Source organism: Netta rufina, assembly GCF_964035555.1.
Source record: "Netta rufina genome assembly, chromosome: 1".
Taxonomy (NCBI): domain Eukaryota; kingdom Metazoa; phylum Chordata; class Aves; order Anseriformes; family Anatidae; genus Netta; species Netta rufina.
In genome coordinates, this window is record NC_140123.1 from 133,286,414 (window position 1) to 133,574,771 (window position 288,358).

A 288,358-nucleotide genomic window follows, 5' to 3' on the forward strand; every position below is an offset into this window, starting at 1 on the left:
TGTACTGTGGGTGAGTGTGGCATGCCTGTCTTGTGAGTGATACCCAGAGTGTGAAAAAATGACGTTGTAGAGTGGCTGACATATGCAGGGCCGTTATCTGTTTTTCTTTCTTTTGGGATACCAGGGGTAGCAACAGGGGTAGCAACAGGGGTAGCTGCATGAAAGTGTGCTTGGACATGGTGGCTAGTCTCGCCTGCCGTTGCCGTGGACCAGATTGCATGTGAAAAGCACTCGTGAACATATTTTAACCTTCCGAATTCGGGAATGTTAGTAATGTCGGTTTGCAAAATCCGGACGGAGGAGAGGTCCGTGGGATTGACGGGAGTCAGTGGGCCTGACTTCTGTTGACAATCAGGACAGGTTTGAAATATAAGTTTTGCCTCCGTTATAGGGAGGACAAATTGTCTGGATAATACATTCGCTTGCTGGTGAAAGAATTGGTGGGACAAACGAGCCTGAGATAGTGCATTTGTTACCGGGACTTGCAATGCTATGTGAGCTAGCTGATCAGCTCGGGCATTCCCTTCCATGAAAGAACCCTGTAAGGTGATATGCCTCCTAATATGAATTATGCAGTATGGATGGCTCGACGCTTGAATTTTGCAAATAGTGTCTCATTCTGAATGTGCCTGATTTGAGATCGTTCAATTCGTTGTACCAATCCCACCGCATAAAGTGAATCTAACACAAAATTAACTGGGACCTGATGCCATTATTTAAATGCCATTATTATGGCACGTAATTCCACTATCTGGGGGAACCTAGAATGCTCTGTAGTGTATGATGGCACTGGCCTTCTTGTTCCCATGTAACAACAGCTTATCCTGTTTGCCCTGAACAATCAGTTTGTCCTTGGAGAGGGTGGCATCTCTATAAGGTATTAACCTCGAGTAGCACACTATTATAAAAGGTGAACATTTTATGAGCTGGCAGGTGTATATCTGGTTGACCACCAAAGCCCGACAGGGCTGCCTGTAGCTCAAGGCTATTCTGGCGGCATCAGTCAAGGTAGTCCTTAACTATCGGAATAACAACGCTTTTTGGCTCCTCTCCGGCTATCTCTACAGTTCGCTCTCTGCCTTTCTTAATTAGGGCCGCAAACATTTCAATGTGGTGTGACGTTAAAGGGTATAGCTGATTAATCTTTTTGGGCCCGGTCGGATTCAGGGTACTGAACTATCACAATCACAGATTTCACCAATTTGATTTCATCAGCCGTTAGGGGTCCAGTCGGATATTCACCAATAACGCATTAACCGTTAGGGGTCTGGTTGGATTCAGAACACTGAACTATCACGGTCCCGGATTCACCAATAATGTATAACCATCCTTACCCTAGTTGCACTTAATGAGAGCAATGACATGCAATCAAGTGTGATTTATTACAGCAACAGGTACATAGGTTCTTTGGGTTGCCGACGAAAGCGACTGTCTGCAAAAGCAAGCTAGCATGGACGAAATACACAGGTGTTACAGGTGCGCAGCCTGGTAATTAACACGTTGAAAGGCTCAAAGACTCTAGAAGGATTTATAACCAAATGTTCAAATCTCACCCAAAGGCGTCCCAATGGGGGACAAGAGAGGCTCAGCCCGTCGACTGGTCCCAGGAGTCAGGAGGTCCTAAGGATGTATTCTCTCGGGATGGTATCTCCCCTGACGGTGGTATCTTCCCTAACATCCCCTCTCTCTTAGGCCAATTTATATTATTTTCTATCTTTTAGGTGGAGCTTGAGTGGCTCTAGTCAAGCATCTCAGTTGTGCTTGGTGAAAAGTTCTCCCGTCTCCGTTTAAAGTAATAGGCTCCGAGAAATTCAGAGCGCATGCTCAGTGAGGGGTGGTCGCACCTTGGAGGCGGGTAGCTTTTGGGATAGAGGTGTGTTTTGGTATTATACTGATATTAATGAGCAAAAAGTACACTAGGGTACAGCATTTGTTAAAACATGACAGGTCCTCGGCGCAGGGTAGCAAAAAGTTCAGCTTATCACTTGGTGTCCGGTGGGTCAGGAGCCGGAGATCCCGGGTTCCAAAGATGTCTACTGTGGATTAGGACCCGTCGATCCTGAATGCCAAGGAGCATCTCTCGACCAAACATGATCCGGAGAAGAGAGTCCAAGTGTTCAAAAATCTGAACTGGTGTCTCGTCGACAGGCGAACCCGATGTTATCGAACAGCGTCCGGTGTTTCGGGGGCCAGCAACCCAGGGTCCAAAGAAGCTCTCATGTACTTTTTGACGGATCCATCACTGGGTTCCGAAGTTTTATTCTGACCCCGTGGTATACCGGGTCAAGACCTACTTGAGAATGTCTTCGGACACAGCGATCACTACCTCTCGACTTTCCGGAGACCGTACTCGGGTCTCGGTATAGCCGACACACCTGCCTACCGTGACTCTCTTGCGATCCTGGTTTAGCCGGCAACCGACCCATCGGAGGCTGTCTTCTGACCCCGGGATAGCCGGCTACTTCCCACAGGAGGCCGTCTTCTTACCCCGTAATTGCGGATAGCCATACCAGAGCCACCCGAGATCCGACCCTGACTGCAGTGCGGCTAGCAAACACTTTGTTCGGGAGCTGAGCCCAGGGGCTTGGTACGGACGGCCGCCGCTCCGGAGAGGGTAGAACACCCGGAACATTACATTGTTCCATACCCAGCTAAATTAGCCAGCTAAGTTCCTAAACATGCTTTCTCACAAACGACCTTGTCCCCTGCTCACCACCTTTGGGTTTTTCCAACTAAAAGAAAAGTTTCTGTTGTAACTTCACAATTTGAGTGAAAAACAATATGTGTAGCTCAGAAGATTATACTGGTTCTCTCTCGGCGTAGAATATTTGCATTGTGCCAAATGCTAGTAGATATTTACATATATTTTCCGTGCTCTGTGATAGCTTAATATATGCAGATTTTCAGACCTGCGTCCTCTTGTGTTAGAGATAAAAACCATAAATGATGGAGAAATTGCGTTGTGACTGTGTCTTAGGCTGTTAATTTTTTTTTCAGTTTTTTTAATGTAGGTATTTGAGTACATTCGTTAGCGTGTTTCTGACAATTGTACTTAAATACATACATATTTTCTCCACCTTCCTCTTTGAGGAGAGGGGGATTGAGTTGTGGTGGAGTTTGGCTGCCCACCCGAGTAAAACTGCCACAGATGGTCAAGCGCCACCCTAACAGGAGTTTTTGTACTGCCTGGAGTTATTGACGCTGATTATGAAGGGATCATGCAAGCCATGGCACGCACTCCCTTGCCACCATGACCGCAGTGCGGCTAGCAAACACTTCGTCCGGGACCCCGCGATCCCCGGCTCCTGGCCCACCGGAGACCATCGTTGGAACTCGGGATCGACTGGTTCAGATCCACAGTAAACCCTCTTCTGACCCCGGGATCTCCGGCTCCAACTACCGGAGGCCTACTTCTGCCCCCGGGATCCCTGGCTCCCGGCCCTCCGGAGACTGTATTCGGGACTCGGTATCGCCCGTTCCCCAGCCTACCGTGACTATCTTGCTGCCCCGGTTGAGCCGGCGACCGACCCATCGGAGACCGCGTTGGGAACCCGGGATCGCCGGCTGCTTCCCACCGGAGGCCGTCTTCTTACCCAGTAATTTTGGAGTCCCGACCAACGGGAGACTATCTTTGCAACCCGGGATTGCCGGCTCCGGACTCACCGCAGACCGCGTTTGGAACGCGTGATTACCGGCTCCTGACCTACCAGAGACCATGTTCGGAACGCGGGATTGCCGGCTCCCGACCTACCGGAGAATAGCTTCTATCCCCGGGATCGCGTGCTGCCGAACCTCCGGAGACTGTGTTCGGGACTCGGTATCGCCCGTTCCCCATCCAACCGTGACTATCTTGCGGCCCCGGCTTAGCCGGCAAGCGTCCCACAAGAGACCATCTACGGAAAGGCATTCCCTCTCATATGGCAGCACAACCTTACCCATAACGATCCCGGGTTCCGAAGGCGGTCTCCGATGGGTCAGTTGCTGGCAGCTTGTTCTGCAATATGAGATGGAATGCCTTGCCAGGCCCCATCCCCACAAATACGGAATACTCCGGTTGGCAAGGCCAAGGGTGCATTTGAAGCTCTCGGTATACTAGGTGTCGTGTAATTGCATCATTCTGATTCATTCTGGTATACAGATAGACTAGCCATTGTGTTGACTCTTGTGATATTTTTCTCAGTATAATTGAATTTTAGGCAGGCAAGTGCTTTAATACTCCGTAAGATGTCTAGCTGCTGAGGCTCTAACAGGGCTATCAGTAAGTAGGCAATCCAATCATACCAGTTGTTCGTTGCCTCCCTAGAGGTGTTTCTCGTATTAGAGGCGTTCCACCTCGTCGCTATTCCTGTACAGTTGACCGAAGTTGTAAGCTCCTTATCTGATAGCGGAATCCCGACCAAGCAGGTGGTGAATGGATTGTCTGCGCTGGCCATCGAGAGACATGTGGTCCTGTCGGGAGTCAGTGGGCCTGACTGCTGTTGACAATCAGGACAGGATTGAAATATAAGTTTTGCCTCCGTTATAGGGAGGACAAATTGTCTGGATAATACATTCGCTTGCTGGTGAAAGAATTGGTGGGACAAACGAGCCTGAGATAGTGTATTTGTTACCGGGACTTGCAATGCTATGTGAGCTAGCTGATCAGCTCGGGCATTCCTTTCCATGAAAGAACCCTGTAAGGTGATATGCCTCCTTATATGAATTATGCAGTATGGATGGCTCGACGCTTGAATTTTGCAAATAGTGTCTCATTCTGAATGTGCCTGATTTGAGATCGTTCAATTCGTTGTACCAATCCCACCGCATAAAGTGAATCTAACACAAAATTAACTGGGACCTGATGCCATTATTTAAATGCCATTATTATGGCACGTAATTCCACTATCTGGGGGAACCTAGAATGCTCTGTAGTGTATGATGGCACTGGCCTTCTTGTTCCCATGTAACAACAGCTTATCCTGTTTGCCCTGAACAATCAGTTTGTCCTTGGAGAGGGTGGCATCTCTATAAGGTATTAACCTCGAGTAGCACACTATTATAAAAGGTGAACATTTTATGAGCTGGCAGGTGTATATCTGGTTGACCACCAAAGCCCGACAGGGCTGCCTGTAGCTCAAGGCTATTCTGGCGGCATCAGTCAAGGTAGTCCTTAACTATCGGAATAACAACTCTTTTTGGCTCCTCTCCGGCTATCTCTACAGTTCGCTCTCTGCCTTTCTTAATTAGGGCCGCAAACATTTCAATGTGGTGTGACGTTAAAGGGTATAGCTGATTAATCTTTTTGGGCCCGGTCGGATTCAGGGTACTGAACTATCACAATCACAGATTTCACCAATTTGATTTCATCAGCCGTTAGGGGTCCAGTCGGATATTCACCAATAACGCATTAACCGTTAGGGGTCTGGTTGGATTCAGAACACTGAACTATCACGGTCCCGGATTCACCAATAATGTATAACCATCCTTACCCTAGTTGCACTTAATGAGAGCAATGACAATGCAATCAAGTGTGATTTATTACAGCAACAGGTACATAGGTTCTTTGGGTTGCCGACGAAAGCGACTGTCTGCAAAAGCAAGCTAGCATGGACGAAATACACAGGTGTTACAGGTGCGCAGCCTGGTAATTAACACGTTGAAAGGCTCAAAGACTCTAGAAGGATTTATAACCAAATGTTCAAATCTCACCCAAAGGCGTCCCAATGGGGGACAAGAGAGGCTCAGCCCGTCGACTGGTCCCAGGAGTCAGGAGGTCCTAAGGATGTATTCTCTCGGGATGGTATCTCCCCTGACGGTGGTATCTTCCCTAACATCCCCTCTCTCTTAGGCCAATTTATATTATTTTCTATCTTTTAGGTGGAGCTTGAGTGGCTCTAGTCAAGCATCTCAGTTGTGCTTGGTGAAAAGTTCTCCCGTCTCCGTTTAAAGTAATAGGCTCCGAGAAATTCAGAGCGCATGCTCAGTGAGGGGTGGTCGCACCTTGGAGGCGGGTAGCTTTTGGGATAGAGGTGTGTTTTGGTATTATACTGATATTAATGAGCAAAAAGTACACTAGGGTACAGCATTTGTTAAAACATGACAGGTCCTCGGCGCAGGGTAGCAAAAAGTTCAGCTTATCACTTGGTGTCCGGTGGGTCAGGAGCCGGAGATCCCGGGTTCCAAAGATGTCTACTGTGGATTAGGACCCGTCGATCCTGAATGCCAAGGAGCATCTCTCGACCAAACATGATCCGGAGAAGAGAGTCCAAGTGTTCAAAAATCTGAACTGGTGTCTCGTCGACAGGCGAACCCGATGTTATCGAACAGCGTCCGGTGTTTCGGGGGCCAGCAACCCAGGGTCCAAAGAAGCTCTCATGTACTTTTTGACGGATCCATCACTGGGTTCCGAAGTTTTATTCTGACCCCGTGGTATACCGGGTCAAGACCTACTTGAGAATGTCTTCGGACACAGCGATCACTACCTCTCGACTTTCCGGAGACCGTACTCGGGTCTCGGTATAGCCGACACACCTGCCTACCGTGACTCTCTTGCGATCCTGGTTTAGCCGGCAACCGACCCATCGGAGGCTGTCTTCTGACCCCGGGATAGCCGGCTACTTCCCACAGGAGGCCGTCTTCTTACCCCGTAATTGCGGATAGCCATACCAGAGCCACCCGAGATCCGACCCTGACTGCAGTGCGGCTAGCAAACACTTTGTTCGGGAGCTGAGCCCAGGGGCTTGGTACGGACGGCCGCCGCTCCGGAGAGGGTAGAACACCCGGAACATTACATTGTTCCATACCCAGCTAAATTAGCCAGCTAAGTTCCTAAACATGCTTTCTCACAAACGACCTTGTCCCCTGCTCACCACCTTTGGGTTTTTCCAACTAAAAGAAAAGTTTCTGTTGTAACTTCACAATTTGAGTGAAAAACAATATGTGTAGCTCAGAAGATTATACTGGTTCTCTCTCGGCGTAGAATATTTGCATTGTGCCAAATGCTAGTAGATATTTACATATATTTTCCGTGCTCTGTGATAGCTTAATATATGCAGATTTTCAGACCTGCGTCCTCTTGTGTTAGAGATAAAAACCATAAATGATGGAGAAATTGCGTTGTGACTGTGTCTTAGGCTGTTAATTTTTTTTTCAGTTTTTTTAATGTAGGTATTTGAGTACATTCGTTAGCGTGTTTCTGACAATTGTACTTAAATACATACATATTTTCTCCACCTTCCTCTTTGAGGAGAGGGGGATTGAGTTGTGGTGGAGTTTGGCTGCCCACCCGAGTAAAACTGCCACAGATGGTCAAGCGCCACCCTAACAGGAGTTTTTGTACTGCCTGGAGTTATTGACGCTGATTATGAAGGGATCATGCAAGCCATGGCACGCACTCCCTTGCCACCATGACCGCAGTGCGGCTAGCAAACACTTCGTCCGGGACCCCGCGATCCCCGGCTCCTGGCCCACCGGAGACCATCGTTGGAACTCGGGATCGACTGGTTCAGATCCACAGTAAACCCTCTTCTGACCCCGGGATCTCCGGCTCCAACTACCGGAGGCCTACTTCTGCCCCCGGGATCCCTGGCTCCCGGCCCTCCGGAGACTGTATTCGGGACTCGGTATCGCCCGTTCCCCAGCCTACCGTGACTATCTTGCTGCCCCGGTTGAGCCGGCGACCGACCCATCGGAGACCGCGTTGGGAACCCGGGATCGCCGGCTGCTTCCCACCGGAGGCCGTCTTCTTACCCAGTAATTTTGGAGTCCCGACCAACGGGAGACTATCTTTGCAACCCGGGATTGCCGGCTCCGGACTCACCGCAGACCGCGTTTGGAACGCGTGATTACCGGCTCCTGACCTACCAGAGACCATGTTCGGAACGCGGGATTGCCGGCTCCCGACCTACCGGAGAATAGCTTCTATCCCCGGGATCGCGTGCTGCCGAACCTCCGGAGACTGTGTTCGGGACTCGGTATCGCCCGTTCCCCATCCAACCGTGACTATCTTGCGGCCCCGGCTTAGCCGGCAAGCGTCCCACCGGAGACCATCTACGGAAAGGCATTCCCTCTCATATGGCAGCACAACCTTACCCATAACCATCCCGGGTTCCGAAGACGGTCTCCGATGGGTCAGTTGCTGGCAGCTTGTCCTGCAATATGAGATGGAATGCCTTGCCAGGCCCCATCCCCACAAATACGGAATACTCTGGTTGGCAAGGCCAAGGGTGCATTTGAAGCCCTCGGTATACTAGGTGTCGTGTAATTGCATCATTCTGATTCATTCTGGTATACAGATAGACTAGCCATTGTGTTGACTCTTGTGATATTTTTCTCAGTATAATTGAATTTTAGGCAGGCAAGTGCTTTAATACTCCGTAAGATGTCTAGCTGCTGAGGCTCTAACAGGGCTATCAGCAAGTAGGCAATCCAATCATACCAGTTGTTCGTTGCCTCCCTAGAGGTGTTTCTCGTATTAGAGGCGTTCCACCTCGTCGCTATTCCTGTACAGTTGACCGAAGTTGTAAGCTCCTTATCTGATAGCGGAATCCCGACCAAGCAGGTGGTGAATGGATTGTCTGCGCTGGCCATCGAGAGACATGTGGTCCTGTCCCGTCACGCTTGCGAGGGTGACCCAAACGTTTCGTCTGGGCTGTATTGCGACCCATGCGGCGCTGGAAGTGCAGAGGTGGAGGAGGGTTGTGGTCCCAGCCAAGGCTGCACACCACAGGCTGCTGCTCATCATGGTCCGTGTTCAGTGGAAATACAAGCACGCCCTTGCCCTCATGTTAGCAGCTGGTACGGTCCTTCCCACCACACCCCATCCCCCAGTATCCAAGTTTCGCAGCATCACCCTTGCTTTTCCTGTTTTAACTGACGTTACTCCTGACTCCATTGTCATAAGATGCTTAATAATGGCTGGTACATCTTCGCGTTGAAATGATAGTGTTATATGAGATTCCTAACATAGATTAGCTAGTCTGTCCTATGGTGTCTCTTGAGTCCCCCCTTTTTTTTTGCTAGCAGGTTCTTTGCTGTGCGAAGGACTTGTTCTACTGCGGCTTGTACTGTGGGTGAGTGTGGCATGCCTGTCTTGTGAGTGATACCCAGAGTGTGAAAAAATGACGTTGTAGAGTGGCTGACATATGCAGGGCCGTTATCTGTTTTTCTTTCTTTTGGGATACCAGGGGTAGCAACAGGGGTAGCAACAGGGGTAGCTGCATGAAAGTGTGCTTGGACATGGTGGCTAGTCTCGCCTGCCGTTGCCGTGGACCAGATTGCATGTGAAAAGCACTCGTGAACATATTTTAACCTTCCGAATTCGGGAATGTTAGTAATGTCGGTTTGCAAAATCCGGACGGAGGAGAGGTCCGTGGGATTGACGGGAGTCAGTGGGCCTGACTTCTGTTGACAATCAGGACAGGTTTGAAATATAAGTTTTGCCTCCGTTATAGGGAGGACAAATTGTCTGGATAATACATTCGCTTGCTGGTGAAAGAATTGGTGGGACAAACGAGCCTGAGATAGTGCATTTGTTACCGGGACTTGCAATGCTATGTGAGCTAGCTGATCAGCTCAGGCATTCCCTTCCATGAAAGAACCCTGTAAGGTGATATGCCTCCTAATATGAATTATGCAGTATGGATGGCTCGACGCTTGAATTTTGCAAATAGTGTCTCATTCTGAATGTGCCTGATTTGAGATCGTTCAATTCGTTGTACCAATCCCACCGCATAAAGTGAATCTAACACAAAATTAACTGGGACCTGATGCCATTATTTAAATGCCATTATTATGGCACGTAATTCCACTATCTGGGGGAACCTAGAATGCTCTGTAGTGTATGATGGCACTGGCCTTCTTGTTCCCATGTAACAACAGCTTATCCTGTTTGCCCTGAACAATCAGTTTGTCCTTGGAGAGGGTGGCATCTCTATAAGGTATTAACCTCGAGTAGCACACTATTATAAAAGGTGAACATTTTATGAGCTGGCAGGTGTATATCTGGTTGACCACCAAAGCCCGACAGGGCTGCCTGTAGCTCAAGGCTATTCTGGCGGCATCAGTCAAGGTAGTCCTTAACTATCGGAATAACAACGCTTTTTGGCTCCTCTCCGGCTATCTCTACAGTTCGCTCTCTGCCTTTCTTAATTAGGGCCGCAAACATTTCAATGTGGTGTGACGTTAAAGGGTATAGCTGATTAATCTTTTTGGGCCCGGTCGGATTCAGGGTACTGAACTATCACAATCACAGATTTCACCAATTTGATTTCATCAGCCGTTAGGGGTCCAGTCGGATATTCACCAATAACGCATTAACCGTTAGGGGTCTGGTTGGATTCAGAACACTGAACTATCACGGTCCCGGATTCACCAATAATGTATAACCATCCTTACCCTAGTTGCACTTAATGAGAGCAATGACAATGCAATCAAGTGTGATTTATTACAGCAACAGGTACATAGGTTCTTTGGGTTGCCGACGAAAGCGACTGTCTGCAAAAGCAAGCTAGCATGGACGAAATACACAGGTGTTACAGGTGCGCAGCCTGGTAATTAACACGTTGAAAGGCTCAAAGACTCTAGAAGGATTTATAACCAAATGTTCAAATCTCACCCAAAGGCGTCCCAATGGGGGACAAGAGAGGCTCAGCCCGTCGACTGGTCCCAGGAGTCAGGAGGTCCTAAGGATGTATTCTCTCGGGATGGTATCTCCCCTGACGGTGGTATCTTCCCTAACATCCCCTCTCTCTTAGGCCAATTTATATTATTTTCTATCTTTTAGGTGGAGCTTGAGTGGCTCTAGTCAAGCATCTCAGTTGTGCTTGGTGAAAAGTTCTCCCGTCTCCGTTTAAAGTAATAGGCTCCGAGAAATTCAGAGCGCATGCTCAGTGAGGGGTGGTCGCACCTTGGAGGCGGGTAGCTTTTGGGATAGAGGTGTGTTTTGGTATTATACTGATATTATAATGAGCAAAAAGTACACTAGGGTACAGCATTTGTTAAAACATGACAGGTCCTCGGCGCAGGGTAGCAAAAAGTTCAGCTTATCGGTCTCGGTGTGCGCAAGAACAATTGAGTCCCCACCTGGTTACAGAGCCTCGCCGTGGTGTCTCCACTCCACTCTACGCTCCGTACTGTTCCTTAGAGCTGGCACAGCAGGTTTTCCCAGCGCGATAGCCTCTAAGGTTGGAAGCCTAGGGAACTCTCAGGTAATGCAGTTATGCCCTACCCTGAAAGCCTCTTCAATGCCGTACATTTTCTTTAAAATGTGAATGTTAATTTTATTTCCCTAGTTACCTCAGGCAATTACACCACGTGTGGGTCGCAAATGTCTTAGTAGGTTGATAAGGCAAGTACAGCCATTCTAGTAGCGATAGTGGATCTGCTGCAGTGGGATCCCATTGTGCGATGATCGCTAAGTGTTGCTCGTCCTGGTTGCGTATATAGAGTTGAATGGTAAGTCTTCCACACATTGTTGGGCTGAATTTTTTCCTCAACATTGCTTAAAGCCATTGTGGCCGCATTAGTCATCTTTTGGGGCGCAATAACGTCCACGTCCCCGTTCAAACAATGGTGCTAAGGTTTGATTATCAATGCCGCAGAACATTTGTATCCAATTTATATTTCCTAAAAGCTTCTCTACATCATTCAGCGTGCAGACTTCCATTGCGATGGCTACATTTTGGGGATGAATACTCTGTTGCAATATCTTCCAGCCTCAGTATTTCCAAAGTGCCTCTACCTGGATTTTTCTTCTGGAGCGATTTGTAGCCCTCTGTTTTGCAACTGCTGCTGTAGAAGAGACAGCACTTGCGCTAAGCTCTCTGATGAGCTGGACAGCAATATGTCGTCCATATAGTGAGAAATGTACACATGAGGGAATTGCCTTCGCACAGGGTGCAAAGCTTCTGCAACGTATAGTTGGGCAATTTTTCATCCCTTGGGGTAGTAAAGTGCAATGATATCTGTCCATAGGGTCACTCCTGTTGAGCTTAGAAGTCTTGGCTCTTGTCCATCCGTAGGACCAGTTTCTGACAGTTTCTTAAGATAGGCTCACACTCTTATCAAGAGACTAACCTTGGTAAGGGGCCCAAGGCTTCTTGCTTTAATTAATTTGCAGAATGCACACTAGTTGGCAAAGACACTAAGTAGCATCCACTAGTTTGATACCGTCAGCGCTCTATCTCTATTTGCTAAGATTCTCCTAACTCCCTCTCTCAGTCAGACATGGTATGTGACATCAGGTTACAGGTTAATTTGAAAATGTCCAAATATAACAAGATCATGACACTGATGGACAGGTTTTTGTGACTCAGTTTGTGGAATAAATAAGTCTAGGTTTTCCATAGTCCTACCTCTACATCTTCCCCGATTAAAAAAAGTATTTTGATGCTGTTCCACCCTATCTGATTTTTAAGGAGCCTGAGCTCTCAGGTGGATGAATAATTTTAAGAGTACAAAATGGTTAAAATACTATGCTTGTGATGTGACTGAATGTTTTATACCAGCCTTGCAAAGAGCTAAATGATTTCAGGAATTGTACTGGTGTGGAGAATCTAGTTTCTTGTATAAAACAAGCATTGTTACTCAAGCCACAAGCATCTAGTAACGAAGAAATAGAATCACGGTAGGACTATGCCAGTCCTATGCCAGAGATTTGTTATGAAACTGCTTGAAAGAGAAGAGTACTTAGCTTTTTGACGCTAAAAAGGGATTCATAGCATAGATTAGAGGGAGGAGACTTGAAACACTTCGTACTTTAGCATGATAATAACAAAAACAACACTTTAAGCATACCTATATGACAAGATCTTCATAATGCAACAACAGGGCAACATCCATTTATGCACATTACTAAATTGATAGCAATAGATCAAGAGCACCATCTACTTATTATCTGAAGTGACCTACGATACCAGCACGTGGTTTGTGCTATCACCCTGGTCAACATACTTTCTCCTTGAGCAGTAATTCCAGCTGCCTTAATGTCGTTGTCTGGCAACCTTGGCTGTTTGATCTGAAAACACAGAAAAAGTGTAGATGAACGTGAACCACAATAGTACTGTTGAAGACCACTGTAGGGACACGAATGGGGGAGCTTTGGCTTGGCATGCAAAGAACTACAAATGCAAGAAAGTGGCTTGATCCTACCTTCGTTCTAGCTGTTCCTCACAACTTTGCACTGCTCGTAAACAAAATGACTACTTTGGATCCCTGAGCAGAACAGAGATGTGGCAGCTGTCCCTCTTCTACCAGTGTGATGACTTAGTGTAGAATATTTCTTGTTCAAGGATATATCTATACGTATATGCTGCTGTATTTGGCCCTTGGAATGATACAAGAGTCCCAAGGTCAAGAAAGCTATAGTGCTAGTTCTCCCTTCTAGTTATAGTGCTAATTCTCTCTCATCAAGTGTCCCTCAGAACTATAAACATGCCTCCTCCCCTTCTCTCCAAGCACAAATGAAATCTATTTGTACCTGTTGGTCACCAGTAACTTTGAAAATTTGAAAAATCTTTTTGAAAATAAATTAATAATAATAATAAAAAAAAGATGTATTACCTTGCTTTAATTCCATTTCCTCATCCCATTGACTTGCAACAGGCCAGCCAAGTCTACTTTCTACAGCTGGCTCTACATGTGCAAAATTCTAATCTCTGCATATTTGTCTTCGGTTTCAGCCTTAAGTAACTGGTTCTGAAAAGCTTTGCACAATGTTATTCATATCTGGTTTTGTGGCATGGAGTCCTGAAAGCTAACTTTTGCCATATTTTCAGCCTCTGAATTCAGTGGAATTGCTCGAGTTTTAAACAGGAAAAGTAAGTATCTCATAATTCATCCCATCATAACTTCTGGAAAACAGCACCTGTACTGCCCTCCAGTGGTGGAAGTATTGCTCGAGTTTTAAACAGGAAAAGTAAGTATCTCATGATTCATCCATTCATAACTTCTGGAAAACAGCACCTGTACTGCCCTCCAGTGGTGGAAGTATAGATACGTTTCTGATAGCTTTCACAATCCTACCGTTATGTTTACTTCTCTACACTGCACACAGTTTCAGAAAAGATCTCTAGGTGGCCAAAAAACAAATCTTTAATGATCTATTCCAAATGTTAGTGAGTTTAAAAGGAAATCAAGAGTAACATCTTATTCTCCTTGAATGTTAGAGGAAAATCCAACCCTAAGTGTATAAAAAGATTTACCAATTTACTATGTCCCATGTAATAAAGAAAAGATTAAACTTTTATTCCAGAAAAGACCCCACATTTGTTATTTAATTAGTTTTCACTAATTAATTAGGATTTTTAAGCTCCTCTGTCTCTCTAGGAAAAAGTCCCTCCTTTTTTTTCTACTTTTCTTTTGCTGCTCCTCTTCTTCCTCCTGCCTCCTTTCAAAGTCTTAATCCTATTTTTGTATCCCTGGTATTACACGCCTTCATTCTTTCTTTGTCTGAGAGTTTTCTTAGCTTTGCACTTGCTGGGAATAAAGTTGGACTGGAATTTACAAAAATTTTTTTGGAGGAAGAACAATTTCCTTGCAGATCCCTTTTCAAAATTACATTCTTTATATTTCACTGGGGGGGAGTAGCAAGGGGTGGTGGTGAAAAAATATTAGTGCTCCACTAATAAAGCTGCTGTGAGAGCACCTTTCTTTTTTATAATATTTTTGTTATTATTTTTATGTAGAATAAGGAGCTACCTTTCATTTTTGAATCCTTATGAAACTGCATTGACTATGATTTCTTTAATACACAATAATTTACAATGTTAATTTAGTTAACAGGCTGATTAGTGCCAAAGACTCATATTTTCCCAGTAGCAGATCAGTGGCTTAGAAGACCATTCCTTTCCCTTTAGCAATTAGTCAACATTCCTATGGCAACTATGTCAATTACATATACAAGAAAAACATTTCTAGAAAAGAACTAATTGTATGTCTACCTTACTAGATGCTCACATCAGCAGCTAGACCCTGCTTTGAGAGCTAGAAAACTCACAAGTGATTTGTGACTAGAAGTCAGGAGCAATTTGACTGCATAATATGGAACACTTACCTTTTTAGCACGCTGCAACTTTCTGCAACTTTAGTGAACAGGAAGTCAAGATAGGGCACAGTAACTTTGCCAATACTTGGAATCTATATTTCAAAATACATAGATCAGTACATGCATAAATACATGAGTAAGTGCTATAGTGATACCAGATATTTTTAAATACTTCATTTGCATTACTAATTTATTCTTTTCCTTAAGAAAAATAAGTATCTTATAATTGTGCTTTTGTTCTGTATATTTTGCATGACTGCTTCTCAGCAAGTTGTCTACAATTAAGCAGAGCTTGGTAACCCTCTCCCTCCAACATGAAAGTCCGCAAGTCTTTTCATAGTATGAAATAGAGATTTCTCAAGTCTCTAGCGCTTATCTTCCATGTGCGTATATGAAAGCATATTCATTCTCATCAGCACCTTCTCTTGATCCAAAATAGTATTTAAAGTGTTTCAGGTGCATATGTCATCCTAATGGCTTTTTAGGGACTATATCATCAAAGAATTTAACATCAAGCTTAGCCGAAATGTGCTTAGCCTTTTACAGACTGATTGGTTTAATGTGGGTGAGGTGAGCTGTTATGTTTACATTTTAAACTACAAAAAACAAAGCAGACAGACTGGGGGTGGGGAAGATTACAGTTTCCTACATTTTCAATACAAAAATTTAGGTGCGCAATAACACTGGTGCAGATTGTGCATGAGAATCCTCCCCATTTTTCAATGTGTCAGTTACATTACCATATAAATGCCCAACACTCCTTCAAGTCCTACCTCTGCCTATGGCTTATAAATTCACAAGTGTGAGAAGTGTGCTGAGAACCCCTCCCCCCACCACCATTGAGACAAAAAGCAGCTGGTACATCTCGGAGTTCACAACTTAATCTATGCACACTCATAACACTGCATGTTTGTGACTAAGCTTTGAGTAGTGTCCTTGTTTTTAATTGCAAAATCTGGTAGTAAATGGCAACTTTTTCAACTAGAGTGACAAGCCACAGATAAAGAACAAAATTTTAGAATTTAGTTCATATTACTTTTGCAAGTTCTCTATTACTTTCACTTCAGCTACTCATATAAGATTTCAACCATATCTAACATCTTTTAAATAATATTTGTCTTGAATCTGCTCCCATTGAAACATAGGGAAATTTTGCACCTAAGAAGTAGGAAGTGTCCCTAAATTATTATAAACAGCAATGACTTAGCATACCTCTGCCAGCTCAGCATCAAATTGAGCTTCTGTTAGACAGATTAGAAAGATTTCAATCACACTCCTGAATTCATCCTTTCTGACTGTTAGGGTCTGAGCAACATCAAGCATTTAAAATGTTTTTTTTCACTTCATCTTCTTTTACGTCTTCTTGCACGTCTTTTGAAGTAAGATCTGCCCAAAGTCCCAGGAGAATAATGTAGGATCTGGGACAGAACTCACAGACATAGCTGTAAAATATATTAGGTAATCATATTCTCCTAAGCCTGGCAAAGTCACACCTTTTTTCTGAGAATTCAACACAATCAGTTTATTTGCAGATACATAAGCAAATCAGCTGCTGCTTGTCCACTTATCTGAAGGCAGTAAATAAACAAACACAATTGTAATGGCTTACTAAGAGATCTTTCATCCCTGAAAGTACAGTCTTCTGTTTTTGTTTGTTTTCCAACAGAATAAAAATGTTTCTGGACATTTCTATTATGAAATCATCATATTCTAAGAAAATCATCAGATTCCATGGTCTGTCTTTCTGCAGCTACAACCAAAATAGTAAGGGTTTAAAACTTAAGTTTTAAAAGTTAAAAATCTATAAAGTACAACACATAGGTGTGTCCTGCCATCTCAGACATGATCGCTTTGCCCTGTATTTTGTTTGGTTACTGAGATTTGGGTACACCTATCACATACTAGTGGGTTTAGCATTTGTTGTTCATATGTGGAGCCTACAGTCAACATGTATATTAGTGCACATCAGCCTCTTTCCTTCAAAAAACAGGCCAAGCAACAGAATGAGTAGATGTACAGTGCAGCACAGCTTACAGAGATACCTTGTGTTACACCTCCCATTCTTGCTGGGCCTGAATGAGAACTACACAAGGCCCAGAAGGTTTTGCCTGTTTCTTTTGGATTCATGAGCCAAGTTCAGCCACAGCTGTGAGCATTTAATTACCTCCCAGTTGAATCAATGGAGGTTCTGTGCACAAATCTAAACCTAGAGGCCAGCTCATATGCATTTATGTTTTTTTTCCAAAGTTTAATCTAGGATCTGCCATTAAACAAAACATAACTGCCTTCAAAAGAAGATTTGTTTACAAGAAGCAAGATGGCAAAATACAGCTTCTTGTTATTTACAGCTTTGATGCAGTTTTATGGGATTTTTTTTAATGCTCATCCCTTTCTTGCACAGAAAGGATACAGTCTTGTACGTTTCGACTCCAAGACTTTTTGACACAAGAAGGTATTCAAATGCACACCGGATACAGCTTTGGTGAATTCAACAGAGCTGTCACAGCTTACCCCTGCTGTGACTAACCCTAAATCTTAAGCTGTATGGCAAGGAGAAGAAGAAAAGTGACATGAGCCATGATGGAGGAAGCTTTGAATGATAATAATTAAAAATTACTTGCAAGAGGAATGTCCACTTTGGGATTAACAGCAAATTCATACTTGATTGGCACAAACTATAAATCTTAGTACTCCAGAAAATGAATTTTCAGTGGTAAGTGTACAGTCATTAAAAATGAGTTCCCAAACAACAAGACGTATCGAGTATGGTAATATGATTTAACTGGCAACAGCGAACTTGCAGTGATTTCAGAATATAAATGAGACAATAGTCCAAGGAACCAATGAACTTCAGAGAAGGGAATAAAATTAAGACCCTCTCCCTACAAACAGGTGGAATAAGTGTGGGGTGGGGTGAGAAGAGACAATGCTTCCTCTTCCACCCTCAGTTAAAAAAAAATAAAAATAAAAAAGAAAATCTGGATCTAATGTCTACAGGATCCAGCGAATATGGCATACTTGTGTGGGGTGACTTCTTTCAAAGTGCTGAAGGAACTGTGTCCCAAATGCCAAATGGCACAAGTGTTCCTTGGCTATTGCAGCTTGCTACACTAAAATGCACCACTGACTCTGATGCAAATACGGCAGAAAGCACTGAGTGAACAAGGCTACCTATGAGTTACAAAGATTTTGTCCTCTAAATCAAAACCCTTTTATTGTTCAGAGTCCCAGGACTATGAAAATTTAGATTTCAGTAGAAATCTGCAGCTGATTTAATTGAATGCTGCTTGCTGCCACACAACAATGCTCTGTTTTGCGTAGACTGAGGTCCTGAGGTAATTGTGATTCCTTGACAGGAAGAGCGTAAGTTACTGAAGTCTTCTGCATTTGTCACTCTGGCCATGACTTGGTTTAAAACAGAATCATCAGAATAAAACAGAATATAGGACATGAAAGGAAGCAGCGTGGCCGGCAACAACAATGATAGGAAAACACATATATATATATATATATATATATATATATACACACACGCACATTACGTACATATAAATATATTCTTGACACAAGACCTAATTCACTGATGTTTTGACTGAGGCAGTATCTGGTACCACTGCAGAGGTTTTGGACACTTTTCATCTGGTTGCTACTAGTCAGCAAGATCTCTCTCCTACACTACCACTTACAAATATGCAGTTTAGTCTACCACTCTAGTGAGCTATTCTAGTGTCCAAATAACAGAGAATTTTATCAGTAAGTCTTCTTAGCCCTCATCTTGAAGTGCATATTAATGCATATTACAGCATTCTCAAAGTCTTAAAAAGCAAACAAAAAACAATAACCTTTTAGTTAAAGCCTGCTATTCTATTAAACAGTTCAGTTGCTTAGATGTTTAGACTTTTAGGCTTTTGCATGTCAAAAATGCATGTACCAGACACCAGTTCATTACACAAATTACTCTGTCTTATGAAAAGCTATTATGAATTTTCCACACCAGAAAATCTGAGGCAAACTATACTGTAAGTATAAACAGAAAAGCTAACCCGGAATATAACAATCAGAGAGTGCAGCATGGCATATTCAACAGTTTCATAAGCGTGGCTCACTGGTGACCTGCTAGGCAATGTTAGTCTGTATCTGCTCTGTGCAACCACACAGCTCAAACAGTATTTGCAGTTACAACAGTATTTGCAGTTGCAAGCTGTTATGTGAGCTCCTGTCAGAAGTTCTGAGAACTGACGATGTTCTAATGCTCAAAGTTTTGAGAGCTGTTGCTCTGTGGCACATTCTGACATGAAGAATCTGTCTTTGCCTGTTTCTGATGTATTTTACATGCTACTGTGTCCAGTTTTGGCATCTACAGCGGCTAGTTACAGGCCCCACTGTACAAGACAGATAGTGAAGAGTCCAACACAGAGCCACAAAGATGACTGAGGAACTGAAGCATCTCTCCTATGAAGAAAGGCTTATAAGAGCTAGGACTGTTCAGCCTAGAAGAGAGAAGGCTCGGCGGAATCTCAGTGTGTACAAATACCTGAAGGAAGGTTGCAAAGAGGACAGAGCCAGACTCTTTTCTGTGGTGCCCAGTGCCAGGACAAGAGGCAGTGGGCACAAACTGGAAGACAGGAGGGTCCCTCTGAATATCAGCAACCCCTCTGTGCTGTGTGGGTGACAGAGCACTGGCGCAGGTTGCCCAGAGAAGTCATGCAGTCTCCTCCTTGAAGACCTTCAGAAGCCACCACGTGGTCCTGGGCAGCCTGTTCTGGGTGGCCCTGCTGGAGCAGGGGATTGGGCCAGGTGATCTCCAGAGGTCTCTTCCACCCTCAACTGTTCTGTGGTTCATCTGCTTAACAGTCTTTAAATCACACATACTATCAAGTACAGCCTGTCTCATGCAGCAGACCACAGGGTGATTCTACTTACATAGTTCTCCCAATTCGACACTTCAAAGGAAGTGTTTTAGAAGTCTGAGGTCACGTTTTCCTTTTGGCACATATAAGTTAGAAGTGTGCTTTCTTCCCAAATAGAATGACAGAGTACAATATATTTCTTCCTCTTTCTGTCATGCACCAATCAACCAATCGCACCTTGCTCCTGCCATTCAGTTAACACAGTATAGAAATCAAATATTAGCAATGGGAATTCTGTGACTTCTGTAGCTTCTCAAAAACTTAGCATGCTATGTACAAAGTAAGACACAATGTACGGATTCTCCGTAAAATTAAAAAAAAATAGAGCAGACATTACAAGGCAAAGTGGATCTCAGAAGATAGCTGTGCTAATTTTAACGCCAACACAAAAATTACTCTGGGAGCAAAAATGTAAAGAAGTGTGCGAATTAGCGGCCCTGGGTAACACAGAATGGCAGCCTGGCGACCCCCTCCGGGTAGTCGGGATGCCACAGTTGATGGGGACTGAGCCATTACTTGAACGCAGGGTCCAGTGCCACCTGCACCCCCGCTGTCACCTAAAAGCACCCGTCCTTCCACCCGCCCTGCCACTGGCTGCTGCGTTTCTCAGGTTTGAGCGCCCGCCCGCACGCCCCAGTCGCTGCCATGTTCCGCCTGCTGCTGCGCCCAGGCTCAGCCCCCCCCCCCCCCCGGGCCCCCACGCGCCGCCGACTGCCGCCGCTCACCCCCCTTCTCCTCCCCCCCCGGCGGTCCTCTGAAAAGGGCAGCCACAGATCTCAGCAGTGCAAACAAGAAACTCAATAAATCCCAGCAGCTGAAAAAAACTTTTCAAAGGATGTGGTGATGTAGGGGTTTCATTCCACATTGGAATTTCATCAGTATCTCTACCTGTCTGTGTCAAGTGGTGTGGATATGACTGCGGTTCTCTGCAAACTTGGTTTCAGTGAATCCTCACTGCAATCTAAAAGGGCTGCTGGTACACGAACAAAGCGTCAGGCAACTGAGGTGATATGGGTGACCCATTCGCCGATAGACTAGAGCTGATTGATACGGCAGTGCACTAAATGTAACCAGGCTAGAATAAGAGGAAGCGGGAACCAATCGGAAGAAGTTGTTAGGCTCGGACAGGCCTATAGAGAGCTACACGTGATCAACAGGAATGCACCAATCAGAAGCCTGTAACTATGCCTGCTAGCCACATGCAGCGTGTGTAGCTGGCTCAGAAGATACATAATGTCTTGCATTGGAAAAATAAAGGGTCTCCAGTTCTCGACAATCCTGGAATTCGTGTTGTCATTCCCTTCAAATGATGGCCCCGGTGTGAAAAGGGGTAGAGCAACGCTGCACAAGCGTCCAGAGGGAACCTAGCTGAACGAATCAAGCTTGTGCTGGACTGCAGTTTTAACTGCAGGACATCACCTGAAGGACAGGTGAGCAGCTGGGCATTAACAATGGGAGCAAATCTTTCAGCAGCAGCAGAAGCTATAGTAAAATGATTAACAAAACTATGAATGAAAGCCAGGGATCCCAGGCTCAGAAGATAGCTGTGCTAATTTTATTTGGAACTCGATCCCGAGTTCCAAACATGGTCTCCGGTGAGTCCGGAGCCAGCAATCCCGGGTTGCAAAGATAGTCTCTGTTTGGTCAGGACTCCGCAATTACGGGGTAATGAGACGGCCTCCGGTGGGTAGGAGCCGGCGATCCCGGGTTCCGAAGACGCTCTCCGATGGGTCAGTTGCTGGCAGCTTGTCCTGCAATATGAGATGGAATGCCTTGCCAGGCCCCATCTCCACAAATATGGAATACTCTGGTTGGCAAGGCCAAGGGTGCATTTGAAGCTCTCGGTATACTAGGTGTCGTGTAATTGCATCATTCTGATTCATTCTGGTATACAGATAGACTAGCATGTTGACTCTTGTGATATTTTTCTCAGTATAACTGAATTTTAGGCAGGCAAGTGCTTTAATACTCCGTAAGATGTCTAGCTCCTGAGGCTCTAACACGGCTATCAGTAAGTAGGCAATCCAACCATACCAGTTGCATGCTTAGGTACTTAGCTGGCTAATTTAGCTGGGTAAGGAACAATGTAATGTTTCCCTTTTGTTAAACATTGCCATCTGTATCGCTGCCACACAAATTATTCGTTCTGGAGCAAACAATTTGTGAATAGCATATGCCAACAGAAATGTTCGTGTACCAGCAGCCCTTTTAGATTGCAGTGAGGATTCACTGAAACCAAGTTTGCAGAGAACCGCAGTCATATCCACACCACTTGACACAGACAGGTAGAGATACTGATGAAATTCCAATGTGGAATGAAACCCCTACATCACCACATCCTTTGAAAAGTTTTTTTCAGCTGCTGGGATTTATTGAGTTTCTTGTTTGCACTGCTGAGATCTGTGGCTGCCCTTTTCAGAGGACCGCCGGGGGGGGAGGAGAAGGGGGGTGAGCGGCGGCAGTCGGCGGCGCGTGGGGGCCCGGGGGGGGGGGGGGCTGAGCCTGGGCGCAGCAGCAGGCGGAACATGGCAGCGACTGGGGCGTGCGGGCGGGCGCTCAAACCTGAGAAACGCAGCAGCCAGTGGCAGGGCGGGTGGAAGGACGGGTGCTTTTAGGTGACAGCGGGGGTGCAGGTGGCACTGGACCCTGCGTTCAAGTAATGGCTCAGTCCCCATCAACTGTGGCATCCCGACTACCCGGAGGGGGTCGCCAGGCTGCCATTCTGTGTTACCCAGGGCCGCTAATTCGCACACTTCTTTACATTTTTGCTCCCAGAGTAATTTTTGTGTTGGCGTTAAAATTAGCACAGCTATCTTCTGAGATCCACTTTGCCTTGTAATGTCTGCTCTATTTTTTTTTAATTTTACGGAGAATCCGTACATTGTGTCTTACTTTGTACATAGCATGCTAAGTTTTTGAGAAGCTACAGAAGTCACAGAATTCCCATTGCTAATATTTGATTTCTATACTGTGTTAACTGAATGGCAGGAGCAAGGTGCGATTGGTTGATTGGTGCATGACAGAAAGAGGAAGAAATATATTGTACTCTGTCATTCTATTTGGGAAGAAAGCACACTTCTAACTTATATGTGCCAAAAGGAAAACGTGACCTCAGACTTCTAAAACACTTCCTTTGAAGTGTCGAATTGGGAGAACTATGTAAGTAGAATCACCCTGTGGTCTGCTGCATGAGACAGGCTGTACTTGATAGTATGTGTGATTTAAAGACTGTTAAGCAGATGAACCACAGAACAGTTGAGGGTGGAAGAGACCTCTGGAGATCACCTGGCCCAATCCCCTGCTCCAGCAGGGCCACCCAGAACAGGCTGCCCAGGACCACGTGGTGGCTTCTGAAGGTCTTCAAGGAGGAGACTGCATGACTTCTCTGGGCAACCTGCGCCAGTGCTCTGTCACCCACACAGCACAGAGGGGTTGCTGATATTCAGAGGGACCCTCCTGTCTTCCAGTTTGTGCCCACTGCCTCTTGTCCTGGCACTGGGCACCACAGAAAAGAGTCTGGCTCTGTCCTCTTTGCAACCTTCCTTCAGGTATTTGTACACACTGAGATTCCGCCGAGCCTTCTCTCTTCTAGGCTGAACAGTCCTAGCTCTTATAAGCCTTTCTTCATAGGAGAGATGCTTCAGTTCCTCAGTCATCTTTGTGGCTCTGTGTTGGACTCTTCACTATCTGTCTTGTACAGTGGGGCCTGTAACTAGCCGCTGTAGATGCCAAAACTGGACACAGTAGCATGTAAAATACATCAGAAACAGGCAAAGACAGATTCTTCATGTCAGAATGTGCCACAGAGCAACAGCTCTCAAAACTTTGAGCATTAGAACATCGTCAGTTCTCAGAACTTCTGACAGGAGCTCACATAACAGCTTGCAACTGCAAATACTGTTGTAACTGCAAATACTGTTTGAGCTGTGTGGTTGCACAGAGCAGATACAGACTAACATTGCCTAGCAGGTCACCAGTGAGCCACGCTTATGAAACTGTTGAATATGCCATGCTGCACTCTCTGATTGTTATATTCCGGGTTAGCTTTTCTGTTTATACTTACAGTATAGTTTGCCTCAGATTTTCTGGTGTGGAAAATTCATAATAGCTTTTCATAAGACAGAGTAATTTGTGTAATGAACTGGTGTCTGGTACATGCATTTTTGACATGCAAAAGCCTAAAAGTCTAAACATCTAAGCAACTGAACTGTTTAATAGAATAGCAGGCTTTAACTAAAAGGTTATTGTTTTTTGTTTGCTTTTTAAGACTTTGAGAATGCTGTAATATGCATTAATATGCACTTCAAGATGAGGGCTAAGAAGACTTACTGATAAAATTCTCTGTTATTTGGACACTAGAATAGCTCACTAGAGTGGTAGACTAAACTGCATATTTGTAAGTGGTAGTGTAGGAGAGAGATCTTGCTGACTAGTAGCAACCAGATGAAAAGTGTCCAAAACCTCTGCAGTGGTACCAGATACTGCCTCAGTCAAAACATCAGTGAATTAGGTCTTGTGTCAAGAATATATTTATATGTACGTAATGTGCGTGTGTATATATATATATATATATATATATATGTGTTTTCCTATCATTGTTGTTGCCGGCCACGCTGCTTCCTTTCATGTCCTATATTCTGTTTTATTCTGATGATTCTGTTTTAAACCAAGTCATGGCCAGAGTGACAAATGCAGAAGACTTCAGTAACTTACGCTCTTCCTGTCAAGGAATCACAATTACCTCAGGACCTCAGTCTACGCAAAACAGAGCATTGTTGTGTGGCAGCAAGCAGCATTCAATTAAATCAGCTGCAGATTTCTACTGAAATCTAAATTTTCATAGTCCTGGGACTCTGAACAATAAAAGGGTTTTGATTTAGAGGACAAAATCTTTGTAACTCATAGGTAGCCTTGTTCACTCAGTGCTTTCTGCCGTATTTGCATCAGAGTCAGTGGTGCATTTTAGTGTAGCAAGCTGCAATAGCCAAGGAACACTTGTGCCATTTGGCATTTGGGACACAGTTCCTTCAGCACTTTGAAAGAAGTCACCCCACACAAGTATGCCATATTCGCTGGATCCTGTAGACATTAGATCCAGATTTTCTTTTTTATTTTTATTTTTTTTTAACTGAGGGTGGAAGAGGAAGCATTGTCTCTTCTCACCCCACCCCACACTTATTCCACCTGTTTGTAGGGAGAGGGTCTTAATTTTATTCCCTTCTCTGAAGTTCATTGGTTCCTTGGACTATTGTCTCATTTATATTCTGAAATCACTGCAAGTTCGCTGTTGCCAGTTAAATCATATTACCATACTCGATACGTCTTGTTGTTTGGGAACTCATTTTTAATGACTGTACACTTACCACTGAAAATTCATTTTCTGGAGTACTAAGATTTATAGTTTGTGCCAATCAAGTATGAATTTGCTGTTAATCCCAAAGTGGACATTCCTCTTGCAAGTAATTTTTAATTATTATCATTCAAAGCTTCCTCCATCATGGCTCATGTCACTTTTCTTCTTCTCCTTGCCATACAGCTTAAGATTTAGGGTTAGTCACAGCAGGGGTAAGCTGTGACAGCTCTGTTGAATTCACCAAAGCTGTATCCGGTGTGCATTTGAATACCTTCTTGTGTCAAAAAGTCTTGGAGTCGAAACGTACAAGACTGTATCCTTTCTGTGCAAGAAAGGGATGAGCATTAAAAAAAATCCCATAAAACTGCATCAAAGCTGTAAATAACAAGAAGCTGTATTTTGCCATCTTGCTTCTTGTAAACAAATCTTCTTTTGAAGGCAGTTATGTTTTGTTTAATGGCAGATCCTAGATTAAACTTTGGAAAAAAAACATAAATGCATATGAGCTGGCCTCTAGGTTTAGATTTGTGCACAGAACCTCCATTGATTCAACTGGGAGGTAATTAAATGCTCACAGCTGTGGCTGAACTTGGCTCATGAATCCAAAAGAAACAGGCAAAACCTTCTGGGCCTTGTGTAGTTCTCATTCAGGCCCAGCAAGAATGGGAGGTGTAACACAAGGTATCTCTGTAAGCTGTGCTGCACTGTACATCTACTCATTCTGTTGCTTGGCCTGTTTTTTGAAGGAAAGAGGCTGATGTGCACTAATATACATGTTGACTGTAGGCTCCACATATGAACAACAAATGCTAAACCCACTAGTATGTGATAGGTGTACCCAAATCTCAGTAACCAAACAAAATACAGGGCAAAGCGATCATGTCTGAGATGGCAGGACACACCTATGTGTTGTACTTTATAGATTTTTAACTTTTAAAACTTAAGTTTTAAACCCTTACTATTTTGGTTGTAGCTGCAGAAAGACAGACCATGGAATCTGATGATTTTCTTAGAATATGATGATTTCATAATAGAAATGTCCAGAAACATTTTTATTCTGTTGGAAAACAAACAAAAACAGAAGACTGTACTTTCAGGGATGAAAGATCTCTTAGTAAGCCATTACAATTGTGTTTGTTTATTTACTGCCTTCAGATAAGTGGACAAGCAGCAGCTGATTTGCTTATGTATCTGCAAATAAACTGATTGTGTTGAATTCTCAGAAAAAAGGTGTGACTTTGCCAGGCTTAGGAGAATATGATTACCTAATATATTTTACAGCTATGTCTGTGAGTTCTGTCCCAGATCCTACATTATTCTCCTGGGACTTTGGGCAGATCTTACTTCAAAAGACGTGCAAGAAGACGTAAAAGAAGATGAAGTGAAAAAAAACATTTTAAATGCTTGATGTTGCTCAGACCCTAACAGTCAGAAAGGATGAATTCAGGAGTGTGATTGAAATCTTTCTAATCTGTCTAACAGAAGCTCAATTTGATGCTGAGCTGGCAGAGGTATGCTAAGTCATTGCTGTTTATAATAATTTAGGGACACTTCCTACTTCTTAGGTGCAAAATTTCCCTATGTTTCAATGGGAGCAGATTCAAGACAAATATTATTTAAAAGATGTTAGATATGGTTGAAATCTTATATGAGTAGCTGAAGTGAAAGTAATAGAGAACTTGCAAAAGTAATATGAACTAAATTCTAAAATTTTGTTCTTTATCTGTGGCTTGTCACTCTAGTTGAAAAAGTTGCCATTTACTACCAGATTTTGCAATTAAAAACAAGGACACTACTCAAAGCTTAGTCACAAACATGCAGTGTTATGAGTGTGCATAGATTAAGTTGTGAACTCCGAGATGTACCAGCTGCTTTTTGTCTCAATGGTGGTGGGGGGAGGGGTTCTCAGCACACTTCTCACACTTGTGAATTTATAAGCCATAGGCAGAGGTAGGACTTGAAGGAGTGTTGGGCATTTATATGGTAATGTAACTGACACATTGAAAAATGGGGAGGATTCTCATGCACAATCTGCACCAGTGTTATTGCGCACCTAAATTTTTGTATTGAAAATGTAGGAAACTGTAATCTTCCCCACCCCCAGTCTGTCTGCTTTGTTTTTTGTAGTTTAAAATGTAAACATAACAGCTCACCTCACCCACATTAAACCAATCAGTCTGTAAAAGGCTAAGCACATTTCGGCTAAGCTTGATGTTAAATTCTTTGATGATATAGTCCCTAAAAAGCCATTAGGATGACATATGCACCTGAAACACTTTAAATACTATTTTGGATCAAGAGAAGGTGCTGATGAGAATGAATATGCTTTCATATACGCACATGGAAGATAAGCGCTAGAGACTTGAGAAATCTCTATTTCATACTATGAAAAGACTTGCGGACTTTCATGTTGGAGGGAGAGGGTTACCAAGCTCTGCTTAATTGTAGACAACTTGCTGAGAAGCAGTCATGCAAAATATACAGAACAAAAGCACAATTATAAGATACTTATTTTTCTTAAGGAAAAGAATAAATTAGTAATGCAAATGAAGTATTTAAAAATATCTGGTATCACTATAGCACTTACTCATGTATTTATGCATGTACTGATCTATGTATTTTGAAATATAGATTCCAAGTATTGGCAAAGTTACTGTGCCCTATCTTGACTTCCTGTTCACTAAAGTTGCAGAAAGTTGCAGCGTGCTAAAAAGGTAAGTGTTCCATATTATGCAGTCAAATTGCTCCTGACTTCTAGTCACAAATCACTTGTGAGTTTTCTAGCTCTCAAAGCAGGGTCTAGCTGCTGATGTGAGCATCTAGTAAGGTAGACATACAATTAGTTCTTTTCTAGAAATGTTTTTCTTGTATATGTAATTGACATAGTTGCCATAGGAATGTTGACTAATTGCTAAAGGGAAAGGAATGGTCTTCTAAGCCACTGATCTGCTACTGGGAAAATATGAGTCTTTGGCACTAATCAGCCTGTTAACTAAATTAACATTGTAAATTATTGTGTATTAAAGAAATCATAGTCAATGCAGTTTCATAAGGATTCAAAAATGAAAGGTAGCTCCTTATTCTACATAAAAATAATAACAAAAATATTATAAAAAAGAAAGGTGCTCTCACAGCAGCTTTATTAGTGGAGCACTAATATTTTTTCACCACCACCCCTTGCTACTCCCCCCCAGTGAAATATAAAGAATGTAATTTTGAAAAGGGATCTGCAAGGAAATTGTTCTTCCTCCAAAAAAATTTTTGTAAATTCCAGTCCAACTTTATTCCCAGCAAGTGCAAAGCTAAGAAAACTCTCAGACAAAGAAAGAATGAAGGCGTGTAATACCAGGGATACAAAAATAGGATTAAGACTTTGAAAGGAGGCAGGAGGAAGAAGAGGAGCAGCAAAAGAAAAGTAGAAAAAAAAGGAGGGACTTTTTCCTAGAGAGAAAGAGGAGCTTAAAAATCCTAATTAATTAGTGAAAACTAATTAAATAACAAATGTGGGGTCTTTTCTGGAATAAAAGTTTAATCTTTTCTTTATTACATGGGACATAGTAAATTGGTAAATCTTTTTATACACTTAGGGTTGGATTTTCCTCTAACATTCAAGGAGAATAAGATGTTACTCTTGATTTCCTTTTAAACTCACTAACATTTGGAATAGATCATTAAAGATTTGTTTTTTGGCCACCTAGAGATCTTTTCTGAAACTGTGTGCAGTGTAGAGAAGTAAGCATAACGGTAGGATTGTGAAAGCTATCAGAAACGTATCTATACTTCCACCACTGGAGGGCAGTACAGGTGCTGTTTTCCAGAAGTTATGAATGGATGAATCATGAGATACTTACTTTTCCTGTTTAAAACTCGAGCAATACTTCCACCACTGGAGGGCAGTACAGGTGCTGTTTTCCAGAAGTTATGATGGGATGAATTATGAGATACTTACTTTTCCTGTTTAAAACTCGAGCAATTCCACTGAATTCAGAGGCTGAAAATATGGCAAAAGTTAGCTTTCAGGACTCCATGCCACAAAACCAGATATGAATAACATTGTGCAAAGCTTTTCAGAACCAGTTACTTAAGGCTGAAACCGAAGACAAATATGCAGAGATTAGAATTTTGCACATGTAGAGCCAGCTGTAGAAAGTAGACTTGGCTGGCCTGTTGCAAGTCAATGGGATGAGGAAATGGAATTAAAGCAAGGTAATACATCTTTTTTTTATTATTATTATTAATTTATTTTCAAAAAGATTTTTCAAATTTTCAAAGTTACTGGTGACCAACAGGTACAAATAGATTTCATTTGTGCTTGGAGAGAAGGGGAGGAGGCATGTTTATAGTTCTGAGGGACACTTGATGAGAGAGAATTAGCACTATAACTAGAAGGGAGAACTAGCACTATAGCTTTCTTGACCTTGGGACTCTTGTATCATTCCAAGGGCCAAATACAGCAGCATATACGTATAGATATATCCTTGAACAAGAAATATTCTACACTAAGTCATCACACTGGTAGAAGAGGGACAGCTGCCACATCTCTGTTCTGCTCAGGGATCCAAAGTAGTCATTTTGTTTACGAGCAGTGCAAAGTTGTGAGGAACAGCTAGAACGAAGGTAGGATCAAGCCACTTTCTTGCATTTGTAGTTCTTTGCATGCCAAGCCAAAGCTCCCCCATTCGTGTCCCTACAGTGGTCTTCAACAGTACTATTGTGGTTCACGTTCATCTACACTTTTTCTGTGTTTTCAGATCAAACAGCCAAGGTTGCCAGACAACGACATTAAGGCAGCTGGAATTACTGCTCAAGGAGAAAGTATGTTGACCAGGGTGATAGCACAAACCACGTGCTGGTATCGTAGGTCACTTCAGATAATAAGTAGATGGTGCTCTTGATCTATTGCTATCAATTTAGTAATGTGCATAAATGGATGTTGCCCTGTTGTTGCATTATGAAGATCTTGTCATATAGGTATGCTTAAAGTGTTGTTTTTGTTATTATCATGCTAAAGTACGAAGTGTTTCAAGTCTCCTCCCTCTAATCTATGCTATGAATCCCTTTTTAGCGTCAAAAAGCTAAGTACTCTTCTCTTTCAAGCAGTCTCATAACAAATCTCTGGCATAGGACTGGCATAGTCCTACCGTGATTCTATTTCTTCGTTACTAGATGCTTGTGGCTTGAGTAACAATGCTTGTTTTATACAAGAAACTAGATTCTCCACACCAGTACAATTCCTGAAATCATTTAGCTCTTTGCAAGGCTGGTATAAAACATTCAGTCACATCACAAGCATAGTATTTTAACCATTTTGTACTCTTAAAATTATTCATCCACCTGAGAGCTCAGGCTCCTTAAAAATCAGATAGGGTGGAACAGCATCAAAATACTTTTTTTAATCGGGGAAGATGTAGAGGTAGGACTATGGAAAACCTAGACTTATTTATTCCACAAACTGAGTCACAAAAACCTGTCCATCAGTGTCATGATCTTGTTATATTTGGACATTTTCAAATTAACCTGTAACCTGATGTCACATACCATGTCTGACTGAGAGAGGGAGTTAGGAGAATCTTAGAAAATAGTGATAGAGCGCTGACGGTATCAAAATAGTGGATGCTACTTAGTGTCTTTGCCAACTAGTGTGCATTCTGCAAATTAATTAAAGCAAGAAGCCTTGGGCCCCTTACCAAGGTTAGTCTCTTGATAAGAGTGTGAGCCTATCTTAAGAAACTGTCAGAAACTGGTCCTACGGATGGACAAGAGCCAAGAAGCAACTGAGTCTGCGCAAAAACAAGAGGTCAACTAGCGGTGACGAGGAAGAGTCACCAACCTTCATCCCCACGACCGCCAGCAACCACCACCAGGAGACAATGTGCAACTGCAGAGGGGAGGAGCTTATGGAAATGACTTCTTGAACTAATTTTAATATGAAGTGGGGATAGGTTATGCCTATGTATAGGCACATTGTGAAACTTCATACATATGTAACACTTTACTGCATATAACCATGGTAAGTTGCCACATTAGGTGTGCATGACTTTGGTGGGACTACCGCCCATGTTGCCCAGCACTGAATAAACAAACCTACTTTACAATCTTACTGTTTGTGGAGTGTGTTTTCCACAAGTCAAAACCACCATCCTTATCAGTCTCTGTTAATATGTCAACCTGTACATCATAGCAGCTGAGGAGGCAGCACACATTTGTGTCTGCTGTCACTCCTCTATGGTGGCCATTTCTAGCAGGGAGGCAGAGGGCAGCTGGAGGTTGTGGCTTCTAAAATTGCTCTATGTGCATTGCCAGGGTTTGTCATCTGTGCACAGGGAGAACTCCAGCAAAAGTTGTTGCATGGCATAACAATTCTACTCACTGATCAAGTGGCAAAATCCAGAAAAACAACTCTGGCAGTTTGTTACAAGAATCTCATCTAGGTCCCTGCATTAGCAGGGAGTACAGAGGCTTCTCCTCCCTTTTCTCTACTCCACTGGTTTAAACAGCTTCACTGTTTCTGAAGTCAGTTTATAGTATAGAGTCCTAAGCTACTAAAAAAACAGTAATTCCCACACACTGCAGTCATAAAGTACAGAGAATCACCCTGCATTTTCATACACTTTTCTTGCATTCATGTATTCTTGCAAGTCCACACAGCTCAGATGTTATCAAGACACTGGATATTATACACACCTGTGTATAAGTTGAGCCTGATATCTGAAAAGAGGCTTTGTTCCAGTCTGCCTACACAATCTGCCATCATTCTTCCATCTTTGCGAAGGATAATTTATATACAGATAAACTAGAACAGAGTGGAATTGGAGTTGTTGACGTCCTAGCCACTCCCTGAAGAGAGAACAGCAATTTTCACTGAAGTAGGACTCAGCATTTGAGGTCTAAACCACATTATGCTGACATCTGTCCAAGTTCTGTTTTTCAATGAAGGCATTCATTTTTGCAGACACCCTTTCCATCATCACAATAAAGCACATAATTGGTTGCAATTATTTGTCTTATCTATTTGATACACATATACAACACCACATGTAGCAGAAATACTCATCTGCATGTTTCGTAATTCAGACACTAGGGAACACCAGTCTGCAGATCCTGTGGTAAAGAAGAATGCGTTATTTAGTGATCACACTGACAGGATGTGACAGGATGTATTGAGATTACACATAATCATTTCTGTACTGTGTCCTTTCCATGGGTGTGGTCCTTGGGTTTGGGATGTTTTGTTAATATTATTTGATTTAGCTAAGTCTCTGTTATTTCATGCTCCCTCTAAACCTGCTCTTATAACTGCTCAGTGGCATTGTGTACAACCAAGGAAAGACTGAATAGCATGATAATGGTGACTCAAGCCTATGATGGTGACTCAAGCCTATGAATCATTATTATTGCCAGAACTATTGGTGTCATGTTGTAGTGGAATAAAATGTTTGCAAAGATCAGATAGCCAAAGTCAGAATTTCAGCATGGTGTCTGTAGGAATGGGCTTTGACCAGGCATTTGACTCCTCCACATAACAGCCAAAAGCAATGTGATCAAGGGATAGGAAAGATTAACTCTAGGTGAAGGCAATCCTTCCAGGTCTAGAAAGCAGATTCCTAGCACACAGCAACAAGTCTAAAATAAGGAGCTCCAGCATAGCTGTAGACACACAATAGATTATCACAGAGGTTATTCCTGTTATATTAAGTAAAGTTTTTTGGTTTGTACTAGTTGTTCCTCCTCCAGGTTGGTAACTGGTTGCTCTCATTCAGCTAGATTCAGCATTGGCATGTGTATACACTTGGATGTTAAAAACATGGCCTTAGAACCCAACAGGTTTGCCTTTGGGGGCTGGCAATTGTTTTCTCATGCAGCAAAGGAGACAGACTGTGTCTAGGAATGCGAGTAGGATTCACTGCTGTCTTTTGAAACTTTAGAAGCCTTTTGAGCAGGTGGTAAGGATGTATTGCTCTTATGCCCTCAGGATTAAACAACTTCAGTGGATTTTTGGTGCCAATGATGTTTTCTTCTGACTCACATTCACAGGAATGGTGGGAAAATTTTGTCTTCCTCTGCAAAACTTCCACTGCAGACGTCTACTCTCTTTAGTTGTGTCTTCTTGTGGCTCATCACATTTTGTAGGTTGTAGTTTTCTGTATGACAGACTAGGACTCCTCAGCATGGAGCTGCTGAGACCTGTAAGATACAAGTCTACAAAATTCCAAGTGAACAGTGGATGGAAGAGTGACTGTATCATCTGTTGCAATGCGAGAACAAAGGAACATCACATTACACTATCTGTTGGCAGTCTCTAAGACAAAAAGAGTCCTTTGTCACACAGTGGGTATTTAGATGATGAACTTACGGTCATAGGATGGTGTCAATACCAGCACAGGGGAATAAAAAAAAAAAAATACGTACTACTAAACAACAAGATACATAGTCCTGTACTCTCAATTGTATTCTTGCACAAGCATTTCTACTATTCCCCCTCTACTCTGCCCTGGTCAGGCCTCACCTGGAGTACTGGGTCCAGTTCTGGGCTCCCCGGTACAAAAAAGACAGGGATCTCCTGGAAAGAGTCCAGCGGAGGGCAACAAAGTTGATACAGGGCCTGGAGCATCTTCCCTATGACGAAAGAGTGAGACCTGGATCTGTTCACCCTGGAGAAAAGAAGACTGAGAGGGGATCTTATCAATGTTTATAAATACCTGAGGTGTGGGAGACAGAAGGATTTGGCCAACTTCTTTTCAGTGGTTTGTGGGGACAGAACAAGGGGTAATGGCCACAAAATGGAGCACAGGAAGTTCTGCACCTACATGCAAAAGAACTTCTTCATGGTGAGAAAAGGCCTGGAACAGGCTGGCCAGTGTGTTTGTGGAGTCTCCTTCTCTGGAGATATTCAAGGCCTGTCTGGACGCCTACCTGGGCAGCCTGCTCTAAGGAAGCTGCTTTGGCAGGGGGGGTTGGACCCGATGATCTCTTGAGGTCCTTTCCAACCCCTACAATTCTGTGATTCTGTGTGAATCTGTGATTTGTTATAGGCTGCTGTCAGAAACAGCTCACTGGGTCAGATAGTGGTTTGATTTAATGCCATCTAGCTGCAGTTCTGTCCTAAATTAGGAGGTGTGAGTAGTGAAGCAGATCTGTATCTGAAGACTACAAGGCTTGAATTGGAGGTCTCCAAAATGAGCAAACCATAATGCATGGAACACATCTTTTATTCAATAAGCAAGCAAGCACAGAAGTATAATGTGTACTGCTTAATATTCATACATTACTAAAAATATAAAAATAGAAATAAAATTTCACTGAAAGCATTTTCACCCACAAATATACAAGGAAAAGTGCTGTCAAGCCGCATCATGCTACACCATTTGCCAGTTAAACTGACAGTTTGTTTTCCAACAGAACTGAAACACCCAAAATCTGCTAGTCTTTCCTCATGGCTTTTGGTGAGACTGAATATTTAACTAGCAAAAATGGCCCTCCTGCAGCTGAGAACCTAAAAGGCATTGATGTAATTACCTAACAGAATGAAATAATTCTGGAGAGTTTTACAGTGATAGGAGCCTGCTTCAGGCTGTTTGTGTACCTGTCATAGAAAATAAAAAAAAAATCAACTTGCATCCTGATCATAATCCAGACCAACTAGCCATGACTAACAATTACTGAAACCGTTCTGCATGAATATTTGTACAATACTCTCACCTGGTGGTGTATTTTTAAACTCTCTTCCCTCATTGCTGCCACTTCCTCTGCCTGCTAACATTGCCACACATGTCCACTTTATCTTAGGTCTGAGGGAGTCCAGCAGCACAGAGAACAGTGCTGAGTGTCCTTAAGTTTTCAAGGAACAGGAGGATATCCAGCACCCTATCTTCTCTGATTGTATCTAATAGGTGAAATTCAGATCTGCACAGTAAACCAACATGAGTTAGAGACTAATTCCTGAAGAAAGACCTTTGCACCAGATGTCTTGGTCCCCATTTTGAGGGACTAAGCTAGAGCTGCAGGCTGAAAGCTTGTTTGCTGACCTTCTGCATGGAGCTGAACTTCTTCCATCAAGAAGACTGCTGTGTGCAGTCATCCATGAAAGCATGCATGGGTTTGGGGATTAGTGACAATCACAGCTATATTTCATAACAAGGCCTGTCTTGCAGAGTGTGCCAGTACACAGAATCTACTCAGAAATTACAGAGATAAGGGTGTGCAGAACTTAATGTGAATCCCACTTTGATAATTTATTTTGGAATGGGATTGATTTATACTTGATTTACCAGTTATAAAAATAAATGTGATGATTAACCCCTGAGATCATTCTAGCATACAGTTTTGGCCTGTTACTTGTTCCCCTCTGAAATAATTTATTTGGTTCATGGACATTTATTTAGGTCCTAGTGAAAAGCATTATAAAACATTAAATAAGCAAGATGGGCCTGAAAAGGTGTACATTCTAGTTGCACATTTGATACATACCTTATACGTATATAATACAATTCCTTAACAACTGAATGTTCTAGTATTGTCTAGGAAGTTCTTGCATGTGGACAAATAATCAAAATACCAGAAAATGAACAGCTGTTTAGGATCAAAGATAATCGTATCTGGTTTACACTTAAATTGTTTAAGGTTTTCTTAGATTGCTTACTTGATCTATGTTTACTTTGATTGTTTTTCTTTCTTTAAATCTGGTTACACATAATAGCTACAGTAGTTTGTCCAGCAGGTAATAAATGAATGCATAAAGCACTTCTATATTTGGATATCATAAGCATGCATTTTTATAAATAAAAATCAAATGTGAGGTCACATTTTCCCATCTTCTGTTTATAGACTAAATCAAATTTCTCATTCATAGAAACAGTGAAGATGTCTTTCCATAGCCCAACTCGACCTGAAACACAGAGAGGGAACAGTCAGACAGTGGAGAGAACACCAAATTTTTACAGTCTAATTGTACAGGGCACCAAGAATAATTTGTAAGAAGCTGATCAATCTTAACTTTCACTGAAACCCCAATGAGACCTGATACTATTCATTATCTTCCCCAATCGCCTTGTCATCTGCACTGGAAGAGTATTATAAAAGAAAAATTCAGATTTTTATGAGATACTGCTCCAGCTTTAATTAACTATAAATACAGATTTTGTTTTGGATATTAACTTACAAGTTAATTTCTGGTGTCAGTTCAAAGTACGGATGCTTAATAATGCCGTCAGATAACAACAATACATTTCAAAATGACCGTGCCTTCACCATATACTCATTGGAAAACAATTCAGAAACATGAAACACAGAGCATTAAGCTGATTGTTGAATTTTGATCACTGAGATTTTAGCATAGCTGATTTCTAGTATTTTACGTTTAAAGATAAGTTCAACAGATGAATTTATGTTTCTTAGAATGGAAAGAAACGATTTGTAAAATACCAGTGAATGCCCAGATTGTATCTATTGACAAGATATTGACAAGAACGTGTGCCATGCAACCAGCTTATGACATTTAAGTTTAATTTTATACACGAGGAAGACAAATCTTTTGGTGGATACAGTATGAACACTGAACACTTTTACCTTGTATGGAGTATTCTTCTATTTTACTGAACCCAACTAGTGATACAACCTGATGACACTGCTGAAGTCACCAGTCAAAGGCTACAGTCCCCTTATCAACAGTTACTCTGCAACAAATTTTAACTTGTATTCTTGTTGGGTTACTTATTGATGAATAAGCCCCATGGAGTAACCAGAATGAGATAAACAATTATCTTCTCATTTATACTGGGTGTAAATAAAGACAAAATCCAGGCTAGTTCAGCTGGAATAAATGAAAGGAAAACTAAGACTATGCTACCACAGAGTTTAATCATAACAGCAAGAACAAAACTACGTGCAGGGAACTTAATTAAGCATCTGATGCATATGAAGAGTACGTATTTAATTACCATTGTTTTTATGCGGCAACTCTATAATTGAATCCAAAGATAAAACTGTTTGAAACTTCTATAAATTACGCATTAACATGATGATACAGTATGTGTGACAAGGGCCATTTAATGAAATCAGGATTTTCCTATAACTCCTGAAGGTATGATAGTGTTGCAGTTTGCTTTAGGATCAAAAGAGTCTAAAGAACCTGAAACTGACTAAAAATGTATCATTTTGTTTTTGCCAAGTTTGTCCTGTATCAAACATGAAGAAATTTCTTGCAATCAGAAACATCTGATAGTCAGTTTTATTCTGGTAACTCTAATTGCATGAAGTGCAGTATAAAACATAAAAGCCTGTATTTATCTTTCAATAATGTTAAGAAGTATTTCCTTCCTCTACTTCAGAAAGATAAATATTTTTTTTCTGAATCTCCCTAACCGCACATATGAACAAATAACAACTTTTACAAAACACATATGCAGTGGATTATTTGAAATATATTTTTTTAACCACATGAATTTATAGGTTGTCAAAAAAAGTCACCCACCTGGTTTATGATTTGAATCATGCAACTGTGTAAGTTATGATGTGATATGAGTCAAATGTAAATAATATATCTAATCATTGCTCTGCTTTCACAGCAGCTCAGGGTTATCTTCAGAGTATAGATGAATGTGCTAAAAGAAAAAAAATGAAGAACTAAAATAAAGCAAAATAATGTAAATGTAACTAATGACAAATTAAAAATATTTGAAACAAATTACAATAAGCTGTCATGTAACTGCCACAATTCTGTCACAGAAATGAACAGAAGAACAAAGCACTGTCAATGAAGCTACATTCTAAAGCAACAAAATATTGTAAAAGCCAGACACAAGTGAACAAAATAAATTCAAAATAAGGATTTATTTTCTAAAAAGCACACAGTGAACAAATGACAAAATATTAAATCAGCTGTTGTAGCTCCCTTCTTTATTACAAAACAGAAACATCTTTTTGAAAGGTTTGTTAGAAGAGAGCAGTAAGAGGCTCTGACCCTTGACTGGGGCTTGCAGGCTCCACTACAGAACAATGAATACTAACACCATGCAGAATGGTACATGCAAAAGTGGGCATCACCCTGTTTATCTGAATGGAGATGACCTGGGCAGCAGGGGCAGTTGTTGACCTTTCTGCCTGTTGAAGGACTCAACAGCAGCTGTGTTCCCTTCTCTCTGTTTTCTCTGATATTGCAGCTTCACCTCTCTCTCACAACTGCCTTGCTGACTTTCACTGGGAAAAAAGGAGGGATTTTGGCTGTGCTGCTGCTCCACAGATCTCCAGGTAACAGAGGTTAGATACAAATCTAAGTTTTTGTGTTACTTCATACAATTGAACTGAAGAAAACGTGGCTCTGTTGTTTGTAAGATCTTAAACTTACATCCAACACTTTCTCTGAGGCATTCAAGATGTCTTACCAGACTCATTTTTTGATCTTGCCTTCACAGTAGAGAAGTAAGCTGATAATATGAGTTTGGTTATCTGCTGTAAAATTCTATGGCAAATTAGATGGTCTCTGTTTTTTACACAAGATACAACCTGTATTACATGTTGGATTTTTCAGTTTGAACAAGCAGGAGGAGGGCAGGATGAGAGCTGAAAGTAAGATATCTAAGAGCAGAAAAACACACTATGCACTGGAGACTACCAAAGACTACAGAGATTACGTTTTCCAGCAAAACTACAAACTTCTTTGTCTTTACCAAAATTTTACCTCAAGCCAGCAAACTTTAGATAGATTTTTACAAAGTCACAGATAAAAGCAAGGAAGTCTGAGCAATAGCTTTTGTAAAGTGTGACACTCTGAGACGTTTGTGCCAACATACAAACAACGTAAGTTACTGAGGGGCAGTTACCCTGACCACAGTCTGTGCAGGGAAATGAAAACTGGCATAAGGCCTGCCAAGACAATAAAGGTCATATAGAATAGCAGAGAGCTGCTTCCATGGGAAACAGATCCTCTCAAACAAACCTGACTGCATGTTCATAAGATTACAGTCTGACTGAGTAAAGGTAAACGCAAAGATACAATGGACTTCTGTAAGGCACGTGATGTTAGTGTTTTTTAATGCAATTACATAACATTGTATTGGATTTACGTGGAAAGGTTTGGGGAGGGTGAAGGGGGACTGCAAGGGTGGCCTCTGTGAGAAGAGATAAGGAGCTGCCCATGTTGGACAGAGTCAGTTCCAGTTGTCTCCAAAGCACTGTTGGCCAAAGCTGAGCACCATTAGCTGGTGGTACCTCTTGTGATAACATATATTAAAAGGGACAAAAAACTGCTATGAAGCAGCTGTGAAAAAAAGTTAGAAAAAAAATGCGAGAGAACCAACCCTGCACACAACAAAGTCAGTGAAAAAGAAGGGGGTGGAGATGCTCCACATGCCAGAGCAGAGATTCCCTTGCAGGCCATGTAGAATACTGTGGTGAAACAGGTTGTTCCCCCACAGCCACGGGAGGACCATGTCGGAACAGAAATCCACGCTGCAGCCCACTGGCACCCAGGCTCTTCCTAAAGGACTGTACCCAATGGATAGGACCCATGCTTGAGCAGTTCTTGAAGAACTGCAGCCCGCTGGAAGGAACCATGTTGGACCAATTTGTGAAGGACTGTATCTTCTCCAGGCCAAGTCTGTTTTGCCCATGATGGTAACTGGTGAGCAAACTCCCCAACTTTATCTTGACTCAGTTTTTTCATCCTTTTTTCTCCTCCTGTATCGCTGAGAAAGGGGAGTGAGAGAGCAGCTTGGCAGGTATCTGGCAGCCAGCCAAGGTTAACACTGCCCCCCCACAGTCAGTAAAATGCATGATAAATGAGTAAACAATTGGCTTACTCAAAATTAGCAGTCAAATGATATTTGATAGAGATTTGATAGCGATTATGAGAGATTTGAGAATTATAAAAATTACAGCTAATAAAATTTGCACATAACAAGAAGATTGGCTGAGAGAAGTAATATGGAAGGGACTCCTACACAGAAACTTAAGAACAAAGCATTCAGGTCATGCTCCCTGAATAAGGGACAATAACCTTTTAATCAGTTCCTCTGAAAAGACTGTGTGGTCACGATAAGCATGAGCTTCATGTTTGATGCTGTAGCAAAATGTGCTAATGTGGCCACAGATAGACAAAAAAGGGAGAGGGAAACAAAGTTAAACTTAAAAATTAATTAAATTAGTGCATAAAGTGATTTTTATCCTGAACAAGGCACTTGTGACAATGACATAGGAAATCCGTCTCATTCTTTATGCTCTTGTCTTTAAGTGTTGTAAAGCAGCCCACAGAAAATATGTAGAGGGAGACTTCCTGAGTCCACTTTCCTATGCTTATAAGAAAGAAGACTGAGAAAGGACTTGATCTCTTGGCATTGTTGAAATACAGATGTATAAACAGATCAAAGGACACTTCAGGTTCCTAGAGAAAGACCTCAAAAGAATAAACGTCTATAAGCTACACACATTTTAAACAGCTGAGACAGACAATGAAAAAAGGACATAAGGAAAACTAGAAGTTCTTGTCATTTGATGCCTTGAAACTAGAATGATTTGCTATTCTAGAAAATCTGATAAAACAAAACACAAGGGTTTAGGCCAGGACAAATGGAATTGTATGGGCTTTGGAGTGCCAAATGTCAGAAGGAGCCAAGCAATCTTCCCAGCATCAACAGCTCAATCAGCTGAAGTAAGCCAAAGACATCTTGTCTTCTCCAACAGAGCAGTTTGGATGATGCTCAATATGCACTGTTGATCTTGAATGTTTCCATTCTTTTAAATCACTTCCACCTGACTTTATTCCGAAACAAACCTCAATATTGTACCAGTTTCCTCACATCATTTATAGAGCAATATTTTGCAAACATCTTAGCATATCTTGGATGTTACTAAGCTGTCAGATGCTTCTTTCAACTTCCACTCTTAAGTTTTACTGTGGGTTTTAAACATACCCCTGCCAACAGGAAGGGCTTCTGCATTACAGCACTGATCGATGAGTTGATGGCAGTGTTCCACCATGGATTCCAGCTGTGCTTTGTCATAAGAAACTCCCAAGAACCTCACGAGTTGTTCAACCATTGTTGCTAGGTCCTGTAAGAGAGCATTTAAAGATGAGTTTATTTTACAGTATTTTAAATGATTTTTTTGTCAGAGTGTAAATACTTCAAAGTGAATTACATCCTGATGAGTGCAAAAAATATCAATGAAAAAGTTGCAGAAACGTTACCATAAAAATTTTCCCATCTTCCTATTTGCTGAAAGTAAACCCACATATTCCAAGTAAATAGGGGAGAAGAGATAGGAAACAGAGTGATGCTGTGATGCTACCAGCTTTCAGCAGCATCCCTCAATGAGGGGTTAGGAATATACTGTTATTCAAAATAATGGGTTTGAAATCATCATTACTGAATTATTAACATTATTCTGATTATATTACAACTTTTAGCATCCAACTCCATGAGAAGGTTTAAGAAAAAATACAAGCTGAAATTATATAGATGTGCATTTTGAAATATTTTCACTAATTCTCAAAAATATATTATTGCAATAGGAAATGGAAATTGATGTTCTATGTAGTATTTCCATTACATTTCTGATTTAAAATACAGTGGATTTGTTATCCAACACACTGTAAGGACGTTAGAATTATGTTCACCTTATGCTACATGATCATCCCCAATCGTTATTCAGATAGCTCACTATATGATAGTAAGAACAACCCAATAATCAGAATAAATGCTGAATACATAGGATAAACCCCCTGATGAGAGAGTGATACCTCTGTTCTCATTGATACAACACACACTGTAAGACATTTTAAGTGAACACCAAATGTTGAGGGTAGCAAGCATTGAGCAGTTACACCTCTCTGCCTTCTGTGTGAGCAATGGAGCACCTACACATGCAGGTGTATTCCTGAGTAAATTACTGCTTTTACAAAAGTGCTGACAGTCCATGAAATGAATTGAATGCCAGCACTTTAAAAATGCTATCAGACATTAGGAAGCCCAACTATGGAAACATGAACCATTTTTTTCCCTTCATATGTTTTAAATGCTGCAATGCTAAAACCAATTAAAATACCTCTTTGCTACATGTAACCTACCTTGTGCATATCTTCATACTTGAGGAAAAGCACGTTGGCATCCATGTGATGTTCCCAAAACTCTTGGACATGTTCAAACCAAGAACCATATCCTACTACAGGTACAGAAGATATTATGATAGGCATATAAAAAAAAAAAAGTTATTAATTCCTCTTCAAAAAAAGGAAAGAAATAAAATAATTGGAGAGGTTCATAGCTCACAAGAGAACCACCTAGTTTTGATCCACCGCCATGCACATCAATGAATTTAATTGAAAAAGAGTGTTCCTATCAGTTTGGAATACTCAAAAGAGCTAACCTGTCAAAGAAAAAATGTTCAACTGAAAATGTAACTATATTTCACTATGAACCACTCTAGAGCTCAGTATTAGTAATGCCTGACTACTGCACAGAAGTGGAGCCAACATAAACATAAATTATATAGATAGTTTTGCAGAAGGCAAATTTTCAGTGGCTTTAACCTGTGTTAATTTCTGCAATTAGCATTATCACACTGCAGCTTCCATCATTTTGAAGCTAGATATTCACTAGTGGAAAGTTCCATAGAGCATCTTTTATGATGGACAAAAAACCTGCTAACAGCTATCATCTTTTCTTAATTAGATAAGTATTGAGGAAAGAGACCTATATGTTTTCTCCACTGTCATTCTCAGAAAACTGAAGATATACTGACAGAGTATTCTATTTATCATTACATCTTTTGTACCCTCTAAAATTTAAGGCCTATTCTCTTCTGTTATAACTTTCTTAGTACTTCCATGCAACTGACACAGTTACGCCAGAACATGGTCTCAGGAAGTATTCCAAGTAGCCAAGGTGCTACACTGGGAAGGCCTACGTTCCTAGTTCTGCTCCAGCAGTGGTTACTAGAAATTCTAACACACACACACACACACAACCCCAAACTTTCTTTCTTTATTTTCCAGTTCTCTGATAAAGTCCATATTTGTGCTGATTTCAGTCCGTCTACATGTGTGTAGCAGAGTTACAGACACTAGCATTTATTACCCAAAGAGTATCTTTTACTGCTAATATTACCAAAATGAAAACTGGAGGAGAAATGCATTCTGGATATTACTTTCTTACCAGTGATAAATTCCCGAAAAGTATGTCATATAATCAAGGCAGGAGCCAAGCAAATATGGTGAGCAGTTTTACACATTTTCTCAGTATTTTTAGTCATGTTTATAGTAAACAGCACTAGAAAACATTTAACATTTTAGCTTTGTATTTTGAAGCCACCTTTTCCCTTTGAAAAAGAACAATATCATTTCAGTATATGAAAAGTTTTCAATGCACAGAAGTCAGTTTCATATGAAAAAGAATACAGAACTTCCCTTCTATATTAGGTCTTTTAATATATCTTTCATATGTTTCCAGTCTAGTAGTTCATGCTCACAGGCTACAGACAAGATTCCCATTCCTGGGGAATGTAGAAGAAAAAACTGAACAGAACAGAATTAGAACAGAAGGAGATCATTCACCCTGCCTGCACAAAAGAAAATGACGAAGGTTATAAAGCCTGTTAACTAACCTCCACTGGCAGGCTTTTACTTTTTAATTCCCTTTAGTATTATATTGATTCTTTAGCATCAAGCCCTCCATACACCAATTTTAAGGAAGTTTGGATCTAGAAGAGATCCTGGTCTCAGAGCAGATCACAAGGTGTCGGGTGGCTTCTTAGCATCACATTAGGGTATCACAGAGAAGATTTTGTAGACAAATAAAGCAGTAAAAAAATTGCTAATAATTTATTTTTTAATCTCACTAGCTACAACATGTAGCAATCCGCTAGCAAAAAGCCCAATGATAGCCAGTTACATGAGAATATAGGGCTTGCCCTCTCCCCTAAGTTTACTGATTTGGTGCAACAGAACTACTTACGGTAGTGCAATTGGAATGGGAACAGTTGGTGGGTGTGTTGCAATATAGCCCTTGCTCAAAGTAGTTACTTGGTATCCATCTACTGAGCTGCTGTAATGCAGGTTACTGTATTCTCATTTCAGTGGTATATATTCAGACAGTAGCAGCCTACAGCTGCTTTCTTACAGGGGCTCACTTCAACTTACTGATATATTTCTACAGATGTACTCTATGAGCTCAGTCTCATGCAAACTAGAAATATTTGTGCATAACAGATATCTTGCTAGCGACAAATTTCAAGTTCCAGAATTAAATAAGAATACTAAAGAAATTACCATAGCAAATGTTTCTTGAGGAGCAGAAAGACTACTCAGAAGTAGGTAAGCATAGAGAACTGAAAGCAACCGGTGCCAGGCACATTCACCACTTTTCACAGGGTACCCACTGCCTTGCAAACTGAATTTTAAAAAATAGAGTAGACCAGAATTTGCCTGAGTGAAGTAAAATGGTATCGAGCCCATGGCGTGAGTAATTGTAAGGCAATTATTAAGAAGGCATCGCCACAGTTCACATAGACAAATTTAAGTCCATGCAGTACTGTATCTGTAGCAACCTCCCTGCTCTATAAACAAAACAACTGCACCTTTATCCACTTCATTTCTGTACTTGCAGAGGGAATGCAGAGATGAAAATACATGTGTAACAGCATGTGCACATGCTCCTTACACTTGTCATTCATAAACCTTCTGCAGAACTCTTGAAATGTTCCTCTGTAGCTCATGGTTCTTAGGGAGCGGTGAAACTGGTAATAGGACACCACCAGGTCTTTGGGGTTGCGAGCCATGTATATTACCTACAACAGTGAGGGAAAATCATCTTAATGAAAGTTTCCCCCCCCTCCCCCCCATTTCCGAAAGCATGTAAACAACTGCTGCTAGTTCAGTTAAATAAACATGAATTAATTTTTACCTTTGAATTGCCATTATGGAGGTCTGAAGGCAAAAAACGATATGGTAGGTGGCTTTTTATGAGGCGAGGAGATGTTAGTTCCTAAAATAAAGCAAAGAAACGTTTCTTATTGTGTATTTGTTTTTGGTACATCCTGAGCTGTCCTGAGCCATCACACTTGATGTCCTTTACTGTCCTGAGTTACATTCACTAAGTCACTTATTAAATTAATAGGGGTCTGCAACTAGATATTAGGCCAGGGAATTGCATCTGTTTTTTAAATCAAAAGGATGGATAATGTGTATATGCAGAAATTGTAGAAATTGTTGTGTGTGGTTTTTGTTTTGTTTTGAAACTACTTCCATTTGTAGGACCTTCTCAAGAAAAGTGTAACGATAGCATTATTGTTGTAACACTAACTTTGTTTCCTCCAATACTTCCACTAAAATTCTGTGGGGAAAAAAAAAAAAAAAAAAAAAAAAAAAAAAAAAAAAGCTCTAAATGAGGAGCTTCAGAAAATCCTTAACTTCTTAACTTATAAATTATAACCCTGCAATTTATTTTTTCCTCAAAAATAGGCCTAGACAATCGAGAGGTTTATCTTGAGTATAATAACACTTTTCAAAACAGAAAGCATTTTTCTATCATAATTTCAGAAAAAAATGTCTTATGACACAATCTGTCAGGAGTTGAAAGCTGCATAAACTAGTATTAGATCAAGTTGGTAGCATATACCAACTTGAGTTTAGTTTGAGTGTAGCCTCAAACTAAACCTCTCACTACTGCCACCACATATTTGCACTGAAGTAGCACTGAGGTTTCACTGGAATAGGGTCACACAGTGAAAAAGAAAAGCAACCTCTGACCTCTAAATGCTCTCAGCTTAAAAGCAGACTGATGCTGCAGTTGTCAGTGACCAGAACTAGCTTAGATCTATCCATGCCAGCCTTAGCTAGCGCAATTCATTAAGCACTGTAGAAGTTCTAGAATGGAGCCTAGTATTTTGGCCAATCATTCCAAGGTATGACTGTATTTAAAGTAGTTACAGCAATAATAAAATCACACATGCCATGCCACTAGTCTGAGTGATTCTTAATAACATGGAAATCATTACAGGCAGAATATTCCAAACTCCTCTAGGTACATTACAGAGTCTACAGATTCACAGACTCTAGGTCTCTAAGGATCTAGACATGCAAATCCAAAGTACAGGGTCTATAGATCCACAGATCTCTGTATAGTTCTTTTGCAAATTCAAGAAAAGGATCAAAGCAAATCAGTCTTATTTGGGGAGCTTCCAAGGAAAGGAGGCTTAGAACTCTCTTATTCAAGAAATCCATTCTCAAGATATTTAGGATGTTGAGAAACACGTTTTAAGACTTTACATAGAGTATAAACAAGCTTAATAAAAGCAACTTCAAAATAACCCAGTAATATTCTGAATCATTTCAACAAACTGAGCAAGTCCAGTGATGAAAAGGACAAGGACACAGGATGAGATGAAGTGATAAATATGGATTCTACAAAAAAAAGATATCCAAATGCTGAAAGACTTTCTTTGCAATACATTGTACCTTGATGATGTCCAGACCAGGCTGAGGATACTCTAGGACTGGAAGTTGTTCATCTATATTCATTAGTCCAATCTCATCTGGATCAGCTCCCTGACTCACTAGATAAACCACTTCCTGTAGCAAGCCTGTGCCTGCATAAACCAAACAATGAAAGAGAACAGATTGCATTACAGTTCTTATCTAAACAGAAGCATATGAAGGGAGACCTAGACATACAAATAATGATAACTTTTGTCCTTACAAGTCTGCTCTGAACTCAGTGTATAGCTACTGTTTTCATGTAGTATGTCTGCTCCCTTTGTTTTGTTCTTTTAACACGTGAATATCTCCTTTCACATAGAATATCTGAGGTTTATCTTTGGTAGTAACTTAAATATAACTATGTTTTTGATTCCCGGTCCTTTTACCTGACTTGGAAAAGTATTTTTCCTGAACTGGAAAGCATTTTATATATACTGAGTCTTACCCTATGAATGTTAGTTATGCAAATACTACTATCTCACTTTTAGAAATTAAAAAAAAATGAAGCTGACAGAGGTCATCCAAGTTCATTATAGTGACCAAGTTGCATTATAGTGACCATACCGGGAAACAGCCACAGTGTCCTCTATTCTAAACTGTAGGCAGTTCTACTGTTACGTACTTATTTGAGTCTATTTATACTTCCATTTTATGGATTGGATAAACCACTGACCACATCAATGTGTAGTGAGTTAGTCATAAGCTTTAGAAGCCCTAATTATGTACCTTTCTCCAGTCTGAAGACACTTAAAAAGCAACCAATAAATAATATAGCCTTAATGACTGCACATTGGAAAGTTAAAAGGTATTCCAAACGTAAGTTTGAACAGGGAAACTATTTCAACTGATTTCACCTTCAGGCAGGTACGACTGGAAAGCCGGAAACACTCTAAACAGACTAACAGAATTCAGAGATATTCACCAGGGCCTTAAAAAGAGAAAAGCATGGACTTTTGGTGAGATGGAGAAACAGAATGAGACAAGATCAAGTTGATCTAACAGTCAAGGGACCCCATGGTTTAAAAAGACAAGTCATGTGGATGTGGGAAATCCTGGATACTGTGACAGACTTACCAATTCTTTAACAATTTTGAGTAGTAAGGAAAACTAAACCAGGATTTATTCTCTTGTTACCTAAAGGACCAAATAACCCAAACCTATCTGCTTCATGACCTTGGAAAAACTAGCTGCAAATTTAGAAATCATGCCTTTTGGTCCCATTTATGTTGAAAATAATTTGCAAGTTGCAAGTAATTTGTAAATTCATTAAGTAATTCATGTTAGATATTATGACTGTACACATGAACAAAGATACATGAACAAAGCACAAATTCCTGTATGTTCTTCCAACAAAAAGAAAATTGTTGTATCATTATTCATATTATTATTTTTTTTAAATCTGTGCTAGGAGTAAGAAAAAAAAGATTCACATACTGTAGAGGCTGGTTAGAGTGAACACAGTCTGGATGAAATATGAAAGAACACACCTCTCTAAAAATTGCTTTGGAAAATAAGTACTTTAAGACTTCTGTTTCCTGACTGATTGGTGAGTAAATTAAAATTGCTTGAAAAAAATAAACTTTTACATTATCATCACCCAGAGACAGCTGTCACAGACTTAATACACACTTGCCTTTGAGGCTGTTCACTCTGCATTTTTAAGTCCAAGCATATATTTTATGTATTAAAATTAAGATACATAGGGTACTTCAGTATCAGTCCTTGTGACTCTGAATAAGCACAACCCTTGTTCTCATTAAATATTTATTCTGACAGAAGACATCCTGGTTCTCTGTACTTTATTTCTGTATTTCTAATTCTGCTTGAAAAAAAAAAAAAAAGCTATTACAGCAACCTCGTTCCATGAAAGGAAAAGGAATAACTGTGTAGGGATAAACACCAACACCAGGACTTTCTAAGCCTCAATCTATCTCCTCTTAGCTGCTCTCTAGACAAAAAGACACCATTTCCACTGTGCCTCTGAATACAGGATGGATGCTGGGTTGAGGCAGGACTATGCTGAAAAATTCAGGAAAGCAGCATGTTCCCTCACAGCTCTTCACCAAGTCAACCAGGTAACTAGGAGGTAAAGGCTGAGAAGAACATTCCCCATGGCCTTACCTAGTTCTGCTCAGACCTGTGGCCATGTACTAGACTTGCCTTGTTTGCCAGCAAGATCCACGAAGCACTGGAGAGACAGGAAAAGACCTACTAAATGTCTTACAATCCACATAGTTTGTAGGAGGAATGGGGAAGAAGGTTTCTGATTTGGAGGAAAATGAGCCTCTGGAAGCTCAGAAGTCTTCACTGTTTTCATCTAAATGTGCTTCCATCAAAAATAATTATTCATTAAGAGTAATGCTGGGCACATGGCAGACAAAAAAATCTTGATCTTAAGACAGTACTTTGAATCTATGAACCTCAGTGCTAATAATAAGTATCCATACACACATACACATAAACTACTATAGGTACGCATGATTCTATGATTCAGTAGGATGCTGCACATACTCTAGTATCCTATTCTAATTCATATAGTGATAAATATTTCTGCAAACTCTTCTACAACAGGGAGGACTGTAAACTGATAGCATAGATACTTGGCTTCTGGCCAGCCAGCAGGTTAGTTTCTCCTCCCTACAGATGCATTATGATCTCTGATCCTGAATTCTCCCACCCATGAACTCTGTGCTAGTTTTCACTTTTGACACCAAATATATTAGCCTGATTTTCTTCCACATTAGTACTCAATTTATCCTGCTTATGATTTTTATACCATAAAAATCATTTTATATCATGTCTTAATGCCAATCAAAAGCAGTGATTTAACTTTTGAGAACTCTGATTTTTTTGTACTTGTCCTCCTTTTCATTTATCCTCACCACACACACAAGCCTCATGTACAAAATTATCAACCTGATTTCCTCCATGTAAAAAAAAAAAAACTTGTTTAAAAACAAAAAATAACTAAAAACATTTATATAAAATTATATATATACAACCTCTTCACATCTCTATTAGGATTAAGAACAACTCAGATTGAAATTACAGATACCAACAAAGCTGAACATTCATTTGCTTTAGAAATGTTGGCTTAGCCTAGCGAGAGACAAATGGCAGCCCAAATTCCAGACCTAAATCCTAGGGCAGGATTTTCTACTCCATTTTCTAGATGCCCGAGCCTACACTGGGGCTAGCAAAGTTTATTAAATTTGCCACTGTGGAAGGTGAATGTGAGTCTTCTGTTGTTGCCCGACTTCCCATCTGGGTATAAAGCATATAGAAATTGTCTGTTTAAACCAACTGACATAAACTGATGTCTGTGAAGTATGAGAACTGCCATTTTATGGGGTTGGACCTAGAGTAAATTGCTGAAAATTAGGTTTTCAAAAGAAATTATGTGAATTGGGTATTAAAGCTGATTTAATCCCTCTGATAATCCCTGTTTATCACAAAACCTGGGCAGATTGAAATGTTACAGAAAATTTCTTAGTAAAAGGGGCAATAATGACACTTGTTGGAGAGAAGAGGAAAGCTAAAGAAAATTAAAGAAAATAAAATAAAGGAAGCTAAAGAGAAAACAAAAAAAAAGTGCAGAGCTTACCTTTATACTCTCCAGATTTCTGGCCTGGCTGCCAACCATGATGCATTGTCACTTAAGGGCTCCTCACTTTTTAAGTGAAATTAAAGGAGCAGGTCACTAAGTGGAAAAGCTATCATTGATGTATATAAAGCCAAAGTTTTTTCTTGGAGCCAATCAGGGGATCTTGTGAATTCTCTAGTATTTTTCATCACCTTCTCCTTGTGTTTATGAATGCATGCACTTGTACTTGCATGCCTCACCTGGCATGGTACAGAAAGAGTGAACAGTCACAGACAAACAGGATAAATCTGTCAGCCTTTGGGCTTGAGGCACCAGATGCAACATTCATAAGTACCCAGTGATTCTATCCTGCCTTCTTCTAACTGCTGCAAATCCACATTTCATCCTAGAAGAAGACTACTGTCCCTGCTAACTCCAAGGTCATATTGCCAAAACAGAACTCATTAATGCCTATCCAATTTCAACTAAAATGAACCTAATCAGCAGAGGAACTTCAAAGTGCTGTACCCAAGAAACACTCTTCCCTGACAAGCTTTTTCGTTATGTCTATACAATGCCACAGGAGAAGCAGTGTTCCAATTTATCATATAATATCTGGAAAGAGATGGGATGGGAAAACAGCAATAATAAGCTACTGCCAGAACCTGCAGGTTTTTAAGAGATCCTTTTAAGTTACCTATGAAACTACATTTCTACTCTGTATAAGGGCATGTACAAAAGAAACTGTACATCACACCAGTTTGAAACTGTGCTAGTTGGGCTGTGCTGTCCTTTGCAGCCTAATGATATACAGAATCAGGACTCACTAAGAATCCTTCCACCCCACAAACACCCCTACAGAAACCCCTGCAATGAATGGGAACCCTCTTGCAAGGCCAGTGCCTCAGCAACACTAGCAAGGTTAGTTCACAACCATAATGTCTCTGCTTATCAGTAAGTCTAACTGCTCCAGCAGCAACCAGACAGCATAGCAAGATAACCAGGACTTTGAAACACCTCCCAGTTATTCCTTTCTGTTTCTATATGTTATTTTCAACATCAAATACAGCCTCTGTAAGAGAGAGCATTATTTTTTTGCGCAGATGTTCTCTGGCTCCTCTAAGTACCTTCTGGTCACTGGCACACTCACATGCAGCTATTGCACCTCACAGATTTCTTCCAAGTGAAGTGGCAGACACAAAGATGGATGCCTCCAGTGAAATCTTCCTTCCCTCCATTGTTTCTATTGTAGTTTATTTTAGTTTTCTCCCCCCCACTAACATGGGACAAGCCTGCAACTCAAAGATGTGAAGGTCTTTTGTATATTCTTTCTATTCATCCCTTGTAAGGAAAGTCGTACTGAAAAACATAATAAATACTAATGTTAATATTAACAATTTTGTAGTACTCCCAATTGGTTGCACCTCATTTGATCTACCAGTGCTTGATCAAGTTTCAACAAATACAATGTAACAGACCCATTATGACTCATATGTGGACTTTTTTATAGCATTGGTAGACATAGAGTGCTCATTAAAAATGAGGGCTGCAAAGCTGTTACAGATTGGTCTAGCAAGTGCTGTAAAACAATTCTCCCACACAATTATAATTGCCTGCAAGCTCATTCCCCTTTCACTAATTTCAGTGTACATCTGCAGGTAAGTATGGCAAATTCATCTTTGTCCTATAGCAGGGGAGGGAAAATCAAATTTTTCCATTAGAGGAAAATGAATAAAAACCATAAAAACAAACCATAAAAATCTCTCTTCTTCAAGTCCATATGTCCTTGTTCTCCTACACCTTGGAATTCCAACTGTCCTAAGAACACGGATTTTTATTTTTATCACTTAAGGTTTTAATAATAAAAATTATATGTAGACCTTGATATTCCAATTCTTCTGTTCCTAGATGAGACTCATGATTCAGAATGAAGGCTGAAATTATGATGTTTATATTGCCAATATTTTTGACTGCCTCATTATGGTGCTGATTTTCAGAAGGAACCGAATACTTATGCTGAGATTAATGTCCCCTTTACTTGGCCTAAATGACTCTAAATTCAGTATTCACTTGTCCAAGGAATCTGTGGAACATGAGGAAACTGAATTCAGATCCTGAAACTGATAGCAACAGCTTAAACATATTTGGATTTAAAACAAATGTTAACTGTATGATTTCCAATAACATTCAGTAAGTAGGGTCTTAGCTTTTTGGACTTATTAATCAGTTTAGTTTTCATTTAAGCTAATGGCTTTTAAAAACAGAACTAATAGGCTAAACTCTACTTGTCTTTCGCTAGACTTATATCAGAAAACACAGAACTGGGTCCATAAGGTCTGAGCTGTATTTTGAATATACAGCACCAGAGGCTGTAAACTGTATTCTATAAAAGGTGTATTCTATTTGGAGCTAAGAGGTACTTTTGTTTGGTTAAAAAAAAAGCTATTGCTGAACTGTTTACACACATCTATTATCCTTAGAAGCATTACTACTGTGGGAATAGAAATGTTGTTTTTGCAGAGTTACATTGTTTAGAACAAGGGAATGTGGTACTGAGATATGCTTACAGTGATAAGAAAGTTTAGCAGGCGACCTTGTAAAATGCAGACAATCAGACTCCTTAGGACAATTAGGTGAAAATCATGGTGTCAAGTCAGATAAGTGAAGAAACATTACCACTTCAAGCAGTAAAAATGTCAAAAGAAATTTGAAATTTAACAGGCTGGCGACTGAAGGCCATGCATTGTTTGTGAAGCATCAGATAGATTGTGAATCTGGATTACCCACTCAGTGGGGAAACAGGGGAGGGTCCTGCCATCAAAAGGTATATAAACTGTGTTTTGGAACTAGTAGATGCGCTCTCTCCTGCTTGTGGGGCGCCCGCCATTGCAATCGCGAATAAATTACTACTTCACTGAGATCCTCGCCTGAGCCTAAGTTACTGGCTACGGAGTGTTTCTCACACTACCATGTATAAGACCATATCCTAAAATAACAATAAACAGTTACAAAACAGTGTTATTTTCAGTTCATGCAGTAGCACTATTTTTAAAAGATGGCCCAAGTCCTAATGCTCCCTTACGTTAGGGCACTAACTACTCAAGCAAGTGTGGGATGAGAAATGCAGAATGAATCAAGGTGCATCCCAGACCAGGCACCAACTGTAAAGGCTTCACCATTGCCAAAAGCAAGGCAGATGATGCAGTGTGTTCCACTCCTAACAACAGCAACAGGAACAGCTCAGAAAAAGGCCTCCTTATAACTGTAACTGAAACATGCCAGGGCCTGTTCTCTGGGAGGACATGCTGGGCAGCCAAACTCGCATTCATAGAGATGAATTTCCCAAAACAAGACAGCCCCATCCGTAGCTTCCTGGAACCGTTCCCCGGCTCCAGCTACTTCCCACCCCATGCTAGGGAGCCTGCAGTCTGGGAAAGGGCAAACTGCACCAGGGAACAGGCTAGCAACAAAGCTATGTTGATGACAGCCTGCCCCTGGTGGACCCTGTCTTCAGTTTACCAATGTAGACATGGAGAGCAGAAAACTAGATTGTCTATGTTCACTACTTTAGACTTCATAAAACCAGAAGAAAAACAGCTTGGGTCACAAGCTCCCTAAAATCTCTATCCAACCTGTTATAAATGAAGTCTCAACTAATCTGAATTTAGTAATATTTATAAAAGAAATACTTATAAAAGGTATAAAAGGCAAGTAATCAGCGCTGGGTATGCAGGGAGTCTACGCTCCACCAACACACACACAGGAGCATCAAACATTCTAAATATATAGAACATTGATTTTACTTACTAAACCCGAATATGCCTATACAATAAGAAAAGGTAACAAACAATCCTTTAAATTCCATGACTTAACAGTCTCCATTTTCCATTCCTTTTGAACAATAAGTCTCGCTTTAAGTTGTCAAGCAACTCGGTCTTTGGGCCTTATGTATCCTATTCTTCCTGGATCGACAAAAAACGTATCAGTCTCCTTTTCAAGGCCAATAGGGCCTGGGTCAAAAGGCACGTTCAGGTCAACAGGGGGCATAACAGCAAAAGCCTTCGATGGCTGTAGCAGCAGAGGAGCCGATGGCTTAGCAATCGGTTCAGTAAAGGAGCCCGCAGCTCCCTCACTATCTGGTAAACCACACGTTTGTGATTGTGGCCCCACATAGCTCTTCAAGGCCTCAGAGATTGCTCGCCAGGTGCTGAGCAATCCCACTGCAACCTTGTCGCTTTTAGTTGCAGAGTCCCACACCTTGACCTCAGTTTGGTCCCATATTTCAGGAGCATAAACTGTCTGATTGTTAATAAGGACAATAAGCTGAAAGGTTACCAGGACAGTCTTTGTTCCTAAGGATGTATTTCCCCATAATGCGCAACTGCTTACCAGCGAGGGGCAGTTGTGTGCACAGGTCTGCTTCTCTCAGCTTGAGCTTCTTTCCAGCTCTGGTGCACCTAATTTCCAGCAACTTTCAGTACGAGCTTCGTTGAGCGGTTTGCTGACTGGCCGAACCCATCTTCATGAGGTGATCAGCGTGCCTGTTCCCGTCCTGGTCTCTGTCCTGCTTGCTTGTTCATTTTCATTCCTTCTTTCTACTTCATAATTGATGACATAACTTCATCAAGTTTCCTTTTTTCTTTTTTTTTTTTTTTTATCTTGAGGGCAGGCTCCCCTCTTATACCCTTTTATACCCTTCTCCCCACAGCAGTCCTTTTCAAAAAACAACTTTTCATTGGTCAAACAACTTTGCAAATAACAGCAACAGCAAACACCCAGAAACTTCCATGCCTTAACGGCTGGAGAACAAGCAACCCGAGACTGCATGGAGTCTCCTGAATCACCCTTCTTTGTTCCCTCTAAACTCTTTTACATTCCTGATGGCCTCATCGTTAAGAGTCTGATGTTACCATCAACCACGGGGCTTCCCGACCCCCATGGCCACACTCCCAAACCTCCCCCTTCTTTATTAATACTAACCATTTTCTCGACACGAATTACCACTCCATATATAACACAAACCATGGTTATGCCAATCCACTCTAACAGGCTGTAGACCACAAGGCAAAGGCCTCTTGCTGGGGACAGTTGGGGCAAAAAAATATTTCTCTATCCCTCTCAAACAAGCCATAATATCCTCTCAGCCTCTGAACTACAGCACGGAGTAGGTGCATACTACCAGCACTACAAACCAAGAGACAGGTCCAGATCCACAGATTGTTTTTTATCCCTAGATTTTGGGTAACAAGACAACACTGGTTTGTCTCTTTGCTTTTTGAATGATGAGTCAGGATTTATGCTCTGTAGCTTGTTCCCACATCCATGATTTTATCGTACCTAGGTGTTCCAGAATTTGTTACAGGTTCTTTACTGACAGCTGATACTGGTTGGTAGCTGAGAGGGGCGAAGGACTTTACTCATGGCCGTTCTCTTTAGGCCTTAGCTGATCTGGTAAAATATGTCCCTGTCCATGGATGCTCCTGATGTCAGTACCAGATGACATCACCAATGGAGTAGCTTGTGTGAAGTTGTTCCAATTCACGTGAAACCACATCAGCTAAATTAACTTAAGGAGTTTATCTTTTTGGCATAAACTCACCAACCTAATTCTCCTTGAGACAAATGACAAATGAGAATGCATTCACACAAAATGCTCTGCAGACAGTTCTTTAAGACAAACAGCAGCCTAAGGACACTAAAACCCTGCACTACTGCAGATGCTTTTAAAAGAGGTTGTCTACCCATATCCTTAATTAATCCTCTCTTCCTGTTTCCACTCACCAAATAAAATATGCTGCCATGGCATAAGATAGCACAACACCCACCTCGTTAAAACAAAAAGAAAAAAAAATTATGGTATAACATCTCTGGAAGGAATATTACATGTTGGGAACATGGAAATAACATCTAGATCAATTAAAGCTGCGGTCTTGCTTGGTGCCTTACTATCTGACAGACAGAATTACATCCCTCTTTGCCCTTTCCATACTTATTCAAGGTTGACTAGGCCTGAAGTAAACCTAGTCCATTCAGTTGTCACCTTCTTTCCCTGGACTTCTCTCTGAACATCCTACTTTGGGCATCCTCATGACACAATTCAGAGAAAAGAGCCCTTTCGTAACTGCAATGTGAGCACAGGATCATGCAGTCATGACAAAGGGTAGGCCACCAGGAAAGTAATTCATGGAGGAAAGACTGCTTTTATTGCTTTAATTTTATGCTACTGGGCAGATTCTGTCTCAAACATCTGGAAATTATCTGGCAAACTTTGTCCATATAAACTATCAATGATAATTCTTCACAATGATGTGCCAATGGTGTACTACTAGACTTTCAAATCCTACTTTATCCCTGGAGCATACATAAGATACATGCAGTTACCTCAGTCTAACCTCAACTGTATCCCAACCCCTGCTTTCTCTGCAGTCCCACTCCCACAGTCTTTTAAGGCCTACATGAAAAAGATGACCGAACTGCAGCACTCATTACCCCAGCAAGAGCTCAACTTAATCTCCAGCAAAAAGTTCCCCCATGGCATCGAATTCACCTCCATTTTTACACAGGTGACACAACACCGTACCAAGGATAAGGCAGAAAAGAACACTGCTGTAACGACAAGTCATTGTTTGTTTGTTTTTTAAATCACCCTGAAGGACTTCATCATGTTAATGAGAAGTCTTTAATTACCCTTAGCACCACTGTTTTCTAGGACAACTATATCACTTTGTCTTGTACTACAATGTTGTAATACAGACTGCAGCTAAATGCAGTGAAGGCAGGAGACAACAGGGCTTCTGTATCAGAAACTTGTGTTGAGGTTGTTCTCATACCATTAGTGGTGAACCTGTTTCACTTCCCCTATGGTAAACATATCTTGGAGGATGCCTGTCACCACTTGAAGTGCTTTGGTTGGCATTTAGACTTGTGTTGTTGTCATGGTTTAACCCCGCCGGCAGCTAAACACCACAGAGCTGTTCGCTCACTCTCCCCCCTCCCTCTCTGGGATGGGGGAGAGAAACAGGAAAGCGAAGCCCATGAGTTGAGATAAAGATAGTTTATTAAGAGGAAAATAATAATAACAATAATAATAATAATAATGATGATAATAGTACTACTAATAACAATGTGTACAAACAAGTGATGCACAATGCAATTGCTCACCACCTGCTGACCGATGCCCAGCCCAACCCCGAGCAGTCCGGCCCCCTCCCCCGGCTAGCCACCCCTATATATTGTTTAGCATGACGTCAGATGGCATGGAATACCCCTTTGGCTAGTTTGGGTCAGCTGTCCTGGGTCTGTCCCCTCCCAGACCCTGCTGCACCCCCAGCCTGTCCGTTGGCAGGACAGAGCAAGAAGCTGAGATGTCCTTGGCTTGGTGTAAACACTGCTCTGCAACAATTAAAACATCGGAGTGTTATCAGCACTCTTCTCATCTTCAGCCAAAACATAGCATTCTACCAGCTACTAGGAAAAAATTAACTCTCTCTTAACTGAAACCAGGACAGTTGTGAACAGAAATGCAATTCTATGCCTCGGTTTCAATCCCTTCCAGGAAAATTGTTGGACAAAGCTTGCCTACACATTAATGTATATTTGCATATATTAGGTGGTTAAATCATAAGAAGGATAAAGATCTAATCGGGAGTACAAAAGGAGATCTTCCAATCTATCACCATGGGTTTTCTCAGTATTGCTGCAAAATCCTTGAAGAGAGCACACTATTTCTGATAGGAAGTGCTGCTGATCCAACAGAAGCACTCACATTGATCATTATTAATGTGCACTTCAACTACATATGCATAAAGCAATCCAATTTTAGCAATACCTGTAGCAGTTCTGTGCTACTCTGGCAACCCTGATCAGCAGTAAACAGGCTTTTAACTGGATAGTTAACCTGGGTTTATGATTGCCTTGCATCAGCAGGACATTGCAAAAGCAGCCACTGTACTAGCAAATCTGTACTGCTGTGTGTATCTTCTGAACATGTGTCTCATCTCACCTGCTTCACATTTGTCTCATTTTGTTGGCTTGGATGAATTTATTACTCACATATTTGGACACAGTGAAGGGCTAATTCCGCACCCTTGTCTGTATCCCATATGGTGATCTAATGTTATTACACATCATACAGAACTTGCAGCCTTATATATAGGATGATGGCCTTCACATCCTGCACTATAAATGGTGGGTGGGTAAAAGCACATGAAATTAGCTTGCATTTTTTTAAATTATAGATGTACTTTGGCATTTAGTAATAAAAACCTCTCAGTAGTTGGTTCTCCACTGCTCCTCCTTTCACTTTATATCCTCTGCTATCTCAGCCACTGCCTCAGACTTAGCTAGCTAAACATTTCTTACACACTTTCTGCCTCTGATATGCTTCCTTTCTGCCATTTCTCAGTACCATGCATTTTCCTCGCAATGGGTCTCATAAGCCTATAGTCTCATCTGACCAAAATGTTATAAATGAATGTTTCCAAATGTTTCCTCTGACATGCCATGTGTGTCTGTGCACATATAGAGCAAAACATTCTTCTTGCTACTGAATCTGCAATGTGTTACAGGATTAACATATAACATAAATGGTTTATTTGGTCTGTATCAGTTTGTAAAGGACTTTGGTATAGAGAACCCTAATTATTTCAGCTCTTAAGCCACATCTCTCCAGATTCTCCAAAGTGTTACTGAAATTTTGCATGGGCTGAAAGTGATTAGATGCTGGGTGCTTCATGTTATTAATCCTTTGTTTACTGCTCCCTTCCACCAAGCTAAAAAACAAAAACATTCCCATATAAAGGTATTATTATGTGCTCAGCTCTAATTCCTAGATGCTTGATTCAAATTTAGAGCTATAATTTGCTAGTTTATCTACAAAAATATAGATGGTAGATGATACCTTTTCTCTAGGAGAATTTCTAGTCATTATACATGAAACAAATTCTGTCAGAGATGAAATACATCCATATGCCTTCAATGGAAAATGCAGACAAAATGCTTAAATAACTTGTCCAAGATCAGAGTATCTGTAGCAAAGAAATCATACCAAATGTCCAGCGTACAAAAACTTGCATCACTTCTGAAGCAGCACTGATGGGACAATGCAGGCAGTAGTTTCTTCTCTCCGATATAGGGTGTTCAGTTTAGTAGGAATTTAAAGAAGAAATAAGTCGTTTAATAAAAGACTGCATAATAAGAATGAAGAATCACATGTGCTTAATCTAATTCAGTCTAATGTTCAAGCATTTTGCTTTACTTCATTAACATCTTCACTATGAAAGATGAACATTAACATGAAATGAGAATGAGTTGGGTTTAGCTGATTTACATAATTTTCTAATTCTTTAGTCTTTGAGGTCATATCATCTATCTAACCCAGTCAATACTGATTTCACATATGGGGAGAAGGTGAGCAGGCTGAGGAGCATTAGGGATTCGGAGAAGGAGGTCAGCTGGTGGGATCACTCTCTTACCATCACTCTCTTACCATCCCTGAGACAGAAGCGACAGCAAAAGAAATTAAGGATCTCCTACTCTCTGACCACCATGCAGTAGAAGGGGACTTATGAGATGGGGAAATGGAAGCAGGTTTCTGCTCTGGGTGGCTGGTGAACCCCTCTCCGCTACCTCACCTTCCCAGGTGCTTTTACTCTACAAGGTATTAGGACAGGCAAATGATGATGTGGATGAAGGTCAATCCAGGTTAGAGGGATCACCTAGGGCAAGTCAGCCTACCCCCAGTATCATGACCACCTCTGTCACAAGAAAAAGAAAGGTTGTTGTCATAGGTGACAACAACCCCCTTATGAGGGGAACAGACGGCCCCATATGCCAACTGGACCCGACCCATAGGGAAGTCTGCTGCCTCCCCAGGGCCTGCGTAAGAGACATTACTGGAAAATGCTAGGCCGGTATGGCCCTCTGATTACTATCCATTATAGTTTTTTTCATGTCAGCAACGAGAAGTTTTTTCATGTAGCAAAAAGAAGACCAAGGACAATCATAAGGGACTTAGGGCCTTGAGGCAATTAGTTAAAGGATCAGGCACACAGCTAGTGTTTTCTTCTATCCCTCCAGTACCAGAGAGCAAGATTAAAAGGATTAGGCAGACCTAATATGTAGATCCACGGCTGGTGTCACCATCAGAATTTGGGGAGTTTTTGATCATGTGATAGTCTGCATAACACCAGGCCTGCTGGTGCCTGACAGGACACACCCTTCTAAGAGGGTGAAAAGGATGTTTACTCAACAGTCAGCAGGGCTGAGCTTAAACTAGTTTTGAAAGGGGAAATGGACAAAAACAGGCTTCTGGTGATAAACTACAGTACAGCTTAAACAAAACAAAGTGTGGGGTACAGTGAAGCACATTTGAAATAATTCTACACAAATGCACGCAGATAGAAGCCTTGGCTCTGTCCCAAACCTGGTGGGAAGTCATGTGACTGGTGTGTTACAACAGACAGTTACAGGCTCTTCAGACAGGACAGGCAGGGCAGAAGAGGCAGGGGGCTGGCACTATATGTAATGGAGGGCTGGGCTGTACAGAGCTTGCCATTGGTGATGACAACATAGTTGAGAGCCTCAGGGTAAGAATTAAGGGACAAAAAAGTAAGGCAGATGTCACTGTGGAAGTCTACTACAGACCACCCTGCCAGGATGACAACACTGATGAATTATTCTTTAATGACACCTCTAGATCAGCCACCCTTGTCCTTATGAGTGACTTTAACTTGGCAGATATTAGCTGGGAATACTGCACTGCTGATACAAACATCCAGGAGATTCCTAAAACACCCTGATGATAACTTCTTGGCACAGGTACTAAGGGAGCCAACCAGGAAAGGTGTCCTCCTTGATTTGTTGCTTATAAAAAGAGAGGGTCTCATGGGTGAAGAGGCTGTCTTGGCTGTAGTGACCATGAAGTAGTTGAGTTTAAAATCTTTGGTGATAGGAAGAAAACTGCCATGAAAACTTGAACCCTGGACATGGGAAGAGCAGACTTCAGGCTCTGCATGGAACTAGTTAGTAACATCCCACAGGCAACTGCTTTTGAAACTATTGAGATCCACCAATGATGGTCACTTTCTAAGTACAACTCCTTGAGAGCACAGGAACAGACAATTCCAAAATATCAAAGTCAAGTAGGTGGGGCACAAGACTGGCTTGGCCTAGCAGGGATCTTTTTCTAGAGCTTAGGCAGAAAAAGAAAGTGTATGGCCACTGGAAACAAGGTCAGGCGACATGGGAGGACTACAGGGATGCTGCTTGCATTGTAGAGAAAAAATTCACACAGCCAAAGCTCAGAGTTGAAGTTGGCCAGTATTGTGGAGGACAATAAAAAGAGCTTTTTAAAATATGTTAACAGTAAAAGGAGGAGCAGAGATAACGTTGGTCTATTACTTGATAAAAATGGTCACCTCACAAACAGGGACATAGACAAGGCAGAGACATTTAATGCCTTCTTCACTTCTGTCTCCGGTACCAATGATGGTAGTGTAATACACAATAAATGTTTGTTCATTGTCTTTTGTATTATAAAAACAAGGAGTTCTGTTTGAGGAACGGGAGTTGTGAAAACTCCCTGCTGAAGAAAGGAGCTGTATAATGCTTTGCTAGACACTATGAAAATTCTTTTGCTTAATGTAACAAAATAGAGAACCCCCTCCCCTTCTCTCCTTCTGCATCTCAGTAGCCTCTTTTGTTAAAAAAACACTGCTGCAAAGTTCATGTAACCATCTCCTGATAAGTTGTTAAACTAGTGTATCAACATCTTGCCTTCCTGTCTCACGCTGGGCCAACATGACCAAATAAAGAAAGAAGTTGAGCCACAACGCGGAGGAAGACTACGGCCTTCATCTTCACAACCACCAGAGGGACAGAGATGACCCCCTAGCAACAGTGCGCGCAGTCGCAGAATATACCAGGATGTGCTGCGTAATCCCAGAATTACCAAGATATAAAAAAGGACCCTGGCGGGGGTGAGGTGCGCGCCGTTGGTGGAGCCGAGACTCCCCGGCCGCCCAGCGCTGTTTTGCTTGCTGTTGCTTACTCAATAAATTCCTTTCTATTATTAATGCAATGCTCTCTGAAAATTAATTAAGGGGGCAACTTATAACAGTAGGACCACGATTGCAGGAATGATAAACTCCCAACGAGCCCCAATCTTGTGCAGGATCTGCTGCTCCAGCTGGATGCATGCAAGTTTTCTTCCTCTTCCCTGAGTCTTCTTTCACAAAGCAAGTCACTTGAGTTTTGCACTACTTCACAGTAGGGAAGCAATTATGCTAGAGACCCAGAAATACCTAATAGGTATTAGGTAACTAGAGAATTCTTCCTCTTCTGAACCACTTGTTCTTTCTCTAGTAAGACCTCTTCACTGTCTTGATAAATGACTCATGAGAGAAAAATGAGAAAAACACTGCTAGCTAGATAACAAAAACAAGTTTTCCTAATGACAGATCTTTCCTCACCACCTATAGTTCCTGCTTTATGCATGTAAGGACATATTCAATTCTACTCCCACTGAAATCAAGTCAAACGCATCAGTGGCAAACATCTCATTGTCTTCAATTCCTTGTTATTTGACATTTTTATTTATCATTTCTTTGCCTAGTAATAGTTAGGATTGAGTCAATACCAGATGATATTTTGAGCTATACATAAATAAAACAAAAGATAATCCCATTTCAAAAGGGTTTTCAAAGCACAGGAACCCAATGGCCTTGACCCCTACAAATAATTGTTTATAGGTCTTGCTTTCCTGTACCTGGGTGGTCCTCAATGGAGTGCACTTAAGAAGCAGTGTATTTACTCTTTTAATTGTTGGAAAGAATAAGGCTTCAGTCACCAAAAACCAAGAGCATGAAATCAAATTCAAATGTACCCTATATATCAGTCCCTATGACAGCTCACAGAACACTTCTCCATCACACAGTGCAGTTTGCTGACTCCTTTTTGTTTGTGCAAGAAGTCCATTCTTTCTGACTAGCTGAAGTAGAACTGAAGCACACTCATACCACATTAAAAAGGTTGGATATCTGAGTTTTACAAATTACTTAAGATAGGGAGAAACTGAAAAAATGACAGGATTGGAAAAGAGAAAAAGTTAAGTACCACCATTCTTACTTCCAAAATATTAACTTGTTCATGAAACTAACAGGTATGGTATCGTTGTAAATCACAGGGAAGAGCTTGTAAGCATGCATAATATTGCCTCACAAAACAGAGGACAAAGGAAAAAAAAAATCCCAAATGTATTTTGTGTAAAAAATCTCTCAATTTTTAAGCCAACCTCATGATTTCTCAAGGCATGTCTCTGGGCCAGTAACACTTGAATTCACTCTTAAAAGATAAACCAATTAAAAACAAATTGATTAAACTCAAGTGACCAAAATCCTGCATAGAGAATAGGACTATAAATCCAGAATAGCAGAATATGGCTATTCTGCAAGATAAGAAACTGTTGTCAAAAAAATGTAACAACAAAACTCTTCCCAAGAGTTCCTTATGAGAACACTGGAAATTAAGCCAAATCAATCAACTTAACACACAAAACATCCATGTGGATGCCCTTGTTCCCTGAGGAGCCCTACTCCAACAGCATAAGGCTTTCTTAAACCTGCTATTAACCAGGGTAAACCTCTGCTACCCACTGCAGCTGACACATCGCTGTCTGACAGCTCCCAGCCCAGAAACTCCCACAGACTGGGCATATCCTTTCAGCCTGATTCTCGTCTTGTTTTTGTCTGCACAAATCAGGACTGTCAGCAGTGTTGGCCCTGTGTATGTCTGGGTCAGTGTGAAGAATCTGATTCCTTGTGCCCATGCTTATCAGTCTGCCACACCATGCAGGGGCAACTGGAACGCATACCTCACAGGTACCTCAAAACAGTACAACTTACCAAGCCACATCTGGGATATGCTAATGGGATATGCTAAGAGGACACAAACACGCTGATTCCCTGACATAATACAATCACTGCAGCTTTGTGCAGACCTGCCACCTACTCACTGATTGCTATGTCAGGTCAGTGCAGATACATTAGCTAGTGAGCTAGATGTCCACAGAGTGCAGGACACCCCTACAAGCACAGCTCACGTGCAGCTATGTAAACTTAGCCAAGCGATAATGCTCTTTATATTGAAGGGTATTATTATGCAGTACAGTAACGTTCAAAGGCCTGAAACAGAAACCAGCCTTGCTAGTTAAGTGTAACGTCCCTGCCAAGAAATCACATAATCTGAGGACAACAAGAAGGATGGGATTGGAGAAGACAATGCACAATTTCCACAGTCGTTTGGTATAACTTTTACAGTATATTTACTACAGACATTTTTCCCCTGTATTTTATAATACAGTCCCACAGACAATTGAAACTGATCAGAAGGTGAAGGGGAAGAAACAACTGTCTAGAAATAAGAAGTCCTTGAATGAATTTCACAGTCAAAGAAAAGCACATGCATCTCAATCCCCAGTGGCTCAAGCCTCCTTTTGCCTGAAGCACTCCCTTTGCGTGAGTGCTGAGTCTGATACAAATAATATTCTAGATGTTGATGAACAGAAGTCTGTTGATTTTAAGAGGATAATCAGACAAGCAAAGGAAAGTGAGGATTACACTGAAACTTCTATGTCTGGTTCACAACCCAGAAGCTTCTTCCACTGCTCTAACTGTCTAAGGATCAAAGAACTGTTTTCCTTACAACAAAAGAAGAAACACGAGGTACATGGAAGGAATAACAGATTACAGTACAAGGGAAATGGAAGAATGTAGACAGAGCCCCAGGACATGGCAGGGAAAGGGGACGGACAGAACAATAAACAAAGCTCCTTCCAGCCAGGGAGGGAGGATGGGAGGGATACCACTGTCCCAGCAAGAGGTGTTAGATTCAGGAGCACTGGAAATAGAAGAAGATAAGAGACTGGCATGCTTGCAGTGGGAGAGGTATACACAACAGGAGGAGGCACAAAACCCATGATGCATGCAATGCGCTTTTATCAGCAGGCACAACAGGAAGCAAGACTTTTTTCTGTACGTACAGAATCTTTTATGCAAATAAAATAATGGCAAGCTCAAACAAACCTTCTCCAGTTCATTTCATACAAGACTGAAGGTAAGTGTTAAGAAAGAATTTGAAAGATGAGAACTCAATGAATGTACACACAGGAAAACTGTCCTTGAACTGATGTGCAAATTTACTGTTGGTACTTCATTAAGCCTAAGGCCTAAAGTCAGCCATCATATTCCCTACAAGCTATTGGGTAGTTACTGAAATCCGATGCTGCAAGAAAAATCCAAAATGTTATCTATAAAAAGACAGGCCTACAGACAGCTGAAGGCCATATCCAGCACTCCATTTCACAGTGAACAACAGGTCAGAGAGCAAGAGTTCTCATAAACTGACTGGACTTAAAGCTGATATTTGCCCAGCAACTGACATTTTCCCACACAGAAGTCCAGAACATTATTTGGCAAAATAATTGAAATTGGAGAGACAGCTCTGCTATTAATGTAAATAGCTCACTTTAACAAATTAACAGTTTTGCAAAAAGGTATTAATTTGTGGGCTTTGACCCAGGAACATTAAATGCACACTGATGCAGAACAGGTACAAGAGGGTATTAAGAAAGCTTGCCACTGCACATCAGTTATGATTAAAGCAAACAGAAAGATCTACAGCCAAGGGTTAGCATCATAAGCCACAGCAAAATACGTAAGTGAACCTGGAGTCAGTACTATACTTTAGGTGCTGAATTAATTCCACTGAAATCGTTGACCTTAGCAGACAGATAGTCTAACTCTTGGCATGGTGACTGGGGAAATAGCATGGAAGAATTTGCTTGTTCATTAATTCTGCAGTTTATTACGTTCATAGAGAAGAATTCCAATTTCCAACTAGGGTACAAAACCCCCACAGTATGAGAGGGTTCCAGGAAAGTTATTACAGAGGTAGAACGTGCTCCTTCCCTAACACTGCATCTTACCTGTGAACCAAACTGTTGTGTGGGCTCCAATTATTTAATGCTATATGGAATAGTATTACTATACACTTGTAGTTACCATAAATCTCATTGCACCCTGCTTGCCGAGGCGAACGGCTCCGGGGCAGAAGCATTCTGCAGTAGAGCGGGAGATCGGACAGGCAGGGCTAATTTATCCGGCACCGAGCCCGCTCGAGAGAGCCACCAGGACCCGGCAGCCCTCGCGAGGGAGGTGAATGGGGCGAGAATGGGGCGTAGGCGGAGCCAGCAGCGCCCCCTCCCCGGCTGTTCAAAAGCTGCCCCTAGGCAGTGCGGCGACCAGGACGGGCAAACAGGGCGTGGCACGTCAGAAGGGAGCGGCGCAGCAGCTAGCGCGGCACTTCGCGCAGGAAGGGCAGAGCGTTCCCCCCTGCCCATACGAACACCTCCTCTAACAGTGGTCTACCGCTAGCTCAGCTGCAATGGTGTACACCAGGCATAGCGCTCTCTTCAAGTCTGTACACACCCAGACTGACTGCCCGCTCAAAAATGCAGCAGTTCAGGTCTCCCGGTGCAGGGAGTGCCTGAGCCTGTTGCTACCACCTGCGGGGGGCAGAGAGACTGTGTGCGTGAGGTGCGAGCAGGTGGACGACCTGGTTCGCCTCGTGGCAGAACTCAAGGAGGAGGTCAAGAGGTTGAGGGATATCAGGGAGTGTGAGCGGGAGATAGACTGGTGGAGCAACTCCCTGCATGGCCTGAAGGACAGGTGCCAGGCTGAGACACCCCAAATGGGGGTTGACCCCCTGCCCTGTTGCTGTTGGGCAGAGGGAGGGGACCTAGGAGTTGAGGAGGACTGGAAACAGGTCCCTGCTCGACATCACAGGCGATGCCCTCCCCCACTGGCCCTACCTTCCCAGCTGCCCTTACACAACAGGTTTGAGGCCCTGGAGCTTGAGAGACCAGTAGCTGAGGAAGAGGTACAAAGTCTACCCAGGAGGATGCCTAGGGTGAGGAAGTCGACTCCACACCTCAGGACTGCCTCCACCAAGAAAGACAGAAGGGTTATTGTTGCGGGCAACTCCCTTCTCAGGGGAACAGAGGGCCCTATTTGTCAGCCTGACCCTACCCATAGGGAAGTCTGCTGCCTCCCTGGGGCCAGGGTCAGGGGCATTGCCAGAAAGCTTCCCAACCTGGTTTGCCCCTCTGGCTATTATCCTCTTTTAATAGTCCAGGCTAGCAGTGATGACATTGAAGAGAGAAGCCTGAAGATCATCAAACGGGACTTTAGGGGACTGGGACGGCTAGTGGATGGAGCAGGAGTACAGGTGGTGTTTTTGTCGATCCCTACGGTGGCAGGGAGGGGTACAGAGAGGACACAGAAAGTCCACCTGATAAACACATGGCTCAGAGGCTGGTGCCAACACAGAAATTTTGGTTATTTTGACCATGGGGCGCTTTACTCAGCACCCAGCCTGATGGCCACAGATGGGTCCCTATCTCTAAGGGAAAAACGCATCCTAGGCCAAGAGCTGGTGGGGCTCATTGAGGGGTCTTAAGCATACTGGCGTATGCTTCATTGGGTTAAAAACTGGCTGGGTAGCCAGGCCCAAAGAGTCATGGTGAATGGGGTCAAATCCAGTTGGAGGCCGGTCACTAGTGACGTTCCCCAGGGCTCAGTCCTCTTTAATATCTTTATCGATGATCTGGATGAGGGGATCAAGTGCACCCTCAGTAAGTTTGCAGATGACACCAAGTTAGGTGCGTGTGTCAATCTGCTCGAGGTTAGGAAGGCTCTGCAGGAGGATCTGGATAGGCTGCACCGATGGGCTGAGGCCAACTGTATGAAGTTCAACAAGGCCAAGTGTCGGGTCCTGCACCTGGGGCACAATAACCCCAAGCAGCACTACAGGCTGGGACATGAGTGGTTGGAAAGCTGCCAGGCGGAGAAGGACCTAGGAGTAATGGTGGATAGTCGGCTGAAAATGAGCCAGCAGTGTGCTCAGGTGGCCAAGAAGGCCAACAGCATCCTGGCTTGCATAAGAAACAGTGTGGCCAGCAGGGCTAGGGAAGTGATTGTCCCTCTGTACTTGGCTCTGGTGAGGCTGCACCTCGGGTACTGTGTTCAGTTTTGGGCCCCTTGCTACAAGAAGGACATGGAGGTGCTCAAGCGAGTCCAGAGAAGGGCGAGAAGCTGGTGAGGGGTCTGGAGAACAAGTCCTACAAGGAGCGGCTGAGGGAGCTGGGCTCGTTCAGCCTGGAGAAAAGGAGGCTCAGGGGTGACCTTATCGCTCTTTATAAGTACATTAAAGGAGGCTGTAGTGAGGTGGGGGTTGGTCTATTCTCCCACGTGCCTAGCAACAGGATGAGGGGGAACAGGCTAAAGTTTGGATATTAGGAAGAACTTTACTGAGAGGGTTGTGAGGCATTGGAATGGGCTGCCCAGGGAAATGGTGGAGTCACCATCCCTGGAGGTCTTTAAAAGACGTTTAGATGTTGAACTTAACAATATGGTTTAGTGGAGGACTTGTTAGTATTAAGTCAGAGGTTGTACTCTATGATCTTGAGGTCTCTTCCAACCTAGACAATTCTGTGATTCTGCTCAGCCTGCCCATTTTACACTACAAACTTGCATGAAAGATGAAATGATCTTGGTCTTTGACTTGATCAATGACTTGATCTTTTCAACAGAGCAGAAGCCCACCTGATTTTAAATTATGTACCATGACAAAAAGGGTTTCTGTAATTAGTCCTAATAATATACATACATAAAAGCATACATGCACACTGACATATTTACATATCTGTTTAAATGAATCTCTGGGTTTTAGGCACAAACTCATCCTAGTCCAGCAGCTACCAAAGTTGTTACCATTGATTGGATGCAGGAGTTAGGATTAAAGATGTAAGGAGTATCATTATTTAAGCATCTATCAGTGGAAATCACATTAAAGCAGAGTCATCTTCCATTAGGCTTATTGCATTACTCCCAGTAAGGCCACTGGTACATTCAGTTTTCAACCATTATTGGACCAGCCTTTTCCTGGATCGCTCCCAATTTGTAAATATCCATAACTATTTCCAAGCAATGTCTCCATCTCATGTTTAGAGAAGAAGCATCACCTAGTGCAGAGCATGTCTTCAAAATGGCATACATACTTCTACATCAGTCACTAGGAATACTGAAGCAGTCGTGATACCCCCACCTCCCGGAAACACAGACCGTAAGCCACTTGTGTATTTTCTTTGCCAGATAAACCAACACATGGTCAAAAGCTACTGATGGAGCCTTTTGATACTAAAATATGGTACAGGTCTCAGTAGGAGCTAGAAACACTTGCCTCTCACATCTAGCAGAAGGGCTTGTTTGTATATTTCTTCCACAATTTGTACAGATGGAAAGGTGGTGAAACAATGAACATGATTTCCTTTCATAAAAGTTTTCCATTAGACCTATCTGAAATTAGTGTATTTTTCTCTTCCTAAATTTCTGTTGTTGAAAATACTCTTGAAATTTTGTTCAAATGTAGTTTATTAACAGAAACTAGGAAACTAGGTCCCAAGCATGTTTTACATCTGAAGATTCCCCAAGAATGCCAAGGTATTTCATCCCTGTTAACTACATTTTGTGCACAAAACACGTTTTGTAAAACTACTTTTTTCCATTATGAGAATTCTGATCAGCTCCAGTTAACAGAAAAATCTGTCAATGCTGCTGAGAGACAGGAGGATGAAGCTGTAGTTAAGGTAATGGAGAAGAGCATGTGGTTCTGGATTCAATTTCTGGCTTTGATGTAGACTTCCTCTGTGACCTTGGGTAAATCAATGGAAACCATATTCAGGTTGTCTAATTTCTAGTGAAAGGCCTGTCCCTAGTTAGCAGACCCTTTCACAGTTGATTCAGAAACCCTAAATAAGGCACCAAGCCATAAGCCAGGTAGGATCAGTGGACAAAGCAAGTTCCAAGGGTTTCAGAAGACCTCAGGCCACCCAAAGGTGGTCTGTTGTCTCCTGGAGCTTGCAGACATTATGACTGTGTTTTAAAGTCTATTGCCGTGACAAGAACAGACTCAAGACCCATCCTAAATATAATCTGTCCTAGCAAGTAAAATACTACGGCACCTATTTTATTGTGAGGTGAGGCTGCCCCTCCAGTTCCTCCACACAACCCTGTACCTCCAGCTTCGGTGGTCCAGTTCTGCATCTCCCTTTTTGTCAGCTTTCACACTGTTAGTAAACCCTCCTATAGTAAAGCACCACCACTAGCTTTGTTAAGTGAGCAGTTACTTGTCACTGACCTTAGCTGGGGCTATGAGAGACCTATATTCACAAAATAATAGCAAATTACATATGATTATGCAAGTTGGCTTTCCATGGCCAACTGTATAGCCACCAAAACTAAACTATTCCCAGGTGACGTATTAACAGCTATTTTGTGCCTGGCTGCTAGAAACTAAGGTTAGGTGAGGATATTTAGCAATCTGTCAGTGCAAGGCTGGGGTGCTGTACTAACAGAGGTGCCCAGATTCACAAAAATAAAACCTTAAAACTGAAATAATTAAATTGTGTGCTTCCTGTATGCTATATAAGTCTTTACAAGAACAATAAGAATGCAGCTGCCTGGTCCTAATCCTAGCATTCTCGGGGCCATTTGCCAGCTTACAAACTAGCCCTATCCTCTCTAATACATGCATTTGTCAAGCTCTAGGTTGTCTTTAATAGCATAATTTTTAACTAAATGTTAAAAAAAATATATATATATATATATATTTAAAACTCCTTGAGAAATGGCGTCACAACAGATGCTGCTTTTTTGAAAATGTATTTGTGCAGACTGAGGAGAAAGAGCAAAGAACCCTTAATACAGCGAAATAAGAGCTAGTCAGTAAGCTGTGATACTGAAACATTTCACAAGGGCAATTACAGAGCTAATATCTGTGATCTCCACTGGACTTTGAATTTTCTAGAAAGCGATCATCCTGTTACCTGGAAAGAACCTCACTCCAGAAAGGGCTTCCGCAAGAATCCTTTGTGTTTGCTGCTGGTTTGCTTGGCCGCCTCGCCGAGCTACCATATTGCCGTCTCCGTGCGGTCAGCACCGCATCCCCCCGCGCCACTTTTAGGCGTTTCTGCACAGGAATCCCGGAGCTGGCAGCAGACACCCCGGCGGCGTAAGGCCGTGCCGGCGGCAGCGCAGAGTGCCCGGGCACACGTCCCCGGGGGACTGCCGCCCGCCTACCTGACTTAGGATAGGTGACGATCCAGACGTCGCTGTCCCTCACCGGGAAGTTAGCGATCTCCTCCATCTTCCCCCGGCAGAAGGGCGGCAGCCGCACCCCATTGTATTCGAAGTACTTGCTCTCGAACTCCCCCGGCGTGCTGGGGGTCTCGGCCTCACTCTCCGCCATCCTCGGCCTGGCCGACAGAGAGGGAAGAGACCGGAGGGGGGGGGGGAGGGGGGAGGTGCGGGAGCGCCCGGTTGCAGCGGGTGAAGCGAGGATCAGCCTCGGACCCCCAGCACGCCTCCGCCCGCGCGCCCGCCCGGCGAAGGGGGAGCGCGCCCGGTGATGTCATGCGCGGCGCCGCCAACAGCCGCCAAACGCCTGTGGGTGAGCACCCAGGCGCTGCTGTTCAGGGTATTTAAGGCCTGCTGGCACCTGACAGAAAAGTATGAAAGGTCTACCCATCGGTTAAACTCTATATTAAAGAAATCAGGATAATTTTAGCTGTTTTGTCTGTTATAGATGAAAAGCCAGCAGTTCAATACACTTAGGCCTCTGTTAGTTCCAGGAAGGTTAGAAAAGAATTTTTATTTGCTTCTTTTAATGGTTGTTTGGCTGTGTGTATGCTTCTAAAGTGATATTAAAGTATAACATTCTTTGAAAGTTTCAAATACAAGGTGTCTACAATAAATATAAACTTCAAAAAAAAAAAAAAAAACAACACATAAACAGGAAATTTGGGGAGGAGGGGGCAATTGCATAAACAAATGCAGTTCTGAGGGAGTAAAATATAGCTAACTTCAGGTTAATGTATTAAATTGTGAAGAACGACCAGATGGAAGTTGTCAAACTGTCCCTACTACAACCTCAGCAACCTCAAGGAAAACAACAATACGAACAGCTCAGAGCAGTAACAACTTTGAGCCTTTACAGTTCTATCTGTTATTTAGTAGAAATTGTTATAGAATAAGTGAAGTTTGTTCATTGTAAAAGGGATTGTAAGGGGAACTTCTGCCCTTCGGCCTTGATTCAGGGCAGAGACTGGGGGAAGGTTGCATACATGTTGTAACCTATTGTGATAAAACAATGGACCATGGTAGCTCCCTGATTAAGTTAGAGATTGCAATCTGCCTCTTGCTTAAGTCGCCAAGCAGGTTTTACAACGTCCTCAGGGCATGACCTGAGAGATGGACTTAATACCATATAAGGAGAAAAGGGAGACCAATTCGTGGAGGAAGACTACGGCCTTCATCTTCACGACCCCCTAGCAACAGCGTGCGCAGCCGCAGAATATACCAGGATGTGGCAACGTAGCAGACAAACAACTGGAACTGCTAGACTATAAGAAGAAGGGACTGAGGGGGGTTAGTTGCGTGCTGTTGCGGAGCGGAGACTCCCCAGCCGCCCAGCGCTGTTTTGCTTGTGTCTGCTTACTTGATTAATAAAATAATTTCAATAGACCAGTAAATTGTGTGGTCTAATTTATAACAATTTGGTGCCGTGACTCGGATGAAGGCAATCTGATTGAAAGACCTTCGGAGGGGGCGCCCCGCTGATTTCAGCGGCCTTCGGTAGGACTACTTTCATTCAAACCCTTCACCGACGAACCCAAAATTAGACACAAGCAAATAAAACCGGTAAACCCCAGGCAACCTTTGTGCACGAAGCCCGAACGAAGACCCACGGGGTGGGTAAGTATAGGCCAGTGTTCCGTTCGGTTGGGGTTGGGTTTCCCAGAGTGTGACAACTGAGACGTCCAATTGCGGACGAAGCGAGAGCGGACCCCTCGGTAGTGCGGTTCCCACATCCCGCGAGGGACTGGGCCACGAAAAGGGGGAGCGTGTGTGTGTGCGTGAGGGCACTCTGGAAGATGGGACAGAAGAAGAGTAAGCCTTCTGGTCCCATGGGTGGGGTAACGTCTGATGTTAGGTTACCCCGGGATTAATGATTAAAAATTGGGAGGATTCCCCTTTTAGGCGGGGAAGGAATAAAGTAAAAATGATACATTATTGTGTTGAAGTTTGGGGTGGTAAACAGATTCGAGGAGACCACCTTTACTGGCCTGTATTTGGGTCTTTTGAAGATTGGGTTTGTCAGGCCTAAATATTTATGTAAACTCAAAGGAACCCTTTAGTCTAGAAGAAAGTGAGTATGTGCACCTCTGGATAAATTCAGATACGAGGATGCATCTATATCCTCTAAAAGAAAAAGGAGGGCGGGATAAAAAGAGAAAGGACTTAGAAGTCCCGACACCGCACCCGCCCTATATTCCACTGCCCGCACCAACGGCTCCCGTCCTTAATGGACTCCCTGAATTAGCTAATCCAGGAGAATCGGAATCGGATCATGAAACACAGGGGCCGGTAACCAGAAGCAGGGCAAGAAATCAGAAATCTGCTTTAAGGGAGGGATTATATCCCCTACGAGAAATAGCGATGGGGGGACCCCAGCCAGGAATGGAATATGTGGCCATCCCCATTAACTCTGGGGATGTCCGAGATTTTAAGAAAAGGACAGGAGGAGGGTAAGCAAGCTTTAATGGCAACTGGCATAGTGTTTGCAGCTGCTGAGGAATAATTCTAACTGGAATAATAACTGTACATTGTATATTGTAAATATAAAAGCCCGGGCATTTTTGTTAAAGTATTCTTTTATTCATATGTTAATATGTAAATATGTAAATATAAGAACTGCCATTGAGGTGTATGTCTAAGGGAACAAAATTTGCCCAGGCATATTATCGGCTCATCAGGTTTAAATGTCCTCAGTGTAATTGTCAACAGGCAGTTAATTTACAGTGGTTTGATTTTATTTGTGTATCTATATATTGTGAATTTTGGAGGGATTGGGATTGACTAGTAAAGAGCTTCTAGGAAAACAGTGGAATATTAACCACTGTAGATTACAATAGGAAATGTTCAAAGCAAAGAAACCCCGAGGAAAAGCCCCCTAGGGTGTATCCTAACACATTGGAGGGATATAGTGGGGTGAGAGGGTATAGAAAGTAAAAGAACTCTTATCAAATATTGTAATCAATGGTGGCCACTTTATAAACTAGAGGATGGAGCGGAGTGGCCCCTAAATGGAACTATTAATTATAACACCATATTACAGTCAATGTTGTTTTTGTGGAAAGAAGGGAAATGGGATGAAATATGGTATATTGATTGATATGTTGTTTCAGTATCTTGGAGGGAAAAGGTATGGAATTAAGTTGGACTCTGACTGAGCCTTTGGTGTTGGTATTAGAAAAGTACGGGCTGGAGAAAGATAAAGGAAGTGTTAAAAGGATTGCTGAACGTGTTAAAGGTGTGGCATGTAGTATTTAACAGAGCTGTTTGAAATTGAATGAGCAGGGAAAGGTGATGTAGGCATTATCTAAGTAACAGTCTAGAAGTTTTGGTATATTTGCATATTTGCTGTGGTGTTTGTTCAGTTTCCCAAGCATCGGGGAGGGGGGAACAGCCTGCTCCACCAGGGGCCTCTCCAGCAGCCGCAGGGGGGCTTCGGCTCCAGCGCCTGGAGCGCCTCCTCCCCCTCCTTCTGCACTGACTTTGGTGTCTGCGGGGGGGTTTCTCGCTCTCCCAACTGCTGTTGAGCAGCAGGGTTTTGTTCGTTTCTTTGTCTGTTTTCGTGGATGTGCTCTCACGGAGGCACGGACTGTGTTGCTCATGGCTTGGCTCTGGGCAGCAGTGGGCCTCTTTGGGGCCAGATGAAATTGTCCCTTATCTACCACGGGGAGGTTTCTGGGTTTTTCTCACGGGGGCTGCCACTGCAGTTTCCCACTCTCACACCCCTCACACCACCCCCATCAAACCTTGCCATCAAACCCAATACACTGGGGCAGTTAAGTCATTACTGACTTGTAAAGCTTCAGGGATTAAATTAACTAATGAAACCCTAAACGTGATGGGGGTAGAAGGTACTGGGATAACAGTGCCACTTTTGGGGAATACTAAGCTGAGACCAGGGGATAAAATGATCAGTGGGCAATTATTGTATGTATCCAAGGCGGAAACTAACTTGTTGGGAAGGGATTTGATGATTAAATTGGGCATTCAAATAGTAAATTGTTAGACTGGAATAACAGTGTTATTAATGGAGTGCTCTCAGGCCCTGAGAGCAAACGTATATTCACCTCTGACTGGAAAGACTCCAAAATGGGGGTGGAAGCAACAATATAGGTGGACAATTTTACCTCAGGGGTTTATAGGGCCACCTATCTATTTGGGTAAATTCTAAAAAAGGTTTTGGAGCAATTACAACCTCCCAAGGAGGTATTAATCTTACAAATATGTGGATCATTTTAAGGAAAATGGATACTCCCCAATGGGAGAGAAATGCTGAATAAAGTGATAATGAGGCGAATATTAACTGTTTTACATCAGAAGAGTCATTGGGAGGTGCAAGCAATGTGTGATGTTGTTCTAAGAAAGCATGTCTGTGTAGAAATATATACTTTAGGGAAGCACACATGCAGAGGATGTACTATATGTCAAAAGGTAAATAAAAAGGTCTTCTGTAACCTATCTAGAGGGGGACGGGAGCCAGGGCTTTGACCTTTTCAAAGTATACAGGTAGACTTTACTGAGTTACTTGTTTGTCCTAATTGACCATGTGACTGAATGAGTGTAAAGCTTTACTGCAAGGATTAAAGCAGGCCTTAGAGATTGAGTGGGATTTTCACAGCCCCTGGCACCCCTCTTCTTCTGGAAAGGTAGAGCGAATGAATGGTGAAATTAAGAAACAACTAACAAAACTTATGCTGGAAATTAAGGCTTCTTGGGTAAAATGCTTACCCCTTGCACTGTTAAACATATGGATGCAGCCCAGAACTGATGAAGGAATTTCTCCTTTTGAAATGCTATATGGTATTCCCTATGACTTGGAATTGCCACTTGATCACCCTCAATTCTAATTAAGACTTGGAAAGAGACTCTTTTTAACACCACGATGGGGAAGGCCCCTATGTTGTTTTGCTTACTACAGAAACAGCCGTTTGGACTGCGGAGAAAGGATGGACACATGCCAGCCATGTTAAAGGACCCATCTGTGACGAGAAGTCGGAGATCGCTCCAGGAAACAAAGACCTGGGGCTCACGTTGCGACAAACTCGATAGGTACCGTGGGTTAAGGTAGAGGCTCTCCCCTGAAGAACACTACTGCTGCCGAGAAGAACTAAAACCTCGTAGTTGGCTGCAACCCAACTGACGAGTGAGGCAGAGGAGTGAATAAGTGGGGAAAGAAATGGGCCTCAGCCATTCCTATCGGTATTTGGGGGTTCTCGCACTGATTTCATCCTGCATAGCGACTCAACACCACCCCCACCAACCTTTTAAATGGACTTTAAGTCGATTCGAAGATCAACAGGTTATTGCAACCCAGATAACATCGGGGGGGGGCCAAGCTTTACTTCTACACTATGTCAGCTGATCTCGAGGCCCCGATGCTGGGAATATATGGGATTTTATTTCTGCCCAAGTTCTAACCCGGGAAAGGGGTACTGTAAATGCCTGAACGTGTATTATTGTGCATACCGGGGGTGTGAAACCATTGCTACAGACTGGACACTTGGGGCTGGTCGGGATAAATTCTTACAAGTGGAATATAGGCTGCAAGGTTGTAACCAATAATTGGATCCTTGTTACAGGTGGCGAGGGCATGGTATAGGGTATACAGGAACCTTCCACGGAAATAAAGAAATATGCAAGGTTCTATATATAAATATAACAAACTTGGATGATACTAGCTGGGTACTAGGAAAAATGTCAGATTTTACGAACACGGAACAGATAGGGGAGGACTCATACTAATAAAGAAGGAAAAACCCGAGACTTCCAAGGTAGTCGGGCCTAATAAAGAGTTAATAGGGGAAGGTTTGGTTGTCCAGACTGTAAAGATACCTGGGACTGCCCAACCTACTACAGTGTTTTCTAATAAGTTGACAGAGTTATCCTTTCCCACACTGCTTCCAAGCATTGTGAAAAAAGAAAGGGGTTGTACCCGAGGAGATAACTGAAGGGTGCTGGCTATGTGTAAGTGTTAAGCCCCCATATTCAAATTCTTCCAAGTGCAGTTGGGGTCAGGAAATCGGGATAACTTTGACCCAAGTTACGGGAAAAGGTAGATGTATCGGCAGAGTTCCAAGAGATAAAAATGATCTGTGCCATGTCACTGAAAAAAATGGACCAAACACACAAATGGTTAATTCCTGCAAATAACACTAGGTAGGTATGTTCATCGTTAGGAGTCACTCCTTGCATATCTTTAAAATTGTTTAGCACATCTCATGATTTTTGTGTACAGGTGGTCATTATACCAAGGATTCTATACCACACTGAAGAGTATATGTATACCCATCACACAGTGGCTGAATACCATCTAGTAAAGAGGGAGCCTATTACGGCCGTCACCTTAGCCACTTTAATGGCTCTCGGGGCTGCAGGTGCAGGAACTGGAATTGCTTCCCTGATAAAACAAAGTCAGGAATTCACTTCTCTACGCATTGCCGTAGATGAGGATCTGGCCCGCATAGAGCAATCAATAACGGCTTTGGAAAAATCGGTTAGGTCATTGTCTGAAGTGGTACTCCAAAACTGCAGGGGATTGGATTTAATTTTCTTACAACAAGGAGGGCTGTGTGCAGCCCTACGAGAAGAATGTTGTGCATATGCAGATCATACTGGGGTGGTAAGAGATACCATGACCAAATTGTGGGAAGGATTAGAAAAACGAAAAAGGGAAAACGATGATCGTCAAAATTGGTATGAATCCTTGTTCAATTACTCACCTTGGCTTACTACTTTTTTGTCTACTATCGCGGGACCTTTGATACTGCTTATAATTGTACTTACATTTGGACCATGTATACTCAATCGAGTGGTAGCCATAGTAAAGAGCCGATTAGAGGCAGCTCATCTCATGCTCGTATGTACAAAATATGAACCACTCGAACAAGAAATGAAAGATGCTGGTGACTTCGCTCTCGGTAAACGAATGTTACAAAGGTTCAATGAACAAAATGGAGTATAAGAGAAAAGGGGGGAATTGTTATAGAATAAGTGAAGTTTGTTCATTGTAAAAGGGATTGTAAGGGGAACTTCTGCCCTTCGGCCTTGATTCAGGGCAGAGACTGGGGGAAGGTTGCATACATGTTGTAACCTATTGTGATAAAACAATGGACCATGGTAGCTCCCTGATTAAGTTAGAGATTGCAATCTGCCTCTTGCTTAAGTCGCCAAGCAGGTTTTACAACGTCCTCAGGGCATGACCTGAGAGATGGACTTAATACCATATAAGGAGAAAAGGGAGACCAATTCGTGGAGGAAGACTACGGCCTTCATCTTCACGACCCCCTAGCAACAGCGTGCGCAGCCGCAGAATATACCAGGATGTGGCAACGTAGCAGACAAACAACTGGAACTGCTAGACTATAAGAAGAAGGGACTGAGGGGGGTTAGTTGCGTGCTGTTGCGGAGCGGAGACTCCCCAGCCGCCCAGCGCTGTTTTGCTTGTGTCTGCTTACTTGATTAATAAAATAATTTCAATAGACCAGTAAATTGTGTGGTCTAATTTATAACAGAAATCAGTATCTTTACTGTAGTTTACTTGTGTGAGAAACACTCCGTAGCCAATAACTTAGGCTCAGGCGAGGATCTCAGTGAAGTAGTAATTTATTCGCGATTGCAATGGCGGGCGCCCCACAAGTAGAAGAGAGCGCATCTACTAGTTCCAAAACACAGTTTATATACCTTTTGATGGCAGGACCCTCCCCTGTTTCCCCACTGAGTGGGTAATCCAGATTCACAATCTATCTGATGCTTCACAAACAATGCATGGCCTTCAGTCGCCGGCCTGTTAAATTTCAAATTTCTTTTGACATTTTTACTGCTTGAAGTGGTAATGTTTCTTCACTTATCTGACTTGACTTGACACCATGATTTTCACCTAATTGTCCTAAGGAGTCTGATTGTCTGCATTTTACAAGGTCGCCTGCTAAACTTTCTTATCACTGTAAGCATATCTCAGTACCACATTCCCTCCTTCTAAACAATGTAACTCTGCAAAAACAACATTTCTATTCCCACACTTGTTCTTGGTCCACTACTAAACTACAGGCATTAAAACTGTAGTTGGAACAGGTAGGAAGAGTTCACCAAAAGCTACTATATATATATATATTAATATATATATCTCCCTTGAATGAAAATAATTTGTAGAAGTGGGTCAGCTTAATATGTATATATATACACACACATATACACTTAGAGCAATTCACCCTGGAGTGTTTTGACTAGTAAGAACTCCTGTAGAAGTTGAGAATACGTGTTTAAATCCCTGTGATGCCAGGGTTAGTTTTGAACCTGTTCCTTCAAGATACCAAAGTCAAAATTCTCTCTAGAAATCTAGAAGAACTTTTGCAGCTTAAATAAAGAAATACATATTTCTGAAAGGTGGGTTAACAAGATTGGAGAATCCAAGGATCTGTGTGGTTGGCATTCTATATTTCAAGATAATATTGTGAACTTAGAAATGACTGGTATTCTGGGGCTGGTGCTTCTTATTTTCTTCCCATTGGTGTTTCAAGAGGTCTGTTTTCTTTTTATTCTTCCATTGCTTAAAAAAAAATAAAAATAAAAAAATAGTTCAAAGCTGCGATTTTCTATGGGAAGCTGAATTGTGGGGTTTTCTAGATAACCATCAAGACAAGATTTGTTAATGTTTTCTGATGCTTAAAATCATTAAATTGTATCAGTGATAACTTCAAACCACAACAAAATAGACAAAGACTTGAATTCTAGTCTCAGCTGCTATTTATTGATTTAATTTTGCTTCTAGAATTCCTATCTTAGCCCTCAGGTGTGCACACAGACCTTGCTGCATATATCATGAGGAGGGAGCCATCCTGACAATAGGAAAACTCTATTTTTATTTTCCTTTTAAGTTAATAGGAGTTGTCCAAACGTGTCTTGGGTTGGAATTCCTTTATATAGGGAAAAAAGCCAGGCAGACATTAGCACAAGGGGTACAGTAATAATTGGAGCATCCTTCTAGCAGTGAATGCTTTCATTTACCTTCTGTTTTGAATGAAAGAGCAGTTGGAGCCCAATGGAGATGATAAATTGGCTGTCACGGATTAACTGTCCTTGGAAAGATCAGGTATGGTGAATCCTAATATAAGCACATTGGACCTATAGTGCACCAATTGCACAGCTGATGTATGCATGTGAATATTCAACATACTGGATTTGCTGCAGGTATACAGATCACCTGCCCAGCACTTACCAAGGTCTGATGTATGAGATGTGCACCATACTTGCTGGGAATTCAGACTGCTGGACTACAGGATGTTTGAAAGACTGTTACTAGAAGCCACTGGACCACCCTCTGTATAAAACTTGGATAAGACTCGGAAAAGGAGATCCTAGAAGAAAAAATGAAATATTGACTTTGGGGAAAAGTTTTCATTTTAAGATCAGTGGAAGCAGGATTCAAGCCTGGAAACAGATTAACTGTTCCTATGCTGTTTAGGTATGTCTGTATTTTTGTATTCTGTCACTACAAAAAGCACTTCTATAACCTTTGTGCTCCTGAAGAGTTAGATGTCCTTGTCTTTGCTACCAGATTTGCCTGCTTATCAGATGAAGCTATGGTAAAGAACATTCCTGTCTTGAGATGTGTATGTGTACTGTTGCAGACACAAATAGTTCTTTCAAAAATCTATCTGATGAAAAGATAAACTTAGCAATGTTCTGCCTTACCTTTTTATTAAAGCATTGTAATAGCAACCTGCATCAGGGTTGGAGAGACAAGCTTATTCAGAAGGAAAGGGTTCAGAGGAAGCTAGACCACTCCCACATGTTGAGGTGCCAACTACTGTTTACTTTTAGACCTGAAACCTATAAATGCTATCACAAGCATGTGATGTTTATAATACCTTGCTTTCTGAGAGATGTTTGCTTGTTCAGGGAATACACATGAACTTCCAGTAATGTTTCTTACAGTCCCAGCCCATATCTGAGTGAGAGCAATGTGATCTTTAAGCACACAGTCCTAGTCCTAGTTATTTAGTGAATGGGGCTGAGAAATAAGCCATTGATCATCACTCACTGTCTTGGGTTTTGTCTCTGGTACCCCATAAAGAGTGAACACTCTGGCCTCAGCTAGGACAGTAAGGAATTGTATCTCTTTTCTGCATAACATTAACAAAGTCTCCCTGTGTTTAAATTCCCACTTCTAAAACAGTGCAAGTACACAAGCGTTTTCTGAAGGGATCTCTTATTATTATCCAAGTGCAAGATTCAAGGTCCTTCTAGGAGACAATATTGATGCAAAGCATACGTTTCCCTGATGTAATCCTGTTCAATAGAGTCAGAATGTGAGGGTTTGTATTTGTAAAGTGTTCATAGCTGATACTTGAAAGAGACCATTGCTCAATGTCCCAGGTTGTGGAAGACCACTCAGCATTAAATTCAGAAGTATTGCAAGTCACCTTCTGGTGTTTCACTGAGACAGGTCCTTGCAACATGCAACATAGCAACTTTTATTTTTATACTTTTTACAAATTTAAAATGCTTCTAAAATTATAATATGGAGAGTTTCAAAGTTAGCAGACTTGTATCATGAATACTGGTAGACTTCATGCATAATCTTTATTCTTAGCACTACACTTCCCAGAAGGCCATGTAGGAAGACGTATATACAATAGGAGCCTGTCTTACTGCCAGTTTAAACAGTGTGAGAAAGCATGTGATCACTTTGCTGGTGCATCATATGCATTAAGCTTGAAATGAGGAGAGGGAGACAAAAGGCAAGTGACTAAAACCAATGTTTTGCATGCTGTGGGATCACTTCAAAAGTACAAATGAAAGAGGTGCACCAGTATTTTGGATGAGTCAAAGCAAAGATCACATGAGAAGATGATGAGCAGGAAACAAGTCAACAGTGCAGATTAATGGCTTTCCTTTCCTGAAAGGTCAGAATGGGAATTTTGTAAACCAGCATCATCACATCACATAAATTACACAATGATAATTCCACCAGGCAAGACAGTATGGGATATCTAGCATACCTCAACTAGCCACACTGTAAATACTTCCCTATAGTGGGCTGTAGATCACTTTAGCTATCAGTATATTTCCAGCTATAGTCCATCATCCCAGAATTTTGAGCTTGGAGCTGTTTTTAACATAATTTTTATTCAAAAAATGACCATTAGGGATAATTTTTGAGGCACAAATGTTTGTCTGGGACTGAGCCATAAGGAAAAGCAGATTTCTAACTTAACATGCTCTATCTTTCACTGGAAATCTTCTTGGAAGCCAAATGGCCTTGTAGTCACAGTGCTGGCCTGGGACGTAGGAATCTAAACTCTATTGCAAACTGTTGGTATTTCCATAGATGAACATGGATGTGTAGCTTCACCACCTTTAGCTTCCATCAGCCTCCCTTAAGAAGGGGCACAGCAACAGTTGGTCATATTTGTTTATAGGAGAAAGTATAATTTGATATCAATATATAACAAGGCTATCATTGATGCTTAATTATTATTATGCTTGCTACTTATGCCATTATTAAAGCTGAAGACATGGTTTGGGGATAAATAATCTCTTTAGCAAGATGAGGGCACTGGAGGTGGATGATCATTTCAAGACAGCAATTAATGTGGCTTTCACTGTATTCTTATGGTAACTATTTCTTAATTCTCAGTGTATTAGGAGAGGCAGAAAACTGCGTAGCCTTTGGGTATACTAGTTTCACTATCTTGGCATAGTAAGGGTAGTGTATCTTATAAAATTGCTTTACTTTTGAAGGACCAGATTCGAACATCTCCAGTGATCCCACACTACAGATCTACAGGATTTCTTGTATTTAAGGTTGTAACCCCACAGAAACAGTAGCCAAATAAGCAGTGAACTGGCTATGGCTGCGTTAGAGCTAGGGTCTCAGCTTTACTTTCCTTTTGGAATGCTTCTGAATTTAGCTGGAGAAGCTATTTCTCAAAGCAATCTGTTCTAGAAATGGCAGTTGCTGTTGTTCCTGATGAGAATTAATGAGAACATTTTCATATATTTTATGCTTCTAAAAGTATATTAGATTTTTTTTTTTTTTTCATATCTAGACATTGGTTTAGAGATATGATAATCTTCAAATCCCAGAACTTAAACACATAAGACCCTATGAGTTTCTGAATGGACTTCATAGTGTGTGCTTTCATATCAGTTTTCTGCTATTCAAACAGCTGCAGAATGTCAAGTGCAGTTAACTGGGAGCATGTGTAAATTAAAAGACAAATCTGAGCTGACTCCACACAAGCCAGGCAGTGGCATAGTCAGGTTTGTGTAGTGATCCAGAGAAGTTTCAGTGCTCTCAGGCAACAGCTCAGCTTTCTGCTTACAGCTAAGCAACTGTGTGGATTTACTAAATAGAAACAAAACACATCTATCATATAGACAGCCTGTTTGTGGTGTAGTAGAAAACTGAACGTAGCTCTTACAGACTAGAATTGACGAAAAATCCTCGTTCCTTCTCTTTGATCAGCATCTTTGGGGCAGGTGAGGCCTGATACGTATTACCTGCAAACTTTAGATACAACAGTGCCTCCACGCAGCACTGTTCTTAGCTGAACATCTCAAATTCTCAAGAAAAAAAAACAAAACAAAACAACAGGTAGTACCATATATGATTTAATCATACACCTCGAGTACTACTTTCCCATCCTCAGAGGCAGCGTTGCTTTTCGTTGCCTGAGACCAAATTTTGTCTCCTGAGCTGTTTTCTAGTCACTCATTTGGTTCATATGTGCATAGTAGAGAAAGATGACTATTTTAATTTCCTCTTCTGTAATTCTGGGCAGTCTGCAATGATAACCCCTACAGGGCTAAATATCCTGGAGACCTACCAGATTGCTGCTTCTGCAGTTAATTTGAGGAAAGGGGGCTAGTAGATTCTAGTAGGAAGCTCAACAGCAGGGAAATGGTATTTGGAAAGAACTTGAAAAGGCAGAAAGAAATGTAACAGGTGCCTTGAGGAAAGATAGTTACTCAAAAATATTCATACTAGAGTTCACATTAGAGAGTACAAGTTGCAGGTGTGGACTGTTACCTTGCTGCATAGTGAACACAGGGCAAAGTAAATCTTCCTCACATTTGTTCAGGCATTGGTGCAGCAGCTGATGAAAGGAGGAAAATATTTTCTCATATAATTGTTTGAACTACACTTATGTAAATAACAACCGACAGAACAGCTGTTAGCACACGAGAAACTGTATGCTGGACTTCCCCTGTGCTTTGCTAAGGCATCTTGTGTGAGTAGCAATAGCCATTTCATGATATCTCCTTTCTGATCCTCTGTTGCATCTCATGAAAAGTGTACTCCCTGAGGGCCTTTGTGGAGCAGGAAGCAGAAGCTAGGCTCTTCCTTTCTTCCTGCCACAAAGAATCTGTTCCTCAAGGAGCAGGACAAGCTGTGAGCAGTGCCTGCACGGACTGTGTAAGACACAGGGGGAAGAACCCACAGGTTCCTATGAATAACTACACAAAACTAGCAACCTTCCCTATGTAAGAGATGCCATGACTGGTTCTCTAACACTAGCAGCATTAATTCATGGTGGCCTGATTTTGGCCAGGTGTAATGTAATGGAGACTAACAAACTGTTACCACTGTACATTGCTATAAGCCAGGATTCAAAGCCACTCTGCCCTACAAATTCTGAAGTGATATGTGAATGGATGAGCAGGCTGATATTTTTTTTTTCCAATGGCACTGTTTAGATCACAGGCAGCATTTGGAAATGAAATAGCTCATCTTTCAGCTTCTAAATCCACATGTTGACTATTGCAAAGTTCAGAGATTTTGTTTGCAAACCATTTTCGGCTACAACCTCCTCCTAATACAGCTAGCAATATGGTTCTTTAGACCAAAGAATCACAAGGACTACAGAACAGTATCTGCTGGCATGTTGGTGGTATCATAACAATACTGGATGTATCATCAGCTGTGTCATGAAATCACCTGTAAATAGTTCAGATGTAATGTCTTCCACAAATGGCTACAGTCATCTCTGGTGGGTGGACCTTTAGTGAAGACAGAGGTCACAGTGTTTCAAGAATGTCATCTGTTCAGGTGTAATATGACTCAACAGGACTTCTTAATTTTACTGACAAGTAGATCTACGTTTTTCTGAACACTGTGCATTACTGTCAGTAGCAAGCCTAGCTGTTAGGTATAATTTAGAGCCTTTGGAATATAGAAACCTGGTGATTCAAAGATCAAAGCCGAAATTCCTTTAAGTGGTATATTCTTTATTGCAGCACTGGATGCACGGGGGATCTCTCCACCTATCGTGCATACCCAAAGCGGAAAGCAGTCTTGAATTTATACAATCAATCTATCAATATTCTACAAGTGCCTATACGTATTCATTACCTATCCCCGCCTTTCCTCGCTTCTCATGCTAATTAGCCTTTTGGCACCTTGCGCCTGCCTAGAGCCTCCCAAGAATTGTGGGCAGGGGTCTTTGGGACGTGGGCAGGGGTCTTTGGGAGGAAGACCCCGAGTCTTCCTCACAGTGTATTTTTCACCTTTGGTCAGGAATCTGCTGAATTGGCATGTTTCTTAATTGCAAGAGCTGGTTGTTACTAATTCTTCCGTTTGTTGTATCTTTATAATGAATTCCAATGTCCAGTTTTGAGATTTATAGTCCTTACGTTTGTTTCTCTGTCTGTCTGCCGCTTCCTTATCATGAGTTTCTGTGTCTTGTTTTGAGATATACAGTCCATGTCTGGGGATTGTCCTTGCCTCCCCAATGCCTCCCCCATACCTCCTTAATCACTGGTATTATTCCTACCTTTATTATCATTGTTTAGGTGCTGAGGACTAAGAAAGCACAGGTTCTGGGTGCTATATATATATCCAATTTTTATATATATATATATAATATAATATAATATATAATACATAATATATATCTATATATTCAAAAATAGGTGCTATATATATATATTCAATTTAAATGCATAAACTCTTTTCTCACTAGTTTCTGTGGAACTCTGTCATATGAATTAGGGATGTAGACTTAATTTCTTGAAAGAGAAACAATACTAATCAGTTATATTCTAGGAGACATAGTATTGTCCTGAATTTTAAGCACATGGCTGGTAAAAGGAACTCTTAATTTCTAACCCCAGTTTTGCTCTGATTTACTTGACTTTCAACTCAAGCTCTTCAACCTCTTCTTTCCCTACTTATGAAATACACAGAATGCTTTTGTCTCAGGAGTATTTATGATGGATTTGCCAAAGCCTCCTCACTTACAGCAGCCTCTTCAGAGCTAAACGTAAGAGTATGTTTACCAGAATATGTTCAGTGTGAAGTTCTTTCCAGCACAAACTAACTCGCAGTGTTTCATGGTTGTTCAACTTTCAGCTACGTGGCTGGGCAAAATGGAATTTAAACTTGTTTGTATCAAAGACTGCCACAGAGGACAATTGCTAGGGAAAGAGGCTGGTAAAGAAGCTGTTGCCCAAGAAGTTCTGTATTAACAAGTATGGGAGTCTGACCTCATACTTTGTTCTGTGAGTCTGCCTGTGTTCTGATGCCATCTAAAGCTACTACATTAAGTCTAAGAAGTATCTGATTTTCTTGCAGGTGAGCCTCTCTTGTGCTTACACTTAAGAAATCTGAATGAGGGTCTTGGTAAACAAAATGCAAAACACATTTGTGAGACATTCAAATCCCATCATCCACCTCCTTGGAATGTGGCCTAGTCATCAGATTATACACTAGGTAAGAACGGACTCCCATGCTTCCTGTGGATGCTGTGAACTAGAAAATTCTTTGGGGTAGGAGCAAGAAAAACTTCAGAAGTGTATCCCAGGAGTCTGACTTCTTTCCTCTGGTACTGGGCAAACAGAATGCTAGGGATCCTTGTCTGTTTTAGTGACCTGATTCTGAGCAAGTCGGGACTTAATACACAGCTCTAGAGCTCTACAGGTAATGCTTTTCATAATTTTAATTAATTTTTTTTTACTTCGATTAAAAATCATGATAGAGAGTTCCTCAAGCTGAATGTCTTGAATTACACTAAATTAACAAATACAGCTCAGATCAAACTGTAGACATTCTATATGTAATTGAAGGTGCTCTACTCAAAGTATTAAATAGCAGATAGAAATCAAGATAAATAAGCTGTCACTGAATCTTTCTCACTGCTTTGAGATAAGTAGTAAAAGAGATTTCTTTGGCTATGCATGAAAAATCAACATGAAGTAAGACAGCCTTGAAGGAACTATGTGCAGATGAATACAAAGGGCTTTCAATTGCTGTTAGTACAGATATATCTCCTGGACAACATAGCTCCAAGGCAGTAATACTAAATCAATAACAAGCATTCTGGCAGGCAGTGGCAGGAGGAGTTAACCAAGGAGGCTGTGATGGGTGATTTGGAGAGAGGTTTTCTCTAATTGCAAAACCAAATCCAAGGGTCTTCTCTTCTGAATCTTTCAGTCAGAAGTAGAATGACATAAGCTTCTTAACCCTGGTTAATCAAGCTAGTATGCTATGGAGAAATTTGTTCTGTAAATCTCTAAATACCAAGGCAAAGTGCCTTTATTTTTCATATTGCAGCTGTGAAGTTCATATTACTATGAAGTTAAGAGGTGCAATTGGCATTGACATGCACATCATTTTATGCTTTACAGCTGTTCTTGTTTGCTTTTTTTTTTTTTTTTTTTTTTTTTTTGTAACAGTCATTAGGAAAAGGGAAGCTTTAACAACAGTGAATTTGCCCAAGTCCTTACTGTTTCCTTGCTTAGCTGTAGTTTTCCAAAGTACAGCTCTCCCCCCTCCAGAAGCTCAAGCTCAGGTTAATGTCCTGGACTGCAGCTGAACATAAGGCCTTCCTTTGAAACAAGGGTAAGGGCTTCAGCTGTGGTGGTACATCATTGGGCAGGAGATGCTCTTTGGGTAGGTCTGATCTGCCTTTCACACATAGGCCCAAATTTATTATTGAGCTTCAACTTCTTATTCATAATGGAGGGCTGTATGTTCAAAAAGCATTCATGTTTCTTAAACTTTTTAGTATTTACAGCATGAAACAGTGAAAACTGTAGATAGCCTGTACAGAATTTCTGGAGCACCACTGTACCTTCATTACAAGCTGTGCTGAACAAGTAGCCTGAATTATTCTCGTCAAAATTATTTTTTTCAAATTGAACTGTATCTTTGACCAGTCCTTCTTTATTCATTCCTGACGTGACCACCACCTGAAGAAAGAGCCATCTTTCAAATGATGGGAAGTTGCCATGTTTTGGATGAGTGTTCCTGTTACCCCCAGAAAGACGTTTCTATCGTAGCAGTGTATGTTCACTGTGTGAACTCTCCTTTGATCTATTTTACTACTAGGTCATCCAGGCTAGTTCAGTCACTCTTGTGCCTCTGTAGCAAATAAATTAAAATGAGTGACTTTGCACTGAAGCAAATAAGGTATGCTTCCACTCCTCTCAACAACTGTGCTGTGGGAGCATTGGCCTTCAGAAGAGGATAACAGAGAGACCTGCTCTGTAGATTTATCACATGAACTTGTGGCCAGGCTATTTTACAAATTAAGTACCAGGTCCTTGTTCTTCATTTTTTTGGTTTGCACTGAAAGTCATTACCAGAGTCAGACCTGCATGTTTCAAAATGAGTAATTTTATGATTGCAAAAACAATCAGGATGTACCCAGTACTCTTATTTAATCTGGCAATCATTTCCAATGCTAGAGAATTCACTTAATAGTAGTATAGCTCCATGCAATTTAAAAGATGTTTTGCAATTTCAGACAATTCAATCTGCATTCACAGACTTTTTGTAGTGCCTGATGAAACTTCAGATGCTGCTTTTTTTTTCAGTGGGGTGGTTTCCTACTGAAGGGTACAGATGTGACTATCAGATGCTTTAACAGTAGGGATGCATATTGGGCATAAACTGCATTGCTTTTTACCTCTTCTGTCACAGGGGTGAACAGGTCTTGGATTTAAATATGGTTTTAATTGTTTTTTTCTTAAAAAAAAAAAAAAAAAAAAAAGATTCCTCTTAAAGTAAGCAATATGTGGAAGGAGAAAGCAAATGAAAGAATGGAGCTTTAGCTGTAATATGGAGTCTGTTTTCCTCACTAGTTCTAGGTATTGTATGACCATGTAACTCTTGTTCGAACTACATGTATTCTTTAATTATATTGTTGCACTTCCAAAAGCTAGTCAGGTGTCAAATGGGCCTTTTTGAAAATCTGACCTAAATGGAGTGTTTTTTCTTTCACAACAAGCTAAATCCATTTCTTAGTTCTCTTGCACCTGTTTTTTTTCTCACATGCTTAAACCTGCATTACTTTCCATAATGTTACATGCAAATGAAGCCAGAAAAAAAAATAAAAATAAAAATAAAAATTTGTCTTAATAGATCTGTTTCTGGAACTGAGAAACCAGAAGAAACATGTATGGGCCTTTAGCTGCTGAGTCTGTAAACTCTGCTTTCAGAGCAAGACTGTGTTTATCTGTGTTATAACTACCTTCTAGATTAATGTTGTTATCCTTAAAAAGGAAAAGCTATAGAATTGAACAATGGTGGTTAATGGAATACCTGTCACATATTTACTGGTAAATACTGTAACACCATTCACGTGTATATGCCAATTTAGCTCCTCTAAATACTTGAGCACTATGTTTTCCCTGGTGTAAAAGTTTAGTGATAACCCATTAGATCATACCAAATCTTTGATTCAAGCTTAAAGCCTAAAGCAACAAAGGTCTATTTGTGTGATTCCTTGTACCTTGCAAGAAGTGCTTGACTGTTTAGGTCATAGATGTGCTTTTTTGTTCATTCTCTGTAAAGGAAGGTAAAAGGGTTAGAATGAGAAAAATAGTTACTTTTCCATGCATGTATTAATAACAAATGCAGAGGAAACATTCAGTGGCTCTTTGAATCTGCATTTAGAAACCTAGAAATCAAACTGCTGAAATTTCAGAAAATGGGCTACATGTATGACAAAACATTCAGAAATTGTATCTGGTTCTTATGATCTGCAGCAAGTTTTTTTTCTGTTATTCTGTAGATTGTACTTGCAAATACATATATGCTGCAGATGTATGCCTCAACTTACAAAAATGACTACTGCAATGCAGTGTTCTCAGTGCAGTGTTCTCTGCTCTATCATGTTTTCTGTTATTTTTAAGAGTTGTTTCAAGATATAAAAGTCACTCTGCTTTGGTCCTTCTTTATCCTGTACTCTTCTAATTATGAAATGGACATTTGACAGACACAGTTGCATTGTCAAGATGTGCAGTGTTTTGAGAATCTAGCTCGTTTTGCCATTTCAGGAAACTGCAGATTAATTAAAGTTGACATTGGGATTTTTTAAACAAAAGATAATTTTTCAAATAGAGTTAGGATGGTTTCTTAAACTTGAAGCAGCTGCTTTGTGTGCATTACACTTAACCATTTTTGTTCTGAAGCTGTTCCAGACTGCCATTCCACCATACTTTCTCTTCAGCAGCTACTTCCCCATCTCCTTCCTTTACCCAGCATCAGCTGTTCATTCTTGCTTATTTGCTTCTGTATCAGCTTCTTGGTTATTTTGATTGCTTCTGTAGCTGCTCTCTTGCCTTACAAAGCAAAAAAAGGAAAGGATGAGCTGCAGTCTTCTGTAAATTCAGAGTTTATTGGGAGGAGGAAATAAAAGGCTCAAAGATGTTGATAGTAAGTGCTTCAATGAGAATTATTTTAAATTAGGGAATCAGGCTTGATGGCAGAATAACAGTATGTAAGTTAATTGTATGATATAAGAGATATTTATTTATAAGAAAAACAACATATGTATTAGGAAAAATGCAACATAGAAGTGGTTCCTATTGCTGCTGCAGGGCTCTGTTTCTTTAACCTGGAGCCTGTGTGCTACTGACAGTCCACAGTACATGAAACTGAATGGACAAAACCTTGGCATAAATGTAAACAATCTCGCATTAATTCTGTTCTGGAAAATAAAGATTTTGTAGTCTAACATTTACTTGGCACTACCTGGTGGGTATGATGGCCATACTGAACAAATTTCCTTGGGTTTATTTTGAAAACAGCTAAGTAGTCATTCAGTTGTTTCTTGGCATTTTTAAAGGTGATGGGATCTGAGGAATTAGTCATTTAGCTGCAACTTGAAATCACAGTGCGATCTAGTTTTCACTTCCTTCTTTCACCTTTTTCATAGGTGTTTTTGTAGGTGTTGAACCTGAAGTGTTCACACTTTCTTCAGAACTAGGAAGTAATGTTTCTAGCTTTGAAGTACTTGCTTCAGCCAGGAGATTTACTATATTCTGAGGACAGACAGCTTTGATTTGATTCCTCAGGACAGAAAAAAATATAATGGAGTCGGCATCAAGCAGGAGAGTGGAACTTAAAGTTCTGGGGTTACTAAAGCTAAAAATAGATACCAAGGAAAGGATGTGTCCCTTAGGGGACACATCACAGCCAGCTCACAAGATTAGGAGCTGTAGGAATATATCTATATATCGGTGTTGATTGGATTTTGAAATGTTTGAGATCCTGGGCTGAGAGCTGGCTGAGTTCTCTACAACTGAGAATCAACGAACTGCTTGGGCAGCTTGGGATATACACTAGGCAAGATGTGTGCAATAGGTTTCCTTCATCTGACATTGGACCTCTTATACTTCTAAGATTCATCAGTGAGTTAATAACAGCTGGACATCTGAGAGCTTCCACTAGGGCCTTCACATCAAACTGTACGGAAAACCCATTCCATGAACTCTCACTGTTGGACATTGCATTTGGAATGTAGATTACATGAAATTGTGTTTTTTGAAGTAGATGGTAACTTCAGACTTGTCTAAAGACTTTCAAACTACTTGCATCACCCATCATCCTGATTTAAATATGTGCACGTTTTAGAAATGGAAAAGGAAATGTGGCTTGTCTCCACAAGCTTCTTGAAAGAATTATAGAATTATAACTAATCTGAGTTGACCCATCACTGGTGACCTCCATGAAAAATATTTTTAGCTGGAGACTGAGTAAACCTCTTAAGGCTTAAAAACAAACAAAGAAACTCGATGTAATTTTTTTTTGTTTTCCTGGATTTTGTTTTCCATGTGTTAGACAGTTTCTGGAGTATTGATGCTAGGGGTAGCTTTCACAGTTCACACATTGCTGATAGGTATTTTATATGAAGAGAATAGATTGCTTGCACCTGACAACAGGAGAAAGTCCTTTCTTTATCAACGTTTTCTCTTTGAAAAGCCTTTTGGCTAGATTAACGAGGACAGAACTGTAGTGTGTGCTAGAGGAAGGCTGGAGGGCTGCCTTGTGTTATGGCAACAGAGCAAAGAGTCTGCTCCCTAAAAAGACAAGGAAAAAGGGGTGTTCAAGGACAGGCAGAAGTACAAGTATTAGCAGTCCTAATGCCTGTAAGAATGCAGACCTGGTAACAAAAGCCCAGCTGGTGTCACGTTTTCTGCCAGCAGTCACTGTAATGAGTCACCAGAAGAGCAGCTGATGAGCCTTGAGCAGGTGCTGCAGTTTGTTCAGCTGTCTGAAGTCATGACGAGTCAGCCTGGCTGGCTACAGCAGGCTTCATGAGCCTAGAGGGCAGAGCCAAGTGTCTACAAAACACATGGCACCCAAGACCCATATTTGTTTCCAGTCTGACCTTCTCTGCCTTGCTCTCTGACCTTCATCCTGTCCATTGTGTAGCTTTGCCTAGATAAATATGCCCCTAAACTAGCCTTTTTACATGCAGCAGTGTGCCTTAACTTTCTGACTTCGGAGCACACAGGTGTCAAGTGCCTCTTCAAGAAATAACCTCTCACGTTGGGATAGCAACTAGAAACTGAAATGTCAACTTCAGCTATTGCTTCTTAGAATGTTAATTGTGTTACCAAATATACCTCAACCTCAGTAACTACTTGATGGGAAATGCAACCATTAGACAGATGTTTATACAGCTCTGGATATGAAAACGCTGTAGGGTGCATTGTGGTCTCTTGTCTGCCTGTATGGCTGTGGTGAGGGAGATTTGCCAAAACTGAATTAGCTGCCCAGTAAGAGCCAACAGGCTTGGCGTGAGATGAATTGTATTAATCTCTGTGGCAGCTAATCCCAACTGAATCTTGGTGTTTTTGGATGCTGCATCTTGCTGTTTGGGACCAGGTTTCTATGCTTGGAACACAGAGCAGCATTCTCAGTACTCAGAAAAAGCTGAAAAAAATGTAAGCAGCCATCAAGGTTGAAGCATTTGTCTATAAGTATGCAGACACATACGTAGTTAAAGCATTTACGCTAATAATCTCAGATCACACAGCTTGTCACACAAAGTTTACACAGGTATTTGAATGTCCAGAAGGAATTAATTTGTGGTTGGGTAACACCTTAGATTATAGAAATGGGGCAGGGAAAGACCTAAAGTTGTACTTCAGTACTTATGCTGTTAGTTCTGTACAAGTATACTTTTCTATGGTACAATGGAGGTGGAAAGTCGCATGGAAGTCTTCTCTGAGTAAAGAGGAACAGCTTACCCTGACATTAGACTGAAACTTTATGCACATAATCATAATTATCTAACTGAACTTTGAAATGAACCCGTGAAGTCATGCAAAGCTTCTAGTTCTGCTTGGCAAATTTAAGGCAAGATAAACATGAAAGCTACCAAGAGTGTTTTTGTTTTCTGAATATGCAGAACTTGTACTTATGTTGATTTTGGCAACAAATGAGATTAGAAGAGGTCATCTAAAGATAAGATTGCTTATCCTAACTAACTGTATTCTTTCTTCCCCCTAGTCTCCCAGTTAATCTTCACTTGTATTGCTGTGTGTATAGGGGAAAGAAAAGTAGTGGTGTTTCTTCTGCCCTAGTCTAGAATTGGGTTCCCCTTTCCATGGAAAATCCAGAAATGTTGAAGCGTTTTCGCTGTGGCAGGAAAAAAAAAAAAAAAAAAAAGCTGCAGTACTGGGGGTGGGAGGTGGAAATGTAAGGATTTGCTGTAGGAGAGTGAATCCTCTTCCTGGCACGTGTTGTTGTGTTTACAAGCTTCCTGTGACCTTGTGTTTTTTCTTGGGAATAATCAGTATTATCTTCATTTAGTGTACAATGAGATATGTTGCCCCTTTTAGAGGCAGCAAAGAAGGGGTTAATTTAGCAGGACTGTATTACTCTGTGTTTACCTGTGATTGAAGAGAAGCACAGTCCACCTCTGGGTTTTAGGGGTTGGGAACTGCACTGTGCCTAGCTGTGTGTACATCTGGAGGGCTGAGTGGGAAATCAATGGGTAGCAGACAGATACAGCCCTGCCTCAAAGTGTGGATAGAAACAGGGAATTTTCTTATTCAGAGCTTCACTTTAGTGAGACTAATCTCCATTTGCTTTTGAAATTAACTGAACCAAACACCTTGTTCTCGTGTTGACCAAATCAATGCTGTAGCATTATTTGGTTAGAGAGAGGTTGTTGTCTTTACTTCTGTTTCTGGAGTAGTATAATCCATTCCATGTGACAAGTCAGGACTAGTCCTTTTAATGGAGTAAAGTTTAAAATAGGAGTTTCTCTGAATCTACCAGCTAAGAACTGAGATCAATTCTGGCTATTTCACAACCTAACTGACACATCTATCACTCCACAGTCAAATTCCCTTTAGTAAATCAACATTTGGCAGATGGGAAGCTGGGGAGGGGTGGGGGAGAAACAGTGACCTAGATTAGTAAACACGAATGGATTATGGGAGGGAAGAAATACTGTGCATTCTCATGCCTTAGATTCTTTTCCACATACTGAGAAGACAATGAAAATTACTGTGTTATATATAACTTAAGTCTTACATTTTACAGGGGGTGGTCCACTGCAGTATTACAGCCATCAGAAGTGCATAGGGCTGCACCTGCATGTGCCTGGGTTAAACAACGAATTTGGAGGTGCAAGGGAGGGATAGACCAAAACAAGCAAATAAGATTTGTGGATTTTTTTATTTTTTTCACAACTCTTTTGTCATGGCAGAAATAGAAGCAAACAACAACAACAAAAGGCTTCTGAAAGAATTGAAGTCAGATACAACAACAGTCTGTTTTCAATGGCATGTTTTTTGGGAGTGAAAGAGGGCAGCGGAGGTAAATGTCAGTCACTTCTCATACCAGACGCAGCTGACTCACCCACTGACCAGCTTTGGCTGGCACTGTGCTGTGCCTTTTGCCCCTCACAGCCGATGGAGAGAAGGAGGGGCTGTTCACAGTTCACAACATGAGATCACTGTAAGTGCATCAGCATCCCTAACCTCACTGCACTGGCCCCAGTCTTAAGCTGAAGTTGTATTAGACCAAGCCAATCAACCAGTTGGCTCCTGACAAGAAGGGGAAAAGACTGTCCCTGTTTGTCTGGTTCTTGCTAAGCCAATTCATCTTTTTAAACCAGCAAGCTATTCACTCCTGTTGTTCTGAGCTTACATGGCTGAGCTGGGTAAGCATAAGATCAGAGAAGTGGCAGAGCAGTGACAGGAGGAGGAAAGGAGACTGGGGAGCATGTAAACATGGAAGCAGAAGAGGAAGGAACACAAACTGGAAGGATGAGGGGCAAATGGACAAAATATGGAAGCACCAGGAATCTGAGAGTCCTTGGTCTTGCAGTAGAGCAGAGCTGGGAAAGATGTCATACTCCTGGTCCAAAGGAAAATCCTGCCATAAGCTACATAATAACTTGTTTCAGAATAAGAAATCTTACAAGGATGAAAAGGTGAGGGAAGTCCATGAGCGTGGGGTGTCCTTCTATGTGAGGGGCTTGTGCAAATCTGAGAAAATGGACAATGAACAATAAAATGAACAATAAAAGTGTCAGTGAAGTAGTGATAACCACCCGTAATTTCTGGAATACATTCACATATTTCTATTACAGAAACTATTGTTGTTCAAAGATGCCAATGGCCTGTTCTAGTGAGGAAAGAACAGATGAAGTTGAATAAAGGCCATGACTTGCTGAATGTGGCTCTGAGCTAATTGCCACTGTTCTTGTCTACCAGCACAAGTGAAGATCAAAAGCAAAAGTACGAATAGTTAAACATTATCAATTTATATCAGTTTCAACTAAATAACACACAACATAGCATCTTTCAGAAACCCAACTTCATGGAAATAATAGTAAATCACAGGAATGTGACAAAATCAGCAATATTCAATGGAAAAAGAACAAAATAATTGTTTCTACACTTACATTTAACTTTAACAACAAATTCATTTCCAGTAGGGTAAAATATTTCATTTAAACTCATTTGGTTTTAGTTGTATAGTACACTTCATACAGTTTAACATCACCAAAACTGCTTATTCAAAGGAAACACTTGCATTTTCACACTGAAGTATTTCCAAATAGCCATTTTTTCTGCGTTGTTAAGAAAAAAAATAATCTGGGTTTAAATTCTGAATCAGAGTGCAAACACAGGTAACAATACCAGACTTTTTCAGAAAAAGGAAGCTGTAAAATCATTAAAAAAGGAGTGTTAAACAAGCATGAGGGTATGCATTCATTCTGTTGTTATTTTTCAGCTTTTCTTTTGGTGATACAAAAATAGGTTTTATCAGATATGAGTATCAAGTCAAGAGGAAAAACATGATAGGGAAAGTTTTATATTGAACTGCAGCAAATACTTCAGTGTAGCATCTGATCTTCATTTAAATAAATTTAGAACATCAGCTATAAAAAAAAAAACAGAGCATCAGTGTATGAATTGACACTGCTTGCTTGGAAAATCTTCTGTATTAGTTTTCAAGAATTTAGCCAAAACTTTGATGTATGAATCTATTTCTCTGGTGACAAATTCTGAACATATATGCTTACCAAAGTAAAACCTGAAAATCCGTACTATAAAAGGTGTATTACTATGGGAGATTCACTTAACACTAGTCAATGAACTGTGCAGTATGAATTTAGGACTGAAATAACTGTATTAGAAATACAAAAATAGCAAACGTACAATGGGAATGTGTATGCAATTTTTTCTTGAGCAACAGCAACAATAACATCTGTAGCAGACAGTACTTACCATTAAAAAAAAAAAATCTTTAAACTGAACTCTCTGAATATACAAAGTCAAGCTCCTGGATCAGTTACAGGAATTAGTTTCAAAATTATTCAGTTAGCAGTTAAATGAGATGTTTGTATTTTAGCTGAAGTATCTTGAGATGGGCTCTAATCTAGATAGTTTTGGCCTCCCTAGTGTGTTAAATGAGGCCTTCAGTCTGTTCCTGTGGAGACCAATAGAAGTTTCCTTAATGATACAGGCCCTTACCATGGCTTATGCAAATTGTCTTTAGCCAAAAATGTAACCCTACTTACATTTTGATTATAAACACTAAAAAGCTATAAAAAGTTCATTTTTCAGTTGACATCATACATGTTCTGAAATCCTTCATTAATTTGTTCAGCTGTGTTACTTACAAGACTGTTGAACAACAGTGGGAGAAGTGGCAAATCCTGACAAATGCTCACTTTGTCTAGAGATTAGTTGTTTAACTGCTTCTTTACCATCACATCCTACATTTTTGTCATGTGAAAGCCAGGCTTTAATCCTCCAAAGCCCTATGCCTCTACTTTATGGATGTGTTCCAGGGTCTCTAGTAAAAGGAAAGACTTTCACTGACTTAATTTATTATGAGCTTGAGTACCATTAGAAATTCCTTCAAAATTGTTTCAAAATTGTAAAGTGTTACATTGGTCAAGCACACTTATCATGGACTAGGGACATTGGGCAGCTCTTCAGCCTTGTACATGTAGGAGAGAACTGATGTGACTACGTATGTTTTTTCTCTCTCTCCTTTGTTTCTTTTTGCTGTTTTCTTTGAGGGAAAGTGGACCTAGGGTCCCTTTCACTGGACATATTTGAATGGCAGCAGTCCCCATGCTGTCATTTACCACCCAGGACAGCATGTTTGCTCAGCATCACAGCTCCCTCCTCACGTCAAACTATAGCAGAACTACATGCAGCCTTTTTTATTTCTTTTTTTTTTTTTTTTCTAGTTATCCCTGATCCTCAGCTGAAGTTGTAGCAGACATACCATATAGGTGATAAATCTCTTTTCAGTTCATCTCTGCCATTCTACTTTATGGGTATAGTACATTTTGTCTTTCTGGCACAAATTTTATACTATTTTTTCTCAGCAAAAAGCATCACTGAGTGAGGGGGAAGCATTGAAAGTAAAGGTATAAAAAGTAACTGAAGAGTAAAGGTTACTTTGGGTGACCTTTAGTGACCTTTACTGAAGTTACTGAAGTTTACTTTTTTTTTTTTAAACTTTTTTTTTTTTTTTTTTTTTTTTTACCTTTACTTAAGTTTACTGAAGAAACTGAAAACTTACTGAAAGTAAAGGTGCTCTAGCAGAGCAGTTGGCCAATTTCTAAAACTAAATGCAAATTTACCAGTAGATCTGAAGTGTGAGTGTGTTGATTTGCAGCAATGGAAGATCTGGACCTGGCAATACAAACAGATGAGGAGTTGTTGATTTAGAATGGCACTCAAACAACCAGTGACATTGGAAATCTAGAGTAAAATTTTTGCTGGTAGTGAACTTCCATAGGATTCCTGGGAAGCTGAGAGCAGAATAGGTTCCCACTTTCTGCTGTGCATATCACTTGCCTGTTGAACAACTAAACAATTAGCTATTATCTAGTGGCAGCTAGATGAAAATGAAACAGTTAGACCTGCATAGAGAGATGGGTGTTCTATTTGCTGTTTCAACATCTAACTTGAAATGCTTGATGCGTGGGGCTAAAATTTACAGCACCGAGTTAAAGCTAAGCCTAAATTTCCTATGCAGCAAGAATTTTGAGGAATTGCAAATTCTTCAAAATGGGATTTATAATAGCCAGACCCCTGCACAGTTAATTGCCTGAAATATCTGACAGGAGAATGATGAGGGCGGATGTTTACTTTAAGCCAATGAGACATGCATAGCTTAGATGCCTTCCTTGATGAACTTACATAACATCTTTCCTCTGTAAACAAAAAGGTCTCTATTCCTGTTAAAGCATAGCTGCAGGGAGGTGAGCCTTCCCCATCATCCTCCTCACACTAATTCAGAGATTAAAACAGAGGTGCAGGCAGAGGAAAGTCACTGAAGATTACTCCTGTAACAGCTTGTTGACACGCAGATGAAGCTGTAGCCAGCTGTGATGGTTTCAGCCACTTTCCTCTAGCAGTATTCTCCACTATTTGGTCCAAACTTCTAGCTCTGCAGCTTATGTCAGTAACAGAGTCCTCCGAGACCTTTTGGGAAAAGGCAGACCCACTGAGTTGTCTTTGCTTTTTCATTCCCGCTTTTAGGAGAACTAGAAGCCTCCAAGCTGCAGTATTAAATTAGCGTGAGTGGTCATGATGCACACAGAGTAGTTGTCCGACTTCTCCATAACACAAAGATAAGTTAAGACCCTGAGCCTACAATGTTGTTTTGAACAGAAGGGTCCCTAAACACTGTGCAGCATAGCATACATCACATCCACCTAGGCTACCCCCAGCCTCAACTTCCTTCCCCCGTTGTGTGGTGAATGCTCCTTCCTTTTGGGGTTCTTGGCATGGCCCCTTTTCTCCAGGTCACCCATTTTACAAAAACAGCAAGGAAGCTTGTCCACAGTGAGGCCATGGGTTTAGCAGTTGAGAAGCAGAATTGTTTAGGTTGAGAAACACCCCATAGGAAAGAGTTTTTTCTTGGAAGATTAATTCTTCCAGCCACTCCACTGTGCATAGATGCTCATATGAGCACAGGAAAGGGCAGTGACTGATCATGTTGGTATTACTACCCAAGAGCTCACTAGGAGTCTTTGCTTTGAAAGACTAAGACCATCTGAACTCCTTTGTGGCACCTGAAGTCCCTGCGCCTGCTGTGCTGGCATTACATAGCTCTCAACCAGGCTGTGGTTTGGTTTAACCATCTGCAAGGTACAACTGTTTGGTATCAGCTTCTTCCTTTCTCTAACTGCGAGAAATACAGAACTTTTCAAATCCCTGGTATTTAAAGAATCAAGGGAGCCACAACTACTACTATAACAAAGACCTATGTTCATGCACCTTGTATATGTTTGAATCCTGCTGACATACTCTGCTGACAGCATCTTTACCTGTGTTCATCTCCTTAATCCTTTCACCGTAATTTCTTACCGTATCTTCAAATGTAAAGAATAGGGCTAATGCATGCTAAGCAGCTTACTAGTTACTATTTACACAAGCTATAATTTCCTTTTATTACAAATGTTAATTCCACAGTTTTCTCTTTCCACCTCTCAGTGGTGCTGAATGAAGGACCAACTGTTTCTGTGACCTATTTTATACAGAATGGAAACCTCGGTAAGTAGGTGAATATAAAATAATCTTCAATCTTGATTGCAGCACAACAAACCAACCAGTAAAGATTCAAAATGTATCATAACTCTGGGGAAGTTTTCTGCTAGAGAAACAGTTCATTATCTACATATCTGTCTTTAGAACAATTCTCTAAGTATTACTGGTCTCGGAGTTGGGAAGACAAATATCTAGTCTTCAGAGCAATAGCAAGTTTAAAGTCTTCTCTTAGGTCAAGACCACAGAGGGAGGCTTTGATTATCTCTCAGTTGTTGTAAGGTGCTGATTATTATGCCTTTTAATGATAAGATATTAGGTCTTTAAAGCACATTATTTGCCACAAAGAAGTTACCATATATAGTTATATCCAGAATTGCCATTAAATAATAAATATAGTTAATGTAGAAACAGCTGAAGAGGAAACAATACATTCTAATAGCCCCACCACAAACAGAAAAAGGAACTTTTTCTCTACAAGACAAGATTTGAAAAATCTAACTCTGGTGGCTGTCTGAATTTTTTTCAGAGTTTGTTAGCCATTCTCTTTTTTTTTTTTTCTTTTTTTTTTTTTTTCTTTTTTTTTTTTCTTTTTTTTCCTAGCATCCTGTCTTTAAACAATTCCAAGGACTTTAAAAATAACTAATCAGAAGAGCTAAGGTTGCAAATTAGCAATGGGCATGGTCATTGCTGTATCTCATTTGTAGGATATATAAAGCACCAAGGGGTCTTTGGCAATAAACTATTGCCACATACAAATCAGGCCACAAAGTTGTGAAACAAAAATGCTGTGAAAACATAGCTGACTTAAAATTTGACCTTGTTAATGTGAAATAGTTTAAGCTATTTGTTCTGTGCAATAGTAATGAAGACTAAAGGCAACAGCTGTGGTATCAGACCTGAGAAGCAAATTGTTACCCTCAAGATTTAACTTTGAGAATGAAAACCACGTGTTGCACCAAGGAATTCAAAATAGGAAATGTCATTTTCTTCTACCAGAACCAGTTACACTGGTTTCCAGACAACCTCTAAATATGAAAATATGCTATGTGCAGGAGAATTTCTATCGACTTTTAGAAATAAATTGACAAAGCAAGACTCTATAGTAACACAGTTCAGTCACTGTTTTCTTTAGCATGCGGTGTACAGTTCTACCTTTGATTATAGCCACCTCGTGACTATCAGTGAGTAGGTTGCATGTGCTGTGGATTAACTAGACTCCTGCTAGCAGCACAGTGATGCAGTGTGTGTGATGGAGTGCATGTCCCTGCACCCCACTTAAAACCTCTTCTGTTCTTCACAGAGACCTGTTAACAAGATGGTCAAAGCCAAATGCGCTGAATGTTTTGTTACTTAGAATATACTGTATATTACCTTTTCAGAATTTGGTTTGCTTCATTTCCCCATCCCCCATTGCTTTAAGTGAAGGTTGGCAGTAGAATTCAGCATTTGAACAGGTAGCATTTTTAAAACATGGGATGCACCCAGATCTAAGAATCTCCTGTCTGTTTTGAAGCTCAGTCCACCATCAACTGGAAATCAGAACAGGCCTCTTAGCTTTAGTTCAAAGCATGCATAAGGATTATCCTGTGAAGTTTAGTAGCTGCACTGAAATTGCTTAAACTACCAGCATCTGTGTTAGTTTTGTACAGCAGTTTTTGAGAACATACTCCATAATTTGTACAGTTTTATTACTCCCTGCCATAATAACTTAGGAACATAATTACCAAAACATTAACTCAGTCCCAAAGTCTTTCCCAAAGGGTAGCAGGATCAGGCCCAAGGGAAAAGCAGGTCAGTATCTTTCACTAAAATGACCTGCGTTCCATTGCTTGCCAATGAAACCTGAGAGTAGTTAACCTGAGATGTCTGCAAGCTTAATGAGCCATGCTATGACATGTGAACAGAAAAAAATAACCACACAAACTACTCATGTCTTTGCTCATTGATACCACTGTTTTAGAAAGAACTGGAAGCCAGTTATGGACCAAGAATGATATTTTTGCCAAGAGCAAATTCTCTGCAAAGGCTAATGTAGAGTAGAGGATATTTCAGGTGATGCTGCAAACTGATGATAAACTGTAAAAAGCTATATTCAGGAAAGTTTAAATAATGTTCTCTGTCCTTGCTCCCCAGAAATGCAGCCCTGTGGCAGAAGTCAGGGAAGAGAGCAGCACAGTGTGCATGTGGAGCCTTGGCACGAGGAACGTAAAGGGATTCCTTGTCCAGGTTATGATTAGTATTTGTCCTCAGTGCACCTCCCTCTGTAATTCAACACTCTCCTGTCCTTACCCTGTGGTTTCTCATGCATTTTTAACTGTCAAGGTTTCAGTCCTCTGGCCACCAATGGTGGTAGGTATTCCCTTAGGGTGTGCCCAAATAACACAGGATGACTATAAGAAAGAATTAAAATTCATCTGTAAAATATTTAAATTATTCCTCTGGTAAATTAGCATATTCAGGATGCATAAAAAGGAGTCACCTGAATAACAAAGACACCAGGGCTCATACTATTTCTCCCCCAAGGTCTCAGACCTGATCACTTGTCACCTGTCCAGTAATGCTTCTTTGTTGCTTCCTATTTGTGCTCAGTCCTTTGTGGTTCCTTTACCTATAAATCATATGCCTTCATTAAACTTAATACTTAAATGGTATCTTTCTTCTAAGGAGTTTAAAAGCACTTTACAAATGCACTATTGCTTTTCTCTCTTCTTTTCCAATATATTTAATCAGTACCTTAGGAAAATGACACACCTAAATCATAATAAGTATTGTAGCTACATGGAAAGGATTAAGGGAGAAGCTTTCAGCAGCTAAATTATAGACCGATGGCACACCTGTTGAATTTATATGCCCAGCCCCTTGACTGGGCTGGGTTGACATCTGTTACAGATATTTAAGCTGCATGCAAGTTTCCTGGTAGATTGTATCCCCGTCAGACTTCATTAAATTTCTGTTAACTTGCTTGAGGCTTTACTTCATTTCCCTGTATTTACTGGGAAATTATTACAGAGTAGATTCAGTAAAGGATTTAGGATGTCTGCAACACTGATTGCAGCACAGTGTATGTGAGATATGTGAGATAAATGAGACAATTTTGAAACCACATATTGTACAACCACAGTAGGGTTAGTTGGTAGTGCTTGTGATGGGTTGCATCATCTTTCTCGGATGGCCCGGTTTTTAGAGCTAGCTTGAGGATTTTTATCCTAAACATATGAGTGGTGCAGGACGGATAAATTTGTACTTGGAATTAAATGAGTAAAGTAAAAATGTGAAAAACAACAACAACAAAAAAGAATTAGAATAGGTTTTGAGAGGAAGGACAATTATCTTTATAGGCCTGGAGATAAAAGGGAGATAGCCAAGTGATTAGACAAAGGTTCAGTGTGTCATACTAATCTATGCTTTTGATGAAACAGATGGTTTTCCAGTCAAGGGAGCTAGCAGCCATCTTGTCTGTGTACTTCTGGTGATATTTTGCATGAAAAACTATGCACTAAGCCGGAGATGATGTAGTGGAGAAATTGTAAGATCTGTTATGGAGCAACCAGAGGAGATAAAAACTGGTACTGAAAAAGAATAAGCACATGCAGGAAGGGGTGTACCATGTAGAGAGAATACTTGGTGTTGTGTACAGGAGAACTGAATTTAAAAAAAATAAGCAGAGATGAGGAAGGACCTGAATTTATCAGCTGATCACAATATGACTATAACTAATCAGAACTAGTGATTCAGCCTCCTTAGCAAAGGCTGTAAGGCTCTAGTGATACCCCACCTGAAGGACTGATTACTGGACTGGTCATGGCACATTTGTAGTGCCTTTCTGGTGACAAAGGGATGGAGGAGCCCAGCTACCCAAGTGTTACACGTGAGGACTGGCTGAGAATAAGGTTCATTGCTCCAAGCATTGCCAGTGAAAGAAAGGAGTTACTAAAGTCAAAAGACAGTGAAAAAGTAGATGGTTATGAACTGGCTGTGTATCATTTTATGGTAAAAATGCAAAGACTCCTCCCACCTATTAAAGAAATGAGGTTCAGGAACAGCTTTCTAGTGACAGGTTAGGACTAAAATTATTTTTTAAATGGAGTTGATCTCAGCCTGCAAAACAGATTAGTCACAAAAAAAAAAATATGATGTGATAATCCTTTGAAAATCCTCTACCGTTTCATTGGTTCTCCATATCTAATTAATGAAACAGGTTGCCCAGAGAGGTTGTGGATGTCCCATTCCTGGAAGTGTTCAAGACCAGGTTGAATGAGGCCCTGGGCAACCTGGTCTAGTGGGTGGTATGCCAACTCAGGGCAGGGGGTTTGGAACTAGATGATATTTAAGGTCACTTCCAACCTGAGCCATTCTGTGATTCTATGCGTTTCTGCAGTCAGACAGAACTGTTCCTCTCTGAGCATCTGTGCCTCTTTTCAAAAAGTATGGATTAAGAAATAGTACTCTCTTGTACATAAGTTCTGAATAAATACACACACGTGGATAGAATACAAAATACAGAGAGCTGGCCTTTTAGAAGAAAATGGAAGAAGAAGAAGAAGAAGAAAAAAGTGGTCACTGTATTTTAATTGAAATAGGACTCGGGAACTGTGGGATGTGGCTCCCTCGTTATTTACAGCTCTCTCCTTCCCTGTGAGCTGAAATAGGTTCAGTCTTACACCTTCTTCCCTAAATGAAGAGAAATGCCTCAGTGATGGACATGTTTGGGTTTAAGACACTCTGCTCTGCCTGTTGAAATGGTGAGATGACGAATGGATGAAGATACATGCCGCAAATAGATGTAGGTGGCTGGAGAGCTGAGGTAGAGACAGGAAAACTGAAGGTGTGACCCAGTGCTTGTGGTGTTCATTCAGACAAAATCCAGAGTTTCTCCTGATAGTGTGCGTTTTGTCCAAGGATTATTCAAGATCTTGCTGGTAGAACTACCTAGTAATTTTTCAGAATTGGCTCCAGGCCCACCCAGACTGAAAAAGAGCTTGATTCCCTGCTCTGTCTCCTTCTGGCAGCGTGCCCTGCAAATAAAAAATTGCACAACACAACCTCTCTCCTAGGTGTATTTTGGAGGTGTGAGCTCCTTTGTGTCTCTTTCAAGATGTTTTTGAATTCTGTTGTTAGGATAGGGTGGTGCATGCAGATAGCTAAAGAGGGTTCCATTAGCCCTGACCAAAGCAATTAAATCCTGAAAGATTTCAGATATGTTGTTCTGTTTTTCTCATAGTCCAGCCCTAGGGAACTCTGGGATTTGTGGAGGGTTGTCACATACAACTACCAGTTCCTCTTAAACTATGAGAGGATACCAGCGCCTTTCTCCAGGAAGATAAATCATGCCTGGAAGCAGTCAGGTGCATTTGAGACTTCCAGAGTACTTGTTTTCTAAATGTTTCTGTGCACCTCTCTGGCCTGCAATGGCCTACTCCACAGAAGTGTCCGGGCTAGCAGGGAAGGTGGTCTACAGAGCTGACACAGTGGCATTACTACACTGGTGCAGACCAGAGTCAGGGCTGGTCGACACCTCTTCATAGGGGTGTTATGTGGCTATGAGACAACTCTTCCGTAGCATGTGTTGGTCAACAGGCCTGTTTGCTGCTGGGCTAGATGTGGTGACGTGGTGGGGCATTAAGCAATTCTGTTCAGGCAGTTGCAGGTGACCCTACGGGGAGGGAGGTGGGCTGGTGATGGGATGTGGTTGGATGTGTGGATAGTTGGATGTATCCAGCCTAGATGGTGCTATGGTTCTCTGTTAATCACTGATGGCCCGTCAAGCTGTCAGCACGTTCCAGGCTTTCTGGCAGAACTCAGCCACCTCAAGGTGCCGATGTGAAACCTCCGGAGGCCCCTCTGTGCCTGGCTCCTGCAGTCGGTCGCTCAGTCTGCCAGGGACCTCACAAGCTCCATCAGACGACGCTAGTTGTTTGGGCTGGGAGTGATATTTACCTCCTCTGCCCGTGCTTCTGTCCCTAAAACGCCGTTGGGGCGTGCCACCTAACGCACTCGGTGCCGAAAGCAAGCTGTAGGTCCATCTTCGCGTTTATTTAGCCCGTCATCCCCTCAGCCAGGCCCCGCCTCACAGCCGGAGGGGGGACGGGGACACCCGGCGGGGGCGGGGCTTTATTTGCATCCGCCCTGGGGTTGGCTGGGCCGCCGCTGGGCCATGGCGAGGCGGCGGGCTGCAGTACGCCATTGGCTGTCCAGCGGGGCTGGGCGGGGCAGCGGCGGAAAGCCGCAGGATAGCCCCGCACTCGCGTATCGCGCCGGGCGACGGCCGCCGCGGTGGTTGGAGCAGCAGCACGGCGAGCGGCTGTAACGGCCAGCTGCTGGTGGCCATGCTGGACCGCGAGCGCGGCTGGAGCGTGTCGTTCGCCGGCTGCGGCTTCCTGGGCGTCTACCACATCGGCGCGGCCACCTGCCTGCAGGAGCACGCCCCGCACATCATTCGCGACGCACGGCACATCTACGGCGCCTCGGCCGGAGCACTGGCCGGCGCCGTGCTGGTCGGAGGCGGTTCGCTGGGTGCGGGGCGGCGGGGCTATGGGGGGGGGGGAGGGTTCCCCTTCCTGCGATCTGTGCGAACCGTGTAGTGCGGGGAGGAGGAGACGGACCGGCTGATTTTAACTGATTTTAATTGTGACTGAAGTGGCTGAGTTGTTGGTGGTGTGTGATAGCAGATATTCCGTGGTAACAAATGCCAGTTTGCAGCTGTAGTCTCTCTCGGGAAATAAGCGCTCATTACTTGGCGGGAAGCAAAACCGTATACTTTACTTCGACTTATTTGGGACCGACTATAACCCAAATAAATGTTTATTTAATAAATTAGATGTGCTAATAATAATAATAATAATAAAAAAATAGAAGTTAAAGCAGCCTGATGCGTGAAAAATATTCGGGTTGTTGGGTAGTGACTAAAGTGCATTTTAAAATGTGTATGAAACATCTGAAAATTATTTTCCTTTTATACCAGAGATCCACGGAATAAAGGCTAGGGATGCAAAACTGATAGTTTTTGTTCACAGGAGCCATAAGAGGTTTAGAACTAGGAGACTTTTTAAGTTCACGTTTCACCTTGCTCAGAGATAGAGGAGGAAAACCACTTATGTTGAATTTGGAGAGGGTTTGGTGGTGTTTTTAAACTTCTGAGCTCATCACTAAAATGTAAAGAAGTTCTCTGTACCTGTGAAGGGCTTGTGCTATGAAATGCTTGTCCCTGCAGCTTGGCCACTTATCTGTCATGCTTAACTTCTTCAAAGCTTTAGCAATAAACTTGTATTACTTAAACACTTTAATTTAAATTTACTTGAAGGTACTAGCACAGCATGCATAAATTGTTATGAGCCTCGGACCAGCTTTTAAAACAAGCCATGTTTATCCACAGTAGCTATTTGTTTTTAGTACGTATCCAGTGCTAAGTTTTTAGATATTGTAAGTGATTCAAGAAGACTTGGAAGCTGCTATAAATATAAGAAGTGTTCTGAAGCACACAAAAAATATTGTTTACCTGACAATATGTGATATTAACAGCTTTAAACATTTTTAGTATTTTAATAATTAATAGTTGTAAACTTAAAATTATTCCAACATCTTTCTTATATGCCAAGTGGAATTTTTGCTTTTCTATAAACACTAGATTAACTAGTGCATTTGTCACCACTGCCCAAGGTATTATATTTTATGTACAAGTGTATTTCTTCTGGAAACATTTTTTTAAGTCACTTGGGAATGTTACAAGACAATTCAAAAACAGACATATTCTAAAATCTTTAAGTTATTAGCAGGAATTCAGATGTTAACTCTGCATCTTTTTAGTTGTTAATTTTGCGTTAACTGATATAACACACAGTATTAATTTCTGCACTTATTGTTCCAAGCCCCACCTATTTTCACAGTTGCATTTCCCAGTGGGAAGACAGAACCAGGCTCTTGGAGATGCCTGTTGGAAGAATGAGAGGCAGCAGCCACAGTGGGGAAAATGGGAAATTCTGATTAGATCAGAGGAAAAGAAAAATGCCACAACAGTGACAAAATACTGGAGTAGATGCACAGAGAAATTGTGGTATCTCTATCCTTGGAGGTGTTCAAGACTTGACTGGACCCAGGCTTGAATTACTATGCTTGTCCTCACACATAAAACCACAAGTGTGGATGTGTAGCTCTGAACAGGGTTTTTGACTAAACCTGGTTTGCATATTTTACCTCTTGGAGGTTTGTAGCCAGATGTTTTGACTAAAGGGATTTCTTTTTGTTACCTGTTGGAAAGACAAACTTAGAGTCTGTAGGTTTTCAAGTTTGACTTACTGTGAACAGACATTAAATAGAGAAAACAGAATTGTACTGCTCTAGACTGAGGGAGAAGCTTCCTTCATTGCATTTGGGGGAAGATGAAGGTAGAAGCTCAGAGGCGGCTGTTCTTTTGAGGATGATACACATTTTGGGTTGATCCAAATTGGAACTGTTGAGGTGCACTCATCTTAGATCTTCTCCATAGATGGCTTTGGACATGCAGTATTTTAGTGGTGAGGTGGTAATCAGTTATAAATCTATTGACTCAGGTTTTTTTGGGCGTACTCGTTTAAGCATAGGTTTTTGGTTTAGTGTGCTAAGAAAGGCTGAGGTGTTCCTACTTGAGAGGAAAAAAAAAGCTTTGTAGAAAGATAGTATTTTCAAAAGTAAATCTGAACTCAAAAGCGAAGTTCTTTTCAGTGCAGTGTTTGTGGTTAGCTTGATAAGTTGAATCCTATCTATTCCAGAAAGAAGCTATGTGAGTTAAAATATGCAAGTTCTGAACAGATTTTTGAATGACCTTGTAGTGTATCACTCAGGTTAAACCTGTTACTTTGACCTTCCTCCTCCTCTTCTCCCAAGTTGACTTGCTTATCAGGCAATATCCACAAAGTATGCCCTGGAGAAGCATAATACTAAGTATTTAAACAAAACCTTGACAGGAGGATGAGCTGTTATTCTCATTAAGCATGACTAGGTTTCTGGCTGATAGAATGGTTTAGCTGTTCTTCAGGAACAATCATGTCCTCTGTAGTGGTTTGATCTAGTTCCTAAATGCTGATTTAATTGAAGAAAATTCGATTATATGTCTGTTACATATTGGTAAAAAAAAAAAAAAAAAAAAAAACACCTATTGAAATGGAGACCTGTGTGAGAGGTGTTGCAGAACTCCCCCACATTCCTTATCCACTGCTTTAAAAATTTCCCTCTTGAAGCTCCCTACTGGAAGTTCCCATGTAATATCTTCTTTATTGCGTTTATGTATAAAGGAAGATAAATGATGCCCTGAAATTTTAAGTTGGGTTAAAGTCCAGCAGGTATTACTAGTGGTGGTGAACCCAGGCTGTGATGAACTTCTTCAGCAGAGATACTGCGGAACTAAGATCTGTGCGTTGTATAGTTTTTATGGATTTCTTTTATGGATGTTGCATGTGGAATACTTCTATGCATACATGCTTATGGAAGGTTACTCATCTTGCTTGCTTGCTTGCTTCCTTCCTTCTTAAAGAATGTGTTTCTAGAATTAATAATTCCAAACAGAAGCATATTACATGGCTATTCTATACCTATACTTAGAAATAACAGATATAAATAACTTAGTGGCAGAGTCTTCATGAGAACAAGTTCTAACTATTTGAAAGTCTTAGGTGACTACTTTTTTCCTTCTCAGAATACTTCTCAACTCGCAATTAAATGCTAGTGGACAGTTATTTCATGTATTAAAAACTCTTGAATTTTCATATTGGCAATCAGAAAGAAAAGTTGGAGCTCTAGAGATGATTTAGTTATATAAAAACTTTAGTTATATAAAAGTTTGGCTTGGAGGGGTATCTTTTTCTTTCTTTTTTTTTCTTTTTGTTGGCATATTTTCTATTCTTAAATGAAATGCATTTTGTTCGCAGCTGAAGCTTGTGCAGATGTTCTGGCATTAGCGAAAGAAGCTAGAAAGCGAAATCTTGGACCTCTTCATCCTTCCTTCAACGTGATAAAGATAATACGAGATGGACTGATGAGAAATCTTCCAGAAAACACTCACCAGTTGTCTTCAGGCAGACTGTGTATTTCACTAACCAGAGTATCAGATGGTAAAAATACACTGATATCTAATTTTAACTCTAAAGAAGAAGTTGTCCAGGTATGTTTATTTTTGGCAACTTTTTGACATTTTTGTAATCTCAAGTCCATTTCATATCTTCCATTGGGTTTCCATTTTAAAAATTTAAAGATATTGTTACTTTGAAAGTATTTTAAAAAATAATTCAACCTTCATTATGCCAAATTTATTCTGTTTTCCCAGTTAATGTATCTGTGAACTGAGGGAGTAGATATGTGGGATCAATCTTAAAATGGACAAAGGCCATTTTAAGACTGGACAAAAGGATGAAGTGCTATGTATCTAATGACAATGTCTTTAATGAAGAAATTTTTTTAAGGTTATTCTTATAAAAGCAGTCATCAGGAAACAGTCAAAAATACTTTTTTTTTTTTTTATTTCTTAATATCCGTGAATAACCTAGTTCTATATTATTACTCTGGGATAATACTAGTGTCCCCCATTAGTTATTTTGGTTACTCAGAAAAGTACTTCTACTTCCTTGCCCAGGGAAGCAGTTGAGTCACTATCCCTGGAGGTATTTAAAAGAAGTTTAGATATAGAGCTTAGTGATACATACGGTTTAGTGGAGGACTTGTTAGTGCTAGGTCATAGGTTGGACTAGGTGATCTTGGAGGTCTCTTCCAACCTAAATGATTCTGTGGTTCTGTGAAAATGTGTAGCTTGAGGGAATGATCATAAACTTTTTCTTGCTAATTAGCATTTCTACAAATGGTCTTTTAGCGAGTCTTATCTTTTTTTAATGGATTGGGGTTGCATGCCAGAAAGAAGTTTGAACACCCTCAATTGTCTATGTAAAATAATGCTTGTTAATAATATTTTTTTTCTTTTTATTGAAGAATACTTGCTGTTGTTTGTTTTTTTTTTCGGTTCAGTTGTTCTTGCCAACAGCTAAAGAGATAAAGATAAAGGATAAATATAATAATAGAAAAATTACCATTTAATTTATGTAATCTCATTTTTCTACAGGCTTTGATCTGTAGTTCATTTGTCCCCATTTATTGTGGCCTAATTCCACCATCATTTAGAGGTGTGGTAAGTCCTAGTTTTCGATTTTTAAAAACACTTGTAGCTATTCACAAAAAAATAAAAGACAATGTATATACTTTTTTTGTTGTTGTTGTTATCCTACAATAAAATAAATAAGCTCTCATCAGAGCTTTTAGTACTGTAGATGTATATATGTATATGCTTGTGAAAAGAGAAAGGGAACAGTAGATGTGTTGGAAGTGGAAGATGTATGTCTTCTCCATCCTGGAAAAAAAAAATCCCCCCCTGAAATGTCTCATTTGCTGATGTAGTAATTAAAATAGAGTATTCTAAGCTAGCAAAAGTGAACACTTAAGGATGAATATTTAATGAAGACAGTGATGATCACTCACCTGCATAAATTGATAGGAAGGGTCACTTGTTTATTTTGAGGAAAAAAAATCTGAGAGATTATATTGTATATCTGCATGTTCTTTGTATAGATAAATCTGCCTTAAAACTGAATTGAAGTTCAATTCAATTAGATATAACCAAAGATTTTTTAATGTCTTGTCATTGGTGTTAAATATGAAAGAGATTGATCATCAGTCTGTTCCCATTACTTCACAGGAACTCTTGGTTACAAAACCTCTTAATATTTCATGGCTATACTGGGTTTTCTAAAATCCCACGTTAAAGGGGCAACAACTGCAAAAAAATCAGTATAGTTTGCAGATCTTTTGATTAACAGGTCTGAAAGTGGGCATGCACTTCATCATATTTTTTTTTTTATGGTGTTGCACTAACTTGCAATTTCTTTCCTTCCAAATTTAATATTCCTTACATAAGGAGAGGGGAAGTATGTTGAAAGAAAACTCAAAACTTCCTTAACAGTGTTTGATTACAGACTGTTCTGAAGGCTATCTGGAAGTGCTAAAAGGTCAAGGATAGCCATGAAATGTATCTTCTGCTGCTGCTGAAATTAAAGCAAAAGTGATTAGACCTGTATAGGGATTTATCTTTATCTGTATTTCTAAACCTTGTATGTCTTCTTAAAACCCTCCAGATTAAAGGTGTTATGAAAACAGGACGTTGGACTGAAGCCAAGGTTTAGGTGGATCCAGGATAATCTGGCTATTCAGTCCTTGTCACCAGACAACAATGTTATTTTAAAAGGCTTAGTCCAGAGTACAAAAACATAGAAGAGATGTTTGGTTTGGTTCTGTTTTGAGGCAAGGGGAAAGAAGGAATCGTATCTTTTTGTTCTTTGTGATTATTTTGATATGATTTTAATGCATAGAAGTTATGTTGTATCATGGTAATAGTACTACACTTCCCTATGCTTGGTGTGAGACCTGTAGGGTGTAAACACAGTGGAATGTCTAGTATTTAAACTTTGTAGCATCTTGCTGTTTATTGGCTTGATGCTTTGTGTCTTTATACCCTGTGTTCCAAAGACATGAGGATAACTTCCAATAGATGTACAGTACTAGTAATATGCAACAGCATATGCAAGTGCATCTACTGCAACAACTGAAGCTCAGAGTGTTTATAGAATATTACATTGCAGACCATGTTACATTCAATAGCATGGTAACCGTCAGCAAAAGAAACAGGTTTGCTGAAGTTTATTATATAACACAACTTCAGATCTGGGCTAGCTATTCTGTAAGCAGTAGAAATGCCAAAGGCTAGTTTCTGTTGGATTTGAGGCGCTTCTCCAAGATGAACTTTTTTTCCTTTTTTTGTGAAGTGTTTGTTTTAGGGTGATGTGTTTGTTTTACACTTTTCAAACACAGTGTTTGGGATTAAACATTTTGTGGGGGAATAAATGGACAGAAACTGAAGAAGGAAAAAAAGGCAAAAAATAACAAAACCACAACCAACAAGTATTTATGTAGAACAGTAAATCGGATGTCTGCTTCCATCCTTGAATAATTTAATGAGAAGACTGCATGCTATGGTTTCACCCTTGCTTCTTGACCAAACAGCTTGCTTAATAATTCCACAAAGGACATGGTGATTGCCTGAGTACCTTGGTGATTTCCTGAGTACCTTGGTGATTGCATTATATACCTGGAGGAAGTTTGTCAGCAGCTGCATACTGCTGAGTCTAAAAAGTGTTTGAGAAAGCTAGTAGGTATGAACAAGCTGCTCTAAAACAGTATGTTGGATAAATTGCTCTGAAGCTGTCCTCTTCCTCATTCCTAATGTGTTTCTCAGAATACTCAGGGAGTGAGTATCAAGACAGGTTAAACTGATAATCCAGGTTTCTCTTGCTCAAAACATTACCTTACCTTTACATTTTATGAAGGACCTTCAGTTCTCTCTGATGCCTAGTTAGGAGGGAGGAAAATGGAGCCAGTAGAAGTTGGTAATGAGGAATGGGCTTTTGACATTGTCAGAACAAACTGGCTAAAATTTATCCTACTGGAAAGAAGGACTTTTTCTTTCTTAAGTGTCCAGAAAAGTCACAAATAGAATGCTTTTAGACTATCTATGGAGCTATAGGTACAAATGTTCAAGTGATGTAAGAGGACAAAACATACTACTCAAAATGTTTAGTCTGGGAACGTAGGCAGAGACTGTACTATTATTTTTAAGTGATATTTAGTTCTCTAATGGGAAATCTGCTAGTTGGAAAATTTCAATGTTCTTCTTACTTCTTTTAATCTTTATAGCGCTATGTGGATGGAGGAATCAGTGACAACTTGCCTCAGTATGAATCTAAGAATACAATCACAGTTTCACCTTTTGCTGGGGAGTGTGATATCTGCCCAAAGGGGAACTCAGCCAATTTTCATGAAATGAACTTGACCAACACCAGCATTCAGCTCAGTTTGGGGAACCTTTATCGTTTAACACAAGCACTCTTTCCACCAGAACCTAAGGTAACTTCATGTAGTTACTAAAACATTTTTCCTATATATAGGCTTTGTTTTTGCAGAAAGCTATGGTAATCTTAGCACTTCATCTAGTCATGTAAGGTTTTCTGTTGACGCTTCTCTTGTTTCTATTTTATTCGTAGCCTGTCTTTATTCTAGAAGAATGAAGTTGGAACTAGATGATCTTTGAATCATAGAATGGCTTGGGTTGGAAGGGACCTCATTCTCCTTATTATTTAGTCTCTCTGACTAAAAATGGTATTGGCTTTCTCTGTTTATTTAGGAATTAACACAGGATTCTATCATAAAATCTACACTGGTAAATTAATAACAGGCAGTTTAGAGTCCTTTCATGTTTACCTGCTAATCAGTTTCTTCAGAACTTTGCAGTTCTGAAGCAACAGGTCTTTGTAAACTTATTAATACCTGATGCAGGCAGCTTGCCTTTAAATTCTGCTAAGCACTTGTAATTGCGGATCTGATGAGGGAAATAGCTTGAATTGCAGTTGCTGAAGCTGAAAAAAAGAAAACAGACTTTGCCAACTGGTTTGGGATATACTACAGAGGAGAAATGTTTCTGACTACTATAGATTTTTTTTTTTCAATTAAGAGGGTTTTGACAACTTGGAAAAAAAATTAATTTAACTTATGTATGTGTTAACTTTTTTCTTTTGTCTAGGACTGTGTACGTTATTAGCTGAGCTGGTGTTATATCTGGTGAAAGATGTTTTCATGTGGAAGGCTAAGTTTGAACTTGAACATGAGAATTGCATAGCTGGCTTCTCTGTTTTGGGAATTGGGAAGCATGGGAAGGGAAGAGGGGAATTGGCATATTCTACTAAGCCACCCTGTTACATTGCTTTTAACATAGACTAGCCAAAGGAAGAAACTCTTGCGAACAGTTAGAATCTTGTCCTTTTAGCTGAGTAAATCAGTACATCTGTGATAGTTGAAGAATAAGCTTACATATGCATGATTGCATGTGTGTCACACAGTAGGTTTATTGACGTGAATATGTTGAATTAGAGCAATTGTAAGAAACTTCTACAATTATAAAGATGAAAGGTAGATGTAGGTGGCTTTCCATTCTGTGAACTGTTGATCTTAAATCTCCTTTTATTTGGCTGACTAATTTACCCTCTGTTTGCAGGTACTAGGAGAGATTTGTGAGCAAGGATATTCAGATGCTTTTAAATTCTTGAAAGAGAATGGTATGTTACACTTGTGGACAATTAGTGATGATATGGTCTTAACCTGGGTTTAAAAATAAAAAAAAAAAAATGGGTGAAGCGGTTGTAAGTAGCTAAGAGGGGCTAAGTCATAGAGGCTTTTTGAAGGCATCATGGTAAGTTATATTTTCACTCTGAATTTCAGTTGATAGAAATCATAGTAGTCACTGGTCATCTGAGGCAGTTGTGCTGTCATGTAGAAATTGCACTTTAGGGGTTTCGTCAAACTTGTATGAAGTGAATATTACGGTATTGTTAAGTGAAATTACCAGGAAATTCTAATTACAGGAAAAATATATTACTAGTTTCTTCTGTGTTATCCTTAAAGGATAGGAATTGTTACCCATTCCTGTGTAACCTGCTTCTTATAGCTTCCTCTTCTGTATCATCCAAATAAATTTGTAGGTGAACTCTTTAGTCCAGAACTGGGAGCTGGCTAACAATATAAAATTAGTAATGGACCAATACTTTGTATTATGAAAGACTTTAAAAGAAGAGGAATTGTACTGTAGCAGTTACTGGGATCTGGATAAGTTTATGAATAAGAATTAACAGCTGCCTCATCTTGCTCTTCAATTCCAGTAACATAGTTTATATTGATAAATGCTATTCTTTGATCAACTTGGGGACAGACAGGTTAAAAACAACAACTTAATATTAGCATGAAATTAACCATATGTAAGGTATGCCTACTCCCTGTATTTGTTGGAAGCAGAAGCAAACTGGAGATAGTACTTGGTCAGATTAGAGAAATGTAAATTGAATTGTGATACTTGTGCTATTAGAGCTAGTACCATCTGCAGTGCTGTAATGTAGTCATAGCTTAATGTGCTCATTACTCATTCTCTGTTAAAAGTACGTATTAAATATTCAAGTTTCCTTGAAACAATTTCGTCAACGTTAAAGAACAACACAGTTCAGGTTAAGAGTTTCATTTCTAGTAATATTATTACATATTTACTGAGAGAGTCCCACTTTAGATCCTTTATGAAATTATTAAAAGCACAACTTTTACATAAAGAACCCAGCCTATCATTTGAGGTTGCTTGTGCTAAGATGGGCTGTGTTGCTGTACTGTTTCACAAGCTTCCTGTGTGCACATTTCCATCTGACACTATGTCTGAGATTACTTGCAGGTCTTCCATGTTGTCTTTCCCACACATCTTCTCTGTATTGCACTATTGTCCTCCTTCTTGTACTACTGATACCTTTGTTCTTATTCTGTCACAGGTGTGTGAATCAGTGATAATTGTAGCCTCTCCAAACTCATTCATTATTCATCCTTTCTTGTTGAGCTATTTCAGCTGTAGGAGGTATTGCCTGCTTTGGCAGGGGGGTTGGACCTGATGATCTTTTGTGGTCCCTTCCAGCCCCTTCAATTCTGTGATTTCCTCCCAACCCCCCCCCCCCCCCCCAAAGAACATGTTGATTTAGATAACTTTCTGCTATATTCATTGTATGTTCTTTTGACTGACATTTATCTTTTAGGAGTACTTGTAAGTAGGATATAGATTCTATTGCATGTAGGTGTGTGTCCTAGTTAAATTTGGTAGTCTTTATATACATGTATAGTAACTTCATGTTGTTTTTCTGGAGACTGAATGTAAATACTCTTTTTGTTATAGTTCACTTTCTACTTATTTTCTGATGCTCAATTCTAAGGCAATTAGAAGTGCTATCTGTTAATTGGAATCCACTGCTTTTGCAAGGCAACAGATATTTAGATCTATACTTTGAATAAATGTTTAAACAATATTGCACCTTACTTGCTTTCCTTTTTTGCCTTATTGTGACAGTAGCTCAGTACTCTTGTGAAAACTGCCATGTCAAATTTCTCAAATTGGTCTCATGCATTGAGGATGTTTCCTTTCAAGGAAAAACAAAATCTGGTTTCTTCCTTTTAGCTATTTCCTTTGTTGCTGGAGAACAACTTTGGCAAATGACTGTGTGTTTCCAATGCAGTTTCAGTTAATTGCTCACTTTTTCATTTTCTTTAGAACTTGTTTTAAAGTAAGACCTAAACCTGCAAAAGAGTGTTCATCAATATTTCTAAATGTTTGAAGACTTATAAGAGCAAGTGTATTGGACGTTGGGTAGATAATGTTCCCTCAGGATAAGGACTTCTGTAAAGATACAGAGTATAGGTACTCTGAAGATCTGTGGAGTGAGCCTAAGTGGAAGTTCTTGACTCTTTCAGGTATTCTGAATGACTCAATTTATGTCAGCTTGTCCTTCACTAAAAGAAATCCTCATGAGGCTATGCAACATGTTGGCTATATGAAGAAAAAAAATAGTTCTGAAAACAACAGGGTGGAAACTTCAAAACTGGAAGTACTCAGTAACCAGATAAAGCAAAATTCATGGCCTTTGGAGAAGAGCATATTTGAGAGTCTACCTCCTAGGCTTCGTAAAGGTATGTTCTTCAGACTGTTCTGTAAATTTAAATGACAAACTTTGATTTCCCAACTTGCCCCCCTGCCTTACTGTTATCTTATAATTTGCATTAGGTGTTTTTTATTTAATCTTGTAATTCCCTATGAAACTAGAGACTAGCTCAAGCCAAAAATGTTGTTTAAATGCTCACAAAATGTGAATGTGTACATTTTGATTTAGCTACAAAAATAAGATTGAGCTTAGAAGGAGCTACTTTTAACACTGTGGAATCATGAACAGGATTCTTATTTGGATTTGGATATATTTTGCACATCCACAGTATCTTTATAAGTGTATATTTCACAACAAAGTTGAACCTCAAATCCAAATACCAGTTACCACCATCTTATTTTTAAACCATACTTCAGTAGATTTCTAATTGTCTGTTTCTCTTGACTTTTTAATAAGATGTTAATAGACCAGGAACACTTCTAATATTTCTTAATCTATAATTTTTACCAAGGTTTTTTGTAGATGCTGAACAGTATTATCAAGATCTGAAATTCCTAGTTCCAGTGACCTAGGAGAACAAAATCCAAAGTGTGAAACTTCTGAAACTATATATACATGAATAACAACTGGAATGTGTGGAACTCCAGAATTTAAACTCCTTGAAGTTACACAGTCTCAGATAAGACAAGAATGCTGTATAAAATACATAAATATTTTTTGGAGAGGGGAACCTTACATCCTCTCATCATAAATTAATGCTTATATTTATTGCTTAAAATTTCAGGGTAATGCCTTTTTGTCCCTGTGGAATTAGTCAGTGCTTCATGTATTTTGAAGTAGCATAGAGAAGATTTATGATAAGAGTGCCTTGAGATTACCTGTTTTATTTTCTGTCTGAGCATTGTTCAGTAAGACTTCACAATATTGACTGAAGATTACCAAACCTTGAGCGAATTATTTAAACAGTTTTCAAATAATTTATTTTTTTTTTTCAAAACAATTATTCTTAAGCACTGCAGGAAGCATGTAAAGAACCAAATGGATTCTATGCTCAGTTCTCTAAACTCTTCCCAATACGAGTGATATCCTATCTGATGCTACCATATACACTGCCTGTGGAGTCTGCTTATTCTGCTGCTATACGGTAAAACTTTTTCATGAACAATTTTATATTTATTATACTTGAGTATAAATGAATGCTGATACACTTTTTTTTGTAGGCACTCTGGTACTCTATTATTCAAGTGTTAACTGTCTAAAGACCATAATATCTACCTACGTAATACATCCTCCTAAAACCTGCATAGTCTAAGGATAGATAAACATACATGTATTAAGATTTCTAAAAACAACAAACTACTAAAAGCTGTATTTTAAGGGGACTTTTTTTGAGCAATCAATTGTGTTTGCCAGGAGCAGATTCTTTACTACTGCTGCTATATTATGCAGTAAAATATTTTTTTCTCTGCCACTTAACATGGCCCTTCTGCATCGTATTTGACAGATGAGAAGCAATCAACAGAATTACATGGTGTTCCCTCCTCCCCCCAGTGTAACTGAGGTTAAGAGTACTGTAAGGAAAAAGAATGTATTTGTGACTTTGTTCTATTTCTGCCTTACTCTTGTTCTTCTTTTCCCACGTAACATTAAACTGACCACCAAGTCCCTACTATGCAGAAAGGTCTCAGAGACCGGGAGGTTCCTTCATTTTTCCTAAAAGTTGGTAACGTATAGAATACACACTTGTCAGACACTAAGCATAGATCAGAGACATAGTGTTGTGTGTTGCACTTTTTTTCTTAGCTTGTAGAAAAGAGATGAGTGAGATAAATGAAAATTTAGAGAGATTGAGAAGACCTGGAGATACTGGTATGGGAGTTAACACAGCTTTCATTCTCCCCGAGTTACTTTGTTGGATGTGGGACTCGGTGTGTGGAAATATAATGTACTTCAGTTTTACTGCATTCAAAGTACCCTGTGTATTTTGATTTTGATTGTAGGTTAGTGAACTGGTTTCCTGACATGCCGGCTGATGTTCGATGGATGCAAGAACAGTTTTGTCAGATTGCTGGTACAGTTTATTCCCAGGCCAAAAGGAGGCTTTTCTGTACATACAGGTAAACTGGTGTGCTGCTGCATGTGGACGATGTATTTTTTTGGAATTCTCTCTTATCAGAGCTTCAAGAACTACTAAGTTTCCCCCTTTAAACAGGATTTAATAATCTTCTCAAGGGTAGCACAAAATGGTTCTCACTGCTTCTAACCCTTATCTTTGTTTTTTAAGAACATTGGGTGGAGTTTGTTGTTTATAACTGATCAATGACTGCTACATACCTGAGATGTGGAGGTGTTGCCTGTTGATAGGCTTATGCTTTTGGGGGTGTTACAGAGCAGGCACTGGACTGAAAAAGACCTTGCTTCTGCTCTGCTCCATAGCAGCTGGAACAATCAGTAAGAAAAGAGAATAAGATTGCTCAAGAAATTCTGAATCAGATGTGGGAGTTTGGAACTGGAAAATGTTGGGAGAAAGACTTCATGTGTAAAGAGCAAGCTCTTGGTCATAAAACAGGGCATGGTGGTCACATGGCTTTTCCTTTGTGCTTTTATGGTATCTTAATGATGACTGATTGTCCTGGTTTTGGCTGGGATAGAGTTAATTAATTTTCTTCCTAGTATCTAGTACAGTGTTGTGTTTTGGACTTAGGATGAGAATAATGTTGATAACACCTGTGTTTCAGTTGTTGGAGAGCAGTGCTTACAGTAAGCCAAGAGTTTTTCTGTTTCTCTCACTGCTGTGCCAGTGATGAGGCTGGGGGTGCACCAGAGGTTGGGAGGGGACACAGCCAGAACAGCTGACCCAGGCTGACCAAAGGGACGTTCCATACCAAATAATGTTGTGCTCAGTGTAGTGGGTTTATGTGGCAAGGTTTTGGTAGCAGGGGGCCATAAGGGTGGTTTCTGTGAGAAGGATCTAGAAGCTACCCCATGTTTGGTAAAGGCCCTACTGCTGACCAGAGCTGAGCCAATAAGCAATGTTGTTTTGCACCTCTGTGAGAGCATATTTAAGACGGGAAAAAAAACGCTGTGTGACACTGTAGCTGGGAGAGTGAGAGGAGTAAGGAACAGCCTTGCAGGCACCAAGGAGGTGGAAGAGGGTGGATGGCAGGGGAAGGTGCTTTTGGTTTCTTTCCTTTGTTTCTCGCTTCTCTAGCTTGTTAGTAATAAGCAATAAATCTTACTATCTCCCTATGCAGAGTCTGTTTTGCCCATTACAATAATTACTGCGTGATCTTCTTGTCCTTATCTCAACCTTTGAGCCCTTTTCATCGTATTTTCTCCCCGTTCCTCTTTGAGGAGGGGGAGTGATAGAGCGGCTGTGGTGGAGCTCATTTGCCCACTCGAGCGGAACCACGACACTCAGCAATAAAAGCTGGGGGGAAGAAAGGAGGCAAGAGGGGGTGGATATTTGGAGTGATGCCATTTATCTTCCCAATAAACTTACGTGTAATGGACCTTGTTTTAGTAACAAATAGCTGAACTTCTCCTTGCCGATGGGAGACAGTGAATAATTTCCTTTTTAAGCAGCTTTTAAAGCAGCTTTTGCTTTACCTAGTAAAGTGTCTTAATCTCAACCCACAAGTTCTTGTGCTTATACCTCTGACTTCTCTCTCCCATCCCACATGGGTAGAGTGAGCAAGCAGTTGCATGGTACTTGGCTGCCTACTGGGGTTAAACCACAATAGTGATCAACTCCCACAGAACTGTTTACATTGTAAAAAAAAACTCTCAAAGTTTTCTGAAGCCTTTCTTTAAGTGGATTTCATCTTCAAGTAGCTAGGTCCCAAGGCTCTGTATGTAGAATCCTGCACTGTATTCTACAGGCAACCGGGCATGTGCTGTGTTTCAGCAGCCATCAAGAACTTATTGCTGCTTTTGCAGAAAGTAATACCCATGCTGGTTTTTAACTCTCTCCTTATGTCATCAGATCTAGATTCTCTTTTGCAGTCAGACCTAAATCTTGTGAAAATTTGAGCTGTTTATAGTTTGGACATCCTTTTAGGAAACCTAACCTTCTGGATGGTATCTCCTAGTGCATGTGAAATTCAAGTATGGAAACTGAAGTTGAAAAGTGTGATAGGGAGGGAGTTTGTTTTGGGGGGGGAGAAGAGAGGTGGTTTGATATGTTTTTGTAGGTTTTTTTTTTTGTCTATTTGCAAAGACACTGAAAGAGAGGAGACATAACTTTTTAGGAAAAAAAAAAAGTGCATTCTTGGTGACAGCTTCAGTTTCCTATTTCTCAAATTACAAAGGACTAACCTGGTGGTTCAGGTGCTGTTGTAAAGCTTAAAGTTCTGTTCCAGCTATTTAAGTTGGTGATACATAGCTGGTTGTGAAGTGTAATGCAGAGATGGTGTTCATAAAGTCAAACAACTATCTTTGCTTGTGAATGTTGAGACCATGCTAATTAATGTTGGCTAACCGCTGTGATTGGTAAGTGACCAAACACTCCAGGTGGATAGCTGGGGGAGATCAGAACTCCTTAAGTGGTAACTTAAGTGGTATCAGAACAGTATGATGATTTTTAATATAACAATTTTGTACCTACATCTATGGAAAATACATAATGGTAGGTTACCTTATTCTAGGTAAGATTGCTTTAAGATTATTTTCCTGTTGTCCTACGTCCTAACTCAATAAATGCATTTAGTATTAACCTTTTTCCTGTAGTGTTCTTCCTCTTGGAGATTCCCTGTAAAATATCTGAACAGTAATAGAATTGTCATTGAAACATTATTAATCTTTTTTTTTTCTTCTTAAACAGGAAAGACAAATATGCATCATTAAGGAAATGTCAAACTGCCCCATCTGCTGTGGAATTTCATTCCTCATACTGTCATCTTAAAATGCCTCACTCTTCTGCGGACATTGAAACCTGGCTCTGGGAATCTTCACAATACATGGACTCAGTTTTGAAACATGTTTCTGCTAATCCAAAAGAGCAGTCAGACTCCTATGCTAATTTTCTCCCAAATTCTGATGAGTCTGGACTGGAAATAGATTTTGACTCTTCCTCAGAGACAAGTTTCCAAACTTGTCCAGAATTAATTCCAGAAAATTAATGTGGAAATAGATTCCAAACTTCCAAAATTCCAATTTGGCAGAGAAATTTAAATCCTAAAAGACTAAAGGTCATTTTCTTTATTGCCAATTAGTCTTGCAGTATTGTTTACAGTTTCCTAAAAAATCTGCCTTTAAAAATTCTTATATATTATGGATTATAAAAAAAAAAAAAAATAAATGTGGTTGCTATTACAAAGTAACAGACTGCATGTCTGTCTAAGCACCAGCTCAGTGAAATAATAATAGGGAAACTATAATAGGGATTGCAGTAAAAAAAGTCTCTCTGGAAATTAGCTTTTTAAAGTCTACTTTCAAAATAAAAAATCAATTCTGTAAGCAGCTTGTTAGACAAACAAACACTGAAAACAAAAGTTTTTTAAAAATACAATTCCTAATAGTATGTTTTGGGATTACTTTTATAACACTTAAATGAAATTGGATGTGTACTACATAAAGGGAGTTACACATTTTGAGCTTTTTAGTGGCTTCCTATGTCTGGTTGCCTTCAGTTTGAACATACTGGTCTATTTATGGAAAAGTTGTCTGTATGAGATGCTGTAGGAACAGTATTATTCTAGGTTATTCTACTTACTACACAATTCATATTACTGCTCAAGTTCCTCTATGGCTCTTTCTTGTTTTAAATACTTCAGTGGAAAAAGTTGTAAGAACTGGGACACTTCCACATGAAGTGTAAACAGGTGCAGTTTCAGTGACTTCACAGGACTTTTGTGTACTTAATAAGAGCTTAATACTTGACTAAGTATTGAAAAGTAGGTAAAATAGTGGCTGTGATTAGTAGCACAAAGTAATTTGAGGTGTTTAACTTTATGGCAAATATTAACATACATCAATGTATAGAAAGTGGTGGATGTTGTTTTGGTCTTCTAATTGCTACCCAATCATTCTTGATAATTTCCCCTGCCTTGCTTGAGATATTTTTTTCTCTCCTTTCACTTCGCTCTTGCTAGAGGGGTGAAGAAAAAAAGGTCTTTTCTATCTCAGTGAGGTATGATAGCACAAAGGAAGCTTTCTAAGAACAATTGTTGGAAGAAGCAAAAAAGACTTATCAAAGTAGCAATATCCAGGGCCATGTGCAAAGGCCTCAAATTATGATTTGAAAACCAGCCAACTCTTATGTGTTGAGTGATGAGGATTTTAAATACCCCACTACAAACATTATGTATAATTTTAATAAAGACAACATATCAGTGTATGAATACTTCAGGAAAAATAAGTAACTGCTGAGATTAACTCCCCTCTTGATGTTTTGGTATCATGTCTTTGACACAGTTGTTTTTACAGTAGAAGGCAACAACTGTGTCTTCAGAGGTGAGGTTACGCACGTGGGATGGGGCAGGTTTATGATGTTTGAAGGCTTATCTTTCAAGAATATGAATTCTGGGCAATCCAGGTACAGTCCAGGGAAGAGACTCTGCATGCTTACTGAAAGCATCCTGTAAAAGGAGTTAGGAATGTGATGCTCAGGAGGGAAGAAAAGGGCATGTCTCTTGCTGTATTGTCAACTATGCTATGTAGAAATCTTTCAGATAGCAAAATCTAGCGTTTCTGAATCAGACCAGCCTTTAAATGATTTCTGTGTTTCCCAGATTTCGCTACACTCAAAGTGCTAAATTTTACAACATTAAAATGATTTCAGAATGGTGGGGGACAGGGGAGAAACTGTCAAGCTATCAATTTTATGTTACAGAAGACTGGTGCTATTTTATTTCAACTGCTTTATTCACTTATTGTATGTATTTTTAAATTTGCAAGAATTGTAATAGTAACAACAATTGTTATTGTAACCACAACTAAAAGATAGAACTTCTGAGTTTTATTGTCTCAAGTTCTCTGTAACATTTAACAGAGCATCATACAATTAGTTTTAACAGTATCTTTTAGAATTTAAGTGTGATTGCCAAGTTCTGCTTTCTAGGTACTGAGGTAGTTCTACTAAATAGATTTAAAGCAATCTTATCCCCTTCTTCCATTCTGCATAGCTCCAATTTTGTTTAATTCTTCTAAAATAAAAAGACAATCTTTTGTTACCACATTTTCTTGTTACTAAGCTTTCTGCAGTATAACTGACTGACTGCAACTTAAGTCAGAATGCATTTATTTCATAGAATCATAGAATGGCTTGGGTTGCAAGGGACCTTAAAGATCATCCAGTTTCAACGCCCCTGCCAAGGGCCACCCATTAAATCAGGTTGTCCGGGGCTTCATCTGACCTGGTCCTAAACATCTCCAGGGATAGGGCCTCCACAGTTTCTTTGGGCTCCAGTGCTTCACAATTTTCTCACAAAATCTAATCTTAATACACCCTCTTTTAGTTTAAAACCAATCACTATTTTCCTGTCATTTGCCTGAGCAAAAATATGCTCTCCATCTTTCTTATGAGCCCCCTGTAAGTACTGAAAAGCTGCAGTGAGATCAGCCTGGAATCCTCTCTTTCAGGCTGAACAGCCCCATCCCTCTCACCTTTTCTTCATGGGAGAGGTCTCCAGTTCTTTGAGAATCTTTGCGGCCCTCCTCTGGACTCACTCTAATATCCCCGCATCCTTCTGGTGCTGGGGATCTAAAAGCTGGACACAATACTCCAAGTGGGGCCTCACAAGGGCAAGGGGGATGATCCCCTACCTTGACCTGCCTTTTTTTTTTTTTAAGCCAAGTCCTTGCCCACTGAAAGGTCCGCCCTTCACATCCAGTTTGAGAGATCTGGTTGTCATATGGGACTGTCAAAGGCCTTGCAGAAGTCCACCTAGGTGACAGGTCAGTCTTGTCACCTGATGCTGTCACTCTACCACTGAAGGCCCAGATTGGTCAGGCAGAATCTGCCCTTGGTGAAGCTTTGTCTTGCATGTACGTTAATGTTGCTTCTAGGAGGATCTGTTCCATGAACTTCTCAGGCACAAAGGGGAGGCTCCTGGTCTGCAGTTCCCTGGGTCCTCCTTTCTACCCTTTATTAAAAACAGGAGCAATGTTTCCCTTTTTCCAGTCATCGGTGACTCCACCTGACCGCCACGACTTTCCAAACACGACGGAGACAGCCTCGACGTCTTCCGCGGCCCCTTCCCCTCTACCCCTCCATCAAGCCCCACGACCCCGACCCCGCCCGTGTCCCCTAGGCGCCGAGCGCCGCCATTTTGCGACATCCGTGCGCCGCTGGCTCCGCCCCACCGCTTCCCCCCCGCCACCCAATGAGGGCCGGGGCGGTGCCGCCTGTCATGGCCACCCCAGCGCTGCGGCCTTGAACACCAGAGGTCTCCGTCGCCGATTCCGCCGCCGCCATGGGCACCGTGTACGCCCGGGTAGGGGCCGCGCCGCGGGCAGCGGTTGGGCAGGGACCGCGAGAGGGTGGCCTCGCTGCCTCCACCAAGCTCTCCCCTCGGCGACCTTCAGGCGGGTCCGGGTGGCGGCACCGGGTGGCCGAGCGGGTTCCCTCTGGGGGGGCACGGGGACATGGGAGCGGCCTGTCCCGGCCGGGGGCTGCCTGCGCTGACCTTGGGGCAATCAGGGGCCCCGCGGAGCGGCCCCGCTGTCCTTCCCTTAACGCGGCCCAGGGGAGCCGACCTGGAGACGCCTGCAATCGCGACGTGCGTAACTGCGGTTGTAGTCCCAAAGCAGAAGTGCTTCAGCCCTCTGTGCATCTTTGTGGCTCTCCTCTGGACCCGCTCTAAGATGTCTACATGCTTCTGTTGCTGGGGGCCCCAGAGCTGGCTGCGGCACTCCAAGTGGGGCCTCACAAGGCAGGGAGGGGGATAATCCCCTCCATCGACCTGCTTCTGGCCACCCCTCTGTTGCTACAGCCCAGGATGCAGTTGGCCTTCTGGGTTGCAAATATGCATTGCTGACTCAGGCCAAGCTTTTGGTCCACCGGAACCCTAAGTCCTCTCTGCAGAGCTGCTCTCAATGAGTTGTTCTCCCAGTCTGTGCTCATGTGTGGGATTACCCCGACCTAGGCGCAGCACCTTGCACTTGGCCTTGCTGAACCTCATTAGCATGACTTAAATTATATTTTGATACTTTTCTCCAATTTTTGGTTTCACATTCATCTGTGAATTGCTATTCAATATCATGTGGAGGCAGTGCATTCCATATTTGCCTTAGAGCTATTGAGAGCAAGGAAGGACTGTTTTAACTTGTTTCTGATGTGTAACAGGAATTTGCTATTCCAGTAATTCTTAAATAATGTAGCAAGTACTGAATTAGTGATTTAAGACTAAAAGTGTATTTACAGAGTTATCCAATCCTGGCTTCTGATTTTGCAGGTAAACCTATATTCACTCTTGCTTGATTCCATTGTCTTCTGTTAAGAGTCTTATTACTGTAGGGCTCTTTCAAGATAAAGCCATAATGTACTGCAAAACATTTTGATTACAACACTCACCTGAAGAGTTCTGATGGATGGGGACTGAGGTTCTTGAACATTACTCAGAAGGATGCTTTTAAAAGACATTAAAATACAAAAGTATGTAAAAATGTACGTAAAGCCAAGTAGTGCACTGAACACGCCTCTTTTCTTCATTGTTCATCCTTTGCACTCCTCTTGCTCCCAGAAACCCAAGCTAAGTGTTGGCTCACTTATTTTAAAATAATAACAAAACAACAAAAAAAAAAGGTACAGTTCATGTTTAACACAGGATGCATGCTTTACAAATAAGGTTATTCTTGGAAGAGGGCAGTATTATTTTGATAAATCATGGAAGCTATTTTTATTTCACTAAAATTGTCAGTAAGCACGTAGTTAACAAGTATGCTGGTAATTCCCCTCACTTTAGTTGTTCTGTTTATCTTTTTTGCTCCCCTGTGACCTGATGAACACAGGGTCAGGAACCATCATTTTTCTTTAAAGAAGACAACTTGCAAATCACGGACTATATTAAATGGAGCTTTTTTGTATACTTTCAGAGTTTGGAGCCCCTTCCAATGAGTGGGCCAGACTTTGGTGCCTTGGGAGAAGAAGCCGAGCTCGTTGAAGTTGAACCTGAAACCAAGCAGGAAATTCTTGAAAACAAAGATGTAGGTACCACGTCAACATCCTGATGTTTTTTTTTCTTAACATAAATGTCTTAGGGCACTTTCATTTTTTTCCTGAGGGAATTTTCTAAACTATGGTGTGAGATGTGAAAGAATTAAATTTAGTACCGTAAATTTAATCTGTTGTTGTCTAGTTTCTGTCCTTTTTTAACTTGCCACAGGGGTTATTATTAAGCTTTGAGCTAATAGACCTGTTTCTAGATGCTGATTTCTTCCTTCTTTCATGAGAGATTTCTGCCCTGCAATACTGTTTAGCAGCAAACTATGTAACAGTCCTTAATCTGCTTGAGTGCAGTATTAGGGGCATAGTTTAGTGGGGGATATTGGTGGTAGGGCAGTGGCTGGGACCAGATCTTGGAGTTCTTTTCCAATCTTAATCATTCTATGATTATATGTTTAGCCATGTTTTGGGTAAACGGCCACTGCGTGAATTATGTCACTATGGTAAATACTAACTTCAGCAAAAGATGTTTTTCTGTTCTATTTTGCTTTTTATTTCATATGTCTGCTTTGGCTCATAATAGTTTTAACCATACTAGTGGGAAGAGATGTCATGCATCATCGTAGTTTCTGTATAATTTTCCTTTTCCTTATTCAATTCAGAGTTACTGCCCTAGAAGCTTGGTAATATATATATTTTTAATTATTATTTTATTTTGTTTATTCCATATTTATTCTGATATTTTTTTTTATTATGCAATTTGCATTAATGGTAGGTTGTTCTTATTCTGCTATCTTATTCATTACAAATACATGAAGCATTTGCAGGATTTTTTGGTAGTTATCCCTAAAATTATAATACACTGAAAAGATTGGAAAAATAAAGGAAATTCAAATGCACTACTGTTATTGCATCAGCTAACCTGGAATCTGTTGTGATTTTTAACATAAAATGGTCTCAGTTCATGATACAAAAAGATGAATATATTTAAGAAAAGAGATAATGCTGTGATATTAATATGCACTTTAAGCTACAAAGCTCCAGTGGTAGTAAGAATTTTAATAGTTTAAATATATATGACTTGAGGTGGGTTTTGTTTTGTTGTTGTTGGTTTGTTTTTTTTTTTTTTTTCTTTCCTTATGTGTAGCTGATGCAAGAAACGGCTAACTACAGCTAAAAACATGCTTTGCCTTAAGTGTCTCAATATGTTAATATTATTTCTGTGGTGTCTTATTTCACCATCTTAACACTTAGGAAACCCCAGCAGCAATACTCCACTACTGTCTCTTCTGCTCTAAACAGTATTAGATTTGGTTATTCGAGTTTTTTCTCTTTACTTTTCTTGTTAAAGGAACAGTTTTCCAGAAACGTAGGTGGCACTGATTTCTCCTGATGTAGGCTAGCAGTAATCAATCTAGGAATATTCAGGATTTTTTTTCACTTAAAAAAAGTAATAATAATTATACATAAAAAAGTGTTGGTTTTTTTTTTTTTTTTTTTTTTTTAGCTGTTTTTGATGCTCATTGTTAGATGCAAGCTCAGTATTTGTGTTTCAACATCTGTTACCTTTAGGTGGTCGTTCAGCATGTACACTTCGATGGACTTGGAAGGACCAAAGATGACATTATCATGTATGAAATCTCTGATGTTTTCAAGGCTAAAAATCTCATTGATGTAAGTACTATAGTGAATGACACCTCGATTTAAAAATTCATGTTATGGTTTTCTATCTTCCTGCATTGGGCTTTTCTCAGATGTGATGCAACTTTGCCTACTTTTGTGATGATTCTAAACTTGTCATATGGAAGACAAACTTAAATGTGTGATACTATATTTTCTGATGTGTTTAGCTCAAAGGCATTGAGAGATGGCAAACAGTAATCGCATATTTTCAGCTTCACCATTCCTGTTTGAGAATTGCTAACAGGATAGGGGAGGTTTTCATAGAATCATAGAATATCCCAAGTTGGAAGGGACCCATAAGGATTATCAAGTCCAACTCCAAGGCACCTCACAGGTCTACCCAAAAGTTTAGACCATGTGACTAAGTGCACAGTCCAATCACTTCTTAAATTCAGACAGGCTTGTTGAAGTGACTGTTTACCTGGGGAGCCTGTTCCAGTATGCCGCCACCCTCTTGGTGAAGAGCCTCTTCCTGAAGTCCAGCCTAACTTCCCCTGCCTCAGCTTAACACCGTTCCCGCAAGTCATACAACTGGTATTTACTATGTTCAGTTTTGGGCCCCTCGCTACAAGAAGGACATCGAGGTGCTTGAGCGGGTCCAGAGAAGGGCGACGAAGCTGGTGAGGAGCCTGGAGAACAAGTCCTACGAGGAGCGGCTGAGGGAGCTGGGCTTGTTCAGCCTGGAGAAAAGGAGGCTCAGGGGTGACCTTATTGCTCTTTACAGATACCTTAAATGAGGCTGTAGTGAGATGGGGGTTGGTCTGTTCTCCCACGTGCCTGGTGACAGGACAAGGGGGAATGGGCTTAAGTTGAGCCAGGGGAGTTTTAGGTTGGATGTTAGGAAGAACTTCTTTACTGAAATGGTTGTTAGGCATTGGAACAGGCTGCCCAGGGAAGTGGTGGAGTCACCATCCCTGGAAGCCTTCAAAAGACGTTTAGATGTAGAGCTTAGGGATATGGTTTAGTGGGGACTGTTAGCATTAGGTCAGAGGTTGGACTCGATGATCCTGAGGTCTCTTCCAACCTAGAAAAATTCTGTGAAATTCTGTATTTACAGAGAATAGGTCACCTGTTTCTCCACTCCCCATCATGAGGAAGTTGTAGACCATTATGAGGTCCCCCCTCAGCCTCCTGTTCTCCAGGCTGAACAGGCCCAGTGACCTCAGCCACTCGTCATATGTCTTCCCCTCCAGGCCCTTCACCATCTTCGTTGCCCTCCTCTGGACACTCTCCAACAGCTTAATGTCCTTTTTATACTGTGGTGCCCAGAACTGCAGACAGTACTCGAGGTGAGGCTGCACCAGAGCAGAGCAGGACAATCTCTTCCTTCGACCAACTAGTAATGCCGTGCTTGATGCACCCCAGAATACAGTTGGCCCTCCTGGCTGCCAGGGCACGCTGCTGGCTCATATTCAACTTGCTGTCAACCACAACCCCCAGATCCCTCTCTGCGGTACTGCTCTCTAGTGTGTCATCACCCAGTCTGTACATATAGCCATGGTTGCCCCGTCCCAGGTGCAGGACCCAGCATTTGCCTTTGTTAAACTTCATGTGGTTGGTGATCGCCCAGCTCTCCAATCTGTCTAGAACTCTCTGCAAGGTCTTTCCACCCTCAACAGAGTCCACAACTCCTCCAAGTTTGGTGTCGTTGGCAAATTTGCTCAAAACACCTTCTACTCCTACATCCAAATCATTTATAAATCATTGAAGAGGACTGGCCCTAAAATTAAGCCTTGAGGGATCCCACTGGTGACCATCCGCCAGCCAGATGTGGCCCCATTTACCACAACCCTTAGAGCCCTGCCCATCAGTCAATTGCTCACCCATCGTATGATGTTTTTGTTTAGCTGTATGCTGGACATTTTGTCCAGTAGGATCCTATGGGAAACCGTGTCAGAAGCCTTGCTGAAGTCCAAAAAAATCACATCAATTAATTTCAATTAATTTGCTTAAGAAAAGTTACTGGAGCTCAGCAAAAATGACCAGTGTCAGTCTCTACAATGGATGAAAGCGTAAGTTAGGCTGTGTGTCCTTGCACTTCTAGGTGGTGATTCCTTCTGGAGTGCAGCTGGCAGTAAATTGTCTTGCTCTGGCTGTGAAGGTCAAGTACACAATGAAGACAAAATTCTTGTTTTGTGTGTTTTTTCTGACTAGATGTCCCTCTGTAGTGCTTGATTATGGAACTGAATTCATAATGAGATTCACTGGGTTTTATCTCCAGTTGGGGCAGAAAAAGAGTATGTGTGTGAAATTATGGATGAAGTGTGCGTGCCAACTTTTTAATTTAGGCATCTTTCCTTTTAGCACTGTAAAAAAGTGCAAAGGAGTCATTAAGTCTTTACGTGTAGGCTGGTCTAGATTTTAATAGATTAGGATAATGTGTTTTTTTTTCTTTTTTTGTGAAAAGCATGGGTCCAGTAAATAGATGTGTAAGATTTAAGTACTGAAACCAATTTGAATAATAGGTTTAAGCATTCTAACAATTAGGATGCAAGCTAGGTAGGAAATTAAGCCAGATGCTCTGGGTTTAATTTCTTGATAGATTTGAATGTTAAAGTGGGTTGTGATTATTTTGAAGGCACGTATATATCTGTGTATACAAAATCTGTAAATATTGCATGACTTAGCAGCATCTTGTTTTATACTATTTTAGTAAGCTGAAAGACTGAGCTATTTATCTCATCCTGTAGGTAATGAGAAAATCACATGAAGCTCGTGAAAAGTTGCTTCGTCTAGGAATCTTTAGACAGGTAGAGGTTCTGATTGATACCTGTCAAGGTATGTATTGCCTCATTAATTCTCACCTTTTTTTTCATACACACAGACACACATAATATACTTTTCCCTGTGCTATAGGTCAGGCATTTTTTGTGTATATAACTTATAAAGGTATATGAGAGAGCTTTGTGTATTTTAGGTATACGTGAAGGTGTGCTATGTATAAGAATGTAAGTGCCTACATCTGATATCCAGATGAAAAAGATGTATTTGCCTGTGGCTGCGCATATGTGTATAATTATTACTTGTATATTTGAAAAAATGAGTGAATTTCAAGCATTGAAATAATTACAGTACACATCCCTTAATGCAGATTTTCAGAGGAAGGATAAACGCTTGAGGAAGAGTTTGAAAGTACTTCCTGTACTTCCATGTATTAAACTCACTTAAGTGATATTATATCAACATATTTGTTGTGCTTAATGGAAATACTAGTAATTGTATCAATGCTTGTAATTAAAAATGGTCTTACACATATGGGGCAGCTGTGTGTATGCAGGTTGCTCAATAAGGCTCATTTGGCATCTCCAGTCTTGTGATCGCTTTGCAACCTCAGTGTTCTTTTCAGCAGAAAAAGGTGGCATTATTGAGAAGGAAATGCAGTGCAGTTGCACAGGCTGTTAGTGATGGGCTGCTGTCCCAGTTGCTTCAAGCAGAATTAGGTACCCTTGACAGCTGTGTTTTTTGAACAGCTGCCTCAGCCAGAGCCCTGAGGGAACCGGATGGTTTTTGTTGTCCAGCACTTAGCCACAAAGTGCTGGGAGCTCTGCTCTAGTTGACAGCGTTATTCTTGACATGTCTGGACCACTTTAATTTATATTTCATGTAACATAAGAATTTGTGTATGGCTTTGTTTTTAGTAGGTGGGTAATAAATATTGCTAATTCATTATTAAACTAGCAAGTTGATGATTAAAGCCAGATGCACTTTGATCGAAAAAAATTCTGAATGCACATCCAAACAACATCTCAAAATCATAGAATATCCTCAGTTGGAAGGGACCCACAAGGATCACTGAGTCCAACTCCTGGCTCCACACAGGACCACCCAAAAATCAAATCAGACCCCATGTCTGAGAGAGTTGAACTCTGTCAGGCTTGGTGCTGTGACTGCTTCTCTTCCTCATCCATCTTGCCTTCTAGACCCCTCACTATCTTTTCCTCGAGCTGTTTATCTTTGTAATGTTGGGGTTTTATTATTGTTCAATTCAACCAGTTAAAAAAAAATAATAAAAATCAAGTGATCTTATTCTGTGGGTTTGGATTTTTTGTTGGTTGTTTTTTTTTCTTTTTTTTTTAAGTAACCATCTAGAGATGATGCTTTTTATTTATTTAGGAGATGATGCCCTTCCAAATGGTTTAGATGTAACCTTTGAGGTAACAGAATTAAGAAGACTAACTGGAAGCTATAACACTATGGTTGGCAACAATGAAGGCAGTATGGTACGGATCATTTCAAATATTAATTGATTCCTGTTGATATTCCTCTTGCTTTCACATTTCAAACCTAGCAAGGAATTTGATGATTAGATAAGTGAGGACTTGATCCAAGCCAAATTATTTTCTTGATCCAGCTTTACTAAGGCTTTGTCAGACTTTTGTCTATGAAGAGCCTTTGTATTAGTCAGGCTTTCACTCAGCAAAAGCCTGTTTCACATGAGAGAAGAACTTTGTATAAACACAAATTAGCTGTTCCACCTCAGTATGTTGTTTTTTGTTGGTTTTTTTTTTTTTAATTCTTAAAATGAATTCAGTTATTTATTGATAGTATTTAAGATGCTTTATTTACTAGAGAAACCATTAAGCAGTTTGGCATCTAGCTTCTATGAGAATTATTTAAATGTTTTTTCTTCTCAATCAGAATACTTGAGGTTTGACTTAAAAATTGTTCTAATTTTTCACTTATTTTAGCTCACTAGTAGTTATATATATATATATATACATATATATCTGGGTTGCAGAATGCTAGGTTTTTCCATGACCATTATAAACCATGGGACTTACTTCCATTTTATTCACTTAAGAATGCATCAGATTAAAATATGGTGTGAGAAATATATACCAACTAACACAAAAACTAACAGACATACTGTTGTTCTGTTAACATGGCTTTAACAGTGGTGCTAGTTTAAATAGATCCTGCTTTCATGTGCTCATTCCTGTACCTGTTGTGCCTTCTCATGTGCACAGTTTAGCTCGTCTTGGGCCTGCTAGATAAGCCAGATCAAGGGACTCATCTTTTTCTTCCTAGGGGTATTTTTAACTGGATAAGATACTGCACAAGTCAGGTAGTGGTCTTTTGTGAGTGCAGGGCAAATAGTAACCTAGTGAACTGAGAAATGGTTATGCAGCTCTGCTGCTGAGATCAATGCTCAGGATATCGTGGTCTGAATGAAATTGGTACAGAATTCTGTAACTGGCTCTTACCTGACTTGGGGCAGTTCCTGGCGTCCTCTTGGTGAGACCATCCCTGCAGCCCCCCTTGCTATGACAACCTTGACACATAAACCCAATGCTCAGTTCTAGTGCAATTTGAAAACAGTCTGAAAACTACCTTGGTTTCTCTTTTTTTTTTTTTTTTTTTTACTCAGCTTCTCTATCAATTTAATTTTCATTTGTTACAGAGAAGTAAAACACTTGAACAATATAAAAGCATGTTCATGTATACACCTAATTGTGGCAGCAGAGATTGTTTCTTTAAGAGTTAAATTGATTTGACGTCTATTCTAATCCCTTAAATTCATCTGAAGCCTGTTGATATAATATTTTGTACTAATAGCCCTTTGGATTAGTGGTTTCTAGTTGGATAATTGCATAGTAGCCACCATCACAAAGTTCAGATGACTGATTTCCTTCCAATAGCTGTTAAGCTTTAAAAACCTGATCGACTTTGTCTTTTTAATGTTATTTTAAAATAGCACACACAACAGAACAATCCTGGATGTATCTGTGACTGGGGGAAACTCGTTCCATCATTTCTGCCAAAGGACCAAGTACTGTGAATAGGATACAGGGAATTTTTGTGTGAACGGGAAAACATTTAACAGTTTCAGTTCCAGTTTCTGGAAAATTGTGATGGTACATTGTGCTGCCGTCAGGACTGATTGCAAAAATATTTTGTTCCTCAAAACAAAAATTTGTAAGTGGCTCTGTATTGATGATTTTCTATTGGCTTCCTGCTGTGGTACCAGTGAACCCTACCTGGCAGATAGTTTTCCTGATGATCAGCTGGAAACTGCAGTTGCCAAATATTTGTTATCCCATGCTTCCAGACTGGCTGGGAAATTTTGCTTGAAATAATAGCAGTACTGATGATACAGAGAATGCAGATTATGTCGGCAGGTATTGGACAGGACTAAAGAATGGATGATGATACTAAACGTAACTTGTGCTACTGCAACGGCTGCCGCCATTGCAAAGAGAAACCTAATTTACAAGAACAACACATTCAGTTACAAGTATTTTTTAATGCCTTTATTTCACATTCTTAGGGTAGATGTGCATATCTTCACCATATGATTAAGACGCAATTTAGCAAACTGATAACTGTGTATTTTTTTTTTTTTTTAAATTTATTTAGGTACTTGGGCTCAAGTTCCCCAATCTCTTTGGACGTGCAGAAAAGGTAACCTTCCAGTTCTCATATGGAACAAAGGAAACTTCATATGGCCTGTCATTCTTCAAACCACAGCCTGGAAACTTTGAAAGAAAGTAGGGAATGCATTTCTAAGTATTTCTTTTTTAATGAATTTTTAAGATATTTCATTGAGTAATAACTAAAATTATTCGTAGATCTGTTTTTTTTTTTTTTTTTGGTGATAATGTAAAATTCCATCTACTTAAATATAGTTTCACTTGCAAATCTACCAGTAATATTGTTTCAGTTTTTCAGTTAACCTATATAAAGTAACTGGACAGTTCCCTTGGAGCTCTCTTCGTGAAACTGATAGAGGAATATCAACAGAACTTAATGTAAGTGTAGCAGAGGTGTTTGTGGAATACATGCTTCATTTACATTTGATTCAGCTCACAAATATTTGCAAATATATTGCAAATATTTGCTTTACTGTGTGAAAAATGACTGAAACACTTGTGCACAGGGCAAATTTGTTATTATTTAAAAGATGTCAATTTTAAAATGACAGAGGTAATACATTGTAAGTCTTTTCTAGAATGTAATTTTATTTTCACCATATAAAAATGCTCAATGTGTTTTTCTTCACATTTTTAATGTTTAAAGCAGCATTTTAGAAAGACAGGTGGTTGCCTCGCTCAATCTAGTTCAAGATATTTTTTTTTCAAACTCTCTTGGTTGGAGCAGAATTATTCCCACATAAAAAATTATTTCTCCCTGAGACAAAAAGTTTGGAAAGAAAAAGCACAGACTCGTGTATAAATAAGACTTGAGAGAGCCTTGTTTATTTTAATTTTGTAGCAAAATTGCCCTTTTTTTTGTAGTTTCCAATCTGGAAGACCAATCACACATTGAAGTGGGAGGGTGTGTGGAGAGAGCTTGGCTGCCTTGCTAGAACAGCATCCTTCTCCGTTCGAGAAGAAAGTGGACATTCTCTTAAATCTTCCCTCTCTGTAAGGCTTTTACTCATTTTAAATGTGGCATGTCTTATTGTGAGTAATCTCATATTTTTCAATGATTGCAAAGGAGCTTTTTGTCTTATTTCCTAGTAGGTAGTATGTTTTATTTCGGATGTCTTTTGCCATGCTTGGTCATTCATGCACTCACCCAGGAGGTCCAAAGAGAAGACACTTTGAAAAAATGACTGTTGCATTTTGACTGTTACATAGGCTGGCCCATTCTTTCTTCAAGGCTGTGTAAAAGAACCTCCTTGTCATTTGCCATCTATTTTCGCAGTATTATCTTACTTTGCAGAAGACAGTATCAGTAATGTTCTTCATCCTATGATTGTTCTGCTGTTTCTAAATACAAGCAATTTTTGACTGCTTGTCATCTTTGATCTGTAGGTCACATTGTAGGAGATGAATTTTGTGACAGTAACTGCAAATAGTTTCTGATACACACTGAGGCATTGTTGCCATATTTCTGATGTGTTCCATGACCAAAAATCATAAATATATATGATGTGGCCTCTAAAGTCAAAACGGAGTTACTCTGTTGGAATATTGTTTCCAAATCCATGGAGCTACACAAGCCTTAACTGGAACTGTGGCTGTCTTCCACTGTGTGCACAGGTTTTGATTGAAAATAATAGTGTCACTCTGTGGTATTCAATAGATAAGTGAACTGAAAAATAATTGGTTGATTCTTTTCAGCATGCCATGGTAATTGATTCCCGGAACTCTACAATCTTGCCAAAACGAGGTGCTTTGCTGAAAATTAATCAGGTAGTATTAAATCATTTATACATAATTGGATATTATGTGTGTGTTTGAGTAACTCTTATTTTATTTAACTACCATTCATATTAAAAAATGCCTGAAATTAAATTAATTGTAAATTGACTAAGATACAATGAAGACTAGTAGTTACTTTTTAAAAATTGTGATTTTTTAACAGAAGCAAATTTTCATTTGTATACCATTGGTAAAAAAAAAAAAATGCAGCTCATTGTGTGCCATTAGCACTAAATTATTTATTAGCTGAGATGCATTATCCCTGACAGTTTCTACACTAGATGGCAGATACTAGTCTCCTGTTTCCTGTCACTGCATGGTAAAGCTACCAGACTGTGGTCATATTGCTACTTACAAAATTCGCAAATCTTAGAATTAAAATTGAAAGATAGGATAAAAATAACTCTCAAAGGCACATACACATGTATTATTTTAACACAGAAAATGGTTTTTACTCTTGTTATCTTTAGACCTTTTAGAAAAGCTAGCTTTTCTGCTGTATGGGTTAATGCTTCAGAAGCATTAACTTCTGGAGTGTTTCAGAAGCAAGCTGCTTTGAAATGCCGTTGGAAGTAGAAGTGCTGCTGTTCTGTAAGCAGCAGTGAACTATTCTGATTAAGGAAGGTGGTTCTAATTCGGAATTTAGTTAGCATATTGTTACATGCTGCCTGTAACGCTGCTTCAGTCACTTATTCTATTCAGCTAGTGTTGGTGTAATACAGTCATTTGTCTTTGGCTTTTCAGCCCTGTTTTAGTGCATATGAAATCTCAGGTCCTAGGTAAATAAAATGAGGTTTGATTTCAGGTGCTGAATTTTCAAGCTCCATTCTCTTGTATCCTCATTTATGGAAATGGTTTAGAAAGCAACAGCCTTATACAGTATTTGGGAGAAAGAAAATGGTTAGAAAATTGAAATTTTTTTAATGCCTTATACAGTAAATTTTCTAATAGCCTTATACAGCAAATGGGGGAAAGAAAATGATTAGAAAATGGAAAGAAAAGGGTTATGTGTGTTTTTTCATTGCTCCAAAACTCAGGTGTCTCAATATCCAATGTCTGTGTTTCGTATTCAGAAAACACTGCTTATGATGATGCAGGCATGATGATTTTGTGTTGAAAGAAACACATAATACGCTTTACAACTTTAAATTTCTGTCTTTGCAGGAGCTGGCTGGCTATACAGGTGGAGACGTGAGATTTCTGAAAGAGGATTTTGAATTTCAGTTGAATAAGCAGCTTCTCTGGGATTTGGTAATTTTTTTAAAAGATATCTTATTAATTGAATTAACAAATGAGGTTACTGAATCAATCAGTGTCTTATGATGATTTTTCACCATGGATTAGAAAAATATGATGAAAGTGAAAGATTGATGGTGTAGATACTTTGATTTATATTTTTGGAAATTAAATATATATTTGCTGACCTTCAGTTGACCAAGACAGGATATCCTACTATGAAGTAATTCAATGACTTCTTGGCTAGATAAAAAGGATTTTGTTCTTCCCATGGCTACTAATATGAAATGAAAGCGAATGAAAGTGAAGCAAGTCTCATCATAAGGTGTACATAATTTTCTGTGATCCCTTGTCCATGAGTGTGGACTTGGGTACAACTGGCCTTTGCATGTGCTGTGTAACGAGATGTGCTTGTACCTCATGATGAGTTCACATGTGCTTATGACAGGGGAGGTGTCTGGGACTCTCAGGGCAGAACATAGCAGGAGTGGTGTGTAGACCAGGGGAATTATCCAACACTCGTAGCCTTGGTATTAGCAATAGATCTCACCATTTGGTAGTAGTACTTCTGCTTTGTACACAGACAAGAGGCAAATGAATAAATATGTTTGTTAGAGTATGTGGCTCCCAGGAAATAGATAAATAAGCAGTTATTACGGAGTCACCATCCCTGGCTGTCTTTAAAAGACGTTTAGATGTTGAACTTAGCGACATGGTTTAGTGGAGGACTTGTTAGTGTTAGGTCAGAGGTTGGACTTGATGATCTTGAGGTCTCCTCCAACCTAGACAATTTTGTGATAATGTGATATGGAATGTATGTCAACATAGTGAGTTATAAAAGATAGATGTAGTTTGATTTACTTACAAGGCTAATTTACAGGCAGGTAATAATTGTACTTTACTGGTAGCTATTTGCTGAACTTAGCCTTCTACAGGTTTAACATTGCCAGAAGTAATTTATGTCAACAGGTGTTGTCTTACTTCAAGGCGTGAAAATTTTTAAGTAAGTAGGAGCTGCATGAGTGTTCCCTTAGCTATTGTGAAAGTAGCTCTTGGTTTAAAGTCCTACTTCAAGGTGTAGCACTGCATAGTGTAGAAAGAGGGCAGCAATGAGTTTCCTGAAAATACAATTACTGAAGGTGTGATATCCATGCATGCACATTTGCAACTTTCTGTCAGACTAATGGGAGCTCTGCCTTCACTAAGCAATGGAAATTTACTAACACCGTTTTTAGGGAAACTAAATAATATGTATTTGTTAAAAAATAAAAAAAAAAATATTTTTATTTTTTTCCTCCAAAGGTGTTTTCGGCATCCCTTTGGGGTGGAATGCTAGTACCTATTGGAGACAAGCCATCCAGTATAGCTGATAGGCAAGTTTGTTTGTTTGTTCATTCTAAATGTTTCTTAATTTCTTGCAGTCAACCCAGGTAATGTATGAAAAAAATGGTATAGCAGAAGAGAGAAGCAGAAGTAGCTCTGATTTTGAGGATAATAAAATAAAATTTGCTTTAGTTGCATGTTAATAATCAAAACAAGTTTTCTGTTTTTCATTTTCGTATTGGGGAGGGATAAATTTGTTATTGCTAAGTAGTAGCTCTGCCTGCCAATGTTTGCAATTGCAAACGAGTATTTACCATCTCCAAAATTTCATATTGGGCATAGTTAACACTGTAGGTATCTTTACCAATAAAGTCAAGTTACATAATAGCTTTACTTCTAATTTTGCCTTCCAACACCTCCTTTTAAAGATCACTAGCAGAAAGCATTTAGATTTAAATTTATTTACAAGAAGTGCTAAATGTCAGTTGTGTTAACTTCGCATATAATGGATCTTAACTAGAGTATTTCTATCAAAATTCTTACAACAGATTGAGATTCAGGGTTCTGATTCTTCAGTATTGGGGTACCTTCTGTTTTCATCTTTGTAAATGATGGAAAACTAGTTTTGATGTTTAATACTTGATTTAGTTTGAAATTTTTGCTAAATGTGTCAGGATTTTGATTTTTATGTAATTTATTTTATTTCTTTAAGTGTACTGTACAAGGCTTTTTATAAGCTCACCCATAACTCTGAAAAGCAGTGTTAAAAGTATGAGTAGATAGTTTCAAATACACCCTTACAAGTAAAGCATTAACCTAAATTTGACTGTATTCACTAGGTTTTACCTTGGTGGACCAACAAGTGTGCGAGGATTCAGTATGTACAGCATTGGACCCCAGAATGAAGGTCTGAAACATTTAAATCCCACTCTTCTAACAATACTGGAAGTATTAGTGTGTAACAAAGACTCAAATTCTATCCTTTAGCTTTTCATAGCTTTAGAATAATTGCTCCCTTTTAGGACTTGTTAGGTCTTTGATCTGTCGTTATGTATTAGTTTCCAATGGAAAAAAGCCCAGTTGCTCTTAGTTAAGACATAGTTACATCTATAAAACAATCCTGTGTTTGTACTTGCGTAGGTTACTGTTACATTTGTTCTCTTTGTACTGACTTTAGACTTTTTGTGCATAAAAATACACACCATTTTCTAACATTTCTTAAAGGGAATTTCACCAGTGTATATTTTTTCCTAAAATAAGTAAGTAGGTGCCAGAGCTCCCTCCTCCCCTTTCCCTTCTCCCCCTTCCCTCCTCCCCCTTCCTTTAAGAACAACTTGGGGATGTACCTTTAAGAGCTGGGTCTTTTCTTGTATTTCACAGTAAATGCTTTGATTTCTGCATTTCCATAAATAGGTGATTACTTGGGAGGAGATGCCTACTGGGCTGGAGGCTTGCATCTGTACACTCCTCTACCTTTCCGGCCAGGTCGAGGAGGTTTTGGAGACCTTTTCCGAACACATTTCTTCCTCAATGCTGGAAATCTCTGCAATCTTAACTATGGTAAGACTCAGTAGCCTTGTAAAGTAGAAGAGAACTGTTATGAGTATTCATTCAAAAGCAATTTGTTTACTACCCATATTTTGGAGGCTGTCAAAAAGCTGTTGCTGTTAACTTGCATGTTTGGTGGATTGCCAGTGTTTTTGTTTTTGGTATTTTTTTTTTTTTACTCCTTGCATAAATCATAGCACAACTTATAGGAAAGAGAGCTAGGATGGCAACATCAGAATCTGTGAATTGCTGGTGTTCATAAACTAGTGTGGGGTAGTTGAATCATGCCTGCTGTCTTATAACATTCTAAAAGGAGACTGGAAAGTGATATTATAGTGATACTCTCACGTTTTTGGAGATGGACTAAATAAAAAGTGGTGGCATTAGAGGATAGAAGAAGGTGTGGTAGTTGAAGGGATTTTTCTTTGATGCCCAGCTAGGCCCCAAACAACAGTAACACCGGGCAAACTTCAGCCTAGTTTTATTACTGGGAGTGATGTTATATGGTACAGAATATCCCTTCAGTCGGTTTTGGTCAGCTGTCCCAGGTGCTTTCCCTCTGATTCTCATCCATTGCCCACCTATTTGCTGGGGGGTGGAATGACAGAGATATGGAGAAAGCCTTGGTGCTGCGTAAGTAATGTTCAGTAATAGCTGAAATATCAGTGTGTTATCAACACTGCACTGTTTACAAATCCAAAACAAAGCACCATAGCACCTATATGGGCAGCTATGAAGAAAGTTAACTCTATCTCAGACAAAAACAGTACAGGAATATTGTGATATTTGATATAGTCTCCCTTGCTTGATGAAGAGAGATGGCATCCGTGTGAGAGGGTTGTACTATATGCAGTGCAAAAAAAACAGATGAATCAGCTTTAAAACTAGCAGAGCTAGCTAAAGACTTTTAGTTCAGTTTTAGTACTCATTTCTGGATTCATGCAAGTAGGTACCCTGTGATGAGAAAAGAAGCTCAAACAGAATCTTAGAAGTGGGTAGTTTGAGTCTAAACTACTTGGCATTTACAAGATTTGTGGGTAATAAATTTTTAATCTTCAGAAGGTGCTCCCAAGTAGTCAGTCTTCTAGCTCTGGCATTCCAGCTTGTCTTTGAACATCTTGGCCATCTACTTTGATTCTTGTTCTCCTGGTCTTTTGCTTTTAGGTGATGGTCCCAGAGCTCACCTGCAGAAGCTGGCAGAGTATATCCGATGGTCTTACGGTGCCGGAATAGTTCTCCGACTTGGAAACATTGCTAGATTGGAACTTAATTACTGTTTCCCCATGGGAGTACAGTCTGGTGACAGGTTTGTTTTTTACAACAATTTCTTTAACAGTAACTAGTTTTAAAAGTGACTGCACTTCTGTCTGGTTTTGGCAGAGAGAACTGCTGTCTTTTATTTATTCAGTGACAGTTCAGAGATTTTTTTTCAATACTTGATGCTCTTTTCTTTCAGCTGGTTATATTTATGTTGGTTTCACAATACTTCTTAGCTTAAGCCTGTTTATATCAGGTTTCAGAGTTCATTTAACTTGACATCAGGTGTTGAAAAGTATAAATAGCTATGTAGCAGGTTTCATTTCTTTAGGGGAAATGATCACTCAGACAGCTCACAGGATTTTCCGAAAACAAATGATTGGATAAATAGCAAGCTCAATGTCTTTCCTTGAAAAATGAACACAAGTGTAACTGTATAGATAATGAGAAAGGGAGAACAACTTAATCTAATTTGTTAGCAACCAATTACCCTACACCAAGCAAATATTAAAATATGTAATAGAAAAGCTTAATTGGGGCTCTTGCCTGTGAAGTACCATGAATAGTGTAGGAGAAACTCTATTTTGTACAGGAATCAGATTATGTTTCTACGTGTCATTCATGTGAAATGTGAATGAATAACAGCAATTTGAAAATTATGGGCTTTATTTTACAAATGTAAGCACTCCATATGGATGACAGATTGGCAAAGCATTTATTTGAAAGAGCCTTTGTCAGCTGAAGTTTGAACTGTAACTTTCCAGAGACTGAAAGCCTTGGAAGCCTGGGGGTAAGGCGAATTAATTTTAATTTCATCAGTATGCTATAAATCACTTATGTTGTTTATTATTTGTGTCTTTTCAGGATATGTGATGGTGTTCAGTTTGGAGCAGGAATCAGATTTCTATAATACGGAAATTATTTACATCAGTACTACGAAGTTGAGCTCTGTAATTGAAATCAAGACTATACAGCTTGATATGGTCTATTTTTTTTCTTGAAATACTGATACACATTTGAGTGATTTACCTCAGACTCCACAAGAAACTATATTAAAAGAATTATGCTCTAAAGGTTCATTGTACCTCTGATTCTTATCAAAGATGGGAGAATGTAAGATTCTAGCTATTTTAGTTTTTACTTAGCAGTAGTTTCATAAAAAGTGAGACAGTTGTGTTGGAAATTGGTTCTTGAATACATTCGACATGACTGTAATTGTCATTGGCCTGCATAGCCTTCAGTCTTCCAACTGGAAGTCTCTCAAGTGCTGGGATGATCCAGTGCGTGTATGGTCGGAGTGGAAATTAAGGGGTAACAGTTTTTCTCCATCTTCAAAATGCATCAAAAATGATTTGGTACAAAAAATAATGGTATTTAGTGAAGCAGAATGTTCTGATTCAGGTATGTTTCACTACTGTAAAATCATCCATGTGTAAATGTGTTCTTTGCCTAGCATAGTGAATGCTAGAATTCAAGAATAACTTTGAAAGATTCTCAACTCTGAGGCAGTTTGGAGTCTTTAGTGATCTTAGTCAAGCCATTGATTTTGGGTCTTGCTGATTAAATCTTCTGTAGCAGTTGCAAAAACAGACATCTGGAAGTGATCACGTGATGCTACCTTGTTTGCTTTTGTGTCAGAGGCATGCCTCACTACTACCTTTTTTAGATGCTAATCACAAAAGTGGCCTCTGAGACTGGAGTAATTCACTAGTTCAGTCCTAATGAAGGACTTTTTGAAGATAGTTTAGATAGGTTGATAGACCTACATCAGTCTTCAGTTGTTATAAGAGAGTGAACCTGTAATCTACTTTTCCTGCATCTAAATTTACTTTTCTGTTGTTGTTTTAGGCATTGGAAAAGATAGAATTACAATACAAATAATATTCTGGGAGAGTAGAACTTCCCAGCTTTGTCCAGTCTGTCCTTGACTCTAAATCTCCTAATGTAATTGTATACTTCTGCTCAAGAACCAGTGCTAGACAAACTATTATACTCCCACTTTCTTCTATCCAACTAAAGGCATGGGTTTGCACATACTGAGAAGCTGTGTGACTTTGCTGATTGATGTCAGGATTCATGAAATCTTGTTCCCAGTCAAGTTAGTGCTGGCGGGCACGCTGTTCTTTAAAGAGGCTACAGTTTTATGCACTGCTTTAGCAGTGGTATATATTGCTATTGTACTAATACAGTGACTAAATCTGTTCATGTTGATAACTCACTTTCTAAAATACAAAGCCTAGAAACTGGTCTGTGTAGCTTTGCGGAGCTCCACTTGACTGAACATCCTTCCCCTTTTTATAAAGTTTATCAACAGGATCACAGATGTTCAAAACAAAGTGTGAATTACAGAAGTCGGATCTACTTCAAATACCAACATTTAATATAAAGATTTTTGTGTGTGTGTGTATCTAACGGGTTGTATAGCAGATACATATTTAACAAAGCATTTCTGATGATTTTTTGTTGTTACAAGATAAAATATGACCCTATGTTAAGAATGTCAACAAATGTAAAGGTTTTTTTCTCCAGCACCATCTACATTTTAACATACAAAAATATTTTTAGTGAGAATAATGTGAATGTTTAGATACTAAAATATTGTTAGGATTTTCTCCCAGGAGTTCCAAGTTTATTTTGGTAATGTTGATAAAAATAGATGCATTCTGATACCCTAGGAACTCTATCTTGTGTGCATTGTTATTGAAGTCTTCTCACATTTAGTCTTTTAATATTGCGTGAGAGTCCTAAACTAGTATCAGTTTTCCATTCTAGAGGGCAAGGTAGCCTTCCTGAGTAGAAATAGTCTTAAACTGTGCACTAAGAATCTAGCTTACAATTAAGTTTTGAGAAAACTGATCTATACAATAAATTAAAGGATAAATGGGGAAATTCAGATGCCATCTGAAGCAGAGCTTTGTTGGCTGTGGTGTTTTTTCAGTGCCTACAGTTCTTTCTACGGGCTAAAAAAGACCTGGAGAGGGGAGAAGAGCACCTTCCTTATAGTCAAGAAGTAGCAGGAGCTTCTGGGGACAAGGACTGTGCAGTCTTACTGCTGCTGTCTTGAGGGCACCTCTGAACCAGTGAGAGCAGAGAAATGCATCAGTAACAGGGCTGGTGTTTCTATCACCAGTTCTAAGGCAGTGATTTATTGGAGCTGTTCCACCTGCATAAAACAAAGTTGAGAACATTCTTTATGTTTGGGAGAGCTGGTGGCATGAGGCAATGCTAATGAGTAAGCTGTTAGGGGGACTTTGGGCGAAGGTGGATGAGGAAACAGGGAGGTTGTTCGAGTGTAGGGGGCAGGTTTGTTGTGATATTGAGAGCAAAACTGCATTTGATTTGAAAAATACAAGCTTTAAAAATAAAATAGGATGCAAACTTATAATATGGTAATGTGCTTCAAACAAAAGTACGTTTGCTATTGGCCTGTGCTTTTCTTAATACAGGTCTGTACCTGTTGTTAGTGAAAATCTCAGCAGAGATGTAGCAACTAATGTCTGATACTCAGTGCCTTTCCAAAATACCTATTGAATTTTGTAGAAAGTGTTGTCCGTGTCATGTCCTTGGAGGGAAATGTGCAGAACTGTACTTGCCCATGTACAATAAAATATACAGACAGGTGGAAACGTGAGTATGGGTCAGACTGGGTCTCCCTTCCCTGGTATGCATGAGCAGTTACTTGAATGAGAAAATAGTAATTTGTACTGATGTTGCAGGGGGAAAAAAGCCTCATTCCTTAATGGGAATAGTGAAGCTGGTCATATGCCTGGCATATTATCTTGAATTTTGTATGGGATAACTTAAGAAAATCACCTAAAATTACAGAATTTCAGTGTGCAAGATAGCAGTATTTTTCTGGCATTCTCATCTCTTTAAAAAGCCTAGAACCTGGCAGCCCCAGTGCTAGCAACAGATTTGAGAAGAATTTTTACACAATGTCTCTGCAATGAAAAGGTTTTTGAAAATGGGGAGTTTACTGCATGATTTATGCCATCAGTGCTAAATTGCTGTTAGCAGCTGCAGTGCTCTTGGTGATATTAAGTTAATTGGGACAAGACTTTATGCAGAATGTGGTCTGTGCAAGTCAGAGCACTCAGTTTCCTTCCATTGTTAGAAAATACAAACTGGTCTGCAGCTATAGAGCTAATGTCTGCATGGAATAAATGGTCTTTGTAAAAAATTTTCAACTAGAATACGTAATATAAATTATTCTGAAGCAAATCAGTAGCATCAGTTAAGAGGCACATTTCTACCTCAGTAGTGAACAAGTACCATTATTTAAAAATAAAACCAAAATGACAACAACAAAAAAAGCATTTTCAATCATTTGGTAGACCAGAGAGAAAAAATAATAGCATCTCATGTCTAAATTATCTATCATCTGAGAAAAATCAGTATGCATATTATTATAATAGAGGAAGACTGTATGGAATGATTTTCTATTTTGAAAAACCATGTGGTTCTGCTTTAATTCATTATGTGAAGAACTATGAGAGACCATTGCCCCATATATCCCAGGTCACCATTACTTTGTGACACACCTAATTACACTAATCTCATTTTGAATGGAGTATCAAATGCTAAAGTAGAGGAAGCAACAACAACAACAAAAACCTATAAAAAAGACTATCAATGTTAAAATGAGCAAATGTCAATCCAGACTTTTAAGTGTTCAGCAAAACGTTAAACCTAACAATTCTGGGATGAAATTAAAATAGATTTTTGAACTAGATTTGGTCTTTCCAGTGTAATTTTTTTTGAAAGACGTGTTTTCTTAATGACTATACTCTCACAGAAATCTCCTGACAGAAGAGGGTACCAGAGAGAATTTTCTGGGTCATAAACTGCTGGTATCTCATTCTGTGTGGAAGGTTTCAATGAATAATGTAACTGGCTGCCTCAGTACTCCTCTTTACACAGAGCACAGACTTCAAATGGAAGGCCATTCAACTCATGCAGCAGCAGCTGTGCCACTCAGAATGGCTATCAGCCAGTTAAATTATTAAAGAGTAACAAACACGTGATGAAAGTCCTCACATAAGCTCTTCATATCCTATTTAGAAGAGCACTGTTTGAACTTTGTTTTGTTTTCTTATTTTGAAGTGTAATATTGCTTTCTTTTGCCATAGACACTCTCTTCTTGTCTCAAACAATCCAGGGTCCTTTTATTTTACAATAGGTTGACATATTTTTCCTACTTAGGCTGTAAATTTAAACATTTCTGTTATAAACATATAGGATATCAAAGTGAGGTGAATTGATGTATTTGTGTGTTTTTCTTTAAATTATTGAAAAATATTTGCATATAAGTCTAAATTTCAAGTGCTGTACTTAGGTTGGTTAAGTTTTATATGCTGTTTGGACTGTGTGTATAGCTTGTGAACCAATTTGTGTGCTTTCTTGGTTGGAGTTTGTACTTACAGATTTTCAGATTACAATTTCATAAAAACATTCTGGTATGTGAAGTGATTTTTTTTTTTTTCTCTAAAGGTTGGATAAAAAGTTTTTTCCACAATGCAGTAAAGCTAAGTGTAATCTAAGACTTCAGTGTTAATTTTATGAAATGAAACAACCACTGTGGTAGTCCTGCTGTTAATTTAACATTTGTATGTGCTGCAGTGATACTAGTATTTGTTTTATGGATTCAGGTTATTTTCTATGCACTGAAAATTGCATTTGTAAGCTATCTCACTTGGGCTATGCCTGTTGAATGCAGGTAAATTCCTTGCTAATTACATAATTTTGCAAAAATATATAATATCCTTAAATGAAATGGGCAACTTAATCAATGAATAACTTCGTGTACCTCTTCGGCATAAGTAAGGCTACCACTCTATTTCCCTCCCACCACTGTCTTTTTTTGTTTGGTTTGTTTTCCCTTCTGTTAACCCAAAATACTTATTTTAACATTAACTTACAAAGTGGAAAGAACTGCATGGACTCTTCTCTGTGGATGCAGTGTATGCCTGGTCTTTGTCCTGAGCCATCTGCTGCACAGGAGTTAATTTTACTGCCAGTGCTTGTATTGTAACACAAGTCTTATAGATCATAGATCTTTCACTCTGTGAAGATTTTGAGAGCATTCCCCAAAAAAGCTGGAGGAGCTGTGTTTAATAAATTATGCAACTCTTCAACACCCACAGTACTGACACTACCATTGCTAAATGATGCAAAAACACTTGACTGGCCAACTTGGTACTGAGGGATTTAGGCAGCTGCGGTTTTGGATAAGTACACTCAGAACTGTGTGAAAGATGCATCTATTCATACCGTAACTGAGTCTGACTGGCAAAAATGCATCTTGTTAATGACTCTAAGTCTTGAAATATTCACTGGAAAAATGTATATTAACTGAATTGGTTGTAGTATTCTACACAGTAAAATACCTGAAATTTTTGGAATGTTAATCCATTTTTTCCACTAACAACTGAACAGGGTAAAACTCCTCTGCTATGGGCAATACACTTGTTTCAGGAAAACAAACTTATTTGTCCTTCCCAAGAAGCCATATCAATAAATAGTATTCATCAAAAGATCCTTCACAGGCAAACACAAGACAGGTTTTTCTTGCTGTGAGGTATAAAGATCAAGTGTTTGCTGGAAAGAGGATGTTTGATTAAGGCTGGGGCAGTGGGCTGTCTAATCAAGAACAACTTCCTCAGTTTTTAGTTTAGATTTACCATACATTACAAAATCAGAGTAGCATAGCATAAAGTTCACAGATTTTTAAAGGCAGGGTAGGGTTACCCATGAATTAAGACAAACACTTTTGTAACAAAGCATGACACAAGTGCCCTGGTGAAGCAGTAACCTTTAAAGAAAATATGAGCAGATTAGGGGAGAGGAGTATTGGTATACACGTACATGGAGCCAGGATGTTGTGGACATGATCGTGTGGTCACTGCAATTTGTATCAGCTACGTGTTAAACATTGACTGCGGGCAGATCCTTATAAAATCCCTTTTGTATGCTCCATGCAACATTGATCACAGGATGCTTCCTCGTATCTTGCAATAAAAAAAAAATAAAAATCAGAATTGAAAGCCACTGGCAGGTCTGGGACATGCCAAGGAAACTGGAAGAGAAGCTGAGGTTATAACCAATGTCTTAAGCAGGATTTCCACTTATTGAAATTACTTTCTGAAATCAAGAGGAAAAAAAAACCCACTTTTGACAGGAATAAGAAAAAAAAATCTGTGTAATTTTTGAGGACCGACCAGTGCTTAAAGAAACAATTTAAATATGCCCTGTGTTTGTGCTCTGTTTGGACACCAATTTATCATGTTACTAGAATCACCTTCTGGTTGCTGTTCCTAGCTTGTACAGCTCTTCAACTTGGCAAAGTGTTTTTTTTGTTGTTGTTTTGTTTTGTTTTTGTTTTTAATGCCAGGGAGTGCAACTCATATCCCAGGGCTGCACATGCCTCCTCACAACTGTTAAAACACTTTGTACCCTTCCAAGGCAGCTCACAGGCTGAGTGAGTTGTGCCAGTGATGGGTGCCTCGGGAATTTGCTGTGTGCAGAGCGTGGGGAAGAGGAGGCGGACACCACTGGTCCACCCTGGGGGCTAGACCTGCTGGAAGCTGGAAATTGTGCAGAGCATACTGGTGGTGCACTGGTACATCAGGGGACACCTCACAATGCTCCCTGAAGACCTGGGAGGGAGCAGGGCCGCTGAACACAATAGGCCAAGTAGGCCTCATTTCTGTGCTCTTTGTAAAGACCATTGCTTCTCTTTACCCAAACAAAAACATAAAACAAAAATGTTTTATGACAGTTTTTGTGATGGAGTCTGTGATCAATCAGAGTGAATCTATACTGACTCACAGAAAGCTGACTCCACAATCAGTAAGATCGTAAAGTAGGTATGTTTATTCAGTGCTGGGCAGCAAGGGGGCAGTCCCACCAAAGTCGTGCGCACCTGACATGGCAACTTGCCATGGTTATATGCAGTAAAGAGTTACATATGCATGAAGTTTCCCAATATGCATATACATATGCATAACTGGTCCCCGCTTAGTATTAAAATTAGCTACAAGAAGTCATTTTCATAAATTCCTCTTGTCTATATTTGCTCAGTGCCTTGTGGTGGTGGGCATTGAGGGTCATGGGGATGAAGTAAGATGTCTTCATCAGGGTTGAACTTTTCACCTCATCTCTTTGCGCATGCTCTCTGAGGCCTTGGTCACAATCTGGGCCATAAGGTTGGTTTGATCTGGTTCTTGGGGTCTGAGGGGCTCCTGTTATCTTGAGGCCTTGTATGTTTAACATTCCTTATCTTGTCCCTTTGTAAGCAGTCTCCTTATCTCTGACCCCTTTGTTAAAGTCTGAACCATGATGGGCTCCTGTTACCTGGAGGCCTAAGTGCAGCACAGGCGCAGTACATTGCAATATAGCATTTATTCATTCGTAATCGATCGCTCTCTAATTTCTAATCCCAATGATTCAACACATTGTACTCATGTTTGGGCCAGAGGTGAGGGGTTGCCCTAATGTACAGTGGGACTCGCTGTGCTCCCTGAAGGTCTCAAGCATGGGGTGTTAACAACTTTGTTTTGCCTCATTTGTTTTTGGAGGAGTTGTACTTTCTTCAGAGAGACTTTGTTCAGGATTTCCTCAGAATTTTGTTTGTCAACAACCCATTTTTAAGCTCAGAGTTTCCAGGGCTCCTGAATGGAGAAGCTCAGCAGCCTGGCCAGAGAAGCTGAATGCAAGAAGCATTGCTTGCAGGAACAGCTACTGCTGTTAAAATCCGCAAAGCATATTATTTTGTGAGATATTTATTGTGTGTGGAAACACAGAATGTAATGTTAGTGTGGGAAAATTAGAGATGTGGCAGTATTGCTCAGAGAACTTTATTAATCTGAGGAGAAGCCCTGGCTCAAGCTATCTGCAACACAGGACATTGGCGACACATGGCCAGCGCTCCCAACTCCCAGTTGCTTTTGCCAGCGATGCACAGCAGTGCTGTGGGTGACTTTGTCCCTCGTGCTGGAGCAGTAGCTGGCTTGAGCAGAGGGACATTATAGCCTGGAAACCTAATCCATTAAAGGCTAACATTCAAAGCAGGTCCTGCTCCAAACCTGTGACTACCCCTTGGTTTTGTGCGTTGCCAGTCTTTGTTTTTCACTCTCCTGTTGATTTGCAAAATGCAACAGCAGGAGTGGAGACCCTAAGGGGAACCCATGGTTCAAATGCAGATAGAACACCAATTAGAGACACAATGATGTGAGAAAGCATTGTGTTCTTCAATGTCATTAGCTATTGTATTAAATAATACTTTCCACACACAAAACAAAAACAACAACAAATATTTTTATACAAATGCAATATAGGTAATTAATGGTGTCTCTGTGTGTAGAAAACCGTTCCAAGTAACAGTAGTTACAACAGAAATGCAAAACACTCAGTCTCCTTTCTTGAAAACACAAGGCAAAGTCAAGGATGCGTTGTGTAGTGCTGCTCCTGCGCCGATCAGGCAGGAAAATGTGTCCTGCAAGCAGCCCTAGGCTGGGTGTGTGGACTCTGTGTCAAGTCGCCTTGACTTGACAAGTTCTGTGCTGGAGTAAGGGCTGCTGATGGGGAGCTGTGGCAGGAGCATGGCTGTCCTGGTTTCAGTTAGCACAGAATTAATTTTCTTCCTAGTAGCTGGTGGAATGCTGTGTTTTGGCTTAGAATGAGAAGAGTGCTGATAACACCCCGATGCTTTAATTGTTGCAGAGCAGTGCTTATACTAAGCCAAGGACATCTCAGCCTTTGCTCTGTCCTGCCAACGGGCAGGCTGGGGGGTGCAGTAAGAGCTGGGAGGGGACAGACCCAGGACAGGTGACCCAAACTAGCCAAAGGGGTATTCCATACCATCTGACGTCATGCTAAACAATATATAGGGGTGGCTAGCCGGGGGAGGGGGCCGGACTGCTCGGGGTTAGGCTGGGCATCGGTCAGCGGGTGGTGAGCAATTGCATTGTGCATCACTTGTTTGTACATACTATTATTACTTTCCTATTATCCCCATTGTATCATCATTATTATTATTGTTATTATTATTTTTGTTATTTATTTATTTTTTTTTTCTTCCTGTCTTATTAAACTGTCTTTATCTCAACTCACGGGCTTCACTTTCCATTTCTCTCCCCCGTCCCAGAGAGGGAGGGGGGAGGGTGAGCGAACGGCTGCGTGGTGTTTAGCTGCCGGTCGGGTTAAACCACGACAATGGCCAAGGGCTTGTGCATAACTTTAGGTACCCAGTAGTCTCATTAAAGTCAATGGGATCGCTTCAGGAGCTTAAAGTTAAGTATGCGCATCAGACTTTGCAGGATCAGAGCCTAACACTAGGAACTCTTTTAGGATGTTTCTAATGCGTATTCTACAGAGCCCTCATCACGCCATCTGGTGCCGTAATGAAAACTTCTTTGAGATCACAACTAACTGGTTTCGGCTGTTTCTCTGCCTATACGCTTTGCTTACGGTGGCGCCTCTCAGAGGAGCCCAGGGAGCCCCTCACACCCTGCACCAGGAGGGGAAGCCACAGCTGCAGTCCATTCACCCCCCCTTTTTCTAACCCCTATCAGCACAGCTCTCCTCCTCAAATTTGAACATTTGAAGCCTCAAATGTTATTATTTATTCATTTTTTATCCTCGAGGCTCTCCGGGTGCCCGGTACATCCCACCGGAGCGGCCGCCACCCGAGTCGCAGGTCCATGTCGTCCCGCCCCCGCCGCCCGCGGCCTTCCCCGCCGTGGAAGAACGCTGTGTCCGGCGGCAGCGGCTCCCACCCCGCCCCCTGTCCTCCGCGCCTCCGAGGCTCGCACGCCCCCTGCTCCCCACCGCGGCCAGACGGGAGCTTTCCCCTTCCTCGCCTCTCGCAGGGCTTTGTTCGGCTCCGCGGGACGCTGCACACTCCCGCACAGGGCACGGCGGGGCTCGGGCCGGCTGCCTCGGTACTCCCTTTCCCAAGTCCCATGTCCTCTGCTCCCATCCGGTCGCCGACGCTGCGGCCCCACAGGATGAAAAAAGACGAGTCGTTCCTGGGCAAGATCGGCGGCACCCTGGCGAGGAAGAAGAAAGCCAAGGAGGGTGAGTTTGCCCGAGCGGGCGGGGGGGGCAAAAAGTGTATCCCACCGGAGCCCCCTCAGCAGCCCCCGAGCAGGGCAGACACCCTCTTTGTTCTCCGGCCGGGCAGCGCCGCCCGGGGCAGTGGAGAGGAGGGCGAAAGAGCAGCTGGGTCTGCGGCGTGCCCGCCTGCCTGCTCACCCACCCGCCCTCAGGCCTGTGAGCGGGCGCTGCCCCGGCGGGGCGTGGAGCCTCAGCTGGACCTGAGCTGGGGCCGGGGTAGGCGCGAGGCGCGGAGGAGGTGCGGCCCCAACCGCCGCGGGCGGTTGCTGGGGGACGGTTGGTCGCCGAACTCCGGTCGGTCGGTCAGTCAGTCAGTCAGAGGGGCGCCCTCGGCCGCTGCCTGACTCGGCCGCTCGCTGTTGGGAGGGGAACCCGCTTTACTTCTGTAAAATAAACTTCAGATGACAATGTGGGAGTCTTTTTTTTTTTTTTTTTTTTTTTCTTTTAAATTTAGTTGAAGTGTGAGGATTGTAAAAGCTGCAAGGGAATGATTAAATCCACCTGTGTTTTGTGCCTGGTTTATCCATGACTTTTATGTTGGCACAGATATTTTGCACAGGGGATTTCCGTAACTGACTGACTAACTTAAGCAAAAAGGTGTCTCCCCCCCACACGACAGAATGAAGGTGTTCGCCTTCCCCTTTGGCATGGGGCTCCTGGAAGAAGCTCTGTCAGCCACAGTACCAGCTGATGCTGCACCCATCTTAGGGGCATGGAGCTTCATGGGGTGCATGCTGCTAGCTGCCCACAGCTGGCCTATCATCTAGATACTCCCACAACGTGTTTTCATAGCTGTCTGTTTACACCAGAGGCTGTGCTGAGATAGTACTACTTGCACTGAAACAACATGCCTCCCTATCTACACAAAAAAGTTGTCTTTGGCTTTCTGGCTGGTTAAAATTGGCCTTGGCTCTGTTGTGGTGCTAGACGTGTGTAGGGTAGGAAGCAATTCTAATTTCAGTCTCCTTTTGACTGGCTGTTGAGTGAGCATGCTTTGCCCATGTTGAGTCTATTAATTGCCTGTGATGTTTAGAAGGCAGATTTTAATACTTAAAATATTTGGCCTCAAAACCCATCTCAAGGAAAGTGCTTCCCTTTCCTTCTCCTGGTTGTTCTGGTGTGGCTTACTGGTATTTCCTCCATTATGTATTTTAAATCAAGTTTCCGTGTTATGGTTCTGCTGAGGAGCAGCAGAAGCAGTCGTGCCTTTACCATGATGTCATTTACTTCTGAAGGAAGATGGTGGAGAAAACACATTTCTAGCAGGGGATGGCAACTGCGTGCTTGGGAAGAGTAGTTCATTCAAAGGTGACTTTTAAACCTAAACAGGTTGGAGGTGCCTCTTCAACAAGAATTGTCATTGTTGTGAGACCGTGTTTTTAAGGAGACTAGTCACGTGGTCAGAGTGCTGCAGTCACTCAGCTGGGGCCATTTTGCTGAGTTTGTGTATTATTTTTTTGTCAGATCCTGTGGCCACAGCTCCCCTTGCTGTAGGATGGCCTGTTGTAGTTGCTGCTTTTGTGTTCACTGGGGAACTGATGCTGTGGTGATATAGAAAGCATGGCTATGCTTTTGCCAGCATGATGTGAAGGAAATGGAAACGTGTGACTCAGCTTTTAATCTGAGTATTCCTTCCAGTTTGACAAGGGGAACAGAGAAAACACAGTCCCCACCTCGGGAGCTGTCTTTTGGTCATGATGTGCTTATGCACAGCACTATGGTGCTGTGGGCCATTGAAGCCCTTCATTTTAGAGGAAAATTGCTTACTACCCTTCTACTTTTTCCTCATTTGGAAGATTTAAGGCCCACGGAAGGTGTTCTTTGAGCTGTCTTGTGCATTGTGTCTTGTGCATTGGTGGCTCTCATGCAGGTCATTAAGACCGCAGCCCTGAAACTGGAGGGGACCCAGGGCTAAGCTGTGAAGAGGTGCTGAGGTGGGAATCAGTGTCAAGGGAGAGAGGCTCTTCAAGCCTTGTGCTAGGACTTGACGGGCCACCAGAACAAAGTACAGGGCTAGAAGCTAAATCTTGGTATGAGACTGTGAAACAGAAGCAAATTGGAAGTTCACCTAAGTGACAATGAGTTGATAGACCACATAAAAACAATATGGTCAACCTTTTCTGTGCTTGGGAACCACTTCACCCTTGGGGACTTCGGCCTCCCTTCAGGCAGTTTCTGCTCAGCTTCTCTGAGTGGACCAGCAGAGGTCAGAGTGATCTTCCAATACTGTAGACTGCCTTTTACACCAGCTAATCTCCACAATAAATAAAATGTTGTTTGCTGACTTGCCACAACCAAACTATCTTTGCCTCCTCTTCCCCTAATAGCATGAGAAGTAAGCAAGCCAGAGAGCTCTTAATAATTCTTGCTTTTGCTGGCCTGTCCTTTTTATCATAGTGTAAATACAAGCCTGTTATCATCATCTTGACTGTGTGTATATACAAGACCTTTAACTTGGTCCATGCAGCAGTTGCAGTGCAGTTAAATTAATCCTTTTAGTCTTTGTGCACAACTCACCTGGGAGCTACATAGCTTAGAGATCTGTAGAATAATACTGATTTTTTTTTTTTTTCCTTCTATGAGTGTGTCTTTTTTTTTTATCATAGGTGACAGCCATGTCATAAATAACCATAATATGTGGCTGCTGACCTATAAGCAACTAAGTGTAAATATTTTTTGGCAACCTTACATGCTGTGATCTATTTTTAGAGAGGTTGTGTTTAGAGAGGAATGTTCATTAGGCTTATCAAAACTACCACTGTAAGCTCATAACCTTGCTTTATGATGGGACAATAAATACAATTCCTAGGTATCGTGTAGATAGTAACTATGGTGGTATTCAAAGTATTTACGGTGACATGTAAGCAACTTTGCTGTTACTCCTGCTTTAACAGTATGGCATGATATGATGCTTTGTAAGCAGGTGCCTGGAGATCAAGTGTGGTTAAGATTTCGAATTCTAAAGCATTTTGAGATTCAAAGTCTATACGTTGTTTAACTGTCCAAGGAAGTCTTTGAATTTGTACCTTGAACTTTTGCTTTATGCTGTTGAACGTTATATTCCTGTTTCTGAATTTTTATGGATGAACTGACTTACGTTCAAACCTGACTTAAAAGAAATAACAACCACAGATGTTTGGTGGGAAAAAACATTTTTAGTCTGATTTCCTATGGCCATGGTATATGTGATCTCACTGTCTGACTCCTTCCTTCCTCTTCCTTTCCAGGAATGTTTTTCACCCATCATTTGGCTAAAAATGGCCCTGAGAGAGAACTAGCATCAGGATTATTAAATGACTACAGGTTTTGTCAAAATGAGCAATGCGGTTAGAACAGAAAGACCTTAGTGGATCACCATTGCAGGAAAAACTGCAAATGAACTTGACCAACTTGACCTGTGTAAGATATGAGAGTTTATGTGGGAGTGAAGTGATCAGAAAAATGAAGTCTATGGGGAGACTGTGACAGTGAGCATTTCTGTATGTTGCAATCAGTCATGGCACACATCCTGGGGAAAGTGGGATGCATTAGTTCCAGTGCTCATGTGACCATGTGGTTTATTTCCCCCCAGCCCTCCCATATTAGGTTACATGGAAATGCGTATGAAGTCTAAGTTTGCCTGGTGTTACTGTGAAATGGTTCTGTCTTGGTATATCTTGGGCTTTCAAGACGTGCCAGATCTGCATTGTGATTAATAAAACTTCAGCACAGCTGTTCAGATGCTCCAAAATCTGCTTTAAATACCTTAGGAAACTGTTGGGGTCCTGGCAGGGCTCATAGCAAGGTACAGTTTTTAAACGTCTTTTCAGACCCTGTACTAGATGCTGTTTTGGATAATGCTCTATTTTATCTTTATCTATAAAAGGAACTTTAAAAAACTTCCCCTTTCCTGTCAGTCAAAGAGTGATGTCCTTGAACTGAAATAAAGGAGGTGTTTTGCTGTAAGTGTCACTTCTGGGTTACTTGCAGTGCTTTTTTTTTTTTTTTTTTTTTTTTTCTCCTCGTAACACACTGTAGGAAAGATTTGAGCAGCAGGTGTTTGGCTAAATAAGCCTTCTATTATTATCTGTGCACGTGTGTCTGTGTGTATATTTATATATAGTCTATATGGAGGAGTCATCCAGAGAAATACAAGAGACTCGATTGCTCAGTTGTTTTCTAGTGGAATGATGGAGGATGAGCACAGAGATTTGCAAAGTGCTCCAGAAGAGAGCAGTTTGTTGTGCTGCCTGATGAAATCAGTGGTGGTGGGGGAAAGGAGGGAAAGGAGCCCAAACTGACCACTACAGAAGGCGGCAGCTGCAGGATGATATACAGATTTTATGCATATCAGAGCAGGTTAAAGCACTGTAGTTAGGGTCTGTGCCTCAGTGTAACCGTCAGATGGTGTGGTCCTGCAAAGTTTCCTCCTGTGTTTGCCTGCAGGCATGCCAGCTTGGTACATAGGTTGGTGGGTGTTTCACTAGAGGGCAAATTCCTTTCTCCCACAGAAAGGCAGCAGTCCTTCCCTCTGCCTTGCAGCAAGAAAAGCTGGAGGGTGAGTAACTGTTTGTTGGGTTTCTTGGACTAGCTCACGGTCAGCTGGCGAGCCAGTGACAAAGCTGGGGAAAGAAACTTTGTGAATCCTCTCTGGTGCCGTGGTAGTTAGGTAGAGGTGCTGCATAATCTGCATCTGCGCTTCCCACAGCTCTACACAGGTTAAAGCCCATCTTCAAATTATTCAGATGGAACTGTTGTCCGCTCAATTTTGGCTTTCTTGAGGGAAGAACATGAGGAAATAGGCTCTACAACAGAATTAAATTGGAGCAAATGCTTTTTTTTTTTTTTTTTTTTAATCATTCCTATAAAATTGATGGAGCTGATTCTGCATGTAATTGTTCTCTGGAGGGAAAAGAGGTTCAGAAATAGGTTCCTCAGATCTACTTAATTGCCTTTATATGTGATAAGCGCATCTCAACTCAAAGGCATCCCCTTGAACACAACAGGATAGGAGAATCGGACTTAGCTTGGAAAACAGATCTCATCTTTCACTGGAAGAGGGTATACTGAAAATTATTAAAAGCTCTTTTTTTAATGCTATCTGCTGTGTAGTCTCCAGAGATACATCAGTGTGAATGCTCTGCAAAAAATTAAACTTCTCTGTTTCAACATGCTGCAGCTGTGCTTTAGCCACTGCTTAGTGTCTGCTTGAGACTTCTCACAGACGTACTTTGCTTGAAAATCACCTAATCACCTAGGTTGGAAGAGACCTCCAAGATCACCGAGTCCTCTGACCTAACACTGAGAAGTCCTCCGCTAAACCGTATTGCTAAGCTCTAAATCTAAATGTCTTTTGAAGACCTCCAGGAATGGTGACTCAACCACTTCCCTGGGCAGCCCATTCCAATGCCTAACAACCCTTTCCATAAAGAAGTTCTTCCTAATATCCAACCTAAACCTCCCCTCGTGCTCCTTGTCCTGTCACCAGGCATGTGAGACAACAGACCAATGCCCACCTTGCTACAGACTCCTCTAACGTATCTATAGAGTGCGATAAGGTCGCCCCTGAGCCTCCTCTTCTCCAGACTGTCTTCTCGCAGAAAATCCCAGCTCCTCCAGCTGCTCCTCATAAGACTTGTTCTCCAAGCCCCTCACCAGCTTCGTTGCCATTCTCTGGACTCACTTGGGCACCTCCATGTCCTTCTTGTAGTGAGGGGTCCAAAACTGAACACAGTACTCAAGGTGCAGCCTCACCAAAGCACAGCACAGGCGGACAATCACGTCTGTGGTCCTGCTGGCTACATGATTCCTGATACAAGCCAGGATGCTGTTGGCCTTCTCGGCCACCTGAGCACACTGCTGGCTCATTTTCAGCCGACTATCAACCAATACTCCCAGATCCTTCTCTGCCAGGCAGCTTTCTAACCACTCATCTCCCAGCCTGTAGTGCTGCTTGGGGTTGTTGTGCCCCAGGTGCAGGACCCGACACTTGGCCTTGTTGAACTTCATACAGCTGGCCTCAGCCCATCGGTCCAGCCTATCCAGATCCTCCTGCAGAGCCTTCCTACCCTCGAGCAGATCAACACAGGCACCTAACTTGGTGTCATCTGCAGACTTACTGGGGGTGCACTCCATCCCCTCACCCAGATCATCGATAAAGATATTAAAGAGGACTGGCCCTTGTACTGAGCCCTGGGGGACTCCACTAGTGACCGGCCTCCAACTAGATTTAACTCCATTCACCATGACTCTTTGGGCCCTGATATCCAGCCAGTTTCTAACCCAACAAAGAGCATGCCAGTCCAAGCCAAGAGCAGCCAGTTTCTTGAGGAGAATGTTGTGGGAAACGGTGTCCAAAGCCTTACTGAATTCAGGGTAGACCAAATCCACAGCCTTTCCCTCATCCACTAAGCACGTCACTTTGTCATAGAAGGAGATCAGGTTTGTCAAGCAGGACCTGTCTTTCATAAACCCATGCTGACTGGGTCTGATCGTCTGGTTGCCCTGCAAGTGCCACATGATGACACTCAAGATAATCTGCTCCATGAGCTTCCCTGACACTGAGGTCAAACTTAACAGGCCTATAGTTTCCTGGGTCTACTTTATGGCCCTTCTTGTAGATGGGTGTCACATTTGCTAGCCGCCAGTTGACTGGGACCTCCCCTGATAGCCAGGACTGCTGATAAATGATGGAAAGCGGCTTGGCCAGCTCCTCTTCCAGTTCTCTCAGCACCCGCGGGTGGATCCTACCTGGCCCCACTGACTTGCATACATCTAAGTGCTGTAGCAGGTCACCACCCATTTCCTTGTGGATTGTGAGGGCCACATTCTGCTCCCCATCTCCTTCCACCAGCTCAGGGTACTTTGTATCTAGAGAACAACTGGTCATGCCACTAAAGACTGAGGCAAAGGAGGCATTAAGCACCTCAGCATTTTCCTCATCTCTCGTCGCAAAGGTTCCGCCTGCATCCAGTAAAGGATGGAGATTCTCCGTAGTCCTCCTTTTGGTGTTAATTAAAACATTTATAATGTTTTTTATAAATACATTATTTAGCATAATAAATACAAAAAAGAAACATTATAAAAAACCATTTATATTATTATAAAATAAAAAAACATTTTATAATGTATTTATAAAAACATTTTCTGTTATCTTTAACAGCAGTAGCCGGATTGAGCTCCAGATGAGCTTTGGCCTTTCTAATTTTGTCCCCACGCATCCTTACAACATCCTTATAATCATTCTGAGTGGCCTGCCCTCTTTTCCAAAGATCATAAACCCTCTTTTTTTTTTCTCCTAAGCTCTAGCCACAACTCTCTGTTCAGCCAGGCTGGTCTTCTTCTGCGCCGGCTCGTCTTTGGGCATGTGGGAACAGACCACTCCTCAGCCATTAAGATTTCCTTCTTGAGAAGTGCCCAGCCTTCCTGGACTCCTCTGCCCTTCAGGACCACCTCCCAAGGGACTCTGCTAACCAGTGTCCTGAACTGCTCAAAGTCTGCCCTCCGGAAGTCCAAGACAGCAATTTTACTCATCCCCTTCCTGACTTCACCAAGAATAGAGAACTCCACCATTTTGTGGTCACTCTGCCCAAGACAGCTCCCGACCACCACATCTCCCACCAGTCCTTCTCTGTTTGTGGTTGTATTATTTTTGCCCAGGATTTGACCTAGTCACAAGTGTTTTTCACCGTTGCAGATGGCATTTTGTGCTGGCTGTTCCCAGGCGTTCTTTATGAATGGGTGCTGGCGGAGTAATTGCTCCAAACTCTGACTGGACTTTGTCATTCTTCTGGTGCCCAGAAAGCTCAGGATGGAATGTGCTGCTGATGTGGAGCCTGAGCTTTTGTCATGAAGCATGTCCATATTTCTTAATAGTAGTAAAGTGCCAAGTAACTTGCAGGATGTTGGCTAGTCTCATGGTGCTTCTCACCTACCAGAAAGCTTTGGGAGCAAATCAGCCTCTCGCAGATCCTTGGGGTACAAAGTGATAAAAGCTTCAAATGGCTGCTTCCTACTATCTCCTGACCTGATACTCAATATATGTTCAGGCTGTTCCCTTCAATAGATATGTGTTAGAGCTCGCCCCCACCTGAACTTACTCTCAGTGTCCATAGTATGGGGCAGTGAATCCCATGTTGGCTGGAGAGACAGAGTATGTGGCATCTGGTTCTGTGGTTCTGGTTCACACAGGTAATTTTGTTGTAGCCGGAGAGGTTACTTGGCTGGGGAAGTGTATTTGTGCGTCATAATGTGCTTGATGCTGAAGGTGAGATGAATGCCGGCTAAGCAAAACTACTTGCTTTTTAAGAGAGGAATTTGCATATAATTATTTTAAATAATTATAAATTTATATATATATATCTGTTAATTAAATTATATACCTTTCTAGATATGTCTATATATCCATGGGAAGACTGTGCGCAGACATATGCAAATTCAAGTTGAACTTATTATCCTTTCTGCTATTAATTTAAACAGAGACTTAAATTTCCAGTCAGAACCTGTGCAGCCCAATTGCTGAGTTTTTCCTGAAGGGCTCATTTGTTCCTCTGACCAGGTCTGTCTTCAGTTTTGTCTTGCTGGAGCAGTGCCAGATTGGGCTCTAATACTGAGTTCTGTTCTGGCAAAAGTGTTACTGTAGATAGTTTATGTCAATGTCTCCACCAAAATAAGCTTAATGTGCACAAGAATAATCTTTTTTACAGTGTCATAAAAACACATTTTGCTCCTGTAACTGCATCAAGGCTGGGATCATTTGCCCAACACAGCTCTAGGCGTAGTCTCTCAGTGAGACGGTAGAGTTTTTAATTACAGTTGAAAATTTTTCTCCCTGACAGGATGCAGCAAGTGTATGCAAAATAGCTCTGTAGCTCTTCAGTCTCAATTGAAAAAAGTGACTTGCTTTTATTTAATACAACCAAACATTCTAAAATTGTTAATATTTAATGTTGAAATCATTAAAATGAGCATAATTGTAAGAACATTGGTATGCTTTATCATAAAGCCTTCGCAAGGTGCTTATAAAGACTTCTAGTTTTACGAAGCCAGATTCCAGAATTTCTTAAAAGTACTAATTCAGGGAACTGGACAGGTAGTTCTCTTTTCCTTAAAAACTAATTTACACTTAAAGGCAATGTTTCAGTGATACCTGTTTCTTTTCATTACTTCTAAAGGATTTGTGAATGTTAATATCTTGGGAGAGGCTTCTAGACGCAGACATCTGGCTGTTTCTGTTTCGAGGAGTGTGTGTGTGAGTCTTGTGAGACTTAGATGTGTGGAGGGCTACATGCAGACCTGACAGGAAGCGAGGCAGCTGCGAAGTTGTGACTTCATGCAAAGTCCATGCAGATGCTCTTTGCTGGATAGTGTGAATGGGCCATTCCTGGTCCTGTTGGTGAACCTGTGTAGGGAGATTAGGCTGTGTGCTGCAGTGCATGGCATCATACTGTCTTAAGTGTTTGTTTTTAAGAGTCGTGATACTTCAGAGCTCTGTATAAATACAAATGCGTCCTACTGATTTGCATGCTGGCAATAGTCCAGAAGTCTTACTATTCTTAGGCATAACAGTGCTAAATGTCTTTTTGTGTACTTTAAGAACTGCTACAGGTCAGCAAATCAAAAAAACAGATGAAGCTGGTGGAGTTTTTCAATGCAATGCATGGGCTTTGGATTAAACCTTGATGTTAGAAGATTTGGGAGATTATCTGGCAAGCTCTTTCCATTGCAGAAGCATGTCAGAACGACTTGTTGCTAAGGGATTCAAGGTCATGTGGCCTGCAGTGAGACCAGGGTAAGGCAGAGTCTTCTGTTTACAGGAATTGGTGTTTCAACAGTTACAGCTTTGCTGTTCAACTGAGATGAGAAATTTTTGTGTGTTCCTTATGTGTACAGGTGTTATCATCAGAGCTGAGGAGACTCTAGTTTGTAGCTGCAGAAGCAGCAGTTGTTGCTAGTACTTCAAAGCTGCTTACCAAGTGGCTTAGTTTTCAAAGGAAATTGTTCAGATTTCTTGGGTACCACTGGAAGTACTGGCCTGTCAACAGGTACCTCTGAGGTGTAGTTTCTGTCAGTGTTCCTGGGACATGATGTCTCAATGGAGACATAAGAGAGTACTGACATACAGACATAAGACACTAACATATAAGGAGGGGGAGTTTTCCACCTTTCATATAGCATAATGTTTTGTTGTTGCCCTAGGTGCTGCTGGTAATGCAGAAGGCTCTGTACTTTCCTTATAACCTTGCAGTCTTGCTCTATTTCCAGCATTTTCAGCCTTTCTGTGCTCTTATGCCAGTGAGCCAAAGTCTTTGCTGAAGCAGGATGCCAAGGGCCAGTCCTCAAGCTCTGTTCAGTTATTTCTGGAGACCTGAAGGCCAGCAAGAAAGAAAGAAGGGGAGGCTTGTCTCGCCAAAGGCTTTTTCTTATGCTGACCTCTGTTCATTGTAGCAAATGTCCATGTTCCTTGAACAAATGGGTACTTTAATGTAGAAGGCAGTGACTTAAAAGTCAACCACATGGCTCCAGAGAAAGATCTGATCTGCTGTCAACCTGTGCCAGTGCCTGGATGTGGCTGATGGTACTGGTCATCTGTGACGGTGTCCACTGAAAGATGCCTTACTGCCCTTCACTTGAGCTCTTTGGTATGGTGGCTTCAGTAGTTGCTCATCCTCTTTCTTGTACATTCTGTTTGCTCTGTGAAATTGAAATGTGCTGTACACGTGCATTGTCACTGATGAAGCTTAATTTGACCCCCGGGGGCATTGCAAAATCAACTGACGCAGTCATCAGAGTTGTTGAATGTATCTTGTAAAGTATGCATCTCGGTGGCAGGTGTTCTCCTCAGTGTATGACACATACAGGGAATGGCCCTTGCTTTATGTACCGCTTGTGTGGCTGTGGCATACCTGCCTCAGGCAATGACCAGAGGTGATGTTTACACTTCTCAGCCTTGGCTGAGGGACAGGAGGTGGAGGGAAGTGTGGCATGTGCTGTAGTGCTGCTGTTTGCCAGGGGCCCTTCTGGGCTGTTCTCAGGAGCGCTGGCTTCCTGGGAGCTCTGCTGCAGGACAGGCCACCCAGTGACAGCACACACTGACCCCACCATTGCAGGCAGGGCTGTGGGCTGGGGAGCTAAACCAGCACGTCTCTTGGGGGTGATGGTGACCCCAGTTTATCTTCGGGAGCAGGCTGAGAGTGGAGGGGAAGTGGGAACAGGAACCTCTGTATTGCAGAACTTGCAGGTCAGTGGCCAAGTGATAGCTCTGGGGTGTATTCAGCCTACTCAGGTGTCAGCTTCCTGATTTGGACTCTTTCATTGGCCAAGTAGAACGCTGCAAGCCAAAATTCATAATTTCTGTTTTAGGTGCATGTATATATATAGATAGATATAGTTTAACTGGAGAAGTATTGTGGCTAATATATGTGGTTTTAGGGTTTTGTAGTTTGAATCCATATAAGTCTTGCTCTGAAAACCAGATGTGGAGAGAACATGCACACCTGGCAGAGTGTGCTGGCCTGGAGCTCTGGGCTCTTAAATCACTGTCACTTCCTTGTGGGGGAACATACATCCACAAAGAAGCTTCTAATTATAAATGCTAGACATGCAATTTGTTTCCATACACCAGCTGTGGACTTCTCTCCGGAGCCTTTAGACTCAGCGGCGCAGAACGTCATTCTGTATGTGGCATTGCCAGTGGCAATCAACAGGATGTTTGGGAATTCAGGTTTGCCTCTCAGTGATTGTTTCTCCAAGTTAAAAGGCTTCTTTATAATCCCTGAGATGTGTCTGGTGATCAAATATAGCTTGCATTTTGGTTGTAAAATAAGCAAACTGTTCTGGCTCCTGGAATTCCAGTTCCTTCTTTAGTCCTTCTTTCTCTGAGTAGTTGAACCATAATCATAGAATATATGATTATGCTATATATATATATAAAGAAATAGTATATTTTCTATTATAGCTGCCATGTAGCCCTGCTACTTTTTTTTTTTTTTTTTTAGCTGAGGTGGTTGCATACACAGTCAGTGAGAGCTGGATGAGGAGAGTGATTCTGATGGCTACATGGAGCATGGTGTCTTTTTCACTGTCGTTAAATAGAAAAATGTGTAATCCTCAGAAAGTGTCTTTCCACTAGGTCTGTTTGGCAGATGTATGCATGTGTGTTATTAAACAGATGCAGACTCCTGTCACTTTTAAAATAGAGTGGTGTTATGTGGTCTCAGGCTTGCCTAGTCCAGCACGTGGACAGCGAGGCTTCGCAAGGTTGGCAATGTATTGATCAGAAATGGTAGAATAGGAGAAAGTACCAGGGCATCCAGGTTTGCTTGTGCTGCTTAATGTTCTTCTTTCAGGTACAGGGTTGAAAATTTGTTCCTCATAGCTATGGTTGGCCTTACTCCCTGTGTATTGCTCCCACTATTGTTGCAGTGAATTGGTTTCACTGGAAAATCAGTCAGGACACAAGAATGCTAACACTGTAGATATGTCTTGGATCTGTACTGAATTTGGTGTATCAGGTATTTTCACTCTAATTAGGTGACCAAACAGGCACGTATAATGGAGACCCATCATTAGGAAATTGTATGTTAATTGGGTGCAGGATGTCGTGTTCAGAACAGGTGACTACACCTGGGAGAAAACCAGGCTGCTTCCTCTATAGCAGGTCTGACATTGTCTGTTTTACAAACTGATACTGTTTTTTGGCATATGAAAGTGGAGACTGGCCTTGAGTATACTTTGAAGGAGAAAGGTATGTATATTTGTTTCCATGAAGTGTCTGGGATAACTAGGTACTTGTGAGGTTTTCCTCTTACTGCTCACACAGATTCAGATTAATAGTTTCCCTCTTGACCATTTACAAGATTGTGCTGAGATTAGACCACTGTCTTGAAAATGCCCATTTTTACTGCAGTACTGCAGATGCAGTTGTATTAATGTAGCGAGGGGCCAAAGTTTAAATCATCACCTTGGATCCTAGGTATCATTCAGCTTAGTATTGTTTAATATAAAAAAATTACCTGTGGTGGCTGTTCTCTGCTGACATTAGTATTATGAGTGGTAAGAAGGCTAGGGAGCGATGTTTGACCAAGCCATGATTCTGACATATAAGGTGTTTGTTTTATACTCTCTTTCCAACTGTATATTTCTGTTTCCTTAATTCCTGACATTTACACATTACTAGAGAGCTCACAGGCACCAACATTTGCTGATACAGTTCAGGACCTGGCAAAGAGCCTTAATCCATCTGCTCTTTAACCAAGGGGGAATGAGCATGTATTTCTTTTTCGTAACTGTAATTTTTAGCGAGAGACTTTTCTTCCCATTAATGGTGTCACATGCCAGAATCCTGGCAGAAGCATCCTCGCTCATCTCCATTATTTACTCAGCAAAGGTGAAGTTGATCCAGTGGTTGGTAAGAGGATTGTCTGAGAATGAAAGTGCAACTCCTTTGAAACTGTCTGAGCTGAGGAATTCCAGTTTTATGCTGAATGCACAGGAGATGAGCATGGCTGACCAATTTGCTGTGTCACAGCATAGCTAGCGAGATGGGGTGGTACTGGGAGTGGGAAAGATTTCATATCTATTATATTGGAAGAGTAAAAGTAGAACAACCGATTGCTGTGCAAGAGAATGGGCATAAAGGTGTCTGTCTGGGGAGCAGCTCTGCTGACAGGCCGTGGGGGTCTTGGTGGGCAGCAAGATGACCACAGGCCATCAGTGTGCCATTGCAACAAAGATTCCTATTAAACAGAAGCACAGCCAGTAGTTTGAGCAGGGTGGTTACCTCCCTGTACGCAGCACTCATTAGATTCCAGTTCACAGAATCACAGAATCACTAAGGTTGGAAAAGACCTCCAAGATCATCTGGTCCAACCATCCACCTACTACCAATGTCACCCACTAAACCATGTCCCTAAGCACCAGATCCAACCTTTCCTTAAACAACCCCAGGGATGGTGACTCCACCACCTCCCTAGGCAACCTGTTCCAATGCCTGACTACTCTTTCTGAAAAGAAATGTCTCCTAATTTCCAACCTAAACCTCCCCTGGCACAACTTGAGGCCATTCCCTCTAGTTCACTAATAATTCCACTAGTTACCTGTGAGAAGAGGCCTACCCCCAGCTCCCCACACCTTCATTTCAGGTAGTTGTAGAGAGCAATAAGGTCTCCCCTGAACCTCCTCTTCTCCAGACTAAACAACCCCAGTTCCCTCAGCTGATCCTCATAGGAGTTGTGTTCCAGGACCTTCACCAGCTTTATAGTCCTTCTCTGGACACACTCCAGGGCCTTGATGTCCTTCTTATAGTGAGGGGCCCAAAGCTGAACACAGTACTCGAGGTGCAGCCTCACCAGAGCACAGCACAGGGAGACGATCACATTTGTGGTCCTGCTGGCTACATGATTCCTGATGCAAGGCAGGATGCTGTTGCCCTTCTTGGCCACCTGAGCACACTGCCAGCTCATTTTCAGCCGAGCATCGACCAACACCCCCAGATCCTTTTCCTTTGCACAGCTTTCGAGTCACTCTGCCCCAAGCCTGTAGCGCGCTGGTGGGGTTGTTGTGACCAAAGTGCAGGACCTGGCACTTGGCCGTGTTGAACATTGGCCTCTGTCCATCAATCCAACCTGTCCAGGTCCCTCTGCACAGCCTTGCTACCCTCTGGCAGATCGACACTACCCCCCAACTTGGTGTTGTCTGCAAAAGTTGACATACATGTACTGCCAGTTTTGGGCTCCTCAGTGCCGGGAAGACACGACTAAATTGGAATACATTCATCAGCGAGCTGCCAGGATGGATGGTGGCTGGAGCACTCCTCCTGTGAGGAGAGGCTGAGGGAGCTGGGCTTGTTCAACCTGGGAGAGGAAGGGATTTGGGGAGATCTTCTGTAAGCAGTCTGCTAGTACCTCTGAGGAGATCACTGGGAAGATGAAGCCAGCTGTTCATAGTGGAGGAAAGAGACAACAGGAATAAACTACTGCAAGTGAGGTTCAGACTGGATAAAGGGAGAAACTTTGTCTTGATGGGGGCTATGAAGCAATGGGACAGGATGCTCAGAGTTTGTTCAGTCTCTGTTCTTGGAGGTTTTAAGATGTTACATGATAAAGCTCTGAGCAGCTGAGTTTGCTCTCAGAGCTGACTCTGTTTTGAGGAGTAGGGTCCGACTAAGACCTCCTGAGGTCCCTTCCACCCTGATTTTTTCCCTATGAACTTACGTGGCTCTCTGGGAAATTAGATCCTTCTAAGGCTGGAGTAAGTACATTTCTTGAACAGCATGACAGTGAAGAGCCTGTGGCATAGTGATTTCTGAGTGTGTGAATACAAGGATGTGCAAGGAACTGTTTTCTCATCATGGACTGTTGATTTTTTGCACTAGCATACTAGTAAGACTACATTTTTTTTTCTTTTTTCACTGTCTACCCTTTTAGTGGGAAGGAAAGCATGGGTTCTACTGGACTGCTGCTGTGGCTGCTTCTTTATGTGAAAGGTGAGTCAGAGAGGCTGTGTTGTTATAATTCTCTTTAGGACTGACAAGTAGATGAACTTGAAGGTCTCTAAGATGTTTGGCCCCACTGGCAGACCATGTTTTCTAGGTCATAGGACCTGATACTGGCTGTGCAGTCTTTAAATGATACCACAGAAAGCTAGAACTGCAGACTGTGTGAAATGTTTGCGTGCTGTTTAAATAAACAGATAATATAGCTATAGGTCCTTTGATACTAGGCAAAATGTGACATTATCTTGTGCCTTGGACTTGTTTTGATGTGATTCTTGGGCTGGCTGTTGTTTCACGATTTCGTTTTGTTATTCCTTATGGGCTGTGTTTGGGAGACTGGACTGGAATAGCAGTCAGAGGCCTGGGCTCCTCTTTCTGTGTGGTCTTCAGCATCTTGGTTAGAACGTGATAGTGTATTTCTTTAAGTATTTCTTACTTAACCCAGGCAGAGTTAAGCATCTGACTACTTCCATGGGAGACATTATTTTCACTGTGCTTTTCCCTCATGGACTGGCTTTTATCTGTCTCGGCTCTGAGATGCAAACTTTATTTTACTGTGAGGTTTGTAGCTCTTTTCACTGAAGCACTTGTCCTGGCAGGCTCCCTTGGTGCTGTAAGCAATGTGTAAAATAATTTTCCACATATGGCTGGTCTGGAAACCACTGAGAAAACTTATTTGTATTCTGCAGAGTCTGCTTGTTTAGTGAGATATTTCAGTTAATTTTCAGTACACATCTTTGGTACCCTGGATGTAGATAGGAAACAAAAGGTAGACGTGGGCAAGAGTAACCTTAGTATATAAATACTCTGAAAAGTTTGTATTGTTTTTTTAGGATAAAGTTTCAAGTCTCAAGTATTGCATATCTCTCTGTCGTTCCTGTGTGTTCTCTTGAACTGAAATCTAATATTCACTAGAACATCCTAAATATTTGTGTTGCAAATATATGAGTTTTTTTTTAAATGTTTTCCTTATCTTTCTGGGTGATGTTTGGGCAACTCCATTAATTAGGCACATGCGCTTTTTGTGGTTTGCATTTATCTCAGCTTACTCTTCCTGTAGAATCATGTTGCACAAGCAAAAAAAAAAAAACTTTTTTTTGAATTGCAAGTCACAGATGTATCCTCCTTTCCGTTTGCGAGAAGGCTGCTTGTTGAGCTCTGTACCATCAGCTGGAGAAGACTGCCTTTCTGTTGCTTCTCGTGTTCATCTGCCATCACTGCCTTCAGAAGTGAGTCTGTTCCTCTTTACTGCTTTTGACATGCTCAGAAGAAAAGGTGACAGCAAATGTTGTGTTTGTACAGTGAACTGCTTTTGATGGTTGTCAATCTTTTGGTGCCTTTGGAAAGTAGGGTGATGGATGTGGGGAAAGCAGTAAGCTGAAGCATGTAAAACTGCTCAGGTCATTAGTTGACTGAATTGGTTTCATTCAGGTACCTGCAAATGAAGCCTCAAATTGTGAGGAGAAGGTGGAAAGAAGGCAGTGGAGGGATGGAAATGAGCTCAGGTGTAAAACATATTACCATGTGCAGTAGTGGTGACTTATTTGATACCAAGTGTTTGCTTCATAAAGTTTGGATGGTTTGATATGTATGGGGGATCAGAGAAAAGACTGTGGGTGGTGGTAAACTTCAGTGCTGTTTTCTCCCTGATTTTGTTATGCTAGAGAAATCAAGAACTGAATGAGTGGACTAGGCATCTTTATGCCAGAGTAATGCTTTCAGCTCTGCTGCTGCCTTTCTCTTGTCAATTGGCTTTGGCTGGACCCATCAGACTTGGATACCTTACGTAATGAGTTGATTCTGTTTTCTTCGAGTTGCTTTTGGTTAAGGAAGATTTTTGATGCTTGGTGCTCATTGAAATCAATCTGCTTAGGTAGGGATCTCAGACCAAGTTCTAGATTGAATGTGTGTTTTCCTGCCTACTTGTGCCTGTTATATTTGGCTATAGGAGTACACAGAAGCCTTGAAGTACTAAGTGCTGAATAGTGGAATACACTATTTCATGGAGAATTGATAGCAGGAAATTTAAAATGCCTTGCAGGTTTTCCAGTGGGGGCATATTAAAGCCAGAAGTCCCCTTTGGTTCTTTCCTCTTCTCGTCAGACTTTGTTACTTGTATTCTCATCTGACAGATTTGATTCTGCATCTTTCTTTCAGGTGGAAGTTGTCTAGGCGCTCGTGCAACGTGTGTGGGAGAACAAAATCCTCCAACATTGCTTCTTGGGAAGAACTGACCACTTGTATGTTGTGATGGAATTTTAACTAGGGGGACTGAGGAAGTGCATTTCCTACATTTTCAAGTAGAATTTGTGTGCAAATTTGTGTAGCTTTCCCTAGCCACTTTTAGGGTACAGTTACTACCTATGATATTTGAGGACGCAGCCATGTCAAAGAATGCTGGGCATCAAAGCAATCTTTTTACAATCTCAGCACAACACAAATGTCAAAGGTACATCCAGTTTATGTCCTGGAGTGTAGAAGCTGTCTAGTTGTGGTTTATATTCTGTTAGTGCTTAAGAGAGCCATGCAGTTGCTTTAGAAATAAAATACACACTTGAGGGCTTGAGACCACCATCTCTTTACTGGAAAGATATTTTCATTTGTTAGCAAGACTGTGCAAAAACTAGTGCAAGAGGCAGGAAACAGGAAGGAAATCTCATGTAATGAGTGGATAGATGATATTTAACTTAAGGAGATCTGCTCCTACCCAAATGTTAGTTCCAGACTTCAGAAGTGCACATGTGATCACAATATTGAATTGTAGCAGTCAATATGCATCCTGAGAATACTGAAAGATACTACAAATAAAAATTCAGTTTGTTGTCCTTTCCTTGCTCAACTGCATGAAGGGGAGCATTGTTTCATTTTGGGCAGGGAAGACAAAATGTCAGAACTGTTTGCTGTGACCTGCTTGAAAATATACTTGAAAATACATAAATATAATTGAAAATATATTCCTGTCCTTGAAAATATACTACTATCTGGCAAAAAGAAAGGTATTAAAACCTTGTGCTATTTTCAGAGCTCTGGGATGCTGCTGTACGGCCAATGCAGGGAGGGTGAAGCAGAGCTGACCAGGTCGGCATATCTGTTCAGTGTGCTGCTGGGTGGCTTTTTTCATTCTTGAAAACCTGACCTCTGGAGCTGTAACTCTGTAAACACTTTTAAACACCATTCCTTTCTACAGTCTTACTTCTGCAACATTTTTTTTTTTCTCAGCCACTAGTGTTTGCGCATCTGTACAGTGAAAATTAAATTACTATTTTTTTCTGTCTTAGCTGGTTGGTTTTCAGCCATGCTGTGCCTCCACACTGTGTCATGGCATGGCTTCCGTAAACAAAGAGGAAGGGGTGAGTGGCAGCTAGGGATGGAGGGGAAGTCTGGAGTGCCCGTTGGGTGACAGCATGGATGCCTACCAAAGAAAACAGTTGCATAGCTATGGCTCAGGGCAGTAATTAAGGAAAAAGGAAGCAGGGGCTTACCGCAAAATAGTGAATCTTGACTTATTAGGTTTAGCTCTACAGCTTTCTATATGCTTCTGTCAAAGTCTGTGTCTTGCTTTTCTGCCTTGCAGAACTGATTTCTGAGGATTCCTGGTTAAGTTCTTACTGTGTGGGTGTTAGACCTGTTGCATGAGCTGAGCAGAAGGGGACTGAAATAGATGAGATGAGCTCTGGCCTTGTCCTGTGGCAGCTGTGAAGCTTGGGAGGATCGATTTGACTGCTTTGAAAACCCCAGCACTGTACCGATGCAATGGGCTCACCTTGGCTCATAGCCCTGCTGATTTTTGCCAATGAAGCTGTGGTCTGGCTCTAGCTTTGTAAATTGTTATCAGAGCCAGATTAATAGTGGGTCAGGGGGCCCTTCTCAGATACCTCAGCAGCAGTAGCAGTGGTGGCCAGCTCTGCTTTTTCTGTTCTGTTGCCCACGGAAGGGCGGGAGCTTCCATTCAGCCAGGTAGGGCAGTGAACTGAAGCAGAGTTGGTTCAGCAGGCAGCAGCTTGCTTATTGTAGGATTCTGCTTTCCTGCTGTGTTGAAGTGTGCTGTGCAATTAGGGCTAAAAATCTTTCTGCTTAGTAATAACAGTTTCTTATTTTGTTTGGTTTGGTGTTTAGTTGCCAGCACTGGTGATGTTGAAAGCTCCTCATAGTTGCTGTGGTCTGCTTTGGTCTCTTTTCTCCCAGGCTATTTCTTCTCTCCCCCTTCTGCTTTAGCACACCCTTTTTTTTTTGAGGAGAGCTCATACACGTGAAGGGCTTACCCAGGACAGCTGCAGCAGTGTTAATATTATTTGACTCAGCACAGGTGTCACCCATCAAAAATGCAGATTTTCTTTTTTCACCACAATTAAAAACAGCAGCACTCATAGGTAAGGATTTTGATGGTAAAAAACTGAAAACAATATTTCATACTCCAAATCAACACAAAGGCTCATTTTTTCGTAAAAGTTTCTGGCTAGCTCAAATGTTACATATGCTGCTGCCACCGTAGATATGTATTTTTCCACTGACAAAAATACAGGGGTGATCTTTGTTCTGTCAGTCACAAAATAGGCCACTCATCTTTGTAAGTTTAACATGTCCATATAAGCAAGTGTGGCTTGCTCTTTGCAACTAAAACAAAAAGATTACTACAGCTCTTTTCTGAAAACTGTCTTTAGCTGTAAATTTCTTCAAGTGACAGATCCTGGCCATTGTGAGTGCTTTCTTTGCTTGCTGAGGCATATCAATAATTTCCTTTATTACTTTTCTGGTTTGAGTGCAGTCCCTTGATACAGTGCCATTATGTGAATGAGATCAAATATTTGCCTTTGATCTGCACAGGGATTGTTAATTCTCTATTGTAATTAATGGAGGCTTTGTCTTTCTCCTGCATTCTCCACCAAAAGATCTCAGAGCCTTTTGTAAATGTTAAGCAATTAGTAATGCAGCAGCAGACTGGTGAATTGCGTGTGCGGTTTGCCCCTAGAAAAGAGACAGTCTAAAGTGTGTCAGCGCACACCATGTTTGGGTCTGGTTGACATGTGCCAGTACAACTGTTTTTATTGGAAAATGCCAGTTTTTGCAAAACTTTTTTTTTTTTTTTTTTTTAAGCATGCCTAGAAAGCTTACAGTTTTGAAGACTTCTTTTTAAGAAGGGCATTCAGGTGTCAGGTAGAATTTTGTGCTTGTGGCTGCATGTGTTGGTATGTGATGAGCAAGGGGAGGAGCAGGCCCTTGCTCCCCAGGGCACCATTGCCCTCTTGTCTCAGACCTCCCATGGGAAGTGGCAGCTCCAGGAGATGTTTGATCTTTTGTGTAAGGCTGGTCAGCTTCCTCAGGAGGAATTGTCTGGTGTCTACCTCTCACCTGAAGTGCATACAGATGGGGGTCATGCCACTGACCTGAGTTGGGTAGAAATGGAGTTTGACATTGTTATAAGTGAAGTCTCAACTCAATCTGAATTTAGTAATATTTATACTTATAAAAGGTATAAAACCTATAAAAGGTATAAAAGGCAAGTAAACAGTGCTGGGTGTGCGGGGAGTCTACGCTCCACCAACATGCACACGCGAACATCAAACATTCCAAATACACAGAACGCAAGTATGCCTATACATACTTGCATATACATACTAATCAGGAAAGGTAACAAACAATCCTTTAAGATCCATGATTTAACAGTCTCCATTTTCCATTCCTTTTCTTGATTATGGTATAAATGAAGTCTCAACTCAATCTGAATTTAGTAATATTTATAAAAGAAATATTCATAAAAAGTATAAAAGGCAAGTAAAAAGCGCTCGGTATGCAGGGAGTCTATGCTCCACCAACACGCACACACGAACATCAAACATTCTAAACATATAGAACATCGCTTTTACATATTAAACCCGAGTACGCCTATATATACGTACAATCAGGAAAGGTAACAAACAATCCTTTAAGTTCCATAACTTACTAACTCGAGTACACCTAAACATATGTACAATCAGAAAAGGTAACAAACAATTCTTTAAGTTTCTCCATTTTCCATTCCTTTTCTTGTACAAACAAGTCTCCATTTTCCATTCCTTTTGAACAATATGTCTCGCTTTAAGTTGTCAAGCAACTTGGTCTTCAGGCCTTACAGGATACATCCTGTTCTTCCCGGATCGAAGAAAACCATATCCATCTCCTTGTGAAGGCCAAGAGGCCTGGGTCAAAAGGCACGTCCAGGTCAACAGGGGGCGTAACAGCAAAGGCCTTCGATGGCTGTAGCAGCAGAGGGACTGATGGCATAGCAGTCGGATCAGTAAAGGAGCCCGCAGATCCCTCACTATCTGGAAAACCACACGTTTGTGATTGTGGCTCCACATGGCTCTTTAAGGCCTCAGAGATTGCTCGCCAGGTGCCGAGCAATCCCACTGCAACCTTGTTGTTTTTAGTTGCAGAGTCCCACACCTTGACCTCAGTTTGGTCCCATATTTCAGGCTCATAAACTGTCCAATTGTTAATAAGGAGAATAAGCTGAAAGGTTACCAGGACAGTCTTTGTTCCTAAGGACGTATGATTCCCCATAACGTGCAACTGCTTACCAGCGAGAGGCAGTTGTGTGCACGGGTCCACTTCTTTCAGCTCAAGCTTCTCTCTGTGAGAAACACTCCGTAGCCAATAATTTAGGCTCAGGTGAAGTAGTAATTTATTCGCGATTGCAATGGCGGGCGCCCCACAAGCAGGAGAGAGCGCATCTACTAGTTCCAAAACACAGTTTATATACTTTTTGATGACGGGACCCTCCCCTGTGTCCCCACCGAGTTGAGTGGGTAATCCAGATTCACAATCTATCTGATGCTTCACAAACAATGCATGGCCTTCAGTTGCCGGCCTGTTAAATTTCAAATTTCTTTTGACATTTTTACTGTTTGAAGTGGTAATGTTTCTTCACTTACCTGACTTGACTTAACACCGTGATTTTCACCTAATTGTCCTAAGGAGTCTGATTGTCTGCATTTTACAAGGTCACCTGCTTAAGCTTTCTTATCACTGTAAGCATATCTCAGTACCACATTCCTTCCTTCTAAACAATGTAACTCTGCAAAAACAACATTTATATTCCCACATCTCCAGCTCCAGTGTGCCTGTTTCCAGCGACTTTCTGTACGAGCTTCTCTGAGCAGTCTGCTGAGTTTGTCCGAACTTATGTTCATGAGGCAATCAAAGTGCCTGTTCCCGTCCTGGTCTCCATTCTGCCAGCCTGTTCCTCCTCACTTCTTTTTCCTGCTTCTTTATTGATGTAACTTCATCGTGCTGCCTTTTTCTTTTTTCTTTTTCTTTTTTATCTTGAGGGCAGGCTCCCCTCTTATACCCTTCTCTCCACAGCAGTTCTTTTCATAACAGCTTTTCATTGGTCAAACAACCTTGCATATAACAACAACAGCAAACACCCAGAAACATCCATACCTTAACGGCTGGAGAACAAGAAACCATCTGGAGAACAAGAAACCCTGAGACTGCATGGAGTCTCCTGAATCACCCTTCTTTGTTCCCTCTAAACTCTTTTATATTCCTGATGGCCTCGTCGTTAAGAGTCTAATGTTATCTCAGTCACGGGGTTTTCCAACCCCCATGGCCACATTCCCAAATCTCCCTCTTCTTTATTAATATCAACCATTTTCTCGACACGAATTACCACTCCATGTATAACAAAGGAAAGCACCATATCCACAGTCCCATGATGAGCACTACAGCAGCTGCTGCTTTCTGTGGGGTGAGATTCAGCCCTGCAGTCAGAAATAACTAGAGCTAAAATTAAGTAGCATTTGGTTTTGTAAGAGGCAGAAGCTTGTGGTCAACTTTTTAGTAACAAAGCAGTGAACAGTAAAGATTTAAGAGGTGAGCTGTGCTATGTACTTTTTTTTTTTTTTTTTTTTAAATCATACTAATATTATTAAGAGTGAAGGTAGAAAGGATCCAATAAGTTGACAATGGCTTGCTCTTTCTTATAAAAAGGAGAAAGCAGGGACTTTTCTTCTTGTCACAGTGCTCCTGCTGACTTTAAAGATCATTTATTTCCCTACTTGTGAGAAATACTCAACAGCCTTGGTGGTGCTTCCAGCTTTCTGCAGCTAATTGCTGCAGTTTGCCTGTACTCCATGCACCGAGGCAGCCTACCTGGTTTAAAGATGTCATACTGTGTAGCATGTGTGTATACGATCTGCTCATTATATTTATTAATTTTTTGGAAAGGCCACAATAACTGCCACTGTGACTAAACCATGTTGATTGCCAATACTGCCAGGAGCCTGTTAAAACATTGGAGAGCTTCCAGGAACCGTTGCTGCTTTCCAGGGGACTGGTCAAGAAGTGACCTTTTAGGTGTGAATTTAAATTTCTGGTTTAGGGAGATGATCAAGGCTGTTGCTGAATACCTTGGCCAGTTGCCCATCGCACCTTGCACTTGGATGTTGCTAGTGCTGGCTGCCACGGTCCTGAGGTGGTTCAGAGGACTGGCGCTGCCTCCTAAGTGAGGATCAGCTCAGAGAGGGGATCCCAAGCCAGAAATGAGGCAGGCTGTAACAGACGTCTGGGAGAAGTCCCTGTTATTTCTGCCAGAGGTCTTTCCAAGGCCGTGGTTACACCTGGCCCACCCTGTGCAGGTTCATGGCAGAGTCATTAGACTGTCTGCAAGTGTTAAAGTGTTAAAGCTGTGACCATTCAGCAGGGCCTTGTGGTGGGTCATGGTGGGGTGAGGTCCATCTGCAGGCAGGAGAGCTCTCCCGGGTTGCTGGGGCTGCTCGCAGGAAATGTGCTGGCACTGAGACATCTGCTGGTGGAGTGATCAAACCAGCCTGGAGCAACAGATCCGCATCGACTGGAACCGGTCTGGACTAAGTGATTGCTGTCCCAGCCTGTACTCAAACTACCTCTGCGGTCTTCCCCTGCTGCAGCTTCCCTGACTGACCTATGAAATAGAATTATGGGGCATTGTGGAAAGATGTTTTACTCAGATCTCATTTAGAGAGCATACGAAGAATTGCTCCAGAACAACAGGAGAAAATGTTTCTTGCAGGAAAGGGCAGAGGAAAAGAAGAATTCCTGCAAACAGGCAGGTGGAGAGCAGGCAAGGCGCAGCAATGTGTCATGGGGGACTTAACGTGGCTGAAACCTGGTATGCAAGCCGAGCTCTGATCTCGCAGTAAAATGCCGTTTTGCATAGATGGATCCTTCCCTGTAAGCGTCCAGTGTAAGCCTTACAGCTAAAATCACTGTGGCTGTTACGAAGTAGTGTGAGAAACACTCCATAGCCAATAACTTAGGCTCAGGCGAGGATCTCAGTGAAGTAGTAATTTATTCACGATTGCAATGGCGGGCACCCCACAAGCAGGAGAGAGCGCATCTACTAGTTCCAAAACACAGTTTATATACCTTTTGATGGCAGGACCCTCCCCTGTTTCCCCACTGAGTGGGTAATCCAGATTCACAATCTATCTGATGCTTCACAAACAATGCATAGCCTTCAGTCGCCGGCCTGTTAAATTTCAAATTTCTTTTGACATTTTTACTGTTTGAAGTGGTAATGTTTCTTCACTTACCTGACTTGACTTAACACCGTGATTTTCACCTAATTGTCCTAAGGAGTCTGATTGTCTGCATTTTACAAGGTCACCTGCTTAAGCTTTCTTATCACTGTAAGCATATCTCAGTACCACATTCCTTCCTTCTAAACAATGTAACTCTGCAAAAACAACATTTATATTCCCACATCTCCAGCTCCAGTGTGCCTGTTTCCAGCGACTTTCTGTACGAGCTTCTCTGAGCAGTCTGCTGAGTTTGTCCGAACTTATGTTCATGAGGCAATCAAAGTGCCTGTTCCCGTCCTGGTCTCCATTCTGCCAGCCTGTTCCTCCTCACTTCTTTTTCCTGCTTCTTTATTGATGTAACTTCATCGTGCTGCCTTTTTCTTTTTTCTTTTTCTTTTTTATCTTGAGGGCAGGCTCCCCTCTTATACCCTTCTCTCCACAGCAGTTCTTTTCATAACAGCTTTTCATTGGTCAAACAACCTTGCATATAACAACAACAGCAAACACCCAGAAACATCCATACCTTAACGGCTGGAGAACAAGAAACCATCTGGAGAACAAGAAACCCTGAGACTGCATGGAGTCTCCTGAATCACCCTTCTTTGTTCCCTCTAAACTCTTTTATATTCCTGATGGCCTCGTCGTTAAGAGTCTAATGTTATCTCAGTCACGGGGTTTTCCAACCCCCATGGCCACATTCCCAAATCTCCCTCTTCTTTATTAATATCAACCATTTTCTCGACACGAATTACCACTCCATGTATAACAAAGGAAAGCACCATATCCACAGTCCCATGATGAGCACTACAGCAGCTGCTGCTTTCTGTGGGGTGAGATTCAGCCCTGCAGTCAGAAATAACTAGAGCTAAAATTAAGTAGCATTTGGTTTTGTAAGAGGCAGAAGCTTGTGGTCAACTTTTTAGTAACAAAGCAGTGAACAGTAAAGATTTAAGAGGTGAGCTGTGCTATGTACTTTTTTTTTTTTTTTTTTTTAAATCATACTAATATTATTAAGAGTGAAGGTAGAAAGGATCCAATAAGTTGACAATGGCTTGCTCTTTCTTATAAAAAGGAGAAAGCAGGGACTTTTCTTCTTGTCACAGTGCTCCTGCTGACTTTAAAGATCATTTATTTCCCTACTTGTGAGAAATACTCAACAGCCTTGGTGGTGCTTCCAGCTTTCTGCAGCTAATTGCTGCAGTTTGCCTGTACTCCATGCACCGAGGCAGCCTACCTGGTTTAAAGATGTCATACTGTGTAGCATGTGTGTATACGATCTGCTCATTATATTTATTAATTTTTTGGAAAGGCCACAATAACTGCCACTGTGACTAAACCATGTTGATTGCCAATACTGCCAGGAGCCTGTTAAAACATTGGAGAGCTTCCAGGAACCGTTGCTGCTTTCCAGGGGACTGGTCAAGAAGTGACCTTTTAGGTGTGAATTTAAATTTCTGGTTTAGGGAGATGATCAAGGCTGTTGCTGAATACCTTGGCCAGTTGCCCATCGCACCTTGCACTTGGATGTTGCTAGTGCTGGCTGCCACGGTCCTGAGGTGGTTCAGAGGACTGGCGCTGCCTCCTAAGTGAGGATCAGCTCAGAGAGGGGATCCCAAGCCAGAAATGAGGCAGGCTGTAACAGACGTCTGGGAGAAGTCCCTGTTATTTCTGCCAGAGGTCTTTCCAAGGCCGTGGTTACACCTGGCCCACCCTGTGCAGGTTCATGGCAGAGTCATTAGACTGTCTGCAAGTGTTAAAGTGTTAAAGCTGTGACCATTCAGCAGGGCCTTGTGGTGGGTCATGGTGGGGTGAGGTCCATCTGCAGGCAGGAGAGCTCTCCCGGGTTGCTGGGGCTGCTCGCAGGAAATGTGCTGGCACTGAGACATCTGCTGGTGGAGTGATCAAACCAGCCTGGAGCAACAGATCCGCATCGACTGGAACCGGTCTGGACTAAGTGATTGCTGTCCCAGCCTGTACTCAAACTACCTCTGCGGTCTTCCCCTGCTGCAGCTTCCCTGACTGACCTATGAAATAGAATTATGGGGCATTGTGGAAAGATGTTTTACTCAGATCTCATTTAGAGAGCATACGAAGAATTGCTCCAGAACAACAGGAGAAAATGTTTCTTGCAGGAAAGGGCAGAGGAAAAGAAGAATTCCTGCAAACAGGCAGGTGGAGAGCAGGCAAGGCGCAGCAATGTGTCATGGGGGACTTAACGTGGCTGAAACCTGGTATGCAAGCCGAGCTCTGATCTCGCAGTAAAATGCCGTTTTGCATAGATGGATCCTTCCCTGTAAGCGTCCAGTGTAAGCCTTACAGCTAAAATCACTGTGGCTGTTACGAAGTAGTGTGAGAAACACTCCATAGCCAATAACTTAGGCTCAGGCGAGGATCTCAGTGAAGTAGTAATTTATTCACGATTGCAATGGCGGGCACCCCACAAGCAGGAGAGAGCGCATCTACTAGTTCCAAAACACAGTTTATATACCTTTTGATGGCAGGACCCTCCCCTGTTTCCCCACTGAGTGGGTAATCCAGATTCACAATCTATCTGATGCTTCACAAACAATGCATAGCCTTCAGTCGCCGGCCTGTTAAATTTCAAATTTCTTTTGACATTTTTACTGTTTGAAGTGGTAATGTTTCTTCACTTACCTGACTTGACTTAACACCGTGATTTTCACCTAATTGTCCTAAGGAGTCTGATTGTCTGCATTTTACAAGGTCACCTGCTTAAGCTTTCTTATCACTGTAAGCATATCTCAGTACCACATTCCTTCCTTCTAAACAATGTAACTCTGCAAAAACAACATTTATATTCCCACATCTCCAGCTCCAGTGTGCCTGTTTCCAGCGACTTTCTGTACGAGCTTCTCTGAGCAGTCTGCTGAGTTTGTCCGAACTTATGTTCATGAGGCAATCAAAGTGCCTGTTCCCGTCCTGGTCTCCATTCTGCCAGCCTGTTCCTCCTCACTTCTTTTTCCTGCTTCTTTATTGATGTAACTTCATCGTGCTGCCTTTTTCTTTTTTCTTTTTCTTTTTTATCTTGAGGGCAGGCTCCCCTCTTATACCCTTCTCTCCACAGCAGTTCTTTTCATAACAGCTTTTCATTGGTCAAACAACCTTGCATATAACAACAACAGCAAACACCCAGAAACATCCATACCTTAACGGCTGGAGAACAAGAAACCATCTGGAGAACAAGAAACCCTGAGACTGCATGGAGTCTCCTGAATCACCCTTCTTTGTTCCCTCTAAACTCTTTTATATTCCTGATGGCCTCGTCGTTAAGAGTCTAATGTTATCTCAGTCACGGGGTTTTCCAACCCCCATGGCCACATTCCCAAATCTCCCTCTTCTTTATTAATATCAACCATTTTCTCGACACGAATTACCACTCCATGTATAACAAAGGAAAGCACCATATCCACAGTCCCATGATGAGCACTACAGCAGCTGCTGCTTTCTGTGGGGTGAGATTCAGCCCTGCAGTCAGAAATAACTAGAGCTAAAATTAAGTAGCATTTGGTTTTGTAAGAGGCAGAAGCTTGTGGTCAACTTTTTAGTAACAAAGCAGTGAACAGTAAAGATTTAAGAGGTGAGCTGTGCTATGTACTTTTTTTTTTTTTTTTTTTTAAATCATACTAATATTATTAAGAGTGAAGGTAGAAAGGATCCAATAAGTTGACAATGGCTTGCTCTTTCTTATAAAAAGGAGAAAGCAGGGACTTTTCTTCTTGTCACAGTGCTCCTGCTGACTTTAAAGATCATTTATTTCCCTACTTGTGAGAAATACTCAACAGCCTTGGTGGTGCTTCCAGCTTTCTGCAGCTAATTGCTGCAGTTTGCCTGTACTCCATGCACCGAGGCAGCCTACCTGGTTTAAAGATGTCATACTGTGTAGCATGTGTGTATACGATCTGCTCATTATATTTATTAATTTTTTGGAAAGGCCACAATAACTGCCACTGTGACTAAACCATGTTGATTGCCAATACTGCCAGGAGCCTGTTAAAACATTGGAGAGCTTCCAGGAACCGTTGCTGCTTTCCAGGGGACTGGTCAAGAAGTGACCTTTTAGGTGTGAATTTAAATTTCTGGTTTAGGGAGATGATCAAGGCTGTTGCTGAATACCTTGGCCAGTTGCCCATCCCACCTTGCACTTGGATGTTGCTAGTGCTGGCTGCCACGGTCCTGAGGTGGTTCAGAGGACTGGCGCTGCCTCCTAAGTGAGGATCAGCTCAGAGAGGGGATCCCAAGCCAGAAATGAGGCAGGCTGTAACAGACGTCTGGGAGAAGTCCCTGTTATTTCTGCCAGAGGTCTTTCCAAGGCCGTGGTTACACCTGGCCCACCCTGTGCAGGTTCATGGCAGAGTCATTAGACTGTCTGCAAGTGTTAAAGTGTTAAAGCTGTGACCATTCAGCAGGGCCTTGTGGTGGGTCATGGTGGGGTGAGGTCCATCTGCAGGCAGGAGAGCTCTCCCGGGTTGCTGGGGCTGCTCGCAGGAAATGTGCTGGCACTGAGACATCTGCTGGTGGAGTGATCAAACCAGCCTGGAGCAACAGATCCGCATCGACTGGAACCGGTCTGGACTAAGTGATTGCTGTCCCAGCCTGTACTCAAACTACCTCTGCGGTCTTCCCCTGCTGCAGCTTCCCTGACTGACCTATGAAATAGAATTATGGGGCATTGTGGAAAGATGTTTTACTCAGATCTCATTTAGAGAGCATACGAAGAATTGCTCCAGAACAACAGGAGAAAATGTTTCTTGCAGGAAAGGGCAGAGGAAAAGAAGAATTCCTGCAAACAGGCAGGTGGAGAGCAGGCAAGGCGCAGCAATGTGTCATGGGGGACTTAACGTGGCTGAAACCTGGTATGCAAGCCGAGCTCTGATCTCGCAGTAAAATGCCGTTTTGCATAGATGGATCCTTCCCTGTAAGCGTCCAGTGTAAGCCTTACAGCTAAAATCACTGTGGCTGTTACGAAGTAGTGTGAGAAACACTCCATAGCCAATAACTTAGGCTCAGGCGAGGATCTCAGTGAAGTAGTAATTTATTCACGATTGCAATGGCGGGCACCCCACAAGCAGGAGAGAGCGCATCTACTAGTTCCAAAACACAGTTTATATACCTTTTGATGGCAGGACCCTCCCCTGTTTCCCCACTGAGTGGGTAATCCAGATTCACAATCTATCTGATGCTTCACAAACAATGCATGGCCTTCAGTCGCCGGCCTGTTAAATTTCAAATTTCTTTTGACATTTTTACTGCTTGAAGTGGTAATGTTTCTTCACTTATCTGACTTGACTTGACACCATGATTTTCACCTAATTGTCCTAAGGAGTCTGATTGTCTGCATTTTACAAGGTCGCCTGCTAAACTTTCTTATCACTGTAAGCATATCTCAGTACCACATTCCCTCCTTCTAAACAATGTAACTCTGCAAAAACAACATTTCTATTCCCACAATTCCCCCCTTTTCTTTTTTTTATAAACTGTTGATTTTTGCAAAAACTCTTTTTATTTTTATTTATTTATTTATTTTAAGTGTAATTTGGTAAATATCTTCCTCTTCTTCACTTTCTTTGCTCTCCATTTCCTCTAATATCATTTTATCTGAGTAGGGTGGTGGATCTATGGTCATTTGTTTCAATAATGTGGTTTCAATTAACTGCTGGACAAGTCCCCTTACACAGGGGATAATGCAACAGCCAATAGCTGTCAAAACTCCTGCTACTATAATTGAGGATGTAAATATGGACATTACCATCCCTTTCCATTTACCAAACCAAGATTTCAACCATCCTGTGATGGAAGTGTCTGCTCCCGAATTTTCTGCTAATTCATTGGCGAGGGTGGTAAGCCCTTGCAATGCTCTTGTTCCTGTGCCATCTGGGGCAGTATTGTTACGGATAAAAGTAGAATGGTTGCCCAGCATCACGCATACACCACCCTTCTCCACAAGCATCATATCTAATGCTATCCTGTTTTCCCAAGCCATTTTGCTGATGGCATCTAGTTGTTCAGCGATTCCTCTCATCGCATCCTTGGTATAATTGATGAATCTCTGCTGATTATAATAGAAATAATTAATCCAATCCACATTTTTATTGATTGTTACCCACCAGAACAGTAACTCAAACCCTGCAGCAATTTAATTTCTGGCTTTATGTTCATCCGGAACTCCTCTAGGTACCCCAATAGAATCTATGTATACTCTATCATCAAATGATATTCCTAAGCCTCCTTTACTTCTTCTGGGTATTTGTGATGTTTCTCTTTCAAATGCCAGGGTGAAGGGTATAGCTGATTGAACAAGTGCACAAGTGCCTTCCCAATTAGATGGTAGGGTGGACCGTAAGATCTTCCCTCCACCGTACCACCAGAGATCTGCCCTGGGGATCTCTAGTCTTGACCAGTTTCCCATCAAGTCCTTGGTAGCACAAGGCAAATTCTCCCAGATGCCAGGTAGCACTCACACCCTGCCGTGAGAGGCAAGCTGTATGGTTACCTATAGCTGTAGAGAATGCAGGGGGAACTGTGATATTGTTATCATGCAAGAAACAGCAAAGAGAGACTTACAGGCCTCATTTCCCCAGGCAGTCTTTTCTTGGTACAATGCAATCATACATCGCATCCCTTGGGAGTCTTTGGTCCACCCCCATGGGAAGGGCACTATCTGGGCAATCGGTCATCCCGAGGCACAAGCATAGCAGTAGCTACGGTTGAGACTCTGGACAGTATATTTGACCCATTCTATCCAGGCATTCACGTCCCCATACCCTGTTTGAATCTCAAATGTTTGAACTGCCACATTTCAGAGGGCCTCCTGTTTACTCTCCTGTTTTCTCCTTGAGTTTCTCCCTTTCTCTGATGGCAATAGAGGATTGTTTCCATACAGCTATTCTCAATCTGGCTGTTGTGTCTCTCCCAGTTATTTGTTCTTTCTGCTCAATTGTCATTGGGCATTTAAATCTCCACAAGCTAACACCTCACAAGCATCAAACGTGACGGCTTGTGGTACATAACCCTCTGTCACAGTCACCCATATTTTGATGGGGTATCCCGTTTTTGCTATTATCTGGTCATGCCTTTTCCAAGTTACCAATTGACCAAGGCCTTCTCTGAGGCCTAGAATCACTAAAAACAAAATTAATAATCAATTTTCCCCTGTCATTATTTTTAAACCTTAGGTTTCCAAATAATTATCGATACAAAAATGAGATGTACACTACTACTATAACAACCCCCCCCTTGGGAGCACTGCAGTTCGCTATAGGTCTGTCCTTTCTCTCAATCACAAGTCACACTCGTTAGTTACCTGTGAAAATAAAAGGTTAGTTTACAATTGTAAGCTCTTATCCTGCTCAGAGTCCACTACGAGATTTTTCTCTTCAATTTCAACTTCCAACAAGTCTTTTGTAGGAACAGCTTCCCAGGTACTAGCGTTGACAGATGCCTTCACTCGAGTATAGTGAGTCCAACCTTTTTCCGCAGTTCTTACGGCTGTTTCAGTGGTCAGTAATTGTCCTTCCCATTCAGGCCGGAGTTGACTCTTTCCAGGTCCGAATCAGGACCCGGTTTCCAGGGTGATGGTGGTGAATGGGGAATTCCAAAGGTGGGGTTTGAGCCAACAACCCACAGGTCCTGAGAGATGACAAAGAAGAAGACAACCCCAGAATACAGTTCTTAAGGAAACTCTCTTATTTTGAATTGTGGTATCTCATCCCTTCTGCCCAGATAAGGCAATCTGAACAGCATCTCATATGGTGAAATTCCTATATCCTTTCTTGGTGCTGTTTAAACCTGTAGGAGTAAGCATTTTACCCAAGGAAATTGGGTTTCTAACACTAGTTTAGTTAATTGCTTCTTTAATGTCTGATTCATTCGCTCCACCTTCCCAGAAGAGGAGGGGTGCCAGGGGCTGTGAAAATCCCACTCAATCTCTAAGGCCTGCTTTAACCCTTGCAGTAAAGCTTACACCCATCTAGTCACGTGGTCAATTAGGACAAACAAGTAACTCAGTAAAGTTTACCTGTATACTTTGGAAAGGTCAAACCCCTGGCTCCCGTCCCCCTCTAGATGGGTTACAGAACACCTTTTTATTTACCTTTTGACATATGGTACATCCTCTACATATGTGCTTCCCTAAAGTGTATATTCCTACACAGACATACTTTCTTAGCACAACATCACACATTGCTTGCACCTCCTAATGACTCTTCTGATGTAAAACAGTTAATATTTGCCTCATTATCACTTTATTCAGCATTTCTCTCCCATCAGGGAGTATCGATTTTCCTTCAGACTTCATGGCTCCTGATTCCTTAAAAAAATCTTTCTTTTAAAACTTTTTAGTTCTTTCTTAATTTTCAACAATTCCCTGAATCCTCTCTGCATTTATTCTGTTTTCCTTCAGACATTAGATGCCTTAAATACCTGACTTCTCTTTCTCCATATTGTAATTTATTTATTTATTTATTTTTAATACTCCCAAGCCCTGCTTTCCCAGAAAGTTGAATAGCTTGTTAGTAGCTTTCTTCACAACTCTTTTCTCCTGTCCTGACAATAGAAAACGATCCACATATTTGTTAACATTAATACCTCCTTGGGAGGTTGTAATTGCTCCAAAATCTTTTTTTTTTTTTTTAAACTTACCCATATAGATAGGTGGCCCTGTAAACCCCCCAAGGTAAAACTGTCCATCTGTATTGTTGCTTCCGCCCCCATTTCAGGGTCTTTCCAGTCAGAGGTGAATATACGTTTGCTCTCAGGGCCTGAGAGCACTCCATTAATTACACTGTTATTCCAGTCTAACAATTTACTATTTGAATGCCCAATTTAATCATCAAATCCCTTCCCAACAAGTTAGTCTCTGCCTTGGATACATACAATAATTGCCCAGCGATCATTTTATTCCCTAGTCTTAGCTTGGTATCCCCCAAAACTGGCACTGTTATCCCAGCCCCTTCTACCCCCATCACTTTTTAGGGTTTCATTAGTTAATTTAATCCCTGATACTTTACAAGTCAGTAATGACCTAGCTGTTCCCCAGTGTATTGGGTTTGATGGCAAGGTTCGGGGGCTGTGAGTAGGGGGGGTGGGAAACTGCAGTGGCAGCCCCCGTGAGAAAAACCCAGAAGCCTCCCCGTGGCAGATAAGGGACAATTTCATCTGGCCCCAAAGGGGCCCACTGCTGCCCAGAGCCAAGCCATGAGCAACACAGTCCGTGCCTCTGTGAGAGCACATCCACGAAAACAAACAAACAAAGAAACAAACAAAAACCTGCTGCTCAACAGCAGCTGGGAGAGCGAGAAACCCCCCCGCAGACACCAAAGTCAGTGCAGAAGGAGGGGGAGGAGGCGCTCCAGGCGCTGGAGCCGAAGCCCCCCTGCGGCCGCTGGAGAGGCCCCTGGTGGAGCAGGCTGTTCCCCCCTCCCCGATGCTTGGGAAACTGAACAAACGCCACAGCAAATATGCAAATATACCAAAACTTCTAGACTGTTACTTAGATAATGCCTACATCACCTTTCCCTGCTCATTCAACTTCAAACAGCTCTGTTAAATACTACATGCCACACCTTTAACACCTTCAGCAACCCTTTTAACACTTCCTTCATCTTTCTCCAGACTGTACTTTTCTAATACCAGCACCAAAGGCTCAGTCAGGGTCCAACTTAATTCCATACCTTTTCCCTCCAAGATACTGAAACAACATATCAATATACCATATTTCATCCCATTTTCCTTCTTTCCTCCTTCTTCCACTCCAGATATTCCTATTCGAAGTGGCCAGCCTGGCCACACTTAAAACATCTTATCAAAGCCTGTCTCTGCTAGGACTCGGGCCACAACACAGGCAGCCTTCTTTGCCTGCCATTCCTTCATCTCTCTTCCTCTTCTTTCCATCCTGGCCCTGACTCCCCCTGAAGATTTTCTTCATCTTTCTCCAACCCTCTGCCTCACTACCCGCTGCACTGTCAATACCATTAGTTTCGATCTCTTTTTTTTTTTTTTTTTTTTTCCTTCTTATCTCCCCTCCAGACACACACCTCCAGGGCCTCCCGCAGGAGGGTCCCCCAGTGACTGTTCATTCTCACTACATTCCCCCACCTTCTGAAGCATTTTCTGCGTATTTTGCCAGGCTTTAATCACACAATGAACTTTCAAGAGCCCTTGGGATACTGGGTCCTCAGGTCTCATCCCCAAGTACTTTCTCATTCTGACACTAAGTCTCTCATATAATTTCTGTGTTGCACACTATTATTATTCCAGACAGGATTGGCAAGTGGGTATTTCTGCCCTGCCGGTATTACCCCTGGTCCTGGAGGATGAGCTCTTTCCCATTCTTGTATAGCAGCTCTCCTCCTGATCATTCCCATTTCTTTCCCTGTAAACAACATACTTATAGACATAATTCCCTCCCCCAAGAGTATAAATCAGGTCGTAGGAACTGGTCTAATTGTTCAGCTAGGCTGTTGGGGTCCTTGAATAAAGACTTCCTCTCCTTCTTAAAAAGTCCTAACCTCTCTGCTGGTAAGGAGGAGGGGGTAGTTCACCTAAGAGGATACACAGTTAGTGTTAGTACTGTTAGTATCAGGGAAGGCAAAATTCTCAACATATCTTCTACCTTGTTCTAATTCTTGCCAGAGCGTAGAGTACGATCCTTCTTTAGGGACAGTGTTAATTACAGTCCCTGTCTCCCTTCCTGGAGTGACTGCTGCTGCCACCAGTTCAATATTAAGATTATAGGGAGCATAACTTGGCTCCTTCTCTGAAAAAGGAATCTTATTGTTTACACATAAATTTAAAGCCTGAATTTTCATCAGACCCGTATTTTGGCCAAAATACTGCTGTTTCCTTAATTGGTTCTTTTGTCCAGACTGATACACAATATTTAACCCTTTTTTTTTTTTTTAATTATTTTTCTTTTACAATCCCTCTAATTTTGGGATTATGTTTCCAATTTCTTATCATTCTTCAGGAAGAACTATTAGTAGGCACTCCCCCAGGGATATCTCCCTGTCCCCTGGAACTCATATTTTCCCATTTTTCCTAACCCTCGCCAGTATGTGCTACAGAATTTTCCCTTCTGCAGTGTACCACACACCAACGTACTGAAAAATGGGGGTGTACCGCAAAGCACTTCCCCGTGCAAGTGTTACCGCACACCTATGAGTTTACCAGATTCCCTGGAACTCGTACTTCCCATCTTTCCTAACCCTCGCCGGTATGTGCTACAGAATTTTCCCTTCTGCAGTGTACCACACACCAACGTACTGAAAGATGGGGGTGTACCGCCAAGCACTTCCCCGTGCCAGCGTTACCGCACACCTGAGTTTACCAGATTCCCTGGTGTACTTCCAAGCACTTCCCCGTGCAAGGATTACCGTACACCAGATTCCCCTGGTGTAGTGCCAGCACTTCCCCGTGCAAGGGCTTACCATACACCAGATCACCCGACCCCCAAGGCAATACTCAATATTTCTTACCTTGGTCTGTGCACAGAGTTACCGGATCGATTCTTAAAAACCCGGAGTGCCTACCTTCTTCCTTTCCCCACTACTTCACGGATCCTGCCTCTTTAACCAGTCTCGGGCCCTCTGTCAGCTTTCCGCAGAACCGCCACCGTCGATGCACAGGACCGCTGAAATCAGCGGGGCATGCCTTCCTGCTGCTGCGGCGGTGGGGCTCCCCAGTAGGTGACTGGATCCCGGACGAGCCCCCAAATTGTGAGAAACACTCCATAGCCAATAACTTAGGCTCAGGCGAGGATCTCAGTGAAGTAGTAATTTATTCACGATTGCAATGGCGGGCACCCCACAAGCAGGAGAGAGCGCATCTACTAGTTCCAAAACACAGTTTATATACCTTTTGATGGCAGGACCCTCCCCTGTTTCCCCACTGAGTGGGTAATCCAGATTCACAATCTATCTGATGCTTCACAAACAATGCATAGCCTTCAGTCGCCGGCCTGTTAAATTTCAAATTTCTTTTGACATTTTTACTGCTTGAAGTGGTAATGTTTCTTCACTTATCTGACTTGACTTGACACCATGATTTTCACCTAATTGTCCTAAGGAGTCTGATTGTCTGCATTTTACAAGGTCGCCTGCTAAACTTTCTTATCACTGTAAGCATATCTCAGTACCACATTCCCTCCTTCTAAACAATGTAACTCTGCAAAAACAACATTTCTATTCCCACAGTAGGAGAAGTTGGTGTTTGCCAAACTAGGTGTATTGGCATCAGTCTAATCATTTGGAGTACATCATTTGGGTTTGTGAAGCATGGGCTGAAACACATTCTTTGATGTGTTGCATTAAAGCATCATTCAGGTTCTTTTCAGAAATGTACCTCTTGCTCCATCCTGGCTAAGTTTTTGTTTGTTTGTTTGTTTGTTTATCTGTTTCCATTTGCTTATATTTGGATTCTCTGTTTTTTCTCCCAATGATGTGGGGCACTTTCCTTTTACTGCTCTTGTTTCTTTGTCTGTTCGACAGAGATAAGTGAGTACTGGGGGCAGCGAGCAGGGAAAAGGTCCTTAGCATTTCTTCAAATGCATTATGGAAAGGTTCTGGAGTTTGACAGGTACTGAGAATACCTGGGCAGATTTATACTCCTGAGCATGACTGCTTTTCTGCATGCTGACTGTTGCTGTGTGAACCAACGTGTCCTTGGGGCAGGCTGTCAGGGTGGGGAACCTGGCCATGCTTTGGTCAGAGGATGAAGGGGGCTTTCACTATCCTCACAAAATGCCGTCTTGAAAGGACTTGTCTCTGTCCTTGCCCTGAGGCAGGCAGCAGCAGGCCAAGCCAAGCACGTGGTCATCTGCAGAAGTGACGGGGATAGGAAGGATCCTGGCTGGCAGCAGCGCTCTGCTTGCTCCCTCCTCTGTGGCTCCTGCCCCAGCCTGACAGCTGGGAGGCCATCTGAGTGTCTCCTCCCATGTCAGTGTCACCCTGCCTGAATTAAGCTGGGGCTGGCAGCATCGAGGTGTCAGCCCCTCATCCAGTTGCTGTTGCCCCTTCAGCACGCAGACTGCCCACGCAATTCATCTGCAGATGTGTGTGATGGACCTCCAGGTGCTGGGGGGCTGAAATGGCAGGGCTCCCGTGTAAACGTCGCAAAAAAGGAGGTATTACAGATCATGTTTCCAGCAAGAACCTCTTCATAAGCTTAGGACATGGCGTATGGGCTCTCTGTGGCTAGGGCTTTCTGGGCAGCAAGCACTGGAAGGCTTTCTACCAAAGCGGCTTTGCTTTGCTGTTAGCAGTAGGGCAGGATGCTCTGCTCTTGTTCTAGACAAGTCTCGCTGGATCTGAAGGGAAGTATAAGGGTTTTACGTGGCTCTTCATGTCGTGAGTGACTGGAGGGAGGGGGCTTAGGGCACACATCCATCTTGATGTTTTCTTTTGGTTTAGTAAATTGCTCAGAAACAAGGTATTTGTGTTAGGAAGAGTGTGGAGATCATTTTGATATTAAAAAAAAAGGGGGGAAAATGTATCATCTTAAATGAACATTTGGGAATAAAAACAGTTTAACTGCATTTAAAATCAGTCTGGCTTGAAATGTATGCAGTATTTTATTTATATAGCATGCACTGAAGACAATACCGTGCATTCACTGCCCTGAGGAGCTCAGCAGCTCTCTTCTGCATTTGCAAAACATTAGGTACACCAATACTCTGACCTTACCAAACACTAGGCATTCCCAGAATGACAGAAGTGCTTTAATAATGAAAAGGAAGTTACATTTATAAGGAATTATAATTTAAGTGGAACTTCAGCATTTATAGACCTAAGAGTACTTCAAAAATCTTCCCCTTTAATGTCTGTTTCCCACACAACTTTCCTTATGCCTCCTTGTGGCTGTATTCCTGTTGGCATCACAGTGCAGGAGCTGCTTGAGGGAAGAAGCTCTAACTTGGCAAGTGCAAGCAGGGCAGGGTGAGGCATACTGTGAAAGCTGTTTGGTCTGATGTGTGATGTCTCTTAGCTCCCTGACCTTTGGTTGGAGAACGTTCCAAAAATACGAACGAATGCAGAAAAGGTACAATTACAGCTTTGCTAATAATGATGTTTATTCAGGAGGCTAAATCTCAGCCTGCAGACCCTGTTCTGCTCCTTTCCCTTTTCAAAAGGAGTACAATACAGAAAGCAGCTGTGCTGGTGGCTGGCAGGCCCCCTGCCCCCATGCTTTGTGCCACCTCAGCTCTGACTGGCCTCTTCAGCACAGTTCGCAAGCTGTAAGGTCTCAAAATGCAAGACTGGTGTTTGCAGCTTGCAGAGCATAGGAACAGCTTTTCGTAATTGAGGATTTTAGTCATGCTCAGTATCATGCTGTGAAACAGAACTAGCTAATATCTTCAAAATGGAGTTAAGAGATGTACTAGCTCGTCTTAAGTGCCTTCATTTCAAGTATTTGTGAGAGGAGGAGTGGGGACTGCAGTATGCTGTTGTTCCTGGCCTCTTCTGGGACAGTAGGATTGCTATCTTTTCCACTAATATTGAGCTGGAAAAAAGTGAGTACTTATGCAGGATTTTGTAACCTTTGCAGAATGCATGCGTATGATTAGTCTGTGATTTGATTTTCAAACAGGAAAGGGGAATGCTGACTATTCTTGACAAAAGTGCTTATTAGTACACTGTGAGTATTAGTTAATTGCCATCCTTTGCTTCCCTCCCCCCCTCCCCACAGAAGCTTCCCTTGTAGATCTTATAATTATGTGTCTGGAAATCCTTGCTTTACCCATGAAAGAATATGGGACTTGGACCCCTCTCCCAAAGGAGACTGAAATACAACAGTGCTTCTGCATGTGATTTTAGTCCGTGCTAACACAGACCTGTGACTGAATAGATGGGGTTACTGCAGTCTCCTTTTATCTCCTGCTTCAGATGCATGTATTTTAATAGGTTGCCTTATAATAAGTAGTTGCTATCCGAGTTTAGGGGGAGATAGACCAGACCGTGGAGAGTGTAGAAATGTTATAGTACTGTTACTGATTTTCTTACTGTTGAGCTCTATAATACTAAACAATTTTTATTTATTTATTTTTTACTCAAATTCAGTTTCTCCCATGTAGCAACATGTAGGGAAGTATTTTAATATCCATTTCATTGATGCAGCATACTCTGCTGACTTGCCCAACTGTTACTGAGTGGTACATTTACATGGAGCTTGAAAGATTCCAAATTTGTGTTCACCAGACCATGCAATATCTATCTTCAGCCAGTTGCAATGCTAAAATTAAATACGTTTTCATCATTTGGTAGGTCTCCCTGGGATTCTCTGAGGCTTTTAACGAGGCCAGTGGCAAATAGTTCTTGGTGTTCTGCAGTTGTAAAAGGTGGTAATGAGTGATGGTGGTGGTATCAGAAAGTGAGTTTGGTTTTACAGTTTGCTGTCTGCTGTAGATCTGGGCCATTCTGCAGACAAAGCTTACGTGCCTCCATTCTAGAGAAACAAGCACTCTGACACTGCTTTTACAATAGGATCGAGTTTCTTGCAAAATATTTTCAGCTGGTAGTCTGGTGGCTCAGTTTTATTAGCTATAGAAGGATGTTCTGTTGAATTTATTTTCTACTCTAGCTGCAGTTCTTCATTCCATAAACTTTGGGCACATTTTGAAATGGATCTACCAGATGTTTGTTCTTACTATGTCTTCTACCCCTACATATCCAGAAACTTTGCGTTTATTACAATCTTTCTTTCTGTTTTTTCCTTCTCCTCAGTGAGTGACCTGCAAGAAGAGGGTAAAAATGCAATCAATGCACCAATGAATCCAAGCACTGTGGACATGCATCCAGAAGATACTTTGTTAGGTATAGTATTCATGCTACAGAACTCAACTATGTAATTATTAATGAAGGCTGCCACTGTGACTCCATATCCACTTCTTATTTGTTGAATATAGATGGCTAAGTTGAAATTGAGAGAATTGAGAATCATTGTATATAGACATAGACTAGGAAACAGAGATGCTAAAATGGAATTTAAAGAGCAATGCCACTTATGCAGCTACACTTAAAGTAAGCGTAGAAGAAAATAGTCTTGCTCAAGGAATTGGCAGAGGACTTGAATTTTTCTATGGCCATCCTGAAAACATAGAAAATTGGGATTTGCAAAGAATTAGATGGAAAATACTGCTGAGTTTGTCTATTTAAGAGTTCCTTCAGTGTCGTTAATCCATTGTCTAGTTGCATCTCAGTCTCTATTTGTCCTTTATTTCGACATCCTTCTTTGGTAAGGAAGTAGTATCTTTCCACATATAGATGCAAAACTGAAGGATCAACTGACAGAAAGTCTGTAGCAGAAGTGTGTGTTGTGGTTCCTATAGAACCATTAAACTGCCTCAACTCAATGTGTGTGCTACACTTTTGTTAACAGCTGGATGCCAGGTTCTGACTTTGGTTACTGCTGGCACTTTGCAAGTGATGTTGTAGCACAGTGGGACCTGATAACGAACAAATCAACATTTATTTTGTTGAAAACAATAATATGGGAATATGTAAAATGAGGAATGCTTTGTAGAAAGAAGGCAGGTATTCAAGTTCCAGTTCCCCTCCCTGCCAAGTCCATTAAAGAGCAGCAACATAATGTAATAGCAGTAAGTGTTTAAAGCTTGTTGGAAAAAAAAATATTTTTTTTTCTTTCCAGGACATAACTTCCTTAACCTACAGAATTAATTGAAGCAAGCTGAAGCAAGCTGTCATGGTGGCAAATAATAAAATCAGTTTTGAAGACCTGTCATGCAAAGCCATGACCACTGGTGATCCTTAAGCAAAACTTCATGATGAATTGTATACCCTTACGGGTCTTGTTCAGGATTTCAGTTTGCAGCTTTTTGGATGTGTACTGGGTGTCACTTCCTTATAGCTAGAGTGCCTGACTCATCCCAGGGGGTAATGAGGAAATAAAGGAACAAGGGAGGAAAAAAAAAGAACAAAAAACAAAACAGCTGAAGAAATCATGTGTCTTCCTAGATTTGTGGAAATTTGTCAAGAGTGTTCAGATAAAAGGGTCTTATTTTTATTAATATTAAAGGCACTGCAAAATACCAAACCCAAACGTCTGGGAAAAGCCTAAGGTAACCCAGTAGGATAGTATAGTTTGCCTTGTAGCTATGATTTGCGAGGGTCATGTTTCCCACCTGAGAGCAGTGAGGTCTAGCACTGTATTAGCAAGTCATGGTATATTGGTCATTGTCAGATTTTGAAGATTTCCTCTATGCAAAGTAGCAATGGCCCAATCTGTGGTCATACCCAAGACCCTCCCTTGTCATCGTGTTGGAAGGAATTGGGAAATCAAATGGAATATAGGATTTCAAATTGCCTCTCTAGACTCATCAAAAGATAAATCTACAGGGTCTATAAATTATTATTTTAGCTGAAGGCATGTGGATCTCCTCATTCGGTTTTGACACTACCACCTGTTCTTGTGTTCCTGTTGTGTAGTAGCCAAGGTTTGCTCTCCACTTGAACAAATCCAACCTTGATCACAGCTGTCACTTGACTACTAAAGGAGCTAAAATGAAGGGTGCAGGGAGAGAGGTCTACTACTTGAAAGCAAGCAACAGAATTTAAAATACAACACTTGTTCCAACTGTTTCTTAAATACTGATATACATAACTACATAACTACAAGAGCATATAAACATTGAATGTGATGCATATATTCACACATGCTATTGGGAAGATAAAAAAAGCTGCCAAAAGCTGTTTGGTTGTTAGCTTTACAGATTTAAAGTTGATTTTTCTACCTATTTTTTAGTATGAAATCATCCATTCTAAAAGTTAATCTTTACATTCCTACCTCTTGTAGTTGAATGGTTGGCCATTGGAGAGCATTTTCCACATCTTGCCATCCCACAGTAACAGAAGAAATAGAAGACTGTATACCTGAGAGATATATTTTATGTCCTTCCGGCACACATAAGCAGAACTGATGTAAATTGGGGTAATTTTCATTTTCTGGGTTACCCAGAGATTAAGCAGTTCCTGCACCCAGGGCCACATGTGTGTGACCCTTGCTACGTGTCAAGTTTTAGGGAAGCACAGACTGTCAGTCTGGGTCTCAGCAGCTGCACTAAGTGCAGTGCCATAAGCTTGCTTTACTTTTCAAGGTAGAGTAGTTTGGAAAATATCCTTATATTTTCAAATACAAACTACATACAAATTGAGGAGAAAGAGGAAAGTAATTGGCTGCCCTTTTTGGTTTGTTAGTATTAGTATGCCCTGCAGTATAGAGAATGGTGATTTTTCTGATGTATTCTGCATACACAGAGCAGGATCTGATTTGGAGGAGGTCAGTGGAAACAATTTATTTTAGGAAGTCGTATTATCTTTGTTTGACTGTTAAAAAAAAACCCTAATACTTGATCATTGGATATTCTCTTGCCAGGGTGATGACTGGGCACTGTCATTTCTTAATCAGCTGACAGGTCACTTCATGAATAGTAATTGTTGCAGTATTTCAGCAATGTATATTTGATCTAACTCGTTTCCCATTTCACTTGGACAGAGGAGAATGAGGAGCGCACTATGATTGATCCTAACTCCAAAGAAGACCCCAAGTTCAAAGAACTGATCAAGGTAGGATATCAGTACTTGGTCTTTTTTCAGATCTTTAACCACTGAGCCAGAGCCATTTACAAGCTGGTTACCATGAATACAATTGAGGAGGAACAACTTGTTACTGAAGTACATCTGTGAAAACTGAGGAGACAAACAAGGATGCTGTTGGTAAGGCTAAAAGCAACAATGAGAGAAACAAGAAACCCTGAATGTCAGAGCACCCATGAAATAGAGCTCCGCTATCCATTTACATCCTTGTGATTATTAAAGGGAGGATCAATACTTACCTTTGATCTACTGCAGTCATTGCACATAAATGTAGGTTCTTCCTCTCTACAAAGACATGAGAGGAGCCTTGGAAAGATTTAGAGAGTTTTCTGGGAAGGAAAGAGTAGGACTAAATGTAAAATGAGCAAGCACATGGTAGGGTAGACTAAGGAGACCTATGATGTTATAGGAAGGTTGGAAATGAGATTCTTCTTCCTTTATACTCTGTTGTTTTCTTTTTTTTAAAAAAAAAAAAAAAGTAGAAAAAGGGTAAAGAAGGTTGCTCCCATATATTATTAATTAAAGCCGTTAGAATTTTTCAGTTTTCATCCTGAATAGCATACTGATCTCCAGAGCATGGATGGAGACCAACAGCTGAGTGAACTGATGGACACCTTAGCTAATGTCTACTTTCTGCCCATTGTGTATGAATAAGGCATTGAGCAAAACAATGATTTTGAATTTCATGAGAACTTGCTAACTCACAACTTGATAATCTAGTTTCTCAAAAATTATTAAACATGAATTTGTTCTGATTATCTTTTGTGTAATTCCTACTGTTCTTACTTTAACAATGGATAACTCAAGATTTGTGAAAAAGAGCCTACTCTCTTCTAGAACTTCAGTTACGTTTTTTTCAGTGGCTTCTTGGAACAGAGAATTATATCTACTCTACATTCTGAGCAACAGCACTGCAAAGTGACTTTGTTTTGTTTTGTGTGGTTCTGCTTCTCATGATTCTTTTTCCCTGGTTATTGCTGTGTCTGTGTTTATGTGGCAGGGAGGTAGAAAGTCCCTAGTTTACTTATAATCTTGGGCAGGGACCAGAGCATCCTGAGTCGGTATTGTTGCTGGAGACACTTGCCCAAGGTGCTGGTGATAATGTGCCCCCAGCTGTGCTGACATGAGGTGTGGCTTCTTCCCTCCTGGCAGTGCTTGTAGTTTCCGCCAGCTATGATGGAGGGTTTGGTCTTGAAGGACTGCTATTTTGGAGAACCTTTTCTATCTGGCAGGTTGTTGAAATTAGCATAGTGAAAGCTTGGGCAGAAACAGAAGTGCTGGCAATTCCGAACAGATATGATCTCTTCCCCAAAAGTGTTTGTGCTTATGTCATAATTCCTGGTACACTTCCTCTTTATTTTTTTTAATAATTAAAATTATATATATATATATGTATGTTTTAGAAACAGCAGTTCAACTGTGGCTAGGTGGGTCAGAAAAATTTGGCTAGTGTTTACCCACTCCAGACAGGGGAGTGAGCTGTGGCACATTCCTTTTAGGATACTGTCATGTCCTCTGTCTACAAGCATATGCTTCGCAGAATGCCTCAGCAAACTGTTCACCTGCTAGATCTTTAAAACAAGCCCAATGATCTGTTATTAACAGTGCAATAACATGTTTAGGATTACAAAACCACATCAAATAGGGTTTAGCAAGGAGCTGTGTTCAAATTTCTTTGTTATTCTAATTTACCTGGAATACAGTGTGGTTTTAATTTTTTTGCACATTCTTTCTTTGTTAATACCTAGATCCATTAATTCTTTCAAAATGTACAGTGGTCTTGCACCACTCTTTCAAAGTACACTGTGGTTTCTTTGCTAGTGGAGCGGTAATATTACCATGAATAATTCAGTTGAACCAGATTTGCTGCAGTGAAGAAACCAAATGTACTCTGTGATACAGGAGACTTGATATTGAAATTATAATTGCTTTTAAATTGGAAATTTTGCTTTTGAATTTAATATAAGGTGGTGAGTCTTTCTTGGATGTCACAGTCTAGCAAGGTTATGTTTTTCTTTTTGAAAGGCTGAAAACCTTCAGAAGGAATGAAAATCAAACTTAGAGCAGGACTAGGGATTGTGTCTGAGTGCCTGAAGTGCATTGCAGGACCAGGCTCTGGTTCAGTACGCCAGTTTGCACTTGCATGAAGTGAGGGTACCTTATTACCAATTAAACTGCAGCAGGTGGTGCAGGGAACAGCATGTAACTTCACAATGTTTCCTTGGGATCATCCTCCAAGGAGAGAGATGTGTCCTGCAGAGTGCCTACTTGAAAAATCATGTAATTTAGGTAATTGCTGAACGTTTGCATACCTTTCTGCAGTTGAGTTTTTACAAGGATGTAGTTAGAAAAACATTTCACACTATGTTGTTGTGAATCTGTAAGGCAAGGAGAGGTTTGAATCATGTTGGCAAAACCTGTTTTATGCCACAGAATGAGGGTAATACAAGCAAATGAACAATTTATTCCTAATTTTGTGTTCCTCAGTGGTTAATGAAATTTTCTGGCAGCCCCAGTGCTGGATGAGATTTAGCCATGTTAATACTATACAGCAGCAGCCAGGAGAAGAGACTGTCTGCCCCACAGAGCTTGAAATCAAAGATCTCCATGGCCTCGCAAGGAGCAGGGAATTGAATAGATTGAGGTTGTTGTATTTCAAAGTAGTTCTCTCTTTTTCCCTCAAAGAGGGAAATATGTATCAATAGCAGCAACAGAGCCTGATGCCTCTTCAAATTTGGCAGTATAACATAGTTTCATCGGTGCCAGCCCAAATCTCTTTCAACACCAGAGTAAGACATGCCAATGGTTTGCCATCACTGATTTTGAGTGTTTCTGTTCCCCTGTCAATCACATGCAGTTGGGGTAGATAGAACTCAGTGCAGAAAGGAAGCAGAGATATCTGTTGCTGACACTGATTTAATACCTCTTTGTCTCTGCAAAATGTTGTTTGAATTTCTACTAGCCTGGTGTCATAGGAATTATAAGCATAGTGAATTGTTTGGTGTAAGCTTTTGTGAGCATTTGGAAGCGATTTTGACAGAGCTGCTGGGATTCAAACTGTGTAACACCGTGGTGATGAAGAATCCAAAAGGAAAAAAAAAACAAAACAAAACTCGTTCTTATTAAAGCAAATATAGAGTAAATCCCCTCACTGAAGGCTGCTTTGTTGGGGATGCAAAAATACACTCTTTAAATCCTATTGCTCATATTAAAATCACTAGGAACTAAAATTACACCTTAAAGTGTTGTTTGTTATCATCATTGACAGTATTCTAAAAATAGTTCACCACAATTTGTCACCATGAAGTGATATGTTCATATGTGTTTAGATAAGTTCCCTGCATGGCCTTGTTTGCTCTGCATGCAAATGCAGCTTGGGACATGGCTAGACAGACCCAAAGCTGAAAATTCAGATCAGGAAAAGATGTGTTGTTATTTATATGTATAGTATAAATAATTTACTCACAAAATACTCTGTTTCTAGTGTCTGAAATACGTGAGCTTCTTTTACATATCATCCAATATTTGCTAAGTGACAAGAGAACAACTAAATGAAAGAGTTTGAGTTTTGCATTTGGGCTGTTTTGTGACTGGATCCTGAAGTGTATCCTGTGATGTATCTGGAGCAAACAAGAAGAAACAATGTCTGTGATACTTAGAATCAAGTCTAGTTTGCTATTATGTTATTGCAAATCTGTTTACAGTTCAGTTTCCATTAATACCTATAATTCCCTTAGCTGATCCATGTTGCTAATTCTAAAGAGTGTTGGTGGGCTCTTCTAGCTCTCTTTTTAAATGTGTTCAAAACTTAGGAGGCTGATCTATGTGTGCTTTCCTTGTTGTTCATGGATTTTGCTTTGTGTATGGGATGCAAAGGTAGAAGGAATCTTTTTTATCCCCTTCTGGCTCAGATGTGACTGAGGTAGAAGATCCGAAACATAGTTGTACTTAATAGGCTGTAGGAATTGAATCAGAATCTTAGAAATATACTCACACATTTCTGATCTGACAATTATGCCACCAACATAAGTGGCAGATTCCCTAGGCTTTTCTCATGTATTTTGATAGATACAATATGCTTTTACCATTTGAATCCAAAAGTATACAATTGGAGCTTGCAAAAATTGGGTTCTGTTAGTAAATGCCTTACCTTGACCAAAGACAGCAAGTTAAGAGTTGCAAGGTGACTTGGTAAGATCAGAGACTTGGTAAGATCAACTGATGCTGCAACAACCTTTGGCCCTTAAAGCTAAACTTCAATGTCTAAACTTTGCATGGATCAAACACTTCTGCTCTAGGTACTATCTGAAATGTGTAAGCATTCTGAATTTGTAGTAAATAAGTTACTTTCCAATAAATTACCACCTTTTCAATGTCAACACTTACGGCTTTTTAAAATTCACTGTGGTGAAGAGAAAACCAAAATGAAGCTGTTTTGGTAAGGTTTCATGTGTGACCAAATGAAATCTTGTTTCCTGTATGCTCTTTCAAAGGCCTGCCTTTAAGAACAAGAAGCCTTCTCTCTGTTTGCAGCTGGCCAGTACTTTGTACTTATTCAACAGTTTCCGGACCTGAGTAAGAATTTCTAATATTAATTTATATGTTCAACCCTGAAGTCACTTAAACCTCTTCATACTTTTGATTTGTGCTTCCTAATTCTCCCTGGGTCATTAAAATCAGGGCTTCCTTTCTTTGCTGTTTTTGTGACTGGGGTTCCCATTTTCTCATTGTGCCAGATGCATTCATGCAGCTTGTCTTGTTTTCCGTTTTGTTCATTAATCTGTAGAGCGGCCGTGGGGTCCTTATACCCTTGAACTCTGCAGATTCACTCTGAATGTGCCTCGCCACTATGGCAGTAGCAAACCTGCAGAATAAAATACTTCACGGAGCTGGTGAAGTTTGATATAAAAACCCATTTTGTGAGGATTAAAAACTAAATAGGCCAGGCAGATGACTTATTTTTCCTTCCGGATTTCTACCACTCTTTTCTCAGAGCTTTCTGCCTCATGGAAAATTTCAGTTTTAAACACAGTGTTTAGTAATGCAGTATGGCTCATTAAATCAGGCATATGTATTTGGCCAAAAAAGGATGTAATAAGTGGATGTGTCAGAATTTAAAGCATCACTGGAAATTTTACAACTACAAACACGTGTCGGAGCATTTGATGCAATTCAGAGATGTTTTCTATGAGTGTGAATATGTGTGAAAGGACAGGCATGATTTTGAGGACACAGGGATATATAAAAGTTTTAAAATCACTGCTAATCCCAAATACTATACTGCCTGCTCTAGTGATTTGCAACCCTTTCCAGAGCAGGGGAGTTGAAACTAGATGATCTTTAAGGGTTTTTTTCAACCCAGGCCATTCTATGATTCTATGAAAAATTCATAGAAAAATAGCTTTTCATAAAAGTGTGCTCTAGTTAAGAGACATAACGAACATTTCCATGTACCAGTGTGCTACTTTGTGAGCCTGCAAGTACTGAACAAGGTGAGGCTGAGGTGAACTCAAGATCGTTAGCTGTATATGGGATCTGGTGGTGGTTTCACCAGCCAGTGCATGTAAGGAGAAGCATGGTGCTAGGGCTGACACTGGGACAACAGGCTTTGCAGTCAAGCAATTCCTCAGTCCTGCAATGCATCTCTTACACACATTTTAAAGGCAGCAAATATAGCCCTACCTTAGAAGTTAATATTGAAGTGAAGATACGTCAAGTACAGACACACAGATGTGAAGGAATGGGTAGAGGAGTTTGAGGCCAGAGAGATCCAAGTTAAGCATATTTTCACACACAGGAAAAACTCTGGCTTCACCTTATGTCTGCTTCCCACTCTGTGCCTGTATGAAACGGTTTAAATTTTTAGAAATCCAGGTTATTGAATATTTTCTGCTTCTGTCTTTGCATGAAGGAGCAATTGTAAAGAGCTGGAGCATTGACTCTCCATGAAAAAAGAGTCATAATGTATTTCTGTGTGTTAGTCATTTCAATAAGCAAAATGGTGCTTTACATCCCTTGCAAAAATTAAAAATTAAAAATAAAAATCGGTGCAGAAAGATTTTCCAGGCTCCTGATTAAGACACACGCAAGAAATTAAGAATTACAGCAGGAAAACCGGGGGTGTGTGGAGTTTGTTTGTTTTAAAGTTGCAACATTTGTCACTCTTCAAGGACGGTATAAAAACTTTTTTTTTTTGTTTAAATATAAATTACAAATTTGTTTTCCCACCAGAGCTGGAGTTGTAGTCTGAATACTAAAGAAGTTAGAACAGTCTTTAGGGTATTTTTCTTTCATTCAGGTGCTACTCTATTAAAAAAAATAATTATGGCTAGACCTCGTATCGTTTGTATCCTTTTATGTACTTTTTTCCCAAAATTTTTTCAGTACTAGATTTCTCTGAAACATTTAAGTACTACATAGTGTAAATATTTCCCTTTTTAAACAATCTATACCCATATGAGAATATTTCCAAAGCTGCTTCATAATTCTTCTGTACCTAAACTTTTGGAAATAAGATGTTGGCTCCTATATTAGAAGATACTTCTAGACTTCTGTTTTTAATTCCTTGGCATTTTGTGGATTTTGACTTCAATACTATTCAGCACAGGAGAAAATAACATGTTAAGTACAGGTTTCAAATAGTTTAGCATCCTAAGTCATATTTAACAATGCTTTTGAGGGCTTAGGGAAATGAAGCATCTTCATATTAGGGGATTTGATTGTCATATGATAGTTTCAGCTTAATTTCAGGTGATTTTTTTAAATCACAGAATCACAGAATTTCTAGGTTGGAAGAGACCTCAAGATCATCGAGTCCAACCTCTGACCTAACGCTAGCAGTCCCCACTAAACCATATCCCTAAGCTCTACATCTAAACGTCTTTTGAAGACCTCCAGGGATGGTGACTCCACCATTTCCCTGGGCAGCCTGTTCCAATGCCTCACAACCCTTTCAGTAAAGAAGTTCTTCCTAACATCTAACCTAAAACTCCCCTGGCTCAACTTAAGCCCATTCCCCCTCGTCCTGTCACCAGGCACGTGGGAGAACAGACCAACCCCCACCTCACTACAGCCTCCTTTAAGGTATCTGTAAAGAGCAATAAGGTCACCCCTGAGCCTCCTTTTCTCCAGGCTGAACAAGCCCAGCTCCCTCAGCCGCTCCTCGTAGGACTTGTTCTCCAGGCCCCTCACCAGCTTTGTTGCCCTTCTCTGGACCCGCTCAAGCACCTCGATGTCCTTCTTGTAGCGAGGGGTCCAAAACTGAACACAGTACTCGAGGTGCGGCCTCCCCAGAGCCGAGTACGAGTACAGGGGGACGATCACCTCCCTAGCCCTGCTGGTCACACTGTTTCTGATACAAGCCAGGATGCCGTTGGCCTTCTTGGCCACCTGAGCACACTGCTGGCTCATATTCAGCCGACTATCCACCATCACTCCCAGGTCCTTCTCTGCCTGGCAGCTCTCCAACCATTCCTCTCCTAGCCTGTAGCTCTGCTTGGGGTTATTGCGCCCCAGGTGCAGGACCCGGCACTTGGCCTTGTTGAACTTCATGCTGTTGACCTCAGCCCATCGATGCAGCCTATCCAGATCCTCCTGCAGAGCTTTCCTACCCTCAAGCAGATCGACACACGCACCTAACTTGGTGTCATCTGCAAACTTACTGAGGGTGCACTCAATGCCCTCGTCCAGATCATCGATGAAGATATTAAAGAGAACTGGCCCCAGCACCGAGCCCTGGGGGACGCCACTAGTGACTGGCCTCCAACTGGACTTGACTCCATTTACCACGACTCTTTGGGCCCGGCTATCCAGCCAGTTTCTAACCCAACGAAGCGTGCGCCAGTCCAAGCCAAGAGCAGCCAGTTTCTTGAGGAGAATGGTGTGGGAGACGGTGTCAAAAGCCTTGCTTTTGGAATTTTGGAATTGGGTGGTCACTTTATTGAAAGACTTCAAAAATCTCTTCTGAGATGATCTACGACAAGAAAATACCTCATTACTTAGGAGTTGCTTTTCTGTATCACTGGTGAATAGTTTTCAAGGCCAACAATAGCATTCCTCTTCTCATTGTTTTTCAGATTACTAATTTGTCTCATGTCTCTCTCCAACCATTTACCATAAATGTCCGTCTTCTGAAAAAGATTGAAAGAGACAAAAATAGCTAATTGGAGTTTTCTCTTCAAATGTGGTTGTGTTTTCCCACCTGCAGAGCAGAACTCTGCTGCTTTATTTAGACTGCATCTTCTTGCATTTAACTTTTGCTGGCTATAATCTCCAGTGAACTAGTTTTCAGGCTAATGAACTAATTTGGGCTACCCAGAGAAGTGGTTGAGTCACCATCCCTGGAGGTCTTTAAAAGAGGTTTAGATGTAGTGCTTAGTCATATGGTTTAGTGGAGGACTTGTTAGTGTTAGGTTAGAGGTTGGACTAGGTGATCTTGGAGGTCTCTTCCAACCTAGATGATTCTGTGATTCTGTATAAATTGGATGATCCCCCTGCCCAACAAATGACATTAGGTGGGTGTGGGAGCATGGGTCTTGGATGCACGTGTCGAAACAACAGTGATAACTATAACCACACAGAGGAGGCCGTCTGATGGAGGGAATGACCCAAGTAATAGATAAGGCTCCTGCAACATTACAGGGCAGCAGTAGAGCAACTAAACTGGTGTGGAGCTTATCCTTTTATATCCACATCTATTTTTTGATGTCACTTTATCTTTCCTTTACCTGCAGTAGAGAGGACCACTTTTGATACTTAGAGTTATTTTTATTATTGAGAGTTTTCCTCCTTCTGTGCACTGTAGGGGGCAAAAAGGATTTGAGTTACCTCTATGTGCATTGATGATGGTCCTTGCTTTCTGTGATGGACTGGTTGCCATATGACCCAGCTAAAATTTGCTGCTTATGCTGTTTAGAGCTGAGTTTCAACCCTGCACTTTTCAGCATGCTTTGTAAGTGCTGAAGATACAGGTTAGAGATGAAGCATAAGAATTTCATATTTGGATTGTGAACTTACTTTTGAACATTAAGCCTAACAAAGCTTCCTTGAAGTTGGTAGACTCAGTGAACCTCAGTAAGTAGGCTGAATTACTTAAATATCCATGTTACCAATATACTCAAATATTCGTGTTTGTAGGATTGCCAACGCATGTGTGTTTCAATGCAATCCTATCTGTGTTTTATTTACCTTTTTTTCATAATGTCTTGAATATTAAACAAAACAAAACAAAAAGTTCTTAGCTATCCTGACTGCAAAAAAGATGCAGAATTATGGGGCCTAGTCAGAAAGTGAATTTAAAGCATCCACAAGTTGTATGTGAAGCAAATTAAAAACTGTAGACTTTTTAGTTGATGCTCTTTTTTTTTTACGTAGCTCCCCTTAATGTATTTTGAACATTTGTGGTTGGTAATACTCTTCTCCCCTTATGAATCAAGGATTTAGCAGCAACTTTACATCTCTTCCCACAGAACTATATTATTTTGCAAGTAATTTGATTTTCCAAATAATTGATCGGAGGAAAACATTCCTGCCAACTTAAAACAGTCAATGCGTTTTTTCCTGTAACTGTTTGGAAAATATTATCTTTGGCACCTGGAAAACTTAACTCAGTTCCTTTTCTTTTTAAAGGTTCTTTACATTCATTCCTGTTTTGCAGGTGACAATGATTTTTATAGTTATGGTGGTCAGCATAAGAGGACTATTCCATACATACATTTTTGAATGGTTATCAGACCCAGTTAACCAAAGTTTTAATTACAGTCTTCTGTAATAGCTGAAGATAAAATGCGTAGTCCTTTTGCTTAATGGCAAGGATCTATCTAGTGGGTCTGTTTAGCTCCTATTAGTGGGAGCATTCACTGTTTCCTCTCCGAAGCTCTTCTTCCTGGTCTACTACTCATGTCTGTTCAGGATAGGGATGACAGTGGGAGTGCTGGGAGCCTTTGGGTTTGTGGGACTCTTGTTCTCTACTGGCAGGTCTGCTGATTGTGTAAAACAGATGACAGGAGTTTTTGGACTTGGAGAGCAGGTTTGTTAGATACTAGCAAAGATGATTGCTGTAGAGCTGCTAGTTGCTATTTGCTTTAGCATTGGTGGAATGAGGAGACATTTTAAAGAGGAAAAACAGAGGGCACTACAATTGCCATGTTGCCAGACCTGAATTAAAAACAGAAAAAGCAAAAATATCTCTGTTTTTTCTCTGTAACTTGGAAATACATAAATACGGTTACTCCTCCTGTTTACTATTCCTGGTTATTTCATGGAATATATTTCTGTTCCTGATTACTGCTCAAAGGAACATATTTCAGTATTTTTTTTTTTACACATTTGTCTCCTCTTTCTGTACTTGCAGGTTCTAATTGACTGGATTAATGATGTGCTGGTGGAGGAGAGAATCATTGTCAAACATCTTGAAGAGGACCTTTATGATGGGCAGGTGCTGCAGAAGTTGCTAGGTGAGTTCACACAAGAGAAGGTGGCCCCAAAGACTGGAAGGAGTCCAAAATTGATCCCTTCCAAAGCTGCAGACAGTAGGTAGTCTGTGCAGTAACTTAGCATCTCACCAGGGATACCGTTTGTTTCAGTGATAGCTACACTGTCAGCTTTTCCATCTGTTCTTCTCAGGCAGACTGCTAAAAGGGGTGGAAATTGGGATGAGTCTCAGGTGGCTGATTTGTGGACTAAGAATAATCCAGAGATCTGAAATGTGGCAGAAGAAAGGTGAAGAAATTTGTGTTTACAGCGGGAGACCAAGCAGGAGACATGTGGCCCAAAATTTTTTCTGCAGTTTGATCCTGAAAGCTTTTTGGACCGAAAGCTAATCTTGAGGCCATAACTGAATTACTTTTAAGGGAGAAACAAAACAAAACAAAACAAAACAAACAAACAACAAACAAACAAACAAACAAAAAACAACAACAAAAAAACAAGGAAAAAAGAGAATGCATGACACCAGGCACATATTTACAATGTGTTCTTCTATGCAAATAATACATGAGGGGATATACTCAGTTAAGCAACTGTGATTTTGCAACCCCCTTACATCTCTGCAGTTGGTATGTGTGCTTATGCAAGAAGCACAATGGAGAAGAACTTTAATGAAGTTGCATTGATTTATAGGGGTATTTTTAGCAAACAAAGAGACTTGAAGCTTCAAGTGCCAATGTAGATCCACACAGTTTCTTGGAAACAGCTAAGTAAGCTGAAAGCCATCTGCCTATGTTATGTTTTCAAGAGTGGGCTGGGTTATGGATACGTGTGTCAGAGTGGGGCAAGAGGACTTGGTTTTGCTAATTCCTTTGGTGCTAACTGATGCTTCTTACTGAATTTTCTGCATATGCTCTTTAAATAAGATTTGCAGTGTTTTGCTGAACATAAGCTTTTACAATTGGTTAATAACAATTTATGTGCCATTAAAAGTAGCTTGAGGAATGAAATGACAGTACTTCTAATACTTTTTGGTTAGACTGTAACTGGGACCATCCAGCCATAGTGTGGTGAGGTAGAGTATTGTTAGTTTAGCTGAGGAGTATTTGTGTGAATGCAAATTAGTTCCAGGTCTGGGATAGCATCTGGTGGTTTTTGTCTCTCACAGAGAATTTCCAGTTGAACATTGCTCTGGTACTCTTACATAAAGGCATTCAGAAAAAGGAGCTGAAGTCTTACCCTGTTACATAAATCTCTCAGTAAATTACCTTGCCAGTCCTAACATTGAGGTGTTGTGGATTTACATGACAAGGTTTTGGTAGCAGGGGGACTGCAGGGATGGCTTCTGTGAGAAGAATCCAGCAGCTGCCCCATGTTAAATAAGTGCCAGTTTCAGCCAGCTCCAAAAGGACCCACTGCTGCCGAGAGCTGAGCCGATATGTGATGTTCTTTGCACCTCTGTGAGAGAAGATTTAAGAAAAAAGGGGAAAAACAAAACAAAACAAACAAAACTGCTACACAACAGCAACTGGGAGAGCAAAGAGTGAGAACTAGCCCTGCAGCCACCAAGGTGAGTGCAGGAGGTGCTCCAGGCATGCAGAAGAAGTTCCTCTGCTGCCTGTGGAGAAGCCCCTGATGGAGCAGGCTGTCCCCCTGCAGTCCATGGGTCCCATGGTGGAGCAGATCTCCATGCCTGTGGAGGAGCCCCCAGTGAAGCAGGTAGACCTGCACTGAAGGAGGCTGTGGCCCATGGAGAACCCCTGCAGGAGCAGGCCCCAGGCCAGAGCTGCAGCCCGTGGAGAGGAACCCGCAAAGGAGCAGGGGGTCTGGGGGTAGCTGCTGCCCGTGGGGGACCCAGATTGGAGCAGTATGGTCACGATGGATAGAGCCTGTGGTACCGACCTATGTGGGAGCAGTTCTTGAAGAGCTGTTGTTTGTGGGCAGCCCACGCAGGACCAGTTCGGGAAGGACGGCATCCTGTGGGAGGGACCCCACATGGAGCAGGGACAGAGACTGACCATGAAGGAATGGTGGAGATGAAGCATCAGGGACTGACCGCAGCCCCCATTTGCCTACTCCACTTTTGGGGGGTGGAGGTAGAAGAGGGTGAATGGGGGGGAAGGTGTTCTAGTTTGTTTTCTTTGTTTCTCACTTCTCTAGCTTGTTAGTAATAGGCAATAAATTTTATTAATCTCCCTATGATGAATCTGTTTTGCCCATGATGATAATTGTTGAGTGATTTCCCTGTCTTTATTTCAACTCTTGAGCCCTTTGCATTGTATTTTCTCCCCCTTTCCCTTTGAGGAGGGGGAGTGAGAGAACAGCTGTGGTGAACCTCGGCTGCCCACCTGAGTAAAATCACCACAGGTGTGTGCCGTCTTACTGTTGCTTCTCTGGAAGCTCTTTGAAATAAGAGGTGAGCTGGCATTGCTCCGAGTCCTTTCTGGGATGCAGGGTGAAGTATTGCAAATGGATTTGCAAATTGGTCTCAGTGCTGAAGATAGACACTGGTGTGTGACATCAGTCTGACATTAGAGGATAAGAAGAGGGCAAAACTGTACTTCCTGTGCTTACATGTCGGTGTTTGGGCAGGTGGTAATTTATTTCATAAAAGCCATTTGCTGTTGGGAACGTGTCTGTGGAGGCCTTGATTTCCACCCTCTGGCTTGCATATGTGTAGAAAGAGCTTAGTTGTCTGTACGTACATGGCCATACAGTTGGACTTAGCTTATCCTACAGGAGGAGAGGTGATCATATACATCTTGCAGGCCTGAGACTTTTGACTGGACTGACTTTTCTTTATTTTCTTACTGTTGGGCATCTGACAGGAGACCAAATACTTTTCCCCTAGCCTGAATCCATCACAACTCAGCCCCAGTCTCTCAACATGATTTTTTCAGTGGTGCCTTGATTTCTTCAGCAAAACTTATATTCCTGAATTTATCTAACTTCATACTTTCTCAGTGATGCAATAGGCAGCAAAGCATGTCATGCTAGTGGTGCTCCTGGTGCTTAAGGCCTCACAATTAAGTCACCCCACTGTTTTGTAACAAGTCCTTTATACCTACAGGAAGGGCTGACAAACCAAGATCATTAAACCTCAAGTAATAGTTACTACTTCTTGTATGTGAGAGATGTTTCCAAGAAGATCTGTCTTGATGGGCAGATGAAAGACAACAGTTTGTTAGTGGGTTTACTCTGAAGCTATTTGGAATATGAGATTTGCAAGTGACTGTTAGATTGATTCAGGTGGGGCTCCTTTCTTAGTTAATTTTATCAAGGTACTGTGGTGCAATTGCCTAAAGTAACTACAAAAATAAAACTAACATTCACATTTTAAAGAAAATGTACAGCACTGAAGAGGCTTTCAGGGTAGGTCATAGCTGCATTACCTGAGCGTTCCCTAGGCTTCCAACCTTAGATGCTATTGCACTGGGGGAACCTGGTGGAACTCTAAGGAACAGTACGGAGCATAGAGTGGAGTGGAGACACCACAGCTAGGCTCTGTGACCAGGTGGAGCCTTGATTGTTCTTGTGCACACCAAGACCAATAAGCTGCACTTTTTGCTACCCTAAACCAATGACCTGTCGTGTTTTGACAAACGCTGTATCCTAGTTTCCTTTTGCTCATTATAATATCATTATAATACCAAAACACACCTCCATCTCAAAAGCTACCTGCCTCCACAGTGCGACCACCCCTCACAGTGCACGCACTCTGAATTTCTTGGAGCCTATACCTTTAAACAGAAACGGGAAAAATTTTTACCAATCGTAAGTAAGATATGCTTGACTAGAGTCACTCAGGCTCCACCTAAAAGATAGAGAATAGTATAAATTGGCCTAAGAGAGAGGGGATGTTAGGGAATACACCATTCTGAGGAAATACACCATCCTGAGGACCTCCCGACTCCTGGGATCAGTCAATGGGCTGAGCCTCTGTTCCCCCCCCCCCCCCCCCCCCCCCCCCCCCCATATGGGACACCTTTGGACCTTTGGGTGAGATTGTGAGAGTTGAACACTTGGTTATACTGTGTGCCTCCGCAGAAACTTAGAAATTTCTATAGAGTCTTTGTGCCTTTTAACATGTTAATTTCCGAGCTGTGCACTTGTATATTTCATGCATGCTAGCTTGCTTTTGCAGACAGTAACTATCACTAGCAATACAAAGAACCCGTGTACCTGTTGCTGTAATAATTTGTGCATTGTTCCTAGCTGTGGTAGTTCTCATTGAATGCAACTAGAGTAAGGGCGGTTATATGTTATTGGTGAATCTGTGACTCTGGTAGTTCAGTGCTCTGAATCTGACCAGACCCATGACGGTTAATGCATTATTGGTGAATCTGTGATTGTGATAGTTCAGTACCCTGAATCCTACCAGACCCAAAACGGTTAATTGGCTACACCCCTTAACACAACAGGTACAAGTTGTGCTACTGAGAGTGGCTAGAGTGGCTTGGTGCACATGGTGTCAGGGTAAAGAGAAATAAACTTCTTCCTGCTGACTGGAAGTTCACCTGGGCTGAGAGTAGATAGGAACAATAACATAACAAATGAATCTTCTAGGACAAATTATTAAAAAAAAAATAAAATCCAAGATTGTTTAAAATAATACTTAAGTGTTTTGGCAGTCAGCTTAAGAAAGGCTCAGAGATGCCTTGGCTAAAGAACTTTTTTCCTATTAAGAGTATTTTGATAATGATAAAAATTTCTTAATATAGATTGATAGAAACATTCAAAATGTTAAAAGTACTCATGAATTGATAAATTACAAATCTCTTCTGTTTGGGTTATTAAAATGCTTCTGTTTTTCTGTTTTTTTAAAATATACACAGCTATGAAAAATGTTTAGAGGACACACTCTTGAACTTGAGACCAGAAGTATTTTCATTATTGGAATAATATGTCTTGACAACTTAGGAATGTTTCTGAAGCCCATCCCATTTTGTGAAAACTGCTTTGATTAAGTATGTTATTTTCTTTTTTGTTTTAAATACTTGAATATATAGTTGGAATATATTGATCCAGTCCTGATTTCCTAGTCCCAGGAGCATAGTGAGTGTGACTCTCTAGAGTGGAAGGAGAAAACAGATGAGTGGTCTACATCACTCTGGCAGCTGGAGAACTCTCTGCACCTTCCACAGCTTTCTTTTTTTGTGAGAGGGACATTCAGCTCCTATGTCTTTGGCAGGAGGGCCACAGTGGAGAGGAAGAGAAGAACTGGCTTGTCTATGAATTTGGCAACTAATAATTATATTACAGAAACAAAGTTCAAATCTTAGTAATGGCCTTTTACAAAATTTGCTTCTTTAGTTCATTTGTGGAATTAATCAACTATGATGTGACAATGTCATGACAACATGACCATATTGTACCAACGTATTTTTCTAAATGGGTTCCAGTAAGTCACTATAAATCTGTGACTCTTCATGAGTTGAGAAGGCATGCTTTCCTTTAGATTCCTTTAGACCTTCAGCTAACCTGAAATAGATCTCACTAAGCTGAAGTAAATGTCCACCCAAGCACTTTTTTTTTTTTTTCCTAAATTAACTTCGCTTATTAGAAAAGTCCATTGAACTAGTGGAAGTCCCTTGTGTAGAGAAGGCTGCCTTGTGCCACATGTTTTTCAGCAGGGAAAGAAAAGAAGAGGCACAGTAAGTATTACTACGAACTTGTTGCCTGTCTGAAAGTTTTTATATTTTTTTTATATATTTTGACACCTGATTGGTGAGCATGTTCTGCCAGACCTTACCAGTTTTCTATCACAAGGTTTATTGGAACTGACACACTTTGATGAAAGGTTTGCTTTCAGTGGAAAATTACTCTGCTGAAAATATTCTATCAGAGCGCAGCTTTGATCCCCACCATTCTGTGGTTGTTATTCCCACCCAGCTCCTTGTTTAATCTGATATTGCCTGTTTCTTTTTTTGTTGCTTTCCTCAAATACAGAAAAATTGGCTGACCGTAAACTGAATGTAGCAGAAGTGACGCAATCTGAAATTGGTCAGAAACAAAAGTTGCAGACTGTTCTGGAAGCTGTCCATGATTTACTTCGACCCCATGGCTGGACAATCAAGTGGAACGTTGACTGTAAGGACATAGCTATGCTTTCTGTCTCAGCTTCACAGGCAGAGGAGGGCGTGATAATCAATAGCTTGATCATACTCTTTATGATTTACCATGTTTTTTTATTTATTTGCATGCATTACCAAATCCATGTATGGATTGTAACTGGTACCTTCTTCTGTGATCTTTGTTTAAGGACAGACAAACATGGCTGTGGGATAATTGAAGTGCTGTTTCTTTAGGCATATGCTTTCGTTAGGCATTTTTTTGTTTGCTTCCTGAATTTGAATCCTACAGACATGAGAATTTTTTTAGTCATTCAATTACAAGAGGATGATTTAAGCCTTCGGGCCACCACAGTGAGAGTCAAAAAGATGCTTCATCCTGTGTAAGGATATTGTTTCTGACAGGCTAAGCAGAAAGTGCCCTGTGTTCCAGCTTGGCCTGTTATGATCCAAACGTGAGAATGAAGTTTGGGAAGTTGGTTCACGTAGGTTGTGGGTGCTTTTTGTCTCTTACAGCCAGGTAATCTTTTGTTAACACCTTGAACATTTTCTAAAAGCAGAATTATCTAGTATTCTCCAGTACAATGGAAGGAAAGTGATTGAGTCCATTTGTTTTTATTTCATTGACTAGGGAGGGAGCTGAAGTGTCTGGAATCCTAAATTTGTTATGTAGCTTGAAGGGAATTAAATCTAGGCTCTGCTACCTGTAAAATTATTTCCTAAACTTCGTTAATTTAGGAAAAGGAAGAAGGAAACAAGAAGACTGTCTTCACCAAAAACATATTTTTAGTTCTTCTACCTTTTTCCCAGGGGTATTAGTTTAAAATAAGGCATCAGTATTCTTTTATTTGCTTCCTTTTCATTGTTCCCCGCAGCAATCCATGGCAAGAATCTGATTTCCATTCTTCACCTTCTGGTAGCTTTGGCAATGCATTTCCAGGCTCCCACTCGACTGCCTGAACATGTGTCTGTACAAGTGGTGGTGGTACGGGTGAGTATAAAGTCATATGAAAATTTGATCAAAATAATCACTCTAATTTTACACTACCAGGCTGCTCCTATCTGCTCCTGATTTATTTAGAAAATTATTGTCCTAGTTGTTACAGAATCACAGAATTTCTAGGTTGGAAGAGACCTCAAGATCATCGAGTCCAACCTCTGACGTAACACTAACAGTCCCCACTAAACCATATCCCTAAGCTCTACATCTAAACGTCTCTTAAAGACTTCCAGGGATGGTGACTCCACCACTTCCCTGGGCAGCCTGTTCCAATGCCTAACAACCCTTTCGGTAAAGAAGTTCTTCCTAACATCCAACCTAAAATTGCCCTGGCTCAACTTAAGCCCATTCCCCCTTGTCCTGTCACTAGGCACATGGGAGAACAGACCAACCCCCACCTCACTACAGCCTCCTTTAAGGTACCTGTAGAGAGCGATAAGGTCGCCCCTGAGCCTCCTTTTCTCCAGGCTTAACAAGCCCAGCTCCCTCAGCCGCTCCTCATAGGACTTGTTCTCCAGGCCCCTCACCAGCTTTGTTGCCCTTCTCTGGACCCGCTCAAGCACCTCGATGTCCTTCTTGTAGCGAGGGGTCCAAAACTGAACACAGTACTCGAGGTGCGGCCTCACCAGAGCCGAGTACGAGTACAGGGGGACGATCACCTCCCTAGCCCTGCTGGTCACACTGTTTCTGATACAAGCCAGGATGCTGTTGGCCTTCTTGGCCACCTGAGCACACTGCTGGCTCATATTCAGCCGACTAACTGTTCAGTGAGTCCCAGTCCTGGGATGCATTTTGTGTACTTAAATGTGATTCCAAGAACATATCTCTCATATGCTTAGGACCGCCTTTTTAGGATGTGAGGAAATGGCCTCAGGTTGTGCCAGGGCAGGTTTAGACTGGATATCAGGAAGGATTTCTTCATAGAAGGAGCATTGGAACAGGCTGCCCAGGGAAGTGGTGGAGTCCTCATCGCTGGAGGTATTTAAAAGATGTGATTGTGGTGCTTAGCGAAATGGTTTAGAGATGGACTTGGTAGTGTTAGGTGATGGTTGGACTTGATTTTGGAGGTCTTTCCTGACCTAAATGCTTATGTGATTTTCTAATGCAATATGAAGCCAAAATCATGTGGTGGGATTTTGTGTAAAATAGTTGCGTCTCTAACTTTTGGCACTTCAGAATTTTTTTTTTTTTGTTTGTTTGTTTGTTTAGAGAAACCATTGACACAGATAACACAGAAAAGATTTTCAGCACATAGAATCTCCTCATTTTGGGAAGCCTGTTACTGGTGTTGTTTTTCCCAAGTGGCTTATTATTCAGACATGTTGTTTTCCTTGGTTTACTAATGGAGTTTCATAATTTTTTGCGCAGCCTTGCGTTTTTGTTAGCTTTCCTTAAATATGGAGAATAGATCTGACCTTAGGAACCTTGACTTCTTCCCTCCTGCCTTAGATATTGCTATAGTTCTTCCTTTCCCTGCGTGGTGTTGACCATTTCCTTTCATTGTACAAAGACTCTGCTTTCGGAGTATACTTACTATTGCTTTTTATTTTGCCTTCTATCCCAGATGAAGCTGGGTGGTACCATCTGCAGCATGTGAACCCAGCTTTTCTGAACAGCTGTTGGAACTCTAGACAGATCTGTTGCAGCTGGATACTCTTTCTGATCGTGCCATGACTGTTTGCTGTGGTGCTCAGCACTGTTGTCGCGAGGCAGGCTCAGCTTCTGGCAAAAGGCTGAGGAAATGCTCCTGTACGTGCCAGTTGCTGTTAGAGCTGTCAAGCTGTAGTAGGATTCCTTTAAAAAATCAAGAAGATAAAGTGATATTGGTCTCTATTTTGCAAATGTAGATCGCCTTACAAGATGCAATTGCATTGTGGTTGGTTAGGCAAGCCCCATTTTGCTTTAAGTTTAAATAATGGCATTTTCTAGGCTGCATGCCTGAATGCTCTAGAGGTACAGGGTATGATGTAAGTGGGTAATTGACAGATATTCCCTAGCTCACAGTAAATATTATGCATTCTCTTTAAGAGAGGATTTTGAGCTGCTTTCAAGCTCCTATAGTTCTCTCCATTTTAAGAAAGGTGAATTAGGTATAAAGTAACATGAATGTAAATAGAAGACTAGTTTGTTTTTTTTCTTGACTACCTTAGAAAGGTAAGGAGGAAATACAAATATAAAGTGGTCTACAGTCTTCTGTCACCCTAATGCCTGAAATTTCCTTCTGCCCAGTACAGTAAAGTGTCTTCTGTAGCTGCGATTTGTGAGGGAAAAAAACAAACAAATAAAAAAAAACACTTAGGTAAAGAGGGAAAGCTGCTCTTTCCTCATCCTTATTTCACAGCTTCAGGACTCTCCATCTCTGTAGTGTTGGCAAGTCTGTGGAGAACATATTTTCACATCCTTTCCTGTTATATATAATGTTATGTGTGTATATGTTATGTATATATGTTATGTATATTTATGGGTGTGGTGGTTTTACTCAGGTGGGCAGCTGAGCTCCACCACAACCGCTCTCTCACTCCCCCTCTCCTCAAAGAGGAAGGGGGAGAAAACACAACACAGAGAACTCGAGGTTTGAGATGAGAAAGGTTTAATTAAAGGGAAAGGGAATGGGGAAGAAAAACAGAAACAAAAGAAACAATCAGTCCGCGTGGAAGCACAGAGAGAGAGAAAAAAAAATTATTCTCTACTTCCCATCAACGAGCGGTGTTCGGCTACGTCCTGGGAAGCAGGGCCTCAAACGCATAGTGGTTGTTCAGGAGGAACAACCCCCTCCCCCATGAGAGCCCCCCCTTTTATTGCTGAGTGTGACATCAGGTGTTATGGAATATCCCTTTGGTTGGTTTAGGTCAGCTGCCCTGGCAATGTCCCCTCCCCATCACTTGCCCACCCCCAGCCTGCTGGCTCTTGGGGGCTTGGAAGGAGTCCTGATGCTGTGCCAGCACTACACAGCTATAGACACAACACTGGAGTGATATCAGTGCTGTTCCAGCTACGAGTGCAGAGTACAGCACTGTGCGGGCTGCTGCAGGGAAAAGGTGACTCCAGCTCAGACAGACCCAACACAATGGGGTATAAAGTGGACACCTAAATGGAGGATCTTGTTCCCTGGGGCCTCTGAGCCTCAAGATTAGACAGGGCTGAGATGAAGATGGAATGCAATGAAGGCTGACAGGAGCTAGGGAAAGAGAAAGGGAAGAAGAGAAGGAAGGGAAGGAGGAAGGGAGGAAGAGAAGGAAGGAAAGGGAGGGAGGAAGGAAGGAAGGAAAGGGAGGGAAGGAGTGAGGAAGAAAACGCCCATGTTATTTACAAGGAGGGTTAATTTAAGCTTGAGAGCTGTAAACTCTCACTCTTGGACCTAGAGCCTTGAGTCCTGGAGATGGTTATGGCAACTGCTGGTTCTGAGCTTACCTTAGCTGGGCCTGTGTAAGAGGAGACTTGTTTCATTGCTAGGCTTCAGCTTGTTTATTTAAGTGGAAAGCAAAACACAACGTATACTGAAACATATTTCTTCTGCAGTGTTCCTGCAGAAGGTAATTATTTTGGCCATAGAGTTTGGTAAATTGAATTTTTGTAGTTCAGCATCCATAATCTAGTCTAAAAATGCATGCTGGTTTAGTAACACAAATCTCTTTACATGTTTTTTTTTTTAGCCTTTGTTACACTGACAAATAGAAAAATGGTAATGAGGTTAGCATTATTCCCAATTCAAGTAAGAAAACTATTATTAAGAAGATTATTATTATAATTACCAATTGTTAAATGATCTCTTATTACAGATCCCAATCATTATTAGGATTCTGTCAAACTAGATCACAATTAATATAAGGTGGCTGCTTAGAGAGGTTTTGGGTAAATGCCTCTTCTTGCCTGCATATGCATTTAAGGGGATTAATCAATAGTTTGTAGAGAGACTTTTTTGTTTTCTTTGCAGAATTGGCCCTTGAGCAAGAAAACCTTGCACAATACAGAAGTATTGTGCAAGAATGCACTTATACTGAAGTTTTCAAAACTAGATCAGTCTCACTTTCATGGTTGTCCTTGGCACTTAGAATTAACATTATCAGTTTATTTGAGCTGTTCACACACTGTATAGATCTGTGAAGTGCTTCTTGCCCAGAAGGGCTGTGTTTACACTGTGAAAATAACTGTCATACTGGCTTATCAAGTTACTGCTTAATGAAGCTGTGTACATTTTCATAGCCCATCCAAGAGCAACGCCAAACACCTTTTTATCTTGTGGAAACACGGGCTTTCTCTTCTCTAATTTTTAGTGACCTGGTCCACAAAATGAAATAGTATTATGATAGGACCGTCCTACATGAGAAGTATTTATCAAGATCTCCACAGGCTGGTTGTGCTTCTGCCTTCCCTTGAATTCTATCCTTTCAAGTCTTGAGGTGACAGACAGAGACTTTCTGCAGTCGCTGTTCTGAGAAAGATAGTTGGATCTTTATCTGTCAAGTAATACACTGTCTTCTTTTGGTCCTGCACAGTGTAGTTTGCTTAGAAAATCCACAATTGTTTTGGAGAGCACTTTCCGTTTTACTTTCCCTGGCTGGAAGAACTTTTATCTATGTATCTGTCTACCTACTGTATTACCCAGAACAGTAACAAGATTAACCCAGCAGAAAAACACTACATTGTTTTATAATGGGCACCATGAGGTAGCCCCTCTCAAGAGTGAAGCTTCTGAAACCGAGTTACTTTCAAACCTGTTTTGAAATCAACCCCCAGATTTGTGTTTTTTATTTTTTTTATTTTATTTTTTATTTTGTTTGGTGTTGGCTGTTGTTCTTTTTTGAGTGAAATAGAAAATGTGAGAATGGCAATAGAACTCAGAGTTATATCTGAAGTGTCCTAGCAGAGCAAGGGTTTAAGTGGGTCTTTTACTTAAGATCCTGTTGACAGCTACTTCAAGTGCTAAGTTATGAATCTAAGATGGTACATGTTTTAATACTGGTATCAATGAACATTTTCCTGTTCTAGCCCTCCTCAGTGAGGGCAGGAAGGGTTGAAAGGGTTGAAACTTTATTATTTCAGTGAGCGGCTCCAGTGAGAACTGAAAATGCTGTGATTTTTCTTCCAGCTGACTTTACCTTCTGATAACTGAAACATGAACTTGTATGATGATGGAATGCTGTAATTCAGGAAAGCAAAAATGTTCTCAGGAGTAAGGGTAAAAATTGTTTTTAAGGCTCTCTGATTGTTGCTTATTTTTGCAAGGCTCAGTAATTGCTTTCTTTTACACTTAGCTTTCCTCTTCCCCATTTTAAAAGTTGCAGCATGTCCCACCTTGGTGCTGCTGGGAGATCTGAGGTATTTTTGCAGTAATTCCCTTGTAGTCTGAGTTGCAGACTGAAAGGTCAGAGGCAAGGCAGCATGAAGAATAAATGTGTCTGGTGGTTCTTATGCAAAGAATCCAACTTTTATCGAAGGATGACATTTGTTTTTGTATTGCAAGGCCAGGGGAGCTATGCTCATACTAGCAGCATGCTCAGCTGCCTCTGAGAGAGTTGCATAGAAGTGCTGTCATTTTCACCCACTGGGAATCAGAGTGGGCATCCCTTTCTCTTTCTTGTCAGCTGCTTGGAGGCATTACTCACTGGTCACCACTCACTGAGCTTTTTTTCACAGGGCATAGCATCTTCCCCCTGAGGTACACAGTGAATGGAAGGTCCAGAAACTGGTGCAAGTACAACAGAGACTCGGTGGAATGCAATAAAGACAACACTGTTCCATTTGCAAGAAAATATTGCCCTGTCAGACACTTCCTAATTTTCCCATCTATACTGTCATCCTGGCTTGTTTTACCAAACTTTCTGGTGCTGTTCCCCTGGCTCCCTCAGGGGAGCAGAGTAAGATGCATTTGTAATATGGAAGTAAGACATTGAGAAGACACGGCCAGCGGGCTGGATTCAGCGCGGGGCCTGGCTCAAGTGGGAAGCTGCCACAGCACAGTGGTTGGAGACAGCAGCTCCCACCTTGCTTTCAGCCAGGCTCCCTGGGTGGTTTGAGAAAGCAGCGCTGCGTTCTTCTGTTGAATGGGGAGTGGCAGGGAAGAAATTCTTGTTACTGTTTTTTTGATTTCAATTTGTATTTCTTAGATTGCTTGTGGGGAAGGATGTGCTTCTCTTCAAAGCTGTTCTCCATAATAGGTTCTTGTTTGGGGTTCAGCTGGTGAAAATGATTGAGATGGCATATGTGTAAAGAGCTGTGCCTGGGGGTGGTCGTTACCCTGCTTACCAGAGCTAGCAGCTTTCTTTATTAATTGTGTTGCCAGTTATTCTGACAGGACCCAGTTCTTAGATGCCTGCTGAGATTTGAGCTCTTGTTGCCAGCTTTTTCAGCGTAAAGAAGGCGGGGAGAAATTCCCCCTTTCAGGCATCAGGCTGTGTCTCATAATTTTAAAAGGGACCTACTGACTCAGTAGAAAGAGATGCTGAGAAGTTTTTTTGAGTTAGGTAACAACATTTCCAGCCTCCAAGAGGTGTGTCCCATGTGTCCAATACTTTGGGGAGACTCAAAACCATTTGAGTCCCCTCGTATCATGGGTCTGTGTCTTACCATGGAGGAAGCTGCTTTGAAACTGGGTCTCAGTACATGCTAACTCTGTTGGGTTGTAGAATTCTTACTCATGCAGAAAACTATCCCAAGGAAACAAAATCCAGTAACAGGGGGATGCTGTCTATCATGAAATCACTGGTCAGGTCAGTCTTTTTGTGTTCCTTGTGTTTCCATGATGGCTCCTGACAGGAGTGTGACTGGTGGCCTCAGTAGTCACACTGGTGGCCTGCTCTAGGAGAGCCCGCTTTGTGCATAGAGAGCTTTGCCAGCACATGAAGGCCCTGGCATGGGGGCAGCAGTCTGTTACTTCAGCCCCAGACCTGTCCTGAGAGCCAGGCTGCTGGTTGTGTCAAATTGTTGGTTGACACTGACACAAACAAATATCCTTGGGGACTTTAAGATGGGGCTCACATACTCTCTCTAATTTGTGTTCCAGGTATGATGTTGACTCTGGTCTCAGGAGAAGAATTGTTAACGAGTTTATTGGCTGCAAATATATACACATTTCCCAAATATTCATTTGGCTGTCAAGTCTGATAAATGCCACTGTTGTAGAAGTGAACCCTCCCAAGTCAGCTGTTTCACCTCTGTCCCTACAAATGTTCATCTTAGCAAACATATTTTACTCAGTTTTCTCCCCCAGGACTCTGAAAGATGATGAATGCTGCAGAGTCCTTGTTCATCTTCTCCTATACTAATTCAGTCTCTGTTTCTATTTTCACTTCCAGAAACGTGAAGGCCTTCTTCAGACAACTCATGTTACAGAGGAGCTGACGACTACGACAGAGTAAGCACAAAATGCTTTAGTTTCAAAGTGTGTTTCTGTGGTGCGTGTTGTGAATTTCCTCACAAAAACAAAATGGAGGCATAATTTGCATCACCTCCCCCTGCTCCTGCTAAATTAACAAAATCCCTTAGTGTGTTGCTTTTGTTATAAATGAGGTCTGAAATCAATCTGAATTTTGTAAAATTTATAAAACAAATATTTCTAAAAGGTATAAAAGGCAAGTAAACAGTGCTGGGTGTGTGGGGAGCTCCACCAACATGCACACACACACAAACATTCTAAATATACAGAACATTGCTTTACATACTAAACACAAGTACACATAAGCCTATATATACGTACAATCAGGAAAGGTAACAAACAATCCTTTAAGTTCCATAACTTAGTAAAATCGAGTACACCTATACATAAAAGGTAACAAACAATCCTTTCAGTTCCGTGACTTAACAGTCTCCATTTTCCATTCCTTTTGAACAATATGTCTCGCTTTAAGTTGTCAAGCAACTCGGTCTTCAGGCCTTATGTATCCCGTTCTTCCCGGATCGAAGAAAAGTGTATCCATCTCCTTGTGAAGGCCAAGAGGCCTGGGTCAAAAGGCATGTCCAGGTCAACAGGGGGCATAACAGCAAAGACCTTCAATGGCTGTAGCAGCAGAGGGACTGATGGCATAGCAGTCGGATCAGTAAAGGAGCCCGCAGATCCCTCACTATTTGGCAAACCACACATTTCTGACTGTGGTCCCACATGGCTCTTTAAGGCCCCAGAGACTGCTCGCCACGTGCCGAGCAATCCCACTGCAACCTTGTCGTTTTTAGTTGCAGAGTCCCACACCTTGACCTCAGTTTGGTCCCATATTTCAGGCTCATAAACTGTCCAATTGTTAATAAGGAGAATAAGCTGAAAGGTTACCAGGACAGTCTTTGTTCCTAAGGACGTATGATTCCCCATAACGCGCAACTGCTTACCAGCGAGAGGCAGTTGTGTGCACGGGTCCACTTCTCTCAGCTCGAGCTTCTCTCCAGCTCCAGTGCGCCTGTTTCCAGTGACTTTCTGTACTTAGTACTTTCAGTACTTCCGTACTGAGCTTCTCTGAGCAGTTTGCTGAGTCTGGCCGAACCTGTCTTCGTGAGGCAATCAAAGTGACTGTTCCCGTCCTGGTCTCCATTCTGCCAGCCTGTTCCTCTTCACTTATTTTTCCTGCTTCTTTATTGATGTAACTTCATGGTGCTGCCTTTTTTTTATCTTGCGGGTAGGCTCCCCTCTTATACCCTTCTCTCCACAGCAGTTCTTTTCATAACAGCTTTTCATTGGTCAAACAACTTTGAATGTAACAACAACAGCAAACATCCGGAAACATCCATGCCTTAACAGCTGGAGAACAAGGGAACCATCTGGAGGACAAGAAACCCTGAGACTGCATGGAGTCTCCTGAATCACCCTTCTTTGTTCCCTCTAAACTCTTTTATATTCCTGATGGCCTCATCGTTAAGAGTTTAATGTCATCTCAACCATGGGGCTTTCCAACCCCCATGGCCACATTCCCAAATCTCCCCCTTCTTTATTAATATCAACCATTTTCTCGACACGAATTACCACTCCATATAAAACACTTTTTAACTATATAAAAATCACTTTGTCTCTGGAAATACGTTCCAAATTACAGAAGTATCTTCTTGACGTTCTTGCGTCACAAAAGCTTTTAACTGGATGTTTCATTGACAGTAATCCTTGTGGGCCTTTTTTCCTGCCTTCTGCAGGTCACCATTTTAAACTCATTTCTGCCTGGTGCTGTTGCCTCACCTAAATAAAGGGCTATTGTAGATAATTTGAGGGCAGATTAGTTTGACAAAAGGCAGTAACTCTCAAAACTGAAATGATACTCTAATAAAGTTATAAGGAGAGATGAGATTGCTATTTTCATGTAGTACCTGAGGACTAGAGTTCAACAAAAATAAACAAAACTCTTCATTCTCCAGATTTTGCAGTGGGTTTACTTTGCTTTATATTTTTACAATTCTTTTTATAAGGAGAAGGCAAGACATATACTTTGGCTGCAAATAAAAGCTGAGATTCTCCTTCACGTGGTCTGAAGGCAACTTATGTCACAGGGGCTTACATGAGCCCTCCTTCAGTGTATCAGTGCATTGGCTTCCTGTGGAGTTGGCTCAGCTTTCTCTGACTTTGAAGATTAATGAAGTACCATGTGGCTTGCTCAGTGGGGAAGATCTTTCGGATGGAAACATTCAAAAATGAGATCATTGTATGTATGTGTGGACATTAAAGTTCCATAGTGTTTTTTGTAGGATCTAAGTTCTGCCTCTGTATTGTGGGCCAAAATTCTTCCCTTCTCTCCCATGCTCTTGAACAGTATAGTCAGCACATCCTCTCCTTCTGATGTGGTTTGTGAGATGTGATCTGTGGAGTGGGGCTTGGACATTTCTTAGCAAGAAAGACGTTTACAGATACTCCTGTATGTTTATGCATGTGTTTTATTCTGAATGTGTTAATATTATAGAAAAGGAGGTTACTGTTTAATGTGTTGCATACCCACATAGGTACAGAAAATGCAGTAATCAGCAGAAAACAACATTCATTGAATACTTTAAAAATTCCTCTGTGCAAACTGGGGCCTGATTCCTAGCTGATAAATATCTGCATATGCCTGGTGATGTCACTGGACTGTATATAATTCATATGTGGCGGTATTGTTTACATTATATTCATATACAATAGACATTTTATTTCTTCAGATAAAACAGACTAAAGTGAGATAGGTAGCCTTGCTCTTTTTGAGCTGTGTGGTTTAGCTGGTGTGGTTTCTGCTGACCCTGTATGTGGAAACTGTCCACAGAAACATATATATTCATTCACTCTTCATCATAAAAATAGTTAAACATAAAAAAATCACAATTCTGTATAAAACACAAGTATGCATTTCCATTCATTTCAAATGCATCTCCCTGACATCACTGGTGGTCTGCTGAGGACATTCCTGCAGCACGTTGGGTCTGGTCTGCAAATACTCTGCCTCTTGACATGGGGAGGAGTGGTTAGCCCTCAGCATCTTGCAGGAAATAGCCCATTAAGCCCATGGTCTGGTCTTTTCAAAGTGATTATTCATGAACTAACCCAATGTCTTTGAATGCTTTGACTTGCAGGATGATGATGGGAAGATTTGGTAAGTAACAAAGTTGACTGCTTTTTTTTTTTTTTTTTTTTTTAAATTTAAGTCAGGCACAGAAATCTTGTCTGCTTTCCTTCAGCAGATCAAGACAATGAATTAAGCAATTGCACAGGGTTGGTATGTATTGTGGGGGCAGGTTTTCTTACTCCACACAAATGTGGAGCATAATGGGCAGAACCAGATCATTCAGTGTGCTGCTTTTGCTCTTTAGACTCATCTATGTTGGTCTGTTTTCATTCATATGTAACAAATAGCAAAAATGCTACACAGGGCGATATTTCCTAGTACCATTGTTAATGGCTTTCAAGCAAAAATCTTTGCAATCCCCAGTAGTAAGTGACACCTTCTTTAGAATGTGACCATCTAATTTATATGTAAGTGAACATGTGAAAATTAGTTAAGCAAAGGTACATGCTATGAGGTCTAAGAAAGCTCTTTTTATCTGTCTGTCTACTTTCAACAACTGGTCCTAATTGCTTTGCAAGGAGTAGTGTCTTCTCTCCCCCATGTTCACCAGATTTTAGAGACATTACCCGCCATAGATCTGGTCTTCTAAACAAAAATTAAGTGTTTAGTGGTGCTTCCGAGAGATCTTCTCTTTCTTTTTCCGTTTAGTTTTGTTAGCAGTGGTAAATCACTTACTATTCACTGGAGAGATCTGGATTTCTCTGAGGGACTGCATGTGATGATGAATAGGTCATTTAGTTTCTGTTTCCCAGTCAAAATCTGTGAACAGTACCTGCCTTGTAGAATATCTACATTAATATGTAATTAGGTACCTGAAGTATAAGTAATGGAAGGGGGCTAAAAAACATATCCTTGGATACAAAAGGAATGTGAATAATAAATATGTTTATTTAGCAGCAGAGAATCATCAAAATCTACGCTAATGCACACAGCATGGGCAACAAACAGGAGGAGCTGGAAGCCATCGTGCAGCAGGCTAGGGTATGACTTGGTTGCCATCACTGAAATGTGGTGGGACACTCCCATGACTGGAGTGCTGCAATGTCTGGCTATAGGCTCTTCAGAAGGGACGGGCAGCACAGAAGGGGTGGTGGTATGGCTCTTTTAGAGAGTGCTTTGATGTTGTGGAACTCAAGACTGAGACTGGGAATGATAAGGTTGAGTTCCTATGGGTTAGGATTGGCAGGAAGGCCAACAAGGCAAGCATCCTGGTGGAGGACTGTAATAGACTACCAAACCAGGATGAGGAGATAGATGAGGAGTTCTACAGACAGCTGGCAGAAGTTGCAAAATCATCAACTCTTGTCCTCATGGGGGAGTTCAACTTCCTTGGAAATGCAATACAGCTCAGAGGAAGCAGTCTAGAAGGTTTCTGGAGAGCGAGGAAGATAGCTTCCTGATGCAGCTGGTTAGTGAGCCTACCAGGGGAGGTGCCTCTCTGGACCTTCTCTTCACAAACAGAGGACTGGTGGGAGATGTGGTGGTCGGGAGCTGTCTTGGGCAGAGTGACCACAAAATGGTGGAGTTCTCTATTCTTGGTGAAGTCAGGAAGGGGATGAGTAAAATTGCTGTCTTGGACTTCCGGAGGGCAGACTTTGAGCAGTTCAGGACGCTGGTTAGCAGAGTCCCTTGGGAGGTGGTCCTGAAGGGCAGAGGAGTCCAGGAAGGCTGGGCACTTCTCAAGAAGGAAATCTTAATGGCTGAGGAGCGGTCTGTTCCCACGTGCCCAAAGACAAGCCGGCGCAGAAGAAGACCAGCCTGGCTGAACAGAGAGTTGTGGCTAGAGCTTAGGAGAAAAAAAAAAGAGGGTTTATGATCTTTGGAAAAGAGGGCAGGCCACTCAGAATGATTATAAGGATGTTGTAAGGATGCGTGGGGACAAAATTAGAAAGGCCAAAGCTCATCTGGAGCTCAATCCGGCTACTGCTGTTAAAGATAACAGAAAATGTTTTTATAAATACATTATAAAATGTTTTTTTATTTTATAATAATATAAATGGTTTTTTTATAATGTTTCTTTTTTGTATTTATTATGCTAAATAATGTATTTATAAAAAACATTATAAATGTTTTAATTAACACCAAAAGGAGGACTACGGAGAATCTCCATCCTTTACTGGATGCAGGCGGAACCTTTGCGACGAGAGATGAGGAAAATGCTGAGGTGCTTAATACCTCCTTTGCCTCAGTCTTTAGTGGCAAGACCAGTTGTTCTCTAGATACAAAGTACCCTGAGCTGGTGGAAGGAGATGGGGAGCAGAATGTGGCCCTCACAATCCACAAGGAAATGGGTGGTGACCTGCTACAGCACTTAGATGTATGCAAGTCAGTGGGGCCAGGTGGGATCCACCCGCGGGTGCTGAGAGAACTGGAAGAGGAGCTGGCCAAGCCGCTTTCCATCATTTATCAGCAGTCCTGGCTATCAGGGGAGGTCCCAGTCAACTGGCGGCTAGCAAATGTGACGCCCATCTACAAGAAGGGCCATAAAGTAGACCCAGGAAACTATAGGCCTGTTAGTTTGACCTCAGTGTCAGGGAAGCTCATGGAGCAGATTATCTTGAGTGTCATCATGTGGCACTTGCAGGGCAACCAGACGATCAGACCCAGTCAGCATGGGTTTATGAAAGACAGGTCCTGCTTGACAAACCTGATCTCCTTCTATGACAAAGTGACGTGCTTAGTGGATGAGGGAAAGGCTGTGGATTTGGTCTACCCTGAATTCAGTAAGGCTTTGGACACCGTTTCCCACAACATTCTCCTCAAGAAACTGGGTGCTCTTGGCTTGGACTGGCATGCTCTTTGTTGGGTTAGAAACTGGCTGGATATCAGGGCCCAAAGAGTCATGGTGAATGGAGTTAAATCTAGTTGGAGGCCGGTCACTAGTGGAGTCCCCCAGGGCTCAGTACAAGGGCCAGTCCTCTTTAATATCTTTATCGATGATCTGGGTGAGGGGATGGAGTGCACCCCCAGTAAGTTTGCAGATGACACCAAGTTAGGTGCGTGTGTTGATCTGCTCGAGGGTAGGAAGGCTCTGCAGGAGGATCTGGATAGGCTGGACCGATGGGCTGAGGCCAACTGTATGAAGTTCAACAAGGCCAAGTGTCGGGTCCTGCACCTGGGGCACAACAACCCCAAGCAGCACTACAGGCTGGGAGATGAGTGGTTAGAAAGCTGCCTGGCAGAGAAGGATCTGGGAGTATTGGTTGATAGTCGGCTGAAAATGAGCCAGCAGTGTGCTCAGGTGGCCGAGAAGGCCAACAGCATCCTGGCTTGTATCAGGAATCATGTAGCCAGCAGGACCACAGACGTGATTGTCCGCCTGTGCTGTGCTTTGGTGAGGCTGCACCTCGAGTACTGTGTTCAGTTTTGTACCCCTCGCTACAAGAAGGACATGGAGGTGCCCAAGTGAGTCCAGAGAATGGCAACGAAGCTGGTGAGGGGCCTGGAGAACAAGTCTTATGAGGAGCAGCTGGAGGAGCTGGGATTTTCTGCGAGAAGACAGTCTGGAGAAGAGGAGGCTCAGGGGCGACCTTATCGCACTCTATAGATACGTTAGAGGAGTCTGTAGCAAGGTGGGCATTGGTCTGTTGTCTCACATGCCTGGTGACAGGACAAGGAGCACGAGGGGAGGTTTAGGTTGGATATTAGGAAGAACTTCTTTATGGAAAGGGTTGTTAGGCATTGGAATGGGCTGCCCAGGGAAGTGGTTGAGTCACCATTCCTGGAGGTCTTCAAAAGACATTTAGATTTAGAGCTTAGCAATACGGTTTAGTGGAGGACTTGTTAGTGTTAGGTCAGAGATTGTACTAGGTGATCTTGGAGGTCTCTTCCAACCTAATGATTCTGTGATTCTGTAAATGTGTTCTGTTCTGTAAATAAAAATAATTTAAGTGCAGAAAAACTGTTAAAGCTGTGTTGAATAATTTAACAGCTTAAAACCAGCACACTTCAACAGTGTTTTTGATATCTTTTTAAAACATAAATGTAATTGGCTATAAGTGGTTGTATTTTTAGTTTTTTTCTTGTTTCACCTGACGATGAGAGTTCAACTTTAAATATCCAAACAACTCAGTATTTGGAAAATTTCAGTCAGCCTTGAAATGCCACTATGTGACACATTGCACAATTCTTTTCACTTTAGTAGATTTTAAGATTGGATTAGATGTTGTGCAATGGTAAGGCTTAACTGTTCTACAGTAATTTAAATCTTTATACTGTATGTAAGCTTTGCTCTTTAGAGAGTGCTGAATCAGGTTTTACTTATGTGGTCAGTTTTAAGCTTTGATGAAGTCAGTGGTACTAAAGGTAGGCTTAAAATTAATCATAGGAGCATCTGATTTTGATGCTGACCAGTGGGCACAAATGTAGCCATGATTGTTTCTGTAGTGCAACAAAACCAGATGATGTTTCAGTGGCTCAGTGATTAGGTTATGATTGAGTCAAAATTTGTTTTTACGTTTTCCTCCACCTACTTTATTTTGTGTAACAATTATGAATAATAGGAAATGGCAATCAAAGAACTATATATTTATTTGCAGTTACTCCTATAATTCCCAGTGCAGTTTGCTTTGGTGTTTAGACCCCCAAATGGGGTGAGAACTTTTAGCTTGAGTCTCTGGCTTTCTGAAACTGGCACTTAAGCTTGTGACAAGTAACCTGCTTCTCATACTTGGCTATTAGAGGTGTATTGATTTTTTTTTTATTTTTTTATTTTTAATTTTTTAAAACCAGAGCGTGATGCCTTTGATACACTTTTTGATCATGCGCCAGACAAACTCAGCGTAGTCAAAAAGGTAAGAAAAATAAAGTAAGATTTTCTACTTTTTTTTTTTTTTTTTAATTTTAGTAGAATATCCTGAAAGATCTGGAAATGGCAGAAAATGATTGTGAAGTAATAAAAAGGGTCGCTGTTTCGGAGCCGGGTGATACCTGGATTCATTGGCTTCAGTCAGGCTCTTCTTTGATTGCTCTTGTTAATTGATACAGGCTCTTCTGTGCAACACCGATAGATACATTGACTCTTAGATTGCAGCCACAGGTTATTTTGGCTGCCCCTGGGGCACAACAACCCCAAGCAGAGCTACAGACTGGGAGAGGAATGGTTGGAAAGCTGCCAGGCGGTGAAGGACCTGGGAGTATTGGTTGATAGTCGGCTGAGTATGAGCCAGCAGTGTGCTCAGGTGGCCAAGAAGGCCAATGGCATCCTGGCTTGTGTAGGAAGCAGTGTGGCCAATAGGGCTAGGGAAGTGATTGTCCCCCTGTACTCGTACTCGGCTCTGGTGAGGCCGCACCTCGAGTACTGTGTTCAGTTTTGGACCCCTCGCTACAAGAAGGACATCGAGGTGCTTGAGTGGGTCCAGAGAAGGGCAACAAAGCTGATGAGGGGTCTGGAGAACAAGTCCTACGAGGAGCGGCTGAGGGAGCTGGGCTTGTTCAGCCTGGAGAAAAGGAGGCTCAGGGGTGACTTTATCGCTCTTTATAAGTACATTAAAGGAGGCTGTAGTGAGGTGGGGGTTGGTCTGTTCTCCCATGTGCCTGGTGACAGGACAAGGGGGAATGGGCTTAAGTTGAGCCAGGGGAGTTTTAGGTTGGATGTTAGGAAGAACTTCTTTACTGAAAGGGTTGTGAGGCATTGGAACAGGCTGCCCAGGGAAGTGGTGGAGTCACCATCCCTGGAGGTCTTTAAAAGACATTTAGATGTAGAGCTTAGGGAGGACTGTTAGTGTTACGTCAGAGGTTGGACTCGATGATCTTGAGGTCTCTTCCAACCTAGAAATTCTGTGATTCTGTTAAAAGGTTACCATCTCCAGCCAGCTGCTTGTCCTTTTATCCCCCTCCTGCCAGAGATCAGTGCTTCACGTAACTGTATAACTGCCTCAGCAACTGCTCCTTTATCAGATTCAGTCAAAATGGTGCAGGTTAGAAAAGCTACTCTGCACAGTATTTGCAGTTATCCAGATCATTCTGGCTGGACAGTTTTACAGGCTTTTATATCCCAGATGCTGTCCTCCATCAAGGAAGGGCTGGGCTGCAGGGTGACAAATATCTGGTGGTGTCAGAAAGTCTTCTAAAAGAGTGTTGCCAAAGCTGGTAGAGAATTAACTTAACTGTATCCGTGTGATAGAAATGTTAACTTCCAACTGTGTGTCTGTCCCCTTGGAAGTGTTTTAAGCAGACAGATCTCTGCTTTGATATGTTATCACCTGTCTGGCTAAGCAGGATCTTGCATGTACAGACTGGGCGATGAGACACTGGAGAGCAGCCTAGAAGAGAGGGATCTGGGGGTCGTGGTAGACAGCAAGTTGAATATGAGCCAGCAGTGTGCCCTGGCAGCCAGGAGGGCCAACTGTGTCCTGGGGTGCATCAAGCACGGCATCGCTAGTAGGTCAAGGGAGGTGATTGTCCTGCTCTACTCTGCGCTGGTGCAGCCTCACCTCGAGTACTGTGTGCAGTTTCATGTCCTATAAAAAGGACATGAAACCGTTGGAGAGTGTCCAGAGGAGGGCTACGAAGATGGTGAAAGGCCTTGAGGGGAAGACGTACGAAGAACGGCTGAGGTCACTGGGCCTGTTCAGCCTGGAGAAGAAGAGGCTGAGGGGAGACCTCATCGCAGTCTACAACTTCCTCGTAAGGGGGTGTCGAGAGGCAGGAGACCTTTTCTCCATTTACACCAGTGACAGGACCCGTGGGAATGGGGTTAAGCTGAGGCAGGGGAAATTTAGGCTTGACATCAGGAGGGGGTTTTTCACAGAGAGGGTGGTTGCACACTGGAACAGGCTCCCCAGGGAAGTGGTCACTGCACCGAGCCTGTCTGAATTTAAGAAGAGATTGGACTGTGCACTTAGTGACATGGTCTGAACTTTTGGGTAGACCTGTGTGGTGTCAAGAGTTGGACTTGATGATCCTTAATGGTCCCTTCCAACTCAGGATATTCTATGATTCTATGTCTGTTTCCTGCAGGAATTGAAATGTGTAGTACAGATTTGGGTTATATTGTGACTGTCATTTGGAAATTTATAAGCGCACATCACTCCAAGAAGAGAGGTGAGTGCAGAACCGTGCGCTGTTGGTATCTTCTGTTGGGAGTCTTAGGTCAGTGTTGCTGATGCCTTGCTTCCAGGCAGTGGATTTTCTCCAACAACCTGAAGAGATTAGTGTGGACAGTAACTGCACCTACTGCTGGCTGCATCTTCACAAAGAACTTGCAAAAGAACCAACGTCGTCAAGTTTTTTTTTTCCCCACAAGACAGAAGTATGCTTTCTGTACTAGAAAAATAACAAGTTATAAGTATGTAATAGCACCACCTGGTGGCTTCTGGCTTATGTTGCAACAAAAATAACTACTAAGCGGTTTTCAGTTTAAAGTACTTATTTATGCCAAAGCAAATAGCACACAGTCATATTTATTAAGCTTAAAAATGCCTTATAAGAGTATGTTAACCCTTTCACATAAGCATTGTCTGTAATTTCAACATCGCTGGTTCTGGTGTTCTCTTTTTGTAGTCTCTGATCACCTTTGTGAACAAACACTTGAATAAACTGAATTTGGAAGTAACTGAGTTAGAAACCCAGGTAGGAGACTTGGTCTTTTGTTTGTAATCTAACTGTGTAAATTACAAATGTAGGTCCTTTCCCCATAAAACTGTGTTATAGGATTGTTTATCTTTGGGCATGTTAATTTATAGGATCAGGGCTCTGTCTTTTAAGTAGTAATGATGTTGACTGATGTTTGCTTCCTTTACTCATGTCTACATATGCTTCATATTGTTGTTAATTTGCATTGTAAGGTAAAATTATTGGATATTTATTATGTCTATATTAATGACCATAGAATATGACTGGATCTCCAGGCAGCTTGTCTCCTGGATCAAAGTGGTGTGGTGTAAAGCAGTTGCTATAGTTATGAGTGGATGGTGGGTTTGTCTTTCTAGCAGTGAGGGTTCATAATGAACTGGTGTGAGCTCTTAATAAATGCCTGGGGCTCTCAGGAGGAGTTGGCACTGCAGTGTGCAGTTCATCATAGAAATACCAGTGCTAGCTTTAATCGCATCAAAGAGGGACTGGCAAATATTTTGATGTTGCAGTGAAGGCCTTCATGTTCTCCTCTTTATCCTGCTATCTTGTGAGCATGTGAACTGTGCTTGCTTCTCAGCAGTGTGGATTAGCAACTGAACTCATGTACTGCCATGGCTTGACTGTCATTGGTATCCAAGGTAGTTTATTTAAAGCTAGCTGAGGTAACTGTCTACCACCACAGTCAGCTCTGTAGGAGTTCCCTCCCTCTAGCACATAACCAGGCATGGAATATGCTTAGAAACTTTAAGCAGGTGTGAAGTGGGGATAGTTCTCAGTGAAGTGTCAGTGGGGTTAGTTCTCACTTTGCAGGTCAAATTATGCAGTTTTCAGACTGGTTCTTTGGCTGAGTTTTACAAACAGAAACAAATATTCTTTCCAGAGTTCAGTGAGCTGTGGAAAGGAGGTTACCTTATTGTCCTGGCAAAAAAAAAATAAAAAAATAAAAAAATATCTAAAGAATTATTCCTTAGATATTGGTAATTGATTTTGAGTCTGACTTGGTTTAGTACCAGTCATCCACTGCTATTTTATAGCTTTGCTGAAGTAAATGGGCGACTGGATCTGATTTGTCACAAGAAATTGTTGCTTAATGCCTTGGAAGTACCCAGCAATTTACTTTTGAAAAGGTTAGAGAATGTCACATACACCATATCAGGATCACAAGTGAGAATTCTGTTTAAATACATAGCATCAGCCCCCTCCTCCAGACAGTAAATAGTCTTCCTGTCTGGTAGGGATACTGAACAGAATTGCTGAGAGTATTTGGTATGGTATTTAGTATTTACAGAAACTGTGAACATTTTATTTTCACTTGAAAGAATTTATTTTGTGAAGTTAAGCTTTTTACCTGTGACAGGGGAGATTTAATTTCAAGTTCAGATTAAGGGCAGTGTATAGAATCTTCAACACTCACAATTTGAGAAGATAGATTGTGATTGAAACTGTCATGTACTATAGTAGTAGGACTGGAAGTATATAATATGGAACAGGGTTTCCCAGGAAGTCTTTTTTTTTCTTTACTTTTTTTTTTTTTTTAAATGAAAAAAACTTTGTTAAATACTGCAGTGAAGTTGGCAAGATTCCTCAATAAAATAAAATGAGCAAAAACTTATTTTTGAAATGAACTTTTTTTAAAAAGTGAGCAAAAGCAAGAACGGGTATATGTACTTTTACCTCACCCCAACATATTCAGTAACCTAATAAATGGAAAACTGGCTGGAGATACAGAAGATTTTTGCTTTGGTCTATGCCTGTTCAGACTGAATATTCAACACCCCTATGGAGTGCAAATTGTATATAACTCCTAGGTGAATTGCTTCGAATTTCTACTGCCTGGAGTTATTCACTACGTATAAGTAATTTAAATATTTGTTGGCACATGCTCTTGAATGGGTTAGGGTTATAGCTAGTGGGCTTGTTTTATTCAGGAATTGAGGGTAGAGGAAATAATGCTATCATATATAGGGAGAAAGCCTTGTATCCTGTTTTGTTATTGTTTAAGAACTGATAAGAAAGCAGCTATAGGAACAGGCTCCTAAAACAAGTCTGATCCAGCTTGCCCAGCTGCAGTGATGATTACAAGGGTATTGGTGAATCCAGGGAGCAGATGAAATAAAGCCTTAAATGCTTGTTACACTTGCTGTCAGTTTCTTGCTATGCCTGAAAGGCACAGTCACTGACTTCTGAACTGTCTTACGCCTCTGTGCTAGCAAACAACAGTGCTAGAAATCAATGTGCATAATTTGGTCCAAGTATTCATTGTTCTGCATGTTTATGAATGCTTATTAGAAAACAGATGCTTCAACCTAGAAATGTCACTAGTGTTTCTATTTAGTTTGCAGATGGTGTTTATTTGGTTTTGCTCATGGGTCTTCTTGAAGACTATTTTGTTCCACTTCACAACTTCTACTTAACGCCTGAAAGTTTTGATCAAAAGGTGGGTAGAAATTCTAGGTTGTATTCCTTTTGCTTTATTACCTCATGATATTTTTCAATCATTGTTTGCTTTCTCTTTGTGCCCAGTAGATATACTCTTCTCTTCAGGAGCTGTAGCAAAGGTGCACTGGTTGTGACACTTGATAGTTAATACTACAAAAAGTTGCTTGTGAAATAAATAGGTAAATTCCCCGTAGTTAAGCAAAAAAAACCATAATATGCCACACAAGACTCGTGAACATCCAAAAGGAATAAATCAGTAATAAGTGCTTTGTACTGTATAGTACTTTTCATAATCAAAGTTATTTATTAAATTGCAGTACTGCCTGAAGTCTTTTTGTGCTCAGGGATGCATTACTATGCTAGACAGTAGAGATGATGCCTGGCATTGCCTAGTGTTTACCACGTAAATAGAGAAGAAAGACAAAAGGTGAGAGTTGTGAAGCTCTTCTTCATCTGCATTTTGTACACTGAGATTGATGTAAAGATAGAGCTTCTTCCTAAGGTCACAAAGTGCCAGCCCTAAAAACTAACCCCTGATATCAGTAGTGTCAGTTGCCTAACACCCAATAGTTCTTTTTCTATAGTTTATTTGATGTTCTTAGAAACTAAATATCACTAGTTAATACGCACTTGATAGGCTTGATATGCGGTAGTGTAAGAATTGGTACATGGGCCATGATCTTTGGTTGAACTGGGATTAGAAATTGTATGTTGAGTGCCAATGTGTTTTGTAGCTGATCTAAAGCCAAGATGGAGGCCCTAATCCTGCTAGGGAGGGAGTTGCCTGTCTGAAGCCAGTCTGTGAACACAGACGTGTTTTTGTGTCCAGTTCCTAGCAAGGTCATTGCCAACATCGCTGTCTTAAATTTTTGAGAGAATGTACTAGCTTGTCTTTTTGTTGTTGTTTTCTTCTCTTTGGTCAGGAGTGAATGACTTTCTGTCTAACAGTACCTTAGACATAATGAGCTTTGCGGAAAAAAGAATGGGTTACTTGAAGTCTTGGATGGTCTTAGTCTTAATCAGGGTATTAGAAATGGAAGGGGACAAAATAAGTGTCTTGCTTTTATCCATGCACTCATTGCACTATTCTGTGTCATTCCTAGCATTAGTGATGAGAGGCTTAACACAGCATGTGTGCTTTATTATCATATGCAAGTTTGCCTCTTTCTGCAGTTGTTCCTGGACATGCACACATATCTGGGTATATTCAGTACCTGATACTGGAATAGTCTGAGCCTGATTGTGCTGGAGTAATGCTTTGGCCCTTTGCTTTTCATTCTGCTAGGTTCTGTAGGGAGGATGATACAAGTCTAGTGTTGGCTGAACTGGAGCCAGGATGTGCTTAGGTCAGGAGTGGAAGCACTGCAATAAGTGAGAAGATTGAAAAGGCTTTGTATGGTAAGGGCTGCTTACAATGGTGGGTATTTTGTACAACTTCAGCGTGCCCCTCAGTGCCAGTAATGCTCCCTGAGGGACAGGGTTTACCATTGGTACAATAACCCATCTTTGACAATGTGGATCATCTCAGCGTTGCAGGGGGAAATTGAGGTGTGCCAAATGAGAGCTGTTACGGACCTAGCCTAATGCGTTGAGCCTGCTGATTCTATGGGTTATATAGCATTTTTTTAATTCATTGGTAGGTGACTAGTTGCTATTTGGGAGCTTAAAGAGGTTCTCTGAAGGCAGACTGGCAAGAGAGCTTCTTTAGGTGTTAAGATTGTGGACAGAATGGGGATTAGTTCATTTAGAATGTTGTATACTGTACGTGAACTTGATAGAGCAGTGGGAACATGTTTGTCTACTGTCTTCTAAACAAGCTCGCCTTGATAGCTTTCTCTTGCTTTTTTATCCCAATAGCTTGAGTTTTCTGCCTTTTAGAAATGCAGGATGCTGAGTCATAGCCAGTACTGGTTCAGTCAAGATTTTGTTGTTAATAGTTTAAATTCATAATAATTATCCAGTATTCCTGAAGTAATGTGGTTTTGAGTGGAGACTTTGCCTTGTGGAAAGGGAGTTTGTAAATCAAAGAGTTTAGGTACTGTGTTTTGGGAAGGGAAAAAATATCTTCATCTGCAGAATTACTGTTTTTGTTCCAGTGAATGAGGGGAAACTGAAGCAGGTAAAAAGAGATTAATAAAGTCCTGAGCAATAAGTGCCAGTGAAGGGGGCCTGCCTTCCTTGTTGCAGGGAGCTTTGTATGCTAAAGTCCCTGATTTCCAAGATAAGTAACTTTAATTAAATCCCTTCCTCTTGCTATGTATTTCCAGAACTGTCATTTGCAGAGACAAAACTGCACAGAACTCATAATCCAAATTACCTAGCTTAAATTTCATTAAGCATGACTCAGAAAGCTTCTGTGCAGATCTCTCTAAGCTATACAGTTCCCTCCTCATGAATATTTTCTTTTAGCCTCACCTCTTTTTTTCCTTTTTCCTTTTTGTCTGTTTTCTTTTCTTTGACTTTATGTTCATGTGTGGTCCTTGGAGGCTTGCTCAGGGTGCTGTCTCCTTTTCTGCACAGTTGTGCCTAGATTGTTTTGCAAGTTCACTGCACAGTCTGCCTAGCAACTGTCACCACGAACCGTTTCACTTACCTTCATTTGAGAAATCTGATTTGAATGTTGTCTCTTCAGGCAGAGGAAGCTAAAGTACCAAGATGCCTCACTCCCTGATGATGTGATGTTTATGTTGCTTAGTATACAGCTGATAATGCAGAAGAGTAATATTAATTGAAAATACTTAGTTTAGTCTTCTTATTTCTGACATACCCATGTGTATTTTGTCATCTCTGTTCAGTTGTGTCACTTCTGTTAATATTGCTTGTTGCCAGGATTGCAACAGAACTCCTGCTTTGTAGTTGGAAATGCTGAGCTTTGGGTACAAGCAGAAAGATCTCTGAAAATGCATCCAGTTGTTACTGGGAGCTCTCAGGCCTGTGCTGTAGAGACTGAGATCAAGGCTTACTGGGCTTTTTTTTTTGGTATTTTTTTACACTTGGAAATTTGAAATTACTTCTTGTGTATCAAAAAATCAATATTTGCCCTATAATGATACAAGCTTTAATTTCTTATTCCCTCAAAAGTACTTTCAGTCATGCATGAACATGTAGATGTCTTTTATTGATTTAAATAGAATTGTCATTTCATATTCCAGTGTGGAGAGAACAAAGCATTTTAAAAAATTTCATAAAAGGTTTTATAATGCCTGTATAACTTCAGGGTTCTAAGCAGTTTTCCTTTTTCAGGTCCACAATGTTTCCTTTGCTTTTGAGCTGATGCAAGATGGAGGACTCAAAAAACCAAAAGCTCGTCCTGAAGGTATGGTTGTGACATGTGGCTTTAAACCATATATAAATACATAATAGCAGATGCATTTCAAGTGCAACTGCATTCAAGATAATGGGAGTATTAATTGGTGGAGAGTAAATGTGAACCTTGACAGTTTTCCAAAGGATTCGTCGTCTGCATCTGGGGTATATATTTACCTCTGTTTCTTGTCTGGAATAGGTTTACTGAGGTGTGCACATCTAGTTTTAGTGAATGATTCAGAAGCTGTTCAGTGCTATATTATACATTTATCTGGTATTCTCAATCACAGTCCAAGCAGGAAGCTTTGTGTAGTCTAATTCTCATAATTGTTGCTCTGATTCTCTTAACTATTGCGTATGCTAAAAAGAGGAATTAAAACTTTCTGACTGCTAATTTTTATTCCTAGAGTTACAAACTATTATATGTATTAGAGGCTTCTACAGAACAAAGTGAAAAATGAGGAGCCCCCAGGAGATGTTCAGTCTGACTTAAAATAAGACAAATTGGTGATAGCAAATAGATTAGTGGACAAATAGTGGAGCTGGTTGTAGTGGTTAAAAAAAGACAAAAAACAATATTAAGTGAGTACATATCCTGTCAGAGTGCTGTTCTTTTACATTTGGGAATGAAAAGTGCTCCTGAAAAAGAATTCCATGAAGCAAGACATTAACTTGGAGTTGAGTCAATAGCTGTATGTGGAAAACAGGGAAAGTGGAAAAATATGAATGCAGGATTGGGAAAGTAAGGTTTTTGAGTGGAAGGGTTAAAAAGACGACAAAAAGAAACCAGATCAGCTAGACAAGCCTGTCTCCAGATACAGATTTTGTTAAAAACCTAGAAGATAACTTGTCTAACTGAAAACTTGCCCCCCTCCCCCCCTGTTTTTTTTTTTTTAAATTATATTCTCATCAGTTGTTCTACAGAGGAAATTACCTTCTTGTAGGTCTGTTTTATATCCTTACCCTATCATGACTGGTATTCTACCAGAGCAGACTTTTTGTTTGCTCCAGACAAGGTGTGTAGATTCAGTAGGCAGCAGAATATATTTGTGTTTTTTCTGACTGAAAATGTAATTTCTAATAGAAGTCAGAGCCAAATTAGCTCAATGAACATGCCTCTTTTGCTGCTGCAGGGTTTGTGTGTATTCCTTTCTCATCTGTCTGTGTACCCCTTCCCATTAGCAGTGATTCACAGCTGTTAGTGAGTATGCTTGTGTGTGTGGCTGGAATTTCCTGTAGAACTGACTGCTTGAAGAGCTCCTCCACTGGGCGAGACAATAATGTATTGGGCTCTGCTTGTCACTGTATTTTTTATCAAATCCTCTGTAGCATCAGGATCTTGGCAGTACAGTCATGTAGTACATGACTGCTGGAGATTAGTAGGAGTCAGCTGTATATGCCTCCTGCAGCATTGTGAGGGTGGACGGACAGTGTCTGCCCAGCACAGTGCCACTGGTCTGGGCCCCCTTCCAGCTCCTGCTTGTGCTCCAGCTGAACCCATAGCTTTTGCAGCAGCTCTTTGCTGCCACTTAATCCCATCACATCTTAGCATGTGCCCTGGTTTCTGTGCTTCTAGCTGTGTTTCTGTTCTACCCTTTAGATTTCTATTTCTCACCATTAGCACCTTGATCTTGGTTTATATCATAGGCAGTTCCTGCCTCTGAAGCTGGATGTCAGCCAGAGGAAAGAACTGAACCCCACCAGGCTTGATCATACCTCTTCATGCTATGGCAGCTGAGCTGGGGTTAACAGTGGCTGAGGGAAAAGACCCACCTTGCTTTCAGTGGAAGACTGAAGATGTGTGGCATGGGGAGAAGAAAAACAATTAGAAGGAGGGGGACAGATTCCCTAAACATCTCTGACCACTACATTCTCACTTAAGGCTGACTACTGGGGCCTTTATATATATATATATGTATATATATGTGTGTGTGTGTGTGTGTGTGTGTGTGTGTGTGTATGTATATATATGTATATATATATATGTATGTATGTATTATATATATTCATAGTGCCAGGAGTGTTTGATTTAATTGTTTTGCAAACAAAAGAGGCTGTCAGCATCCCTGGTCAAATCTGCTGATAGATGTCCCTTAGAATCATAGAACCATTAAGGTTGTAAAAGACCTCCAAGATCATCTGGTTGAGCCGTTCCCCTACCACCACCATCACGAAATAAACCATGTCCGTAAGCTCCACATCCAGCCTTTCCTTAAACAACCACAGGGGTGGTGACTGCAGATACTTGCCTTGATTTGCCAGCTTTATAAGTGCATGGCTGTTGCAAGGTGTTGTTTCTCATTTGGGAATGGTTAAATTTATGTATACATTCAAAATCCATTCAGAGGGAACTGGGTTTTGATGCAGAGGAAGCAATGATTGATTCTGGCTCATGTCTCACTGGGAATGCTATGGTAGTAAGCAGCTTTCTGTGATACCTGGAAAACTTAGAAACATATTTCATACATCCAGGTAAGATCTCTCTTTTTTTTTCAGGATGTATTACTTCACAGCAGTTAGGATCTTACCTTTCTTTAGGACAGCAAAAGATTCTTTTGCAAATGCAAAATACAGAATCACAAATAAGTTAGGTGAAACAATACATGGAAAAAGTTTGAGAGGTTACTGAAAATACCAGATGAAGTGTGGAGGTTATAGACAGTTATCCAGTGTGGGGTGGGGGGACGGGTGGGGAGGTCCTGGCATCGATTGTGGGTGTATGAGGTTCAGGATCTACTAAGATGTGTGTGGCTACTTTGCTTCTTCTCTGGCTAGCAAAGTCATTGGTGAAAACTCAGAAGGTACTCTACCTATGATGTTGCCAGAAGGTAGCATTTCCCAGAGGCTTTATCCCAGGTTTCAGGCAGAAGCAGGCCTTCTCTGTAACCAGTATCAGATGAGGAAGGGAATTCTCTTTCTTACATTTCCCAGAGAAGTTAGCTGTGACTGTAATATCATGAGGGTGTTTTGAAGTGCATCATGCATGACATGTAAAAAGCTTGGCTTAGGGAGATCAGAACATTTTTGTAGCTGTTTCTGCAGGCTCAGAGATGTGGGGACTTTTGTTCCTTTGAGGGTAAATGGTGGAGAACAAAAAGCAAATTAAGAATTTCTCCTTTTCTTCCACAGATGTTGTCAATTTGGATCTGAAGTCTACCCTCAGAGTTCTATACAATCTGTTCACAAAATACAAGAATGTGGAATGATCTTGGAATCTGCTGAGGTCTTCGTCATACCAGCCTCCTTAGACAAAAAATACAATAAAAATGCCCTCTGCACACTCCCTTTGTGCCTTATGCTATACTTCATGCATTCTTTCTACAGTTGATGTGGTCTCTCTATAGCTGTTTATATGACAATCCCACTAAAAATAATGCACATGTACTCTCTAGGTCGATTGAAAATGTGTAGATATTTCACACTTTTACCAGAAAATACTGTTGGGTCTGATTTGTTATGATCAACAAGTGTTCTTTTGATAAAAGAAATATACCACTAACTACTTAAATAAGCAGGGACAACATGAGAACTTATTAATGTCTGTTTGTAGACTCTGATTTTATAATAACCTTTCTTTAGCAAACTTCTTGGTTACCATTACCATTTGGAGATTTTCCAGGCTTAAGCATTGGTAATACAAAATCAGCATTGGAATTTATTTAGAAGCTGAGCCCTTTCTTTTAAATAAGGTTATGTATGTTCTGTTGGGTGGGTGGGGTCAAATTACAGGCACTATCTGAAGCTACATGACAAAACCTTCAGTTTTTGTGTTCACCTCATAATAACCAGTGTTATTTCCATTCAGTGTTTACACAGAATAAGTCTTGCAGTGGGATAACCATCTAATCTTTTCATGTCTATTTTTATTTCTTCTCCATTCTAGGAGAAATTTGGTTGATAGAACCACTACCATCCTTTAAGCATGCAGCTTCTATCCAGTCAGTCAGTCAGGAGCTGGTCAGATATGCCCAGGTTGGATTAATGCATTTTGCCCCCAGCTCTTTTTGAAATGTACATGGGGAAAAATGAGTTTCGCAGTTTAAAGACTGGCTCTTCGTTTTGTGTAGCTAAGGTGATGGGTCAGATTCCTCTTGAAGTTACTGGCAGCTGTACAGTTTTTGTGATCATGCATTTATAAACAGTTTTTATGTATTTTCCTTCCTAAAGAGTGAAAAACTATTTCTGTATAAATGAGAGATTGCCTTTACTTGAGCATTGCGCTGGGTTGTGCTAGACAAGGTGTATCCAGTGCAAGCCAATGGTTAGTGCTTCAAATCTGAAGCTCTTCGGTGATGTTCAGTTGTGCTTTAAACTAATTTCATTGAGTTGCCCTGTGTCATCCCAATAAATACTCTGCTACACCCTGGTCTAACACTCTAGTCTCTAAGCTGTTACAGATTTTAGTGGGAATGCCTTTTAAAAACAAAAGGATTGTGAGTTTTATCTGATAGACTGAAGTTACCTCTTAGTACTTAACAGGTTTCATCTGCAGATCTGTTCGTGGCTGGTGGTGTACTCGTTATAGCTGTGTGTGCAAGGAGGCTGTGCTGGCACATGAGCTGTCTGAGTAGATTTTGGAGAAGAACTGTGCCAAAGAAATGGAATTGTAATTTCCAGAGTAAATTATTTGTGGAATATGTATATAATAGCACTCCTTTCCTTGGAGTGCCTAGGGGAAGGATTTGACTCCTGCTTTTATGCATCATAGAATCATAGATCCTATGATTAGAATCACAGCAGCAACTTCTCTTTTATGGGCAGCCATGATTTTGTGTGAAACATAAGGCAGAGTACCCCAAAGAGGAAGCAGATGGCATTGCTCTGCTCTTTGGAATCACTTGAGTCTTGTAGGTTGGCATTTTTCCCCCCCAAAATTGATTTCTTCGGCTAAAAATCATTTACCTTTCGAATTCAAGAGGAAATGTGCTATTTGAATTGTAGAATTTTACATCAGGAATTTTTTCCTTCCCTCCTTAAACATTTTTTAAGTTTAGGAAGATGGGAAATGAGCTTCTGCTTCTTTGTTTCATATTTTGGGGTTCTGAGTTCTGGTGATGAATTATTTATGCCACCTCCCCTCATGCCTCCAAACCAAAGGTGAAGAGAAGTTTCGCCCTTTTTTTTTTTCTCATGAAAAAATTCAGGCCCATCTCTCCTGTAAGGCTTTGTGGGAATCAGTGCTTGTTTGTACTTTAGGAGGAAGCTGACCTCTTGCTGTTTATACAATGCCTAGTACAATATGACTTGAATTTCAGATGGGGCCTTTAGACTCTACCATGGTGCTGGCAATTATTACAGAAACTTGCAGAGGCACTAAGGCCAGGTGGGTCAGCTCTGCTGGCTAGTTAATGAGATCAGTCTAACTTCTGTGCTGTGAAATAGGTGTATCATGAGGCTGGGAAATGATTGAACCAAAGGTTCTCTCAAACTTTTTTTTTGTTTAATGCAATGTACTTGTGGGAAACAAGTCTGTTAAAGAGCTCTTATTCCTCCTACTTCCCTTCGGCTGATGTGGAAGTGCCAGTGCTATTTATATTCTCTGAGATGTTGGCAAAGACTTCCAGAGAATCTAGTTTTAAAATTGCTGGCAGTATTAATATCAAAAGCAAACAAAGTAACAAGAGGAGATTGATTAGAGCAGTTTGGGTTTGGGAGAAGGAATGACTATTTCTGAGATGGAAATTTATGGCCGATATTTAATTGCCTATGAGCAGATGTGAACATAACACATTTTAAGAGTCTGTATTTTGTTCAGTTAGGTGTTTCTGGTCACTATGCAGAAACCCAAATCCCTCCTCTGCAACCTGAGGCATGGGCCCCTGCTAGCATTCCTTACGTTAACATTCCAGTCAGTCAAGACTGCAGGCTTGATGCATTGGACAGGCTGGGGGCAGGTGTCATCTTGTGGGTTGTGTTATGTTTTTAAGTCTATTGGTAAATGTTGCACGTGGAAAATGCATTGTTCATTCCCTAGCTCCTTGCCGTCTAGCCAGGTCACTCTTAGATGCTGTCTTTATTGCTAACTGGGCTGGGAAGGGAATGGATTTAACTGAACTGGAGCTTCATCCCAGGCAGTTCAGTTTACAGGAAAAGCAATAAAGGTAGAGCCATCTCTGAACACCTGTTTTTGGCACGACTTTGTTACATAGCCGTGATACTTACTCTCAAAAGGTAACTGAATGGTAAGAATATTATTCATGAACTCTGCATTTCTACTGAAATTTTAGGTATGTTTCCCGAGGTACCAGTGGATAGATCTGAATCTGGTTGAGTTCATCTGGATTGCTGAATGCTTTGCAGTGTTAAAGTGTCCATATTTCTAAGTACTTAATGGATGTCTGTCTTTTCAAGCCCATACAGCTTTGCCTGTTAGGTGTATCTGCTTGACATACTCAGTTCCAGTAAGCTGTATTACCACAGAAGAAGCCCAGATATTCTTCAGCTGCATCCCGTTTCTCAGGCTGAAAAAGCAGCAATGGCAGATTTTCTTTGATCAGCTTAAACCTTAAAGGGCTTCTTACACCTCCTCCCCCAACCCTTGTGCTTTCAGTATTAATGTATTTTTAAAGAATCTTTTCTACTGTTTTTAACAGTGTTTACTCTGGATTTCATACTTAAAACTAGCCTTGCAGATAAAATTCTGGACTTGTCATATGTTGGACACATCCAGCTTTGTGACAAGAGTTGTGTACTGTAAGCAAATTACAATGCAATGCTATGTTTGCTAGAGATCACAGTAGGAGTGTTGTGCATGGTTTATGATAACTGTACTATTTATTCAAATAAATAAATGATGATCACTTGGTTTTCTACATTTTTTTTTTTTTTTTGTCTGAGTGGGCAAATCAGTGGGAAGAACTTTTGAAAGGTGGGCTGTAGCTGTCTTCTTCATCAAGGGGGGTCCTAGATACATGGTGATCCATGTAGACCTAGCAAAGCAGTGCTCTCAGGTTTCTGGCTTTGGTGACGCGCAGGCAAACCAAATCTGTCTGACTCTTATGTAGGTTTCATCAACTGTTTTTTTGGTATTTCCCTGCCACTGGATGTGGCAGGTGATCAAGTTGTTCACCTTCTCCCTTCCACGGGAGAAAAATGAATTACACCCTCTAATACCTTTAGAAGGCTCAGGGCCAAGTTCTGCAGCCACACAGGAGGGAGGCCTAGCCTTACAAAGCTGAAGTCCTGCATGTGTCTGCAGAGCACTTGGGAAGCCAGAAGCACAACCAAGAGTGGCATGACATTGAAAATGCCTGTATGCTTGCTCTGGTACGAAGGGAACAGAGAGTGGCTCACTTATAAAGCAAGGCCATGTGGGAGAACAGGAAAATGCATTATCAGAACTTGTTATTAGTGAGAGTACTGCTGATTCCTTGAATTGTTCTTCAGTTGCTATTTTTATATGAGGGCCAGGTGTATGGGGGCATGTGCATGTGAGGTGTGCTTTGGGAGCATACAGAGTTTTGTGGGGGGAGATGGGCATAAAACCAAATGCAGCTCTGTTACGGAATTTAGTAGTGTTGTACTACAGAAGACTGGCCACTTCATGCACTTCTGACAACATTTTAGAGGAAAAAAGTGCCTGTCTACCATGTGTGCTTGAGACTGCTGTTCTTTTAGTATTGTCACATTGTACTGTGAATGAAGAAAGAAACAAGATAAATGTTGAAGCACTGAGAGATCTAGTAATTAGAGATCAATTTCCCAATTTTTAATTCTTCATATTTCCTCTGCCTGCTGGTATGAAACTGAATTTGTCTAAAGGTTGCAACATCTCCAACGGTAACATCTTTTTGGTTTTGCTCTCTACATTTCTAGGCTGTGGCAGGCACTCCTGCATAAATAAGAAGGTACTCTAGGTCTTTTCTGATTTGCTGTAATGTTGTGCTTATCTGCTTAGAAAATACAGTTAAGTTTTCACTTCGACCTTTAGATGAAAGATTTGGAATTAAATTCTCAGTCACTAGGAATTCATGGCAGCTGGAAATCTGTTTCCAGCCCACTTTCCTTTATCCCATTTAGCTCATGCAGAACTATCAGTTTTCATCTATGGTGTGGAGCTAAACACAGGAGTCAGTTTCTTAATAGCATTAAACCAGACCAGCTTAGTTAGTGTGATTGTCTGTTTCATTCTGGGATTTCATGGAGGACTGCAGAATCGTGTTTTCTTTCCAGAAGAGTTAACAACTGTCAATGATACCTGAAGGAGATGTCCAGGGAAAGTGATGGCTGTGGGGAGCTTTCCCTCTATAATCTGTGATAAAACAGGGAGTGCAGAGCATCTGCACTACCTAGTAAAGGTAACTGTTGTAGCAGATGAGCATTTTGGACCCTGGCGTGGCTAACTAGCTATTCAAGGACAAATGAGTTCATTTCCTTCTGCCTAGGCTCCCTTTGCCAGGTAGGAAGAAAAATGACAATCTGCGTTAGAAAGTGCTCCAAGGACCAAGAGTTAAAGGTGTAATGTAGCATGATAATTTTATCTGCTGTTGGTTGTTCAATTATTACATGCAAAGAAAATTTGCTCTGTGAGTCACCCCCAAGAGGCAGACTAGTAAACAGTGCAGTACTATGGAAGAATGACAGTATCTCAGGAGTTGTAGGGATGCATGTTTCCTGCATTTGTATTTCTGTTTATTCCAGTCTCCAGCAGGGACCAAGCACACAGACAATGAAGTTCCGGATGCAAATCTGGTTTCATTTTTGAGCACAGTCAGTATTGCGCAGTGCAACTTCCCTTGTGCACAGTGTATGTACTTCCTGCTGCCTTGCACAGGAGCTGCAGCTTCAGCACGGAGCCGAACCTCAGGGGCAGCCTCAGCTCCTGGCAAATTGCATCCCACTTCCTTTGAGAAGATCTGCAAAGAACTGCCAGAAAATTACTGAAGGAGAGAATAGTAAGTCTGGGCAAGGGACTCTTATGGGTGCGGTTTTGATTATTTTTTTTATCTGTAAAACTTCCTGCATCCATGTGGATTGTTCTTGCTGAGACAATGTCTCTTCTGATGCTAGTGAGCAAAAATAGCTCTTGAATAGTCTGGTACTGAATGAGGAAGTAAAAGTAAGTTTTAAACTGGATGGACAATGCATGTTCTCCTTTTTTTTCTCTTTTTTTTTTTTTTTTTTAATTCAGGTTTTCTGAAGGCAGAAATATTATGATTGGCATTCAGAATTGTTTTTTTTTATTCCCTGTTTTGTCTGATCTACTTAGAAAACTGTTCCTAGGAAATGTGTTTGTGCTAACGCAGAGTAGGGCTTTTGTGTTTTCAAACAGGAAATTCAACAGTTGAAACAACTTGGTAATGTCAGTAAGTGTCTTGCATATATTCTATGGTCAATTTGGATGTCAGATACTGCTGTTCACTTGTTAATGCTTTATATCATATGTAAGGGGTATCTGGGAGCCGGACTGTGTGAAGGCTCAAGGAGAAGTGAATTGATCTGGCCCACTTAGAGAATTAATTGTTTTATCTGTCATTGTTGCATTGCAACATTATGCAATAGCCTAGTTCTTGGCTAAATAAAACTCACTTGCTTGTACCTCAGCAGGTGGCACAGGAGAAAGACAACACCTGTTGCCTTTAAAATGGACAAGCGTGTGTACCTGTGATGTCTCAGTAAAAGACAATGAAGGACCAAATTAAGCCATTTCATTTGAACAATTAAACAATTAAATAATAATTTAATTTGAATAGTTAAAGCTGAATGTTATTTTAAAATTCCATTGTGAAATGCCACTACAATCAATATTCAAGCAGTTGTCTACTACAATGATCACTTCTCCAAGTAGCCGTAAATAATTCATGCAGGAGGTTGGAGAAAATAGCACATCAGTAACAGGCATGGGCAGTGAATTTAAGTGATGATCTGCAAAGGTTAGTTGCAGCCAACACAGAGGCTTGTGGTTAAGAACCAAATCTCCCATCCCTTCCTATTTCTCATTAAGCAGCTAAATTCAGGGAGGAGTCCAAACCCCGTCATGTTCCATTTCATGCTCTTTCTGCAGCAGGTTGTCTTTTGAAAGATTACTGCCTTGGATCAAGCCTCACAGCAATGAGTCTTGCCACATGAGGGACTGCTTGAGAACACTAATTATTAGGAATAAGTAATGAGTCTATTAAATGCTAAGGAGCTGCAGTTCTTAGGCCCTGAAATGGCTGTTGAAAATCAGTGTGGATAAATGTGAGGAGGGGGAAAGGAACAATACAAGCTCAACAGACAAACAATAAGCTCAGAGTGGAGTGTTGCTATTTAGGAATAAGATCTTGGGGATATAATGGAGACTTCCATTAAAGTGTCAGCTCAGCAGCGATCAAAACAGCAAATGACATAAGGAATTGGGAGGAAAGGAGTGCAGAATAGTGCAGTGAACACTACAGGGCATCTTCCTAAATCTGCATGGTTCTCCTCCCCAGCAGTACAAAAAGCATGTGGTAGCACTGGAAAGGGTTCAGAAAAGGGCACCTGGGATGACCAACGGGTCAGACTGCAAAGGATGACATAGGATGTCTTACATAGGCTGTGTTTCTTCCTCAGCTTTGGAAAGAGATGACTGTTGAGGGTGTAGGGTAGTAGTACAGTAACAGTGATGCGAAGAAGGTGAATCAATGGGTCTCCTTTTCACATGCATAGTGGGAAGTTTCAGGGGGAGCTAGCCCTCGTTCAGAGTGAGCTGGAGGGGGTGGTTCCCCGTGCCATGTGAAGCCATGCTCCAACTCCTTGCAATGGTGAGAGATAAACGCCTTCAAGGGCTGGCTGGGAAGTTTGTGGGAAGTAAATTTATTGGCAGCATCTACTAGGACCCCACTTCTGCTTTAGGAAGGCTGAACTGCAGGCTGTTGAAGCTCATGAGAGTGTTTTAGGGAAGTATCTTGTGTATGCTCTGTGTTTTTTGTTTGTTTGTTTGTTTGTTTTTCCTAAGCATCTGACTTTGGGTGCTGTAAGGGTCTGGGTATGAGATATTTTGTCTCACTCAGTATGGCCATTTGACTATTCTGACCAAGTAGGGCACACGGGACTGAGGCCCTGGAGTACGTTAGCTTTTGTTGCTGCAAATTCTCGATTTCAGACCATTTTCTACAGGTTTCCAAATGTTAAAAGACTAGCTTTCTGATGTTTGGGTTCCTTAGCCCAAAGAGACCAAGGATGTGGCAGGCAGTATGCATTATTTTTATGTGTAAATATTCAAAGAAAGTGTAAGAGAGACACAAGCTTAGTATTGCAGCAACGCTGAGTTGGTATAAGCTGTGGTTTACATGGACTATTACATAAGGCTTATCAGCATGACTTCCCAAGACATAACAGGTGTCAGAAACCTAATTTAAAAGTAAGTTGGACTTAAGTTTCTCTGTATTAATTACTTTTTCCCTCCCAGTTTATTCCAGCTGGACAGTCTTGTCTCAGATTGTTCAGCTGCTTCTCAGGCACTAAATGACTCAATTTGTCCTAACTATTTTACATTACCAACCATGTTTCTAGACACAGCATTCAGTTTTGCAGCCGCTATAGTGAAAGATTCTCTTGTGACCCTTCTTCTCTAGTGGTTTGCTGGGTATTTGTTTTATATTGGTTTGTTTTGCAAGACTGATATGGCAATTAAATGCTTTTGCATTAGTCTTGTCATTAGTCCCAATAGTCTTGACTTTGCAAAATCTGTGATAAAATACATGTTCATAATGCACTTTGACTGGAGCCTTTAATGAATACTCAGCCTGCAGAGTGGCACTGTGCTTTTTGGAGTATAAAGCTATCAGAGAAATGCCACTTTGGGGACCATCTGTGGGCAGTGTGAATAGCAATTGCAGAAACTCTCTTGCTCCACTGTGTGTATAGGGCTGGGTAGTCCTCGTGTCTAACTGCAAGCACCTGCCTTAGCAACTCAGACTGTCTGGTAACAGCATGAAGGAGTAGTTGAAAAATGCAAGGTGGGCCAAGACCCTCATTTAAATGTTCTGGATTGCTCTTTAAAGGTGCCTATCCATGGCTACTGACTACATAGGGGGCCTTGAGAGACACAGCTCCTAATTTAGGTGTCTGAGGTAGACAGTAGAAATTCTCTCCTGTGTGACCCTGCCACGTGAGGCATCTTGCTTTCTTTTAAAAAGGAACTAAACCTGCCTCCTCTCTCCTTCAGAGGCCCTGCAGCACTGAACCTCAGCAAGAAGAGAGTGTTTCTCTTCCACAAGGAGGTGGCACTATTGGTTAGAGAGCAGCATTGGTTAGAGAGCAGTCCATCCTGCTTGGAGCTCCACTTCCACCGGCAGCTAGGAACGCATGGTTCAGAGGAGTGTAAAAAGCCTTCCTGGTGCTCATATTGCTGCCTGCTCTGCTCTGGTTTTCATTAGGACTGTAAGGAGGGATGAGACCTCTGGCCTGTGCTAGTGCATATGCTGCCATGATAGTCCGGGATTCAGAGACACAATCCGTCTGTAGTCCTCTCACCTCTCTGCTTTCTTCTGCACCGAAGTTAACCTACCTTTGGTTTAATGAAGAGTCATCCCACTTTTTTGCATCTATTTTTAAAAGAGACTACTCAGGTACTACTGTCCCTAACTTTTACACTTTGCCAAGCTGAAGCATCCTAGTTTTCTTAGTCCTGTAGGCTTGAACGAATAACCTTTACGTGAACATGAAGACTACAAAAGCAAGCACTTACAAGTGAACATTTCTTACTCTGTAAGATGCCTGTAGAGCCTGGCTCTAACTTTTGTGCTGTGTAGGCAGCATGGCACAGCCTTATGCATGGAAATTTATACATGTGGTTAAAAATTCAGACTTGTCATTGCTTGCACTATGGTTGGATTTGAGACTGAGAAAAGTAGGAGATAATCTTGCCAACCTCTTATTTGTGAACTTCTGTTTGATGGGACTTATTTGGAGGGTTATGTGGCTTCTGCCCTGCTCCCACAGCCCAATTCTCTGGCTTCTGCTGTCCTTCTGAATGACTCCTAGCCATCTTGGAAAACCTCACCCATAGTTTGGGGTTTGTTGACGAGGAATTTTCATCTCTGTGTTATGTAGTGCTGTTCTGCTTTCATTTCAGGACAACTGGATTGGGTAGGAAAGTTGTTTTCCAATCTGTGTATGAAGTACAAATCCTGGAGAGGCTATGCAATGGCTTGTACTTCTAACGTGAAGTTGGAGTTGTATACACAGAAGTATGCCATTCTTTTTCCACAAATATGCCAGATGGTCTAGTAGCAAAAACTGTTTATAAGCTTGTCTCTAATTTAACTACCACATTCTTGATTTAATAATTCTTAAGTATTGGTCATTTTTATAGCATATGTGTATTGATAACAAGAAAACAGGTTTTTCTTTTCGGTTGAAATAGGATTTTACTAATCTAATTCAAATGAAATGGTTGGAATTAAGGCGAGATTTAGTACTAAAGGGCTTTTTTCCTCCTATTGTCTGATTATTAGCAGAAAAAAATGAAGGTATTTTCAGATTGATGACCTATGGATTACTTCTAAAAATAAATAGTAACTTAAAAAAAAACAACCCTTCAGTTTGTTTTCTTCCTAGCATTCACTTTGATCTTTTCATGTATTCTTTACTCGTGTTTCCTTTTCCCTTTATCTTTTACCAGTTTACCAGGAGTGAAAAATATACAATGGATCCAGACATCTTAAATGTGTTTACACAGCCTGCTGCCCTTAATCAGTTCCTTGTTGAGAATGTCATCACTCCAGGTACATACTTTGTGAGCCAGGACAGAAAAAGGTCCAAGGAATGACCTGAATTGCTAAGCAGAAAACTTGCAGTACAAATGAATTGTTTATTTTTCAGCAGCATTCCCATGGCTTTATCAACAACAAGTAAACTCTGTGTGTGTGGTTAATTTAGCCTCTGACTCTCTCGAGGCAGGTCATTAAGAAATGACACAACTCACAACTTCTAGCTGATCCTTTAACTGAGATTTAAATTTTATACATGCCCAAGGTTTTTTTGTTGTTGTTGTTGTTTTTTGTTTTTAATTTGTTTCCAGAATTGTCCCTGTAGATTTTATTGATTTGAATTAAATTGAAACATAATTTCTGACAGCAGTCATAATAGTCTGCTTAGCCATTTTCTTCCTCACAGAGAATCAGTTAAAATAAAAAAAAATGACAGTTTCTACATATGTCAGTTAGTGATACTGGATAATGTAAAACCAATAGCAGATTTTATAGAAAACTTGAGTCATGTCTGATAATTGTAATGGATCTTGTTTACTTCCTTTCATAGGAGAGAAGAAGAAACTCATAAAACCCACTGCAAGCAATAATCCGAAATTGGAGGAGTTAAAACTGGTACCGTTTCTTTTGCTATAGCACTTAACCCTCACTTTGTGTTGCTATCACCTGCTGCGTGGTTGCTCAGCCATGTAAATTACCTGGCTCCTTGGCCCCAGTCCCACCCACTCTCAGGACGTGGACATGTCCTGGTGCTGGCACTTGATCTGTGCACAAGAGTGCCAGGGCTTTTGCCAAGTGCAACACCAAGCTTTTGAGTGCTGATAGTGCACCAGAGTGGTCACTGCTGTGTGTGAAATGGAGGGTAGGTTTAAAATCTGAGTTCTTTGCATAATCTCTCTTGTAACCTGGGACATATGGATGAGTTGCACCTGAAGTACCTGGTTGTGACTTCACTGTATCAGTAGCGTAATGGCAACAGGAATCCAACTGAGACAGATGGATTTGAAAGCAAATCCATGTCAGCACTTGCTGTGACTAATGGGAGATGTTTGAATACATTCAGGTTGGCTTTCCTGATCCCATGATAACAGGCTGTGGGGTTGCAGTGCTGATTGACAGCAGTCTTCTCTTTTGTCCTCTGCCTCCTGTCTGCTGGCTACCAGTGACCACCAGCTTGGGGCAAGCTGTGGTGCAGCCTGAAGGGGATAAGACAGCAGAGTAAGAAGGGGTGAGGGTATGCAAGTCACCACTGGAATTCAGGAGTAAAGCCTTCAAGCAGCTGTGCAGTTCATTGTCTGCTTGAGGTAGCTGCGAAGGAATCCTATTTCACAGGAAAGTGCTTTATTTCTGAGCAATTTTGAAAATTCCCCCGTGCATTCAATCACTGCGTTTTTCTAATGCCATAGCCCGGGGGAAACTAGCATACTGAAATTTCCTGGAAGAAAAGTGGCATGTCTCTTTTGAAACCGGCACTTCTTGCATTATAGAGATACTAAAAATGTTATGAATGTTGCAAAAACAAGCTTAAGCTTTGTGTTGGTGTGTGTGTTATATGGCATTCATAAATCCATAAATATGTGTGCTTCTATATTACGTTTTCTTAAACCTTCATGCACATTTGATCAAAAAGATTTAATTTTTGTGTCAGGCTTTCACAATGTTTTTATATTAAGGAGAAAATCTGAAAGGTAGTGCTGCAAAATGCAATTATGTTGTCTACAGCGTCACTGAATTTGTTCTTTTCAGACTGACAAAAATGAAGAGATTTCCTCGCTATATGAAGATTTCTGTTAGCTTCAGTGCTTAATCCATTTTCTCAGAGACTCCTGAAAGACTGTTTTTCATTGTCTAATTTCCTCTCTGTGGAAGATGGGGAGGTAGAAATTGGGACCCAAAGGAGGGAATCCTATGGGTGCCCACCAGTGCCACCACTAGCCTTCTTGATCTGAAGAGTTTGTGGCTCCTTCAGAGAAGAGGTTGGAGTGTGGGGGGACATGGAGTTACTTACCTTTGAGGGAAGAAAAAGGGAAGCAAAGAAACTCACTTGGGAAAATAACCGTATTGCATTGCATTTTTGTTTTGAAAGGTTTTTGGGAACTAGGAAATGTGAAATGGCTCGCTGTAGTGACTATAAATATTGACCAGCATGTAAAAGAGAATATGGTTACATTTAGAAGCCAGTAGCAAATGTCTTTAAATATTCCTTTTCTGATTTACTCATTTTAGACACAACTCTGCTCTACAGCTGAGTAGAGCCCCAATAACTGGACTTGAAAGAATTGTCTGAGCTGTAGGCTGTGGCCATGGCTGTGAAGAGCTGAGGTAGCCGACGAGGAATCTCAGATATCAATGTCTAGCAGTACTTCCTGCTTTTCTGACTTCCACCTGCCTGTACTGTGACACCTGGGGTACAGGTTTATCCCTTGCACATCTACAGCATCACCAGATCTTAACCTGCAAGCTGAGGAGCACAGCTTTCTGCTTTAGAAGACGGTATATACTTATTAGTTGAGGAAGTATGCTACACATGCTTTGTCAGCTCCTCAGTTCAGGGAAGTGCCTGAGCTAGGCTTTTTTTTTCTTTTCTCTCTTTTTTTTTTTTTTTTCCTCCTCAAGCAGTTTCAAGCATCTCAGAGATTTATATTTTATTTTTACAAACAATTTCTTATACTTTTGTTACTGTTGGCTAACTTACAGGGGTTTGCTATGAATTGTCTTCTGTTTACAGCAAGTAAGGAAGGTGTTGTCCATACAACAAACTCCAAATATTCATTTACAGTGATAACAATATCAGTATGAGCAATATCCATCCCTTTGAAAGTGGTTCTTATTTACAGCCAGCTGGTGCTGCTGCTTTTCAGTTCTGCTTCAGCAAATCCTCTTCCCTTTCCCCTTCCCTTTCCTCCAAATCCTCCTTCCCTGAAGCCTTTTCCCTAATAGAATTGGGAATAGGGTCTGCTTCTCTATCTGTATATCTATTCCTACAAAATTCATAGGAATATAACTTGAGGTGTATACCACGCTTAAAAATTTGCCTCAAATTGGCCAGCGAGCCTTGTGTTACTAGGGAGAACTAACTGCCACTTAACTTTCCTTTTCTTTATAAAAGAACCAAGAAGCACAAAGGAAGTAGAGGTTGAAGGCAAAATGAGATGTGAGATAAGGAATGAAAGAAAGAGGTGAAACACAGCATAGCACTGAGGACTTGTCCAAACAACAAGAGTCTAATTCTCAGCTGCTTTGTTTTCCTCCACAGTTATTGATTGACTGGATTAACACAACTCTGAAACAGGAGCACATAGTAGTTAAAAGTCTGGAAGAAGATCTGTATGATGGACTGGTACTTCATCACCTCTTGGGTAAGCTGCCTCTTTGGCTTGAGCTTGCAAATAAATCTTGGAGGAACTTTTTGAAGAAAGAATAAACATCCTCTTGAATGGAAAAAGCTATGAACATTGTGATAATGGTAATTCTGAACAAATGCCTGATGATCCACTATTGTTTTATACAATTATTTTTCTTCTCAGAAAGTCTTTTTTCTGCTAGTTAACATAATAAAAAAGTTAACTTGGAAGTGTGAAATTACAGTCCTTCTGAAGGTGACTTGTGATGCTGCCAGAAGCATTGGATGGGATCAGGAGATCAGCACTATAATTCATGTTTTCCAGCTTGGAAAAAAAAATAAAAAGGAAAAAAAATAAAAAGAAGGAAGTAAAAGGTTCCAGGTCTAATACACTGAGCTGGAACTGGTGAAAATCTAAGAGGCTCCGTGTGTATACTACAACGTGCTTTTATATGTGCTTTTTATATGTGCCCTCTTGGAACGGCCTCTTGAACCATTTCTGTTTCTCTGTCTCTCCCGTTTCTGCTTTATTTTTCTTTCTCCTTTCACTTTCTTTGGGGATGCCTTTCAAGTCATATCTCCTTTTTCCCAAGGCTGAAGAGAGCAGTGTGAATTGGCTTATTTTCACAGTTTTCTTGCCTGAGCTGGATTTCTTCTATATATGTGAGTTGGTATGGCCTTTGTGCAGTATCCCCAGGAAGGATTCACTTGTCAGATTCCTGTAGCTTCCACGAGGAAATGGAGCAATGTGGAGTGCAATGTGTGGATGGGGGATGCTGCTGTAAGGAATGGGCTGAGTACTTCCCCGTGAGCAGAGCTTCACTGATTTTACTGAGGCTTTCAGAGAGTTCAGGAGTTTAACAAGGCATATGCCTGTGGGTCATGGGTCTGTGCCATGGAAGCTATTAAATGGTACTGGTATTTAATACAAGACTTTGTGTGCTTTATTATGACTTCATATATATATATATATTTTTTTTTTTCCTCTTTGGTGGTGTTAAATGCAACCTTATTGATATGGGCTCTCTGTCAAAGAAAAACTAGGATCTTTCAAGCTGGATGTTGACAAGATTGCATTAACAGAAAAAAAACAGCGGCAAAAACTCTCCGTGATTCTGGAAGCTATGGATAAGTGTTTGCAACTGGATGAAAGTCAGCTGAAATGGAGTGTGGAATGTAGGTTCCGAAGTGAAATGGGACAAAATTACTCACCCCAGGGCTTCCCTGGTTATAAGACTGCTGTGAGGCAAAGGGGTGCCAGACCAGTAATTTAATGATCTGTTTGCAATTACTATTTGAATCACAAGTGAGACAGGAATATCTGATGATGACTGGGTGCAACTCCATCCTCTGAGATTGTGGCTTAACAGCCCTCAACATCCTTGTGTATGTCTCACAGAAAGGACTTTTAATTTGTGTTATTGCTGAATCGTCATATAATATAAACTCCAACTCAGTGTCCTGCCTGTGCTATAGCCCTTGATGATTATGGGATGCTCTGCACAGGGATATTACTTAGGATATTATGATGAGGTTTAGTTGTTTTGCACACTAAATGTTGTTTATTTTCTTTACATGGAATAGCTATCTTAACAAAGGACTTACTGAGCACCCTGCATCTTCTGGTCGCAATAGCAAAGCACTTCCAACCCAGTCTGGCTATTCCTCCAAATGTTCAAGTGGAAACAATCACCATTGAGGTAATCATAGTTTTAATATTTGTCACTGAAGATCCTAGAGACTTAGTTTGTTTAGAATTAGGGAGAATTGTGTGTGCAGCTGTAAAAGAGAGATTTTTATTTTCTGTGAACTATGCCCTTTAATTTAATGATAAGACCATCATTTTATACTCAGTTCAGATACTGTAACTTTAAAAGGATGGAAACACTATGCCATTTTTTCTCCTTGATCCAAAAATGGATGGTTCAAACTGAAAACAGCTGTTGATCTCTGTAAAGAAAAAAAAAAAAAAAAGAGGAGGAAATTTTGCTTGTGCTATCTCTAAGTGTTTTAAAGTAGAAGCCTGCACTCCTTGATCATGACATTAGTTTAATGATGAGGATTTGTTTCTATAGTGAAAGGGTGTCTTTACTGTCCATTAGGGTCACATTTTGATATTTTTCTCTACAAGCTGAAATCTACATGATTTCTTCCTCTGTTGTGTTTCGTAAAGTCAGCTCTGGGACTTCAAGAGAACATCACATAGCCCACAATTTGGGATACAATTGCGAAAATTAGCACCACTGTGTCACAGTTTTAACAGTACAGTTGCAATTCATTCATGTTGGAAGCTCTGCACACTGTATGGCATTACCTAACACTTTGCCTCTTTGGAGGATCATAATTGGAACTGGGACCATGTATGCACTTAAGCTGTGTATTTCACTTTAGGAGGTTTCAAAGTGTCCAGCAGGACAGCCTTGTCTGGGACCCCATCCCAGCCTACCAGTTAAGCACAAATAGACCCTCAGATGTCTAATTGGAGTCTAACTGCATGCTGCTGTGCCACAGTCAGATGCTCTTGTCATGTGGATCCATTCCATCAGTGAAAAGTCAGACTCTTTGTAAAGGAGCACTTCCTCTAGTGCCCTGTGTGGCTCCAAGTGCCTCAGCTGCGCAGAAATCAGGAGGGATTACCTATGAAACCGCAGATTCAGCAATGGATATTAGCCCTGAGAGATAAACAGAGAGAGAGAGAGGAGTAGCTATGGAAATGATGGGGTTACGGTTATGAGCTGGTTCTTCATAGGAGAAATTAATGGACCCAGTGGAACAGTAATTGTTAAGTGAAAAGTGAGGAAAGCCCATGAGGCATAGGCTTGGAAGAGGGGATTGAGAGTGTCTTAGGGCAGGAAGGGAAAATTGTTGAGGAAGGTGATAGATGCAGAGGGAAAAAGGTATAAGGACATAAATACGTTGTGCCCAAAGAAAGGCAATGAAGCTGGTGAAGGCTCTAGAAAACAAGTCTTACGAGGAGTGGCTGAGGGAGCCGGGGTTGATTAGTTTGGAGAAAAGAAAGCTCAGGATTGACCTTATTCTGCTTTACCTTAAAGGAGGTTGTAGCAAGGGGGAGATTGGGCTCTTCTCTCAAGCACCAAGTGATAAGATGAGGGGAAATGGTCTCAAGTTGCACCAGGGGTGGTTTAGTTGGATATTAAGAGAAATTTCTTTACTGAAAGGGTTGTGTGGCACTGGAATAGGGAAGTGGTTGAGTCACCATCCCTGGAGGTCTTCAAGAAACGCTTAGATGTAGAACTTAGCAGCATAGTTTCGTGGTGGACTTTAGTACTAGGTTAAGGGTTGCACTAGATGATCTTGGAGGTCTTTTCCAACCTGAATGCTACTATGATTCTGTGATTCTGTAAACAAAGGCCCAAAGTACCTTCAGAAACAGTGAGAATCACCATCTTAAATCTAAGCAACCCACCAAACCTAAGTCCTGTGCAAGAGGATTTGTTGATGGGTGGTAGGCTATGGAGCAAGGTCGTCACAAGAGAGAGGTGAGCATCTGTGGTGCTGTAAAACTGAACACTTAATGCAGGGAGGCTCACAAAATAAATCAGTGTCTGCCCTGAACAGCTTATTACATTCATCAAGGCTCCAAGTGAATGGGTCAGTCTCTGAACTTCACCAGCTGAGGGGCCTCATGCTTTTGCTTTGGCTTCCTCTGCTGGGGAAACAGGTCATTTGTGGTTGAAGAGTGAAGAGAGCAGAAGGGAGCAGTAACCTCTGAAAGTGCCTATACTAATTGTACTGGACTTCTTAAATAAATGCTCTCTGGTAATCATTTAAGACAGCAAACAGTTTGTGAAAGTGTGATTAATGCTTTCAGATTTTTGTGTGTAGCTAAACCAAAAATACTTTTTTGCTTAACAGAACACCTCCAAAGGATTAAAGACGACAAGTGCAGTGGAATATATCACAGGAAGCAAGTAAGAAGGAATGTATCTGGTTTGCACACTGTCAATCAGAAAGGAAATACTGTGGGTATTTTTCCCCTTAGAAAAAACAGCTGGGATCACGATGATGACAAAAATCATGAAACCAGACATGTATATATGCATGTGAATTGTTTCTGGTTTCTTTCCTTTTTTTTTTTTTTTTTTTCTCTTCAGATTGGGTATTAGGTTATAATACCCTCCTGTTCTACTCTTTATTTAAACTTCTGCAAGAAAATGTATATAAGTATTTCTGAGGTTGATATTGTCAAGGGCTATAGTAACATATAGTAATAGACATCTAGTACTGTAAATTTGTACAAAAAAAAGTCCCCAATTAAACAGGAAAGTTTATAAAGCCACAGTAGTTTAAATCTACTATTAATTCATTGCTATTGTGCCCATAATTTAAGATAAATTAGTCAGTTTTTTCCTTATTTTACTGTTGAAGAAATAAGGTTTGAGCTTGTTGAGTTTGTGAGGTGCTATCATTATTAAAGGAGTTGAATAGTAGGATACCATTTATACACTGAGATAATACAGAGATCATTCCAAGAACTAGAAGCAGATTTTTCTACTGTCATCTTTTATACATTAGAACATCTTCAAATTCTAATATCATGAACAGCTTATTGAAAGAGGTTATTATAGATTGTGCTTATAAAATAGATGTTCATTAGGCCAGTTAAAAACTCATATGCTTCCAGATGCCTACACAGATACATAGTGTGTTTAAAAATGTCTGTTGGAAAGTTACTCTAACATGAAGTTAATGGCACTTTGTACTGTATCTCCTGCTTTACAAGATGCCTGATGGTCCAGATAAGCTTTGTTTATGAATAAGATTAGTTCTGCTGATTGCTTTTTCTAACTCTTTTTCTTTTTATTGCATGTCTAGAGAGAATTTAGAAGAGCAGTCAAGTAAGTATTGGCATTGCCAAATTCAGTGTTGCTCTGTCTGAGATTCTGACCCATTTTTACCTCACGAAAAAATCAGCGTGTTCCCACTACATTTAGTGAAGATTCATGGCTTTCTCCTAGCACTTTTTTTCCAAATGTCTCCTGTTAGAGTATGTTGAGATCAGCACAATATAGTTTGGAAATGAGGTGGTTGCTTTGCTCACAGATTGCGGGCAAAATATGGATGGGTTGTGAGACAGAGAATGATACAGTGGGTTGATGATCCAGCAGAGAAGCCCCGAGTAAGGGACAAAGTATGCCTTGAATTAAAAGAAATAATCAGTGTGTACTGATCACATTCTCTCTGTTGGAACTACTTATGAGCACAGTGCCATGAGGATTGTGCTTCTCATTGCCTGTAAATAGTTCCAATGTCATTTCCTTTCTGCAGCTTGCAGATGAGATTCTGGAAACCGCTGGTGGGAGGCACCTCAGTAGAACAAGCAGCCTCCACAGAGATTTTACCCTTAGGGCTTTTGAGGGGCATGAAACACCTGAGGTGAAAAATGGCCATGTGTGCAAAGCATGCAGGAGGTATGGGCACTGCTTAAGCTTCAGTGTGAGGCTTTTGGTTTGTATACCATGAGCTGCTCCTCCTTTCTGGAAAGGAGCACATTTCATCCTCAATGAATTAGTGCAACTGTTTAATTCTCTGCTGTGCCCTTTATGTTAGCATTTTAATCCTTCGCAGAGGTGCAAAATGTATCACTTAATATGTATTTATCACTTATTCTGCTGAGTGGCCTCTAGTGTAGGCTGAAATAGTGAAAAAAAAACCACTGTAATTAGGTATTTCTTCTAGTAGGCTGATTCTGCTGGAAAGAGAAATCTGAAATTCACTCTTTGGAATGCTGTCTCTATTTTTAAAGCAGCTTGCTTAATAAGGAGCAAAGTCCCAGAGCATGGCTCCAGAAGAGGACTCTCTAGTTGGTGAGACTATTGCGGGCTGCAGACTGTGGCTCAGAGCTGTGATGAATCCACCTGTTTCTTAACAGTGCTCCTGCAGCAACACCCTAACAGGGAAGGAGGGCAAACCCAATGAAGCTTCTTCACAGCAGGGGTTTCTCTGTTTCTGGCTTTTAGGAGGAATCTTCCTTAAGCAAAGCTGTGCTTGCTTTCCTGCACTGTAGAAACCCATTCTCCAATTAGTTTTGCTGCTAGAACTGGTGCAGCACAGATCTTGAGAATCTCTGCAGGTGAGAATGGGAGAGCTGAATGAAGCAAATTGTTTTTTACTGATGTAATCAGGCCAAAAGGAAGCTTCTACTACAGCCCCGTGTTAAATTCAAAAGTAGGATTTTTTCCCCTTCTCCCTACAGTTTTTGTTCTTTCCTGGCTTATAAGGTGTGATCACCTTTTTCCTCAAGCCTTCTTAAACCTTTGATATGACAGTTGTTCCAAATAATACCAATTAATGTTGTTTTGATACAGTGGATGATGCCTTTGATGAATTATTTAGCCGTGCTCCAGATAGACTGGATGATGTAAAAAAGGTAATTTATTTATTCTTTAACAGACAAAATCTGTAGGGTAAAACATAATTCATAACTTCACTGAATAAAATTCTCCTTCCTTCCCCTCTCTCCTCCCCTTATTTTTTCTTTAGGTATTTTTGCAATTCGTCAACCAGCATGTTGGAAAATTAGGATTAAATGTGAAAGACATGGAATCTCAGGTAGCCTGCTCTGAGCTGTATGTCAACATGTTTTGTCATTCGAGTGTTTCCTCTTGCCATTAGGGTTCCTCCTTTTTGTTGTAGCAATTTTTTCTTGGCAACATCACAATTATATCTAGCTTTGGGTTAGGATGTGAGGCTTCAGTCTCTGAAGTTTCTGAAGCTAATAAGTAGTGGTAAAATATAACGTTGTATTGAACAGTGCATGGTCCTTGTAATGCTACAGGGAGTAATTTTCAGAGTCCAGTTTTCAGAGAACTCCTGAATACTCTTTCTGTCAGGATGGAAATGAGGCTCGTTCTGACAATTACACTGAAAGCCAGGTTGGTTGCTGGTGTTTAGTGATCCTTAATGCTGGATTTGCTTTAGGGTAGGAAGGTCTGACTTTCATTAAATTTCAAAGCCCCATCCTCTGAACATCAAGCTTCTTTAGAGTCCATGAAGTTGCAGAAGAGCTCATTGCAAACCTGAGGATCACCTTCCCAGGTCCCATAAACACACCTATGCTGTCTTTGGGGAGTGAGCAAACATGAGCTCGGGGACATCCCCAGTGGCATTTTCTTTCTCTGCTTCTGCAGACATGTGCATAGTAATGACAGAAGAAATCAGCTATCAAGTCCTGCTTTGCTTCAGTCACTCAGCCCCTGGATGCAGTGTCAGTCCCTGTGATTTACGCTGCATAGATGAGGAGTGTGGCCATGCTCCATCACTCTTCTGGGTTTTTCTGGTGGACAGCTGTGAGGAAGGAAATTCTGAGAGGGTTTTGTCATAAATCTCAGCCCCTAGGCATAAGTGTTTGCTGCTTGTGGTTGTCTGAAGTCTTTTCACATCTGGAACAATTTGTTTTAATAGCTGGCCTTTTGCAAGGTCATATTTTTACTAATATGAGATTAGCAACATTACGTAAGTACATACGAAGCTCACCGTCTAAGAGGTCAAGAAAGCTGAGTCATTGGACCATCTGGTTGCTAGAGTACCATTGCAATTCTTTTATCACTAGAATGGCATTTATCTGAAGAATTTACTAAAAGTCCACATAATAAATAATATTCAGATTGTTCCTTTTTTTAGTTTGCAGATGGAGTTCTCTTACTTTTGTTAATTGGACAACTGGAGGGTTACTTTCTGAATTTAAGGGATTTCTTCCTGACTCCAGCCAGCACCACAGAGATGGTAACTTGTTATTTAATCATTTAGAGCTTGAAGCTTCAAACATCTTGTGTATTTATTGCTTCCATATGCCAGTGAAGAGCCCTATGTCTTACTGTTACTCCTGCCGCTTAGAGTCATATGTGTGCATGGTGTTTGCTGGTAGTTCTTTGGGACAATCCAAAAGCAGGCTTTAGGTACTGTTGAAGTACTTTGGGACAGGTTGTTTCTCCTTCAAAAACTAAATATTGTCTCATGTGAGGCAAACTGTTATTACTTGCATTTATTTAGGTAGATACATGCTTCTGAAGCCTTCCAGTGAAAATCAGAGGCTCTCTGTGGCAGGGAACTGATGTGCTATCCTCCTACAAGTCTGTCCTACAATTGACATCTTTAACCAGATGACATATTGTGCAAAACAGAACTGGATCCATATAGCTTTCCTTATGCCATACCTTAATTGAGACATGACCAGAACATTTTGAAAGTCCCCTCTGTGCTTCAGAAGCTTTTGAGAATCTTTTCCTCTCCCAAGGCTGGGAGCTGTAATCTACCCAGCCAGCTTTGCCTGGCTCCATTCTCAACCTCCAACAGGCATATTTTATCAGTGCTTCCAAAGAAAAAAAAAGGATCAACCACAAGGTAGTGGATGCTGGGATGCTGCTGTGAAAGCCTCATCCACAGATCCATGATACTGAAATATTTTGGGATATTTGAGATCTTTTCAAGTTGTCTGTTGTGTGGCTAGGATCACAGAGGAGACAAAAGCTCGGTTGCTGACCATGTTGGATCACTGGCACTTCTAGGAAGCTGACCAATGATGACCGTTAGTTATGTTGATGGTTTTGTATGCCTGCTCACTGTAAAATCAGTGAAAGCTGTGGAACTTTTTTCCCATGAGTCACTGGACAGCTCAGAAAAATATCAAACCCTGGCTGTTTTTTCTGGATTGTGTGAATTTAGATCTCTGAAGGTGAAATGTGTCAAATCCTTTCTGCTTGAGAGCTGGCTGAGATGGGAATCTCTCCTCTGATGTGATTTGCATTTGGGGTTTTCCCACACAAATGAATCTTTCTCTTGATTCCCAGTCTAACCACAATTAATCACCTTGGGCACTATTTATCTGTGATGAAAATTCTCAGGGGTCCCTTACTAAATAATAAGTACTTCTGCGGGGCTTTTTATTAAAACATTTAAAAGCATGACTATCTGAGACCTAGGTTCAGATTTTGTCAAAAAGTCACTGTTGTAAGCTGATGATTGTTAAAGGTATTAAGAAAATTTAGGTTTTATATCTAAGATGATTCAGAACAGGAAAACATATTTTGAAGGGTTGAGTCAAATAAAATCAAAGCACTTACTTGCATTGGTTTTCTTTCCCTTTCTCTTCCTCTGCCCTGTTTCCAAAATTGTGTGCTCTGGTTCATTGAATTAAAAGTAAACTTTTAACATTTCTAGTAACTTCATTCAGAGGAAGTTGATTACTGTTTTTTTCATTTAATATTTTGTAGGTAATCTTTTTCTTTTTGAATTAGTCTTATTCAGGCCTTACAGATCTCTTTCAAGAAATGAGATGTCCTAAAATGTTAGATACAAACCAGAGCTCAGACCTTCTAGCAGTTCTTACGTTGTTGCATGTGCTGTTCACTGGCCCCAGAGAACGGGATACAATGAGATTGTGTACTGGTTTGATACAATAATACACATTCTAGCAATGTTTCTTTAAAGTATTTGACTTGCAGTTGAACATTTTGCCAAATGTTCAACTTACCATTTATTTCTTCTCTATTTGTTTAAAAAAAAAAAAAAAAAGAAAAAGGCAGGATGACAATATAGCTAATATAGCTAAAAATATTGAACTACCATTGTTCAGCTGTCATATGTACATAAAATATGTCTTTCAATCCCCATGTGGCGTCTTCCTCCCTATCATTCTTGACGTTAATTGGTACAGTACAGTGTGAAAATATAAACTTTGCTAAGATTTAAAATATCTCATTTGTGTTATAAAAATGGTGACAACCATGCACGCAATTGAGATCAGTGCGGTGCATCAACTTTTACTCAAGCTGGAAGCTTGAAGCTTGAAGCTGATACATACACCTTGTGAATCACAAGGAGAGGGTACTGGGATGAAAGCAATGGTACTGAAGAGGAAAACAAAAACAAAAAATGAAAAGGGCAAGGAGGACATTAGAGGGACCGGAGAGCTGAGGAAAGAAGGAGCCAAAATCCTGGAGGTGACTGGCCTGCAGGTGCAAGAAGTCCATGTTGTGAGTGGGTAGATTTGGTGCAGGTTTTCTGGGTGTTTGTTACAAACAATGAGAATTATAAGAAATTGTAAATAAGGTCTAGACCTGTATTCTCATGTTGATAGAAAAGCATATGTCCTGATACAAAGGATATAATTATGAAATATGTCAGGCTGGAAACAAGGGTGAACATTGGTAAGGAGGTGAAACCTGGGAGGGCGCCTATGTATATTAAAACTGCAGACTTAGTTTATTTTGTCAAAAGAGTCCTGGAGTTGAAGTACCCCGAATGTCCCAATCTCTGTCAGATTGTAAATCCTAGAGAATTTGCCAGCTCTTTATAGTCTGGAAATGCAGCTGGATGGAACAGCTTATTTTTCTAGGTTGCCTTTCTTGGTTTATCAGTATTTCTGTCTGAAGGTTTATTTTGGAATCTGCATGTTTTCTTTCCTTGTAAATCTCATATGCTTACAAAGGGAAAAATGTGACCCTTTTACTTGTGCCAATTAAATAAGAAAATATTTTATTTATTCATTCTGATCAGAAAATTGTTTAGATGTGTATGAGCCTAAGCTCTCCCATGTGCTGACTATGAAAGGAAGAAAACAAGCTTGAGTTCAAACTGTCAGTTACAGTTACTGGTATATCACAGAACCTGGTAAAGCCTTAGTATGATTTAACAGAAATCTGTTACTTCACTTCAGAGCACACAGTTTTTTTCTTGGCTTATGCAAGTAGGACCCCAGTGCTTGTTGTCAGAAGATAATAGGGAACAGCATGGCAGCGTTTTATGATGTACCTCCTGAAGGATAAATTGCTCGGTAGCCTATGGAATGTATGAAGAAACAATTTGAAGTTCTTACAGGTACTTCATTAGAGCAAGGGAGCCTGCTAATTACCATCCAAATAAACAGCTGCCCTTAAACTAGTAAGAAGCTAGTAAGTGGGATATTATATTATTTTAAAATATCATTCATAATTACTGCATATGCCTTTGTTGCTACTTTTATGTGGGGAAGTGAAAAAAAAACAAGAGAGAAAAAATAATCAGGAAAAGATCCCCAACCTTTATTCATAGAGGTGTGCTTGATTTCTCTTGAGTAATATTAAGTAGATATCATCACTACTGTTACCATGCATATACATCTTCATACATTAAAGCAGAAACTTCTACCTCACAAATGTAGCTAATCAGAAGATTTCTAATCTTTATAATTCTTAATGAAATATACACATCTTTTTACTTCATTTATATATAAATATATATATAGTTCCAAATGCAGTAAGCATATGGATATTTTAAAAATTATTTTAATTTTAAAAATAAGTAGACATAAATTCCATGCATCTATTAGATCCAGTTATGAATCTAGCCTCTTTTCCCCATGGAAACATCAATTAGCACAAGGCTTTCACATGCAAGGTCTATTTTTAAATAAATGGATTGTTCTTCCCATCTCATGGGATACATTTTGTTGGAGATGGATTTTACATCTGATTTTATGTGATAATTGATAGAAGTTCTGAAGAGCACCTCCATCAAAACTAATGAAGTGAGTACACATTTATGAATCAGTATCTTACTCCAGCTATTAGAGAAATGCTTTTGAAAACATCCTGGCCACTGTGCTGCTAGATGGAAAGTACTTTCTGTTATATTGATCTGTCCCTCTCTCATCCACAGCTTCACAATGTTAACCTTGCATTGGATTTGCTGACAGATGGAGGTCTTCTAAATTTTTCTGTGAACTCTGAAGGTGAGTCATGACACACAGACTTGTCTGGAATAGACTTGCTAACATCCTGGCTTGCAAAAGTTAGAGTAATTGAAGAAAGTAGGTTCTGCACTGTGGCTCTTGTGCATTTTATTATATGACTGCCCGATAGCTCCTCATTCAGAATGAATAATAATAAAGCTGAAAATTGGTTTTGAACAATTTTTATTCCTATGCTAAAAATGTTGCATTGCTATAACTTTAGTAACTTTACACTAAACTTCAACCGTTTAATAAGTTAGTATGTTTTACAGATTTAGAACAGTGGCAATTTTTAGTGAATGTGCAGCAGCTGAAATGGAGGGAAAGCTGTTTTCCTATCTCATAAAATGTTTTAGTGATTTATAAACAAACTTGTTTCATATGGGAAGACACATTTCAGAAGATGTCCTGAGGATCAGAAAGACTGACTGCTCTACCTAAAGCTAGAATAGCTGGTAGGTCATAGGGAAAATTCTCAGCTAGTGACTGAACTTAGTATGATTTAGAAGTACTTATTACAGCTATGCTATTTACTGTTAAAGGATTTCATCTGCTGGTGTTTCATTGTTAGTGTTTCTTCTGGTGATTTACAACAATGTAAGAAGAACAGTAAACTTTCTAAATCAGTTATTATCTTCCTTTGTAATTATTAAACACAAGGGCAGGTTGCCTAGCAAGAACATGGAAGCTGAAAACTAAAAGAAAAAAAAACAACAACAACAACAACAAAGAAAACAAACTACAGCAGCAAAACGTGATAGAAACATTACAAGCAAAAAATAGTGTAAGGTAATTCCCAACATGAGTTATGCCACAGGAGAATCATAAAAAAAAGGTGTAAAGTCCTATTAAATTATCTACTCTGTCCTCTTGTTCTGAGCTAGCTAAGAATTATTTATTACTATGCATTATTTATCTTGTCTTCCAGCAAGATAGTGCAGCGAAAGGTCCCTTTTCCTTATGTTCATTTAATACATAAATAAATTGCTAACTCTGTGGTTCCTGTTTTGCTTTTTGTTGCAATTGGACAGTCCACGTTTGTGTTATAACTAGGCAAATGTGGAAGATTCTTTGGCAGTTGCAGCTTCCTCTTCTTCCAGGAATTGCTAATACTTCTCATCTTTTTTTGTTTTGTTGTTGTTGATGTTTGTTTGTTTCTTGTGCATCCACAGATATTGTGAAAGGAGATATGAAGTCTACAATGCGGATTCTGTATTGCTTGTATTCCAAATACAAGACTAAAGAAACATGAAGAGCAAGACCAAGAACTTGGATACTCTGTTTGCCACTGTGTATGCACTTGTGTTTGACACTTGCTGTATTAATATTGTATGTTCAAATACGTATTTGTGCAAGGTTTCACACACCCTGAGTAACTGAAAGTTAGTGCATGTCCAGGGCCAGTAAATTGTGTAGTTCTGTGTCTGTAGCTCCTTGTCTCTCTCTCTCTTGTTTGTTCTGAGACTCCCTAATGCTGCAAAGTGTAACACATGCTTGTAAAAGATTCTGGAATCTTTGCTTCTGGAAATGAATATGGAAGATGTTATTACAATCTCCCTGTGTTTCTGCTTCTGGTTTGCTCTGGAAACAGGAGAAGGGGAAAACCAACCATGGCATCTCCAGGAAGACTGCATATAGTATGAAAGTTCAGGTTCAAAAACTTATTTACACAGGTGGCCAGCTGTTCTCAGACAGGAGACTGTAGATTGGACACCAGATGAATAGCTAGCCAAAATGAAATTGGAACTTACCACAGTCATTGATAAAAGTTTCATCACTTGCTCACTTGAATCTGGAAAAGGGACCTAGGATCACACGCTGATGTGAGACAGTAGTTACAGAAGGATCACCTGCACAGCTATGGAAGGATGCCCTGATTTTCTTGCTAAGCTAATGCCAAACTGGCCAGCTTCAGCCTGTTGCAGCCCTAGTGTAACATGCGGCTAGCAGAAATGTTGATGTCAAGCATGTTACAGGAGAGACTGACATGACTGCATTTCCTTCCAGACAGAGGTGGACTTGGTTTGGTTTACTCTGCAACTGGTAGAAGAGGGAAGCATTGCTGGAAGTAACAAAACTCAGTTTGTGCCACTTCTAACAGCATACTCATGATGTGGGAGCTCTCAGACTCTTGTGGGACTTTCCTAGCTGCATTTGTCCGGCAAACACCCTCACACAACTCAGCAGGCCCCCCTGGATGCAGCTAGCTAACCACAATTCATGTCAATTGTCACCCTTGCTCTTTCTCTAAGGTTTTAAATCTGAACTCCTTCAAAACCTTTATCTGCTCCCTTGACCTTAAAATTATGTCATGTTTGTGTTACATAAAGCTTGGGATGTGATTAAAAAACAAAAAATCTTGATATTATTTTGGCTTCCATCTAAACTGATTTAGTTTCCTGCAGTCAGTGGCTCTGACAATTGATCTCTGATCTGATCCTCCATCTGTGTATTAACAGGACACCAAAGCACACTGAGTGCAAGTGGTGACATTAACAGATGAGAATTTGTTGTGTCTAGTTCTTGGTCACCTAGCCAAAGAAAGATCCTTAGATAGCAATGATGATAAATCTTCAAGTCCTGCCTTTGAAAATGGTAATAATGCACAGCTGCTAAAGGAAAGCATTCTGCAAACTGCTGTGAGCGTACTCCTTTTTGCACCAATAACTACCTTGTTATATTTTTACAGAGAAAAAAACAATGTGTGGTGCAAATAAACTGCAAGATCAAATTGCTTCCCTAACACAAGTTAGTTGTATGTGACATTTTGAAAGACTTAAATCAGAAATACTTGTACTTTCATGTGCAAGTCAAGTCTCCATAGGTATCTTGCTTTATTCCTTAATGGGCTCAAACAGTTTACCGGGAGACTTTTAAAGTTTGTTCTGGCTTCACAGATCCCTGCTGCCATTGCTGTAATATCTTAAGTAGGTTGCGCAATATATCATTACTGAGCAGGTAAAATTGGGCTATCTCTGGTGGAGGGTAGGGGTGAGGGAGCAGAAGAGCAATTTGCAGAGATGGTAGCAGTGCAGCCTTTTCCACCAAGTCTGTTAACCTGAATTTCATCCCTGTTGCTTGTGACCAGAAGTCATTTCCAGTGTGTGGCTTTTTTATAGCCTCTGGGCTATGCCTTGGGTAAAGGTGGCATGGGGGGAGGATTAGCTGGTGCTGCCTGGTTGGGAGGTTATCACTGCTCAGGGAATAGTTGATTTTTCTCTGTGTGCTCTGAGTTTTGTGGCCCACACCTCTGGTGTAAGTAAATCTGGTGCTTGCACTTCTGCAGATTGTTGTCAGGGGAACCAAGTCTGATTCTTGATATTTAGTAAAAGAAAGGGTTGTATTCACTTCCCAACATCATTTTGTCTAACCCTGTTATCAACAAGTCATTCTTTAGAAAACAGATAATGTGCTTGAATAAAAAATACAGCAAGACCAAATAAGAATGTTTTAATCTGTTTTTCTATTCTATGAGCCAATTTATAACACACTTGATGTCTCTGAACATTTTGATAAGGAGCCTGTGTTTGATTCCTAAGTCATGCTATGGAATTTTACTAATCCATTGTATAGGCACCCACTTCATAAACCAGTGCAGAATATACAAGTACATTACATTTGAGATACAGTCACAGATTTGGTTTGAATAGTAAATATAAACTGACAGAGGTAAAAAGAATACTCCAACAGTATGAAACTGGGGAAAATGGAAATATATATTATTGTTTTCAGATATTACTTTTGTCTTACATCAAGATACCGTGTTTCCATTTCCTGTTTGAAGTGTATACATGTATTAATGAAAAATGAAAATTAATGAAAAATACATGTATTAATGAAAAGCAAAGCTGCTTACTCTTTAAGCTTGAAAATTAACTATATTTGAATGAACTAAGCTTTGAGCAAGCTTTTTCATTAACATATAAAGTTTGCAATATTCATGTTTAAGTACCAGACAGTAAACCATCTCTGATGGAAAATGGGGGTGGACTATTAAGGTGTTGAGGTTTTAATTTATTGTGTCTGTAGCTAGGTTAGCAAGTTTACCTGCAGTTGACTGTTCATTTTTACAGTGAGGTCATTGACTGACTGTGTCAAAGTTTTGCTGAGAAAGAAATTACAGCCTGTTTCACTCTTAAATGGCCAGTATGTTGTCCAGGAATTTTGGAGCCAGAAAAGAGCCCTACAGCAGCTTCTGTTGTTGTCCTTGTCTCAAAGGTAAGTGACTTGTGGCCGTGTAGCAAGGCCAAGACTTGGAAGCGATCCGAAGTGTTTCTGACTCCTGCTTAATTTCATTTTTCTGTTGTCCTGCCTTTCCAAAACACTCTGCCTTGTAAATATAAAGGTGTCTTTGCAGAGGTGAAGTGGTGTCATGGTTCCACTCGAGTGGGCAGCCGAGCTTCACCACAGCCGCTCTCTCACTCCCCCTCAGGGAGAGAACGGGGGAATGGGGGTTATGGTCAGTCTACAGCACTTCTTCTCTGCCGCTCCTTCTCGGTCACTCTCGTCCCCTGTGCTGTGGGGTCCCACCCACGGGATGCAGTCCTTGATGAACTGATCCGGCGTGGGCTTCCCACAGGCAGCAGCTCTTCCAGAACTGCTCCAGATATGGGTCCGTACCACGGGGTCCATCCCTCAGGAGAAAACTGCTCCAACCTGGCTCCCCTACAGGCAGCAGCTCCTGCCAGGTCACCTGCTCCTGTGTGGTCTCCCCTCCACGGGCTACAGGTCCGGCCTGGAATCTGCTCCGGCAGGGGTCTTCCACAGGCGGCAGGCTCTGTCGGTGCAGGGCCACCTGCTCCACCGTGGTCTCCTCCACGGGCTGCAGCGTGGAACCCTGCTCCACCGTGGTACTCCATGGGCTGCAGGGGGACATCCTGCGTCACCATGGTCCTCACCACAGGCTGCAGGGGACTTCTGCTCCGGTGCCTGGAGCACCTCTCCCCCTCCTTCTACACTGACCTTGGCACCTGCAAGGCTGTTTCTCACTCCCTTCACTCTCCCGGCTGCTGTGTGGCGCAGCGTTTTTTTCTCTGTCTTAAATATGCTTTCACAGAGGCGCAAAACAACATCGCTTATTGGCTCGGCTCTGGAAAACAATGGGGCCCTTCCCAAACATGGGGCAGCTTCTAAATCTTTCTCACAGAAACCACCCCTATGGGCCCCTGCTACCAAAACCTTGCCACCTAAACCCACTACAAGTGGTAAAGGTCTATGGAAAGAAGAGCAGGTGCAGCGGGCAGAGCTACCATGATGACTTCAAGTGAAGTGGAAGATGCACAACAGCTTTAATTACAGCTAGTTGACCAATTACAGCTAGTTAATTACACGTAGTTGACCAATGGAAGCCAGTTGATGTTTTTGGGTTTCAGTAAAGCTTCTCACAATATCCTTAGCATACAGCTAGGTAAATACATAGTATGAGTGGTAAACAACCTGCTGACGGGTCAATCTCAAAGAGTTAGAGTATGTTGCAGGAAGAACGGCTGAAAACATGACAGACACAGGTCAGATCATGCTCCATTTTATTACCCAAATAGCCTGACTTTTATAGTGAACTTAACAGGGGCGGATAGTGTCTCACACAAGATTATTGGTCAAAAGCACTCAGACAAACAACTAAAAGAAAACAACCCCACCTGCAAGAAAACAACCCCCTTGTGATTAGCAGTCATGTAGACCTTGTCCTTGAAGCCAACTACTGGCAACAATATTTTTCTAAATTCCTCAATTGGGCGATGTGGGAACACTGTCATGAGAAATTCTCATAGTCGTCCTGGTAGCTAGGTTTGCTCAGCTGCAGCAAGCCATGGGATCTTTGCTGTTTCAAAAATCCCTCAACAATTCCCCCTTTTTCTTTTTGAGCAAACCAAGCCCGATGTAACAGTTTTGCAAGTAACCCTTTAACCACATTTATTACAATACAACATGCAATGATGGTTAACACCACAACAAACAATCCTTAATCCCTCTTTGACTAATCCCAGTAAACATCTATGCATCGTTTCAAACAAATCAGTGAGCCATCGATTGAAAGGATTGATATCATCTTGAATCTTTCTCATGTGCTCTTTCAGGAAAGAAATGGATTTGTGAATTGACCCATTATGATCAAAATGGTTTAAACAGCACATTCCCTCAAGGTCCTCACACCCATGCCTTTGAGCCAAAAGCAAGAAGTCAATAGCAGCTTGATCCTGTAAGAACACGTGTTGCAGGCGATTTTGATCTGGCAACATCTCCTCAAGTATCTCTGTTGTGGTATGGGCTTGCTTCTCGGCCCAGCATACCAATTTTTCTAAGTTGTTAAGTGTGGCCGCAGATGCCACTCCTGGCACTGAAATTGCCAATGCCGCTCTAGCTGCAACACCAAGCAATTCAACATTATCATTGCAATCCGGTGCGAGCAATGCCCATTTATGTCTGGTGATCTCACACAACTGTGACAAGCTAGGAGCAAATATAGTGAGTTTATCTAAGTAACATGGACCTCCAATAGCATTTACAGGGATACCTTGCCAGGCCCTATCCCCGCAAATCAGAAAAACATCAGGAGGTAAGGCCATAGCTGTACGATTGTTCCAAATGCTATAGTTGTTGCCCTTTGTCTCCATGCCATAAGCCCCTAAAACCTGCCTAGCAGTGTCATTGTAATCACAGGTGTTAATTGTATTTCTGTACCTGTATGGCCCTTTCCAAGTTCCTGTAGCAGGATCTCGGTAATTCATTCTTACTTGTGGTAACACATTTGGTGCTGCTATATTTATTGTCTGAAAATGAATACTTGCAGGAGGGTCTTCTCAGTCACTAGTCAAACAAGTGATTCAAGACAACCAATGCCTCGGACAATCGTTCATCAATGTTCTTGATCTCTTTTAGTCTCACTAATTGTTCCTTTAAAACCTGATGTGATCGTTCAACCATCGCTTGGCCCATGGGAGAATATGGAACACTAATTTTTGGCTGATTCTGTAGGAAAATCAATTCCAGAACTCAAAAATGCTGCCCTATCATTCCACCCTTGCCATCACCTGTGTCACGTATACTACTCCTATTACCCATGCTATTAGTGTCAGTGGCATCCTCCTGATACCGTTTCTGTCTTTGTCGCCCCTTACTCTCCCCCTTCTCTTTTTGCCACTGACCAATCACCGCAAATTGAAGAGACACATGATTGCTAATTATGAAAGAGAGTGCAACATCTACTATACGTCTGCAAGCAATGCTGGCTGCAACCTTAGAAGCTATTTGTGAAAGAACCTGCTGACGGTCATTTGTAAGCGTAATCTGCGTCTTCGCAGTCCTGCACTGCAATAAAGGTAAGTAGCTAAGTCGTCATTGGTAATCCGTACAATGTGGCAACCCCACTGAATATTATCCAGGAACATTTGTACATTTATCAAGTTATGTAATACCATAGTTATATCACCTATCTGGGGATGAATAGTAGAGTCTGATATTTTCCATCTCAAGTATAGCCATGGCTGTTTCTGTTGAACCTTCTCTAGGGCTATCTTCAACCCTTTTGGTTCCAAAGTATCCCAAATAAAGTTTAAATCTGAATCATGGAAGCATTCTGGCCTACCAAACCGAATGTTATCCATATAGTGGTAAATAATTACATCACACCACGCTGTCTGAATTGGTTGTAATGCCCAGGCCACATATAATTGACATAATGTAGGGGAATCCCTCATCCCCTGTAGAAGCACTAGCCATTCATAGTGCTTTGCTGGGGCCTGTTTGTTAATGGAGGGTACCGTAAAAGCAAATCTCTGACAGTTCTGTGCCACCACATCTGGTTGCCTGGACTGATTGATAAATTTAGCATATGGTTCCCCAGGGGCCTGTTCTACAGATGCAAATGGAGGTGCTTTCTTTTCCCCTGGGAGACTAGGAGGAGCCCTCAGTGCAAGCTGCACAACTGTTTGGTGAATAATCGCAGGGAACTGCGACTGAATCTGGGTATTGAGATAAGGACCTGTTCCCTTTACCATCTCTGCAGTAATCCCATACAAGGGGTCCCCTGGATGACGCTGTTGACCGCTTCTCCCTGTGGTAACTGCAACCATTCTCTTTCGAACAATGACAATGGGGAAGGAGTTAACAATAAGCACGCCAAGTTTCAACAGTCAAGTGGACACATTGGTTTTGCCTGAAAAATGCATTGAATTATCTGTCGAGCCACCTGGGATTGTAATCCATAGTCCAAAACCATTTTTCAAGCTTGTTGTACAAGCTTGCAGTCATGCGGCTGCCACAACCCAGTGCCTTGCACAGGGTTGATAATAATAGGGCAGGCCAAGAATGTAGCATGCCTATGCCCCTCTATGAAAGCATCACGTATGACGTCGGAGCACCTGTCCCTCCTTGGACAGATGGAACCTGCTGTAACAGCTGACGTTGACATGGCCAGGGGTGGCCCAGCAGTCTGGAGGGTGCCCTCAAGCATGGTCATTATTTCTCCTAAGGAAGTGGAATCCAGGTGGGAACGGAACCTGGCACTCAGATCATCAGAGGAGTCAGCTCCGTCCAAAGACACTTGTTGCAAGGTGCTCACAGTGCAATGGTTTCCCTCTAGTGAAGACCAGAAAGTCAAAGCCCCAAGGACTTTTGTGGGCTCAGCTGGAGGGTCCAGAGACACAGGATCAGAGCACCCTAACCTGTGTTCAGAGCTTATGGTTGAAAATATGTCTTTTTCTGCAGAGAGATTCCAGCTTGATGGGTCAGACATGAGTTTCAGTGTGTTCTGAGAAAGCAGAGATTTGTCCGCTCCATCCTCAGTGAAGGTGTCATTGGCAAGGACGATGCATGTTGTAGAGAAGACACATTTGGTAGGTCTTGTTTGCCATAGCTGCCTGAAAGCAGGTGCAAGAAGCATAGATTTCTGGTCTATCTTCTCAGGTAAAGAAGTCTGTGTTGCTCTGGACTTCAGAGAATTACAGCTCCAAAGAGATTTAAAGGGAGAAATGCTGGTCATACCTTGCAATGTATCCTGAAGGGCTTTAATTTGCTCTGTCAGCCTCTGATTACAGTTTTTCAGGTGGTAGTTTTCTAGCTCAAGCTCTCTCAGCTTAAATGTTACCCACTCTTTGATCTTGGCAGCTTCCTCTTGAATAATTTTGAGTTCCTCAGTCCTTAGCTGTTTCTGTTTTGCTAGCTGAGTCTCCACTCCAGTCTGTTAATCAGGTCTTGTTTTCTTTGCAGTGTACCCATCAGCTCCTTCAGTGAAGGTCAATTTTCGCAAGCTGCTGCTGCACCTCTCATTGGCAAAGCATCCCGAGTGGATTTATTGCTGCCTGGCAGCGGCACCGATGCTGGCAGCACAGCTTTATCAAGATTTTCCAGCACAGGGGGTGGGGAGGGCAGCCCCCACTCCCCATCAGCACTCCTCTCCGATAGTCCCTTAGTTATTTCTGCTGCTGATTGATTTACTGGAGAGGTCATACCCCGAACCGGGGTAGGAACCAATGATAAAGATCGTGTCAGCTGCATTTCCGAGGTCTCAGGTTTCATACTCGGCGGTCAGTCCCAGACAGTACTGAGAAAGCTTGCGCTGCTGCCATAGCCGGCTGCTGTTCGGCTTTTATACCACACAGCGCGTTAAGCACTGCAAGCCAGGTCATACATAGATCTTTATCAAACTTTCCGCTTATGATGGTTGTATCCCGTAAATGATCTCCTACGAGCCGCCACTCAACTGGGCTAAAAATTAGAAGGATTTCCTTTAGAAAACCCTCCGCCTGGGCCCAGTGTACCAAGGATTTGATCTTTTTTACATTGCAAGATACGCCTCTTTTAGAGAGAATGCTAGAGACAAGCTGCACAGCCGCTTCCTCCATGGTTACGTCAGACAGGCTGCAGGGTCGTGATCTCCACCCCTCTGCTATGTGCCAACTCGCCACACGGTGGGGGTCGTCTGCTGTTGTTTACTGACGCCTCCGCTCTCCCGTAGCAACTCGATCCCGGATGTCCCGCGTCTCACCGCGATTACGTCACTTTCCCGCGTCTCACCACGATATCGGTATCAATCAATTAATCTCCACGTCTCACCGCGATCTTTATCAGTCAATCAGTCTCCGCGTCTCACCGCGATTTCTATCAATCAATCTCCATGTCTCACCGCGATTTGTCCCCGCGTCTCACCGCGATTTGTCCCCGCGTCTCACCGCGATTTCTGTGTCCGGGTCGGTGCTTGGAGTTTCTCAATGTCTCTCAGGTGTTTTGGCTTCTGTCAGGTCTCTCCATGTCTCTCAGGGCTGTTCATGTCTCTGAAGCGTCTCTCAGGGCTCTCCATGCCTCTAAAGTCTCTCTGTGTCTCTAAGCGTCTCACAGGGCTTCTCCGGGTCTCTGAAGTCTTTCAGCTTCTTTCAGCGTCTGTCAGGTCTCTCAGCCTGTTCGGGTACCATATGTTGCAGGAAGAACGGCTGAAAACACGACAGACACAGGTCAGATCATGCTCCATTTTATTACCCAAATAGCCTGACTTTTATAGTGAACTTAACAGGGGCGGATAGTGTCTCACACAAGATTATTGGTCAAAAGCACTCAGACAAACAACTAAAAGAAAACAACCCCACCTGCAAGAAAACAACTCCCTTGTGATTAGCAGTCATGTAGACCTTGTCCTTGAAGCCAACTACTGGCAACAATATTTTTCTAAATTCCTCAATTGGGCGATGTGGGAACACTGTCATGGGAACTTCTCATAGTCGTCCTGGTAGCTAGGTTTGCTCAGCTGCAGCAAGCCATGGGATCTTTGCTGTTTCAAAAATCCCTCAACAAGAGTAAATAGGGTTACATCAGGCTGGTGGATGGTCACTAGTGGGGTTCTACAGGGCTCCAAGCAAATAGCATGAATCTGTGACAGATTAGGTTCAGGGTGGATATTAGGAGAAGGTTCTTCACCAATGGGTTGTCAGGCACTGGAACAGGCTCCCCAGGGAAGTGGTCACAGCACCAAGCCTGATGGAGTTCAAGAAGCATTCGGACAACGCCCTCAGACATGGCTTTATTTTAGGGTGGTCCTGTGTGGAACCAGGATTTGGATTTAGTGATCCTTGTGGGTCCCTTCCAACTCAAGATATTCTATGATTTGATTCTATGATTTAATGGCTGGAGAACGTGCAGTTTGAGACAGCAAGACATCTCCGTTCTTTGTTCCTTCTAACTTATTTACATTCCTTCTGGCCTCATCATCACCAGTCTGATGTTATCGCCAACCACACAGCTTGTTGACCCCCATGGCAACACTCCCACATCTCCCCCTTCTTTGTTAACAAAGAAAGCACAATTAACACAAATGAAGACACAGAGAAAAACTATCAGGCATACTAATCCTATCTTTAACAATCTTTGTAACCACTTCCCTGGGAGAGGCAGGCACTGAGTGCTGCCCAGCTTGTGGGTTCTGGCTTCCCCTTCAGCTCCTGGAGCCCCTGTTTGTTGGTCCTGCATGTGCCAGCGGGACACTCCCATATGTTGTGTTTTGGTTGAGCTGGAGTCCGAATCGCTGAGGAGAGTGCTGTGATCATGTTGAGGCAGATGAGACTGATGACACCCATCTTGGACTGGCTCCTGTTGAAAGCCAGGCATAACCTCAGCCCCAAGTGATTAGAGAGTAGGGCCCTTTCCATTGATTGGTGCTTATTTTTTTTATCATGACTTATGCCCTTTCTTTAACTGACTTTAACATAGTATGATTAAAATGTCTGTGAATTGGAGTACCTTCCTCTGTCCATTGATTAAAAAAATTAAGAACATAGCATGCTTTAGCTATCCTTTCCTGGGGGGTCATACCCATACTCCCCCTTTTTTGTTTTTGAAGCATAGCTATTGTGGTTTAACCTCGCTGGCAGCTAAGCACCACACAGTCATTCTCTCCTCCTGCCTCTCTGGGATGGGGGAGAGAATCAGGAAAATGAAGCCTGTGGGCTGAGATAGAAACTGTTTATTAGGACAGAAAAGAAAAATAATAATGATAATAGTACTACTACTAATAATAATGTACAAACAAGTGATGCACAATGCAGTTGCTCACCACCTGCTGACCGATGCCCAGCCTATCCCCGAGCAGCCAGTACCTGCACCCCATCTAGCCACCTCTTTATATTGTTCAGTATGATGTCAGATGGTATGGAATACCGCTTTGGCCAGTTTGGGTCAGCTGTCCTGGGTCTGTCCCCTCCCAGCTCCCACTGCACCTCCAGCCTGCCTGTTGGCAGGACAGAGCGAGAAGCTGAAAAGTCCTTGGCTTAGCGTAAGTACTGCTCTGCAACAATTAAAACATTAGCGTGTTATCAACATTATTCTCATCCTAAATCCAAAACAGCACCCTACTAGCTACTAGGAGGAAAATTAATTAACTCTATCCTGGCTGGAACCAGGACAATAGCTTTTAGGGTACTGTGGACCCTTTTATTTTTATTTTTTTGTCTTGACCCGTACTTGACCCATGGGAGGATGGGGTATACCTGTCAGATGTTGAATGCCCCACTCTTGAAAAAAAGTGGGTTGCGTGGGCCACATATCCTGGCCCATTATCTGCTTTAATTGTTTTGGGGATTCCTAATGTCGCAAAAACTAACAGAAGATGTTTACACACATCCTTTACCCTTTCTTCTGCACGGACAGATGCAAACATGCAGGCAAAAAGGTATCAATTGAAACATAAACATAGTGAAGTTTTCTGAATTCTGGCAAATGTGTAATGTTGAAAAATAACCCTTTAAGTTTATTATTATTCATGTCCATGACTGGGGGAACATAGTTGGAGATGGCAATCCTGGTTGAAGTGCTCCCATATCTTCCTTGACTTCATTAATTTTTCTCAAATCATGTAACAGTCTCCGCTTTCCATTTTTTTTCTTGATTACAGACACTGACAAGTTTCAGGGGCTAGTCATGGAAACAATATGTCTCACTTTGAGTTGTTAAGCAACTCAGCCTTCAGGCCCTACATATGCTATTCTTCCTGGATCGAAAGGAAACAGATCTGGCTCCTTTTCAGGCTTTATATGGCCTGGATCAAAAGGAACGTCCAGGTCATCAGGGGGCATAACAGCAAAGGCCTGCTGCGATGGTGGTAGCGGCAGGGGGGGCAATAGTGTAGCAGGTGGATCAGTGGATGAGCCTGCAGCTCCCTCACTGTCTGGCAAACCAGATGTTTCTGATTGTGATCCCACATGGCTCATTAAGGCCTCAGAGATTGCTTGCCACGTGCCGAGCAATCCAGCCACAACCTTATTTTTTTTAGTAGCAGAGTCCCAAAGCCTGACCCCAGTTTGGTCCCATGTTTCAGGATTGTAAACTGTCTGATTTGTAATAAGGGGTCATTCGTGGTAGCCCATACAAGCATTTGCTTCAAGGCTGCAGAGGGCACTGTTTTTCCCTGTTTTTTTGGGAATAAGCTGGAAAGTTCCCAGGACATTCCTTGTTACTAAAGCCATGTTTCCCGTGGCTTGCCTTAGCCTGGTGAGAGGCAGTTGTGTGCACGGGTACACTTCTCTCAGCACGCTTCTTTCAACAATGCTTCTTTCAGCTTGAGTGCACTTCCTTTCAGCGCAGAGTCTGCTTCTCTCAGCGGCAACCAGAAGTCACTTCTTTCAGCTTGAGCTTCCTTTCAGTTGGGTACGTTTCCTTTCAGCTTGCTGGATTCAGCTGAACCTATCTTCATGAGGTGATCAGTGTCCCTGTCCCTATTCTGTTAGCCTGTCCCTTTTCGTTCATTTTTGATTTTGTCCCTGTTCTGTTAGCTGGTCCCTGTTCATTCATTTTTTTTGTCCCTGTTCATTTAGGGAGTCCCTGTTCAAGCACCATTTGTGGTGAAATAACCACATGAACACCAGGGTAAGTTTAGGGATGGTGATGCTCCCACAGGCCTGAGATCGGGACCTATCCTCTTCCTTGGGAGCTGCCTCCTGCAGGTTGACATGGCCATTTCTTAATGCACTGGGCTGGCTAAAGCTCTCCCATGGGGACCTTGCTGGTGTGCCTTGCTGGGATCTGACCAGCAGAACTTTGGAGGGCAAGCTCTGGCAGATCCTAAATGCTTTTGGCAAGAAGGAGAAGCACCTGTGCTCCTCGGAGGGGATGCCTATTCTTTGTGTCTGTCCTTCCCTTATTCTTTTTTTCCTCTTGTTCTTTTCCTATGATTTCTATTGTGTTGCTTCTTTCAGGAAGACATCCCCACAGTTGCTTCTAAAAGTCTCCTCAACGATTAGGCTTTCAAACCATGCAAGCAGCTAATTCAAATTCTTCCTATGTCTTTGAAGGGTGCGTGTACATGCGTGTAAAAAGATCTTGCTGCTCTGTCTCAGGCTTCTAAAATCTCCCTAAAGAATAACAGCCATTGTCAGTTTTTACCCACTTTTTTTTTTCCTTTTTTTTTCCTACTCGATTAATATTATGATAAAGAATAGATGAAATTGACAGTTTTTACACACTTCTTTTTCCTTACTTGATTAATATTACGGTAAAGAATAGATCAAATTTTTACTTTGCAGGCTTCACAAGCAAAATAGTGTCCATCTACTTGCCATGGAGATAGATGTGTTTCTTGCATTATTCTATATGTTCTAGGATTATGACAAGGTGAACAGGACACAGAGTAAAATATGGAGAGATGAGTTTAGAGCCTAGAGATAATCAAATCAAGAGAACAGTTCTGTAGGCTGGAACATCCTCTCTCCCCATCTTCTCTGTCAGCTGGTGGTACTTTCTGTAATTTTAAAATAAAACCCCCACACTTCTATTTCATTGGCACTTTGAATTTGAAAAAGGCATATCGGGGCACCTTTTGCCCCGATATCTAAGTGCCTCCAGATATCTATACCCTTTTCCTGTGCCATGCCATGACATCTGGAGTCCCCTAAGCCATTCTGTTCCACCCACGACCTAAAATTAAAAATTTTAAGGGCATTATCCACTGATGTTCTTTCTCAGGGTGTACTAGTTTCACACACCTTGACAGGAAGTCAATGTAATAATATGAAATAACTGATAAATGTTAGAGGTGAAGGGAGGAGTTTGGTCAAAAGCTGATGAATTTTATCTGGAGAACAGCAGCCGGCTGCTAGGGTGAGAACTGTCAGGTTTGGGGTTCTAAAATCCTCCTGTCATATAATTCTGGGGAATTGCAGTTGAGGTGTTTTATGATCGCCCCTTCATTTATATCCCAGGCACCCATCAGGCTTTACTTCTTCTGGGGAGCTACAGCCCACACTGGGCGCTTCCTCATGTTGTGGGGAGGAAGGGCTCCACAGCAGCTGTATGGTTAAGTTTTTCTTGTGAAATGGAGCCCAACTACAGGGTTGTGCCCATGATGGAAAGATGGAAACATGAAATATAAGAACTCAGATGTCTGTGGTGTACTGCAAATACATTCCCTTCTTCATTGTTCGTCTTTCCCCTGACTCCCTCCCCTCCTTTTTCTGTTTAAAGACCATTTTTCCCATAGGAGAAGTATTTTTATTTTAATGATGAATATCAACCATCACATTCAATCATCCCCCTCCTTCCAGGACAGTCCAGGGCATTGATGGGTGCAAGGTTGTCCCTTGGTGTGGTTACCTTTCTGAAACACTTGTTGCATAGCCAATTGCCAGCTCTAGGCTGGAGAACATGACAAATATTTTAGAATCTGTACACACAGCACTAGCCTAGCTTTTTGAGACAAAAGCCAGGAAAAATAAAATGTGTAGAGTCAAAAGGCCACAAGTTCTTAGCATGGATGTTTTTACTAGAAACAGTGTTGCAAATATATCATATGACCTTAACTAAAATCTAAAGTAGTCTAAAGAAATGTGTTTCTAGTGCAATTTCACCTCTGTTATGTCATAGAAAAGAGTTTAGATAATTTGGACCATGTTAAGTTACAATGCAGTTGTAAGAATATCAAGAAGTCTTAGCGAAACCAGATGTATATATTCTGTCAGCTCTTTCTGCAGACATACCAACTAAAGACATGCAAAAACATGAATAAACCTCAAATCACAGACTCCTTCAAGCATCTAACTTTTCTGTGTGTTCTTTCTCCTTCATATTTCAATATTTGGGCATTCTGACTCCTTACCCCCCAAATTTCCTTCCATCTAGTGGCCCCCCTGTGCTGCTTGCCTGGATGGTCAAGCAGCTGCCTTTTCGCAGTGCTTATTCCTTCCCCTCTCCATGTTTATTGCTTCCAACGTGTCACTGGGAAGCTGTCTTCTAGAAAAGTCACATTTGCAATGCATAAAAGCTGTGAAAAATTTCTGGAAACACCAGCTACCTGCTGTGTATAAGAATTTAAAATGTTTCTCAGTGGTATGCAAGAATAATACCTTTGTCTTTCCTCCAACATAAAAAAAAATAAAAAATTAAAAGTCATAGCATTTTGACTGAACCAGTATGTTAGGGATGCAGATCACATGTCCAGATCACGCTAATGAGCTAATTTTCCATCCCCATTTTACCTTCTTATTCAAGGTAGCGAGCATGTGTGCATGTGTGTACTTTCCCAGGATGTGCTCTCTTTGTGGCAGGAAGATGTTGAATAAGGAGGTGTTGAAAAATTCTGAATTTTTGAGAACCCCAGCAGATTGGACTCCTCTTATGCAGTTTGTTGTCCACCAGGACTTTTTGTGTGTAGGATTTCTGGATGCTGTGAGAAGGAACAAGATAAAAGATGGTTATTCCTAGGTCTTAGCTAACACAATTATATGTTAACGACCCAAAGATGAGGGAACAGAAGACTGTATGAGTAGATAATGGAACCAGCAAGAATTGGCTTGACTGATAGGTCTGTCAAAGACAGGAAAGGCCAGAAGATAAGCAGAGAGGAAGACTTCTGGCCTTCGACAGAAGACCACCAGAGTATGCCAGACAACCGACCACCCAAGAATGCTAGTACACATACAAATAGAGATGGAACCTATGTTAATGATTCTTCAGAGACCTGATGAATATACAAGAGACTTACAGGAAATTAAATGAATATACATTTGTCCCACTAATATAAGCACACTGCCAGTACCCGTTGGTGCACAAGTTAGGTGGAGCTACCCCCTTGTGCTCAGTGTGTGTGTGCAGTGCCGAATAAACATACTTATTTTACAATTTTATAGGTTGTGGAGTCTGTTTTCTGCAAGTCAGCTGGTCTCCCACTGATGGGAATGTACCTTCTGCTGTATTGTTATGTGTAGTAGTGTAACTTCTAGAAGAGTCAGGTTTGCAGTGTAGAGTTTGCAGTGGAGTTAGGTATGTGTAGAATGTACCTCAACAGCTGACACCTCTCGTTTACTGTACACTCTGCAGATTTTTTGCATGTTTACTGTGCAAGAAATCTTGTAATGACAAAGGACTTTATCAATATCAAACAGTAATGCCAGGATGGGTATCTCCAAGGCAAAGCTTTCAGGTTGTTACTGGGACAACTACAGCACAGACAAGAGGAATATAGCTCTCACACTAAGACTCCTCCCAATTAGAGTGTCTTAGGTAAGAGAAATCTAAGCATGTAATTTCTACACCCAACCACATGTAAAGCTTGTGTCCTTACAGCATTTCAAGAGCCACAAGTTTAGTCTTAGTGCTTTCTTAACCCTTAGAGTTACTCATGAGATCACCAGCAGAGATACATGTATGCTTTGAACCGTATTTTGGTCTCCCTGAGGGTATAGAGTCTGTAAGGAAGGGCAACAAGTCTAAATGGAAAGGGATTTTCTAGGATCTTGGACATGAAGCCAAAAGGGCAAGAATTATTGATAAAATTTCTTACAGGGAATCCCCACTGTGAAAGTGTTGACTCTGGTTCATTGCTAAGTTTAGAAACCATGTAAAACACGTACCATGCACATTATATAGAGCAGATGGTACAACAGGCTGGTTGCAGAGTGTCAAATAACAGATTGTCTAAAAAAGTTTGCTTGCTTTTGGCAGACAATTTAATTCAGCTCATAGTATGTTACTGAAGTTCATTTTGCATCTCTGCAAAAGTAGGCAGCTAATGCATTTTATGTCATCTGCTATAACCAACGTTTCTTAAATAATGAAAATGCTAGAAGTTGTGCTCTTGAATGGAGGTAGAAGAAGGACTCTTGAGTGTGTGAGTAGAAAAAGCAATCTGAAATCCATGAAAATGATTCACGTTCCAAAGCCTCAGTCTCTTTCCAGTTGGTACAAAATTGTATTTTCATTACCTTTTTTTATACTTTTTGAAATAATTCCTCCCTTCTATTTTGGAATGGGAGCAACATAAAACATCTCAGAATTTATTGCAAAAAAATACATTTTCTACAAACTCCTCATGTCTGTGCAGGTTGGTATATTAGATTCAGTACCAGGTATGATCAGACACATTCAGTAAACCGTATTAAGAGCTAAGCATGCATGGATCTTAAACGAATATTAAAGAAATCTTTGTGTACAGCTTGATCATACTGAGCATGAATGATCACATTTCTAAGGGATCTTAGGAAAGACTAGTTTCTTCAGGTCCTTCTCTGTGTGTCATTGCATGTTTTTCCCTTCTCTGAAAGTGTTTCTTGAAAACACCATAATGTAATCCAAACAAAAGTACTTAGTTGAGTTGGCCGACACCTGGACTGGTCTCATATATCCAGAAAGCACACTCAGCTGTTCTGGCTCTTGTAATCTTTTAGCTTTGTCAGACGAGTGACAATATGTAGCTGCTGTCAAGTTACCTGTTTGTCCTGGAGCTGAGCTAATATATTGAACATCCCAAAGACCAGGTCACAGTAATGGCAGGCCAAACGCAGTCTGCTTTAATGTCAACTTATATCTGCTACTAAGGGTCTCATCTTGTACTGCTCCTGCTGGCCAGAGCCTGAGAAATGTGTCTCAGGTCTGAATCTTTGCCACGGTCCTACCTTATATAAGCTGACTTTTCAATAATGTGGCTGTGACCACATCATTTGCAGAAATGATCGCAGACAACCAGTACTTCCAAAGGAAGTTTTTAACTGATTTATAATCACATATGGCAAAATCCATCAGCAAATGAATTTATTTAGTGTGCTAGGAAATTCTCTATTCTCTGACTTCTCACAATCTTGCTCTGTGTGAGTTTTTTCCTATAGAAACTGGGTATGGTGCCAGCACATAAGAGCAGTAATTCACAGTCAGCTTTGCACAAGAGTTAAGTGACCTTGCAATATTCAAGGCAGAAGAGAAGAAAGTCTCTCAGATAAGACCATGTGCAAGAAGAGATGGAGTATACACTGGAGCATGCTATGCTTTCTGTTCTCCTCCCTCTACCCTAGGGAAGAATTGATATTGTCCAAAACTTGTACTTTCTGGGTCCTTTGGATGTTTTTTTCCAAGACACCCAGCATTTACTTAATTTTAAGTTCAGTGGGAGTAGAGCCAAATTTAGAAGACTTTGGAAAATCTTTTTTGAAATATGCAGTCTGCCATTCATAGGGATGTTGTCTGGATGTCTTCCAGAGCAGCTCCCAGGCCAAACAGGACTGTCACTGAGTGCTTGTGAGAGTGACAGACACCATCCGTTAAATGCAAATGTAGCAAACGTAGGATGAGTGTGGAAACCTGGGTGCTTACCTGTTATGAGGGGAGCTACTAGCGTGGGTGCTGAAGGTGATGCCACCTCCTACTCGCAACTTTCCTCTGGAACAAAATCTGTTATAAACTTTGCAGCTCTAGAAAATCCATTTGTTGCTGGCTTGGAGCCAGTCAAATGAAGAAACACTCCTTTGCAATACTAGTAGCAGCATGAAATGTTCACTTCAATTTTACTCATAAGCTATTTTTGATTAACTGCAGACATTTGTGCTGACTTTGCTGC

The 288,358-nt window shown here is 41.2% G+C and overlaps 5 protein-coding genes and 2 long non-coding RNA genes across 8 annotated transcripts; 5 read left to right on the forward strand and 2 right to left on the reverse strand.

Moving 5' to 3' along the window:
* Nucleotides 1-10,347: 10,347 nt before the first annotated feature.
* On the reverse strand, nucleotides 10,348-20,094 carry LOC311209167. Its single transcript, XR_014618378.1, has 3 exons — nucleotides 19,946-20,094; nucleotides 15,032-15,114; nucleotides 10,348-12,994 (listed from the first exon to the last, which is right to left on the reverse strand). It is a non-coding gene; the product is annotated as an uncharacterized lncRNA (long non-coding RNA).
* A 1,731-nt stretch (nucleotides 20,095-21,825) lies between these two features.
* Nucleotides 21,826-31,166, forward strand: LOC311222025. Its single transcript, XR_014619337.1, has 4 exons — nucleotides 21,826-21,943; nucleotides 22,921-23,091; nucleotides 27,917-27,999; nucleotides 30,037-31,166. It is a non-coding gene; the product is annotated as an uncharacterized lncRNA (long non-coding RNA).
* Nucleotides 31,167-34,590: 3,424 nt separating this feature from the next.
* Nucleotides 34,591-71,697, reverse strand: SULT4A1 (sulfotransferase family 4A member 1; the record flags this gene model as incomplete). Its single annotated transcript, XM_084298169.1, has 7 exons — nucleotides 34,591-36,170; nucleotides 41,191-41,329; nucleotides 42,345-42,439; nucleotides 44,935-45,061; nucleotides 45,178-45,258; nucleotides 46,731-46,861; nucleotides 71,529-71,697. 7 exons carry the CDS (start codon nucleotides 71,695-71,697, stop codon nucleotides 36,058-36,060), a joined length of 855 nt encoding a protein of 284 aa, XP_084154295.1. The 3' UTR covers nucleotides 34,591-36,057.
* A 1,366-nt stretch (nucleotides 71,698-73,063) lies between these two features.
* Nucleotides 73,064-125,602, forward strand: LOC311206977 (1-acylglycerol-3-phosphate O-acyltransferase Pnpla3-like). 2 transcript variants are annotated; one of them, XM_084282811.1, is made up of 9 exons: nucleotides 73,064-73,202; nucleotides 110,756-110,988; nucleotides 111,937-112,002; nucleotides 114,618-114,827; nucleotides 115,972-116,032; nucleotides 118,248-118,463; nucleotides 119,447-119,579; nucleotides 120,436-120,552; nucleotides 123,258-125,602. In XM_084282811.1, the coding sequence occupies exons 2-9, from the start codon at nucleotides 110,863-110,865 to the stop codon at nucleotides 123,553-123,555; spliced, it is 1,227 nt and encodes a 408-aa protein (XP_084138937.1). In that variant the 5' UTR covers nucleotides 73,064-73,202; nucleotides 110,756-110,862; the 3' UTR covers nucleotides 123,556-125,602. The 2 variants fall into 2 exon arrangements, with proteins under 2 accessions (XP_084138937.1, XP_084138936.1); XM_084282810.1 differs by lacking the exon at nucleotides 73,064-73,202 and adding an exon at nucleotides 107,124-107,369.
* Nucleotides 125,603-126,749: 1,147 nt separating this feature from the next.
* On the forward strand, nucleotides 126,750-144,807 carry SAMM50 (SAMM50 sorting and assembly machinery component). Its single transcript, XM_084284202.1, has 15 exons — nucleotides 126,750-126,870; nucleotides 128,471-128,581; nucleotides 130,113-130,214; nucleotides 132,914-133,001; nucleotides 134,337-134,443; nucleotides 136,581-136,711; nucleotides 136,885-136,972; nucleotides 137,459-137,587; nucleotides 138,290-138,361; nucleotides 139,535-139,621; nucleotides 140,909-140,979; nucleotides 141,769-141,836; nucleotides 142,343-142,489; nucleotides 143,642-143,783; nucleotides 144,599-144,807. The coding sequence occupies exons 1-15, from the start codon at nucleotides 126,850-126,852 to the stop codon at nucleotides 144,642-144,644; spliced, it is 1,410 nt and encodes a 469-aa protein (XP_084140328.1). The 5' UTR covers nucleotides 126,750-126,849; the 3' UTR covers nucleotides 144,645-144,807.
* A 9,702-nt stretch (nucleotides 144,808-154,509) lies between these two features.
* PARVB (parvin beta) lies at nucleotides 154,510-243,669 on the forward strand. Its single transcript, XM_084284950.1, has 13 exons — nucleotides 154,510-154,810; nucleotides 195,598-195,687; nucleotides 198,386-198,456; nucleotides 208,838-208,940; nucleotides 214,861-215,001; nucleotides 215,858-215,973; nucleotides 223,278-223,336; nucleotides 226,495-226,514; nucleotides 231,219-231,280; nucleotides 233,991-234,059; nucleotides 236,398-236,499; nucleotides 239,745-239,817; nucleotides 242,937-243,669. Exons 1-13 carry the CDS (start codon nucleotides 154,696-154,698, stop codon nucleotides 243,011-243,013), a joined length of 1,098 nt encoding a protein of 365 aa, XP_084141076.1. The 5' UTR covers nucleotides 154,510-154,695; the 3' UTR covers nucleotides 243,014-243,669.
* A 4,928-nt stretch (nucleotides 243,670-248,597) lies between these two features.
* Nucleotides 248,598-271,923, forward strand: PARVG (parvin gamma). The gene is made up of 13 exons (XM_084282696.1): nucleotides 248,598-248,701; nucleotides 253,396-253,498; nucleotides 254,034-254,098; nucleotides 256,740-256,842; nucleotides 257,862-258,002; nucleotides 258,411-258,526; nucleotides 260,703-260,758; nucleotides 261,663-261,685; nucleotides 263,156-263,217; nucleotides 263,331-263,399; nucleotides 264,471-264,572; nucleotides 268,485-268,557; nucleotides 269,730-271,923. Exons 2-13 carry the CDS (start codon nucleotides 253,420-253,422, stop codon nucleotides 269,807-269,809), a joined length of 969 nt encoding a protein of 322 aa, XP_084138822.1. The 5' UTR covers nucleotides 248,598-248,701; nucleotides 253,396-253,419; the 3' UTR covers nucleotides 269,810-271,923.
* The last annotated feature ends 16,435 nt before the right edge of the window (nucleotides 271,924-288,358 follow it).

Coding starts and splice junctions, on each gene's coding strand:
- LOC311206977 (XM_084282810.1), top strand. CDS start 107,183: ATGCTGGACCGCGAGCGCGGCTGGAGCGTGTCGTTCGCCGGCTGCGGC. Junction 114,828..115,971: donor TCTTTCCACCAGAACCTAAG/GTAACTTCATGT, acceptor CTCTGTTTGCAG/GTACTAGGAGAGATTTGTGA. Junction 120,553..123,257: donor AGGCTTTTCTGTACATACAG/GTAAACTGGTGT, acceptor CTTCTTAAACAG/GAAAGACAAATATGCATCAT.
- SAMM50 (XM_084284202.1), top strand. CDS start 126,850: ATGGGCACCGTGTACGCCCGG. Junction 139,622..140,908: donor AGCAGCTTCTCTGGGATTTG/GTAATTTTTTTA, acceptor TTTCCTCCAAAG/GTGTTTTCGGCATCCCTTTG. Junction 142,490..143,641: donor TCTCTGCAATCTTAACTATG/GTAAGACTCAGT, acceptor TTTTGCTTTTAG/GTGATGGTCCCAGAGCTCAC.
- PARVB (XM_084284950.1), top strand. CDS start 154,696: ATGTCCTCTGCTCCCATCCGGTCGCCGACGCTGCGGCCCCACAGGATG. Junction 208,941..214,860: donor GGTGCTGCAGAAGTTGCTAG/GTGAGTTCACAC, acceptor CCTCAAATACAG/AAAAATTGGCTGACCGTAAA. Junction 223,337..226,494: donor GAGCTGACGACTACGACAGA/GTAAGCACAAAA, acceptor TTTGACTTGCAG/GATGATGATGGGAAGATTTG.
- PARVG (XM_084282696.1), top strand. CDS start 253,420: ATGGATCCAGACATCTTAAATGTGTTTACACAGCCTGCTGCCCTTAAT. Junction 254,099..256,739: donor AATTGGAGGAGTTAAAACTG/GTACCGTTTCTT, acceptor TTTCCTCCACAG/TTATTGATTGACTGGATTAA. Junction 268,558..269,729: donor TTTTTCTGTGAACTCTGAAG/GTGAGTCATGAC, acceptor GTGCATCCACAG/ATATTGTGAAAGGAGATATG.